The 288,358-nt window shown below is 37.8% G+C and overlaps 10 protein-coding genes and 1 long non-coding RNA gene across 20 annotated transcripts; 4 read left to right on the top strand and 7 right to left on the bottom strand.

Annotated features, from left to right (window-relative positions):
* Nucleotides 1-57,490: 57,490 nt before the first annotated feature.
* On the bottom strand, nucleotides 57,491-106,609 carry stim2b (stromal interaction molecule 2b). Of its 3 annotated transcripts, XM_052562093.1 has the most exons (13): nucleotides 105,745-106,609; nucleotides 105,450-105,566; nucleotides 73,537-73,667; nucleotides 67,461-67,572; nucleotides 65,864-65,975; nucleotides 65,039-65,154; nucleotides 63,931-64,108; nucleotides 63,125-63,302; nucleotides 62,058-62,219; nucleotides 61,512-61,612; nucleotides 61,192-61,430; nucleotides 60,029-60,209; nucleotides 57,491-58,132 (listed from the first exon to the last, which is right to left on the bottom strand). In XM_052562093.1, exons 3-13 carry the CDS (start codon nucleotides 73,636-73,638, stop codon nucleotides 57,583-57,585), a joined length of 2,031 nt encoding a protein of 676 aa, XP_052418053.1. In that variant the 5' UTR covers nucleotides 73,639-73,667; nucleotides 105,450-105,566; nucleotides 105,745-106,609; the 3' UTR covers nucleotides 57,491-57,582. The 3 variants fall into 3 exon arrangements, with proteins under 3 accessions (XP_052418053.1, XP_052418051.1, XP_052418052.1); XM_052562091.1 differs by having other exon boundaries at nucleotides 105,450-106,609; XM_052562092.1 differs by having other exon boundaries at nucleotides 57,491-58,120; nucleotides 105,450-106,609.
* Nucleotides 106,610-114,136: 7,527 nt separating this feature from the next.
* Nucleotides 114,137-134,250, bottom strand: tbc1d19 (TBC1 domain family, member 19). 3 transcript variants are annotated; one of them, XM_052560609.1, is made up of 21 exons: nucleotides 134,045-134,250; nucleotides 133,854-133,926; nucleotides 131,712-131,757; nucleotides 130,752-130,827; nucleotides 129,718-129,792; nucleotides 128,017-128,080; nucleotides 125,267-125,313; nucleotides 124,801-124,911; nucleotides 124,492-124,564; nucleotides 124,134-124,172; nucleotides 123,633-123,745; nucleotides 121,195-121,269; nucleotides 120,952-121,014; nucleotides 119,039-119,123; nucleotides 118,910-118,954; nucleotides 118,668-118,700; nucleotides 118,475-118,584; nucleotides 118,267-118,358; nucleotides 117,188-117,303; nucleotides 116,815-116,885; nucleotides 114,137-114,908 (listed from the first exon to the last, which is right to left on the bottom strand). In XM_052560609.1, the coding sequence occupies exons 1-21, from the start codon at nucleotides 134,141-134,143 to the stop codon at nucleotides 114,834-114,836; spliced, it is 1,581 nt and encodes a 526-aa protein (XP_052416569.1). In that variant the 5' UTR covers nucleotides 134,144-134,250; the 3' UTR covers nucleotides 114,137-114,833. The 3 variants fall into 3 exon arrangements, with proteins under 3 accessions (XP_052416569.1, XP_052416570.1, XP_052416571.1); XM_052560610.1 differs by lacking the exon at nucleotides 124,134-124,172; XM_052560611.1 differs by lacking the exon at nucleotides 133,854-133,926 and having other exon boundaries at nucleotides 133,997-134,133.
* A 1,319-nt stretch (nucleotides 134,251-135,569) lies between these two features.
* On the top strand, nucleotides 135,570-143,190 carry cckar (cholecystokinin A receptor). The gene is made up of 5 exons (XM_052560612.1): nucleotides 135,570-136,125; nucleotides 136,438-136,689; nucleotides 137,753-138,011; nucleotides 139,094-139,221; nucleotides 140,633-143,190. The coding sequence occupies exons 1-5, from the start codon at nucleotides 135,999-136,001 to the stop codon at nucleotides 141,208-141,210; spliced, it is 1,344 nt and encodes a 447-aa protein (XP_052416572.1). The 5' UTR covers nucleotides 135,570-135,998; the 3' UTR covers nucleotides 141,211-143,190.
* Nucleotides 143,191-143,777: 587 nt separating this feature from the next.
* On the bottom strand, nucleotides 143,778-193,737 carry rbpjb (recombination signal binding protein for immunoglobulin kappa J region b). The gene is made up of 11 exons (XM_052560608.1): nucleotides 193,568-193,737; nucleotides 166,013-166,051; nucleotides 155,424-155,519; nucleotides 152,409-152,574; nucleotides 152,103-152,277; nucleotides 151,794-151,931; nucleotides 150,980-151,092; nucleotides 150,553-150,693; nucleotides 149,386-149,541; nucleotides 149,190-149,293; nucleotides 143,778-148,202 (listed from the first exon to the last, which is right to left on the bottom strand). The coding sequence occupies exons 1-11, from the start codon at nucleotides 193,585-193,587 to the stop codon at nucleotides 147,866-147,868; spliced, it is 1,485 nt and encodes a 494-aa protein (XP_052416568.1). The 5' UTR covers nucleotides 193,588-193,737; the 3' UTR covers nucleotides 143,778-147,865.
* A 9,492-nt stretch (nucleotides 193,738-203,229) lies between these two features.
* On the bottom strand, nucleotides 203,230-206,204 carry LOC127961173 (uncharacterized). 3 transcript variants are annotated; one of them, XR_008154389.1, is made up of 4 exons: nucleotides 204,571-204,745; nucleotides 204,045-204,168; nucleotides 203,701-203,923; nucleotides 203,230-203,635 (listed from the first exon to the last, which is right to left on the bottom strand). It is a non-coding gene; the product is annotated as an uncharacterized LOC127961173 (long non-coding RNA). The 3 variants fall into 3 exon arrangements; XR_008154390.1 differs by lacking the exon at nucleotides 204,571-204,745 and adding an exon at nucleotides 205,997-206,204 and having other exon boundaries at nucleotides 203,230-203,923; XR_008154388.1 differs by having other exon boundaries at nucleotides 203,230-203,923.
* Nucleotides 206,205-221,846: 15,642 nt separating this feature from the next.
* On the bottom strand, nucleotides 221,847-223,508 carry smim20 (small integral membrane protein 20). The gene is made up of 3 exons (XM_052561016.1): nucleotides 223,313-223,508; nucleotides 222,429-222,485; nucleotides 221,847-222,238 (listed from the first exon to the last, which is right to left on the bottom strand). The coding sequence occupies exons 1-3, from the start codon at nucleotides 223,419-223,421 to the stop codon at nucleotides 222,198-222,200; spliced, it is 207 nt and encodes a 68-aa protein (XP_052416976.1). The 5' UTR covers nucleotides 223,422-223,508; the 3' UTR covers nucleotides 221,847-222,197.
* Nucleotides 223,509-223,690: 182 nt separating this feature from the next.
* On the top strand, nucleotides 223,691-231,667 carry plaa (phospholipase A2-activating protein). The gene is made up of 14 exons (XM_052561015.1): nucleotides 223,691-223,926; nucleotides 224,567-224,760; nucleotides 224,854-224,954; nucleotides 225,604-225,724; nucleotides 225,899-226,066; nucleotides 226,167-226,302; nucleotides 226,382-226,551; nucleotides 228,778-228,929; nucleotides 229,130-229,349; nucleotides 229,432-229,497; nucleotides 229,577-229,648; nucleotides 229,729-229,833; nucleotides 230,287-230,454; nucleotides 230,906-231,667. Exons 1-14 carry the CDS (start codon nucleotides 223,778-223,780, stop codon nucleotides 231,475-231,477), a joined length of 2,394 nt encoding a protein of 797 aa, XP_052416975.1. The 5' UTR covers nucleotides 223,691-223,777; the 3' UTR covers nucleotides 231,478-231,667.
* A 614-nt stretch (nucleotides 231,668-232,281) lies between these two features.
* Nucleotides 232,282-252,182, bottom strand: tdrd7b (tudor domain containing 7 b). Of its 3 annotated transcripts, XM_052561012.1 has the most exons (18): nucleotides 252,024-252,182; nucleotides 248,922-249,128; nucleotides 248,692-248,836; nucleotides 248,491-248,526; nucleotides 246,267-246,462; nucleotides 244,238-244,320; nucleotides 243,540-243,763; nucleotides 241,839-242,407; nucleotides 241,432-241,621; nucleotides 240,410-240,521; nucleotides 240,122-240,324; nucleotides 239,677-239,811; nucleotides 239,245-239,328; nucleotides 237,727-237,861; nucleotides 237,516-237,626; nucleotides 235,267-235,790; nucleotides 234,874-235,034; nucleotides 232,282-233,765 (listed from the first exon to the last, which is right to left on the bottom strand). In XM_052561012.1, the coding sequence occupies exons 2-18, from the start codon at nucleotides 249,126-249,128 to the stop codon at nucleotides 233,545-233,547; spliced, it is 3,336 nt and encodes a 1,111-aa protein (XP_052416972.1). In that variant the 5' UTR covers nucleotides 252,024-252,182; the 3' UTR covers nucleotides 232,282-233,544. The 3 variants fall into 3 exon arrangements, with proteins under 3 accessions (XP_052416972.1, XP_052416973.1, XP_052416974.1); XM_052561013.1 differs by lacking the exon at nucleotides 248,491-248,526; XM_052561014.1 differs by lacking the exons at nucleotides 248,491-248,526; nucleotides 248,922-249,128; nucleotides 252,024-252,182 and adding an exon at nucleotides 247,723-248,179 and having other exon boundaries at nucleotides 248,692-248,806.
* Nucleotides 252,183-256,656: 4,474 nt separating this feature from the next.
* LOC127961920 (SH3 domain and tetratricopeptide repeat-containing protein 1) lies at nucleotides 256,657-275,776 on the top strand. The gene is made up of 18 exons (XM_052561235.1): nucleotides 256,657-257,226; nucleotides 258,060-258,125; nucleotides 258,943-259,073; nucleotides 259,165-259,270; nucleotides 259,503-259,643; nucleotides 259,752-259,950; nucleotides 260,039-260,115; nucleotides 260,753-260,948; nucleotides 261,065-261,195; nucleotides 267,987-268,019; nucleotides 268,262-269,175; nucleotides 270,247-271,006; nucleotides 271,554-271,734; nucleotides 272,067-272,217; nucleotides 273,022-273,144; nucleotides 273,335-273,485; nucleotides 273,769-273,965; nucleotides 274,913-275,776. The coding sequence occupies exons 1-18, from the start codon at nucleotides 257,082-257,084 to the stop codon at nucleotides 275,177-275,179; spliced, it is 3,969 nt and encodes a 1,322-aa protein (XP_052417195.1). The 5' UTR covers nucleotides 256,657-257,081; the 3' UTR covers nucleotides 275,180-275,776.
* On the bottom strand, nucleotides 261,127-266,839 carry LOC127961922 (gametocyte-specific factor 1). Of its 2 annotated transcripts, XM_052561238.1 has the most exons (7): nucleotides 266,690-266,839; nucleotides 266,413-266,505; nucleotides 266,206-266,303; nucleotides 264,497-264,623; nucleotides 264,317-264,400; nucleotides 261,875-261,944; nucleotides 261,127-261,728 (listed from the first exon to the last, which is right to left on the bottom strand). In XM_052561238.1, the coding sequence occupies exons 2-7, from the start codon at nucleotides 266,471-266,473 to the stop codon at nucleotides 261,641-261,643; spliced, it is 528 nt and encodes a 175-aa protein (XP_052417198.1). In that variant the 5' UTR covers nucleotides 266,474-266,505; nucleotides 266,690-266,839; the 3' UTR covers nucleotides 261,127-261,640. The 2 variants fall into 2 exon arrangements, with proteins under 2 accessions (XP_052417198.1, XP_052417197.1); XM_052561237.1 differs by having other exon boundaries at nucleotides 266,413-266,752.
* A 152-nt stretch (nucleotides 275,777-275,928) lies between the features above and the next one.
* On the top strand, nucleotides 275,929-288,099 carry htra3b (HtrA serine peptidase 3b). The gene is made up of 9 exons (XM_052561236.1): nucleotides 275,929-277,236; nucleotides 280,568-280,667; nucleotides 281,796-282,018; nucleotides 282,108-282,302; nucleotides 284,062-284,094; nucleotides 284,348-284,462; nucleotides 284,601-284,658; nucleotides 284,789-284,884; nucleotides 286,932-288,099. Exons 1-9 carry the CDS (start codon nucleotides 276,822-276,824, stop codon nucleotides 287,098-287,100), a joined length of 1,404 nt encoding a protein of 467 aa, XP_052417196.1. The 5' UTR covers nucleotides 275,929-276,821; the 3' UTR covers nucleotides 287,101-288,099.
* Nucleotides 288,100-288,358: the final 259 nt, after the last annotated feature.

The following is a 288,358-nucleotide window of genomic DNA, read 5'->3' as shown; positions in this document are numbered from 1 at the left end:
TATATCAGATTGATAAATGAGGCCAAATATGCGTCTTAACAATCTTTCTTTTTTCCATTTTACGATGGGTGGCAACCAAACCATTAACCAACCAATCTACTATATTGGAGTTTCAACAAGACTGACTGGTGCTGGATGAAGGCTGATTTATACTCGCCTCGTCCGCAAGTTTAAATGGGTGGATTCAACAAATATGACATCTTCTCAAATACCATCGATAACAAGAACTCAGCATCCACTCTCGTCTCTCATCCTGTAAACTCTTCTTCTGTATTTGTTTACACAGGTTTACGAAAAGGCACCACCACTCTTGCCTTTTTGTGCAACAGCAGCTGCTCCGGTCACATGATCCTAGCTCAAATCTTATTGGAAGGCCCATTTTCGGTGTGCAAATGTCCGCAGACTATGTGGATGCATCCATAAAAATCTATTGTTTTATTCCAGTGGATCACCACGTCCAATGTTCATTCAGATTTTTCACGATCAATCTGGAAGGGACTTAAAAGCCTTGTCCATTTGGGGAGGTGCGTGTGCAGTCAGTGGAGGCTCTAGGTGCAGGCAAAAGTATAAATCCTGCTTCATTTACATATATTTCTTATGTATAGTGATAATATTAAATTTTTCAAACAGTTATCATCAGTACCATTATATTGTTACACCCCTTTTTACAATATGTAATATTGGTCTTGGGTGTCCCCAGATCGAAATACCCCACAAATAATTTGTTATAACATCTGGAAAATGTCACTTTTGGGTTTGTCTTAAAAAAAAAAAAAGTTTTGGTGTTTTGGTGTGTATCACTTTAAATGAAAATAAGATCACGCTGATCAATTAAAATTCTTTGATTATGTACACACACAAATAAAACCTTAGCTAAGCTCTATAATGACATGACATTCACAAAGCAGTCTAAAGTTAAATTATTTGCACAGAAATAAAACGTATTTAGTTCGATTTTGTGGTGCATTGTGTTGAAAAGTCAAAGTAATCCACTGTGTCCTAAGTGTTTTAGATGCTGGGAGAAAATGAAGACTCTTATGTTAAATCTAACATCCAAACACAGAACACCAGGATTGCTTACGAGACAGTGCTGACACTACGGCTGCTCGAGTGCAAAGAAAATGGAGGACAGCATACAACCAAACAACCCACTGAGGGCAGAAGCTTTAGCAATACAGGACTGTCAGTCAGCTCATGTGGGCGGGGCCTAAACAATGTGAAGTCAAATTGCTTAGAGAATTGAAACCACATGCCAAGTGAGACTGATTTGGTTTAATGGGGATTAAAAAATAAGGAGTGGGTGGATTTTTATCATTGTAGGGTAGTTGTGTTCACACACTGCCAGCGCTCATTTATGTCCAAACACCATGTAGAAGTGGATTTTGCTTAATAGGTGCCCTTTAACTCACAACAGAAAAAAATCCTGCTGTATGACACATACAGAAGACTTGGAATATGGCCCACATGTCCTATGGGCCACTTTTGCGGTCTGCTTTTTATGGTGATACTGTGTCATTTTTGTAACACGACCTGATTTTCTTACACTTACATTGTATAAAAAAAGGCAGGCTAAAAAGAAAGTTTAGAAAGAAATTTCGGCAAACTGTTACTTCAATAACGTGACTGCAAATATAGTAATTAGTGATTGAGCTTTTTTAGTATTGCCAAACCTGTTGTTTCCAGGTGAGACAAATGGGAAATAAGAGATGATTATAGTTTCCGTCAACATCTTTTTTAATATACCTTTCACTTATACATATATGTTACACCCTCACTTATCCAAATTATGAAAGTCAGACTGATCTTCACCTTGATTCCCCAGGGAGCTGCTCAGTATTTCTGTCGTATCAGCATCTGCATCCCTACTGTCATACTAATATTTTATTTGACTATAAATGTAACTTAAAAAGCACCATCATCAGCAGTGTTCATCAGCACAAAGCCACTTCATCAACGCTGCCGAAACCTTCTTCTGATTTCACATAACCTTCACTCGAAAATATCTGTTACACGGTTTACAAGGTGTCTGTGCTGTTAGTGAATGTCCTTTATAAGCCGTATCTGGAGCAGGTTTCCCTGAAGGTCCATCAACGATCATGTTTTATTCAGCCTGAACAGCGGAGGGAATAGTTAAGCTAGCTGTCTATTTTACAGCAAGAATCAATGAGCATTACTGAGGGCAGCTGTCCTTCCCACCTTTCTCTTTCTGACAAAATAGCAATGAACAGAAATCATCTCACTTATACGTGCACGAGCGTTTCCCTGCACATTGGGCAAACACAAACACGTGGAAGTCCTAGCCCTTTGTGTCAGTGTGTGGGAGAACAGGGGAATCAAAGCAACAGAGTCCATCTGGTGGAGGTTTAAATCTACCTGGAACAAACAAATACATACAAACACAATGTGTGACTGCTTTCCATTCATGCTCCTCTGATTAAAGTAGCTGTTCTAGCAGTAACATTCACACCAAAATGGGCAAACTGATACCGATATCTGTGTTCATCTAAAGAAAGCAAAATCAAATTACCGTTATGCCAACACACAAAGACGATAATTCTTCATCTGCATACATATCCACAAACATGCTGTGATATACAACCCCTCATTTTGCTGCAACGCTCGCTTTATATCTTATCTGCAAAGAACAATGAAAGTGTGTTTGCTGCACCAGCAGGATCAAGCCGGACTTCGCCGCCTGTAACCTTCATACAATGGTACAATACAGACCCCTACTGGATAGAGAAGGATACAAAACAAGGATCTGGTTTTGTTGAGAAAAACCCCCACAAATCCCGCTTGATTGGGTTTGCTTAGTGTATGGGCTATACTATATTCATTTATTTTACCTCATAACCTCACATTTTACCCCACTGCAAATCTTAGATTATATCTTGACCTGAAAACACTCATACATCCTTGCATTATCTACAGCTCAAAATATTAACGTTCTTGACCTTAGCTGATTATTTCTCACTCAAATCTGTATTTGTTCATTAATAAGCACATATTGTCTAAATTAAACATGAGCTCCCTGCTGATTTCCTAGGCTGGTGCTTGCTCTCCTTCCGCCACTTTCCGACTCCCTCATTAACATGGAGTTCAGCTAAATGGACAGAATGATTCTCAACCTCCTCCTTTTCCCCTCCATTTAAGAAAATTTCTTTCCTCTCTGTGTGCCCTGAGGTTTTATCGCTTTCCCCTTCTCTTCTCTTTTCTTCTCTCTCTCTCTCTCTTTCTCTGCCCGCAGGTCCCTTCAGTAGATTAAGTTCAGCGTGGCTGTGAGACAGAGCGTTGCTGATTCAGCCATATTCTTTCAAATGACCCAAATCCTCTCTCGCACACTGGAAGAACCTCATTCGTTCGCAGATGACTCTCTTGCTTGCTCAACCTCTTTCGCCTTCTGTTATTCCCCTGCTCTTCTGATCTTAGTACTTTAAGCAGTATACATTTCTCTCTCTCTGCTGCTATTCACTGTCATTTCTCCTCCCAGACAGAAAACATTAATAATAACAGACATTTAATAGACTTCATGCATAATTATAACAGTAATTTCTAATAGAGAAGCTCATCACTCAGGACGTGGAGAGATCATGTGTGCAAAACATCAGAAATTGAGTACAAATTATGTTTCCTTACACATTTTATACTGCTGATCTAAAATAGAGATGTATATAGATCAGTGGTACAGACCCGTTTTGCATTCTGTGATTACACATTACGTATGTCACAAGTGCCATTTCTCTCTCTTTTATTTTATTTATTTATTTATTTTTAAGTCGTAAAAAAAAACACTGGAGAGAAATGGAGACTTCTCCACGTCTATTGTCTTCTATGTACATCTATGTGGATTGTAAAATTGTTATACTTGTATAGCGATTATTAAGAAAGAAAGCATTAAATATTTCAAAACTGTATGTACAGTAAATACATTTAGAATGCTACAAAATATGATTTCTTAAAGATCCTTTACTGGAAACTGGAGTAATGGCTGCTGAAAATAGCCGTAGCAGGAATAAATTACATTAAAAAATATATTTTAAAGGGGTCATCAGATGCCCATTTTCCAAAGGTAATGTGATTCTTTAGGGTCTTTAAATGGTCATGAAACTATGAGGATGGATCTCTGCCACAATTCTGCATGCAAAATATCCTATTTTGAGCCCACAAAAGTGAATGTTGCAAATGCTCAATCTGAGATTTGTGGGGAAAATGTTTGTCTAACAAAGAAAAAAATATTTAGAGTGAGTGTCAATTATGCATTTAAAATAAGTTTTAGGATGTGTGCAGACCTCTTTTGCGTGTGTAACTTTCACCAGCTTGCTCCCTTGATGCCCACCCTCAGTTCCCTCTAAATGCAGATGCTGGCTTGCTCAACAAAACCCAGCATTACAATTTGCATAATTACAGCCAATCAGAGACTAGGCTGCTAAATTCTGATTGGCTGCCTTGAAAACCAATCACAACATTCCTTGCATTACTGATGAAAGCAGAAGAAGATAAATACAGTGCATGCATAATTACTATGCAAGTTGATATTCTGATTACATTTGTTTCCAAGCACATTTTACCAATATAGTGAATAATATAGTGTTTTTGAACCAAACTATAGTAACTGGAATTAATTTGTTGTGGTAATTCTATAGTTTCTGTGGTAATATAACAACTATAGTAATATAAAAAATTACTCTAGCGAATACTGTAACGTTTTCTACAACTATAGGGTATATTATACTACAATACACTACAGTTTACTGTAGTAAAAACTAAATACTGTACTGTAATATACTATATAAATAGTATACTACAGTATTTATTACAGTTTATCAGTTCTCTGTAGTTAATAATAAAGTATGCTGTTGTATTTACTATATTATAAACAGTATAATACACTTTACTATAGTATGGTTCAAAAACTACTATAATATATATTAACTATAAATTACTATAGTATTTTTTCCATGTGGAAGGTATTGCCTTTTTTCATGTCTTATGTGTATTGATTTTATCAGACGATGACTCAATTATAAATCATCATTTTTGTGCAGATTAACATCTTTAAAGGGAGAGCTGGTTAGTCTTAAAGGGCCTAACTATTTCATATTCATCCCGTTCTTTTACAACCAGAAACAGTCAAATATATGAATGAAAACTGTTTTATTGAGAATTTGGCTGCATTAAAATACAGTATGAGCACAGAGAGGCAAATATAAAAGGCAATACGACACAATGACATCATGAATATGTACTTAATGTCATCTAGCGACATTTAGCAACTTTTCAAGCTGGCTTTAGCTGCTTTCCATTGAAAGAAGTTGGCAACACTGAGTGGACATGGTGGTGGGGGAAGAGGGGAGATAGACAGCACAGACAGCTTCAGTTTCAGACAGTTTCATTTCGCTCCCATCAAGTTAAAAACACAAATAAATGCATAGCCATTTGCACTCTGCATCGGAAACATATATATGAACACGCTGTTGCACCTCTGATAACTTTTAAGGCTTATTCTGCTGCTATTATAAAAGCCTTTTGACGGGTTGTGTCACGTAGCTGTAAAAATGGTTACACTCATGAATGAATCGTGTTTGTGCCGAAATCTTATTACAATAAAAAAAAACACTCTCCTTCGATCCATGAGTGTTTCATGTCTTGCAGCCTGAAGCATCTGTCATAGCAAATCAACACATGTTGTTGTGAATAATTAAGTGAAGAATCTTTTCATAGGATAAGAACATGTCCACACCAGGAGGAAAACAATCTAATGCTCTCCATTGACTTTCTATTGCGGGAAGCTGCCTCCTTGTCATTTCTGACATGTAACAAAAGACAGAGCAATGCCTGAAAGCTGCTATGTGACAAGCTCTACAGAAAACAGAACTACGTAAGCTGTCGACCACCCAAAAAAAAAAAGAGCGTTTAGGACACAAATCATATTTTGTGTCATATATACGTGGGTCCACTGCTCAGTAAGTATGCTCAAACGGCTCGCAACCCTTCCTCCCTACCCATTATAAGCATGAGCATATTACAATGCACCTTCTGGTGGTCATCTTATTTGTTTCAGACCATTAATGCTTTCAAGTCCCGGTTGGCATGGACCTCACTGCTGAGAGACACTCATCCTCATAACCAAGCTACAGGATAGACGTCCCACTGCCACATCTATTAGATTACCACTGTTCGCTTTTAAAGACATTATTAATTGTCTTAATTGTCATGTATTTCCAGGCAGATGGTTCCGGAGGGTTAATGTTTAAGTCATATATCCAGCACCCGGGGAGCAACTGGGGGATCAGTGCCTTGCTCAAGATCACTTCAGCCATGAATATTGAGGGTGTAAGAGAGTGCTGTTCATTAACTCCCTCCCCACCTACAACTCCTGCCAGCACCGAGACTCGAACCTTCGGGTTACAAGTCCAACTATCTAACACTAGGCCACAGCTTCCCAAAAAAATAATGAATGGTCTAAATAAATAATGAATGGTCTTGTCGCTGATTACGTCTACCTCCAGTGGGCGCAGTTCTCAGAGTAATATAGGGGTTTCATGACCCTTTATTGTAAAGTCTGTAATATATGTTGGTTAAAATTTCTCAATTGTAGTGTGAAACTACACTGTTTTTACCCTGTCAAAAACAGCTCTGTCAACACGCTGTTTTATTTCATTACACTTTAAATGCAAATGAGCTCTGCTGACCCCACCCCTCTCTTCCAAGACACTCTCTGAGAGATGGTAAACTTTAGGCGCATCCATCTTAAAACTTGGTAACTAGTACATTATTAGGAAAGGCAATTTGCAAAGATTCATGAAAAAAAACTTACAATCACTTCTTGAGGTGAAGCTGGATCAGAAATGATTTACACTAACATAGATGCATTTAAGTAGATCAGGGCACATTCCCTCTGCACTGTGTCTTTAGTTGCTCACATCTCCGAGTAAATGCCAACTGCTAGGTTCATTATTACATCCAACAACAGAACACCTCGATCGCTTAGGAGTCATTCTTGTCTACATTTGCTCCGGCTGTGAAATAATGGCACTGATGACAGCTCACACAGGGCGGGTCTAAGATAAGATGTCTGTTCTGAAACGCTACTGTAAATCAAACAATCATTGGAGGGGCCTGTCTGTGTGATGTCACAAAGACAGGCATATGAGATCGGCTTGATAGAGAAAGGGGAAGTCATTTAATGAGATAAAAAAAATATAAGAAAACACTGGATGGATCTTTATCATATGGTGGTTATGTATACACACTACCACACACATTTCAGTTTAAATAGCTTGTAAAAGGGCATGTCACATCTGATATTAAAACATAATAATAGCCTATTTCACAATAGTGCCATTTTTACTGCATTTCTGATCAAATAAGTGCCGTACATTTATAGTGTACATCAAAGTTTACACACCAAACCCAGAAATAGAGAAAGTGTTCATTGTTTGGGATTTGGGTCAAATAAACTGAGGTGATAGATTCCCAATATGATGTTCTTGGCATCACTACTAGAATGATTGATAATGTTCAAATCATTTTCTGATACTCCAAATCAGGGCTGTGTGATTGTGGTTGATCTTTTATTTTGTTTTTGACGTATTCAGCCATAAGTATACATCGACACTGCTTCCTTTTGCTTTTATGAGTGATGTTCCCGTCCAAATTGGACTTCATTAAACCAACACAAACACAGCTGAAATCCACTACTGTCATTCCCCTGCTGTGCTTGGGAGAGCTGCTCTTAACTTTTATTCAGCCACATTGGGATTGCCAACCCACTACTGGCACCATGGGGTAGACCAAAACCCACAAACAATACCGGCCTCATAAGCGTCAAAGATCATTGGTTTATGACAAACTACTTGCATGCAGACTCTGAGCAAACCACGGGTAGCCAAACAAAAGAACATCCAGCATTTGGCCCCTCTGCTCATTGGCCTCTGAATGTGTATTGACTACTTGTGAATGTAAGCGGGACGCCAAGAGCTTTGGGTCATGGACTGTAAACATGGATGAGCCCACCATGACTTCGAGACAGTTTTAAAAGTTTACTTTTCTCAATGAGCCATTCTATCCACTGAGTAATGATTGTTTTCATCGTCTGCTTGAAAGCGCATTGTGTCTGCTTTTAGGGAGTTGCCTTTGAATATGTGGATATTTGTATTAAAGGAATGGTTTAAAATTAAAATGTACTCACCCTTTTCTGTCTTCTATGGAATACAATAGGATAATTATGAACAATGTACTAATGCAATGAATTGAGGCTGTAGTTTTCAAACTTCAAAAAGGATAAAGTGATAAAGGACAAAAGTGGTTTATATGACTCATGTTCTGTTCTCAAAATCCACTGAAGCCAAAGAATTGCAATGTCTGAGTAAAGGACTAAAATTCTTTATTAATTGATAATCGTTTTTCCAGTGAACTTTAGCCTCAAAAACTACTGTGACCATAAGGGTGTGGAATATATCTTCTATGATAATATTGTAATTGTTGTTTAAACGATATACAATTTGACATTATCGAGTATAGTGCAAAAATCAAACAACAACACCCCCAAACACTGTACGCCATACACCATTAATGTAGGTTAGACTACTGCAAGCACATTTCGAGTTCATGCTTGATCACTGCCTGATTTCTTCTATTAAAATACATTTAGAATTCCCCAAAATTCAGGATAAGTGGCAAATATGTTTGTTTTATATTTGTATAAAGTTAATATCACACAAAGATAACTTTTTCTTTCCAAATATCAGTATGATTGCAAATGTTATATTGATTTTTCACATTAATTTACTTACATTTACATTTTAGACAAAAGTTCCTGATTTTGCTCTACGTATTTCAGCCACAGGAAACCGGTTTTGCGTCTCTGAGCAACACACAATGGTGTTTTGTTACTATATCAATCAGCCCTTTGAACAAATCAGTTGTTGGAAAGACTCAGTGATTGAATCATGCAGAAATCTTTTCAAATATTTCTTTTTAAAACTTTTTTTTTCTGCATTATTAATTACATTCTTATTTAATATATTATTTGAATAGATAATTTTAATATATTATTATTTATTATATTATTATTTATGTTTGCATTTTACCACCTCTGTATTGCAAACACAAGTTAATACTGAATACTGCCCCATAGTGTCTTACTATTTAAATGTATTGATTAAAATTAAGAATTTGACATAAAACATGATACATACATACATACATAAGAAATTACCTTATAAAGGTACAAATCGATTTAAATTTAATGGAAAAGTTCATTTCTGTTACTCCTGATTCCTGCAAACTAATAATCACAAAGAATATGAAGAAAATCAAAAGCTTTATGAGTCAGCTGTCCACAGAAGTCATAAATCTGCCAAAATACCAGCACGGTGTGCACTTGAGTCTACTAATGTATGAAAGATGGCCTCAACTGTACTATAAGTGGTAACTCAATACTATAATAATACAATACAATAATATTTTTTTATACAGATATAGTATGTTAAAAGAATTTTAGCTCATATTCATGGTGTCCAAAATAGCACCGTTGAGTACACTTAGATTAACTAAAGTTTAAGAAGTAAGTAAAGAATATATTTTTTTATATATTAAGTACAATATTAGTTTGGCAAATAAATAGAGCACTATAGGTACATTGGAAGCATGGAAATTCACTTTTTTCACCCGGGTAAGCAGTGCCTTATTCAAATCTCTTTTGTGTTCCACAGAAGAAATAGTCATATGGGTTTCAGAACAACATGGAGGTAAATAACTGTGACAGAATTGTAATTTTAGGGTGAGCCGTGTCTTAAAATCTATTTTAAATCAAGCTGCTTCAGTTCTTTTCCCTGTTCTTTCCCTGTCAGAGAAGTCCATTCTTTTGTCTGTTTGATTCTTTTGGAGATTTTCCCCCGTTTGCTCATTAAAAAAAAAAATATATATATAATTTTTGGAGACATCGCTTTCCCCTTCCAAATATTACCCCTCACCCTTCACAGCCAGTGTGGTTATTAAAAGAAAAAAGAAAAAATCAACTCACAGACAATAGTTCCATACTCCACCCCTTTTTTCACTGTTCTAATGTCTTTTCATGGTTAGGATAAAAGGAGGATAGAGTGAGAGGTAGGAGAGGGAAGTAAAAAAGAGAGAGCACCAAAGTAGATAAGAGAGAGAAAGTCAGCGTAGATGACAGCAAATTACGACAGGTAAAAAAGGGTGTGAGGGAGGGAGGGAGAGAGCGAGCGAGCGAGAAAGAAAGAGGAAATGATGAGAGTTGCACTGGAATCAATCAAAAAAACATGGAAGGATAGCCCAGATCTTTTTGATCAGTTCAGCACAGAGAGATGAGAATGATCGAGAAGAAGAGAGAGTAGATAGAACAAGTGAGTGAAAGAAAGCAGGGAGGCAGCACCGTGACTGTCTACCTTGACGGAAAGTTACGATACGGTGCTTTTCAACTGCCACAAAAAGAGATGGGATTGGAGAGATGGGTGGTTTTAAGAAAAAATAAGATCCATATATCAGGCTTTACAGATACAGGCCCTTCTGCATTTGCGATACTGACGGAAGACAGCTGCAGAGGCTTAGCTAGAGGTGGCTGATAGTAAAGCTAACATCCTCCCATAATCAAAAGGGAGAGAAATTAAAGCACAGCTTCTTCCAGGCGCCTGGGGTGTTTCCCTTCTCTCCTCGCTGGCTCTCGATTTATATTTGGCTGAGATATGAGTGGGCTTGGGCTTATTTCGCTCTCCTTTCTTTGGGAAAGAAGGATTAAGAGGTTTGTTGTGAGTATGGAGAAGAGTGGAGACGAGAGGAGAGTAAAGGAGAGAAGAGGAGTTCTGCAACCCATTCAATTCAATGGCAAAATGTATGAGAGTGGATGACTGCACTGTCAAGACAAAGGAGGAATTATATTCAATATGTTTGCAGATGCTTAATCCATGTATAAACCAGTGTTGGGGAAGCTATTCTGAAATTGCAGCTTGCCAAGCTACATGCTACTCTTGATTTGATACCTCAAGCTATATTTGTATAAATAATTAGCTATACTACTAGATATTGAAAAAAGAAACACTAAAGCTATTAAATGGGCGGTATCTTTATATTTAAATACAGCGAAATTCAATTAGGCTGTAAAATGGAAAATTAATTTACTCAGTTGAGTCAAAAGCATGTCACATCACGATCACATTTAGCAAACACTGAAGCTTGTGCTTGTGACATAGATGCAATGTAAAAGCCTAAATAAAATTTGTCGATCATATGGATTTGTTTTTGACACCTTTTAGATAGTTTTGATACCTGGACCTTCAGTGGAGGGACAGAAACATCTGAGGTTTCATTAAATATATCTTAATAAGTGTTTTGGAGATTAACCAAAATCTTACAGGTTTGGAACAGCATGAAAGGTGAGTAAAATATCCTGCTAACTAAACATTTTAGAAATTACTAAAACTATACTTTTTTTTTTACTACAAAAAAAAAAAGACTATGAATTCTGTGTTAAGTCTCAAGTATGTCCAAACTGGTAATATTGCATATATGCCTATTGGTGCCTATGGGGGTTCTGTCAGTCCAGCATTGGTTATTCGGGAGAGAAAAGAAAAGTTTCTGCACAGTAATGCATATAAAGTTGACCTGAGATGTTCCTTCACTCTCACTCTGCTGGCTGGGTAGGAACAGATCTCATTTAATTAAGATTATACAAGCAAATTGCAGAAGGCGGGTAGCTGTAATCAGCTGGAGTGACAATTGTAAAAACGTTATTACTTTACAGTTGCACTCAAAGGAATTACATAATTACATATTTTACTCCTGGAAAATATGGCCGTAATAACTGTGAGAAAACTTTGAAATATTTACAAGCATTCCAGTATACCCTTGATAAAATTATGACTATGAAAAATTACTTTCTTTATAGCCAAATAAACAAACAGACTGGCATGTAAAACTTTTGGGGTAGCTATTATTGATTTTGTTTATAGATTATTTTTCAAGCACTGTCATAAAGTACTTTAGAAGTTTGCTGTAAATCAGTTTTCCTTCCCACAGGTACAAACAAAAACATCCACAGAGACTACACCAATTCTAAACCTCAGTCACGACCTAAAGTGTCCCCTGAGTGATGAACACCAGGTGATATAACTGAAGGTTAAAGTTCACATGTGAGGAGGCTATGCCTCCACTTCACTGTGATTATCCTGTCAATGGCATAATATCCACATACATCTGAATGGGTCAGAGTGGTGGATATGAATGGACGGATTTCAAATTTAACGATTCATCTGAACTTCACCAGAAGATTTATTGACCAGTGGATCAAAATGTTTGGCTATCATTTATTATCCATATTATTTTAATCCAGAAATGGTGTAAACATATAATTTACATGGAACATTTGAAACGTATATACATTTAAACTGGACCCTGAGAAGAACTCATCACAGACACACTCACATACCTCTTAAAATTTGTGTAACCTAATAGATTGTATTGCGATAAAGATGTGGCGAACGTTCCGGTTACTCATGATGCTTCATCCTGTTTTTGGCTGTCTTGCAAAGTTTTGAGCAAACAGAAATCCATCAGACTTGGCAAGGAAACATGTCTTGTTAACAGACATCTGAACGTGGTTTATAAAGAACCAAAAATAAGGTGTGGGATTATCAGCAGACGGCTTCATCTCAAAAATAAATATTTTAAGCAGAAACATGGAAACACATAGACATGTTGACAGTGCTGGGCAGTGTATGAGACAGAAAGATGGTGGGTGGGTGTCTGTGCTCGCATTTAAACAACCTTTGCAAACACACGTCACGCCTCCTCCAACTCAAACATCACAAAACACAGCTCTTACGGGTCTAATAAAGGGACAGGTAAAAGTAGGCTGCTTTCAATAAAAAGAACAAAATGTCAAGAATACTTTTAACTTTATGTTTAGCTTTCCTCTCGAGAATAAACTCTGGAAGTTCCTCTTAGGCTTTAGATTGAAACCCAAACATTCTATTAAATTCTTCCATCTTGTGGAAACAATGCCACTTGACTCTGTCTCTGAGTATCCTGGAAAGTCTTAAAATTCTGTAATGGAATCTGAATTTCTTCTTCCTAACTGGTTTAACACCCTCAGGATTAGCCTGCTACAGTAGCCATACACAAAACTATCGCTATTGGTTGCGAGGAGGGATGAATAGGTTGACAGGCAAGTAGGATAATCTATCATATATTTTACATTATTAAAAAGTGCATATTTTAATAGTGTACTTAAAAGGTGCACTGTGTAATTTTTAACTGCATCTAGCACTGAGGTTGCAAATTGCAACCAACGGCACAGTCCCCCGCTCACCCCTCCCTTACTCCCTTAAGAGAAGCTACGGGAGCTGACACAGGTAAACATGTCGTCGGTAAAGACAGCAGAGAGCAATGAGATTTCTTTACAAAGGTAAATCAAGGAATTATATTTACTTAATTTTTCAATAAATCAATGTCATTGTGAATGTAAATGTACTTGTTCATCATTGTGTGAGTGTTTTATTCTCAAAAACAACAAAGTGACGAAATGTGCTCTGTAGAGCAGTTTGTCTGTTTAGGGCTACTGCACTCTAAAAAATGCTGGATTGTTTTTTCAACCCAAATGCTGGGTTGAGACCATTGTGTAGGACTTGACTTGAGTTGTTTTAACCCAAGTTTGGGTGGAAATTTGGTCTCAAATTTAACCCAGCGGTGCTTGGTATGGAACGCGGGCATGAAGGAGAGCACATACGTCTCCAGTGCGAGCAGCCGCCATTTTCTCAGCGTGAAGAAGCGAGAGGCGAGTGAAAGACATTATGGTACGTAAAGATTCAAAATGTAAAGTTATCGTTTATTGTTTACCAAGCTGTATGAAAGGCGGAAGGATTTATGAAAGGCGGAAACAAAAGAGCTTAACGTTATATAGAACCGAAATAGCCTCAGAAACTGAGGTCTTAATGGCAATTGTTAAAAGTATGTTTTATATGTAATATTTCAGACTTGTTGAGCTTGTGTCTTTACTGTGTCCGTGCCGGGAGTTCCCCATCGTAAGTACATATTGATGACCTAAGACAAGAAACGAATGGTTTGTGTAATGCTGTGTTCACACCAAACGCGAAAAGAGCGCCTGGCGCGAATGGTTTCAATGTTAAGTCAATGCAAAGGCGCGTTTACATGCGTCTGGAGGTCTCGCGGTGTTAATGAGGCATTTAGCGCGGCGCGAAAGACGCAGGCGGCAAGGAAGTCGACCGGAAGTTGAAGTCGGCCGGGTGCCGCCGTCTTGTAGCAGAACTTCACTTGCGTTAGCATCCCATTGACCTCCCATTCATTTTGGAGTCACTTTGACAGCGAATAACTTTACATCTGAGGCATTTAAAGACTCCAGTTGTCCATTATTTATTTCTAAAGATACACGACAATGTATAAAGGGCTCCATTAACTTCTATTTTACATTATGGCCCCGTAGAAACAGTTTTTGTAAAAATAGGCTAATGATTGCGTCCTAACCACTTGACTCTCTGTCGCATTACCGTACAGACAGGAGGAGAAGCTCACAGGCAATTAACTTAATATGGCGTACTGGCGTTACATTTTAAAATACTATACAAAATAATTAATCAGAATACTTACTCCTGCTCACTCACGCCAAAAAAACTCCCCGCTCAAGCTCGCCGTCTCTGCAAGATTAACGATGGCAGTTTGCAGATTTACATCTGTCACACAGGTTGCTGATGTCATCAAGCTTCGTTTGAGTCTGCGAGTCAGAAATGGAAGTGCTAAAAAACGCTAAAAATGGCCTTCACTTGTCTCAACTGAGTTCCAATGGGGTCGCTGTGTCCATTTCTTTTACTGTCTATGGGAAGACGCGAATTCGCCTCATTCGCGCATCTAGTTCGGCATCAACTTTGGCATCAATTCGCGCCGTGTTAATCTATCAGGACCCTGCTAAGAGTCACTCATTCAACATGGAGGAACGACTGATGTTGTCAGTGAGCACTCAACCGGAGCTATATGACAAAAGTTCATATTTCTATAGAGACATGAATAAAAAGGACATATATTTATATAAAACATATTAATAGATTATTTGAATAAAGGGCAAAGATAAGAAATGTTTCGTTTTACCCCAAACAAATTATATTTTAACTTGAACCACTAAAGAGACATCAGAGCCAGCGGCAAATGTCCGAAGGTCTAGGCGAGGTGAGGCTGCTCTCGGCGGATACATGATGACGTGACCAAGCTCCCGCTAATCGCATTGAGCTCATTTCCGAAATGGCGAGACACATTTTTTTAAATAGACCATGTCTTTATAAATAAACAGCATGTTTGAGTTTAAAACAACAACATTCTCGCCTGAAATACTTTTAAAACTACATTTCACGACACTATAACAGTAATATTTTGAAAATTATCCAAATAAAAACGGCGGTTGAAAATGCTGCGTGAACTCAGCTGGGAGAAGCCCCCCCACGATGCGAATTCACATCTGTTGTGAAGTTAATTTCACGCGCGAATGATCTCAAAATGTTCAAGCGGCAAACTAGATGCGGTAGATGCGAATTTGATTGAGTATTTATATCGTTTTTACCTCTTGTACACAAACATATCCAACTGATCTGAGGGCGATCATGCTTCCTGGTGTGTGATGTGTACGCGCGTTCTGGCTTAGTCTGTGCAAGCATGCATCAGTTGGACGTGTTTATGTACAAGATGTAAAAACTATAGAAATAACTGTTCATTTTCTCACACAAACAGTTTGTTTCTTGTCTTAGGTCATCATTGTGTACTTACAATGGGGAATTGTTTAATTTGGACTTCTCTGTTCATGCTCTTTGAGGTGGTGACCATAGACCTCCATTATTTGAGTCACAGACAATAATGGTTTGACCTAAAAATATCAAAATGGAAACTACTGCGGAAACAAAGACACCTATATCTTGGATGCCCGGACTGACTACCAATTTTTGTGTGAAATAGCACTTTAAGTATATTATTTTAATATAATTCCATAGCATCAACATAAAATATTGAAAAATAAGACATTTCCTGGTATATATCTTACCTAGAGTTCACCACAGGGAGCTTGGGCCCCTGCTCTACTCCATTTACTTCAGATCACACAGAACATATTTCCATTCTGAAGGCATTTTTTACGACTGCTGGGTTGATAAAACGCTGCTTCATATCTCCTTCCCTCCTTCTGTCTCAATGTCTATGATCTAGAAGAGGTTCTCTGCATATCTCTCTGACAGACCCAACTGGATGTCTACCCCTCACCTCGAACTTTATCTTGACAAATCCGAGATCATTTTACTTTCACCTTAGACATCCTTTCTAAAACTCTCTGCCACAGTAGACTATGTTGTTATTGCTTCCAGGTATTAACAAACGATGCCTGACCAGCTGTAATTTGAACCATGCATGTGCTGAGTTGTTTTGCATGAGCTTTTTGCACAGTATTTTTTGTTTTTTGTTTTTTTGTTTTGTTTTCAAAGTTGAGCCTCCCTTTACCACATATGTATGCTCCATGTATGTGCATTAATCAATATTTAAATAGATTAATATTGCATTACCATTGATCAATAATGCAAAGATTGCAATGATGCAATGATTCATCTTCTGCAAAGAATGTTCATTACATGATGTTACCATGTCTTTTTAAAAGGCCTGGATTAAACTGATCAGTTCATATGGATTATATTCAATATGCCTTTATTAACTTTCTGAATTTTGTTTTGGTTGAATGAACTTTCAATTGAGGAATATACATTTTTAATGTTTAATTAAAATATCTTATTTTTTATTTTTTATTTTTTTTAAGTTAAACAAACATCTTATGAATTTGGAACAACACAAGGGCAAGTAAATGATGGCAGAATTTATTTAATTATTTATTTATTTTTCATTTTTGTGTGACACTGGTAAACACTTGCATTGATCAATATTTGATCAATATTTAAATAGATTAATATTGCATTACCATTAATTAATATTTCTTCTGAAAAGAATGTTCATTACATGATGTGACCACTTCTCATATGAATTATATTTAATATGCCTTTATTAACTTTAACTAAATTCCATTATATATATATATATATATATATATATATATATATATATATATATATATATATATATATATATAATGTATGTATGTATGTATGTATGAATGCATAAGTATATATTTAACACACACATCAAATGGTTTCATATCAACCTTATCTTGGTTACTGTAGACATTTAATCAACCTATAGAAATATTTAAAACCACTATTTAAAAAGCGTAGGTCAAAAGTAAACATCACATGAGCCTTCAAAGTCATCCCAATTCATCCAGATTTTAACAGTTTCTGTGCCAACTGCGAGATAAATTTAACTTTATAATCTATTTGACCTTTGAGTGCTTAGATTTAGGCCTTTCCATCTCTACCAACAAAATGTCTGTCCCATCCACAGCTGTCAAGTTTTTAGGCACACAGATCAACTCAAGAAGGTTTCAGGCCTTCCCAATGAAAAAAAAAAAAAAAATTAAAAGGACCGATAAATCACCAATATCTCCCAGATTCACTACATTGCACTGAGCTTTCATGTATCATAAGACTGCCCTCCATGACGGAGCAGTTGCTCTTTATTTTCTGGCTATAATCTGGGTTCTGATTGGGCCAGCGGTTCCTGTGTTGTGACTCGACACCAGCTGAGCGCACACGGCCCTCCTGCAAACGCGAATGGACTAGTGTTGAGAAGCAAGTGGGCAGAAGCTTGTGCTGGAGATGTACTTATAATCACAGGAGCATTCACGAGTTCACCCTTACATCTAATCTGAAGGCAAATAGTAGGCATATTTTGGCGTGCTGTCCTGGGGGAGGGGTCCGGGCCCGGAGCATAGCCCGAACCCAAATAACTCCCCCTATCCCAATTTGGGATAAATAGATTAGAAGTGAGGAGTTGGGGTGGAGGAGGGTTGCCGAAAAACTGTCGTGGGACAGGAGGTAGGAAGACTGGATATATATACGCGTGCGTGCTATAAGATGATTAGCTAAACGAGATGCACCTGTACCAAATTGGATGATTATCTGATCGTGCTTCTCCCGAACTTTGTTAATAAAACCACATTTTTTACTGACGAGATGCGCATGAAAATCGCATTCGTTTTTTGCACAGCCCTAACATCTAGTTAACAAAGCTAAACAGCGTTGACCTTTGGGTAATAAGTTACAGAAACTGTTAAACGCACCAACTTAAATAATACAATACACTTACCGGTTGTGGTCCATAAACAATGCCTTTTCCAGACAAAGAGGGAACTGCTCCATCTTTCAAGAAAAATCTTTGTGCGAATCCGGCATTAAAATGATTGAGATTGAGAAAGTTGTCCTCAGCAAGCTGTCCTCAGCAAAATGAGCTGCACATAGTTTTACATGTGTGGAATTTAATTTTCGGGAACTGAGTTAAACATAAATTGTAACCATTAATGTCCAAGTATAGCGTCCCTGGGAAGGCCAAACAGAGATGATTGGACTCAGAGATGAAAATAACAGCGTTTCAACGACATGGCAAAAACAAGCACAGCTCTTCCTTCTTCTCCGTCGGAGCACAACAAGGCCACGCCCCCTTTTTGTGAATTCTTGTGGGCAGAGGTTAGTCAAAAAACTGTTTTAGTGACGTCATTACTGCAGGAACTAGAGGGCTGTAGTCCAAACGGGTTGTTTTTGTAGGCGAATTCTGTTAAATCAAATATCGCTCTTGGCATTTAACTTTGAGCTTTAGAATTTTACCAATATTATTTATACTCCAACAACAACATTACACACTAACTAAAGTTAAAAACATGGGATCACGAAGAAGGGTACCTTTAAGTCTTATTTCCCTGGTTCATGGTTTCATGAATGGTGTCACCTGTCTTGTTTCACCCAATAAGTTTTTATACATGCCTCCTTGTCTGGTCTTGAATACGACTGTGAATGTCAGTGATATATTTATCATGGTTTATGTTCTTTGCTAAATATTAGATCTTTTTAAAAGCCCACTTGACTCATGGGTTCTGCTACATCGCTTTCCCTGAGCTTTGCATTCATTTTATAAACCTCTTTTCACTATTTGGTCATTTAAATGTTGCCATGCACATCTTGCCACAAGGTCACCTGCTATTAAAGTGTTAGTTCACCAAAAAAATGAAAAATTATGTAATTAATGACTCACCCTCATGTCGTTCCAAACCCGTAGGAAACTCTGTTCATCTTCGGAACACAGTTTAAGATATTTTACATTTAGTCTGAGAGCTTTCTGTCCCTCCATTGAAATTGGATGTATGGTATACTGTCCATGTCCAAATAGGTTAATCGAATGATTCGTTTGTGAACCGGATATCACTACACTGCAGTGTTTTGAACTCACTCACAACAGACCCGGAAGAAAAGACAATGCTGAATAAAGTCGTAGTTTTTATTATTTTTGGACCGAAATGTATTTTAGATGCTTCAACAAATTCTAACTGACCCTCTGATGTCACATGAGCTACTTTGAAGATGTTTTTATTAGCTTTCTGGACATGGACAGTATACTTTACACAAGTTTTCAATGGAGGGACAAAAAGCTCTCGTACTAAATCTAAAATATCTTAAACTGTGTTCCAAAGATGAACGGAGGTCTTACGGGTTTGGAACGACATGAGGGGAGTTATTAATGACATAATTTTCATTTTTGGGTGAACTATCCCTTTAACATCACACTTTCTCAAACTGACTTCATCTGTTTCATCACTGAACAATACAGTTTTGCTGACTTTATACAGTTGTGCTGACTAAGGCCTGTTTCACATTGCATGCAGAAAAAGCATATATTTTGGTGGTACCCATATTAACCAGTTGCAGTGTTATGCAGCAGAAGCAAAGTATCAGCTCTCAGTTTATTTGCCGCATGTCATGCGCTGAACTCAACAGAAAAAGCAATGAAAATGCACCATGAACCTATTTATCAACACAATATTTTGTGGTGTAAGCTTTTATGAATCATCATAAACACTGGAGCGAAACATGTTAATACAAGTTTGACATGCTGTGACAGGCACACTAACAACACTTTCTGTTCAGTAAATCTGACTGAATCAAGATGTTTTAAGCAGTTTATATGGGTCAGGATTTTTTATTTGATAGTGTATCTTGGAGGAAATGTACACTTGTGTACAAAAGTACACGCAAAGTTGAGATAAGTAGAGGGCCACTGAGAGGGCCTGAAGATCTCCAACTCTCCTCAGAGAGGGGATACCCAACAGAAAGGCAGTTTTAAGGGTCAGATGTTCTCTGATATATCTTGTATTGCCTCAAATGGAGCTTTACAAAGAGCCTGTAACACCACAACCAAGTCCCGGGGGGGGGGGGGGGATACGGGACTGTACTGGAGGCCTCAGCCTCAGTGCACGAAACGTGTAACTAGGGGGTCTTCCCAAAGACTAACCACTGAGAGGGACATGGTAGGCCGCAATGGGCGCAATGGCCACCACGTAAACCTTCAGCGTGAAACCAACAACCTTGGTTGAGAGACCGGATGCTGAGTTGTGCCCCCTCAGGGGCCACACCCACAGTTTACACAACTCCGGGCGAGGTGTCCTGCACCTGTGAGAGTAGGTCTGTCCTGATCGGTATGTCCCATGGAAAGCTGTCGAGGAAAAAAGGCCAGATCTAAGAACCATACTCGGCCCGGCCAGAACAGGGCAACTAACAATAGACGGCCCCCTTCCCAGCATACTCTCGGCAGAACTCCCAGGAGCAGAGCAATGGGGGAAATGAGTACAGACGAAGCCTTGGTCAGGTCTGTATCATAACGTCCAGTCCCAGGGGAGCTGAATGAACTAGAGAGAACCAAAGGGGACAATGCGATGTCTCTTGAGTCGCAAAGAGGTCCACTTGAGCTTTGCCAAAAATTCTCCATATCTGTTTCACCACCTCGGGCTGAAGCTTCTAATCCCCGGGCCTCGGCCCCTGCCTCGACAGTATGTCTGCTCCCACATTTAATTTCCCAGGAATATATACTGCTCTGAGTAAGATGAGTTTGCCCTGGGACCACAGAAGGATCTGGTGTGCCAGCTTGTACAAGGGGCGTAAACGCAGACCTCCCTGGTGGTTGATATAAGAGACCACCGATGTGTTGTCGGTGCGCACCAACACATGGTGACCTTTCAGGTCTGGGAGGAAGTAATTTAGTCCTTGATAGATGGCTAGCATCTCTACACAATTGATATGGCATGTTAGATGGTGACCCCTCCATCAACCATTGGCAGGGTAGCCACTCATGACCGCACCCAAACCAGTGAGGCACGCATCCATCATTAGCGTTACACGGCGACAAGGAGCTCCCAGCACTGGGCCCTGATTCAAGAACCAAGGTTTCTTCCACATGTCTAAGGCACGGAGGCATCACCGGGGTGACCTTGATAGTTCAAAGTGGATTCCCCCTTCGGGGAAAACCCCTTCGTCTTGAGCCACCACTGTAGGGGTCTCATGTACAGCAGGCCAAGAGGTATCACATTGGATGCAGCTGCCATCAGATCCAACAATCTCTGAAACTGTTTGACAGTGAGTGACTGGCCTTCTTTGACTCTCTTGGCTGACATGAGGATCGACTCGATACGAGCAGAGGACAGATGTGCCTGCATCATGGTCGAATCCCAGACTAGGCCTAGATAGGTGGTTCCCTGAACTGGAGAAAGTACACTGTTCTTGGCATCAATGACATCTTGATGTCGAACCGCCATCTGCTCTGACTGAGCTAAAATTAACCAATCGTTAATATAATTGAGAATGCGGATGCCCTGCATACGCAGAGGAACCAGAGCCGCGTCTACACATTTTGTGAACGTGTGGGGTGAGAGTGCAAGGCCAAAGGGAAGAACTCGATATTGGTAAGCTTTTTTTTTTCTTTTTTTTTTTTCTTTTTTTTTGAAGTATGGAGATGTGGAAGTATGCTTCTTTGAGATCTATGGTAACACACCAGTCCTCAGATCTCATTTGAGCTACAACATGTGTTGGTGAGCATTTGGAACTTCAGTGTCATAACTGATCGATTATAGTTATTTTTTAAAGATTTTTCTTGAGATACAGATTTTATCAGTAACTTTGCATGACAACACTGTGACAACTTCTAGGCCATTGCACCTCCAATCTCATCTCATTGATTGAAACACTTGACTCCAATTAGTCTTTGGAGAAGTCATTAGCCCAGAGGTCCACATTTTTTCCAACTAAATTCTGAAAGATGCAGCAATGTAGTCTATACATTGTTCACAAGAAATATGATAGATTATGATTGATGGTAATATTGTATGCCCAAAATATAATATAGAACTGAAACGATACAATAAATAATACTTACTTCCCTCAAAAAAAAAAAAAAAAAAAAAAAAATCTGCCTAAAATAAATTTATTATGGGAATATGACTTATTAATTTGCATAATAATTCAGGCATTAGTTTGTGCATGGGGAAGATAAGATTGATGGGAATTTAATTATGACACTTTGTTATTATTAAAGCCTAATCACAGAGCACGCTCATCTTTAACTCTTACCTTAAACTGTAGACTGAAATTTATATAACTGAAAATCTCCTCATAAAATAATTTCATTTTTCTCTCAGCTGAAACTGAAAGAATACATATTCAGATCTACCTGCAATTACCTATCTCATCCATCAAGAAAGGATAAGATCGAAGCTTAGACAGAGTCACAGATGTAAAGGAGAGAATATATAACTGATGGAAAGGAATTGGAATGTGAGGGCTTGAAAAATTGATGGAAGAGGGCGTAAACAGTGGGGTTACAAAGCATCAGAAGAAAGAAAAGACAGAGCAAAATGGAAGAATAGTTTGTCTGTCATTTTTTATGAAGTTTTATAGATTTCAAGTCTGGAAGCAATATTCTGTGTTTGTAATTTTCCTAAATTTTAAAGTTTGATACCTCACTACATGGTCATTGTCTATATTTTTATTTGCCTATCTCTATATCTACATAGTCCATGACTTTACAGCTGATCTGTTTTCTCACAAGAAACCATTAGGCTAGGAGTTTTGCAAAAGTTTTACAAAGATGTTGATGTGCATTTCTTATCATCCATGTTCTGCTCTTAGTGAGGGCCTACTTGTACGCCTTTATGTTATTTTGTAACATTGTTTAGCTATCAGTACACATACAACGACAAGGGGCTTTTACCAACTCAAGAAAGGGCATGAAGCAACCGCGCAACCGCCCTCACCATATAGGATTTTAGAAAGAACGCAGAATACTAGCGTGCAAACTTATCACAGTGTGGATTTCAGAAAGTGTGCAAAGTGTTCACATGCATACTAACCACCATGTGGTTTTCAGAAAGTACACAGAGCTTAGCGTGTCTACCTAAAGGTTCCTAAACGTCGCAGAGGCGCTGAACCGCACAGGAGAGGCAAGCTCAAATTTTACAAACCTCTGGCAAGGGGAGCATCACCTGAGGCAGCATATTTAAGAAGACTTCTGTAACTGCTACCTCCACTTCCCGCTGGATGCGACAGCACAACTAAGCAGCCAGGAGACCCCTCAGGGTGACCTGGCCAGATGTCCATGGAATTCCCTCCAGTGCTGTGCCAGGCCTGATGATCAAGGAGGCTCCCGCAGAAACCTGTGATCTCAGCCACCTAATACCGGAAAATTAAACCAAATGGCTGATGCTGACGAGTGTTTAGTAAACACTGTAACTGAGCACTGCAAAGGAAACATACAGAGTTTATTAGTAGACACATAACCACCAGCAATGTAATACAGAAGTATATACAGAAAGGGTTACATACTCACCCACCCTCCTACGCTGGAGCCCCGCTCAAGGGGGTGCATCCTTCTAGTCCGGACCATCAGTTAGGTGGTTGCTATGAACATAGAACCAGCCAAAAACATTATAGGTCCAGCATAGAAGACTGTTATGTGAGAGTTTCCACCTAACCTTGATCAGGTGGAGAGCTGGTGGTTACAGGGGAATTAGGAAGGGGAGCATAAAAGCAGAAGTTAAAAATCCCCAAAGGGACAAATAGATACCCTATTCAGACGAGAACGCTGCAAAAATCCACAAAGGGAACGAGTAGATATCTAGGTATCGCTCTGATTCGGATGAGAACGCTGCTTCATCTGGATCACTTCCCTTAAGTTCTGCTTGCTCCTTGTGACCCATGATTCATCTTACCCCTGCCCGCAGGTGGGGGAGGAGCGCAAGTCGCAATACTAGCCTTCTGTGCCCATCTTTGATCCTCAAGGCAGGCCAGGACCCCTATGTTGTTCTGGCTCAGACCTGGACCTTCGTGGAACAAAGGATCTGAAGCAGCGGAGCGCGTCTTCGTCTCCCTGAACTTCTTGATCACCATCTCAACGGAAATACCGAAAGGTTCAGAAGGTGAAACTTGAGCATCAAAAAAGGCCTTTTCTTTCTTCCCAATGTCTGCCAGGTTCATCCACAGATGTCTCTCTGCTACCACCATGGCCGCCATAGTCTTGCCCATGGCAGAGGCAGCCTGCTTGGTGGCAGAGAGAGAGATCCATGGTACAGCGCAACTCGGCTACCTGATCAGGAGAAAGGCCATCGCCTCTGTCCAGGTCTCTTGCTTGAAGCTCCACCATTGTGTGTAATAAAGCCACAGTCTGACCTGCTGCCGCGTATAGCCACTTTTGCACATTGCCTCGATGTCGGCACAACCCAGAAACTGATGGATGCGAGAAAAAAACGGCCTCTTTCATTTCTTTTTGATCTCTGTTTGGAGATCAGGCAGAAATAGAAGGCTCACCTCAGCTGAAGGGCTATGGTCAGAAAGATAACGCTTTTCGAGGTGGCCTCACGGCGTCACCTTGTTAGCGCACTTCAATAGGCAAGGCAGGAGGATTGACGTCAGAGGCTGTTGCCGGCCAGCTCGTTGGGGTTTTTTCAATGTATGCTTTAGACACGGGTCACAAAGAGGTGTTCCCCATAGCGACCCCATGAGGATGCAGTTCGAAGTTCCCTTGAAAGGGAACTCAGAGTTTCTCATCTCAGAGTAAGTCAATTCAGAGTTCAAGTTTTTACTCAGTGTTGGTTGAACCTCCTTATTGTAATGGGCCCCTGAAGCATGCGCACATAAAGCTTTCAAGTATTTACATATAAAAACTCTATATGTAGATTTTGAGTAAATGTTACCACCTGAGAGGAAATCAGTATATTGATACAGTTCATTAGGTCTTAAAGTGACAGCTGCCTAATATACCTACTGCTGTTTGTTGTTAATGCTCACTGCTCTTCACTGATTAACATTTGTAGCTTTAATAAGAATCAGTGAACATGTAGTTTATACAGTTAAGCCTATGCATCTTTTATTTTGTGTCTTTGTCATTTTAAAACAAAATTATACAGTTTCTGACTGTAAGATGAATTACCTCAGGTGTGAATTAAAACGTGTGCTGCTGGTCAGGTCTCAAAACTCAAAGCATGCAGCATTTCCCATACATTTTCAAGCCACCTGGACAGTCCACATGGAGTACCCTAAGGTTAAGTAGCTTTCTTGAAGACCACACATTGAAACGGCAAATCCGCAGTCTCAGTAATTCTGCATTTTACACATATATGAGATAAATAATGCAACCCTGCAGCCCAGATTCTGACCAGACATCTTTATGTGTCAGCTATACAGTAGCTAGAGAGATATGCTGTCCCACATATAATGACAATAATTAATACAGTACTTATTTACTCTAAAATTAGTACTAATATGTACCCTTCAGTGGTAAATAAGGTACAAAAGGTGTGCTTTTGAAAAGTTATTGCCCCAGTGACAGATTTTGCACCTTTAAAAAAAAAAAAAAATAATAATAATAATAATATAAGGCTGAATCATACGGTTTGATTCACCTTGCCTTGGACTCGCTCTCTCACTTCTCATTTAAAAATTCTCTGAAATATATCTAAATTTAGTGTGGCAGTTGTTAGCAGGAAGTCATAAATACAGGTGTCATGACATGGGTTGTCTAAGAGCAAGGGGGAAATATGCAGCTGGAAAGAATAGAGGGAATACAGACTGGAGGTTTAAGAAAAGTGTGACAGGGTAAGAGAAAGACAGAGATGATGATTCAGAACAATAATCCAGCAGAACTCTCTCTCAGCCCCTCACTGTTGACATCACCTTCAATCATGTTGTAAGATATTACAGAGTGAAAGCCCACTATTTATTTCAAACTTCCCCAAAGGGAAAATAGGGATGGAAAAGGGGTGGAAAGAGAGAGAATGAGATAAACAAACATGAGGTTTTCCTTAGTGGATACACACATTCTCTTTCCATTTCGGTTAAAAATTGAGGATTTTTTTATCTTATTCTGTCAGGCATGAATTTTGGTCTGTTTCACCTTGACACGCTTAAAGAATTACAAATGCATTTAGAGCTACTGAAAACAGAAATGTATGAAAGTATTTGAATATTACATCCAGTAATGTAAGTGATTGAGTGTGTAGGTGAGACACCATCTCCTACGGGGTCTATCTGGAAACTCAGGTCCTCAGTTGGTGCATCTTTGAAACACCTACACAAACACATTTAATTTTGTCTCACATACAAACTCTTTAGCTAACTACATAATGGCAAGGTGCCCTACCACCTGCTGTTACATCTGAGTTATAAAGTCCCCATAGACAGAGAAAGAGACAAAATGTGTGTGCGACTCCAGCTTCTCATTTGTTGAAGTCATAATTGCACCGAGTAATTTAGCAAACAGGCACCTTTTGTGTTCCTGTGCTGACTTTTGTTAGACTGGATCAGCATATTTAACAGTGTGTGAAATGTAGCTATAAAAGGGAAACCAGTAATGTGGGTGACATTTGAACATTAAAGCTGATACTTTTTGTTCCCCAAACCTCTTCAAGAATCACAGGGATGTGTGTGCTAAGTACTGCATTTTTGGTTTCATTTACTACCTTTCAATAATTCTGGGTAGTTAATACCTTTTTATGTTTTTGATTAAATCAAACATACACTAAAAATAATAATATTGTGAATATATTACCATTTAAAGCAAGTGTTTTCTATTCAAGTATATTTAAAATGTAAGTTATTCCTGTGATGGCAAAGCGGAATTTTCAGAAACCATTACTCCAAACTTCAGGATCACATGATTCTTCATATCCTTTATTTGGTGCTCAAAAAACACATCTAATTATTATGAATGCTAAAACTGAAAAAACAAAAGAATGACGGCCAAGTCAAGTCAAGTCAAGTCACCTTTATTTATATAGCGCTTTAAACAAAATACATTGCGTCAAAGCAACTGAACAACATTCATTAGGAAAACAGTGTGTCAATAATGCAAAATGATAGTTAAAGGCAGTTAATCATTGAATTCAGTGATGTCATCTCTGTTCAGTTAAATATTGTCTGTGCATTTATTTGCAATCAAGTCAACGATATCACGGTAGATGAAGTGACCCCAACTAAGCAAGCCAGAGGCTTAAGGTCCAGCGGAGGTCCTACGAGACCTTGGTTCTTGTCTCAGGGCCCAGTGCTGGGAGCTTCTTGTTGCCGCATAATGCTGACGAAGGACACATCCCTCACCGGTTGGGGTCTGTGGATTGGCTCCCAGACCTAAGAGGTCACCATGTGTTAACCATGTGTAGGAGCGCACCAACAACACTTTCTTAAATCAACCACCAAGGGGGTGTGCTCTCTGTTTTAAGCACACTCGTTTAATATCTTTCAATAATATAAAGCGTTTGAAGCAGAATAAATCTTATATAAATTATACTTTAAGTTGAAATTTAAACAAGAACCAAATTATTCAACCAAATTTTAATTAAAAATGTAAAGTAATATTATGCTTTGAAGTCATTATTAATGTGGACAAACTTTCACAAAGGTTTTCTATACTGTCTTCCCCTCTCTCTCTGTGTGTGCCTGCCTGTGTATTTCTCTCTGTATGTCTGTGTGTGAGTTAGTGTGTGTCTGTGTGTGTGTGTTATCCCTTGTTATGTGATATTTTTTTATCAATTTCTTTTTTATATGTATGTGACATTGCAGGTCATGAGATCTATATATTCAGACAACCCAGACATAACTTAATATTTACTGCTTCGTGTCTAATTTTCTCAGTATGGGGAACTGATATTGTATACCACAAAAGTAAACATGCAAAAAGTAGCGACCAGCAGGAACACATCTCTCACGTAATTGAGGTTACATAGTGGATCCCCATGTCTTGCCAACATCCGCTCAGCTTCAGACACACAGAAGACTTATGATCATTTTTAATAAGTCTGTAGAAAGAAGCTAAAGTAAAGACAGCGACCACCTGGAAACTCTCTCCCTTTCTCTCATGTCCTGTGAGTTCAAACCATAAATGTCTCATGGTCAGTTTTTATTCATATTACCATAAAACACATATCTAGCAATTTTTATTCATATTACAATTTCCAGACACCACAACTCATATTTTCCTGTGTAGGGTTATAGAAAGCAAAAACATTTAAAGAACCTGATTAACACAAATTATCTTAAATTTAACTTTAAAGTAGTGTTATGCTTTGAAAACATTATTTTATTAACACTCTCTCCCCTTCTCTCTCAGTCTTCCTGTGTGAGATGGCTAGTTCACCTCCCCCAACTGTCAGTCCTGTAAAAAGCTCTCTACACTCTGAGATGTTACAGTTCAGCTTCAACTATTTGTAATGCTTTCTTTTGAGCACAGTTGCCATTGTGTAAGGAACTACTTCTTGGCTCCCTGAAAATATAAGTCATTTTTCATTATGCTTAAATTATTTATTATTATTATTATTATTATTATTATTATTATTATTATTATTAGGCTAAGTTTTTAATGATTTATTTTTTATTTGTATTTATTATATTTTTTTATTTAATTCATTTTCTCTCATTTATTGACTCTTTTTTTTTACTTTGGTGGTGTAATTATATTCTGTATTTTACACATCTAAAATGCTTTAATACCGTAATAGGCAATGTTGTAACACAAATGTCGTATCAATAAAGAAACTTAAACTTGAACTAAAGAGAGATATACACAATATGCTTTGATCTCTTAAAATTGTTTATTCATTACTTATTTTAGAATATTGTGCTTAAACCAGTATCTCTATGCCACCCGATACCAAACACATGTGGTGCAAAGCTGTCCAGGATGATTAAATACAAAAACAGAATTTAAATCTTCAATTTCGAACTTTGACACTGTCAATTAAAAAAACTCATATTTCAACCCCAAGGTCACAGGTTTATTGCTGTGATCCAAATAAAGGTGAGTCGCAGTGACTGAGGATGGAGGTGGAGCTGGAGGGAAGGAGGAGCATGACAGAGCCAGAGGGATGGAGTGACGAGGCGAAGCCATAGGAGTGGAGTGCCGAGGCGGCGGATGGTCGACGACTGACCAAGGCAGAGCCGGAGGGACGAGGGAGCCCGATGGAGCTGGTGGGATGACGGGCCATGGTGGAGAAAAGGGAGCTACGTGCCAAGGTGGAGCCGATAGGTCGAAGGACCGAGGTGGAGTCCAGGGTTTGGAGGCTGGAGGCGGAGACAGGGAGTTCTAAAGAATCCTAGAAGGCTGATGCAGTTCTGACAGAAAAAAATGAAAATGTTTCCATGGCTTTCTAACATTTACAAATGGAGAATATACCTGTGAAATGTAAGTTATGCATTTAGGAAGACAGTACATCTCAAACATATTAAACAGCGTGAGTAGCCTTGTGTCTCTGGCAGCGGCACATGCAGCCTTTCTGTCAGAACATATGACGGCCCATTGTGTGTTATTATGTTTATAGGAAGCACATTAAAATAGAACATGATTAAACTGACCTGGAACTACCTGTGCAGTTAAACGAATTTAATTAACGTCTGCCAGATAATCAGAATCGAGTTTTCAGACAGACCACGGCATAATAGAAAATGTTAAATATTATCTGTATGAATTGTGCCCCGTGGCATTCAATGCTGCTATGTCATACAAAACTATTTCTGAAGTTCATAAAACACACAGACACAGAGATGCAGGATTCACTTTAAATCTACGCTTATAATCAGATGAACAGACTTTTTTTTCCCTCCAATTTCTTGACATTTTACGTATTATTCTACAATTTACTTTCATGTTCTATCACAACAAATTATAAAACAAGACAGACATCAGCAAAAGAGATCAGTCACCCCCGAGAGACACACTCTCTAGGGGGAGTGACAGATCTCTTCTGCTGATGCTGTGTGTGTGTGCGTGCGTGTGTGTGTGTGTGTGTGTGTGCTCTTGTTTTTGTGACATATCAAGACACAACTCTGTATAATGTCATGGGTATGACGCAGGTATTACAAGGAGAGGGTGACTTATGAGAACATAACCCATGTCCCCATTTTTCAAAACGCTTATAAATCATACAGAATGAGTTTTTTTGAGAAAGTAAAATTGCACAACGTTTCCTGTGAGGGTTAGGGTTAGGTGTAGGGTAGGTGTAGGGCCATAGAATATACAGTTTGTAGAGTATAAAAATCATTAGACCTATGGGATGTCCCCACTTTTGTGGACTGCTTTACAACACTTACCAAAAAGATGCTGAACACCAAGTATTTTCCATCTTGCTGCTATAGGGTCTGATTTACTTAAATCTCAATAACTATGATTGAACTAAACCTACACACGGAGACAGATTAAGGGCTTGGATACATTTATATGCACGCTTACAAGCGTCCGTTCCAAAATCTCGCAGTCCAAACACATACACACTCACATCTTGACAGGCTCTGCTCTCAGACTGTTTGCCCAAGCTGTCTTGATTATAGTTGTTTGTGACACTCAGAGGTCCACTCTCTCCATTTTGAGAGCGGTTCACTCTCCCTCACTGTCCGGCTGTACAGGCTAATGGCAACTCACTAAAATGCTCATTAATCTCAATCTCACAGTTAGCTGCCTTCAATTCACCTCTGAATGATAGTATTTTCTTCCCTCTGAGAAAATAGCTTTTAAAATTGCTATTATACGGCAACAAATCATATTGTGACATGCCCAAATACAACGGGTTAGAATCAATCAGCCACGTCGTGAACTCTGACATTCAATAAACGTCAGCGATATTTATATGCACTGCTAAACGTCTGATGAAACCAAGGCTCATAGATTACCAAATAGGATAACAATTACTGGAGAGCTGGTCGTCCCAAGGGCCGTGGACCATCAGTGATGAAGAGAAGAGTGCGAGGCGAGGAGGGTTGGAGGGGCCATCAAATTAGCCTGGTCGTTTGCTTGTGTGCTATGACTCGTGAGGGTGGAATTGCTTTAGACTGTTTGCTTCTAATGAAGCATGTGCATGTGTGAGATGGAACCCAGCAGTGTGAAATCACAAAACAAGTTTAAAAATGAAAATGAAAAACCATCCCCCCTTACCCAAAAACACATTTGCAAGTTATCATGTATCCTGCGTGCACATATATACCTTTTTTTTATCTGAGGAAATGTCATTCAAGTAATGTTTACTTTTCCTTTTTACAGGTAGGCAAGTTTGAGGTCACTCCCGTGAGATGGAACTGTGAAAAACAGATCATAAGATTTTTGAAGAGATGGAAAGAGCAAAAAGCAGTGATTCTTAATTTTCTGTCAAACATGCAAGCAGAGTCAGTGCCTGGACAAATGGGGCATTTTGAAAATAAAACACATTTTTTCACAGTACCTTTATAGAAGTAATGCTGCATTGGTTAAAAGTAAAAGAATTGTCACGACATGTAATTGTGTCTCTTTGAAAAAACTGCATATGAATAAAAGCAAATAGTCAAAAGTAAAGAATAATTACAATAATTTTACAATAAATAATGCTCGATCTTCTGCTGCCTTCACATGCTATCATATTGATCATAAATATGAGTTTCCTGGTCATAAATTGGACATGGATGACAAGTCGCATTTACAACTGGGGAACTCAATTAATTTTGATACCCGAGTTTCTGTCGGGCAGGCCTCAAACTTGAAACATGGCAGAGAGGATGAAAATAGTTGTGGAAGTGTGAAGTTTTATAGCATTAAAGTTATGGTCATGTATATTTAAGTACATTAAAAAAAAATAAGTTTGATGCATATTGCATGTATTGAATGGAGATATAAATTGTATTTGTTTGATCAAACTTTCAGCATATTTAGTTTAAATTTACTATTTCTGAATAGCTAGTGCATTAAAGGCTTATGTGGTTACCAATGAATGAGGCGCTACGTTTTATTAAAAGCCTGTTGGATACTGAATAAAAGTCTGAACTACGTTTTGGCTTTAATTAGATTTTTCCAAGAATTAGGAAAGAATGAACTCATGAATGGACTGTCCTCTATTCCTTTTCTTTCCGACAACAAAGCACTTGAAAGTGACTGTTTATCCCAATAGCTGGAGTGTCCTATGATCTTCATTAGAGATCACTCTTCCTTATCTTTAGCTTCTCCAGGAACTATGTTTCCCAGATTCCTTTGCATGAATGTTGATTACCCCACCTGTGACTGGCTTACTTGTTAATGTTTGCCTATATAAGCTATGTTTCCACTTGATCTTTGTGAAGTCTTATCACTGCATTTTGGATTTTTGCCTATATTGCCTGTTCCTGCATTCCCTTGTTTAACTGTTTTCTGGACTCATGAATTATTGAGAATAAAAGGCTGCATTTGGATCTTCTTTCTAGTCTCAGAGCAGTGAATCATTACAGTGACGAACTCGTAATTACAACTACAGAGGTGAGAAGCAACACAATACCACGTGAAGGCAGCATTATAAACCATTCCAAACAGTTTATCTAAATTTAAGCATGCAACAACAAACAGAAGTGCAAAAATATATATTTTTTATCAGCAACTTACTGTAACAGTTGTTTGGTGTAGAAACAGAAGTTAAAGTTGTGGCTCTATTTCATGGCTTTATTTAATGTAAACTTAAAAACTCTGGAGAAGTGATAACAAGAAGGTGAAATACAAAGGAAAACACAACACTTGACAACTTAGCACATGTAATGTCAGGAGAGGATCCAACAGCTAAAGACTTGAAATAAAAGGCTATAAAAGAGATAAATATAAAATGGATGCAGTAAATGAAAATCATGAAAAGTAAGGCAAACATTAGAACATAATACAAAATTAAAGCCCATGGGAAAAATAGAAACTCAAGAGTTTTGCTTGTTTCTATCCTGAGCAACCTACTCTTCACCCATAATCCATCAACATTTTAGAACACATACAAGTCACTTATTTTTTCTTGCCAAAAAAATACAAATAAATCATGACATTTGGTCCAATGCAAAGCACGCTGGGAACTAGAAATCCTTTGTTTTATGATGAACCAAAAAATTGAGCTTTGACTTAAAGCAAACAAAAAATAATTTATATTATACCAATGGCAAGAAAATAGAAAATAAACAGAAACACTATGGTATAGAGACCAATTCTCACAATTATCTAGCTGCTTATTAGTGTGCCTATTATTCACAATTATAAATGTTTACTTATAAAGCACATGTTCTGTATGACCATCCATAACCCTTAACAACTATCTTACTCACTATTAATAAGCAGCAAATTAGGGATTTACTGAGGAAATGTCATATAGTTAATGGTTTGTTAAAAACGAGAATTAGACTTTAAAATAATGTATGACCAGTGTTTGGAATAACGCCGTTCTTTTAAAGAAGTTAGGTAACGACATTATTTTTCAGTAACGGGGTAATCTAACTAATTACTTTTCCCGTCGTTACAACGCCGTTAACATGTTACTATGCATTGATCTATCCGAACGCACCCCTGGCTCACACAGCGAGTAAGGAGGTGGGTCAATAATGAGATAAGCGATTATGCTTGGATAAGGCAGAGTCATGTGTTTCATGGTAGCCAATCAGAGCCAGTGTTTTTACGCCAGTGGCGCCAAACACACACACGCAACAGCTTAAAGGAACACTCCACCGTTTTTTGAAATAGGGCTTATTCACATTATTTCCTACATTTAGATAGGTGGGCAAATGCATTTTTGTGTCAGTGCATGCATTGTTTTAGTTTGACTGGGTCGGCGTTAGCTTAGCTTAGCACAATGAATGGAATCCTTTGTTGCCAGTTAGCATGGCCTGATTAAAAGTGATCAAAAAAATAAAAAAAACCCCACCTAATTCCTTCTTGTGGCCTGCGTATTCACAACGAGTACAAATAGCGATCCAGATTAACACTAGGCGATTTCCTAGGCAGATATTGACTTGGGACTATATTATGGGGAAGCACAGAAGAAAGCACTGCTACTTCGGCGCAGAGATATCACGCAACACATGAAAACATCAACTCTTTGTGAATACAGGTATAATATGGGTCGATCTATACATGCGTCATGATTAAAATAATCACTAACTCTGTGGACAGCTGTCCATTTGGTCCATTCGGCGTGGGGCGTTTTTTCCAGTTCACTTTGTCACACCGGAAAAAAAAATAGAGTACTGCAGAATGGATCAGCGCCGTGAAATCCTCTGTAGATGTGACACAACTTCGGGCACGCTCATCTTGATCTGACGTGTTGAGCCTGGTCATCAATGGCAAAAACATGTCCCACTCTCTACAGCACAGACACTCTATTTCCGTCGGCATAGATTGGCATATTCCCCCACATTCACACCACCAGTTCATGTTGGCTCTCATCCTCACGTCCTCAGGCTGTTGAGCGATCGCAACTAATACACGCGCATATAAATTTCACTCGCGGCTGGCTTGACGGTGTTTTTCTGAAGTGCGGCTGGCTTGACCGCAGTCTCCTACTGTCGTTCTATTTCCAAAGCACGCAGCTCGTCTTCTGTAAACTCTGGTTCAAATAGGTATGGTTCTGGTTCTTGACTGTCTGAGAAGTCACCCTCTTCGTCTCTCTCAAAATCAGCCATGTTCATCGCCATTCGTGTACTGTAAGGAAAATAGCCAGGCAGCTACTATTCACGCCGGTATGTTGACGGAAGTCGTGGGATTTCATGTGTTGCGTGATATCTCTGCGCCGAAGTAGCAGTGCTTCGCCTAAGCAGCAGTGCTTCGCCTGTGCTTCCCCATAATATAGTCCCAAGTCAATATCTGCCTAGGAAATCGCCTAGTGTTAATCTGGATCGCTATTTGTACTCGTTGTGAATACGCAGGCCACAAGAAGTAATTAGGTGTTTTTTTTGTTTTGTTTTTTTTATCACTTTTACTCAGGCCATGCTAGCTGGCAACAAAGGATTCCATTCATTGTGCTAAGCTAAGCTAACGCCGACCCAGTCAAACTAAAACAATGCATGCACTGACACAAAAATGCATTTGCCCACCTATCTAAATGTAGGAAATAATGTGAATAAGCCCTATTTCAAAAAACGGTGGAGTGTTCCTTTAAGAGAGATTCGCAGCAGCAGCAGAGATGGCGAGTCAGGAGCATTCCGATGTAAAGTTGGCATTTTCAAGGTGGAGATATAAGCACTACTTCAAATTCATTGCGGTCAAAGGCAAGAACAAGCATGTAATGTGTACATGTAATGTGATACACACGCATCTACAAAGCTAGTGGCCAAAAACACTTTTCTTACAAAGATAATACTTGAAGTGCAGAATAAAACTCTTGCTGTCTGTTGACGTGCAATAAATATCGAACACTTGTTTGTTCTACTCATTTAAACTGACTGAAAACTGCTAAAAAAAATAAAATAAAAATAAAAAACAGAATGAAAAATAAAAATCCTTGACATATAGCAACTTTTTTTTTTTCTTTTTTTCTTTTTACAGTAACGCAAATAGTTACTTTCCCTGGTAACGAGTTACTTTTATTATAGAGTAATTCAGTTACTAACTCAGTTAATTTTTGGAACAATTAGTGAGTAACTATAACTAATTACTTTTTTAAAGTAATGTTCCCAACAGTGTGTATGACCAAATTAACTAATCAGATCAGGTATTAAAAAAAAGTTCTTAGGTTCTTCAGTAATGATGACCCATAGACATTTTTCAGCATGCTTATCCGATTTTCATGGTGCAGACAGACAGATAATCAGCTAATGTCATGAATTCCAGTATCCTTCACATGACAAAACAAATAATTACATAATTAACTTACAGTTGTATTTATTTGTTGTTGAAATCACATTGACTGTTAAATTGGGTAAAAAAAAAATTGCTTTGTACAGACATGAAATAGGTTTGGCAGCAGGGCCGTGCAGAGACCTTTTGAGGGGCATGTGCTGAAACTGAAAAAGGGCACCCCCTCCCTTTTTTTATATCAATTATATATATTCTCTTTTTTAGCTATTCTGTTTGGTTTCATAAGCTAATTTGTATTATTTGGTTAACATTTTTATGAATGACATTGAGAAGAGGGGAAGGTGAGCAATGAGTCAAGTATTTTGGACTAACTTTTTTTAAATATAATTTAAGTAATTATGTCCAACACTACGGTACAACTCAATTCCAGATTATAAGAAACTATAGCCATACTGTTACTATAACATATCCAACATGTTTCCGCCTACCTGGCAAAAATTTGATACTGTGGTGGACCAGGGATGTTGGTTTCTTGAAGGTCTCCTATTCACTACACTTTCCCTAAAATAAGCCAGCAATGAAAAAATAAATAAAAATAGTGTGAAAAGTACAGTTGCAGTGAAAAGCATTTCTGAAGGATCACGTGACACTGAAGAGTACTAACTGCAGTAATGATGCTGAAAATTCAGCTTTGATCACAAAAATAAATTACATTTTAAAATATATTCAAATAGAAAACAGTTATTTAAAATTTTAAAAATATTACACTATATTAATGTTTTTGCTGTATTTTGGATCAAATAAACGAAGCCTTGGAATGAATCATGAATTACATTCTGCATGATAAAATATAAAGATTTCACAGTGATCTTCTGTAATTTTTTTTAGTTACTACTACATTACTGTAGTAAAACCATGTTTTACTACTTTTTATACAGAGAGTATACGGAGAGTATACCATAACATGATTATCCTAAATGTTAAAAAATTAAGTGTATCAGCAATTATAAATCAAAGAAGAAATTTCTTAGAAATATAGTTATCTAGGTGACGAGGATCACTCGCTGCTTTGTGTAAGTTCCAGTATGAAACAGCGCGGGGGCGCACCTGTTATGATTTTCCGAAGGTAAAAACAAATTATATGTTGTTGTTATCAATATATAGTTTTTGACCAGCGAATGGGTGCAAATGTTATTTTTTTTGTTGTTGTCCGTCATTAAAAAGGCGACGGCGCCTGCCCCTGCCGGCATCACATTACATTTTCATCTAATGTTACAGGTTACAAACTAGTTTTTTTAGCTATATAGACGGAGCGCTCAGTTTTTCCTGTGGTAAAATGCATTTGGCCAAAATCGCATTTTATAAAAGATGAAATGCTACTATATGCCCAGGCTATTTAAGTGTTGGCTATGTATTGGCTATGACTAGATGGCAAATGCTAGCCCTCTCTCTCAGGCGACGTCCCACATGTCTCAGCCAGTCAGACAGACATCCAATAAATAAAATATGAGCCTTTATAGACATAGTGTTTAGTAGTACTTATTCAAAAAACAAGATATTTATTTACCCTTCGCAAAACTGTTCAGCTCAGCTGTTGTCTACTGTGCGGCTGCTGTGGAACTTCAGTTGATTCAATGAATATAGAGGGGGCGGAGTTATCAGCTTACTGACAGCTTGAGGATAGAATTAGATTTACACAAGCTCGTTTTAAGAACTTTCATTTGCTAAATATTTGTAAAACAGACATACAGACGTAAATGGTGACCAATAGCATTAAAAAAAAAAAAAAAAAAAAACACCACCAAAAAAAGGGCACTTCGGAGTGTAAGGGCAAAAAGGGCATGTGCTCTGCACAGGTTGAGCCCTACCTGTGCACGTGCCTGTTTGGCAGAGTAAGCATTACTCCAGTGTGCTGTTATATCAAACAGGTTAAAGTCAACACAAGCTCAACAAGATGAGCTTCACATCTGTCAGGGCCATCGGCTCTCACAGACACTTAAATCACCCCAGTGAGTACTGACGGCCTTGCCCGTCTGTTGTCCGTACCCTAGGGCGTCATCAGGTGTGGGAAATAGTGGTCAGCACTGATCTTTTTCTCTACACACATTTTTCATACTTTTGGGATGAAGACTTTTAAAGCTCTGACTGCTTTTATCCTGAAACGTTCAAGGCTGGCATTACTCAAATCAAGTGGTAATTTCTACAATGTATTTAGCTGTTAAATTCAAATCCTATTGCACCATGATTCTACATAGACTAATTGCTTTCCTTTGGAAATAAGTAAATGTACTTTGAAATACTGGTTGTTTGACAATGTTTGCTTGGTTCGCTGGGAAACTGGAGTCAAACCTTGCAGTGCTTATTTGTTGTGTATCTTTAGAATATGGTGTGTGTGTGTGTGTGTGTGTGTGTGTGTGTCTGTGATTGTGTGTGTGTGCGTGTGTGTGTGTGTGTGTGTGTGTGTGTGTGTGTGTGTGTGTGTGTGTGTGTCTGTGTGTGTGTGTGTGTGCGTGCGTGCGTGTACACATATGCAAGGTGAGTAAGTGGGACTAGAATTGGAAATGACACTTTTTGGAACTGGTGCTAGTGGAGCATCATGGGATATGACCCCTTGTTGTGGTTTTTCATGATTTGCAGATGATGTCATTGTTTTCATGTTTCTTTATTGGCACCATGCTAGAATTGAAGTTTTGTTTTTCTTTTCTTTTTATATATATATATATATATATATATATATATATATATATATATATATATATATATATATATACACTATATATATATAATATATATATATTTTTTTTTATTTATTTTTTATGTCAGTTTTCTGTTCGGTAATTTTTTTTTAATAAAGTACATTGTTTTACAGCACACAGTGTCTCTCCCGCTGAAAGCTAGTGTAATTTAGGATTACTATAGAATTAATTAAAGTTTTAGAGTGGCTCCAAATAGCTTCTATAGAATATTGCATATTGGATTGTGACTCCTGCTGTGAAAAAGGCAGAGTAACTTTTAAGTGAATGAGGAACTGGAGATAATAATGTAATACACAGTATGCACTAAAATGTGCACCACAGATTTCAGCCTCATAATGTCTTTGCATAAATGCAATAAGGCAGTTTGAAATGATAAAGTATAGCTATGATTATTTTTCTTTTCTTTTTTTATTACAGTTGTTGTGATGCCTGATTACTGTATTAAATTGGCCCAGGTTTCTTTTAATACCTTTAATGAGATGTGTTTCCATAGTTGTCCCGTATAAGTGTAAAGTCATCACACAATACAGATTCATGGTGATTATGAGAAATCCCACTTTACTGTTTGTACACATCGACAACAAGTGAAGGCACATGCAGAAGGGAGGGCTTTTTCTTTTTCAAAATCATTCAAAAGTGCCTCTCTCAGACAAATAGCAATAAAAAAAATGCATTTTAATTATTATTAACCAGACAATGTGTACAAAACCATAACTAATCACAAAAACATCCAGTTTATTTTTACATATCTGTCAATCTGAGGCATTGCTATTGGTTGTGTGCCTTTTGCTTGACTGATATTCCACAGTCTCTTCAGAAGCCGAGGCTCTATATCAGGGATCCTCAAATCTGCACCTCTGCAGTTTAGCTCTAACCCTAATCAAACACACCTGAGCATGCTAATCAATGCCAATCAATGTCTTTGGGATCATTAGAAAATCACAGGCAGGTGACTTTGAACAGGGTTGGAGGTAAACTCTGCAGTGCATTGGACCTCCAGGGTAAGATTTGAGGAAGGGGGCTCTATACGTTTACTATTTCATGAAACTATCGTAATTAATAAAGCCCAAGTACCACCTAAAAGTCTGTTCTGGGAATTGTAGGCTGACGAAATGGTGGCGTGAATGACTTTATTACTGTATGTTACCATTTTAAGCATCATTAGGCCTCCTCGAGTCTTCAGTGTATGGTCCTTCAGAAATCATTTTAATACGCTGATTTATTAGCAATTTTTCCAAAAGTTGTTCTCCTTTTTTATTTGTATTTATTTTTATTATATTTGTTATTTTTCTTTCTTTTTTTTCTTTTTTCTTTTTTTAGAACCTGTGATTCTTTTTGGGGTTCATTGATAAACAAAATGGTAAAAAGAACAGCATTTATTCAAAATAGAGATGTTTTCCAACATTGATAATAAATATCAAAATCAAATATGTTTTAAAGTATATACATTTTTTATCAAATAAATGCAGGTTTGATGACCATAAGTGACTCCTTATGAAAAAAAAAAAAAATGAAATAGCAATGTAAAATATATATTATTAACGTTTGAGCCCTGTCCCTGACAAACTCTCTGCATGTATCTGCACAAGTGACCCAGGTGAAAACCCTAACCCTAACTTCCATAAAGTGCTCTATTTTTGCATGCTAATTTTTTACTTAATATACTAAAAATGATTCTTTAGTACTTCTGTTCTATTGTCTTAAAAATGCTGGGTTAATAACAATCCAACTTGGGTTATTTGGCTGGGTACATGAACACATGCTGCATACTAGCATTTTACAAATAAAAGAGGCATATAGAAGTACCTTTTTAATTTTAAAGTTTATTCAATCGTTCTCTGTAATCGTTTTTAACTGTCCTCATGATGCCATCATGATCGCACACATACACATACAGAGAGCTCTGTCTTCATTTAAGGTCACTGCATTGGCCCCAAATCAATGAAAAGATGTCAGGGTCAAAGTGAACACTGTATCTAGTTTTTTGTGTCAAACAATTGAAAGAAATTGAAGAAAATAAACAAGGCAAACACCAGACACCAGACTAGAAACATACAGTGTGTTTGTTTGTTTGAACCTGCACACACTCTTTTTAGAGTACCACGATGATGGTGGTGGTAATGATGTGCTCTCCAGTGGTGTCAAAAGTATTGGCATTCATTACTCAAGTAGAAGTATAGATACTAGGGTTTAAAAAGACTTTTGTAGAAGTTGAAGTATCAACTCAAGCTTGTTACTCAAGTAAAAGTGTAAAAGTACTGGTTTAAAAAACTACTTAAAGTATAAAAGTAAAAGTAATGTAAGAAAAAATGCCATTAAGAACAAAAGCTTGGGCCGTGCCAGAGGGGCCTATTGTGCACTACCCCACCTCTCAAAAAAAAAAAAAAAAAAAATTTCTAAAGGCCATAATGACTATAATGTTATATTAAAATGTTCATGTTGAAAAATTTGTGATGCACTAGGGCTAGGCTACCTTTTTTCAGCCGCATATATGCCCACTGAAAATGAACAGATTTTAGTACAATGCAAATACATTAAAGGACTAGAGATATGATGACTAGTTGCCAATAACTATTGTTATGGTGCAAAAAGTCAAACTTCAGAGGCATGTCATCAATAACCTTGAATGGAATGTAAATGTACATCCAAGCTTAGCTGCAGGAATCTGCGAGGGCAATGGACAAGAACATTGGTGCAGGCTTAGTAACAATTACCCTTGTATGGTTGTCTATATACAATAAATATTATAGTGCTGTCAAAATTAATGATTAATCCACATTGTTAATCAAAAACTAAAAATAACTCATAATCCTGATACCTTCTTAATCGATAGCTTCCTGTATTCGGTACATATGTCTGCTATGTCCAGTGTTCGGGGTTACAAAGTTGGTAAAGCCTAGTTATCACAAAATTGTCAATCGCGTCGTCATTCGCAAACGATAATTTATTAAAACGTCTCGCTACCGAACTAGCTACAGCTTAATTTGTGGAGGATGAAGAGAAAGCCCCCATTTGGTAAATGAGCCAGTGAGAAATAATAACTTTTAAGAAGGGTCCAGTGCCTTTTTTGATACTTTTAAAACGGTACCGGCGCCTAAACGGTGCCTTAAACGATACTTAAAAAAAAATAACCTAAAAAAACTATGGATAACATTAGAGAATATTATAAATATTTAAAATAAATCCATAGCTTTCACCTTGGATGCTCTAATTTCCCAAGTTGTGCTTCCCTTAATAAGGCTAATAAATGTATTTCACAATCTGGGTCATTATTTAATACAAAAGCACACGTAAAGTTTATACTGTATCTCTGTCACTCACTCTGATATTTAGTTAAGATGAGTGCTGTCTGTCACTGTCTTTAATCAGTCCCGTGAATTACTGTATGGTCATTCTTTATTAAGTAGCAACAATGTCGTTTTTAAAATACAGTACTGTGCAAAAGTTTTATGGAAAAGAAAATATAGTATTTTCACCCCAAAAAGAGTGTTTTAAGTCAGTTATTTATATATTTTGCTGTAGTGTGTCCTTAGGAAAAATCAGTTTGCCATTAATTTTAATAATAATCTAGTGCGATTTTAAATGCACAAGCAGTTTGACGACGGCAAAATGGATGTTAGGAAATATAAACTGATATTTTATACTGACACACCATCATGACGAACACCATTCTTTTAAGTGAAAATACTAACGTGCCTAAGAATTTTGCACAGTAGTGTATTAAGTATATTTAAATAAGAGTAATTAAAGTATGCGTTCGTTCATATGTGTTAAGGGCTAGATTTTCGCTGGAGGAAACGGCTGTGATGAGCGCGCGGTGACAAGCGAAAACTTTATACTAGATGAGATTCTCATCATGAGAAACCGACTGCTCACTCGTGACCTTTTGTAAACTGTATTTATGACAAAGAACTGCACGGATACAGATATTCTAACAATCTATCGAGAAACACACACCTTGTGTCCTCTGTCTCTGTTTGAGCTCGCATTGAATCACTGTTTCACGGCTGATCACTGAGCTCGGATTGCAGAGCGCGCTGAAAGACAGAGAGGAGACCGCGGTCTGACGCCGGATTCATATGAAATTTAAGCGGACTGACTCTGAGGCGATCGGAAGCCAGTTCCACCCTACTTTTAAGAAATATAATTTTTGATAAACGAACCCAAAACCGTCTATGTCCTTGCTGGAGTGTGATGTGACTTGTGTCATGTGCAGGTGCGATGGATCGCGTAAAGACCAATAGGGTGTCGGAATGGTATATGTTTATACTTCTCATCCAACCACAATCAAATTCACTCCATCCGGATGGCGCGATTTATCTGGATATTTTTTTTTCTCAATTATGACAAGCCAGATTGAAAACAAGCCGAAATAAAATAGCAGTAACGAAGCTATTTTTATAATGTAAGGAGTAGAAAGTACAGATACTTGCCTGAAAATTTAAGGAGTAGAAGTAAAAAGTCGGCTGAAAAATAATTACTCAAGTAAAGTATAGATACCCCAAATTTCTACTTAAGTACAGTAACGAAGTATTTGTACTTCGTTACTTGACACCTCTGGTGCTCTCCCACACCTCCTTGTCTCCTCTACTGTGTGTGTATCCTGAGATGGACCAAGCCATCTGCTGTGTCTGTATCTCTGGGTTCTTATGTGTGTACTTGCTACCACTTTCTTTTGATCATGCCTGATAAGTCCCTGTTCCCCATGTGCTGTTACTGACTTTGATATATTTGAAGGAATCACTCCATTTTTTTGTCAGATCCAATAATTCTGGTCACAATTATTACCTGAAAAAAAGAAAAGCATTTCGTGAGACCCACACTTTGAAATTTACTCAGCAAAAAGCTGTCATTTTGAAGCTCATGCTCAATCCTTTTATTCGAGAGAGTGCAATGACTTCGAAAAGACTTTTTGTCTCGGTTCTTTGATTATGTATTAAATGCAGCAGAGCAGATAAAATCATAGCAGAGAGTCGCAGTTATGGAAGGAAAGACTGCACAAACAAAAGACAAGACGGAATGAAACTGATTTGCTGAAATGAAATGGACATTGAGAGGAAGCTGGTTTCCGCTGGTAGAGAGTAACACAGGTGAAAAAAAAAAAATTCACACATACAGTTTTTATGAGTACCATGTGAGCGTATACCATTCAGATGCCTATCTACAAATATATAATTTATTTCCTAATTTGTAAACATTTTAAATTAGCAGCAAAATATTGAATGTGCCATTAATACAGTTCAGTTCATGTTTGCGTTTTGCATGCATTTCACAGAGGTTGCATTCAATTGTAACTGATGGCCTTTGAAAAGAATCACTTATTTGCTCATCATGACTCCATGCCGTTCTGTTATATTCAGCTTTTCTCTGCTGCCCAGGAAGAAGAAAAAAAAGCAGAAAGGAGAAAGATTAGAAGGACTGGGAGAGGTGCTTGCCTTTGGTCAAAGGAACATGATGTTATAATTCTCACAAGCACGCACACTGTGTAGGAACATTGGTGTATATGGACAGAGATGCCGACACACTTTGAGCAAAAGAAGCAGCACCCTTTGATCTTGCAAGGTCTATTGCCCTCTGCATTTCAAAGCAGAGACAAAGCACAGTCAACACACACACTGATACTCCCAAACACACACACACACACACACACGTACACACAGAGGAGCTCAGTAGAACCCCACAGCACTGAGTGTCCTTGGACGGCTGACTGACTGACAAACCAAGGCTTAGGTCAACGAATGGAGCCCTCGGCTGGGCTTACACACATCCACACACACATACACAAAGTCGCTCACAGCGCTGTCATCTATACTGTCACAAAAAGAGCCTCCCTACTGCCAATAATAAGACACGCTTTATCAAATTAATGTGTCTCTCTCTTCTTTTTTTCTACTGAACGAATGAGAGATTCGAAAGGAAACCGAGGGAGTATATAGCACAGGGCAAAGAGAGCGAGAGAGAGGAAGGAGATAAGGCTTCTCCTCCCAGGGCTCTGGGAGCTGGGCGACAGTGGAAGCAGGGACTGCTGGGGGAATGAAGGGATGCATGGGAGATATTTAATAAGGAAGAATACGATGAAGGAGAGAGACATGTTTTATTCATTCCCACTCTCATCCGCTGAGTTTGCGCAAATCAAATAGAAGCTCTCTTTGTTTGAGAGATCAAGCCTGGCTGTTTGACTTGTATAGAATTTATTAAATTCATTTGATCGAAGTCGAAGGAGGATGAGGAGGACAGACGTGCTCCAGTCAATGTACGGGATGTGTGGAGAGGGAAATTTTGACCCTTAAACGGGACAGAATGAATTGCAATGGTAGAATAAATTTAGACAGGAGGGACGAAAATGATCTTAGCGTGTCGCCGTAACTCTGCCCCGCTCTCTGATTCTCTGGAGGGAAGCAATTTCCTGTAGGTTTTCGCAGCAGGCAGACAGAGTGTGCGTGTGCTTAAAATGTAAGAAAAACACCCTGGGACTGTGATACCAAATGTGCAACATCCAAATATGCACAGCCACATGGTGATATATCACTTACATAAATATTCTTATGCACTGCAGGAAAGTGTGACGGTGTGAAAGAAGCAGAAAGAAAGTGTGCGTAACACGCAGAGGGATGAGCCGGTGAATGTGTGAGAAACCTACAGCACCTACAGAGTATTTGCAAAGTAAAAGTTTCTGAAAGCTGCAGAAGCGCTGCTGTATGTGCCTGTTGTTTTAATTCAATTGTGGAAGAAGTACACATATATTGGGTAAAAGCACAGATAACTTAATAAAATTTTGCTCAAGATGAAAGCACTCCAGTTTTACTTCATTTGATGAACCATGTGGTACACTTAATCTATTTTAGACATTCTATTAACTATAAGTAACTTTGCAACTACATGTCAACTAACTATTATTAATTTGCAACTATATGTTAACTAACTCTCATTAGAGTGTTGGTAGACTGTTAAGGTTAAGGTTAGTAGAATAAGTTGTCATGCAAAGTCACATAGTCAGTAGAGTGTTTACTGGGGGACCATCAAAATAAAATGTTAACAGAGCAGACAGTCTATTGCTCTAATGACTTGTAGTTGACATGGAGTTGCAAAGTTACTAAATTGAATATCTAATGTGGACTATCAAAATAAGGTCTTACTATATTTCGAAATTGTGTGTACTTCATCTTACAGTACCAGAGATAATAATAACATTGCATGTATACTGATCTGAAAATAAGCGAGACATGCATGACATGCAAATTTGTATGATAACATTCAAGCCTTTGTTACAAACTGCACACACTTTAAAGAAGATTTAGTTCACAAAATACTTTTAATAAATGTAGTTGAGTAAAAAGCAGAATGATATTCTTTAGTAATAATAATATAATTAAAAGTTTCCCAAAATAAAATAAAAAATATTTAATTACAATATATTTATACATTGGTAGTGTCCACAAATGGTTTACTTTCTTCTGAAAAATAAACTGGGTTAAATCTCTTTTTTGCAGACATCCAGGGCATTTGTCATTGATTGAAAAGATGATTTGAGGGATGAAAAATTATATATAGTTTTCTTTTAGGTCTTATGTTAGTTTATAGTAATTATAATTACTGTTATTAAGTATTGTAATATTTTCAGTTATACTATCACTCTGAATAACCAACAGCACCATTGCAACCTTTTGTAGAACTTACATTTTAGATGCAATATTGTACCCTAGGAACAGCCAAATGTGGAGAGAGAGAGAGAGAGAGAGAGAGTTTATGATACAGTACATCTTCATTTAGATAAGGAAATGTGTGTCTGTCCTGTGTTTCCCGCTTCAGAGACTTGAGCTGCATTAGCTGTGATTTCTCTCCAACGGAGAGAATATGAGCCATCATGACACCTGAAGACTACTGCCCTCATCTTTCAGCGGTCCTCTCTGCTCACCCAGAAGGAGCATCAAAAGGTGTGGGTGAAAATCTGCTGTCGGCAAACCACTTATTACATTTCGCAGACAGGACGTCATTCAGGAGGTAGTCACCATGACTCTGTCGCTATGATCCAGCTGTTCCTGACACATAAACACATGCTGCGTCCAAAGTTAACTACCTCCCTAATCTACAGCATATGAAAAGCTGTACATCAAATAAGTAGCATGTCGAAATGGACACCAAGCAAATCAGCATCAGCTTGCCATACTGCTTCAACAGAGAAGCCACGAGAGAAGAGTCGGCATATTTGTAAATGTCAAGGATCAGACATGTGCTGCGGTGTAGTAAGTCACATGATATTACCAACATGGTGGATGTATGTCTGGATTATATTCATACTACACACATGCATAGTATTATTTTTCATCAAATACAGAACAATTTACTGTGGTCATTGCACTAATTTCATCTGCAATGAACTCAAATGTATTTAGTTTTAAAACAAAGACCAAAAAAATGAAAACGGAACCTTTTGTATATATAGCAGTTCATATTACAGTTCAATTAAATTGTTTATATTGTATTGTGAGATAACACTCAGGGTCATTGTGGTTACAGAAGCATATGCTGAGACTGGTACACACTGAAGACGTGTTAAACTCGTGAGCTGGGAGTGGTACTCTGTTCCACATACTTCAATGGTACATGACTGCCATCTAGTGCAACACATGGTTTTGCTTCGAGTGGGATCTTTAAAAATACCTTGCGTTTTGTGTGTGTGCGTGTGTGTGTGTGTGTGTGAGAGAGAGAGAGAAAGAGTATGGCACTGAATTTATTTGAGCAAGAACAAGAGAGAGAGAAAGACAGCATGTTGAGGGAACATATGAGAGCAGAGCGAGGTTTAGTTGTTTTAACATTTCTCCTTCTTGTTCACTTTCTCTAGCTCTCTCTCTCTCTCTCTCTCTCTCTCTCTCTCTGAGCAGCACATTCATCATAAGAATCTTCTCGACGTATCTCTGTGTGGAATTGATGAACCATCAACACAATTCTCCTCACTTTCTCTTTATATTGATAAAGCAATCATGCATGTTTCTCCTCCAGTCACCAGTGCCCACTTATAAGATAAATGGGGTGTCACACAAACACATTTTTGCTTTTTCTTCTATTGCTCTAATGTACAATTCAGCCTGCCTTAGAGACAGAGGGAGAGATAGACTGAGAAAGAGGACAAGAATACCATATCTCTACATTTTCTTTAATACAGATTCTACTGTCTTATGCAATATCACTATTTTCCAAAAAAAATCATAAAAGGTAAATTTCTAATAGTGTGCAGTAATATAATATAATGCAGTATAATGCAGTAATATGCATATTCGTAATCTTGCAAACTATTCTAACTCAAACCATGTACAAACCAAACTTTCCACCATGTACAGCTGAAAGATCGGAATAGTTGTTAGAAGTTTATTGGTGGTGATCCTGAAGTCGTTTATAGGTTAATGACACAGCTATCTCACAACCAATTCGTACGTATTTTACGAGGTGGCTTATTCCTACGAATTTCTCCGACCTCACTCGTATGATTTTATACGATTTGTCTAAACTCCAGTGACGGTTAGGTTTAGGGGTGGGGTTAGGTGTAGGTCATTCATACAAAATCATACAAATTGTGCAACGTAAAATACGTAAGATTTGGCAAAAATCGTATTAATTTGTACGAGTGTGGTTTTATGAATTCGTACGAATAAGCCACCTCGTAAAATATGTACGAATTGCCGTAAGATCGGGTTAATGATAGACTTACACCTCTGACAAATGTGTTTAGGGTTCAAAATTCATAACGTTCATGTTCATATATGAAGAAGATTTTTTAGATGAACAAAACCTGTAAGAATCATAGTTTTGTTGGTCAAAGAGCCTAATTTCTGCAATAATCCAAATGCCAATGGAAAAATCATATTGGCTTTTTGTCGGGAGAATCAGAGAGCGGTGATAACATTGAGTTGCAACTCTGATGGACTGAGAGTTTATGTCCATCACAAACCCAACAGCTCATGATCTCCCACTATATGTTTCAAGGTATATACATTTTAACCAAGGCAGGCTTTATATAATTAAAACTATTTCCAGCTATATTGTTAATAAATTGATTTTCACTGTACCTTCATATATATAAAATAGCAGAAAATTGGAAATATAGAAAAATTAAATTATATATATATATATATATATATATATATATATATATATATATATATAAAAAAAACGAACACAATCAGGTGCTTGAAAGGTAAGGTCCTCACAGTAAAGATCTATAAAAATACCTAGATTCAAATCCCATATGATTACTTTTCAGTTTTCAATAAAGTGTGGGGCACATTTAATTGTGTTTATTTTATGAATTTACTGACATGATTAAATTGACCTGTGCTTTTTTAATATAACTTCAATCCCCAAGTGTTAGGCTTCCTGCAGACGAGAAGATTTGTCTGATAACTGTGGAAGTGCTGAGGGTGGCCAGTGGCAGGGAGGGAAATATAGCAATGAAAGCATGTAGTCTGGTAAGAAAAAAATCTTTAGATAACTTTCAATTAGACAGCCAGGCTAAACTTCCCTATAAAACTGTCAAGAATTTGTGATAAATTAAGTTGAGTGTGTGTCTGACAGCTGTAGGGACTGAGACCAGTCCTGCTGTACAGTACGGAGACAAATTCTTGCTCGTACGCCACAAACAACAATTTAAATGACCTGGGCTGATGGTGGCAGAAATGTAAATCTATTCGTTTTCAATAGCCCATAAAGTGACTTGCCCACAGGCAAAAGTCCCTGTGCTTCCTGGCACAAATATGATATCCTACAAAAATCCATAAGCTCATATGTATGCAAATAAAATTAATCTTTAAAAGATCACAATCTCAATTAACGCATATTCGATCTTATTCTTAAATGATGCTTTCGTGCAGCCGCTGATCCTGAGAGAGCAGTTCTCATCATGTAAAACTTTATGTTTGTACTTTCTTTCTGTGTTGCAAACATTAAATAATAAAGAAAATATTGGGATAAAACTTTATATTTGTAATGACGCGGAGGCGGCGTTAGAATCCATGTGCAGTTTAATAACATCCACAGCAGACAAATCCAAACAGTAGGCAGAGAATCGTAGTCGTAGAAGGCAGAGAATCATACACAGATAGGCAGTCCAATCCAAACAACAAGGCAGTGGGCAAATCCAAAGACAGAAACAGGGAAACCAGGCAAAGATCATACACAATAAGGCAAACTATGGCAATGGGAAAAACGCTCGGTAAGGCAGACAGGCTGGCAATAATTTGCAACGTGATTGTGGTTGCGGCCATGCTTAAATGTCTAAAAAACAGGAAGTTACAGGTGAAGCAGAGGGAGCGGAACACAGTCAGTACTCGGGAGAGGGCTCCCTCTGCTGGCATGGCATTACAATATATAGACGCTTACGCTTCAAATATAGATTGTATTGTGCACAAAAGATCATATTTTGAGTGAGCAAAAGGGAATTTTGCACGCGTGTAAACTGAGTTTTGTGAAGAAAATATTCGTCTTGCAAAGAAGAAAGTAATTCAAGTACACAAATTTCAATTGTGCATTTTAAAAAAAGTTTTTGGATTTGTGCAGACCTTCTCTTTTGTGGCTGCAACATTTCACTAGCTTTCTCACCTGATGCTCGCCCTCAGTGCTTGCTTGCTAAACACAACCCAGTGTTACAATGTGCATGCATGCAAAATTCACATTTGTGCACTCAAAATATGATTTTTCGAGTACAGAATTGTGGCAGAGATCTAACCCCATACTGTTACATTATGTCAGCAGATGGGGACCAGTGACTGTTAAAATTTATTTGATGTCTGAATCATTAATTCAAGAGATTCTTTCCAAAACTCTGAACGAAACAAGTCTTCATTCATTTATTTCAACAATCTTTTTGTTTTTTACATAGGCCTTAGTAAAAAAATAAAAATAAAAAAAAAAATAAAAAAAAATATTAATTTATAATAATTTAGACATTTATAAATAGAATCATTTATAATATCAAATAAAACAATTTGTCAGAAACTCAAGTAGCTAAATTAGCCTACATATTATTATTCTATATTTTCGGTTGTCTAATGTTTAGTTTTCAGAATTATGGGAGAACTGTGATCTATATTCTAACAATCAACTATCCAGATTCACTGCTTAAAAAAATGCACAGTCTAATATATCTGCATTTAACTAATACCGTTTCTAATATAAAAATGTAGTTCTCCAGTTTTCATGTTCAGTGTGATCAACAAATTGCTTGTTGCATCCATAGACTGTAAAAAACGATGGCTGACATGTCTCCACTTCCTTTCACTACAGAAAAGTAAAGCTAAAGCATCCCAGATCTGGCCTGAGTCTGCGCAATACTGATGGAGCTGGTACTGCGGCATAAAATGATGCATTCCATTTACCTCAAAGTTAGATGTAAGAGCTCGTAATGACGTCACAGCCAAGTGTCAAGAAGTCAGAAAACCAAGACAGACATGTTTCATTATTAGCAATACCAGTCAAGTAAAAACATAAACTGTATTTTTCACAGATAACGCCATATCATGTCCACAAATAGAGGTGGGATAGTATTGTGTGCACCACTGCATTTACGGATACACAGACAAGTGCTAATAAACAATATATTAGCAATCATATTCGATTCTGAAAAGTCTTAGCTTCACTTTTCAGCACATGTGAGACACGCTTGCAGATTATTGCATCCATAATAAATCACAAACAGTTTTAAGTGATTGCACAGATGAGACTTCTGCCTCAATTTTTTATTTAATTTGTTCTACTGTATACAAATATTCACACAAAAAAACAGCTCAGCTCAATCATCTCAATATACATTTGTCCATGTCAGTCCCTGTATAAATATATATACACATGTGTATATACATAAAACATTTTTTTAATCCTTCATGTGTATCAGTGTATACAATGCTGAGTGAGTGAGTTCTGAGACAAACCACTGTTAGGCACCACTGTTGCGCTGTCCTCTCTGGCACTGGACAACGGTCTTGCAATTTAAAAAAGTCGCAATCATTTTTGCCAAAACAGAATCAGTTTAGTGCCCCAATGTATGCGATTTGTATTGGTGGAGATAGGTATAATGATCACAGTGATGGTAACACCCTTGAAACAGGGCACTCAGTCCAAGAAAGAGGGATTTTGGGTAAAAATCTGCATATCATATACATTTCTCCTCCGAAAAAAATTAATAAAATAAAAACTCTTTCCTCAGCTACCCAAAAGAAATCACATTACTACAACTGAATAATTTCTAATAAGCATATTCAGGATGCACTTTATTTTACAGTACGTGTACTTACATGTACTTATAGTGTACTTAAAGTGTATTTATTTAAGAAAGTTCTGGCAATACAAGGTAACTACATGGGGTAGGGTTAGGTTTAGGGGTAGGTTCAGGGTTAGTACCTAGTTATTACATAGGTATTGTAATTACTATAATAAGTACATAGTATGTACATGAGCAACAGGACTGTAAAATAAAGTGCTACCATATTCATGATGAAAAGAAAGTGTATATATAGATATATATATATAGATATATAGATGTAGATATAAATATATATAGATATATATCTATATATATATATCTATATATCTATATATATATTTCAGAGAATAAATGTGGCAAGTCGCGATAAAATCCATCAAATTATTTATTTATTTATGCATCTGATGTCAATTTTCTGCTTTTTAACGCATCCTTACAAATATTCTCCTTGATCTAACTAATATAACTTACTCTTATGCCACCAAAAGCGACTCTTTCCTGGTACAGAAAGCAGTAGTGCAACGACCTTTAGCAGGATAATTCAGTAGCACTTTCCACACAGCAGTTAGTCAAGATGCCTTATAAACACGGCACCCGAACATGTCTTCAAAACACTTCAAAAGGTCCGCTGTGAATTTTACACAGCTTAGGGGTTTATTTATTTATTTATTTATTTTTATTGTGTTTGTGTTTGTGTGTGTGTGTGTGTGTGTGTGTGTGTGTGTGTGTCCATGAATGCACCAACACAATATGCTGGCATCATTCTAGTACTGTACAATGGTGTTTTAAAACAAAAATGAAAATTTGAATGATAATTTAAATATAGTGCTTATGGAATTATTTAGCACATTTTAAGACTGAAAAGAGTAATCTGTATCAATTTTACTGAGCCATTACACTGTGTTCATTATTCCACTATGTAGGCATTCTGACATGCTGCTTTATGTTAAGTGTTACTCCTTTTCTTTCTTTATTTTTTTCTTATTAAAAAAATAATAATGTCAAGTACAAGTGCTCTGTGGCAGTAAACAGAAGTGACAAAACTGAAAGCCCAGATTTCACCCTGGAAATGACGTTTTATAATATTCACACTATAGGGAAAACTCAACCTTACTAACTAAATATTAAAAACTAAGCTTGTGATGATGTCAAAGGCAGAGATATCTCAAACAACAACCAGCTGCCATTCAAACTCTTGTGATTTTAAATGTGAGAAAAAAAAGAAAAAAAACCTTCTGTCATTGTTTACTTATTCCAAACCTAAATGCTAATAATTTTTATGTGGATCACAAAAGTAGGTTAGCAATTTATATATATATATATATATATATATATATATATATATATATATATATATATATATATATATATAGACTTGTTATATCGGTCCTGACATTAAAACCAAATTTCATGGTGACCATGGGCTGTTAAAAAAAAAAAAAAACATAAAAGTGCTTCTTAAGACTTGTGTGTTATGTTCCAGTTCTTGGCTCTGCATTAACCAAAACAGCGTGCCATTTTTACAGCTGTAATGGAAATAGTGGCTTTTTTTCTTCAATTTTGTGATGTCTATATGTAAGGGTAAAAGTAATGTTGGTCAAGCCTGCCATCATGAAAATAACTCAGTAACATAATTACAGTAATCTACAAGAAGAGCAGACTTGCTTTTTTTATTCATTTGGTCAACAAGTCTTTATCTTATGCCAAACTATGATGTCTTATGATTAGATTTTGCTGATGGCCACATACCCTGTGAAGTGTCAGGAGTGGATTTGCATTTATAATGGGTTAATTCTCACAAAAATGAAAATTCTGTCATTAATTACTCACCCTCATGTCGCTCCAAACCCGGAAGACCTTCGTTCATCTTCACAACACAAATTAAGATGCTTTTGATGCAATCTGAGTGCTCTCAGACCCTCTATAGACAGCAACACAACTGCAATGTTCTCAGGTCCAGAAATGTAGCAAGGAAATCGTTAAAATACCAAAACTCAATCGCAATTTTACGAAGCTACATGAATTATTTTTGTGCACAAAGAAAACAAAAATAACAACTTTATTCAACAATTCTTTTTTCCTCATACAGTCTCCTGTAATGCGCTGCCACGGTGGACAAAGTATCGTGACACATGCGCACGCTTCTGCTTCGATGCAGAGACAAGCACATGCATTGTGATATTTTCTAGCCCCCCTGGCTAGAAAACATCACAATGTTTAGTAGATTTTGCCATTGGTTCCGTGGAAGGGTGGGTATCGTTTACATTTTATTACGATATTTCTTATCGATACTGTTGTCCATACTTCTCTCTATAATTTGGTGCAAAAATAAAAATATGTTGAAAATTTCAAGTTATTTAATTACTGCATTTTACAAATGCCTCCAAGCAAACAGAAAAAGGCACATAAAGCTATTTTTTTTAATAAAAAGGACCTTTAATGAGAGAGAGAGAATTCCTAACAATATCATAGCAATGTGATGGAGAATTCTGGTGTCTCTAGCTGATAAAAAAAAAAAAAAAAAAAACATTCCTAAGTGATTGGCCGGCCCTCTCTGTTTTAGAAGGACTTTTTATCTGTTTTTTATCAACATGATAAAAAAAGGCTTGTTTTTAAAACGTAGAATTATTTATAATGATACTATACTGTATCAGTCAGGATTTTTACATACATTTATTCAAGGCCTGAGTTTCACTTTTGAAAATGGAGTGAATTGCCCTCTTAGGTGACTGTTGTCGGAAGGAGGATTTTTTTTTTTTCTATTTTAGTGGTTAGGGGTGGGGGGTGTTACAATTTTTATTTATTTTTTTAAATATGTAATGAAATGTTTGATTATGCTGTGTAATTTGGTTTTTACTATGGGGCAATTGTTTAGTGTGCATGAGCACGCAGTCTCTGGAAAGCGCACGAGTGCTGAAGATTTAAATATTGGCCAAAATGAAAAAAATTTAAGCAAACTATAAATACTAGTGACAATGATATCAACCGTTCAGTGTGCAGCTTGCTTATAATGCAGACGTGATGTAGTGATATGATGCCATTTGCGCATTTTGAAAGGGAAAGACAGAAAGCTCGTGCTGTTTGTAAAATAACACCTCACATAAATGTCTCAAAGAGTTTCTTGTAAGGTCTTCAAATAAAAAATATGAATTGTACCTTACCTTCAGCATAATAATTATTTTACCCACGCTGGACAGAGATTGTGACGGTGCCGCTGCATGTTGCGCAAAACCTCTCACGGTCAGCTTGAGATCGGTTTATATGAAAAATCTTCTAATTCTCCATTAACACAAGTACAAAGATAAAACAACACACGTATCAATAACAGTATTGTTTGTCCTGAAGCTTATCGGTAGTCCGGTACTGACCCAATTACGCACCAGTCCCCCCCAAGAAATGCCAGTTCTCGACTCCCTTTGGAAGAAATTGTGTTCTGCGGGGGCCCTGGGCAGCGCACCACAGCAGACAGGATGAGGAGGAGGAGAAGGGTTGAATAAAGTTGTTATTTTTGTTTTCTTTGCACACAAAAATGTTTTTGTAGCTTTGTAAAATTAAAGTTAATCCCCTGAAGTCACATGGGCTATTTTAACAAAGTCCTTGCTACGTTTCTGGACCTGACAGCATTACAGTTGTATTGCTGTCTTTGGAGGGTCATAGAGTTCTTGGCTTGCATCAAAAATATCTGAATTTGTGTTCTGAATATGACCGAGTGACTTTCAGGTTTGGAAGGACATGAAGGTGAGAAATTAATGATATCATTTTCATTTTTGGGTGAACTATCCCTTTAAATTCGGGAGCAAATCCCCTAAATTACAGATTCGTATTTGTACGGAACAGATCTCACACTTGAAATTGCATTTACTGACACAATGGTAACCATAACAACGTTTTCTCATCTTGGGCATTTGACATCCTCTATTTTTGACCAAAGCAATATTACAGCAACCAAAGAGCGTTGTATTCAGCGATTTTAACTAAATCACCGTCAACAGAGCCATGTGTTATATTAATGTTTAGAAAGTCTGCTTTGCAGAGGGAGATCTTGAAGGGCTGCCATGTCCACATATTATAGCAAAGTTTATTAAGGCTCTTTGGCCTTATTGTTTAGGCTCAGCTTATAAACGATCCAGTTTTTGAAGTTAATAAAAGAGGAAGGTGCTATATTTTGGAATGTGGCTTACTTCCAAGATAATGTGTTTGGATGTAAGTTTAATATGTGACCCTGCACCACAAAACCAGCCTTATGTATACATTTTTCAATAATGAGATCTATAAATCAACTGAAAGTTGAATAAATATGCTTTCCATTAATCTACAGTTTATTAGGATCGGACAACATCAGCTGAGATACAACTGTTTGAAAATGTGGAATCTGAGGGTGCAAAAAAATCTAAATACTGAGAAAATTGCCTTTGAATTTGTCCAAATGAATTCTTAGCAATGCATATTACTAATCAAAATGTACGTTTTTATATATTTATGGTAGGAAATTTACAAAATATCTTCATGGAACATGATCTTTACTTAATATCTTAATGATTTTTGGCATAAAAGAAAAATAGATAATTTTGACCCATACAATGTTTTTTTTTTTTTTTTTTTTTTTTTTTTTTGGCTATTGCTAAAATTATACCCCAGGGACTTAAGACTGGTTTTGTTCGGCTTGTTATCATTTTTTTCTTGCTATGGCAAGATCTGGCAACACCAAGGAGTCTGTTGTAAATGTGGTTGTCACTACCTGTATTTTTCAGGATTCAGTTTGGTTGTAAAATGCAGTTGTAACTCTTGTAATGTACTAGTGTGTGTACAGTACAGGATTAAACACTTAAAAGTGAACTGACAATCGAATTAGCTGACCAATATGAATCTGAAAAAAAAAACAGATGCAGTACAAGTCAAACATCCATCTGAAGCATGTATGTATGCTTACTTTAAAAACAAAGCACAGATGGATAGAATACTTGGAAAATTGCACACAAGTTGTATAAACTACTATTATGTTGCTTTTTGGTGTTTAACAGACCTTGGTCAATGTGAACCTTGGTTGTATGGTAAGAACTATGTACCAGTTCTTCAAATAATTAATTTGTGTCCCACATAAGAAAAAACTACAGCATACAGGTTAGGGAAAGTAAACGATGACAGAATTTTCACTTGTGGGTGAACCCTCCCTTTAAGACATATTTCCAGGAAGTCTTTTTTTTTTTTTTTTGGGAGATTTGGCTAATTTTGGACTGTTCTGTTTATTCTGTTTTGGTATATTTCCTGATCACTTCCTGGTGACATCATAAGGGTGCACATTAACAGAAGACAGTGAAGAGGCCATGTTCTGCAAAATGTTAACATGACATTTTCTGGCCTTTAAAGGCATATATATGAGGCTAAAAAAATCACCATAAAAAAGGATTCCAACCCAGCACTGAACCCAGAAGTAGCTACATTCCATTTAAATTAAAAAAGGACAAAGAAACTGAAAAATGTTTTGGCTTCTGGTTGACAGCATCACCCTCATTTATTTTGTTTTAAGGCTTCTTTTTCTCTCCATTTCTTCCTCTTCTCTACTGTTCCTCACAGCTTTTTGCTTTTCTTGAACAAGCTCTTGATCTTGGAGCGTTTTTTCTCTCCATTATCGCAAGAGTCCTGGGAGGAGGTTGGTTGGAGTTGCTTGGGCTCCTTGACAGATTTGCTTTCTCTGTCGAGTGAGCTAATCGAGGGGTAGTGACCCTCTGGAGGCGTCCCACCAGCAGATAACTGCCCCATGCTGTATGACTTTTCCAGAATGCCATTATAGGCCAGAGCTTTGGTGCCAGGGTGAAAGGTTAAACTTTGAGATTCTGGGAGGACGGAAGAGTGTGTAAGGTCAGGAGAGCCCTTGTGAACTGAAGAGGAGTCAAGTGGAGATGAATGGGAGGATGTGGAAGGAGGTAAGGTCTCTATGGTGACAGTCTGGGCCTCCTGCACCAGGAGAAGAAGTTCCTCACGAGAGATTTTACGAGGTGGGGTATCCGTGCCCGTAACACATGTACTTTGAACAGAGGGACTGGAGAACTTCCTGCCCAATGAGGAACTGAGAGAATCTGAATCTGAGCATGTATCCTGAGGATCTCTGTGAGGATCTCTGTGTGACAGAAATATAAAGAAAAAAAAAATAAACATATAAAAATCATTAATCAAGAAGATACAAATACTGCAATTTAAAAATTGTTTTCTATTTTAATATATTTTACAATTTAATATTTTTCTGTGATGGCAAAGCTGAATTTTCAGCAGCCACTGGTCATTCTAAATCAAGTCAAGTCACCTTTATTTATATAGAGCTTTAAACAAAATAAAACAAAGCAACTGAACATTCATTAGGGAAACAGTGTGTCAATAATGCAAAAAATAATTGTGATTTGGTGCTCAAGAACCTTTTCCTATTATTAGAAATATTGAAGACTGCTTTATATTTTGAGGAAACTGTAATGCACTCCAATTCAAAAGTTTGGCTTTAGTACTTTTATCATATAGAAATGAATTGTTTTAATCAGCAAGACGGAATCAGCATTCAACTGATCGAAATCATTTAAAATCATTAAAAATTGTATTTCTATTCCATAGGAATGCTGTTAACTGAACTTTCAATTTATCTATCAATCCAGAAAGAAAATGTATCGCAATTTCCACAAAAAATATTAAGCAGCATAAACTGTGTCCAACGCTGATAATAGTAAGATCCATTATTAATAACTGAGCACCAATAATAAGTGACAATAACTGAAAACCAAAGCAGCATATTAAAGTGATTTCTGAAAGATCATGTAACACAGTTTAAATTTCAATAGCATTTAACAATACAACTTTTTTACTGTATATTTGATATATATCACCTTGGTGAGTTTAAGTGACTTTCAAAAACATTTAAAAAACATGAATAATTCCAAACTTTTGACAGAAATACATTCATAGAAATTAATCATATACAAACGTGATGTTATAGAGATAAATGAACACATTACCATGTACAGAATCTTAAAGGCGTCATATGATGCTGCTAAAAATAAAATGATTTTGTGTATTTAGTGTAATGGAATGTTTATGTGGGTTAAGATTAAAAAAACGTAAAAAATTATTTCCCACATAATGTTCATTATTGTTTATTTTCTCTATGACCTGCCTTCTAAAACATGTTGATTTTTACTAAACTCATCACTCTGAAAAACGAGGTGTGCTGTGATTGGCCAGCTATCCAGTACATTGTGATTGGCTGAACGCCTCAAGTGTGTGATGGAAATGTTACGCCCCTTATCATATTGTGATGCCCTGTCTGGCCAGAGCGACGAGACATAAACATTAAAACCCATTATAAACATGATATAAACATGATTTCTGTCCTCTATTTGGAAGGCAAAACAAAGTATTTTCGCTTTCTCATCGAAACAGCGTCACACACCGTGGCCTTAAGTGAGCGAAGGCCTAGAGTGAGCAGAGGCGGGACGGACTTGAGAACGGCACTGGGACTGGACTCCGTTTCGTCCACGGTGAAAGCCAATTCGAGATCCACAGTGCAAAGTTGATGTATTTTCTAAGCTACCAGAACAGATCAGCTCCCGGGATGACAAAGCGGCTATCGTCCTCTTTTGAAAGGCCAAACTAAGTAGTTTCGCTTTCACAACCAAACACACAACGTCTATACGACATGGATGCAGCAACAACAAAACTACAATGAGAATAAAAGGTACGCCTTCTTTCTTTGCATGAAAATCTGGGCGGCGTTATGCAAATCTTCCCACATAGTGAGGTAGAGATGTGGGAGCATGTTAAAACGAGCCGTTTTAGGGGTGCATGGTTGACTCTTTTAACTTTTATATAGAATATCTCTTTGGGTTTGAGAATTTAGTCTATGCAACTTTCCAGATCTTCTTTAGGCACCAAGAGCTTGTAACACTCCAAAGAGAAAGGAAAAACTGAAATCACATCATATGACCACTTTAAATAAATTAATATATAGAAAGAGAAGCTGTAGATGACATACCCCTTCCTTTCTACAGTGAAGAAGATGTGATCATCGTCTCCCTCGGGTCTGTAGGCCAGTGGGGCCGAGGCCATAGACAGCAGATCAGGGTCAGGAGAAAGGGATGAGGGTTGAGACATAAGACTTCTGCGAGAACGACAAACACTGCTGTTGCGGGTCAGAGGAGGTCGAATCAAAGGAGCTGTGAAGAAAAGACAGATCTTTATGCACTTACACATGGTATACTCATTACAACAAAGTAGGTAAGTTTAGGGACCAATTCAAATGATTAACTAGTTTCTAAATTCAAGTTTGCTTGATAGGCAATCTGACCAATCATAATGGGGAGCAAATTAACATTGGTAGACTATACCAATATATATATTTCCTTGACTGAAAAAAGACACCTTCTGATGTTCATTCATGTTTATTTTGTGAAGAGATCATCGGTTCATGTGCCGCTTGAACTGAGGCACTACAGCAATCTAACACATTAACACATTAAGGAGCTACTTTTTTATGAATTTCTTGAAAAAAAATACAAGACTTTGTTTCATACCAAACGTAACCTTGCGTAACCTGCTCGTTGTCAGTGTCCTCTTTGTTTGGCAATTTATTTTTCATTGCGTGAGACCATGATGTGTGGAATTAGAGAGCAATTTAGGCATCACATGCCTATAATGTACTATATTAAAAAAAAGTGTATCTCTGCAATGTTTTTAAATGCATACCGTATTTTCCGGACTATAAGTCACACTTTTTTTCATACTTTTTTTCATGCGACTTATAGTCAGGTGCGACTTATTTATCAAAATTAACATGACATGAACCGAGAGAAATGAACCAAGAGAAAACATTACCATCTACTGCCGCAAGAGGGCGCTCTATACTGCTCTGTGCTCCTGTAGTCTACCACTGAGCAGCATAGAGCGCCCTCTCGCAGCTGTAGACGGTAATGTTTTCTCTTGGTTCTTGGTTCTAAATAAATGCGACTTATAGTCCAGTTCGACTTATATATGTTTTTTTCCTCATCATGACGTATTTTTGGACTGATGCGACTTATACTCAGGTGCGACTTACAGTCCGAAAAATACGGTACATTAGTTAAAAAATAAATTAATTTAAAATCTCACAACATTTTCACAACATATCTCACAATCCTGGGATTAAAGAGAGGATCTTACAGGTGAACTGTGGAATGATTGGTGGCATATCCTCGTCAAGATCGTCCACCCCGCCAGCGATTGGGTAGGGTGGCACCGACATCCGCGGCATGACCACCCAGCTGTGGTCAGCGTACAGGGAGGCGGTGAGGCTGGGCAGCCCAGAGTTATTAACCACTGGAAAGCCACATATCTTCTCTATTTGCTGCCAGCGGTGAAGGCGTTCACGCAAACAGGCTGTGACCTCTGACAGAGATTTTCTAAACAGAACAAAAGCACTAATAAGCTTTCATTTAATGCGGGTAACCATTAGCGATCGCTTGTGAATTATGTGTGCTTACTTAGCCTCAAGTATTTTGTGGTCTACTTCATCCAGCGATGAGCTGTGTGCAACATGGAGGGTACCAAACACAGAGCTCCTCTTCTTCTTGATCTTTTCTGCCTGAAATGTACACAACATGAACACAGAAGCACACAAGTAATCAAAATACAATGATGCTGCATTGATGTGCACCAGTCGGCTCATATGTGATCTGCACATTTGTTGGATGTACTGAAAGCAAGCTCATCTCTCATGCTGCAGTGACTGCTAATTGTTTTAGCTTAACTGCTGATGACTCATTCCAGATGCAAATAACCAAACCATGTAGTTAAAAAGTCATTTAACCACATCATTAGAAATCTAAATTAACCGGGGGAAGTTTAAGCTGCATTTTTGTCAGTCACTGAGAGAGAAAGTGAACCAGATGTTTGTTTAGGTAGATTTAAACTGAATATTAAACTTCACTTTTAATGTGTAATAGTTGATGCCTAAGTAAATGTTTTCTAAAGTATTCCAACTTTCAAGTCTGTTGGTACAAAAGCATTTTAAACAATAAATCACTCACCTCATCCTTTGCGACCGTGAGCTGAAGCTCAGCATTCTGTTTTTTAATGTTGTAGTACTGTACTTCCACCTCATGTGTGAGCTGAAGCCACATCTGCAGGGCTTCTGGCACCGACCAATCTGACTGCATTTCCTTCTCTGCTCTTTTCAGCGCCATTCGCACCTGGAAATAGCCAACAAACACAAACAGTCTTTGGAACTTGTAATTTATTACTTGTAATGTGGTAAGACAGAATTCACAACCTGAGGAACGATGCATTCATTTAGAGGTGTTTTTACAGAAATTAAATCTATTATTGTTCAGTTATCATGATAGCATTCATTTTAGATTTACACACTTCATATATGCATGATGTAAAGAAAATAACTGGGAGTGGTTGTTTTAAATTAAAATTGCTTACTGTGTAGTCAAAAGTCTGGCTTCCCTTACAAAAACAAGTATACTTCACTAATATCAATGAACTAGTAGTATTCTTGTACACCTGTAAAAATATATATATATATTTATTTATTTACTTATTTATTTATTTATATTTGTGGCATTTTGCCTTTATTTAGATAGGACAGTGTAATAACAGGAAGCAGCTCAGGATCGGGAAACGTCCAGAATGTTACTGGCTTATGGATATTGATGGATATGATTTTTCAACATATACTAAAGGCCGTTTCACACCAAGGTAGTATTACAAGTCCACACCTCAACTATAACCATAACAGCACAGAGGAACGATAGTTCTGGAGTCACTTTCACAAAGATTGTTCTAGCTGATCGACAATAAATATACCAACAGCCAATCAGAATCCATTTAGCTTGGGCATGTGAAGGGGCATATGATATAACTGCAGCACAGGTTTACACTTGAAGCATAATATATTTAGAATGCTTAGCAAAATATACTTGTCCAAATATTTGTCAGTATACGCCAAGTAGACTTAATGCATGCTATCTTATTTTTAGCTTTCATAAAGAAACCAATAGCACACTTTAAACAACAGAAATGTTTATTAGTAAGGGTTATCACACGAAAGACTAACTAACTCCTGTGTTGGATATATAGTGGTTCCTACCTGCACTAGTTCCTCCTCTGCATACTTGAGTCTGCTGAGTTCACATTCAGCCCCCTCTCGCAGCTCTCGCAGTCTGCTGGCTTCTCTCTTAGCCCCGCTGATCTCATCACGCATCTTCTGCTCCAGGTTCTGCTTCTCCACCGCCACCGTCCGGTTCTCCTCCTGAGCCTTTTCCAGCCTTGATGACACCACAGAGAAATTTAAGTCACATCTGAAATCTGGTGTGTTGCAATGTGAAATAACAATGACCAAACTCATGTTTGTTCACCCTCATGTTGTTCCAAACCTAAATGACATTAGAGGAAAATAAAAGAAATAGCATCTCAACTTTTCCATATAATGAAAGTGAAAGGGTTATAGACTGCCAAGCTAAGGAAAAAACAAAAGATGTCATGTCATAAAACATTATGAATGTAATGCCATACTTCAGTGAAAAGGAATCTCACTGTACCGACGTCACAATGTGTTATGGATGTGGATAAAGACAGTAAAACTCAGTCTGTTTTTTACACACAGCTTTCTTACAGCTTCAGAATTGTTAGCGTGAGAGTTGCATGGACTTTCTGACATATTGGAGCTATTCTCTCCTTTTGTGTTCCACAGAGAAAGTCATGCAGATCTGGAACGGCATGTGGGTGAGTAAACGATGACAGAAATGTATTTTTAGGACGAACTCTTCCCTTGAGGGTACTTATAGAAGAGCTTAATGAGCCTTCTCATAACAAGAAATGAAATATTATGTTATACAGATGATAGAATAAGACAGAATATCTCTCTCACTGCCGGTTATTTGCTTTCTCTCTCACCGGCTCTGTAGCTCTGTCAGACTCTGTTCAGCATGCTGTAGACTCTCCAGATCTTTCATCATCTTGGAGACGTGAATTTTAGACGACTTGTTCTGTATGTATGCAAACCAGCAGCCGCCCACACCAATGATGATTGAAATCATCAAAACAAAGTCCTTCAGCCAGTGATGGTGAGGACCTAGAGGAAGAAGAGAGAAAACCAGAGTATTTATACCCACTAAACAAGCAAATATTACAATAAAAGAAATACTTCTATACATAGCTTGGTGTAAGAAACTGTCCAAACTTCAGTGAGCTGTTAAATGCTGCAACCAGACTCTGGCTGTCAATGAGTCATTTTGACCCACTTTGAAAACAGATTAAACAATTCATTGAAAAGATCTGATAAAAAAAAAAAAAAAAAAAAAAACTATTAATTAATGGTTTCTCTCATGAAAGTGCCAGGTTTGGTCTGTTTCTCACACTTTGAATTTCGCACATACACTGCACAGTTCGAGAAGAAGCGTCTAATATGCTTATGAAGACTGCATGTATTTTATTACAATTACAGTAAAATTGCAATGTTATGAAATATTGAGTATTGTGAATTTAAAACAACTGTTTTTCTATTTTAATATATAAGCTCAATTTTCAGCAGCCATTATTCCAGTCTTCAGTGTCTCATGATCCTTCAGAAATAATTCTGATATTCTATTATTATTATTATTACTACTATTACTATTAGAATTACTATTATTATCTTGACAAGAGTTATTTTGCTTAATTTTTTTGGAGAAGCTATGATCAATTATATTTGCTGAATACAAAGTTAAAATTGTATTTATGTATTTATTTACAATGATAAAGTTAAGGTGTCCTTGCTGAATGTTAATCTTAAAATTGTACTGACACCAAACTTTTGAATGGTAATTCAGTCATACAGACTACTTATGAAACTTTTGTGTTACTACTGCATTCTTTCTGTACCTTAAAAGCTGCATATCAGTATTATTTGTGTTCCAAAGAAGCAAGGTCATATGGGTTTGGAACAAAGTAAATTTTGGGCAAATGTTTCCCTTTACATAAACAATTAAACAAGCCTTATTAGAGCTTATGTGAAAACACTTACGTAGTGGCGGTCCAAAGAGCACTGCGTCCAATGCTTTTAGATTTAATTTCTGTTTATGTCGTTGGTCTAATATCTTTAGCTGCATTGACATAAACGATGGTTCATTGGCCGCTATTCTGTAATGGAAAGGAAAAACCCAGCAGGTCAGGGGGTAAGAAAAAACCAAGATCACATTAAATCAGCCAGTTTCCTCGGACAAAAAAAAAGGTCAGTTTGTGATTTCAAACTTTACTTGGAAATTGTATTGCTTCCAATTAATCTATCTGAAGTGTCTATGAAAATCTTGGTGTGGTGAAAAACGAATTGCTTTAACTGCAATACAGTCTATGTGACTGTGTGTGTGTGTGTGTGCAAGAATGGCGAGTTCAAGCTCAAAGGACTAATTTTAAGAAGTGAGTACTAAATGACTGAAAGATCACATGCACTGCCACACACATACTAAGCTTAGCTGCAGGTGAAAGGTGATCTGCTGCTGTGACATCATTTCATGAGTCATGGAGAAGTGGCCATGAGGGGAAACTCAACACCCTAAACCTTTCTTTACCCCCAATGTTCATACAGTACTCATCGTTACCGTCTGTGTACTGACGCATCATCACCACTAGAGGGATGCACTGCTGTTAAAAACTCACAACTGGTGATTTTTATTTACCCTGTTAGATTCTAATACACTTTAACACGAGTGTGGCTTAAATTATATTACATAAATGAAAAACAGAATGTTTGTGTGAGGCTGACAGGTTTAGGGGCAGGAGCATTATAACTATGTATAAAAACAATGCAAGTCAATGGAAAGTCCATGATGAACAAAGTGTGTGTATTTACCGAGGTAGCGTGTTGCCGTCTACTTTAAAGTCTCTGAAGTTTTTTTCGTACTGAGGAAGCTCCACTGACTCTTTCAGCCACTGAATTGCATCCTCCAGTGTCCAGTTGTGCACTGAGGAGAGAAAAAGACCAAAATGAGGGGGGCATGAAGAATATATATATATATATATATATATATATATATATATATATATATATATATATATATATATATATATATATATATATATATATAAACTTACTTAAATGAAAAATGTGTAATTATTTTACATGTTCTGAACCCAAAACAAACAAATATTTATGAGCTCAATGTTCAGTATTCTTTTAATATTTGGCCTTTGGTCAGTGTCTGTACATCAGTAAAAACACACCAGGGTTTGATTGTGCACACTGAATAAAATAATAAAATAATAAAAAAATTAAAAATAAATAAAAATAAAAATATGGAGCAAAATATTTCTAATTCTGCATTTTTCTGTTACTTTTGTGTCACTGATTAAGTGACCTTTTAAAGAAAGGCCAGGCGTTATTCCATTGAAGCTTAAGATACTCTTTGGATCATCTCAAATCATGCTGGAGAATATGATCACCACATTTCACACACCAAAAAAAAAAAAAATAAATAAACTTCAGTCAGGAGAGCCTGAGTCCAGGTCATATAATGGTTTCAATTTCTATATGACTAGATCTTAAAGCACTAAGGGGAAAAGTGACACACTTAAATGGAAGCATCAGGCTAAAGCGCATTAGGACCCCTCTCTACAGTATATTCATCACCACTGTTGTGATTTTGCCATGCGATCAGACATGTTCCTAGATCAACATCTTTTATTGATCCTGGCACAACATTACTATCCAAAAACACAGACACTACAGTATCTCTAACCTTAAACCTGACCATAACCATAATTTATCCCTAAAATCAGAGCCAAATGATAGCCCCAGTGTCTTCTCAGAGCTTCAAAAGAGCCTGAGGTTGTAAGATGACATCACTCCAATATAACACATTATCTTTGTTTAGAAATGTCTCTCTGAGCTTGTTCAATTTAGTGACATCACTCCATTAAGATTATGACATCACTACTAGGAAACCCCAAGACCAAACACAAATTAAATTCCTGGAGATTATGTTGAAAGTCCCATTAAATACTTTACAAATAAAAGATACTTAACCTTATTTATATTTATGATTTTTTTTAAGGTTAATGAACTTAACTGATAAATAACAAAAGGTATGGTTACACATAAATTGATAATAGCTAGCCAATAGATACACACACCTGTCATCAACTGAATTCTATATTTATGGGGCAGGGTTGGGATGTAAATAAGTTAAAAGACAGATCTTTCTTGTATTTACTTACAAGTTTGGGGACTGGTTTGGGGACAAATCCTGCTCAGTATTGGTTCAAATTAATCCATACTTCCATTTTTTGCTCTCACATTTAAATAATATGAAATCGTCCTGCTCATTGGTGGCTGCAAAATATATCTACCACAGTATAAACAGTACAGCATAATCTCTATAAGTGAACAACTGTCTCAGAGTGCTGTACACACAACCCAGCCCACGTTTTCTCTGTCCATCTTTCTTTACCTTCTGATATTTTCCAGCCCCTCCACAGCTCCTCCACCGTGATGTGCTGGTCCTCTCGGTGAAGATTACTGTGTTTATTAGTCTGGTGCTGCTTCATGTCCTCTATGATAAACTGCAGAAGAACAACAGGATAACATTACTGCTCAGACCACAGGAAAATGACTTCTTACGAAGTAGTTCATTCATGCCATATCGTATTTTATTTGCCTTCAGGTTACAGGTGACAGAGGGTTTACTGGTTTCAAAAATACCTTTTGATATAATGCAAATATTTGTAATGCAAAAACGACACTAAAGAAACATCGCATTTGAATGTCATATCTGTCGCCTTAGATTAGATTAATTCATTCTGCAGATGCTTTGAACCACAGCAACTAACAAATGAGGAAAAACAAAAGTGATTAATCATAATGAGCCAACAACATTTGCAGAGCCACAATGCAATTTCAAAAGATGAGCAGGAAAATACATAACTAGAGCAGAGTTTTATTGCACAATAAAGCTATTAGAATTTGACAAGCATACGCGTGAGCTCTGTGTGGTCAGGTCTGTGTACACTGTGTATCTCTCTTGTGGTTCTACATATTTGTGTGCTGCACATACAAGATGAAAAATGTCATTTTGTTAAACTGCAGTTTGTTTGTCCCTTCTCATGTTGAATTATGTTCGCTATGCTCACTCATATCCAACAAATGAGGAACAAGACATCTTTAAAGTCGTGTAGGCTAATTTAGCAACTCTCTCCCTCACACACTCACACACACACACAGACACACACACACAGGAATCTGCTGTGTCCTGAAAGAGGACACCAACTTTCAGTGGCTGTGAGAAGGAGAAATTCTTGGGCCTCTTCTCGAAACACTTCTTGAGCCCAGGAGCACCTGCCATAACCAGAAACAATCCTCAAAACAAATGTCACATTCTCACTAAAAAAAAAATCAGGTAAGCCAGAAGAGAAAATAACCAGTATCTTCGATTTCAATCTTGAGTTTGAAGGAAATGGTGAGGGCCACTAGTGACGTCATAAGTGGTAGTAAGTGATCCATGCAGTGTATGTCTGCAGTAAATTAAACAGAGAGGTGCATTGTGGGACAATTTTGTGTAGTGTCAGTTTGCATAAAAGAAGGAAACTTCCACTTCATCAGAAGCGTGCATGTGAGAGAATAAAGAGGACATGTGAAACTGTCATTCAAACATCAAAAACACACACACAAGCAAACACACATAATTCATAACTTCTGAACTATTCAAATAGAGTTAATGTTCAAGTCATTGTTCAAACTTTGTGTGTTTTCAGTGTACTTTTATGTCTTGATTCTTCCTCGACACAGGCCGTTCTTCAGTTTGCTTTCAGGGGTCGGGCATGGCTGTACAGGGTCCTCCCCTTCAGGCTTTCCCTGTCCCCACATGTCTTTATGAAAGTCGCAGGGGTGCCCTTGCCTCCTTAAGGGGGAGTGGGCATCAGGCATCCTCAACTATCTCCAGCATGGCCCACTCTTGAGAACAGTTGTGTGCAACCATCACGCCTACATGTTTCCACACAATCATCCCCTGGATGGACCTTGTCTTTCTATCAGACTGAGTGCCCTTAGAACAAGTGTCTCGGCATGTTGGTGTCACAACGGATGCCTCCAGTGCAGGTTGGTGTGTTACATGCAAGGGGCAAGCAGCATCACTGGCACACAGCTGACCTCAGGTTTTACACAAGTAATGCGTTTCACCCAGTGAACCTTCTCTCACAGACACTGTGCAAAGTAAGGCAGGATGAGGAACAGGTCCTGATGGTTGCACTGTACTGGGCCACCTGGACCTGGTCTCCGGAACTCAGGCTCCTTGCGACAGCCCCTTCCTGGCGCATTCCTCTGAGGAAGGACCTCCTATCTCAGGGGCTCAGCACCGTGTGGCACCAGTGTCCAGATCTTGGAACCTCCATATGTGACTCCTGTATGGGACGCGGCAGACTTAAGTGGTCTGCCCACCGGCAGTGGAAGACACTAGCATGCATGCCTCAGCCCTCTCTAAGAGGTTAGCTGTTGCCTTGAATTTAACTCATTCGCGTTCTCGTTGTGGTATCCTTCTCGCCGAGAAGACCCCAGAAGATGCACGAATAGAGTAGTGCTTTCTTTGTTTATTTTGTGTCAGCATATAGTTACTTGTGTAACTTCTCATGTAACCGTCTTTAAATAGGGAAACCTTAGTGATGTGTCGTTCTTGAACGATTCGTTCATTTTGAATTAATATTTAATGTGACTCGGGAAGAACGAGTCGTTTCGGGGGATGATTTGTTCAGTCACGCATGTGCAATATTCTATAGGTTCTGTTCCACTAGTAGTAATTCACCTGTGTCAGTCAATGCTGTCTTGAGCCAGAAAGAGAAATGATTAGTTCATAGTTTGGGTCAATCGGGTTTTTGACTCGTTCCTTAATCATGTGACAGCCCCATGCGCTAACCCAATGCAATCTGATACGGAAAGAGAATTGATTAGTTCATAGTTTGGGTCAAACGGGTTTTTGACTCGTTCCTTAATCACGTGCAGACCCATACGCTAAACCAATGCAGTATGAGCCAGAAAGAGAATTGATTAGTTCATCTCATGAGTCTTCGGATCAAGTCATTCCTTAATCACGTGACAGACCCATACCTTTAAAACCATTGACATTAAAAGAATGCAGTATTGAGCCAGAAAGAGAAATTATTAGTTCATCTTTCGGGTCTTAGGGTTGTTCGTTTTTTTGTCACGTGACGTGACAACATTGGCTAGAGTAATTAGTTAATATACAACCTTCCTTACAAATGGGTGCATAGTACTTATTATTATTATTTTTATAATAATTATGCTTTAAATGTTGTCCATATGATGGCAAAATTATTTTTTTTTCTGTGTTTTTCTTTTTTTACAGTGGATTCTAATCTTCAAAAATGACTTTAGAACTGTAGTGTTACTTGTTTAGGATTCAAAATGATATTTGGTTTTCTTTGTCAATATGTCCTTTTTGAGCAATCTTCTTGTACATATATTAGACCAAAAGGTCAAGTTTCCCTAGGAAAAGCAATTGTTATACCAGCAAACTCAAAATTGGTTTAAAAATGAACAAACTAGGCTATAAATACTTTGTATTGTAGGCTTGGATTATTATATTATTATATAGCCTAGTGTTTATTTACTGATAGACAGTCAAAAAAAACAAATTAATCAATATTTTATTTATAACAGGGTTTTATTTATTTATAAAATAATAACACAACACAGATCCTGAAGAAACGGTAACAAAAACACAGTGACTGAAATGTCAGAAATAGCGTATGGGGCTGTCACGTGATTAAGGAACAACTTGACCTGAAAGACTCAAGAGATGAACTAATCAATTCTCTTTCTGGCTCGGACTGCATGGTTTAGCGTATGGGTCTGACAAGAGATTAAGGAATGACTTGAACCCGAAGACTTGTCAGACAAGAGATGAGGTGAGATAATCACAGACTGAAGACCCAGGTAAACAATGAATTCATCTTTTCTGTATTTTATAGCATTTTAGTTTTGTATTGTTTGTAGTGTGATCAACGTTTGCGTAAGTACTAGATGTGCTGGGGAAGTAACACATAACATGTTAATTACATTTTGCTAAAATGAAAGAAAGACTTGAAAACAGATTTGTTCATTTTGCTGAACATGACTCAAAAGTCTGAGTCAGTAAAATGATCTGAACCTCCCATCACTAGAAAACACTGAAGTGTTTTGTGGCTTCTAAATTCAGCCCTGTTTGGGCCATAAGGAATGAATGGTGCTAAGCTAAATGCTAGCATACTGACACCTAGGGGTGCACAATATATATCAGCTGATGATTAATGTGCATCTTGTCAGTAAAGACAGTTATCTAATCAGCGGTAAATAACAGCTGCTCTACGTGAAATCATGCACCTGATGGTATACCGCTGATTAGATAACCAGCTTTACTGACGAGATGTGCATTAATCATCGGCCGATATACAGGTGCTGGTCAGATAATTAGAATATCATCAAAATGTTCATTTATTTCACTAATTCCATTTAAAAAGTGAAACTTGTATATTATATTCATTCATTGCACACAGACTGATATATTTCAAATGTTTATTTATTTTAATTTTGATGATTATAACTGACAACTAAGGAAAATCCCAAATTCAGTATCTCAGAAAATTAGAATATTGTGAAAAGTTTCAATACTGAAGACACCTGGTGACACACTCTAATCAGCTAATTAACTTAAAACTCCTGCAAAGGCCTTTAAATGGTCTCTTAGTCTAGTTCTGTAGGCTACACAATCAAGGTGAAGACTGCTGACTTGACAGGTGTCCAAAAGACGACCAGTTGTCCAAAACACGAGGATTGTGAAACAAAACCCATTCAAAAATGTGGGGGAGGTTCACAAAGAGTGGACTGCAGCTGGAGTCAGTGCTTCAATTACCACTACGCACAGATGTATGCAAGACATGGGTTTCAGCTGTCGCGTCGAGCCACTCTTGAACAACAGAAAGCGTCAGAAGCGTCTAAAGACAAAAAGAACTGGACTGCTGCTGAGTGGTCCAAAGTTATGTTTTCTGATGAAAGTAAATTTTGCATTTCCTTTGGAAATCAGGGTCCCAGAGTCTGGAAGAAGAGAGGAGAGACACACAATCCACGTTGCTTCAGGTCCAGTGTAAGGTCAACGCAGCTGTATACAGTTTTAGAGCACTTCATGGTTGCTGCTGCTGACCAACTTTATGGAGATGCAGATTTAATTTTCAAAAAAAATAAATAAAATGTAAAAATCCCTTCAGTTTTTTCATTACAAATATACTGATTATTAAAACAAAAACAGTTCATCAAAAAACAGTTTTCCCCAACAGTTCCCCAAACATTCACTAAAGACAAAACAGATCATGTTTGGATGAAAAACCTCCTTAAATACTGTCATTCTGTGTATAGAGTATGTGTATATTTATCACGACCATGCGTGAAGCAAGCAGAGAAACAAGGTACTACTCTCAGAAAATTATAATTGTAGATGTTTAATTACTATTGGGAGCATTGGGATCACTAGATGATGGCTTAATTAACTCATTTTTGTTAAAACCTGAAATGCGTCCAAAATCGACACTTTTTCCTTTTTTATCACTGTCTCTAGTTCAAAATTAGCCCATTGCGCATATATATATATATATATATATATATATATATATATATATATATATATATATATATATATATATATATATATACAGTAATATTTTTTTAAATAAATTTAAGATTACATTAAATTAACAATGTGTCACGAACAAACATGAATTAACTATTAGTTTGATGAATAATTAGGATTAATAAATTAGTAAAAATGTTCATTGATCACGGCAATATAAAAGAAAATAACCTTATGATAAACTGTCATAATAAAAATAAGAATACATTTTATTCATAAAGTGCTCTTACAAAGCGCAAGTTAATAATAAATAAACAAACAATATTTTAATTCCACATAAATATTCACATGGCTGTAGATTAATTTTATTTAAAAATAATTTTGTTATCTTAAAACATAATTCATCTAAACACCTTCTGGAAGACAAAATGGCAATTAGCATTCAGAGTCACGTAAATCACGTCACAGACTAGATTATATTTAACTGTGTTTCATGTATAGATCACGTCCAGGAAGCCATGCATATTCAAGTGACATGATAACTTGCCTGTTCAACCATGTAAAAAGCCTTTAACATATTCAAACAAATTATATACAAATCCTACATGAATATGCATGGCCTTTTCATCATGTACACACCAAAGCACACACACATAGTAATGTAGCAGCCCTATGGGAGAAGTGCTCATATGTCAATACTCTCTTCTTGCAGGCAAGAACCAATGTCAACTTTGCCCTTTGAGGTCCCAGGTAGGTGTAAGCTTTGCTGACCTGTTTTTAAGCCCCCGACCCCCTAAAAAATGCATGCACACAAACAGAAACATGTCCACACACTCCAACACATTTTATATTATATTAAATAAAATGCAAGTAGTAAGGAAACACAATTTTTAAGGTCAAACCAACATATGCTTACCTCTACACTCTCATTCACTTCAATTCCTCCATCGTTGTCGTCATCTAGCTGCTTGTGAATGTGCCGAAGTGCCTCTAAACTGAAGCGGTCGGCTTCATTCATACATGGAGGGATGACTATTAAACACGGGTCTGCGGGGAGAGACACACAATTACCTTTTGTCCAGCTAAACTCAAGCTTAAACTTAAGCTTTTCAATGTAGTTCAATACAAGTTTATTGCAGACAACTGATGATAATTATTATGTATGGTCACTTTCAGGCCTTAAATGCCTGTCAACAAGACTTTCTGTTGTTGATTAATAAATAATCATATTAATCATCAAGTTTTTATCCTGTCTAACTGTCTGTACGTGCGAGCATTTGCATGTCTGGGCATCTGTAGGGCTCTGTTTACGGTGGCGTGCTTTCACCGGTCTTGACACGCTTATTAGGTTGCATGCTGTTGATATGGCAAATGGTGCTGGTATTCGTTTGGATCAAATCCTTGCTCTTATTTAAGAGAAGACGTGTGAGGAAAGAAGAATCAATCCAGTTTTAACAAGACTATTACTGGAAAAGAGCCCTGATTGGATGACACATCACATATCAATGAGGAGCCCAGGAACATTTTCCCATCGACAGACACATTACACAAAAAAGCCCCACATATATAAATACATGATCTCCTTCAAATTTGAAAGCAGCTGTCTCCGCTTGCATAAAGATAAATATTTAATACAGTATATGAGAAGAGTGTGATGTTATGCATGCTTTTTTTTAAAGGATTCATTTTTGAGTGATTTATCTCTTTAAGTAGGATTAAACTACATATGAAGAGTTCATCTGCAAAAAAATAATATCATAAAAATCAAAAAATCATGTTTGATTAAATAGTAATAAAAAAAATACAGCTAACTAACACAGTTAAACACAATAAAAACAGGATTTATGAAAATTAATTATGTTTTTGTAAATAAATGTTCTTAATTCTAATGTCTTAGAAATATGGCTAAAGTGTACTGTAGAAGCATTTTGTGGTAAACCAAAAATATAATATAAGGTAATTTCTACTGAAACTTGAAATTCTTGTATATTCAAAACTATTTCAAAATACACACGATGAAGTTGCAATTTAGTACATTTAAAGTATGCTCTCTTTAAGTATGCTTATTTCATTTATATAATTTTTTCTACAAGTATTTTAGAAGATGTTTATATACATTGATATACATTAACGTGCACAATTAATGCACTTTTTTAAAAGGTTGGATCTGAGGGTCCCCAGACACTAGTTATGTTAAAAACTATTTATGTTAAATGAATGAAAAGCACAGAGCTACTGTATCACCAACAAAAAAAGTGACTAAAGTCCTTCCTTTTATGGCTGAACAACCTCAAAATTCTGCAAAACAAAGTTAAACAAAAGAAGGTCTTTTCTTAGTATTTGCATTATGCCTTGTATGTGTTCCCCAGTCTGATTGCATAATCATATTTGTGTACCAGATGTCCCTGTCCACACTCATTTCCATGTGTGTTTTTTTTTTTTGCATAAAACTCCCTTGTGCTGATGGGTGACATCACAGGAACACTGTGACAAGAAGAAATGCCTAACAATTACAAATGCTGCACGTCAAACAGCAAAGTCCACACAGAATTTGGGATTTTATAAAAAAAATAAAAATAACTAAACTAATAAAATGAATACATTTGTGACATAGATCATGTGACTCTTTGTTCAGATTTGTGCATCCATTTCTAAAATCTTTGGATCATGACCATCAGGTTTCACACAAAAGTTAATGCATCCGTCACAAAAGACATTTTGAAATTTGTGGTAACTCTTATGTAAAACTTTATGCTGATCATATGAAATAAAAAATTATATTAAAGGGGTCATATGATGTTGCTAAAAACAACCATATTTGGTGTATTTGGTGTAATGAAATGTGTTTATGCAGTTTAAGTAAAAAAAAATACTATTTTCATTATTACATAATGTTCATTATTGTTTCTCCTCTATGCCCCGCCTTCTGAAACACATAATTTTTTTACAAAGCTCATTGTTCTGAAAAGCTAGGTGTGCTCTGATTGGCCAGCTGGCCAAGCGTGTGACGGAAATGTTACGGCCCTTACCATACTGTGATACTGTCTCGGTCAGAACTCCGGCGCAACATAATTACTGATTAAAATGACTTATACTTTTTACGTGTTGTGTTTCATTGCGTCCAGACAGAAAGGAAAACTTGAAAATTGCATCATATGACCCCTTTAAATAAAAAAAAGTGGCAAAAATCGAAACAGAAGCATTTCCACAAGTGGTCTCATATTTACATAGTCCACTGTATGCATAATTAAAAGGAATAAAAACAGAACACTTTTAACAGCATATTCAGATTAGCAAAGAAAACCAAAAGACTGCTGATGATGTGCAGGTCACTTTTCATTCAGGTGACATTAATAAACTTACTACAAAGCCCCTCTAGCACATACAGCATGTGGCAGGAAGGGACACAGTGAGGGGGAGAATAAACACGACCAAATAGCAAAAATAGTTCTGGAGAACAAAATGAGTGAGTGTAAAATTAGGAAGCACAAAGTTATAAATAGATTTTTGTTTCCAGTTGTCAGGAAGTGGTTTATCTCAATGACAAAGAACAGTACGGGCCTCCATGAGAAATAAATGAACTCCTTAAATGAAGGCACGAGTCACAGATAAAAGATGAACCGCCACTTGCTAAAACTTTCTTTCCATGAAATAAAGGGAAAAGTAACTCTCAAACAATCTTCAAAAGCCACTTTTAACTCAAGCTATACGAACGACAAGCCACACATCCCCTCTGATCAATTCTTTTTCAGGATATTCGTAATGGCGAAGGAAATCAGTTGTTCAGTTCTATCTGAAAAGTCACCAAATAAAAAGTTAGTATAAAAATGCCTATAAAAGAGCGATCAATGTCTATACATAAATATAGCATAAAAAAAGAAAAAGAAACACCTCTTTTTTTTAGGATATTGTATTTATTATCATTGTATCATTTTGTACTGTATTTTAATACAATTATACATTATTTATGGAAACTACTAAATAAATAGGTAATAAGCATTCTGTAAATACACTCCCAGAAAAGAAAATGCATAGAAATTGTACCTTTATTGGTACAACACCCTCAAATGTTATGTACTTTATTCACCTACTAAAATAATCCCTTTTTTTCTCAAAGTCGTGTGGCCCCTTTAATCTAACTGGTAATTACAGAATTGCAAGAGAGAAGCGGGGTGTAAAGTAAATGCATACTGTGAGAGATACGATATGTGCTTGGGACACTCGGAATGCAGATGGATGCCTGGCTCAGACAGGAGTAGGCACACTGCTCAAACACTCTCAACACACGCATCAGCTTCAGATGATGTGGCAATAGGAACAGCTTTTTATGTAAGTATGTGTTCATTCATCGCAGGAGAGAAAACAGAGAAAAACCAAGAGAGATATGAGCTGTCAAGAGGAGCTGGTGGGCTGCTGTGACAGTCTCCTAGACTGGGCCTCTCTAGAGAGTTAAGATGAGAAGTCCAGTCAAATGAGTAGCTCAATGAAATGCAGCAAGGTGACGCATACTGAAAGTAAAACATTACTTCAAAGAAAGAGGGAGAATCTGAGAGAAAGTGGAATGGTTCATGCATCTTTACCAGTTTCCCCCTGAGATGCTGTCATGGGACGGGAATAATACCAGTTCTGGATCAGGGACCTCTATTAGTTTTGGACCACCCTTGCTTTATCATGCTACCAGTATCTCAACATGTCAACATGGGTCAAATTTGTGTAATATGGTATTAATTTTTAACTAAAACAACAGTGCTGTTTTTGCAACTTTATTACTTTAAATTTACTGTAACGTTAAATCATCACATCAGCCTTACAAGATACATATAATAATAATAATAATAATAATAATAATAATAATAATAATGAAACAAAAAATAAATACAAGTCAATTCATCATAACTTTGAGGCAATAATGATGTAATATCACCATAATTCAAAAGCCATAAAAAATGACACATGGATTTATGAATTCAGGAGTAATTTAAACACATTCTTATCCTTATGATACATTTAGGGATTCCCAAACTTTTTTTGTCAGTCAAAGCACATTACTTGGCCTGATTTTATTTTAATTAATTATTATTATTATTATTATTTTTTTTTTTTTTTTTTTTTTTGAATTTCCTAACTTCCTGTTTCAAATTAGCAAGATCACCAAATCATAACAACAGTTTAAAAGCAAAAAGGTAATGGTAAAAACGGCCCTCACCAACCCCTTTTGCTTCTGTCTTTCTGAACCTCCATAAAAAGGCATATTATTCCTCCATGGACAGGGCACCTATAATCCTCTGCTTATGATATTGCATAAGTGTGTGTTAAAATACTTACAATATTTTTTTCAAAATCTGACAAAGCTCACAATCCACAAGTTCATACTTCCAGAAAAGGAGACAGAGCTTGTGTGCCATTACAGTAGGAATGTGCGGATTGAAGCTGAAACTCAAGACATGAGTGACTAACCACCAACGCAGAGGGAGACAGAGACTTAATTACACCAGATACTTATCTATGATTGTATAAGCAACACTGAAGATCAGTTTTTGCACTAGGATAAGAAAAGAGAGCAGTGTGCAGTCATGAGAGGGAGAAGAACCACACATGATCCGTTTGTGTTTGCAGATGATGTGTAGAGGTAGTCGCACATACTGTGACTTTAACATAAAGACAGACATCCAGCGTGGTCCCCGCTGTATGAAGAAACTTCTCCGATAGGGTCAGTCAGTTTGAAAGAGGGGGGAGGTCCACCCTCTTACCTCCACGGCCTAATGACAAATGCAGAAGTCACACTGACACGCACACATTGCCTAACTGAAGGGGTCACAGCAAGTCGATTAAGGCCAGGCAACTCTCCTTTTTTTTTTTTTTTTTTTACAGTTCGTGAGGATGCATTTCAACGGTCATCAGCATCAGAAATCCTTTGAGGTTTTTATTTTTTTTATTTCCCACCTATTCTAACCTATGGTTTCAAGATTATTTAGCTATACAGCTAGCTACATAAAGGTAATGCAGTAGTGTTTAAAAAAGCACAATCTGCGACAACACTATTCAATTTGGAAAGAAAGAAAGAAAGAAAGAAAGAAAGAAAGAAAGAAAGAAAGAAAGAAAGAAAGAAAGAAAGAAAGAAAGAAAGACTTAGTCCTATAAAAATCAAGTATCAAGTAATCATCTAAAAAGTGTGTCACAATGTGTGAACCGCTGGTTTAGGTGTTACTTGTGTTTACATATATTAGAGGAAACCTGTACAGTGAGAACAGTGAATACAGAGTGTCTGGTGGTCTCATACTGAAATGAAATAGGTCAAACAAGTAGTAGGCCTCCTTTAGATCACTGCCAAATCATAGACACTGTGAACAGTAGTCTAAATATAAAGACAAATGCCTTGTTAACATTTGTTTAGAATGAAAGCATTTGGTTATAGTGATATTTGCATTTCCATTGACAATGGCACTATATTTCTTCAGCAAATATCATGAGAGAGACAGCTCTTGTCAAACAGTTCTTTATTAATCTGACTTCTCAAAGCCACGTCATAGTGAATATTGAGAGTAGGCAACCCTCTGAACTTCCTGTTTAAGAACTGCGAGTTCCTGTTTGTTTGGAACCACTTCCTGCGACCTCTCCTACAGGTTCTCTAGAATGCCACCACCACAAACATGACTTCTAGCATTTAAGCAGGGAAAGACATCAAATATGGTCAACAACAGTACTAGAGCAGTGTGGTATAGCTCTATTACACTGGCACAACCAGACCTTTAAAAATCTCCAGTTTTACTCCTTTTTCAAATTTCCATTTCAGCTTTACAAAAGGCATACATCCAGGAATTTCTGAACAAATTTTCCCCAAGAGCATTTACGCTTTATTTTCCAGTGGTTGAAGAAGTTTTGCCACTCATCCAATGACTTCATCAGCAGTCTGATGGCAAGCATCCATCGAGAACTTTGTTGAGATTGAGAAGGTAAACATTGTGCAACAGCATTGTAAACTGCTGATTATATTTCAGTTAGAATACGGCAATGTCGAGTCTACATGGGAAAAACTGAATGACAAACAACTTATATGGACACAAGTGTATTTGCAGTAGATCAATTTAACTGATAAAACTCCACTAGAGCACGTACAGTATTGCAGTATGTTATGACCACACCTCGCTCACTGTCCACAGAGCGGACATCAGAGAATGATGGATTTAACCTTTGACCACATCCGAGGCGCCACTGGAATAATTAGGCCTTCGGTCTATCCACAATCAATTAGCCGAACAAAGTTAATGCGGAAGTGCAGCACATAACAACACAGCTACAGAATGTGTAACTCTAGCAGTTTGTGAAGCCGGATAAGTGGCCTTTGAGAACACACCTGTTTTTGGGGGCCTGCAGAGCTGGATTACAACTAACCTCAAAGCATATGCTAAGTCTTCTAGCACTTCAGCCCACTTTACCCACAATGCAAAGTAAAATCTCCAAAAAAAGATGACTTGATTTACTATTTCTCACTGAGCACTGCTTCAAAAATATAGCTGCATAAAAATCTAATATATGTGACCCTGAACCACAAAACAAGTTAAATGCACAATATGTAAGATTTTACTACTTGCACAGTGTGATATATTTCACACAGTTGTGCATTTATTAATGTACCAAAAGTTCCAATGATCTTTAAATCCAGAGAAATTCCCCCCCCCAAAAAAATATATATATATATATGTATATTACTATAAACTTTTTATTTTTTAAAATTGTTTACACTTTTTTTAGATACTTTTTAATAAAATATATATAAAATAAGAATAAGAATAATAAAAAAAGAATAAGAAATAAAATACTGCTGCAAAGTTCTCCACTAAATAAAATACTCCCAGTCTCAAACCAATATCATATAATAAAATATAATGAAAAATATAAATAAATACTATGACTACAGTGCAGCATTACCAATCCCAGCTTGTAGGCCTGCTCATATTTAAAAAAAATATATAACTTTTCCGAAGTGTAAAATGCAGCATCAACAGTTTCAGTTTTTAGACCTGATCATATTTCGTTATTGCGTTGGTCCAATCGGAATTAAGAGCAAAGGTCTGTTTAAATGCCGACGGAAGCTGCTTGAATTACAATAGTTTTTTTCGTAGTTGTAGTGATGTTCACACTCCCGTAATTCCTTTTGAAAACCTTAGGCCGGTGACACACTGGCATATTGCACCTGTCAAACATAATCTATTTTGCCGTCAATACTGTTGACGGTGTCCTTTATCAGTAGGCTTTATATTTATGCTCAACATGAAGTATAGATATTGTTGTCGTGAAGACAAGATCCTGGTCTGTCGGCGCCTCGGCGGCTTCCCTCTATGTCACCTACAGTGGCAGCAGCGCAGCAGCACACCAGCGCCGCATCAGGCACGATTCTGCTGTGCAAAAGACACAGAAAACGCGAAGCAGCCGTCACGCAACTCAGAAGCAGCAGAAACGCCACGCTCACGACACGCAGCCAGTGTGTCACCGGCCTTAGAATCCATCATACAAAAAATATACATAAACATATACATATATATATATATATATATATATATATATATATATATATATATATATATATATATATATATATATATATATATATATGGGGGGGAGCAGGGGGACGTGTGGGATTTCCCCTTTCTGGTCAATGTATCCCCGCCTCTACTTAATTAATTTTATCCCTGGTGGGGATAAATTTATCCCCCCCTCAAAGTGATCAGTGCTACTACACTAGTGGCGAGATGGATCACAAAACTTATCACTGATCCATGGTATGAAAAGTAAATTTTATTTTAAAATGCGCTACTTTAGCTCGCTCTGATATAGCTGCCGCTCAGCCTCTCTGTATTCACCACTCTGCAGATTTGCTCAATGTCCTGCCCGCAGCGCTATCCGATTGGTTACACCTCACAAGTAATAATCTATCAAAAATTGCGAGACGTTTGAAGCCGGTCCGCTGGGCAGTGGAATTGCTAACTTGGCGACTTTGCCGCTAGATAGATTTAGCGACTTTTTCCCAAAAAAGCGACTATCGACAAATTTAACGACTTTTTGGGCAATCATTTTTTTAATATAGTTTTACAGTAACAAAACCGTGGTACAGGTGTCCCATAGCATTATACACAGTCATCCATCATACAGTCCATCATACAGTTATACAATGATAGTTCAAGGGTTGAATGAAGGGCAATAGCACCAGTCCAAACAAAAATCAAGAAATAAAGACAATCAACATACTTTCTCAAGGAAATTCCAAAGAGGGGACCAAACACGACAAAAGTCGTTAGACTTCCGGTGTAGATCACAGGTTAGTTTTTCTAAAGGTAGATATGTGGCAACTTGACTCAACCACATATTGATGGAAGGGACATGACGAGTGGACCACAACAAAAGTATACGTTTTCTCGCCAAAAAGGTACAGAAATGTAACACACATTCTTGATCATGGTTGAGATGTAATTCAGCTTTACAGTTCAAGAGATAGATACTTGGGGATAAAGCAAAAGATTTACCAATAATCTTCTGAACAGCTTTATGTATCTCTTTTCAGTAAGTCTTGATCATATCACAGTCCCAAAACACATGCATGACCGTACCAATATTAGACTTACATTTGAAACACAGTTGGGAAGCATTAGGAAAGATCTTGTGGAGGCCAACCGTTGTTAAATAAGTAACTTGAGTAACAAATAACTTGAAGCTTTGCTCATGGTTTTGATATTGATGCGCCTCTAAAGTAGATGCCAGTACAGGCCGAAACCCAATCATCGTCACTGAGATTAGTTCCAAAATCTTTTTCCCATACTTGTTTCAGAGGATCTAAGGAGGAGGAACCGACATTAGACAACATGGCGTAAAAAACTGAAAATCTATTTTTAAGAGAAACTGAAGATTGGGCAATCATTGTATAGTCTATGAGACTTTCTGGTGCTGCCGCACGAGCGCGAGCTATCTCTTTCTAAAGTGTGAGCCTCTCTCTCTGCTTCTCCTGTGTTCAGCGAGTGCAGAGAGGAGCAGCACTTTCAGTAAAAAATAAAAATAAAAAAAATATTCTGTTGCTTCTAACTCTATTTTACGAGCAAGTATAGCCGACATCAGTCACAGCACAACCACTGACTTTATCGTATGTGTATTTGATTTCATTAATGCAGATTAATGTTTGAGAGCTGGTTATGTATAGTCCTAGTCTTAATGGACCGCGTTTCAGTCATTATAATATGCATTCCTTTGTCTGACAAAAGAAACATTAAAATATAGTAATAAAAACAGTTTAATTAAGAAATACTTTAAATGGCTAGATTAAATTGCGGTATTTGAGCATAGGGAGGCAGTAAAATACGAAGCACTTAGGTCATAAATATGATAATTAGCGCATGACGTCATCTAGTTCATGTTCTCATGATTTATTTTTATGAATTAAAATCTTTCAAAACATCCCCCCTGTTTTTTTCACAAATCGCACCCTGTATATATATATATACTGTATGCGTGTATATGTATATATATAATTATTATTATTATTTAAAGGGGGGGTGAAATGCTCATTTTCACTCAATCTCCTGTTAATCTTGAGTACCTATAGAGTAGTACTGCATCTTTAATATCTCCAAAAAGTCTTTAGTTTTATCATTTTTATAAGAGAAATATAGTCTGTGCCGATTTTTTTCGGAAAAACACGAGCCACTGGAGGCGTGACATGTGGGCGGAGCTAAAGAATCACGAGCGCGAGTAGGCTTTTGCGTTGAGAGCATTTGGAAGTTGTGACATCACCGTGAGGAAAAAAAAACATCATCCAAAACAAACCATGGCTAACAGTCAGATTCAGCCGTTTATTTATGATCCAGAATCAGATCCCGAGGCTGAAACTGAACGAGAGCAGCAGCAGCAACGACTACAACAGCGTATCTATGTGGTATGTATTGAAACTAGGGATGGGTATCGTTAAGGTTTTAACAGTATTACTACTCTTACCGATTCTGCTTAACAGTCCGGTACTTTAACGGTATTCTTATCGGTACTTTGAGTTGTGTTAGGCAGTCGAAAACCGTGCATTTCTCTGTTTGCACATAATGCACTTTTGAAAGATGCTTTGACAGATTGCTTGTGTTTCCGCCCTTACATGCAAAAATTTTGTTGCACTTATGACAACCACTGCATCCACTCTAGTGAAGTATAACCACACTTTAGTACGTTTTACTGTCTCCGCCATCGTCACTCTTTGTATTAAGCAGGAGTTTTTGTACTGAAAGGGGCCGTTTGCATATTGCGTCTAAAAACGTGTGGAAAACACTAGGCGTGCCGCTTTCTGATTTTTTCCCCAAAATCCTTCAGGCACTTGCGCTCCTGAGGAGTCTGCCGTTGCTAAGCAACCATGACCTGCTCTCTCCATGAAGACGCGGAAATTTCAGCAATGGATGAATGGATTTGCAGCACTAAAAACTGTGCAGTAGCACTGCTACTAAATTAATAAAAAAATCCACATTCAGCTATCAGCTGTTCCTTCATCTTGGCTGAGCTTCAACGTTGTTACAGAAAAGGTGAGGAAGTTACATGACCTGCGGTGCGCTTGCGGCATTCTGAAAAGTTGAGATGTTTTTTACTCGATGCGATGCGGATGCGCCAGGAAAAAAAACGAGCTCGTCGGACCGCGTGCGCGTCGCGACCGCGCCGCTTCCATTAGGAGCGCGCATACTGTGAACCTGCATTTGAAATAATGAACTTTAGCACGCAAAAGACGCGATATGTGAACAGCCCCTTCGCGTGTGTGTGCGCCGCGCTCGTTCTTGTTGTGTGTGGGTGTGACTGACAGACAGCCTCCGCAGCGCGCATGAGCGATCTCGCAGATCTCAGAGACAAACGTCTTAATATGTCGCACATTAGAAATGTTTGGTGAGATAAAATGTGCACAATACCATCATTAAGCAAATCTATTCGCCATCGTCACTCTTTATTACTAAGCGGGTGTTTTCATACTGGTATGTCTGTGCGTGTGCAGCGCTCGTTGTGGTGTGTGTGTGTGTGTGTGTGTGTGTGTGTGTGACTGACAGCCTCCGCAAGCGCGCATGAGCGATCTCTCAGATCTCACAGACAAACTTCTTAATATGATCACACATTAGAAATGTTTGGTGAGATTAAATGTGCACTATAACATTTTTAAGCAAAAATACATAGTACATCAATTTTTTCCTCTCCAGTACCGAAAGCAGAACCGGTAACGTCAGATCTTACTGATACTACGGTCTTTCATAATTTAGCCCCGGGGCCAGTTTAATACCGGGTTTCGGTACCCATCCCTAATTGAAACTGTATATATTTGCTTATGTAACCCCTCTCTCCCGGGTCCTTCCTGATGCTCCTCGCACTCGCTCCGAGTGGGGCTCGAACCCGGGTCTCCTCTAACAAGGAGGCTAAATGGCTACAGCCACTAGCATCTGTTGCTAGTGTGTCTCTTAAGATCGGGGAGGTTTACCTGCACAGCACTACTCGCTGGCCTCCGTTACACTTAGCGGTTTTGGAAAATGACTAAGTTCAACTTTATGTCGTCTTTTTTTTTTCTTTAAAGGTGTACAAGCCAATAGCTAAGTTAACAACACAGAGATATTTGAAGCAGTTTTACTCACCGCCTGCGGTTCCAACACACGATCATGACCCTTTTTGGTTGGGACTGTATTATCCTTAAGAAATAAACGATATGTAAATCTGGCGTCAAACTGGGCCTTGTTTGTAAAACAAGCATCTTCGAAATGCACGGAACAAACAAAAACACTTGCACAACTCGGTCGATGCTCTTTAAAAGCATCCACTGGTCCCTTGATGTTTTTTTTTTTTTTTGGTAATCTGTGCAGGGTTGTCTTGCTCTAGCAACCAAAAACACACTTCTTTTGAGACATTTCGCTCTCGCTCTGGACAGTGAATGTCTCATCTCTGCTCTACTATACGGGAGCGCGCGCTCTTCCGGGAGAAGTGCCCTTAGGACCCATATAAGGAAATTCCGCTCCATCTAACGTCACACAGACCCATACTCGAAAAAAACTTTCCGAAACTTGTGACAAACCGGTTCTGAGCTCAAGAATGCGATGACCAATCAGAAACATCAATACAAGTTTTTTTGTTCACTGCACACACTGGCTGAATTCAGCTCTCACGCAAATTCTCTCATTATAAACAACAAAGTGTAATGTATTTGCTGTTTGAATAACTGTGCAAGGTGTAATTAAGAATAAAAAAATTACATCACAACTTTATCCGTGATATTATCCTTTATTATTGTTTTGTCCTCTAGTGGCAAAAATTTACATATTGTGCCTTTAAAGCGTTAGTTCACCCAAAAATGGTAATCTAAAATATCTTAAACTGTGTTCCGAAGATAAACTGAGGTCTTACTGGTTTGGAATGACATGAGGGTGAGTTATTAATGACATAATTTTCATTTTGGGGGGAACCAACGCTTTAAGGGACAGTTTTCGAATTTGAGATTTATACATTAACTAAAAGCTGAATAAATAAGCTTTCCATTGATGTATGGAAATAGTTGACTGAGATACAACTATTTAAAAATCTGGATCTTGCAAAACTCTAAATATTTAGAAAATCTTATTTAAAGCTGTCCAAATGAAGTCCTTTCCAATGCATATTACTTATCAAAATTTAAGTAATTATATATTTACGGTGGCGAATTTACAAAATATATTCATGAAATATGATCTTTAATTAATATCCTAATAATTTACATCTTTTTTTTTTAATATCCTAATAATTTACATTACATTACGTCATCTAGTTCATGTTCTCATGATTTATTTTTATGAATTAAAATCTTTCAAAACATCCCCCCTGTTTTTTTCACAAATCGCACCCTGTATATATATATATACTGTATGCGTGTATATGTATATATATAATTATTATTATTATTTAAAGGGGGGGTGAAATGCTCATTTTCACTCAATCTCCTGTTAATCTTGAGTACCTATAGAGTAGTACTGCATCTTTAATATCTCCAAAAAGTCTTTAGTTTTATCATTTTTATAAGAGAAATATAGTCTGTGCCGATTTTTTTCGGAAAAACACGAGCCACTGGAGGCGTGACATGTGGGCGGAGCTAAAGAATCACGAGCGCGAGTAGGCTTTTGCGTTGAGAGCATTTGGAAGTTGTGACATCACCGTGAGGAAAAAAAAACATCATCCAAAACAAACCATGGCTAACAGTCAGATTCAGCCGTTTATTTATGATCCAGAATCAGATCCCGAGGCTGAAACTGAACGAGAGCAGCAGCAGCAACGACTACAACAGCGTATCTATGTGGTATGTATTGAAACTAGGGATGGGTATCGTTAAGGTTTTAACAGTATTACTACTCTTACCGATTCTGCTTAACAGTCCGGTACTTTAACGGTATTCTTATCGGTACTTTGAGCTGTGTTAGGCAGTCGAAAACCGTGCATTTCTCTGTTTGCACATAATGCACTTTTGAAAGATGCTTTGACAGATTGCTTGTGTTTCCGCCCTTACATGCAAAAATTTTGTTGCACTTATGACAACCACTGCATCCACTCTAGTGAAGTATAACCACACTTTAGTACGTTTTACTGTCTCCGCCATCGTCACTCTTTGTATTAAGCAGGAGTTTTTGTACTGAAAGGGGCCGTTTGCATATTGCGTCTAAAAACGTGTGGAAAACACTAGGCGTGCCGCTTTCTGATTTTTTCCCCAAAATCCTTCAGGCACTTGCGCTCCTGAGGAGTCTGCCGTTGCTAAGCAACCATGACCTGCTCTCTCCATGAAGACGCGGAAATTTCAGCAATGGATGAATGGATTTGCAGCACTAAAAACTGTGCAGTAGCACTGCTACTAAATTAATAAAAAAATCCACATTCAGCTATCAGCTGTTCCTTCATCTTGGCTGAGCTTCAACGTTGTTACAGAAAAGGTGAGGAAGTTACATGACCTGCGGTGCGCTTGCGGCATTCTGAAAAGTTGAGATGTTTTTTACTCGATGCGATGCGGATGCGCCAGGAAAAAAAACGAGCTCGTCGGACCGCGTGCGCGTCGCGACCGCGCCGCTTCCATTAGGAGCGCGCATACTGTGAACCTGCATTTGAAATAATGAACTTTAGCACGCAAAAGACGCGATATGTGAACAGCCCCTTCGCGTGTGTGTGCGCCGCGCTCGTTCTTGTTGTGTGTGGGTGTGACTGACAGACAGCCTCCGCAGCGCGCATGAGCGATCTCGCAGATCTCAGAGACAAACGTCTTAATATGTCGCACATTAGAAATGTTTGGTGAGATAAAATGTGCACAATACCATCATTAAGCAAATCTATTCGCCATCGTCACTCTTTATTACTAAGCGGGTGTTTTCATACTGGTATGTCTGTGCGTGTGCAGCGCTCGTTGTGGTGTGTGTGTGTGTGTGTGTGTGTGTGTGTGTGACTGACAGCCTCCGCAAGCGCGCATGAGCGATCTCTCAGATCTCACAGACAAACTTCTTAATATGATCACACATTAGAAATGTTTGGTGAGATTAAATGTGCACTATAACATTTTTAAGCAAAAATACATAGTACATCAATTTTTTCCTCTCCAGTACCGAAAGCAGAACCGGTAACGTCAGATCTTACTGATACTACGGTCTTTCATAATTTAGCCCCGGGGCCAGTTTAATACCGGGTTTCGGTACCCATCCCTAATTGAAACTGTATATATTTGCTTATGTAACCCCTCTCTCCCGGGTCCTTCCTGATGCTCCTCGCACTCGCTCCGAGTGGGGCTCGAACCCGGGTCTCCTCTAACAAGGAGGCTAAATGGCTACAGCCACTAGCATCTGTTGCTAGTGTGTCTCTTAAGATCGGGGAGGTTTACCTGCACAGCACTACTCGCTGGCCTCCGTTACACTTAGCGGTTTTGGAAAATGACTAAAACAAGCATCTTCGAAATGCACGGAACAAACAAAAACACTTGCACAACTCGGTCGATGCTCTTTAAAAGCATCCACTGGTCCCTTGATGTTTTTTTTTTTTTTTGGTAATCTGTGCAGGGTTGTCTTGCTCTAGCAACCAAAAACACACTTCTTTTGAGACATTTCGCTCTCGCTCTGGACAGTGAATGTCTCATCTCTGCTCTACTATACGGGAGCGCGCGCTCTTCCGGGAGAAGTGCCCTTAGGACCCATATAAGGAAATTCCGCTCCATCTAACGTCACACAGACCCATACTCGAAAAAAACTTTCCGAAACTTGTGACAAACCGGTTCTGAGCTCAAGAATGCGATGACCAATCAGAAACATCAATACAAGTTTTTTTGTTCACTGCACACACTGGCTGAATTCAGCTCTCACGCAAATTCTCTCATTATAAACAACAAAGTGTAATGTATTTGCTGTTTGAATAACTGTGCAAGGTGTAATTAAGAATAAAAAAATTACATCACAACTTTATCCGTGATATTATCCTTTATTATTGTTTTGTCCTCTAGTGGCAAAAATTTACATATTGTGCCTTTAAAGCGTTAGTTCACCCAAAAATGGTAATCTAAAATATCTTAAACTGTGTTCCGAAGATAAACTGAGGTCTTACTGGTTTGGAATGACATGAGGGTGAGTTATTAATGACATAATTTTCATTTTGGGGGGAACCAACGCTTTAAGGGACAGTTTTCGAATTTGAGATTTATACATTAACTAAAAGCTGAATAAATAAGCTTTCCATTGATGTATGGAAATAGTTGACTGAGATACAACTATTTAAAAATCTGGATCTTGCAAAACTCTAAATATTTAGAAAATCTTATTTAAAGCTGTCCAAATGAAGTCCTTTCCAATGCATATTACTTATCAAAATTTAAGTAATTATATATTTACGGTGGCGAATTTACAAAATATATTCATGAAATATGATCTTTAATTAATATCCTAATAATTTATCTTTTTGACCCATTCAATGCATTTTTGGCTATTGCTACACATATAAATATAGGCAAGGCAAGGCAAAGCAGGCAAGGCAAGTTTATTTATATAGCACATTTCGTACACAATGGTAATTCAAAGTGCTTTACATAAAATAAATTAAAATAATAATGAAGAAAAATAATAACAAGAATAAAACAAGCAATTTTAAAACTTTCATAATTATTAATAAATTTACTTATTTAAAATGATTTTAAAACAGTTAGAAAATGATTTTACATAAAATAAAATTAAAAAACATTGAAAATATAGGGCAATCAGTTCGGACATTGCACAGTGCTCATTCAATAAATGCACAGCTAAACAGATGAGTTTTATATACAAATATATGACCTAGATATTATGTGTAACATCTGACAAACAATACAGAGAAGCTAAAGGCCGCTATCAAAGCAACCTGGGCTTCAATAATGCTTCAGAAGTGCCACAGGCTGATTGCCTTCATGCCACGCCGCATTTAAGCAAGTAATCCATGCAAGAGGGGCCTGTTTGGGAGATCTTGAACATTTCTGTTTTGTAAATCTTTTTTTTTCTTTGAGAAAATATTCAAAATATTTGAGATACTGATTTTTTTATTTTTTTAAGCTGTAATTCATAACCATCAGAATTAAAACAAAAAACTACCTAGACCCTAGAATATAAAAAGTTTACTTTTTTAAATTAAAATTACAAAAAAAAAAAGAACTCTTCCATGATATTCAAATGTTTTGAGATGCACCTGTATAGATTATATAGTATCGATACTTGCTGTGAAGCTGTTATAGGAGAAAAACATGGTCCATTATAAGCTGATATTACACTAGTGACATTCCTGTAGGTGTAAAAGCTTTTTGAAGAATACTGGGTCTGTTAGAGAAAGCGATCTCTGTCATATTGCCTACTGTAGACTAAGTGTTGAAGGCCCTCATTGAAGTTAGAGATAAAAAAAAAACTGCATGTGCCAATGTGACATTCATTTTTCACTACTGCTTTCAATGGTTTTTGAGTTGGTTGTTTTTCTAGTGACAGAGAAGTGACAGCTTTTTTCTTCTTTATAGAGCACACCCTAAATACACTCTGTCAGTCTGATTTGGGTTTCTTTGCACAGTGAAGATGCAAGACCTGCAGAGCAACAGACTCTCTTTCACTCTCTCTGACCCTGAAGAAGTGGGAAAGTCCCTGAAACAAGAAGCTGCTGCTATTCCTTTCATCCGACATATGCCTTCATCTCCTCACCCATGAACAGTACTACTTCAAGCTTTCATAATGAATCTGCCTCTATTCTCAAGTGTTTGTGTGGTTAGCAGCATAACACAACATAAGGCTTAAACCAGTTAGTTTTTTAGCAGTCAGAACTAGGGCTGGCCGATATATCTAACTATATGATCATGCGCATCTTGTAGGTAAATCTGGTTCTTTGATTACCGCTAAATCGCCAACACCTGCATTCAAATGGAGCGGCATTTAATAGACAGAACCGTAGATCACTGACAAGCTACGCAATATCGCGTTCATTATCACAGATGAATCGCCTTCGATAATGAACGTGATATTGCGTAGCTTGTCAATGATCTAGGGCTCTGTCTATTAAATGCCACTCCATTTAAAAGCAGGTGATGGCGAATTAGCTGTAATCAGAAACAGATTTACTGACTAGTTGCGCATGATCATATCATTAGATCCGGTTTGAGCTGGTCCTGAGCTAAACCAGCTCATGGCCTGCTGTCATAATTCAAAACATACCTATCCAGCATATGCTGTTTTTTTTTTTTTAACAGGGAAAATCTAAAAATAAATTTGTGCTTGTAAACTATCTTTGCTTGATCAATGCATATTTTGTCTCCTGATTAAGACGAGTTCACTTTTTCTACTAGAGAAAGCGAAAGTCTTGACGATTGATTTTCTTATGGACTGCTGTGATATCCTTTGGTTGTTTGAACTCTAATTATGATGGCACCCATTCACTGCAGAGAATCTTTTTAGCATGCAAATGATACAGTGCTACATTTTTCCAAATATGTTTTTGGATGGCATGAGAGTGATTCGATTTTCTGCAAATGTTCTTCTATTTCTTGTGAACTATTCCTTTAACACAACAGCAAGCTATCAGCATGAACAGCAGCCAGTTTTCCATACAGACAGCTACTCTCCAGTGTTGTCTGGGAAAGACTCTTGGCATTGTGTTGATGCCTGACGCTTACATCATTACTAAAGCAATCGATGTAGATAAACCCGATACAGATGTTTTAACAAACAGATCTGATTTCATCACTTGCAAAATGACAGCATGGACAGTGGACATTTGAGACATACTGACACAGCTATAAATAAAGAAAAGAATGAACAGTGACTAATGTAACATGACCTTCAGGAGAGGAAAGCAGGATAAATTATACAGAGCCACTTCACTAGCACTTCAGTCAAGAAAATATCTGAAGGATCCCCATATGCATTTGTGGACTGTGCATTCTGTGTGAATGTGAGTGTGGGGCAGATCAAGGACATGTAATCTAGGGACCACAGCTGGACTAATGGGTGCCATTATTCTGCTCTGTAGTGGGTCTTAGCACCTCCATGTCGTTCCCTTTCTAGTATTATGCCAACGGATGTTACAGCTAAGCGTTTGGCATGTGATGCTCTCCGTTGTGATACCTGTGTTATATAGTTCTAAATCTATAACAATTACAAATCATCCGGGTTATGTGCTATTAAGAACTTAACTGAGAATTCCACTGAAACTGAAGATTATATCCAAGAATTTGAATTGAGTCCATTTATATGGAATCCAGTCAGCACATAAAGTGAAATATATGCCATCACCTTGTGAAAGCAGCTAGTATATGAAGACCAGACTAGAAGTGACAAGTAAACCTCACAACACAGCCACACACACCAGATAACAAAGAACTCCTTCAGTTCTTCTAAAGAATGGCACAAAACAAGCTGCACAATCCAGCTCAATAAAGTGACCTACATTTCCATTGGGCACAATTTTCTGCATGAACTGAGATACCAGTGGGATGATGCAGGACTTTGGGGAATCATTTCAGTTCAATTAAAACATTACCCTTACCACTTATTTATTTTTATTTTTGCAAAAAAAGGTCTTTGTGGTCTTAGACAAGCACAACAGAGTCTGGAGACCCATCAGAGTGTGTGTTGATCTTAAAGGCTTAATTCAAGAGTATCCTACAGACAGTCATCTGGAGATTGTCTACAGGCAGGATTCAAAAGTGGGTTTTCTCAGTGATTCCAAAAAAGAAATATTTTTTGATTCACCAAAGAACCTTTCAGTGAACAGTTCTTTAAAGAATAATTCACTAAAAAAACTCTTACCACACAGCCAATCCACAACAGCCTAGTACCATGGTGGTGTGTTTTGCATGGCTAACCACACACATTTCTTACATTAACTGTAAAGAAAAGAATATAAACATATTCTTGGTTGCACACAAACTACCTGGTACCACTTTATAACAGTTGGCCTTATGTACTTACATTAAAATTAATCATTAGGGAAAATGCACGTATAGTGTACATACATGTTTACATTGTATTTTTATATACCTGCATAATTACATCAGTAATTAATTTGTGTCATTGCATTTATAATTACACTTTTGACCCATCCACTACACCTTACCCCATGCTTAAACCTACCCATACCACCAAATATGTCTCTAAACGTATCCGTATCCCACCTTAATAGCAGCAAAAGTGTTTTTGCAATACAATATGAACACAATGTACTTATTTTCTGATGTAAGTACATAGTAGTTAAGGCCACCTTATATAAAGTGGGACCACCTACTTTATTTTCAATTGAATCATTGTGTTACTTGGCCTGGAGCTCTATAACAACAGAAGCATGTGTTTGTGTCTGTGTGTATTTATATAGACCCTGAGGGGTTCAATTCATTACCCCAAGTGAGAATAGTGTCTAGGTCATAATCTTGTGGTGACGACAGGAAGCAGACATGCAGGATATTCCCAGACTGAGAACCCAAAGGAATTGATGGCATCTAGCGTTCCATCTAAGCAGACGCGCGTGACTGTATTCCATTAGATCTAATCGGAAAGCATGATCAGATCAGATAGACGGTCTAGATTATGACGTCTACTTCTAGCGTCCAAGTTTAGACTGGGATCAGTTATCTTTTGATAATATTATGCTTGAGAATGTGAATGTAATGTTTTTAGACACTTAACTGCATGCTATTTACAATTAAATACTGACTTGAGTGAGACTTAAGTACATCTTTATTGGGGTGTAACGATACACCACACGCATTTGTATTGAACTCTTTGGTATGAGGCTTTCGGTTCGGTACGCATTACAAACCGAACGATTCGTGGGACTAATTCTATTACATATGGAAACTTAAAGAGACTTCAGTGTCTGAAATAAAATGTTCTCAGTGCCACTGTGCACAACAAGGCAGCCCAAATGACGTAACAGGCAACGTGCTGTCTGCCCCATGATAACCTCCTCTGGCCGGGGTGCATCGAAAGACGATGATCTATTGATGATAGCCAGATATTCAAATTATCTTCAGAAGAAAATCATACGGGTTTGGAATGACATAAGGGTGACAAAATGATGACAGAACTAACATTTTTGTGAGAACTATCCCTTTAAGGCTTTTCTGTGCACTGGATTCTCAAAGTGTGTTCTTTCACTCCTCAAAGCAGTTAGTCAAACCCTGCCCCACAGCCTTTTCACTGGTCAACTCAATCACGCAGTCAAGACTTCAGAAAAATCATAAACAGATCCATTGATGAGCTATCTATCAAGATATACTGGCAGGTTTGAATGTAGGTTTGGGTTAGGGGTTAATGTTAATTATCATATTTTTTGTTTATTTATTTTTTTTGTCAATCAGCACTGGGATTGATATTACCAATAAAATCTTTAGAATCGGCTGCAGAGAGGGGCTTGTGCTTAACTGCTTTAGGAAAAAACTGTGCTACAGTTGCTCTGATGCTGCTCACAAAGCCGGACCATGCTTCCTGTTTCGTATCAGGTCAACAAGCAATAAGGAATAACTAATAGCTTAATAGCTCTGTTTGTGTTGAGACGATGTCTACGGAAAACGACTGTTCTGGCAGAGTTCCTTTTAATCAGACAAGATAAAGAGATTACCAGACAAATGAATGGAAATGGAAAGTGACAACAACAATGTATGCAGCAGTGCTGATGCTATTACAGACTTTGCTGTGGACAAAGAGACAATAAACATTCAAAAGAATTAGATCTAAAATATGTTTTTTACGTCAACATTAAATGCAAACTGCAACTGCAAACTCTTGCACTGATATAGGCTACATGTCATCAGAGAAGAGAGTGGGCATGTAAATGTTTTTGATTATTAATATTAATAAGCATTATTACTATTAATCAGCAGCAAATTTATTGGGGGGAAGTCCTTGTTAATATTTAGTTAATTGGTCCCCAAATTAAAGTGTGACCAAAATAATAGTAATGTGCACAGACATATTATCCTTAATTTATTTTATATATATATATATTGGGGTAAAACATTATATGGGTCAAAATTATAGATTTTTCTTTTATGCCAAAAATCATTTAGATATTAAGTAAAGCTCATGTTCCATGAAGATATGTTGTAAAAGTTCTACCATTTATATATCAAAACCTTATTTTTAATTAGTAATATGTATTGCTAAGAACTTCATTTGGACAACCTTAAAGGCAATTTTCTAAATATTTAGATTTTTTTTATATTCTCAGATTCCAGATTTTCAAATAGTTGTATCTTGGCCAAAAATTGTCTGATCCTAATAAACCATACATCAATGGAAAGCTTATTTATTCAACTTTTAGATGATGTATAAATGTCAAATTCGAGAAATTGACCCTTATGACTGGTTTTGTGGTCAAGGGTAACATTTAACAATTTTGATGTAATGTCTTTAAGAAAAAGGTAACTTTAGTAAATCAAAATAATAAAAAAAAACATGCCAGTCTGAACAAAAAGAATAGAAAAAATTAACTACTGTAATATACTCACTGTAATAATGCAACACTGAACACTGTCATAAAGTGGGTGTCATGCACCGTTTAAGTCTTGGCTGAAGTAGGTTCAAGTCTGGACAGTTGACTCTAGTTTTACAACTTTTGTTTATTGTAAAAAATGGTCCGTGTTTAAATCCTGATCCGTCACGTCTGAATGAGCATGACGCCTATGTGTCATAACATTATTTCAGCATTTGTGTAAATGCATTTATTCTGCCTCTGTGAACTTTAGATGCAGTTTCTGTGATGATAAGGCACCATTTAGGGAATGATAAACATTATATGACATGAAGAAGTACACACAGAGTGGCACCATCTAAGCATTCATTCAGTTGCTCTTCTCCAGTCAGTAGAGACAGGCACATTCAATAAATACCATTGCAGACATATACCTTTGGTAAAGTACTCCAAGTTATTCAACAATTCTGTTTTCAACATCTTAATCACACTGAGATTGTCTTATTTGAATCATCTGTTACGCTGATGTCAATCCCACTAGTCTAATACGATAACAGTTACAAAAATGTTGCATAACCAGTCTGTCCACAATTGAAAGGCCTGCATAACACAGCCTGCGTGTGAACGGCAGCTTTGAAATCGATGCTTAACTTCCTACTTCAGATTTATGTAATGATAATACCTCGGTCGAGAGATAGAACAAGACAAGCGCAGATCATCTGACTTTTTTTTTTTTTTTTAAAGGAAAATCACAATTCCCAGACTCATACTTCCAGGCCAACATGTCCCTCTTAAAAGGCAGTTTGTTTGTTGAGAAGCTAAACAATCTAAATACCAAAAGGCATTAAATGTGCTAATGCATTAAATGTGCAAAAGGGGATTTCTTATGCCAACTCATACAACAAAGCTAAAACTGTAGACAGCTTTCAAAGTACCTCATCACTATTGTGGGATTTATTTGTTAGTTTTATGAGGAACTGTGTACTGAAATTTTATTCATTTACCAAAGTTTATTTTAATACATATCTTGTTATCTGATTTAGCCTTTTAAAAAGATTAAACATTATTTTGACAATCTCATTTAGTGTCTCAAAAAGAAAGTACAATAATGTGAATTTATAGATCAGTCACCTGTCTGAATAATAGGGTCTGAAAGGACTAAAATGGGGTATCTTTCTGAAAATTTTGCAATACAATGTGTACACAATAAGAACATTGTACTTAGTTTTTGGTTTAAGTACATAGTAGTTAAGGCTACTTAATATAAAGTGGGACCCTGTCTGGATTAAATATAAAGAGCATATCAACACTCTTTTCAAGTTTACCAGGGATTACTTAGATAATACACACATTATAAATGGACAAGATCAAAATGACCTTGTTTGAAAAAAAATGCTAATAGACAACTTTATCCCAAACATGATGGTGAGAGTTTTACAGGTAGATGAAACTGAGCATTACCAACTACTTAAACTTTTTAGAATGGTAAAATAAAAAATAAATATAAAATAAATAAAAACTTTTAATTTTAAGTATTGTAGTATGGCCTGCGGTGACCTGTTTAGCCTTCCATCAAGTAGGATATTCATGGAACAGAGACCAAAAAGGCACACAAACAGATAAACAAACCCATCTAAGCCTCTAAGACGACATGCATTCAAATGATCTGAAAGACACAAAAACAATCAACCTTTCACTCAGAACACTTTTGTTATGATAATGGAAATTATCAGGAAATTCCTTCATTACTGTGCTTACAATTGGGAGCCCTTAACTGAACAAGTAGCCTAACACCAGTGTTAATTTTGACAGCAAATTCGGATTTAGTCTTAGTCTTAGTCTTTTGAATTACACACCATTTAGTTTTAGTCACATTTTAGTCATCTGAAATGTTTTAGTCTTAGTCTAGTTTTAGTCGACTAAATATCATAAGAGTTTTAGTCTTAGTCTAGTCTTAAGTCTTTTAGTCTTAGTCTAGTTTTTTTTTTAGTAGAACAAAGTCAACTTAGTTGACTTGACTAAATGTTTCCATCAGTCTGTTATGGAATGGTATTTATAAAATAAACATAAGGCCTGCTCTCAATGAAAAATATACATGCTCTCTGAAAAAGATATGCATTCGTCCTGAATGATATGCAATGCATATGACATTCTTTCAAGATGAAGTACAGTATTATTGAAATAGACAACCACCTATATTATATTTGTATTGTATGTTCATTCTATTTCTTTATTTGTGATATTTACACAAAGTTTACATTTTTTAAGTTTGTTTGTGTTCATTTAAAATAGCACTGCATAGTCTTCACTGTAAAATAAAATACACAATCAAACCAAAATGTATTCAGACACCTTCAACGTTTCTTACAATATCACAGTTTATTTGCTGTAGTTTAGAAATTGGTAATAAAATATGACAATAACTCAGGGTTAAACTCTGTCAGAACAACAAATTCATCTTGATAATGTCGGATGCAATGCTTAATTTGGTTCAGTCTGTGGTGTGAAAAGGTTGCATTAGCAATTAAAGAAAGAAACACTTAAGCAAAACATGCTCATGCTTTTTTTTTTTTTTTTTTTTTTTTTAGTCACTAGTAAAACAATATAATCTATTCTATCTGATTTTTGGATTGACTTTGGATAAATGCTTGTTAAAACTACAAAGTAATTTAATCAAGAGCAGTGAGTGATTTACTTTCATTTTCATACATTAAAGACACTGACAGCAGAGCTAGTAAATTAGGCGAGGTCACTTTAAGAGACAAATGCATCCATTATAAAGATACGCATCCGATTTCTTTCCAACTCTTTACTTTCACTGAAGACACAACTACAGACTTTTTCGAACACACTTTCCAAGACGGGTATTTCGACATATTTAGTATGTATTTGTTGTCGGTACAAAAGCAAGAAGACTTGACGCGTCTCTGCTTGCTCCCTGAACACCAGAACACCGTGCTGCTGAATTGAGCTCTTTCACTTTTCGCTCTTTTTCTTATGTTTATTTAAAATGCGATTTGTATTTGTTCGTTCAGGTGCAGGAGGACGCAAACGTCCTGAAGGAGAGCTCGGTTCAGTGTTGCGCAAGTAACCAGCTGCTCAGTTCAACTTTCCCGCAGCGCGGGGCTGGAGCCAACTTGATGTGTTGAATGCTCGGAGCACGTTATAAAACGTATTCTTACACATTTCTGTTTTAATAAATGCTCATATTAAAACATAGCATTACACATAAGTAGGTACAAAAATAATCAGTGATACATTTACGACCCCATAAAAATCTGGGTCGCAATGGCATTTCAAAAGGTCGCAGTGTAGTTCCCTGTGTAAACAACTTAACTGTTATGAAAACGTCCTCGAAACTGTGCGAATTTCTGCAAACTCATCTTTGTTCTCTTTTCTGTGTAACTGCTGCTGCGTTTGTTTAGCTGTGGCGCTTGCATTTGTCGCGGCTTTTTATAATGGCTCGGCTGCTTCTGCATAGATCAACCTACCCTCAAAGATTCGCTCTGATTGGATTTCTTCTCCATTCGTCCCGCCCATATATTTTCGTCTCATTTTTATTCGTTGACTAAAGTGTCAGTTATATTTCGTCACGTTTTTCGTCATCATATCTGACTTTTTATTTAGTTTTTATTTAGTTTTCGTCCGTGAAAAAGGTTAGTTGACGAATATTTTTCGTCATAGTCTTCGTCAACGAAATTAACACTGCCTAACACATGCCACTCACACAGACAAGAGAAAGGTCTACTCATGGGTCCTTTTCTGATGTGCTTTCTATAGTTCTTTAATGTAAAATTTTATAATTTTCTTCCTTTTTCTTGCATAAACACATGCACATGATCAGTGGCATCCTGCAAGACAGCAGACCAAAGTCGGTATGGGAAGTGGCTTGTTGGTTTAACTCCAGCAGGGCACACACACACGCACATACAAACATACATGAGCACAACACCACCAGAGGAACTGACACACAACTACACATGCGTATACATACAAATGGCTCAAATTAACATATAGAATTTTGAACTAAAATAATATATACTGACATTCAAATATACTATATACTGTATGCACATTTAAAAATAAAAATTCAATATAATTCAATAAAATTCAAAACAAAAATGTTTAGAAATTCATAGTAAATTATGTATATAACAAGGAACTACACATTAAAAAGTAATTATGGGGCATTCCCTGCATACCCCCATAAACACATTTATTTATATTTATGTACAGTTTTTTTGTTGTTGTTATCAGAATATTCTGTTCTGCTTTCTATGTTAATGTTCTGACTTGCAGTATCATGTGTTACCATGGTGTTGTTTTGTCTTTGTGTGACTAACAACGTTAAAGGGCAATTTTGATAACCTTTAAGTCATCTTGTGGCCTTCCATTGTCCACCTGTGTCATTATTAGCACATTTTAAGTAACAAACAGATTTTAATAGCTCTAATAGAATGGTTCATTGACATTATATAGCTACATACACAGTTTGGAACTGTAAACATATTTACTAAGATGCATGGTATACTGCTTGTAGTATCACTACTGTATTTTGTACAGTAAAGTTCTGGCAACCACAAGCAGCCAGTTTGTCAGTGTAGATTATAAAAAAAAAAAAATGTAATTAAATTACTGTGTCCCAAATATTCCCCATAGGTTGTATCTCATTACGACTGCGCCCATATTGATATAGTGGGAACTCAACAAAGTACACACGCAACGGTTTAAAGCAGCCTGTGCAAATACATTTTAAGGCAAGCACTTAATTTGTGACTCAGCAGTTGTATCTACCTATAGCTGGACTACACCTTTCCCTGCAGGTGTCACGGCCTACTGCTCAGGTTTAACAGCTTTTCTTTTATTTAAAATTCACAGATGGCACATATACAGTAAATGAATGAGTACAGCACAATTCACAGTTATGCATGCCAACACAGATGCTACGTGCCAGCAAAAACTAGCTCTGCCATCTCCTTTCTCATCAGTCTGACATTGGGAAGAATTATTGCCCAAAAAATTATTAATTATATGCATTTAGTTATTAGGTTTAGAGCCTTATACCACAAAACACAAAACGCATATTCACTGATAATATTTAACTTTTAGTTAAAGGGATAGTTCACCCACAAAATGAAAACTCTATCATCATTTACTCACCCTTCACTTGTTCCAAACTTGTATGAGCTACTTTCTTGAGCACAAATGAAGATATTTTGAAGATTGTTGCAAACCAAACAGCTGACAGTAGCCATCGACTTCGATGTTATTTTTATTTTTTTTACTTGATTTTCATTTTTGTATGAACTATTCTTTTAACTGAACTCATCAGTGACTGGGCAGCAATGCCAAACACACTGTGTTCTCATTTCCCATGTCCTTATAATAAACATGTGTTTCTGTGCAGAGATTCATTTGGAGGCTGATAGTAATCAGCTCCCTGTAATAAGGTCTCATCATGTAATGATGATCTGTGACCAACATAGACTCATTGGAAAATACATTGATCTAAATTTTTATTCATTAATATTTCACATCTGAACCGTACCAAGAAACTTAACAAAATGTTGCAAGATTCATATTCATCTGTTTCGAAATAGAACATGCTTTTAGCATCACTCACTGAACATTTTAAATTAAAAGTGTCACGAAACTTGCAATAAGCAAAATGATATAATTTCAAAGTACTGTCTCCAACATGTACTGTATTTTTCATTGAGTCTGTGATTTCAATTTTATATAACTTTCAGTTAAAGGGGTCATATGATTAAATTTCTGATTTTCCTTTATCTTTGGAGTGTAACAAGCTGTTCATTCATAAATAAGATCCCTAAAGTTGCAAAAACTCAAACCCAAAGAGATTAAATTTAAGACTTGTCTAAAACGCCTCATTTAAACACGCCCCACATGCCTAAATCACTATTGATTTGCATAACACCACACAAATTTTCACACAAAGAAAGAAGGCATAACTTTTATTCTCGCTGTAGTATTTGTTGACGAAGTCGAGTCAAGTCCAGGGTCATCCGCTCCTTCGTTGAATCTGCCGGCCACCGCTCACTCAAACCCACAGTGTGTGACACTGCGGGTTTCGTTGTGAAAGAAAAAAATACTTTGTTTGGTCTTCCAAAAAAAAAAAATCAGTGGTTAAGTTGTATTTACAACATGGTCCCAGAACAGTTCAACCCAATTATTTAAATGTAGGCTATGCAGCGCATTTTATGGAGGACTGTTTCCTGAACCTGCAGAGTAGCTGACAACATATCTGTGCACAAAGGCTGTTTCTATATATTGAGCAGGCGCATCTGACTTACAATCTGCAAGTACACTGTTTATATTTAAAGAATTTGCCACTGATGATTCAAACACGAATTTTAAGCGGTGTAGAGTAGCGCTTGTTATTTGTTGTTTCTCCGAACACAGATGCAGACATGGGTTTATATTTACGCAACATGATACGCAAGGCATAAAAAGACAGCATAAGTCATTTCAATCAGTAATTATGTCCCCGCTGGAGGCAATAAATGCCTCGTTTGTAATGGGTTTTACTGGTTTTGTCTAGTTATGCCAGGAGACTGTATCACAGTATGTTAAGGGACGTAACTTTCCATCACACACTTGAGGTATTTGGCCATCACATGCACTTGATAGCTGGCCAATCAGCATACACCTCTCATTTCAGAACAATGAGCTTTGTAATTACCGATGCGATTTAGAAAGGCGGAGCTTAGACGACCAACAATAGCGTACAGTATGTGGAAAATAATGTTTTTTTAACCTTAAACCACATAAACACATTAAACCAAACATACAACATAATTTTATTTTTAGCAATGTCATATGACCCCTTTAAAATGTTTCAATTACAACCTGAAGGTTAAAATGTAACTACAAGTACCAGGGGAATGCAAATGCTCAAATCATTGCAAATGCAACAACCCCCTGAAAATAGGAGTTCAGAAAACCCCATTGTCCAACACACTTAATCAAGGGTTTCCTCAATGCAAGGGGTTTGTTGCAGCTGGGAACTGTGGTACACTTGCTGCATTTAATCCAAGAATGCACAAGTGTCCATTAGTGTGCACTAAACTACAAGAACAGCTGAAACAATTTGTCCAAGGGCTTTAATTTATGATGAGTCAATTACCATTTGCATGCAGGTTATTTACCCTTCTGATTAAGTCTGCATTCCTGCATGACCGCAGATCTGGATTACATTCATCCTATGAGCAGTTTGTAGTTCTGAACAGACAGCAATCTGTCATCTCACCCTGTGTCCTCAGAAAGCGCGCTTGCCAGACTGCTTCCCATCAGAAACGATCCACTGTCATTAAAGGCATGACTAATATTGGGAAAACAGCTGTGGGGTTATGTACCAGAATAGGCTGACTGACTGAATCAGTCCTGTTTGTTTATGCATTATGCATTACCAGTATGGTACAAATCCCAGGCATTGGACCAGCTTTTTTTTTTTTTACTATTTATTTTTTATTCTATAGTTTATTTGTTTGATATTTAAAACGTTGATTTACAGGAGTGTCCTAGAATCTATCCTTCTGTTGATCAAATGCGTCTATTTGAACACATATATATAGTATGCAGCAGTTATCCTCAAATCGGGCCCACAAGATCCACTTTCCTGCAGAGTTTAGCTCTAACCCTAATCAAACACACCTAAGCATAATAATAAATGTCTTCAGGATCATTAGAAAATCACAGGTAGGTGAGTTTGATCAGGGTTGGGGCTAAATGCTGCAGTGCATTGGCCCTCCAGGGTCAGATTTGAGGAACCCTAGTATACAGTCATTTCCAAATTCAAGGGGCCCAAAGCAAGTTGGCTTTCTCACCTCAAAAGCTAGACAGCAGGTTCACTAAGATCTTATTGAGCGACCCTCGTCACAAGGCCCAGGACAACATTCCCAAAATTCTCAGCCCTATACGTGGCAACAGCCTTGTATAATAGTGATAGACATACAGTATAACAGGCACCTCAATCAATCTGCCAATATATGGACATTTGAGAATTAATTGTCATCAGCTTTTTGAATGGAAAGTTGTTTGAATAGAAAGTGTTGCGCATTTGCATGTACTAGTACCTAATGAGTAGTTCCTAGTCAAACTTAAAAAAAAAAAAGAAAAGAAAAAAAAAAGAAATGAATAATTAGTCAATGAACAAAAAAAAAATTAACAAAAATTGTTTAAAAGGAATAAATGTCAAAATGCAGTAGCTTGCCATAAAAAGCATGGTTAATACATGTGTGTATACCAAGGGGTGAAGGCAGGGGCACTCTGATGAATAGGCCCCTCCAGTTAATTATAGAAATATAACATTTGTTTAATAATTATTGTTTAACCTATGTTAACACAATTACAAAACTATTATAACATCTCAAATAACTAAAACAAGTAAAATGTGTTTTTGTCAAATTCTTGTTGAGTTTGATTGACAGCTGTGTTAGGCAATTCGGTGTTATCCGGGCTCTTCATGTCACGCCATGTGAATTTGCACATGTTCACCTATTCAGTTAGCCAGTAATTTGCAGCTGTGTGTTAGAAAATGTTAGAAAAGCTGCAGCAATGCATAAATCTGTCAATCAGCCCGCAAATAACGATAAGTCTTTTCAGTTCTAAGAGCAGGCTGATCCGGTTCATTCTGTAAAGCGGGAACACACTACTGTCAGGCTAATTATAATATATTAATGTAATTTGGGCTCAGTCAGACTGTTTTCAGACTGTGTTTAAAGTTGTGTATTGTGTGCAGTGTCTAGAGGATTTAAGGCCAGCTGTTGCCAGTCATCCTCACAAAGTTAATTTTTTTATACATCTTTTGACTGACGCCGGCGACTTACTGCACCGGTTTCCAAATTAATTTAAATAACAAATGAACAAACATGACATTTCTGAATAAAATAATTGTATACACTTTAGTATAATATATTATTATATATTACTATATAATATAGCCTATTTGAGGAAATACAATTGTCTTGAATAGGCTACATTTAGCCTATGTTGAATGATGAAATGAAAAATTAAAACATACATTTTAAAATACTTCTGTTTCGGAATAAATAAAGCCGTATTTAATTTTCGCTCTAACTGATAGGCTAATTGGGATTTTGTATGGGGACAGGTTGTAGCTGCTGTAATCTGCAGCAGTTTTTAGGGATTGGGACTTTTGTGAATGATTTTAGGTTATGTTGATAATGATAGTGATGGAGACGTGGTGTTTTTTACTATGCATGTCTTCCACTGTGTTATACAGTTTATTTTTATTAAGATAAAAAATAAAATTGAAATGACCTGAATATTGACTCCGTCCCTTAGGTACTAGAGCCCGCTCACTTTTGCCCAGGCCCATCCAAAAATAAAATTCTGCCTACGCCACTGTGTAGGCTATACGGTTTCAAATCTTCAGTGAATATTGTGTAAAATTAGCGTCCGTTTCATTTAACCACTTTACAAAGGTATTATATCAACCAGTGGCTGTGGAAACCCCCATCTGGCAGAGGTGCTGTATGGAGGGGGTTCCTCCTGCTCTCTCATGCCAAGTGTTTATTGGTGGAACAGCAGGAATTCCATGTGGATGTTGTCCTGACCTTCATCACTTTCATAAGCGGTCACTCATACAGGCAAAGCATGAGGCTCTCTAGAATCATCCAGAAGTGATTTGAGGATGGGAAAGACCTGCCCTTCATCAGGTCCCACGGTGGCGCGAAATGACGACACTAACATTCCCCGATTAAAACTCATTAAAAACAGCACTAACAATCGATTATCACGGTATCTTGACTGTACCTAGAGTTGCTAAATCACCCCTCGACAGAGAACAAGAAAATAACGCAGGTTGATCTGATTTGTGGTTTGTTATTAAGGTCTTACCTGTAGGAGCAACAGCTGCAGCTGGATCCGGAGTGACTCGGTTCGACAAATGACCCGTGTATGAACTCTCTAAGCCCAATACCGCAGAGATGACGAGTCCACGCAGCAAAAGAACCGCTGCCCCGGACAAGAAAGTCATGGTGTGCAAAAGCTTTCAACGAACAATAAATAAATCAACAAGAGATCACACAGTATTTTCACCCAGTGGATCGGCAAAACGAATCACAAGAATGAAACGTGTGATTTCACAGTAAACACCGAGTTCAATTACCCGAAATAAACAATAATATCCAACCTGTAAAAACGCAGCCCAAAAAATAAGTAATCCAAGCTAAAAACGATCTAAAAATGCGTCCACGCTGTCCAAGACGTCAAAAGAAGATCGCGAGGTAAAACTCCATCCAAAAGAGATGGTCAGCTCTTCTAATATGACACATTGAAATAGACATCAGAGCATACAGACATCAGATCCTCGACTGGGCTGGAGGATCTGGCTGTATCCTACTTTAGGATCCAAACAGACAAGTGCAAACTGACGAGGAATCCCCCTGCTTGAGAGGAGATGAAAACACGCATTTTCCTGACAAAACACCCCAATGGGTCCAATGCAATATTCCAGTTCTACACTGGAATTAACGGCAAATAGTCACGGTACATCCACAAGAGCCGGCAGAAATCCAGCACAGTAGCCTAAACGCCTCTGAGAAAGAAAGTGTCAGATCCCAGTGCGCAGTTTAATCCAAATCCATCGGGACCATCCGAAATACACGCGTGTGCCGTTCATGTCCAAATATTAACCGAGTTTAAATGTCAAGTCCGCATGACTGCGCCTGACTTGAGGGCTCAGGTCTGCCCACTGCCTTTGCTAGTTGATGTAGAAACTAAATTCAGGGGGCGGAAGTCCGTATGCAAATCATTTGACAACCCCACGCCGGCAGTTTGATTCTCCCTCTTCGGTGATCTCGCCTAAAACTCTCATATGACTCAAAAGCAGCTGCCGGTGTGAGCTGGATGGGCTGTGTGCTTGGCCGACTGTCGGTATGCACAACAAGAGCGCGAAAGTTGCTCGGGAATGCTGGCGCCTCCCGGAAACAGCCAGCTCTATTGTTCATCACTTCCCACTTTTATTTCTCCCATCGCGGCACACAACAATTTACACCCAGAGAATCATCCAAGTTTTCCTCCTCGCTGTGGACTGCGATTGGTTGAACGGTCCCAACATGGCAGAATCCGATTGGCTGACAGCGCGAGAGAACGTGAGCTTTGAAAAGACAGACCGCGGTTCAAAGCAGGCAGGCAGATGTGTTGTTTTGTTTTGTGGCATCATCTTCTGGAATATGATTTTTCTATTATTTTTATTTTTATTTTTACCTAAAATGATTTGTAAAATGATTTGTTTGTATGTTTGCTTATTGCTTTATGATTAATGATTAAAATGATGTATGTATGGCATGGGATATAGACTCAAGACATGTGCCTTCCTTAAAAAGCTGTTTAATGCCACATGGAGCAGGGGGGTATTCCAGAAAGCAGGTTATGGGACATACCCAGGTATGTTTAAGTAAGCGGATAACCTCAAATTTAGGTTCCAAAAACGGAGGTAACTTTCAGGGTATGTTAGTAGTCATAGCAACTCACTCTCTGAACTTAACCTGCTCTGGAGGTTTAGTTTACTTCAGCGAGCCTTCAGTGGGCATGTCTGATAGCGCACAACATTATATAATATTACAATATGTAATATAGCCTATTATATATATGTAATAATATATAAGGTAATGGTTACTTAAATATATTTATATATTTCATTTATTACATGTTATATCTTACACATGGAGTGGCATTTTCCATAATGTCTAAATTCTAAATCAAAATATATATCTGATATGACTTATTCTATAGTGACTCGTCGATTCGTCGCTCTCTTGAGAATGTCTTGAGTCTTAAACAGGAACATACCCTGAGTTGAATGAACTTACTCCTGGACGCGTTTTTGGAACCACATACCTTGAGTAAGCAAGGTTTGGGGTTAATCAACCGAGAGTTCAGGGTTTAGTTCACGGTAAGTTAACCCTGCTTTCTGGAATACAGCCCAGGTCACCCACCACATGATCTCCACTATGTTCATGTCACATGACCAACATGCAATTGGCCAGTAACTAATAATGCGTTCACTTTACCTAAAATAACATGTAAACTACGATTCAAAAGTCTGAGGGTCAGTAATGTTATATATATTAGGGATGGGACTGTTTGCTGAAAAAAAAACTGAACCGTTTCTCCACACACGTTTCGGCACGTGCTTAATGAGGAAGCGCTAATATAAGTAATAAATAAGGCAATATTATTCTAATATGATTATTTCTTTTATTGGCATATATAAGAGTTATCTGTATAAATACTATGTAGATAATACTTATCTTAATATATATATATAAATATATAATATATATTTATTTATTTTATTTATTACATTTTATATTATCTCACACATGGATCAGCATTTTCTATAATGTCTACATTTAAATCAAAATATATATCTGATATGACTTAATATAAATTAGCATAAAAATAATATAATTCACATTCTCAAGGATTAAAGATTAAAATGGAAATACATAAAAATTGCACAGCCATAGGTGGCGATATGCACTAAGCATGTAAACAACTAATTAACAAAAGAAGAAGAAAGAAACAGCTTGATGTACTTAGGGCTTAAGTAGCGTCCGTTTCTACAGTCTTAACCAGGAACATACTCTGAGTTGAAAGAACTTACTCCCGGATGTGTTTTTGGAACAACATACCAGTAAGTCAGTAAGGTTTGGGGTTAATCAACCGAAAGTTCAGGGTTTTTTATATCACGGTAAGTTAACCCTGCTTTCTGGAATACACCGCTGAAAAGCACACGTTGATATATGTGTTTAAACTAAACTCATTTATGCTTTGCCAGTTTAAACATTTAAGAGCCATAGGGCGCAAACTCGCGCGCACAGTGTGAAGATTTGTGTGTGTGCTCATCCGAAGCGTGCAAACCCACGCCCCAGACCGCATGCAAATATTAAGCCCTCTCTGAAGTATTATGTTAAAATGGACAAATTCAAACAAAATTTATGTCAAAATGACCGTCTGGGTAAGTATCTTACAACAGACGTAGCCGGCTGAATGTAGACCTACTGTATCAGTGCATTCTCTTAAAGTGTCTTTATATTAATCAAACAGCAACAACAAAGAAATCACTCACTGCTCTTGATTGAAAAGCGTTTGTAACTTTAATAAAGAACAACCTTTAATTTATACACACTGTAAAAAGAGAAAAGTTGACTTAACTTAAAAAAGTGCAAGGCAACTTGCTGCACAGCATTTTTGTGTTTACTCAATTTTAAAAGAAGTAGTTCACTTAACTCAATTCACTGAGTAAGGTAACATGTCTCCTAACTTAAGATCTTTTGTTCAGCTGAGTTTTTATAGTTAAATTTTTTTTTAGAAAATTATGTAATTTCAACTTTGAATGTTATTTTCACTTGTCTAATTAAATATGTTCAGATGTTTTTTTTTTAAACATCATCACAAGGTTAAAAAGAACTACTACATGCTTGATATTTTGGTCCAGGTTTTATTTCAAACCAGCAGCAACACATTGGTAACTTTAGCACTCATTCTTAAAAAAGTAATTAAATGACATTCAAAGTGCTATCTCATCTCTATGTTTAACATTTTAAATTAACACAACACATGTTACAAAACAAGCAATATAAGTGCAAGTTAAAAGAGTACACTGACTTTTTGGGGCTTTAGCTTATTCACTGTATCCACCACAGTTGTGGTGAGGCTCCTTTGTCTGTTCGGTATTGGTGCTCTTCATTGCACATGCGCCAATTTCATGGTCGTTACAGTGCGCATGCTCCAACCCAACGTGTATGCTTGTTAACTTGCATTCACAAATTGAATTAACAAGTAATACTAGGTTGGTCCAACGATTGTTGACCCAAGGTCTTTTTATAAGCCAAAATTTTTTTCATTTAATTGTCCAGTTAAAGCTGCAGTAGGGAACTTTTGACGCTCTAGCGGTTAATAAACAGAACTGCTTGCGTCTTGCGGAAGGACATCGTAGCCGGAACTACTTCTCTCTGTTTATGTCTATGAAGAATCACAAAGGTACTGGGTTACTCCGCCGCGGTACCCCCGAAGCAATCTAAAATAGTCAGAATATAAACACTTATTGTAGGTGCACCCTAGTGATTTAGGACAAGCTAAAAACACGGTTTGGAAAATGGATTCATGGTGTACTCACTTATTATATACATTTTTCTAAATTTTTAACACAAACAAAGTTACGGACTGGACCTCTGATTGGTTGTTTACCGGGAGCGCATGACTTTCTGCAAATGGCAATAGGACCACTGGGAGGAGCCAGAGGAACTTGATTTTTACACAGATTATCTGTCTCATATTCTACTGTCAGGACATAATGACAGGTTTAACAAATATGTAAAAAATATATATTTACAAAAGTTACCTACTACAGCTTTAACTAAAATATGATCATTAGTCTAACTTTTTGTGAGTTGGATTTTTTACAGTGCAGTCCAATATGAAATGTTTTGTTGTTGTTGTTGTTGTTGTTGTTTTACATTTGATTACTTTATTCAATTTCTGTACATAAAAACTAATGCTAGACCTCACAAAAAAAACTGTAAATCACTGTTTATTTTATTTGTATCTTTACTCTATTGTATTTATTTGTGCTGTTGCTTGTAGTTGGATAGAATATTTTTTTCAAGTAGTTTTTCCATAAACATAGCACATACAGTGACTCTAAAACCGCGTGAAACAAACCGAACCATGAAAAAGTTGTACCTTTCCACCCCATATATATATATATATATATATATATATGTATATATTAGTTGTCTCTTCAGCTCAATAAGGCAGCATTTGTTTTTGTTTTTTGTTTTTTTGTTTTTTAATACAGTTTAAAAGTAGGCTAACATATTATTAAATAATAATAATAATATTTGTTAAAAATGTAATTAATGTAATGGTTTAATATTCAGCAGTCATTACTCTAGTCTTCAGTGTCACATGATCCTTCAGAAATATGATTTGGTGCTCAAAAAAACATTTATTATCGATCTTCAAAAAGTTGTGTGTTTTTTTTTTTTTTTCTCGCCTCCGGATTAAATGATTGATAGAAAGTTCAAAATATACACATACAAGTATACTTTTGCATAAAAGTATACATTTATTTCAACAACAGCGAGAAAAGAAAAAAATACATACTGACCCCAAAGTCTATAAGACCCAGAGTCCATTCATACTCCATAGCGATGGACCAGCATGTGTGTGATTGACTAATAAACCAATAAACCAATTACCAATAAACCAATATACTAATTCAGTACAAATAAAAATAATAATAATAAATGTCTAAACAAGCAGTATCCGCTGAATTATTAAACAAATCTCAATAACCCTGTCAAGTAAAAGCACAAACCACCAAAGATGCACAAAAATTGCTTTGATTTAATTGAAGAATGTTAATTAAATGTGTGTTATAGTAGACAGAGTGTAACATGCAGAAAAAGAAACAACACAAAATAAAGAGATTTGATGTGAAGGCATTAATAATTACATTCAATTAATGCATCCAGTCCAATAGGTGTCAGTATAAAGTGCAAAACCATTGACGCTATTTGAACTAATAAGAAGCATCTTAAAACTAACAAAAGCTTTATGAGTGCAGCTTGAAACATCACACATTGTGCATGCAAAAAAGTGAAATGCTTTCATATCATATCATTGCACTAATGTATCAGTATTATATTATTTGATATAAATGCTTATATTGATGACATTTGTCAAGTTAGAGTGCAATTATTTTTCTTTATAAATAAGTAGGCCTAATTCTCTCAAAGCCAGCTCCATTAACTTCCTGCATAAAGGTTTCAACTGTATCAGCAGGACAGGAGGGCAGTTATTACAGAGGTCTAAATATATAAAGGTGCCCAAGAGAGAGGCAGAGGAAATGTGATACTGCCTGTCTAAAAGAAATGTTTCAGCGAGGAGCAATGCTATGGTACAGTGAGGGACCGCTAGGGGTGCGCTGCTCCCATGGTGACAAGGCGTGGGAAGCTGTGCAAACAGGTGGCAGATGTACCGAGAGACCAGTGTGAGGCAATGGGGAGTGAAAAGCAGGGCAGAAAACGGACGAGTGGCATAATTTGATATGAGGCACAGAGGAAATGAGAGGAGCAGGCAGACAGACGGACAGAGCAGATGTCAGAGAGCTGCTGGAGTTATGCTGCTATAAGCTGGGTTCAACTTGTAGGGTCATGGATGATGCTGAAATTCATGGGACTGAATGCACTAAACAACTTTATTTTTATTTTATTTATTTATTTATTTATTTGGCTTGTCATTACCACTGTTTCCAACTTCAAATTTAGATGAAAACAATATCTAAACAATAGCATTTTATATTTCTTCTTTCTCTCTTGGTATATTGTTTTGTATATTATAGTTGTTTTAGTTTAATTAAAGTGCTCCTATTATTATTATTATTATTATTATTATTATAATTATTTTAAATGACCTTTCATGCAGTGTGTAACATAGCTCGAAGTGACTGAAAATGTCCTGCATTTTATGTCCTGAGTTTTAAATCTGAAAGTGCTACATGTGTGAAGTTATTATTATAACTTGTCTCTCGAAAGAAAGAGTCAATTTCTTAATCACTGAAACGAGTCATTTTTAAAATGAACCAAAAGCCATTTAATGTTGTCAACATGAAACATTAGCTCACTGCCCGCCCACTGGTTGTTCTTTTCATGTTGGTCTGAATGAAAATGCAAATTCATTCTTTGCCACTAGGTGACGCTTTTGGAGCGGTACACAAAGCAGCACTGCGCTAACAAACGGTGCTTTGATCAGGTATGTTTTTTACAGTCTATGAGCCTTACATGATAAAATGAAATGAAATGAGACCAACTGGACAAGTCACTGCAGATAAGCATCACGCAAAGGAGGAGTTTGGAAAAATGAATTGTTGAGTGACGATGCAGTGACGAACTGCACGTAAGACAATAATGAAAGTGTTTTTTTGACCTCGCATGCATGTCAACCTGTTGTTAGGGACTCCCAAAACCAAAAAAAAAAAAACCCTTTCATAACCCAAAACAGGGGCACTTTAAATAAAAAAGAAAGAAAGAAAGTGCTCACTGGATTGATAACCTTGTTACAGTATATCATAACCATTTAAAAGAATTGTCACCATTCCATCAATGAGGTGTGCTGAGGTCGAAGTGCTGCGAAGTGCTCTTCTGCTATATATTATAGTTATAATTTTTTATCCGCTTAGAAAATCGCCACATTTTATTTTGGGTCACTATACTTACTCATGTAACAACTCATGTAACTGTCTATATAAAATTTGTATATAATATATATACATATATATTAATGTAATGTAACAATTGCACATAACAATGTGAAATTACTTTTAAGACTATACAGCTTTTATTGAATTAAATGTATTGAAATATGTATGGTCTTTTAAACAAAAATGTAGTCATTCATGTAGGGCAATGTAACAGTTGCACTAAACACCATAAAATTATGTTTATAATATACAGCTTTTATTGAATGAATAATGAATGAACAGTTTCAAATGTAATTTATACAATTTTCTGCATAACAAAACTGATTCTAAATAAATAATAGCTACTGTCAAGAACAGAAGCTACCTATTAACAAGTGATGTTAGTGAAAAAAAAAATTATATATATATATATATATATATATATATATATATATATATATATATATATATATATAAGCAATCAAAAGATAATAAACATTGATTGATTGCAGTTTGCATAAAACGTTACATTATTGCACATGCAGGGATGTATAAAGTGCCCCCATGATTGACAGAAAAAAGAAAAACACAATTCATTTGGTGTATCACTTCAAAATTACCTGCATTTCCCTTTCAAATCCATCAATAAAATTTTTGGTGATCTCAGGGAGTGTAAAAGAGATCTGAGTTTATTAATAGTCACTCAAAACAACCATTATGCAAATATGAAAGGCAAATACACATCTCCATCAGCGCTGCTTCTGTAATCCATGGAAACTGCGCTTATGTACAAGTTTGATAAGTGTTCTCATCTAAATTCACTGACACTAAGCAAAAGGACTAACCAGAGTCTCCTAACTGAAGTAGATGGCATCTATAATCATTTTAAAACTTACACCGCATCTACAAATGTTGTTTCTAGTAAAAACTCCTACGGAATGAAACTCATTATCATGAAAACATTTTTTTTTTTTTTTTTTTTTTTATAACTGTCCTAGTATTTAGGTTTGTGGATTATGCAATTCTAAGGCATTATTTTATATAAGAGAAACAAATGTTATGTTATTATTATTGATCTTCTATTACATTCATGTATTTATTGATTCCCATTTTAGCACTTCATTTTTATTAAATGCAAAGTCGACAGTTCTAATTATCATTTGAGTTTGGTAATCAGTTAACACTGATTAGCATTCTGTTATGCTTGCAGTGATAATATGTCATCAACATAGTCATGATATTTCATTGTGTGTGTGTGTGTGTGTTTAAATGTATATCTATACACACACACACACCAATGAGCCACTTTATTATGACCAACCTCAGCCTCCAAATTCACCCAGTAAAACATTTGTGGTTCTACTTGGAAAAGCATGTTCATGCTACATCACCACAATCCCGCAATCTACAGGAACTGGAGGACTTGCTGTTGACATTTTGGTACCAGGCCTCGCCATGTGGCTACCGTTTTGTGGGCTAAAGGACATCCTAAAGGTTAGGTGGCCATAATGTAGTGGCTCATCAATACATATTTTCAAATGTGTGTATTTATGGTTATAGAATGTTTAAGATTATAAAAATCAAATGACAGCATATAAATGTCTAGTCTTTTTCCCTTGTGTCACAACTGCAGTTCAAACAATTCCCTTGAAATCTTATAAATCAACCCAACCTGAAGTGGGGCATCTGCAATTCATCGTACTCCTGTAATCAAATGCATTTCTCTGTTAAAAAGGAAAAAGCAGTGTGTGGGGGCTTCAATTGATCCATTTGGAATTCACTGAATTTTGAGAGGCAGTTACATGCAGAACCAGAATGGTGCAAGAAGTTAGGGGTGGCTAAGTAAGAGGAATTGGTTACATTGGGTAAAAAATGAAGACCGAACGTCATGATAACATGTTATACAAATGTCACTGGAATGACACGAGGGTGAGTACATTTTTTGGTAAACTATCCCTTTGCAGTCAATAGGAAATCATAATGGACTGGAACATCCAGCCACCAAAACAGACAAATACACCACCAGCTTCTCAGACAGAGGTGGCGAAGAGGAAGATCTGTAGCAAGGGCATCACCTTCAGGGTTGAGAGGTCTGCAAGAACAGCCTGCAAGAAGAAAAAAAATGTAAAGTGCTAGAACAAATACTCTTTCTGGCCATGTAATAAACAAGTGTGGCTGTATCTTAAGCAAGTGTTGTCCATCATGGTAAATATTCACAACAGAGGCATCCATTCAGATTGTCTGGCAATAAAAACACCAGGCACTTAAGGTGCAGTCATGTTTTATGCAAGTTCAGCATGCAGATTTCTGCAGTTGGTCAGACGAATTTGCCGCACTCACCGACAAACTCAGTTTGAAACTGACAATGACCTTTTCTATGCATGAGAAAACTTGCTGATGTGACCACACCCTTAGCCGAAATACAAAGACGCATAACCGTCAACCCAGTTTCACCAAACCGCGTCTCATGTGACTCAAGAGCTTTGAAGTTGCTAAGAGTGCATCCGACTCTCAGGAACCATTTGGGCGGGGGCCTTCAGAGGGAATCAAATGTTCTCAAGCTTCGGTCCTTATGGAATTGGAAGCAAATAAATTTAGAGGCCCCTATCAGGTTAGCACGTCTCCTCTAATGTTTCATGACCAGGCCTGGGCACTAAAAATACAACATGTTATGATACTTTTTCCTGTAGGGACCAGGTGGTACATAAGCAAGCAGATACTGTCCAGCAGCATCTTCCCAGTGTCTTGGGGCCCAGGGCCGTGCGTCACTGCGGGTTACAGCCAGAATTAATGAAAGCAGGTCAGATGCACTTTTACTACAGCTGTCAATCAAGCAGGTGCATGCGACAGCATCCCACAGTGCAGTCCTGTTAGCTAGCATAGGATGCTTTCAGAAAAGTTAAACATAGAAATTAAGTTTAATATGGGCTTTTGCATATTAAAATGTTACGTATAAAGATTTTATCAACATATACACTTACAGGCAAGACATTTTCTGTGTTTAGTACAAGTTAAGCTACTGTATTTTTCGGACTATAAGTCGCACCTGAGTATAAGTCGCATCAGTCCAAAAATACGTCATGATGGGGAAAATAAACACGCACTGGTCGCACTGGACTGTAAGTCGCATTTATTAAGAACCAAGAGAAAACATTACCGTCTCCAGCCGTGAGAGGGCGCTCTGTGTCTTCAGTGTAGACTACAGGAGAACTGAGCAGCATAGAGCGCCCTCTCGCGGCTGGAGATGGTAATGTTTTCTATTGGTTCATTTCTCTTGGTTCATTTCTCTCGGTTCATGTCAAATTAATTTGGATAAATAAATCGCACCTGAATATAAGTCGCAGTACCAGCCAAACTATGAAAAAAGTGCAACTTATAGTCCGGAAAATACGGTAAATTTATAGAATGATATTAAATCATTTGGATTTGTATCTTTTCCTTAAAAAAATATCTGTTACTGTATGCATGCTTTTTCAAAGATAGTAAAGGGAATTCTTCACCCGATCATCACAAAATTGTTAGTAAGCAACTTGTTCATATCTTATTGTTTACATTTTGAACCTATTTACTTCCATTGTACATGCCTCAATGGAACACAGATTTTTGTGTGTATAAAAGGAGAAAGAAATAGCTATTTTATAGTAATCAACATCATGCCACAAATGCTTCTTATTGGCCAAAACTTGTACTAAACCGAGAACGTTCAATTAATGAGTTATAAACTGTTTCACATAAAAAGGCAGAGAAGGACACACACACACACACACGCACACACGCTAACGCATACATACAGAGTCGACAGTTAACTGTCATGCTAAAATTCCTATCACATTTGACATCACATCGTCAAAACACTTTAGAGCTGGGGTGTGGGGGACTTAGTCCACTTTTAAAAGTGGTTATCCCAGCAATTCTGAAACATGTGCCTTGGGTGGACTGAGTTACTAGTGTTGGCTGAGAGTGAAGACACTATTTTTGTATTGCTTAACACACAGACACACAAGTACCCACCTCAGCTGATGCCAGTGATGTCACTTCCATTAGGTTTTCGGCTCGGAAGGCAAAGACAGCAGCGGCCAGGACTGAAAAAGAGGGACAGACAAACAGACATCATCCAGGAAACTGGGTGTATGCCATATAACTGACAGACCCTTCTTATTTAAGAGTGCCCTAACATAGAGGTCACATTTTCAAAACGAAGGTAAACTGAAAACAGTTTAACACCTCCTAAACACAGTGATTAACTATTTATCCATTAAGTCCCTGACATCAAACTCTGGCTGCATTCAATATGTGATTTGAAACAGTGAAGTGACAGTAAAATTATACGTTTCACGTTCATAACAGTTGGCAAAAGTTCAGACAATGGAAAATATCAATCTACCTGCTACAATCTCTAAGGAATCATATCCTAGGATACGGTCCCATAACAATAGGAGCTGGTCAGTGGACAGGTATCCGGAGAAGGCCCGGACTATCCACTTAAAGGCAATACGTAACCTAAGAAAGATACACACAAACACACACTGAGACACACTCCCCAAAACATACACACAGTATAGACCTGAACCCTTATTCAAAATTTCTGTTATTTGATTTCACAAATGTTGAGGTGGGAGACTTGTGTGTGCATAATTCATCCACTAGATGGAGCTGCACAGTTATAATGTAACTGACACTGAAGTGACAAAGTTTTCAACTGGAAACTAAAGCAACATGAGCTTCATGTGAGTATGTATAATAAACAAGGCATTAATGAACATTCACACATAAGAATAATAATAAATTGTTTTTAAAAGTATCATTTTTTTCAGCAGGAAATTAAAGTAAATTAAAGGCGCTTTACGGAAATTGTTTGATGCATCAAAAAGCTATTGATAACTTTTTGCCAGATTGCTCTGAATATGGTCTTTTACAGTTCAAAAGTCATAAGCAGAAAAATGAACGCAAATGTGGTCTATTGGTGGCGCTAGAGAGTTTGAGTTAGAGACTCCAAATTTTCGGTTGTTAATGATGAGACTATCCTCTATCTGTGTGCCCAATTTCATAAATCTAACCCAAGTGGATCTATAATATTCATAAGAGTCATAATAATAAGCCAAAGCGTTTGTAAAATACAGAATTTTACTACAAAATGTGAAAATGGTCCACGTTCAAAATGGCTCACATAGGAAAATTGGGTATTACTGATTTGGTGTGCTGCTCCAAAATCTAATGTCAATTGTTTAATCCCATTAACTTTTTAATCCCATAAAGATATCCACTAAAGCCAAAAATATGTTTGCTTCTAGACCTTACAGTTTAAAAGTTACTAGCAAAAATATGGGTGCAAATTTGGCCTATCGGTGGCGCTATAGAATTTGAGATAGAGACTTAAAACTTGCTATGGTTAATATTGCAACTGTCCTCTATATATATATTAACAAGATACGCTATGAAGAGTAATCTTCAATGAGAACTCACGGCTGGGCTCCAATCTCTCGTAGATGGTAGAAAAGCTGGGGAAGATGAGTCTGCAGTAATCTCTCAAACTGCAAGCACAAAGACACTATACCCTAACACACACACACACACACACAGGTTTGGTGAGCTCAGAATCAGCCATGACACAAAGGCAATCAATCATGTTACATCAACGTGACACATGCACACACACACACAAGATACTCACAAATGGATGTGAGGAGACAGAGTGTAGCCTGAAGAAGTAGCGAATATACATCTCTCGAAATACGCTGTACAGCTTCGATGGCTCATTATATAAGAAGCACAGTGGTGCAACTGCAGCACAGGATACAGATAGATGCTTGTTTATAAAATAGATTTAGCTTTTTGAGGCTACATGCTTTATTCTTTATACTCACCATACATAGAGAAGCCATGGAATGGAATGACACCTATGGGACAAAGAGATCGTTTTCTGTTATAACAATTACTGTTATTACAAAAGGTTTTAGGAAATTTGAAAAATGAATAAATAATCTATCAAATGCACTGGCCCATGGTTGCTGACACATTTCAGGGAATTCAACAAATGAAGACTATAATGTGCATGCTGGAACATGCCGTGATACAAAGACTGTGCTTGTAAAAGCTTCTTTCTCACCATTCGGGGGGTAAACCACAGCACACTGCTCAGAGCCAGACTTGCCTGAGAAAAAAAGACATTTTATAGACTGAAAAGAAGCCAAGGAAGATATTATATCAACAAAGCTAAACATTCAAAAGACATTACTTTGCATGCAAGATTTAGGCGGTGAAGCGCAGTTGTAGTTGAAATGCTCCAGGACTGCAGTGTCTCGAGAAAAACACAGCAAGACCTGTAGAAAAAAACAATGGGGAAAAAAGAGAGTGATGCAGGGACGATTCTGAAGGGCAAAAACAGGAACTGAGTTCGCATTTCCTGTTCAATTATCCTATTTTGAATAGGTTTTTGGTTTAATTGCTGTTATCACAAACTTAATTTTCATGTTTTATTCTATGACATATTTAGATCAGTAAAAGCTTTTGCTAGCTAGTGGCTTAACAGGAATACAAATGTTATCAAGAACATTAAACATCACACCGAACAGGTAAAATCATCTACTCACTAGTCTGCTTTTACAGCCTCATTGTGTTTATCACACTCTTGCCAACTATTCTAAAACTTGTAGGGAAGATGGTTTTAAATAAACACTGAAAAAGTTGTAAATAAAAAAAAAAAATTTGGTTGTGGTAAGAAAATCAGGGTGAAACTAACTTCCGGGTTGGCCTACAAAACTACGTCATCACTGCAGAACTCTGTTATTGCCAGCATACACAGACATGGATTACGCACACATTGTATCTTTGCTAAATTGCTTATTTCCTGGTCCAATTACATTTGAAGAGCCACTTTAGAGCTTTAGCCTGCATAGGTCAAGCAGACATGTGCTTTCTTTTTTATTATTTACCTCAAAATGGAAATATAATTCATTTGAAAAAACAGCAGACTTTTTAAAATCAGTTATATCTGCTTTCTATGATGGCAGTTTTTCAGTAACTGCATTTTCTTTATAATGCATTTCTAAAGCTTGTATAACCAGAAGTGGCCAATACAGTGCTAGTGACCTAAAAGCTCTTATCTATATAATTGTGCTTGGCCAGGTTCCACTCACGTTTTATTTTATTCTATTCTATCACAGAGAACCTTTTTTTTTTTTTTTGAGTTTGAATATCTGTTCCCTCTTGGCAATACACTACAAATAGTACAAAATACAAATAAATACAATAAATACAAATTATGAACCTTTTCGACCCTACTCTTCATAGAATTCACCTCTCTAATCATCACATCATGACCACACAGCGTCTGAAATTCTTGAACTACGCAAAGAGTTCACACTAAACCAATATTTACAAGCAGTCCAGCTCCTTTATCACCTCACACCTGTATTACTGTTCCATAGTGACAACACAATGTGCTTGTGAAGCCCCAAACAACTGGCTATTTCTGTTGAATATCTGAGAGAAAACTCAGACACAAACAGTCTCAGGACAGAAGTAAAGAGGAATACTGATGGCTGTCTAGAGGATACCAGCTAATGAAAAACAAGTGAACAGAAACTTTAAAAATCTCTCTCAAACTGCTTGCTCTTCGGGATTAATTGCTGAACTTTTTAACCATTTATGAAACTAATATAGGAAGAGTGCATTATTCCCTAAAAAGGCCTCACATTAAAGGCAGTGTTATTATTAAAGGTAGCTATTTTATAGGAAAAATGAACCCGCAAACTAAACTTGACAATGATTTTGTAGTGAAAGTGAATATCAAGCAGTGGAAATTTAATAAAGCTCATATGACTCATGAATTCCCCGTGAATAGAGAAGTCTATTTAGAGAGGTCTATCTGTGAGACTACACAACAGTCCTATCTCTATCTATCTGGTTTTAGGTACATGAAGTCAAAGAGCATGATTTTGCATGGGTAACATTGTCACGAGTTTAGTCTACAGCCATATATGTGTACAAAGACCTCCATCAATGTCAAGTTCCAGCTAACTTGGGAAATTGTTCTCCTCCTTTGATCATCGAATCTTTTTATGACTCCATGAGAATTCTCATTTGTAATCAGCTGACTGAAAGGTTGTGTTGTAAAAGTGTAACAGAGAGTAACATGCATTAACTCACTTGGTATAAATAGTCCTCAAACACAAAGTAGTAATCGTCATTACTTGCAGTAAGCTTCACATCCTGAGAAGAAAAGGCATCAGGCATTTTTATCAGAAACAGATGCACTAGGGGTGCAAAAATGGGCCACTTTTTAAATAAATTGCATAAAAATACATTGGTAAAACCGATTACAGAATATTCAATAGAACAAATGCTGTAAACAAAACCATTTCCATCAAATAAACTATAATGTAAATGTACCTTATATATTAGGTTGTCCACCAGCAGGTCATGGTGTATGACTCTAGCCTTCAGCTGTTCGTAATGTGTTATGGCCTGTTTAATGAAATAAAAACAAAAGAATTGACACCGACTCAATTTATCTCAGTCAGCTGAATTGAATTAACCAATACGTAATGGACAGAGAAGCACCTATACGCAGATCAAACTGTCTCTAGTCATTACAGCTAAGTTAATTATACTAACCAATTAACAAATTAAATTGCTATTGTAAGCAGCAGATTAATAAGATTGCTGGGTCAAAAATCTTAAATGTCACAAAAGGCTGTACTGGAACAGATCACTGCAGATCATTAAAAACCAGATCTAAACCATCTGTGATTAAATCTGGTTTTGAGAGAGAGAGATTAGATCTGGAGAGAGAGAGAGAGAGAGATAGTTACATTACAATAATATAGTCACACTTTATTTTAATTCCAATTATGGCTATTAGCAAACCATTCAAACTCCTAAGTTGCTGCTTATTAATAGTTTGTAAGGTAGAAGTTTAGGTATTGGGTAGGATAAGGGATGTAAAATATGGTCATGCAGAATTTGTGCTTTATAATTACTAATAAACAGTCAATATAGGCATGCTAATAAGCAACCAGTTAATAGTAAGCATTGGTCCCTAAAGGGTTACCAATAATACTGTTCATGAAGAGACACTGTAGTCAAAAACTTTCAATTTTCCTGAAGGATCATCCCAGGAAGCACTTACTTGGAAATCATAATTGCAAGCTAACGTTATCATAATTAACTTTGATTATCCCTTATCACTTTAAACATTTACGCCCTAAGACAGACTCCAATCATGAGTCTTTTTTTAAAGCCCTTTTACTTTTAAAAAGTCTCTGTTACCCAGAGGGACAGGAGAATTTTCCCCATTTTTCTGAGAATAGCTTGTGAGCTGGTCACTGTCATCCAGACAGCTGCTTTATCAGCAGTTACACAATTGTTCCACCTGAATCATTTAAACCTCTTGTGATTTCCCCTCTTCCCCTCTCTGTCACTCCACTGGCTCCTGTCCTGCCCACATCTACAGCACTAGCTCAGAAAGTGAGGGATTACTCTACTTGTTTAAAATGTGTCGCCCCACGCCGGGTGTTTGTCTTCTTATTAACACATAGAGAAAGTACATTCTCCAGATGCTGTTACACTGCTTTAATGAAGGCCCAAGGACCCATCAGCCAGCTGGGAGACATTGCTTCACATCTGAAAATGGCAACTATTGAAAAATCACAGCGGGTACCTGCTCTGTCATTTCTGCCCCACAAGCAACTCTAAGCTAATTGTATTACAAAGGATTATGTATTTAAGACCATTTTCACACTTGACTGGACTGCTTGGTTTGGACCAGTGCACAATTTCAAATGTCTTTTCACATTCTGAAAGGCATTATGCTATAAAAAGCATGCAAATTGTACATCATCAATAGCGGCTGCCAAACCACCTTTTAAAGCAAACTCAAATATGGTACACAGAAGCAAAAATTGGTTTCACACCAACCAAACATACTTCATTCTGATGTCAACTTGATTTGAGCCTGAACAAAGTCTCTTCTGTAAAATTGTTTACATCTTATATTTACTTTTTATTAGCTCTTTTAATACTTGTACTCTGAAACTGTAATTTGCACAGCATATGGAACATTTCAGCCATGGATGTGTCTGAGAAGTACAAATAAATACCCATAAAATGTCAGTTCTGGCACATGTTCACAACAACGGCCATAAATGTCAATTAAGATATAGAAATAGTTTAAAGGTACCTAAATATTTATGGTAGTTTCATATATGTTTGAGGATCTGTGCATGACATTGTGTGTATGAAAGTGAGAAAAAAGTATATATACACTTTGGTTCAAAAGACTGGGGTCTGTGAAAGAAGTCTCTTTTGTTCACCAAGGTTGCATTCATTTGATTAGAAATACAGTAAAAACAGCAATATTGTAAAACATTATTATAATTTAAGACTTTTTTTTAAATGGTATGTATTCCTGTAACGACAAAGCTGAAATATTTGCAGCCATTACTTGAGTCTATTTTCAGAAATGATTCGAACATTCTGATTTTGTGCTCAAGAAATATTTCTTATCATTATCAATGTTTTACCATGATCCATTTGACATTTTCATTGGGATTCTTTGATGAATGGTAAGATTAAAGGAATACAGATTATTGGAAAACACTTTTTTAAATAAAAATGGTCACTTGTGATCAATTTAATGTGTTCTTGCTGAATAAAATAAATAAATAATAATCTTACAGACCCCAAACTTTTAAACAGTTGTGTGTGTGTGTGTGTGTGTGTATATATTGCCACTTTACTCTGAAGAAACACTTAAGTGAAGACTCCATCTGGAATAACTGTCAACACAGTGTCCCCTTTCTAAATGCAGTTTGAAATGGACTCATTACCTCCGGATCATTAGTAGTATGCAGGATGAGAGACCAGAGCTGGGCCCTGAGACCGGTGGGACAGCCCTGCCTGCTGTACTGCTGCGCCGCTGCACTGTCTTGCTCGCTCACAACTACAGAAATGCAGAAAAACAATTGGGACCCTCACACATCTTAGTAAACACTTTTAGAAAGAAACCTTCTGGATGGGTCTAAAACCTAAAGCAGCTGCCTTGATGCCAAGTCTGTCACTGACAAACCAAGCACTGTTTTCTATCTGAAGATGCATCCTAAAGAAAAAGGTAATATAATATCTAATGACCCTAAATCTGTTTTTATTTTATGTATAGCGTCATGGGATATCACAGGCAGTGGAGGAAGCATCTATGCTGACCTGACTGTATTATTTGAGGGGAAATGGAATGGCAAATATTAAACAAATATTCTCCACAAGACCCAGTGATAAAGCAGTATTAAACAAGCATTAGTGTCATGATAACGACAAAAAGAGTTTATTTTTACCTTTTTTTCCAATGTGAATGTGCTCACTCTCAAACAAATCTGTGTTGAAACAGTGGTGAAACAGAAAAGAAGTGAGAGGCCAAACAGACCATACAACACCAATATTTAAACAGGAGCAGTGAACCTCTTTGGTAACATTAAATACAATACATAAACACAATACATAGAGAGTTTATAGTGTTATAGACTTTAGGTGAAACCTCTGTTGACTTGTGACGTGACAGTAAGAAAAGAGCTTATCAAAAACAGGAGGAACATCCTATTTGGACTAGTGTGGAAGGGATCTGATGATAGTGGATCTCATCCCATGTAATATTAATATTAATATATGTCATGGATGAAATGTGTAAATAATTACCTGGAGGAACATGAGTGTGATCATCTATACCAAGCTGTCCATAAGTAAGACCTAGCTCTGGATACATTTCCCTCTGCAACAAATAGAAATAACTGGTCAAAATTATCTAAATATTTGGCTAAAATCTAAATGAAACAAAGCTTCAGTTGGTTAAAAAAGCAGTAAGCACCAAGATAGTTAACTCTTGATTACTGTAATTTGTTTAAAGAAATGGTTTCAGATGATAATCAGCAGTCATGATGCACATTGTTTGTGTCTGGAAAAAAATAAAAAATTAGAAGGAGTGAAATAATAAAAAGGGAGACTCACCATTTGAGGAATGTCACGGCCGTTGAGGGAAACCTGGATTAATCCCCAGTGGCTTCTGACTGTGAGATCTTCACTGCGCTCGTTATTTGGGTTTTTTAAACCTACCAACACCTACACAACAAGAAATAGTATGCATCATATTACCTAAATAAGAATACTTATGTATAGTAAAAAGTGAGACATTATAAATGCTACAACCTGTGATAAAAATTTTTTTACAAAACCCTCTTATCCTAGATGAATATGCCAACTATATATAGCCAACAATAAATAAACCATTCATAAGTGTAAACACAGTTGCTATGTGGTGCTATCAAAACAACCCCTCAGTCAATTCTCACTCAAGAGTAATTTAACCGAACATTTCCTGAGGGAATCCAATCAACTGCTTCGTATCCAGGCCTATCTTTCTCATTTGGACCGGATGTTTTCAATAAACTGATCCTATTATGTAAGTGAGACCCACCTCAAGGAAGTCTTTGGGTGCGTAGACAGGCCTGAATTTGCTTAGGTCTGCAATAAGAAAACACAGATCTGAGTGCTTCCAAACTTGTATATTATAATAGCCTACCAATTAGTGTCATTGAAAACATGATGACAAAATTCTATCAATCTTAACCCTTCAATCATGTCAAAGACATTCTGTTATAGTTTTTATAATGCAGCAGACATAATGGGAACCTTAACTTGCAACCTCAGTATCTTAATTGCAATGTTATCTGAGGCATTTCACATCCACAGGGATTAATATTCATTAACAACAGCTAAAAGATGCTGTCAGTTTTTAAAACTCCGGCAACTGATCAGAAAAAAAAAGTACACAAAGAAAATGCAGAACTGGAGTATTACTACTAGTTTCAATAAACAACTTTCCAAAACCTCATCCAAAATATGGCATACAAGTGATTATGGCATACATGATTTTATATGATGTATGATACTTCCTGTGTATTTTTAGGACATACAAAAAATCCCCATCCAAAAAACAAAAAACAAAAAAAAAACTTGTTAGCCCACTAAATGTTAGTGAGTGAGTGGGTGTGTGTGAGTGAGTGAGAGTGTGAATGAGAGTGAGTGAATGAGCAAGCGAGTGAGTGAGTGAGTGAGTGTGTGTGTGGTTGAGTGAGAGTAAATGTGTGAGTGAGTGTGTGAGTAAGTGAGTGAGTGAACGTGTGAGTGAGTGAGTGAGTGAGTGAGTGAGTGAGTGTGTGTGAGTTTGTGAGTGAGCGTAAATGTGTGGGAGAGTGAGAGTAAATGTGTGGGTGAGTGAGTTTGAGAGTGTGAATGAGAGTGAGTAAGTGAGTGAGTGAGTTAGTGAGTGAGTGTGTGAGTAAATGTGTGAGTGAGTGTGTGAGTAATGAGTGAGTGAGCATGTGTGAGTAAGTGAGTGAGTGAGTTTGTATGTGAGTAAGTGAGTGAGTGAGCATGTGTGTGTGTGAGTGAGCGAGCGAGCGTGTGTGTGAGTGAGTGAGTTTGTGTGAGGTTGAGTGAGAGTAAATGTGTGAGTGAGTGTGTGAGTAATGAGTGAGTGAGCATGTGTATGTGAGTGAGTGAACGTGTGAGTGAGTGTGAGTTTGTGAGTGAGCGTAAATGTGTGGGAGAGTGAGAGTAAATGTGTGGGTGAATGAGTTTGAGAGTGTGAAAGAGTGAGTAAGTGAGTGAGTGAGTGTGTGAGTAAGTGATTGAGTGAGTGTGTGAGAGTAAGTGAGTGAGTGAACGTGTGAGTGAGTGAGTGTGAGTTTGTGAGTGAGAGTAAATGTGTGGGTGAGTGAGTTTGAGAGTGTGAATGAGAGTAAGTGAGTGAGTGAGTGTGTGAGTAAGTGATTGAGTGAGTGTGTGAGAGTAAGTGAGTGAGTGAACGTGTGAGTGAGTGAGTGTGAGTTTGTGAGTGAGAGTAAATGTGTGGGTGAGTGAGTTTGAGAGTGTGAATGAGAGTGAGTGAGTGAGGGTAAATGTGTGAGTGAGTGAGTGTGTGAGTGAGTGAGCATGTGTGAGTGTGTGTGTGAGTGAGTGAGCATGTGTGTGTGTGTGAGTGAGTGAGTGAGTGAGTGAGTGAGTGAGTGAGCGTGTGTGTGAGTGAGTGTGTGTGTGAGTGTGTGGTTGAGTGAGAGTAAATGTGTGAGTGAGTGTGTGAGTAATGAGTGAGTGAGCATGTGTGAGTGAGTTTGTGAGTGAGCGTAAATGTGTGGGAGAGTGAGAGTAAATGTGGGTGAGTGTGTGAGTAATGAGTGAGTGAGCATGTGTGAGTGAGTTTGTGAGTGAGCGTAAATGTGTGGGAGAGTGAGAGTAAATGTGTGGGTGAGTGAGTTTGAGAGTGTGAATGAGAGTGAGTAAGTGAGTGAGAGAGTGAGTGTGTGAACGTGTGAGTGAGTGAGTGTGTGTGAGTTTGTGAGTGAGTGTAAATGTGTGGGTTAGTGAGAGTAAATGTGTGGGTGAGTTTGAGAGTGTGAATGAGAGTGAGTGAGTGAGCATGTGTGAGTTAGTGAGTGAGTGAGTGATTGAGTGTGTGAGCGTGTGGGAGAGTGAGAGAGAGTGAGCGAGTGAGTGAGTGATCGTGTGTGAGCGTGTGGGTGAGTGTGGGTGAGTGAGAGTGAATGTGTGGGTGAGTGAGAGTGAGTGTGAGAGTGAGTGAGTGAGCAAGCGAGCGAGTATGAGTAAGTGAGCGATTGAGCGAGTGAGCCTGTGGGTAAGCATGTGGGTGAGTTTGAGAGTGACTAAAAGTGTGAGTGAGTAATAAATGATGACAAAATTTTCATTTTGCAAGTAATCCTCTAATACAAACAAAATCTGGTAATCTGACAATATTACTGTATGTTTTGAACGTCATGCTGAAACTGTAAGAATGGACAAAACAAGGGAAACAAAGTGCAAGCAAAAGAAAGAATGCAAGAAATAAGCTAAGCAATAGCTTTAGTAAATGGGACGTGGTCCAGGCATCTGGACATACTCTGGATTCAAAGGAAGGGCTGTTTATGTCAGTGTCCCGCAGAAAGCGGTGAATGTTCTCATACACACTGCAAACTGATAGCATTGTTATGGAGCTGTTATACTGCTCAGGCTTCTGTGTGTGAGCCAAACCTCTGTGTTTAAACATTCTGCAATGCATGAACACACACACACACAAATACACACACACACACACACACACACACACACACACACTGGGATGTAACCTTGAGCATCTCAGAGTGGAAGCACAGACTGTGTCTGCATTACCTGGTTCATCAGTTCCCATCTCGTTCCATTTATTTGTCAGCTCGTTCTGCTCTGGAACTGGCCGCTGTATAAATAGACAGTTTAATTGCTCAAACGCACATGTACAGTGGGTACAGAAAGTATTCAGACCCCCTTAAATTTTTCACTCTTTGTTATATTGCAGCCATTTGCTAAAATCATTTAAGTTCATGTTTTTTCCTCAATGTACACACAGCACCCCATATTGACAGAAAAACAAAGAATTGTTGACAATTTGGCACATTTATTAAAAAATAAAACTGAAATATCACATGGTCCTAAGTATTCAGACCCTTTGCTCAGTATTTAGTAGAAACACCCTTTTGATCTAATACAGCCATGAGTCTTTTGGGAAATATTCAACAAGTTTTTCACACCTGGATTTAGGGATCCTCTGCCATTTCTCCTTGCAGATCCTCTCCAGTTCTGTCAGGTTGGATGGTAAACGTTGGTGGGCAGCCATTTTCAGGTCTCTCCAGAGATGCTCAATTGGGTTTAAGTCAGGGCTCTGGCTGGGCCATTCAAGAACAGTCACGGAGTTGTTGTGAAGCCACTCCTTCAATTATTTTAGCTGTGTGCTTAGGGTCATTGTCTTATTGGAAGGTGAACCTTCGGCCCAGTCTGAGGTCCTGAGTACTCTGGAGAAGGTTTTCATCCAGGATATCCCTGTATTTGGCTACATTCATCTTTCCCTTGATTGCAACCAGTCATCCTGTAAAACACCCCCTCAGCATGATCCTGCCACCACCATGCTTCACTGTTGGGACTGTATTGGACAGGTGATGAGCAGTGCCTGGTTTTCTCCACACATACCACTTAGAATTAAGTTCTATCCTGGTCCCATAAGACCAGATAATCTTATTTTGTTCTTTTAGCAAACTCCATGGGGGCTTTCATGTGTCTTGCACTGAGGAGAGGCTTCCGTCGGGCCACTCTGCCATAAAGCCCCGACTGGTGGAGAGCTTCAGTGATGGGTGACTTTCTACAACTTTCTCCCACCTCCCGACTGCATCTCTGGAGCTCGGCCACAATGATCTTTGGGTTCTTTTTTACCTCTCTCATCAAGGCTCTTCTCAGATAGCTCAGTTTGGCCGGACAGCCAGCTCTAGGAAGGGTGCTAGTCATCCCAAACGTCTTCTATTTAAGGATTATGGAGGCCACTGTGCTCTTAGGAACCTTAAGTGCAGCAGAAACCTTAGCCAGATCTGTGCCTTGCCACAGTTCTGTCTCTGAGCTCTTCAGGCAGTTCCTTTGACCTCACGATTATCATTTGCTCTGATATGCACTGTGAGCTGTAAGGTCTTATATAGACAGGTATGTGGCTTTCCTAATCAAGTCCACTCAGTATAATCAAACACAGCTGGACTCAAATGAAGGTGTAGAACCATCTCAAGGAAGATCAGAAGAAATGGAGAGCACATGAGTTAAATATATGAGTGTCACAGCAATATTTCAGTGATATTTCAGTTTTTCTTTTTTAATAAATGTGCAAAAATGTCAACAATTCTGTGTTTTACTGTCAATATGGGGTGTTGTGTGTACATTAATGAGGGGAAAAAATGAACTTAAATGATTTTAGCAAATGGCTGCAATATAACAAAGAGTGAAAAATTTAAAGGGGTCTGAATACTTTCCGTACCCACTGTAAATGAGTCATTGTACATATTTTAAATAAACCTTTACCTTCCGTGCCAATGGAATTCCCAGCTCGGTGCACATACTGTTCAAACTCTTCAGGATCCTCTTCTCCCAGTTAACCTACAACAAACACACACAAAAGATTTTCAGTCGTCTATGCACTCTGCATGGCTCCAAAATCCATTTGGACACTCAGGCCACACTTAATGTATGAATGTCTTCGCTAAATATAACAAAATAAAAAAAAAATGAGTGAAATCTATTGTAAATAAAATAGCAAATAATTTAAGCAAAACAAGATTGGTCATGTTACAAATGATGACTCAAGATGTGAGAGTCAGTAAGATTTTTAAAAATGTTACAAAAGGTTTCTATTAAAATTAGGAAAATTACAAAAAATCCAGAAAAAAAACACATCCGCACAAATATTAAGCAGAACAGCCGCTTTAAGTAATAATACATGTTTTTAAGAAGCAAAGCAGCATATTAAAAAGATTTCTGAAGGACCATGTGACACCGAAGACTGGAGCAATGGCTGCTGAAAATTCATCTTTGCCATCACAGGAATAAAATACATATTTAAATACATTTTAAAATAAAATAAAATAGAAAACTGTCATTTTTATTGTAATATTTTACAATGTTATTGTTTTTACTGTGTTTTTGATTACATAAATCCAGTCTTGCGAAGCATAAGAGACTTCTTTCAAAAACACTGAAAGATCTTACTGAACCAAACATTTTGAATTTTAATTCATATGGTATATTATTTGTACTGAAGCAAAATGTTGATAACCAGATCCTGTTTATACTGTACACAGTATTTAATCTGATTAACTACATCTGTAACTCCTCTAGACCTTTATGAACTTGAGGAGAACGGACTTAATACAGTACAGTAAGTGACCTTGACACCAGATGACAAAGTAGTGGCTCAGAAAAATGAAAGTTTGTACTTCCAGTAAGAGTTCAGAACTGTTTGATGCTACTGTATTTGTGTATAAGCAGAGAAATACAGTATATAAAGACAAAAAATGAAAGAGCCAGAATATTAAAGATGTAAGAGAAAGAGGGTGTACCTGGGCTTTGCGCATATATGCCAAGGGCTCTTTGGTGTGTTCAGGAGGTGCTCTAGGGTGCCCAGGGGGAGGCAGACTATACCACACAAACAGATAAATAAATAACAACTACTGATGATGGATTCAACAGAAGCACGGACTAACAACCACACAGCTGAGAGCACATCTGTCTTTAAATGTTTTTTGTTCATTCTTCAGTGAAGAAAATGAATGGGATTTTTACTTGTAGTCATATATTTGCTCCTCCCAGTCTCAAACTCTGACATAGACCAGATCTTCACATTAACATCTTCACAAAGATACATTTAACAAGGACACCTGTAGATACTATATCACACCAAAACATCAAAGAGCCATCCTCCATTAGCAAACTTTATGAAGCTCTTTCTTTTGGTCCCTTCTGCCTTTCCTCTCTCCCATTAACTTAAAACACTCATTTTAGGATCAACACATCTATGTGTATCTACAAATCAACTCACAACACTCTCCATTTTCAAACAAGAGGTCATATATGTAAAGATATACACATGTTACAATGTCCAGCTCAAACTATTTTATTGGCTACATTCTGTAAAAGTAATTTGTATTGTACCTAACTCTCCTGTCAGTCCTGTCCTGTATTTGCATCTGGATCATTTTAAGCTTAATAAAATTATTCTGTCTCGTTATTTATAGATTTGGCCAAAAGGAGTTCCTGTCATAAAACTGTATAAATACTAAAACTGGAGGAACAAACACTCTAGACACTTTCAGAGTACTTGAGTGTGAGAGGGAGGGAGACGGAGTATCATCTTGTCTAAATCTCATGTCATCATTTTTATTGCTGATGATCTCCGTATGGTAATACAGGAATAAAATAAGTACAATAAAATAGAAAATACAAGTAGAAGAAACCAGTTAATGTAATTTATGAACTGCATTAGAAAAAACGTAACTTTTAATTCACAATATATCACTTACATGTGTAATTCCCTGTAAACCGCATTTTGTAATTTTCTCTCCCAACCTACAAGAATGAAAGGATCAGTCACACTACAAGAATTACACACAAGAAACACAGTCATCACTGGATAGATGTCAAGATCATACATGTTCAGTCACATGATCATTAAAAAAAACGGGGAACAATTTATAAGTCTACACTACTAAAGTACTTCTAATCTAATCATTTGCAAAATGTTAGTTTATAGTTCATTCAAAGTTGAACTTTTAAGGGGTTTAGGAGGTAGAATATACAGATTGTTGCACAGTATAAAAACCATTACGTCTGTGAAGAGAAAAGTCCCTGTAAAGTGTGTGTGTGTGTGTGTGTGTGTGTGTGTGTGTGTGTGTGTCCTTAATGTGTTTGTAGACATTTTAAGGGACAGTGAATATGAATGAATGCAATAAATGTTCACTAAAGGTTGGTTTATAGCACTTAATTAATGACACTTTCCCATTTTCCGTGACCTAATTTCATAACTATTCACTCCTTATTACCAATGAACAATTCCTTTACTATGAAGTAATTAAAAAATATTAATTGAGATAATCACAGTGAAAATAAATGAAAAACTCAGTACTTATACAGTCTATTAATGTCTAAATGTCTTTTTACCCTTTATGGGCATTTTTACCTTTGTAAAGCCATTTTTTTCCTCAATAAAGTCATCAATAAAGTAAATCACAATAATAAGTCATTTGGGGCTGTTACCAACAAATAAAATCATTATCAACAAAATTCATGCAACGCAGAGGGAACACAGAAGCTGCATTTAGATGCATATACACACTGTTTAATGCCAGGCAATAATTATTTAACTCGCAGTTGCAAAGGTAAAAAAAAATGTTTCATATTTTAATCTTAAAATGTTGAATACTGATATTTAAAATTATTCTGAAAATATTATACACATGACATTTCTCACTATAGATAGTATCGAGGTAATAACAGCGCTGTTTAGAGGCGCTCTCTCTCGTTCTTTCTCTGTCTCTCTCACTCTCTTTCTAATAACTTCATTAATAACTTCAATAGAATGCTATCAACGGCTCAGGCCTCCACTACCAACTTTTAAAATGACGTTTTGGAACCAGCAAAAGAGGCAATGGATGAGATGCGGAATAAATAATCCTACTCACAATAGTGATTTAAGTACAAAAACCCAACGAATCCCTTTAATCATCTGATCGATGTCTTTAGGTGTGGTAACCGTAATATAAGCGGAATAATTGACTCCGGGCAGCTGAATTATTAAAATAAAAAAATGCATAAACGAGGCACGTCCCGTCGTCAATTATTGCTTACATACAAAGGTAGGCTACTTTAAAATATGAAATTAAAACCGCCAGCAGGTGGCAGCAAGTCACTTTTAATAAGGGAGTCATTGCGATTGAAGCGAATCATTCAAACGTTGATTTATTCAGGAACTAAACTCTACTGTCATGTTTTTCAGAGACGCAAACAGTGCTGTGGCTTTGTTTGGAACCATTTTTGTTGGCCAAATTGAGCAGAAAATAGGAAATATATAGTCTAAAACATAAAAAATATCACATCAATATCACATTTTTTATTTTTACTACACTCTTCGTGTGATATTACTCAACTATATGACATAATTTAAATATATATATATATATATATATATATATATATATATATATATATATATATATATATATTTTTTTTTTTTTTTTTTTTTTTTTTTTTTTTTTTTTTTTTTTTTTTTTTTTCTGCCCCATATCTGGAATTTTGGGAGCATTCTAAATGCATGTTATTACAGCCTACTGAATTCAGTGAAAGAACAATCTAAAATGAGCATTTGGTCCAGCTAGCGTTCAAGCACTCATAACTCAACCAATGAAGCTGTCCATACACATATGATAAATCAATCTCTAACTTACATCGTACATACATCGGCACTTTGTTACTTAATATGAGGGAACTCGCGAGCTCAGTCTAAACAAAAAAAAAAAAAAAAAATATCAGCAATGACTAATCTGAACGCCTGTGATTGGCTACTGCATTCTCAAGCTCAACAGAATCGTATGTGATTGGTTATAATGAATAAAATATTATGTAAAATAGGCAGGTCTAAATTTTATACAGCAATCGAAACGTCATACCTGATGCCTTTAACAATCTTCTCACATCATCTTTCAGCGTTTCCAGTTTAATTTCGGGTTTGTGCAAACATTCCTAGGAAGAAGGACACATTTCTGCAATGAAATACAACGGCAAGCGCGAGCTGCCAGTATACTGCACTGACCGTATTTTGTGTTGCACACTCTGCAGTCAGTTAGCTGAAGCTGCTCACTTTAGCCTGTTTCTCCAGCTGAGAGTGTAAATGAGTCCCTTTGAGCCGCTGAACAATCTGCGTTATAGAGAGAGACAGCTCTGCGCTCTCGTCCATCATTATCCCTCTTTTAATGTGATGTCGACGGGGTTTTCTGTGGTCATCTGCAGCGCTGCAGCGTCACAGGATCAAGCACCGTATCCAGGCAAATGACAACAAACCCTTCAGGAAACACCGGCTTCAACACAAGGTTCCGACATGCCTTTATCAACTTTAACATTAAGAGTTCTTGTTGTAAAAATCAAAATAATGAAGTCCACAAAATTACGTTTTTTATTTAGCTTGTGTTTTTATTATGCATCTATTTATTTTATTAAAAATATTCAAGCAAAACGCTTAACTAGCCTACGTTACATATTAATACATCATAGCAGCATTTTATTATTTTTAAACTTCTTTGTTTGATTAAATGTTTACTTTAAGAACTTAAAAAAATCCAAAAACAGGGGTTTCAAAGAATAACAAGATCATTATGTGTTTTTATTATCATTATTCCGAACTAAAAAAAAAAATGTCATTGGCCTTTAGGTGTCACTCATTAAATGTATGTTTAAAAAGAGAAAAATAAAAAAAAGTAATCCTTCTTAATCCTTCTCAACAGGTTGAACCTGAACATGTACAGACACGAGCAAGAAAGCCGTTTCTCTTCTTCGTCTCTCTTCGCAGGAATGCTGATAATGTTTATCATACACAAATATATCTGACAGCAGCTATCAGAAATTAAAGCTTCTGGCCAGTACAAGGGTTTTTGAGTTGCTAAAACAAAAACTGTGTGTGGTCTTCTTCAAAAGACTTACCCTCTAATCTTCAGGTTTTACAACAATGTTAGTATGGCTGATAGTAATCTTAATCAGTTAGTTGTATGTTACGTAGTAGCAGTAAAAAGTTCATTGCCATGCAGAACAGTAATTGAGAGTACGTCCAGCAGGCTATGTTCCCATCTTATATATACACTTTTTCTTTTCTTTTTTCTTCTTTCTTTTTTTTGACAGTGTGAATCTGGGGAAACTGTCAGGTCAGACTTAATAAGGTTTTGCATCAACAATCATAAATCAACACAGGTCTAATGCATTGAATAGTTATACATAGACAGGGTGTTGCAAACCCTTTCATACTATAAGCTATACGTGCACACATACCGTATAAATACATGAACATCGTTTTTTCATTGTTTTGTACAAGTAAAGATCTTTAGAAGCCTTTCAAGTGTGTGTTTATTTCACAAACCCCTTTGTCTCTCTCTTCTTCACTCTCCGGATCTATAAAACATCTTTCAGGCTGTTTAAATGTGTGAGTGCTTTGTTCGGTGGAGAGGTCAGTAAACGAGTCTAAAAGGCCCTTAAAATCTCTCTCAGGATAAACTGATGAAGTCAAGATAGTAAAGCGGAATCCAAGAGCATAATTTGTAAAATGGAAGCAAATGCATGTTCACAATTTATTTTTAAACAATTAAAATGCTGTAATGTTTCAGGAAATGTGATGGGGGTAGACTGTATAAAAACAGGGGTGTACCTTATTCATGGAAGGTGTCTAGTGAGAAAGCGAAGGCGGGGTCTGTGTTCTGTGGAAGACAGCACTGATCAACTGCATTAGTCTACTTCACATCACAACACATGAGCAGGAACGCTTGATGATACACAGGGCTGGATGAACTTAACTATCCATTTTATTTTGATTTTTTTTCTATGTTTCTTTACACATCTCAAACTTGTTTACCATTTTGTCTTGAACATATACCAATGAAATCAGATAAAAGGATGCATTTTAATGTAGAGTGCAGATCTCTGGCATTATGGCAGATCAAATGTTGGTGTTCTTTCACCTGCAAGAGATGAAGAGAAATTCATTTGGATAGAAATATTTCTATAGGCTATAGCGAAGGACACTGAGAAGCCATCAGAAACAATAAGCAGACATGGAGACATTTACGATTCACGATATGCTCATCAATTCCACTGATATTTATAAAATATTATGTGGACTGGGAATCGGGAATTTGTCGGAGTGCAAAAATGACAATAACGCCACGTCCGAGCCAAAAGGTAAAGAACATCTTTCTTTTATGCTCATATTAAGCACTGAACAAATGTTAAATTAACATTTTGTATTTAAGCAAAAAAAATAATTTAGCATCACTGAATCAGCTTTTACCAACAAAACATTTTTGATGAGCTATGTCTGTTAAAATTGTTCTTTAAGGTAACAGTTACAGGTTACCACATTTTACAATGTGCATTTGTCCTGAAAAGTTGTGAACGAGTCTAGACAGGTCTTGTAAAACTTTGCATATCTGAGTAAAAGTTCACTTTAGTTCGCTTGTTTAATCTGGTCAAATAAAACTCCCTTTCTCTCAGACATGAACCAGACGGTGCGGATCGTGCTGTATGTGCTCATCTTCCTCCTGAGCTTCGTAGGAAACAGCCTGATCATCACGGTGCTGCTGCGGAACCGGCGCATGCGGACGGTAACGAACCTGTTCCTGCTGTCTCTGGCCGTCAGCGATCTGATGCTGTGCGTCTTCTGCATGCCCTTCACTCTCATCCCGAACCTCATGAAGAACTTCATCTTCGGCACCGGCATGTGTAAAGTGGCCACGTACTTCATGGGTGAGTCCGTTTCAGATTTATAGTTCACACTTCACTTTAGAAGAGCTCCGTGTTTGACAAGAGTTCGTTCTCACTTTGTGTCCATACTCCATACCGTACAAAATTTAGATAACCCGAATTTCTGGGGGGAAAAAATTATATATATAAAATATTTTTGCAGAAAATTTGAGTATCAAGATACATAGTATAGAAATGTTTGCATAACACTGATTGATCTTACAAGCTTCTTTATGCCCTAAAAAGGGCATCTGATCACATTGATTGCGAGAGGCAGACTATAAAAGGTCTCCTAACCAAAGGATACCTAATGTTCCAGCTACTTTTTTTTCTTGCATTTGGTTAAAAAAAAAAAAAAAAAAGTGGCTTTAGAGATTCATTTTTATTCGTTAAGGGGCTAAAAGCATAGACCACGAAACACAGTGAAGCTTGCACTGGGTACTAAAATGCATTTCCTATTGTATTATAAGCCTCAATCATATTGGCAAGACCACAGCTTTTTTTTTCACATTACATTGCAAGTCCATTTGGCAACATCCATTGTGAATTCATATTTATGACTTGTTGAAAACTATTTCTAGCCAGATTGGTTGCACACTTCCAGATGCTGCATATGTGCCGTGTAAACAATACAGACAACAGCACTGCCCGATATCTCTGTATTTGATGCATCAGCATGTTTTATGTGATTGTTTTGTGCTGTTCTGTAATACTTGTTCATGATAAAGCTGACTTCATTTACGTACCCTGTTGTTATTACCGTGTGGGTATGTCAGCATTCATAAGCAATCAAGCGCTGTTGATTATTCAGAGGAGGGCTGGAGCTGGGCTCTAACTTGGTGTAAAGTGTGCAGTGTTCCGCCGTTAAAGTGCCAGCAGCCATTAACTTTATTAACAGTTCATGCCATTGTTATCACAGTTAGTTTGTTATGAAGTTTGCATGTCTGATTCCATTTTTGTGTTTACTGTTGTTTACAGAGGCATACCTTCTTAGAATCATAATACTTTAACAAGGCCAGATTTATTTCTGTATGTGCAACTGAGCTCTGTGCGTCCTAACACACAGGTATCTCGGTGAGTGTCTCCACATTCAACCTCGTGGCCATCTCTCTGGAGCGCTACAGTGCCATCTGCAACCCCTTTAAGTCCCGCACATGGCAGACGAAGTCCCATGCCGCAAAAGTCATCACAGCCACTTGGGCCGTGTCTTTTCTGCTCATGCTGCCTTATCCGATAGGCAGCACCCTGGTGCCTTTCATACGCAGTAACAACAGCACAGGCAACATGTGCCGCTTGGTTTGGCCCAGTGATGTCATGCAGGCCTGGTAAGATTTATTAGGACTGTGTTTTTTATTTAGAATTTTGAAGATAAGGAGTTTAAAGGAATAAGGAGCAGAATATAAATTCTGTCATCGTTTACCCTCATGTTACCTGTATACTGTTATGTTTTCGGCAGCAGTTATTTACACTAACTGTAAAAAAAAAAGCTCAATGTTATTTCTACTGAGTGTAAATAGTGCTAGATACTGTTTGCACCGTGTATAAGTGCAAATAGTGATAGATGCTAATCACACAATGAAGTGTAAATAGAAGTAATACACTGTTTGTATTAAAGGCAAAACTTCTGAGCAGTGGTGGACTTCTGAGCAGTTACGGGAAAATTACCTTTGCTAACAGGATTATTTGCACTCCTCTTTTCTGTGGAACACAAAAGGAAAAATGTTGAGAAATCATCATGCTTCAGTGTTTGTTGGTGCATGTTAATGCTGAAATACACTACACGGCTTTTAAAATCTGAGAGGCATCATACACTTGCCGATGAAAAATCAGGCTGTAATATTCGAAACAACTAAGGATCACACTGCACACTTGTCCAGGAATATGCATGCACATGACAAATGGAAACAAGCTGTTTTCAAATAAATTCAAAGTAGCAAACATGTTCATAGTTTAAAACTTAAAAACTAAATCTGGGCCCATCGTACACTATGCGATTTTTTATTAAATCTGTTAACTTTCGGCAAGAAGCGTCAACTCCTCCAGACTGCAAATAATGGCCAAAATCTAGGAAAAAAGTCATATAGCCTTCAAGCTTCACTATGAAAGCGATCCTATCAATGCACTATAATCCAGTGAAACTACAAAGCTACCCAGCATTTAGATTTTTTTTTATTTTTTTATAAAAAATGCTGTGAAAACAGACACAAATATCATGATGAAATCTTGCAGTTGCCAGCAGCATAAACAAAACCTCTATGTGACTGACTTTATGTAACTGAAGTTATGACCACTTGTAAAGAAAAGAATTAGATGACAAACTTGTAAGACTTGGCCTTATATGCAGCTCTTACTTTCAAACCAGGTCTGACTTTGCAACTGACCTCTCTGCTTTTTTTTTTTTTTTTAGGTATGTTTTTCTTTTGCTGATACTCTTTCTGGTGCCTGGGATCATAATGATGACGGCTTATGGCCTCACCTCACTCGAACTCTACAGGGGGATCAAATTTGAAATGGCTAACAGGAAGTCAAACAAAGGTACAGGAAAATATCATAGACTTACTGGCCTTTATACTTCAGATGAGGACACTTTATATAAAAGCCTTTTACATAAAGCTGTTTAGTCATGATGACAATTTGTAGGACAAGCCAGAATGCCCTTCAGCTGGAGTTAGAAATATCGTAATTATGCGTTCCGAGCACATGAGAGACCAAGCAAAGTCAATGCAAGTTTATTTATGTAGCACATTTCACACACAATGGTAATTCAAAGTGCTTTATATAAAAGGAATTTAAAATAATCTTTAAAAAATCACTGTATTTAGGTCCTAGGCCATGGAGTGATTTATAAACAAGTAAAAGTACTTTAAAATTGATCTTAAATATAACTTGAAGCCAGTGTATGTCCCTGTAAAGTATGACCTGAACCATCTGAGGACCATCCCAGAAAGCTATATAAACTTTCATGTTTATATATTGTTTTACCATGTATAAATAAATATAAAAATCTATTTATTAATAATTTTAAATTCAGATGTAGTTTGGGTTTACTGATCACTATATATACACTCTTAAAAATAAAGGTGCTTCACGATACCATAGAAGAAACTTTTTGTCTAAATGGTTCCATAAAGAACCTTTAATTCTTTGTGGCGAAAGAAGGTTCTTCAGATAATAAAATGGTAAGAAAGAGATGGTTCTTTAAAGAACCTTTGACTGAATAGTTCTTTGTGGAACCAAAAATGGTCTTTCTATGGCATCGCTGTGAAGAACCTTTTTTTAAAGGGTTAGTTCACCCAAAAATTAAAAAAACACAAATGAAGATATTTTTGATGGAATCTGAGAGCTGTCTGACCCTGCATAGACAGCAATGTAACTGAAATGTTCTCAAGTTCAGAAATGTAGCAAGGAGATCTGTAAAATAATCCGTGTGACGTCAGTGGTTCATCCGCGGTTATACGAATGTATGAGAATACTTTTTGTGCGCAAAAAAAAAAAAACTTTATTTAAAATGTGTCTCCTCAGCATCACCCTGTAAACAGCATATGTTATTCGGTGTCAGCTGCGTCATGCTGCGAAACAGCGTATCCTATCCGGCGTTATCCGGCTGTTCTTGTAGTTTCATATATATGCGGATGAACCACTGATGTCACATTGATTATTTTACCAATCCCTTTGCAACGTTTCTGGACTTGGGAACATTGCAGTTGCATCGCTGTCTATGCAGGGTCAGACAACTCTCAGATTTCATCAAAAATATCTTAATTTGTGTTCCAAAGATGAACAAAGGTCTTACTGGTTTGAAACAACATGAGGGTGAGTCATTAATGACAGAATTTTCATTTTTGGGTGAACTAACCCTTTAAGCACCTTTATTCTTAAGAGTGTAGTTCTATTGTTGTGTATGCGAAAATCAGAGATAATGTTTTATTCTCACTTTGTTCACTAGAGAAGGAATACGGCACACCCAATCTGAAAAATGGTGACGGTGATGGCTGTTACCTCCAACCCTCCAAGAGAAAGCGTCCCGAACCCGTGACGCCGGGCTTCACAAGCCCCAAATCCAAACTGAGAAGGGTTTGCAGCAATAGCCCCACAGCAAACCTCATGGCCAAGAAACGGGTCATCCGCATGCTGCTGGTGATCGTGGGGCTGTTCTTCCTTTGCTGGACGCCGATCTTCGTGGTTAACGCCTGGCGAGCCTTTGACAGACGTTCAGCCGATCGTCTCCTCTCAGGAGCGCCGATATCCTTCATCCACCTGCTGTCCTACACCTCGGCCTGCGTCAACCCCATCGTCTACTGTTTTATGAACAAACGCTTCAGACAGGGCGTGCTGGCCACATTCAGCTGCTGTAGGGATGATGTGGATGAAGTGAGCAGGAGCAGCACCCGGCGTAGCGCCAGAGGAGCTGGAGGGCTGGGAACGCTGTTTGGTGGGAGCGGAAAGGCGGACGCTAACACGCAAAGCTCAGGAACGCTCACAAGGCTTACTGACACCAGTATCCGTGGCTCAGCACAAGCATAACTGATGCTCATTTAACCCTGACATTTTCAGTATAGGAACCCAGCAACAAGTAAAGTGTATAGAACAGTGTCAAAATACTTCAAAGCTTTGCAATGTTTAGTAAAATGACTGCTAACGGAAAAGAGAGACTGCACTGGTGATAAATGAGAGCGCAAGCATGCAGACAATGACTGCCAATAGCACTGAAATCCTGATAGGACCCAGTGTTTAATTTTAGTAGGTCGCTGTTAAATAAACAGCAGAACCAAATGGAGCAAGACTGTGGCCTCCAGTCCTCATCACAGCTATGACTTACAAACTTACAGAGACTTTATAAGCCTGGCTCACCTAGAAGAGAGAGAGAGAGGAGAGGAAAGCATTTGATTTTCTTGGTATTTTATTTTTGTGTATGTCACTGTCAAAGCAATCGTCCAGATGTTTTGAGAACATTTTAATATTGCTTTAAATACACTACCATTCAAAAGACTGGTTGTTGAGGTTGAGAAGATTTTTTTATATTTTTGAAAGAAGCCTCTTATGCTCACCAATGCTGCATTTATTTAATTAAAAATGCAGTAAAACAGTAAAATGTGAAATATTAGTTATAACTTATATACAACTTTTATTAACATTTGAAATAAAAGCTCCATATTTTAATGTGTTTTAAAAAACACAAAGTAGTATTACTCCTGTTTTCAGTGTCACATGATCCTTCAGAAATCATTCTGTATGCTTATGTTGTAATTTTGTTATTTTCTGCTTAATCTTTTTTTTTTTTTTCTTAAAACCTATATATATTATTTTCAGAATTCTTTGATGATTAGGAAGGTCAACAGAATACAATTAATTTGAAAAATATATATATATATAGTAGAAATTAGGGCTGCAAGATTATGACAAAAGTCATAATTGTCAATTATTCCCTTGAAATTGTAATTGCCATTATTAATTACGATTATTACAATTTACATTGAATGATGTTTATACCATTGTTTGATGAAACTGCATGCCATATTTTTATTTAAAAATAACAAAAAAAACTCTGTGCTTTTCTATAGTATTAAGCCTCAAATATGAATGGTATTATCATGTTATACTAAAACAAAAACAATGGGAAAAACCCTTAAGATAACATTTAGAAATAATAATAATAAAAAAAAACATATCTTAAGCATGCAGAATAACATAAGTGGACTTTGAACGAGTAATTGCCACTTTAAACGATTACGTAATTGTGCCCTCCATAATTGTGCAGCTCTAGTAGAAATGTCACTTTTTCAATGTAATGCATCCCTGCTTAATAAAAATATGATTATTATTATTTTTTTTTCAAATCTAAAAATCTTAATCACCCCAAATGTTTGAATGGTAGTGTAAGTATCTGACAGCTGAGGTCAGTTCTGAGTGAATGTTTGACCTATGTTTGATATTTTGTTTGTCACATCTGCTTTAGTAAGAACTACACAGTCAGTTCTGTTTGATAAATATATGACACACATACTTCAATCCACTTTGGATTCTTTGCTTATAACCTGATAAACATGTGAATAGGTGTAAACTGTGTACGAAATGTACCAACTGGTACTTGTGTAATGTCCATATGTTGATGTGTAGCATTAAGCGCTTTCTTCTAGGAAAGCACACAGTGATGTCTTTATCTTGTGTGTTGGTTCAGCCGCACTGTTTGTACATAGAGTCTGTCCTTATCACTGCATGAGACTTTTCACACCTGTTGTGCACTTCAAAGAACCCACTCAAGGCTGCTTCTGACATCTGGGCTATTTTCACCAGGACACGTAGTCATTTTGTTTGTAATATTTGTATATGCCAAACTCACATTTTGTTTTCATTGAGATGAAGTTGACAGCATATTCATAAAATGTTGTATAGGATGTTGTAGCCTAATGCTGTTGAGATGACGCACGTCCAAATGCTCTCTAACACTGACTGTATGTCTGTAATAATACTGACATTGACACATTAAACTGTGTAAAGTCTGAATCCACTGTCTGAAGTCTATCCAGAAGATTTAACCACCCCAAAAGAAGAAAACGTTTCAAACCCATGAGGAGATTCACATTCGTATGCCAGTTCATATATCATCTAATGCATTCATATTTTAGGACTGCATTGTATGAAATGCAACCTGATGATTTTCTCGTTTTGTTTTACAGTGTGTGGTGGAGGCACCTGGTGAACAGTTAATGTGATAAGAATTTTTATGGGGAGAAACCCCCTCGAAACGCAATTGGGCTAGTTTTGATTGGATTCGAGCAGAATTCAATGGGTTTTGTTGTGGAAACCTGGCAACCCCGATCTCATGTATTAGCCATCAAGTCTGCGAAACAACATAAAACATGGAATGACTCAATAAAAACATTTGGGTGGCTAAATGGAAATATAGTTGGCTGACTATTTGGGCACACCGACAAACAGAAATTCTTTCCAATGCATTTGAGCAACCTAAATAAAATGGGGCGTAAAATAATAATAATAAAAAAAATGTTTTGGCAAGCATAAAAGTTAGCAAAAAGCCTGTTCAGGGTCTTTTAAGAAGTTGCAGTATTACAAAAGGAATATACAAGAGATTTCGATTTTTTTTATGCCAATATTGCAGTTTTATTATTTAATGACATGTGGAACTGAGCAGGTGCAATATGTACAAAATCAAACAAACAGACAAACGAAACAGAACTAATGTTTTTTGTTGTTTTTTTCTGCCCCCTTGTTTCACATTAGGGCACATGATCCTAACATCAGCGGCCCGTTAAGGACTGAGATTGCTACCATACTGATACCTTGAATATTATAACCAGAACAGACCAAGAAGGAGAAAGGAAAGAGGGAGCAATAAAAAAAAGCAACACTGACAAAGGGGAAGTGAAAGGTTCAGAAGGGTAAGGACAAACTGCACATGTAAAGCCTAGCACAGAGCATCAAATCAGGCACAGCAGGATTGCTTTACATGAAAAATGACCGTTGCACTCTGTAAACAACTAATCTAGACAAATCTGGTTTTCTCTAAGTGCAAAACCAGCAGAGAGGGTCAATTACCGAACTAAAACCGTCCTAAAGGCATAAGAACTTGATACACAGTACAACACACCAAAACTCTCCAGATGAGAAAACAGAAAAAGCGATATAAGCATTTGATTACACATTTATGTCCAAAAGGCAAAACAAAACAAAAAATTATGACCAATTAACTTTTTATGGAAGTATGGAACTAGAAAGTGTTTGTCTACATTTTCCCATCCTCTTTTTTTTTTTTTTCAAGAACTACCGAGATATCTCTTAAAAGCTGCCTCTCGTGCCATGTTTGATAAGCAGACAGTGCATGAAAATGTAAGTATAAGACATTTGGCATATCATCTATACATTGATCAGAGCTCATTAAGCACAAAATAAGGAGTTTTTGGAAGAGCAAAGTTATTGAAGAAATATAAAACAACAGATAAATGACACTAGCTGACTGATTTTTAAAGAAGAAAAAAAGCGAAACAAGTTGTTCACTCGGATTGCCATTAAATGTGTTTTTAAGGCTTGGTGCGTGTCCTCTACATACATGCCTCAGATGTTAAGTTCAAAACATTTCAGAGTCAAGCTCTGCAGCTGATTTTTATAACTGTTAACAAATTTATGGATTTTGTTTGAATGCATCCTTATGTAATTTCAATTCGGGTCAGAACAAATCCTTCATTCTAAAGCTCAACACCTTCAAAAAAAATCCAAAAATAAACATGTAAACAGATAAAAAAAACAGCAAGATTGTCAGTCGGTTTGTTCAGAGAGCAACATAATGCACTTTAGCAGAACACCACAGTAAGTGAGGGGCAGAACTGAGCAAATCCACAATGTAAACACAAATTGGAACAGATGCAGCAATCAGAGTGACGGAGTGCTTCAGAAATGTTGATCTATTGTGCTACGCTAATGATAAAGTCACACTGGATTAACAGCCTGAATTAATCGCTTTCTTTCGTTTGTGTAGGAATTGTTTCAATGATGTTGTATCATTGGCTTAAAGCACTTGTTTTTCTTTTTGGGGTCATGAAGCTATACAAATCAAGGGTAGAGAAATGCAATACCACATTACATGGTAAGCTCTGACAATGACAATCACTAAAATAAAATAAAAACATCAAATATTAGAAATTAAATGGACTGCTTAACGTGGGCATAGTTACAGTTTAACATGAACAAACGAAAAATAGCATTAAAAAATTGCATCCATGCTTTTGCCCAGTGCCATCTTCCTCCAAATGGAAGTGTGCGCTTACATGATACTGAATTGTAAGAATATGATCAAATGGAAGAATTCTGGGAAACCGAGCGCAAGAGCTTCAGGTTAAATCACCTCATGGAAGATTTTTGCAAGGAGGCCATCCAAGAAAGAGAGATGATGCTGTTGAAGATGGGGAAAAGAAAGCTAGTGGAGGCAACAAGTGAACTTTTTTTTTTTTTGCTTTTTTTTTTGCAGAAACATTCAAGTTACAGTTTTTTCCCAAAATATACTACATTATAGGCCTACAATGCTGGAGTATTGCCTTGTTTGACGGGTCGCCTACTTGTACTACACTACAGATTTCTCAAGCAAGGAAGACAGTGGAGGAGCCACGCCAATCTAGACATCTACCAAAAAGTTGTCTGATTAAATTAGTACGAAGTGTAAAAGAAAGTAAAGATGACTCTACTTCATGAGCACATATGCGGCGGATCAGGCTGGTGAAAAATCAGTGGCTATTTCCACAGACCAAGACACAAAAAGTGACCTATACAGTATTGCTGTATGCTTTGAGACACTTACTTAAAGGCCATTTACTTCCACGTTTCTAGTCCCATGATGTCCTTTTATTAGCCAGACAATAACATAGAAGATAAGGACAAACGCGGACACTAAACACCCAACCGTTTCGACGAGAAACACCAAGGACATAACTGAGTTAAGAACCACAGACACACACACACACAGAGACACACACAAAAATAATAAAAAAAAATGGCTGATTGGTTCGACTTTTTCTTTCTTTTTTTGTTTTTCTTTTTTACAAACGGACGCATAAAATTCAAAAGTTAAATTACTGTACATAAAAAAAAGAAAGTCACAAAACACTATTAGTGCTGGTTGATGAGTTCATTACAGCTAGTTTTTTTTATTTTTATTATTATTAATTTTTTTTGTCATTAATACTAGCCTACTAGTTGGTGAGACACCAAGGCCACGATAAACACATCAATGACCAACGGAGTAAAGCTTCCTACTTTTGGTGTGCGAGAGGCCACAGATCCCGACATACTCTTCAAATATTCCAAAAACAGAGACAACAATGCAATATTATATCTTTGGGTATGTTCGTATCTCTTACACATTTAGATCTTCTAAATCCAAACGAAAGTTTAAGGGAGTTGAAATATTCAAAATTGCATGTAAAATGTTCAAAATGCAAGGCTTGGTTCCTCGGGTCCCGTTTGTACACCTCCTTTTGAAGGAGTGAACTAAACGGGGAACCTTTGTTCCAGTAAGGCCACATCTAATAGTAGAGCACGTCTCCGAATCGTCCACCTTTGAGACCGTTTCGAATTTGAGCAAAATGCAGATGGATGCTTCGGAAGACAAACAACTGTATTTGAGCAAGGAAGCAGTATAAAACGGCACTAAAACTGTAGGAGTCTAAACTCATGTCCGTCTACAGCGATCTTTCTGACATTGATATGTGAGATCCTAACTGTGCTCTAGGACAAATGAACTACACTATGGCTACCGTATCGAAGAGACACGTTTGCATCTAAAGCCTCTATTTTCTGGTTTCTAAATTCCCAAATAAGACAGAAAGACGGCATTGTTCCTTTAGTAGTGAGATCTAGACACATCGATGAAATGCTTAAAGGAAGCGTAGCGCATATCGTAATGCAGGCAAGGCAGAGGCATTGCTTAAAGCTCTTCTCTTTTTAAAGACTTCATAAAAAAACGAAGGATAAAAAAACAGGCCCTCTGAGTTTCTTCCAAATGGAAAATGAAAACGACTACAGCGAATGGAAAACAAAACAATGGCTTTACAAAATACAAAGTATCAAAACTGAAGAAGTCTAGACGGACAGATGTATACGAAAGTAGCTATGTACAGAAAAAGCTCAGAGGACAGGAATAGAACCTATTTGGTAACAAAAGCGCACTATAATGTTTGATATAAAAAAGTATGGAGAAAAGAGAAAAAAAAAAAAAGTACCTTTACTAAAGCTTATACAATATCCGTGGTCCATAAAAACTGTCATCTCACAATTTCAATGTGACCCTTTTCCTAAGAGCTTCGCCGTCCCAGGCTATGATACATCTCACCCAATCGGAAGGAAGAAACCTAAGAGACTGAACATCGTTTTCAGTCGACGCGTTTTGTACACGGCTGATGTGTCAATGCTATGGTCTGGTCTCCATGTCTTCCGTGCTGGTGTTTCCTCTCAGGCATTGTCTATTGCTAGCACCAGACCGGCTCCTTAGAGAAAACAACAAGAGGCCACAGGAGAACCGCTCTCAAAAATTTTGCCTTTTTCACCCATCTCTCCCTTGTTTTTCATCTCTGGGATTTGAAGTTGAAATTCGATATGCAGCACTTTGCAGTCTGTTGAATTTGTTTCACGTCTAGCACACATTGTGAGTTTGTGAGCGCCGCTGCGTGTGTTATAACACCACGGCCGCGGCTGCATTAGAGGACGACGCTGTGACCGCGTTTGACGTGCTGTTGGGACCGTAGGGTGCCGTTTCTCCGTTCCCTCCCGCGCTGTTGCCGGTCGTGGAGAGCAAGCTGGTGTTGCCCGTTCGGAGGATGGCGCCGGCCGCGCTGCAGTGTGGACGGGGACCGGGTTCAGGTGTGTATGTGAACGTGAGCGTCGTGGAATAGATGATCCCGTCGCTGCGCACCAGCGTTACAGGGACCTGCACCGGCTGCCGCACCCACCGCCAGCCCTCACGGAACGCCGAGATGTCTGGGACGACGCACAGCATGCTCTCGCCACACCTTCAGAGGAAATATCATGTCTATTAATACTTCAGTCTGTCACTGCCTGCGATATGTTTAACTGGCAGCAGTAATAAAAGTATATCTTATCCTTCTTTGACAATACGTGTGGGGTCTTGTTCACTTCCGTTTTACTAGACAGAGGCACTTCACCCAACTTATGTCCTGTCAAAGCTTAACATGTCATTTACTGCGGCATTTAACAGCTTTAGAAGGATTTAGGACTCCCTTGTGAAAATATAGTGCACTTGAATGTACTTCATTCTGAAGGGTTTTTTTATGTACTTTAGTTTGCAGATTATATAATATTAATTTCAAGGACTGTTTCTTAACACAGCACAGAACACTTTTTGAAAAGTGTCAAGGTATTACAAGATTTATTTCAGTTTACTATAAACACTTGTCCGTACATTCTCTTTAACCATATTTCAAAGACAATAAAATAAATTTTGATATATGAAAGATATACTTAACTGGGTCAAAGGCACTTTACAAATTCATCTAATTGCATTTAATATAAATGTCAACTATAATACATTTTAATTCAATTGCAATTGATACATTATATGTTGACACTAATATTTGAGATATTCTACTAACAACGTCAACTAGCAGTCATTAGAGCATTAGTAGACTCTCTCTTTAATATCTTCAAACACTTTATTTCTATGGACCACAACATACAACATACTGACTATCAGAAACTTTGAAAGTATGTGCAAACTTATTCTATTAACCCTAGTTAGTAGACATGTAGTTGCAAATTCAGTTTGATAATGATGTACAACTATTTAAGTATTTCACACTCCTTTTAAAGAATCGCGCTTATAAACATTTGTATCAAAGGCCTTGAGATGGCTGTTTATAACTGTATTCATTAAAAGTCCCACTATAAATGAATCTGTTCATAAATTGACAGAATTTCAAAACCTCTTGGATTTCTATTCCCTCTTGCCATATGGATATCTTTTCAAATAACATCCGTACCTGTACATGGTTTCTGCCTCTACATCACCGAACCACACCCGCAGATTTGGAGTGAAGTTCTGTCCGGTCAGCTCCAGCATTGCTACGTCTCCTCCACCGTTTAACTGCTCACACACACATACAGTGTGCACACGTTATCAACCGCAGGCAGAGACTTGTGAGTGAACGATGTAGGTAAGAGATGTGTGTGTGTTACCTGTAAGCTCTCGACCACAGGCACGGGTGTGACGGGGGTGTGTACAGGGCCCATGCCCTCATAGAAGGTGTATTCTGCTTTATCAGTGCTGATGATTGTCCAGGAGGCACCATCATTTATCATCTCCTTATTTGGTTCCTTTGGGCATGGAGTAGCCTAAACACAAAATAGAAAAATAGCATTTTGCAAAGAAAAAATATTAGGTACAATATCCAATCAGCTAGCTATTATCACAAAATAACTTACTAATCAGGATTCTTGTATCACCCTGAGAGTGTTTATTTTGTGATAATGACAAAATGACTTCATCCTACTTCATAGAAGGCTGCTTACATAAATGGATGTGAAACTGTTTTAAAATAATTTATCATCTTACTAGATAAAAAAAAAACGCTTTCACTAGTAAATTCATTACTATATAAAATCCATATATTAAATATTAATTTAACATATAAATATGAATATTAATTAATTAAAAGTTACATTAAATACATTTGTGTTTCAAATGATTTCTATTTAAAATAAATTTGAAAGCATGAAAGAATCCTGAATAGAAAACTGCAATGGTTTCCATAAAAACCTTGAGCAGCGCACATTTTCAAAAAATAAGGAATATTTCTTGAGCACTAGATCAGCTCAGGATCATGTGACACTAAAGGCCACTGAAAATTAATCTTTGCCATCACAGGAATAAATTACATTTTGAAATGTATCAAAATAGAAAACAGTTTTTGCATTAATTGCATTAATTTGAAATTGTATTAAAATGACCACATGAATGCAGCCTCGATGAACATAAGAGACTTTTTTTCAAACCTCCTAAGTCCCAAACTTTTAAATACTAGTGCTCATTAAAATTTTTCATTGGTATAAAACGGAGAATGAACTTAAATAAATCCGCTATATAGCCTTTGACAATGGACAAATATTTAGTTTGGAGCTCATGTCAAAATTCTACAAAGTGCTTTCAATATACTTCAAGAAACGTGTACACAAGTAATGTTAAAATAATACATATTTCCAACTTTAAACGACCTGCATAACTCAGGCTGGGAAAACAAACAAACAAAAAAACACATTCTAACATTCTCTTTTTGGTCATTACTGAAGACACCCTTATTAGCACAGTGAAATGCATTTACTCCATGGTTCCAGTGAGCGACTCACTTGAAATTGAATGATCCTCTCTTGAGAAAGGCACAGGTACATCCTCTCCGTATCCTTCAGGTAAAAGGCACACTTATGCAGCTGAGAGACGGGGTCATCTGCATCCAGCAAGGCAGTCTGCTTATCCACCTTACGGATGACCTGTGTGTGTGTGTGTGTGTGTGTGTGTGTGTGTGTTTGAGTATAAGAAAAGGAAGTGAAGTTTATAAGAGTGTCAGTAAAAGTACAATAAATATCAGGATGACGGAACTGTGCTGTCTTCATGTACCCAAACTGCTTTTTTCACAACAGTGACTGATCATGTGACACCCCAAAGACTTAATTATATAAACTGTCTGTTAATTATATATACTGTCATCTGATAATAGAGACATGATAATGTGGAGAAAATCATCAGAAGAACAGAGACACATTGACATGGGCTTACCAGTCGAGGAAGAGCCATGCCCGTCACAGAGCACACGAGTTTGACGGTTTGGCCATAGTGAATGTAGCCGTCTCGCACAGTGAACTCCTCTCCCTCCGACTCTTCATCATCCACTGAAATAGAATTAATAAGACTAAGCATATCCTGCATTGCATTACACCAAATTCACAAAATAATGTTCTTTTAAGCAACATCATATGACCCCTTTAACACAACAGTGGCAATCACGTTGTCCTAATGACAAGCTCTGCTCTGATTGGCCGGCTTTCTGCTTTTAAAGATAGGAGTCGAGTAGTTGATCAGTCTGCCATGGCTGCTGTTTCTAAGGAAGAACCAGTTTTCCTTGAAAGCACATATTTGTAATTCACTGTATTGAGTCTTTGAAATATAGTGCAAGTTCTGTTTAAGAAACATGTTAAAGGTAAACAAGATTTCCTTGAGCACACCTGTATAGTCGGTTCTGCTCTCAGGTTTATATAAGATTTCAGATAAACTTCTTTATAAACATTACATAAACTAAGTGAACTTTAGGCCACTTTATCCTTAAACATGCACCACTGAAAACTCTGTAGTTAGAAAGAATGAATTCATACATTTATCAAAGGGAACAGTAAAGACACAAAAGACTTATGTTACTCTCTCTCTCTCTCCATATATATATATATATATATATATATAGAGAGAGAGAGAGAGAAAGAGAGAGAGAGAGAGAGAGAGAGAGAGAGAGAGAGAGAGAGAGAGAGAACAATTGTTCTTTAACAATTTGGCAATCAACATTACTCCACAGAAATGTGCACAAAGAAATGTGACTTACAGAGGTGGATGTAGAAAGCTCCCCACTGCTGTGAGCTGGCGTGGAAGTTCCCTCCTTCTACGTGCAGGTAACGTGTGCTGACCGTCTGCGAGCGAAGTCGGTTAAATAACGCCACTTTCGTTCCTGATGCTATACAGACTGCACACAGGAGAAAGAACAAACCACAGAGACTTCAGACAATGGTGTGAGTCAAAAGCCTTGTCTACTATCCCGTTTCCATATCTCTTAGATAGCAGGATGTCATTCACTCAAAAACTGTAAAATGGTCGTAAATGCAGCAAGTGTAATGTGGGTGGTGAATATACTCACGGTCTGCGTTTTTGAGGGACTGTTTTTTTTTGGAAGGTTTGGAGATGACCTTGATCCTCTTGCTGAGGAAGACGCCGATGTCTGCGCTGTTCCCGTAGAACATCTTCACCGAAAGCATGAAGTGCTTGCGTTTGTCTGAGTCTGAGATGTACAATGTTTTGGCTGTGCAATAGTTCTGCAGGGAGGATGCAAGATTGGTGTAATCATGAGAAAAATGATGGGAGGCTAATGGTATTGTTTTGGCACTGTGCACTCATTGTCATTTTATTCTGGCAGCACATCTGTGTGTGTGTGTGAGCACATCACCTTGCCCTCTAAGTTTAGCTGTTGCATCTCCTGGTCACTGTTTCCGATGCCGATGAAGGCGCAGGGCTGAGACTCCTGCTCAGAACAGCCGTCTCGCTCCATCTGCTCCCTCTTCTTCTTCCATCCACAGCCCATCAGATACACACAAGGGGGAGGACAGAAAAACCTAGACAAACACCAAACACATTTTCAGAACATAATTCCAGTGATGCTTGATCATGAAAAACTCACCGGCATGACATTATATAATATAGTATATATATTTAGACAAAATATATTTATTTATTAAGATATCAGATAACAGATAACAGATGGGTACGAAAAGTATTCAGACCCCCTTAAATTTTTCACTCTTTGTTATATTGCAGCCATTTGCTAAAATAATGTAAGTAAAACATTTTTCCTCAATGTACACACAGCACCACATATTGACAGAAAAACACATAATTGTCGACATTTTAGCACATTTATTAAAAAAGAAAAACTGAAATATCGCATCACAAATACATAAAATGCTGCTATTGGTCAGGAATTAATGAAAGAATGAATGAAATGCTGTTTTCGGCAGAAATGGATGGATGGATGGATGGATGGATGGATAAATGAATAAAATGCTGTTTTGGGCAGAAATTGATGAATGAATGAATGAAATGTTTATTTTGGGCAGAAAAAAAAAGAATGAATAAATATTTAAAACAAAAAAAATAAAAAAATGAAATGTTGCTCTTGGGCAGGAATAAATGAATGAATTAATATTTAAACATAGCTACAAAAACAAACAAACAAATAAAATGCTGCTTTGGTGAATGCGAGAATAAATGTATAAATTAATGAATTAATGAATGAATGAATCAATCAAATCTTTAAGCATTTAGGTAGAAAAATAAATAACATTAAACATTAATTATATTAAATATTCAACTTCAACAGATTCTGCGAGATTTGCATTAATAAGAAAATATACAATTATGAACACAACTGTAAACTGAATGAATGTACAGCAACTGTACATTACACATCAAATGTAGATGACCTATCAGGATGCCTTCAGATCAGCACTAGGTGGCAGCACATGTGTACTGTTGCTACAGCTCTCACTTTCAGGACACACGCACAAAACCACCACCATACAGTCAAAATCACACAAAATCCAATCCTAAGCTAACCTGAGCACAAGGCACATTTCAGATCCCCCACCAGAGTATGAGGGCTATGTCATTTTTGCTCATCTCATGCTTTTTTGTGACCTACATCATCAAAGAGATGCAGGAGCGAAACCAATATCAATCAGCATGACCTTGAATGCAGAAGCACTTGACATTAAAGCCGTGATCTCTGTGGGTGACGTTATCAGCTCACTGCACCTCATCTTGGAGAGATGCTCGTCTAGACATGAGGTGGGGGAATACTCATGACACACAACTGAAGCTAATATCCGAAAACTGGTGCAATAAAAGGGGAATAACAGCGGTTCCACATCCAGTCAAACTGAAACATGCTGTAGACATGAGTTGGGGGCAGACCCAACCCCAATCATGTTTCACCTAACACATGACGGCCTCATTTGTACCGTTTAGCATATTCTATACTGGTGCTTCTGAAATGAAAAAGGAAAAGCCAAGTCTGAAGTCTACTTTCACATCCTAATAGTGAAAGATCATGTCTTAGACTGGACCACCGGCCTAGGGAGTTTGATCTGCATCAATCTGCCACTGACAAGATAGGAATAAAACTGTGCTGGTTTAATCTACCTAATATGTATGAAGTAATTTCAATGTCATATCAATGTCACATCTTAATGCATTAGGGCATAGGGCAGTGCTATGGGGTTAACAGGGTGTTCCGGGTGGTTTTAAGGGCGTTGCAATAGTGTCAGGTCAGAGGTGCTGTGGTGTTTACCAGGGCGTTCCTAGGGTGTCCTGGGTGGTTATCAAGGCACTGCTGTATAGTTGCTACAGTGTCTTTGGTGGTTTACAGGGTGTCATGGGTGACGGTTAAAGTATTGTTATGCAGTTGTCAGGGTGGTTGCTGGGACATTTCATGGTTTTATTGTCTGCCAGGCAAAAACTGTAAATCAAACTGTTAGTTCTAAAAGTAGGAGTACACCTCTTCTTAACAAACCACATGGTTAAATGAAGCACTTGCGTTCGTAGCACTGGGGCGAGTTAGCAACATTAAAAGTAACCATTAGCTGTTTTAAAAGTCAACGGGGTCACAACAAGGACATGCGAAGAAGCACAAGTCAAGTGCTTCACATTCATTTTCAATTGAAGCTAAATGATACACTTCCTAGTCATAAACCATCTCTGATTACAGAACACATGTATATGATTTCACGAAGCACACATTTTTGTTCTTTCTGGCTCTCATCTGGTATTCTGTCGCTCTTGACATGTGTCCAGGTTTTGGCTGTGCTGTAGACGAATAACAGCGCTGTCTCTCTGCCAAATGAGGCCGAGCGAGCTGTAACCGCGACATCAGTTCCCCAGACACTGTGTTTCTCTACAGTTATCATCTTGTCTCACTTTCCGCTGACCTTCTCTCCTTCACTTCCCTGTCTCATATCACCTCGCCTCCTTAATCAATTCTTTTCTCTTTCCTCTCATTATTTGGTTTTTTTTCTTATCAGCTTCTCTCTTACTCCTTTTTTTCTTCCTAAATGTTCTTTCCTTCTCTTGTCCCTTTAACTCTTCATCTTACTGCATTCTTCCCTAAAAAACTAATTTCTCCACCTTAGGGAAGAGATGGACGAGGTTTGTAAGGGGTTTCACATAGCCATGGGATACATTTTTGTGCCCAAAAACAGATAGATAGAGAGCTTAGAAGTGGAACACGGGTTAAAAGTGAAACTTTATTAAAATTGCAATGCTCATGGCGTAAGATGCTGAAAAACAATGAGACACATTTCAACCACCAGGGATTAAATAAGAAATATGGTAAAAGTTAAGTATTTACACTTACCAAAAGGTCACAAATCATTTACATTTCATCTCATGAATTTTAGTTGTCATTTACCTTTTTTCATTGCCGTATGATTTCTGTGCAACTTTAGCGTGTAGGATGAGCACGGTTTGGTCTCCTCGTTCCTTCAGGTAATTCCGCATGGCTTCTCTGAAATCACAAAAGCAAAAGAACCGCATAAGACCGATAGGAATTTTTAGTAATTATATAGCCAAGTACTCAATTAAAAATTTAATATCCAAAATTTCTTTTTTTTTTTTTATTTCACAAATCAACTTTGAAATTCAATGTCACGAGAGGGGAGGGGCCGAGAACCGTGGGCCAGAGCGAGGCCGGTGGAGTAAATGCTAATACGCGACACCTGCACCACTCACTGGTCTCGAGGCCCACGGAAGAGCAAATTAAAGTTTTATTTAATTGTTTGCCGGTTCCCGCCTCCTTCTTCCCTAACCCTAACCCTAACCCTAACGGCGAGAACCGGTGCACATTTAAATAAATCTTTAATAATAAAATAAACACAACTGAAAATAACGTGACAGCCCCTTGCAGACATACAGAACCAAAACACAAAATAAAGTCCAGGCCTGGTCCTCTCACGTCTTTCATTTTCATCACTCCTCCTTTTATCCTTGATCATTTTGATAGCTCCTCCGTGGGACTCGAGACTGGTGAGTGGCGCAGGTGTCACTCATTAGCATTTACTCCACCTGCCTCACTCCATTCCCATGGCTCTCGGCCCTGCCCCTCTCGTTACATTTAACCGCGCAAGTTTTGATTAGTTTTACAAGTCGAAAATGTTGATGTACCTAATTAGTTGAGACATCTCCCTCAAACTGAAATAGTATAACAGAGATTGTACACACATAAATGTGAATGGGAGGAATCATAATGCTCAATGAAAATCCCGCCTTACAGTTAAAAGAGCCAATCATCTGATTGATTACTCCATAACTCACTTGCACATAAGTTGGACCAGCACTTTTAAGCATTATTTGAATTGTAGAGCAACAATATATGGAGACATTGTTGTCAGATGAATTCAAGTATGTTAATAAAACAGAATTTCTACAGAATTTGTGTCCTTCCCCATTTTAGTTGTTGAATGGACCTGTACTTGCAAACACAATTATGGCTGCCAAGTGACCTGACTTGGACTTCTGTGTATCGTATCATAGATAAAACAAAAATCCATTACTGAAACGGGCAAGATTACATTTTTGAGAAGTTCCTTCATAAATATTGCAACTCTATACGACTTCTACTTGGCTTTTTACTCATGTGTTTTAACTCATATGCCACAGTTTAGAGTTTTTAAAACACATCCTTGTGTTTCAGACCTGTAAAACCACTTTAGAAGTGCTATTGTAGAGGGTTCTGGTAAAAGCATGTGGTGTATGCGTGTGTTTCTTTAAAGGGAAAGCTTTCTGAAGGCCTGTACGCGCTTCAAAACCCAAATCTCCAGAGCTTGACTAGAAACACAGGCCCAAGTTTGATTAGCCAATTCTCTGGTGAGTGCAACTATGTGTTGCTTGCAGAAAGCACACAAACACTGTGGCCAAAAACCTCAGCTTTCCAGCTGGGGGTCTTTAAAATAAAAAGAAGGGGAAGAGGGGGGTAAGAAAAAGGGCAAAAGGACTGCAATGTGTGTGTGTACAAGTCAAACGGCACAAAATCTCTTAGCTCATGATCGAAGAATGTCGATTTCGTGTCAGTGTTCCAATTACCTCAGTTAACTAACGAAAAACATCCCAGCATGTGCAAACTTAATTTAGCTCGCTAAATGTGGACACTCTGGAAGTACAGTGCATTTCAAGGAAAATACGTACGTTACACACAAGACACACATTCAACGGAATTCTAAACAGAAATATTCTGCAGGGAAGATGAAAACCACTCTGATATGTAACAGGCCGTGTGTGTTGGATAAAAATGCTCACATAGATGCTCACACACTCCCACAAAAAACAAAACAAAAAAACACACACCCATTTGCACAGATGTCAGTGACACCTGACACGTCAAAATGCTCAGAGGGACACAGAGACGGGGAAACACACACACACACACACACACACAAGCAGCTTCCCTTTGCCACGCAAATGTCTCACACACGCTGAAGTTAGACAGGCTTTTGTTATGGAAAGCAAGGGGGCCCTGTGACATGAGGATGGGAGGGGAAGTAAGAGAGGGAAGAGAGGTGAAAGGGTTGTGCTCTGACAATAATCCTTCTCCTACAAGACGAGAGACAGGCTCCATGCACCGAGACTAACAGCAGGACTAATCACTAATGCTTCAAGTAAATGTAAATTCACACACTGGCCTAGTCAAGTTACCGCCAGCAAGTCTGTATACCCACAGTGAGAACAAAATGTAACACCACACACGTATGTCATTAAAAATATAAATAATCTTCTATAAAATAAAGGTGCATTTGGTAGTCTTCTGCTAAAGTATTACATATTAAGAATTGTTTTTTTTGTTCCAGTAATGCTAATACATTGTGTTTTTTGAGGAGAGCCATCTGAATGTTGTACACTGACATGAGTTGAAGTACACTCGTAAGAGTTATTTATTTTTACCCCTCAATGTATTTCAGCATTTTGAAATTTTCGACAGAATCTTTACGCTCATTGGTTGTCGCTTCTGAAGGTATGTTAATACCGTAGTAGTTTTTGTAGAGATGCAAAAGGAAAAATTAGACAGAACACACTTATTATTGTGCTTTACCAGCAGAACCAATGAATCAGTGCCTGTATGGTTAAAAGGTCTAAAGACAACATGCAGTTTTGGTACGGTTGCCTGTGGCGTGTTCAGTTGGAGTTTAAAGGGTTAGTTCACCCAGAAATACAAATTCTGTCATTAATGATGTCGTTCAGACCTCGGAAAACCTACACTTATCTTCAGAACCCAAATTAAGTTATTTTTTATGCATTCTGAGAGCTTTCTGACTTTCCTATAGACAGCAACACAACTGCAATGTTCCAAGGTCCAGAAACCTAGCAAGGATATCAGTAAAACAGTCCATGTGACATCAGTGGAAAAACAATAATAACATCAAGAAATCAATAACAGTAATTTATTCAACAATTCTTATCCACAGGTTACTGACCTCTGACATTTTGGAGTATACCCCAGAACGGAATCAGCGTTGTTTATGGTCAGCATTCACGCACTTTATCCTGAAGGTAAACCACGCTGATTACGTTGATTATTTTCTGGGAACTCTCCAAAATAATAGAAGATCATTCTGACGTCAGAACACAGAAGAGTAATTCACGGCGGGTTCCTTCCAGATTTTCTTATGGGGTTTTAGAATGGGTTTTTTCAATTTATGAGTAAAATAAAGCCTGTGATAAGCATAGCTTGATGATATATTTACATTTTTTCCTACAATCACAATCACAGCCCAAACGTTCTTATCTAGTCACTTATTAAAAATACATAATACATAAGTTTTCAAAAATGAATATAACTGCTTCAAAATGTTTGTTTTGGGTATGGGTGTGAGTAATTTACGTTGTAGTACAAAATGTATTATACAAAACAGATTTCTTTCTTTCTTTAGTAGCCTGTATAAATTTGGCCAAAATCTAGAAAAGAAGTTGGCTGTGACTTAACTCAGCGGGTTATTGGCTTTACCAGATCTCTCTTTTTTCAGTAAAGAAAACACTGTACTTTATTATTATTATTAGGCAAATTATAGGCAAAGAAAATTGTAAAAAAAAAAAAAACATTATTAACCAGTATTTTTGCCACCGGAACCGGTTTTGGAACGGTAATGATATCAGAGGAACGCAGGAACAGAAGCGTAAAAATATTGATTCTGCTCAGAGTGAACAGATTTTTTTTTTTTAAATCATTTTCAAGCCCTGTACAAAACTATAAAAAAAAAAAAACATCGTCAAGTTATGTTTACCACAGGCTTTATTTTAACAAATTTTTGGTATTTTTAACAAAACAAAAAAAACATGATAAAACCCATAGGAAAATCTTGAAGAAAACTGAAGGTGTGTCAGTATTACATGCATGCCGTCTTAAAGGGACAGCATTACTAATTAAGTACCTATCCATGTCAGTCATGTTAAACCAACAAATATTAATAAATATTTTAAGTAAACCTAATGTATCTGATAAAAAAAGAGTTTACTTTGTATCTCTGTCATATTTGTCTTATTATCTTGTTCTGCTTCTTTAAAAAAAAAAAAAAAAAATTATTAAATATACATGAAAAATTATAATTTTTTATAAGGTGCTCCCTTTTCACTACTATTGACGGGATCATTCACCCAAAAATGAAAATTGTCATCATTTATTCAAGTTTTTCCAAATTCAATCCTTGATTCAAATTTATCATAGAGTACACAGAAAATAACTACAGTTTGGCTAAAAGTAAACTAAAAGCTGACAAAAATGCAATGACTTTTCGTTGACTAAAACTAGACTAAATCTATCTAAGACTTGATGACTATATGACTAATATGTGACTACAACTGTTAAGCATTTTCATCTCATGATAAAGACCAAATCAAAATGAACAGTGCCCCACAGTCATGTTTAGTAACACATACAGCTGTGCCCTCACCACAGTGCAACAGTAAAAGAGGAACCCTCTCAAACAGTGTTGAGCCACATCGTGTTCCGAACATTGTTTAAGACACATACACCGGTAGGCATATAAAAAAATTATATCATAACAAAAATAAATACTGCTATTCAGTATGAACCGGTATACCGCCCACCACTAGTTTATATTATATATATGCATATATTAAATAAATAAACAAAATATTTTTCTTAAATGTATACACGCATGTGTGTGCATTTATATATACACATTATAAATATACACAGTACACACACATTTTATGTACACAAAAACTTTTATTATGGATGAGATTAATCGTTGCACTAGTAATTATTCATTTCTGTGGGTGGGGCTACCCAAAAAAGATACCAAGACATGATCATGGATCGTTATGAAAATGAATAAATAAATAAATGGCAGTTTATTAAAGATTATTGCTTGTCTTATTATGATGGTACATCTAGTTATGAAACAGTGTTTGTCTAGACCTACAGTAGTTTTAGTGTTACGCCATACGCACGCTCAATGATTTTCCAGTCATTAAGAACGCTAAAGAGAAATTTTCTCTGACAGGTTGTATCCAGTTTTACCTAAGATCATATATGTCAGTGAGCATCAGGAAGCGAGCGAATATTGAACTGTGCTGAACCTCCCAGCCTCACGGGACACACACACAAACGGTGAATTCCTGCAGATCTGGTGATGTCATCTTCCTCAGGCCCATGTCATCTGATACCTTTGATACTTCTAATAACCTGCCGTGTGTGTGTGTGTGCTCAGGAAAACAAGACTCAGTGGCCATCTCCAACACGGATTTGTCTTATGTACTTCAGAAGGGAAAGATCAAAATCTCCTCTCCTATCCACTGATAAAATGGACCTGTTTGCAACGGTGCAAAGACAAGCATGTGTGGAGCACATGAAATCAGCTGCACGTCTGCTTCGTGATTACAGGCACCAAAGCAAGAACATTCCGAGACTTTCGACATTTCCCTCCGATGCTCAAGTGTTTTCACATCAAGAGGGTTCAGCTTTGATATCCGGCAACCTGACAATTCTCAAAAACACCAGCAGTGTTTACAAAGCATCTCAGAGGAGAGTTTATTGATGGCCCTCACCATTTGCAGGGGTGCTGGGAAAACCATCACAGATCTTCTGTTAGCATTATAATCAAAGATCTGACAGTATAGCCCTCAGCTAAATTACGGTATACCATTTGTTTCTTCAAAGCTGGGTCAACACGGTCAGCTAGTCAGTCGACCACTAAGATTGGATACATTTTTTGGCTTTTTTTCCCCCAAAGATGCTTTGAATTTTGAGATGCAGCTTAACAGAGAGAGTTTTAATGTGCCACCATTGTAACTTTAGATGGTAAAACTCTTTAAATGCATGCACTTTAAGCAACACAACCTCAGCCATTAAATCAGAACTTTTGTAACAAATTTACCATCTTCAACAAGACTATTACAGTCAGGCTTCATACAACCTGCTGAGAGCAATGTTCCTATTGTGCATAATCTACATACCTCCGTTTGTTTCTGATGACTATTATGGTTTTGTGCAATAAAAGGTTATACTCAGTCATTTATTCTCACAGAAGGGTGCAAATGCACTAGCATTAGCAAGTTTGGGGTCTTTATATATATATATATATAAACACCTTCTGTTCAGCAAGAATGCATTAAGTGTGGGTCTTTTGTACTTGAATAGAAATACTTCCTATTAAATAAAATAAAAATAAAAAAAGTTTCCTAAAAAATATTAATGTTTTCAGCATAATAAGAAATGTTACTTAAGCACCAAATCAGAATATTATGTGGGATCATGAATAATGGTTGTCATAATGACCAGAGGAATAAATAATATATTATTTTTATTGTATTATTATTATTAATAATACATTTTCAGTGTTACAGTTTAAGATCCAGCCTTGGCAAGCCAAAAATGACTTTCAAAAACACGAGCCTAATTACACAAAGCTTTCCAAGATGACTAGCTGTTCTGACAACCTACTGACGACTTGATTTAGAAAATATATGCAGTTGTGTGTACGTTTCACAAATGCGATTAAGGATCAAAGATCACTTAGGATCTAAAACACACACCATCCAAATGCTAAAGTGGAAAACATATGATTTGAAGGTTTTTATTCCATTGACCAACAACTTATGAGGAACATGTGAACCAAACTTGGCGTTATTTATTCCGTGGCTTATTGCACCTTGCAGTGCTGGTAAAATAAGGTCAGAAATAACATGCAACTCCATACAAGCGGTCCTGGAGATCAATCAGAGTTTTCCTGCACACGCAAAGGTCTCGCACGCAAAGTTAAGCCACTGGGCCATGTGACGTCACGTGCTTAAGAGAAAAACCACAGACCTTCAGCTCCTCTGACAGCTTCCTCACGGAAAATACACACATACTTAAAACAGTAGTGACTGATTGAGAAATGTTTAATTCAAAAAGACCCGGAAGATTCAGCTTATTTCCACCCCACTGAAGAGAAGAAACCCTTACTTAAAAGGCATAAAATATCAAATTTAGAAACAGAAGACATAAGTAATAACAAGCAACCACAGCATTACACAGATGCCCATAAACACAAAGCCAGACACATCGGGGTAAGAAGTGGACAAGCCTTTGTGAGTCATCCGTGTTCAGCAACAGCATGATAAATATGGGCACTTCAACAGGAAGAGCTTTTGACACGCACACAAACACTGAACACGCAACAGCAAACCCGCAACAAATGAAATACTCCTCACACACACACACACATTTTAATACGTTTCAAAACCACACGACATGAAAGTCAAAACACCACATTATACCAAAAGACCTGAAAGATGCTAATTTTTTTAGAACGACAGAAACTTTACAATGGGAAAACCACAATGTGACGTGAGCTACATAATTCAAAAACCATATTTCCAGTGATCTCTCAATGTATGTGTCATAGATGTGGAATTTAATCATTCAACTCTCTAAATGAATGGCTCCTATAAGCTCATGTCTCAATGCATCACTAGCCAAAAAAATAAATAAATAAATAAAAAACATTAGTAAATTAAATTTTTTTAATGTGCACAAGTCCACTATTTCAATATTTTTCATGTTTGTAACAATATTAAATGTATATTTTGGTATTGGCGAATTACCAAAATGAAATTATTTCAAAGTGGATTTTAATCACAACCAACAGGACCAGACCATGGTCCAAGTAGTAGTCAAAGTTATTATTTACTTTTAGGGTTTGGATTTACTTTTTTTTGATCTCTTATTCTCACAAGGCTACATTTATTTGATCAAAATACAGTACAAATAGTATTATTTTTAACACATTAAAATGTTAATGAATAAATAAATAAATAAATAAATAAATAAATAAATAAATATATATATATATATATATATATATATATATATATATATATATATATATATATATATAACTAGCCAAGTGTAAGTTCCTTTTGATAAAAGCATCATTAAAAGTAAAAGTCACATTGTAAATAACTGCTTTCTATATGAAATATATATATTTATAATGTAATTATGTGTGGACAAAGATGAATTTTCAGCAGTCATTACTCCAGTCTTTAGTGTCAGATGGTCCTTCAGAAATAATTCTAATATGCTGATGAGGCACTCAAGAAACATATTTAATTATTATATATGTTGAAAAATTGTTGTAATGCTTAACTTTTTTGGGAAACTTTCACAGATTATTTTGCAGGATACTTTGATGAATAAGTGCAAAAGAACAGCATTTACATTACAAATGTCTTTATACTCCAAACTCTTGAATGTAAACAGATGCACACTAGAAAAAAAACATGCCAAAATGAACTGTTGGCAGATATACATATTACATTTTCTATTCAAATGAAAAATATTGGTTATTCATCTTGCACTAAGGGACATAAAGAAGTTTACGTATAATTAAAATCTGTCTAAAATTTGCATGTCCCTATTAGTAGCAAATCATGCCTCATGGTTCACTGAAGGCCATTTCAAATATTAATAAATCAGAATAAGAATATATCTAAAGAGATGGAGAGACAGTCAGGTTTTAAATCACTTTAGGCAATAAAAAAAGCAGACAGGGAGTTAACAGCAGGAGAAAAGTAAGAAAATGGTTAAAAGAGAGAAAGAAGAAAAGTATGAGTGGCAAACTGCTCAAGTTAGTTCATGCCCAAATTTTGCAGAATTAGTAATACTGGCAAAAACAGTTACTTGTGCCAAAGCTGCATGTTTGAATGTGCACAAGACGAGAAGGAGAAGGTCTGTATAATACTCTGCCAGTTAATTGAGACTGTAGATGTTTAAAGAGGTTCATCTTCCTCCGGGCATGTCATATTATCTTTAGCAATGGGCTCCCCGACACACACACACACACACACACATTTCATCACTTTATCCCCTAGTCATCACACCATGGTGCACATCTCATTAACAATAGCCAGTCTACAGAAAGCATTAGACCCAAATTAATCTGATCTAAGCTGCTCCTAACCTGTGACTGAACTGAACAACACTTCAGTGAATTGTAAGCAGAATGCACAGACACACCAGTCTTTATCTAATGACACTCAGATTCACAGGATGGGGCCCAGCGCAGACAGGGGCCGTGAAGCGGTGGCACTGTCCTGCCAGGGCGTGTGCTCTCTGCCAGAATGCAGTCGTGCTGTAAGTTAACCGCAGGGCGTGCGACAGGGTTTGGGCAGCCGGTGCTTAACTCTCCCCTCTCTATCATTTTCCATGTCCCTCACTTCTCCACTCAAAACACGAACCGCTGACTGGAGCTGCTTCACAGAACGGATCGTCTAAAACATTTCGTTCCATATTTCTTGGGCAAATTCTTGGCCTCTAATTTTGACTTTTCAAAAAAAGGATGGATGGAGGAAAAGAGCATTAAATAGACAGACAGGAGGGGAAATGAGTGAAATAGAAAGAGGTTGGGAGAAAATAGAGCGAAACGATGGCGACAAATAGGGACAGCAGCTATGGAAAAACTCCACGGCAGTGTCGAGAGACACTAAAACTAAACCTCAGTGGGGAATACAGCTCAGGATGTCCTTTTATTTTCAGACTGACCATTAAATAAACTGTAATACGGCCAGATTTTAGAGGAAAGGAAATGTAGGTTTAAGTTGTCTGTATTTTCCTACATAGAAGAATAAATTAAGAAACCCTGTTAACTATGTTAGAAATCACATTCACATATGGGAAAGTGGATCACAACTGATTTATATGCAGCTTCATTTTTACATTTTATTTTTAAATGAAGTTTCACTTTTTTTCTAGTTACTTATGTGAGATGACCTGGCCTAAAAATTTGATTTCTAATTAAAATGTAAATATACACACACAATGTGTGCGCAAACTACATAATTTATATAATGTAAAATTGACATTTTCACGTTAAATTTAATGTAATCCAAAAATTTACCATAAAAATATGGTGACGACGTTTCAGGTATAGCATACTGGTGCCAGAAAAAAATAAATTATATATATATATATATATATATATATATATATATATATATATATATATATATATATATATATATATATATATATATATATATATGAACAATCAAACAAAACAACCAAAAATGTAACAAATCATGCTAATGCACATTACTAATAACAAAAATAAGACAAAACAAAACCCATTTAAATTAAATGTAATCATATGTAATGTGAAATGCATCGATTTCTGGGAATGTGCTTTTAAATTCTTTTTTATGAATTATGTGGTAAATCATAGTTTTTTCTTACCAGAAATGGAACATTTGAAAGTATTTCACAGTAAAATTCCATGTAACATGATGTTCACATTTTTCACCATTTTTTAGACAATAACTGCAGCATTTTTCTTTAAAAATGGCAAACTTAGTTTTAAAGTGAAAACTCATGTGCGGATAGTTGCGCTGTTGTCACTGTAACTCGTGTAATACACAAGCTTTGCATGCACACATGTAGGCCGTGCCAGAGAGAGACCTTTCTCAGCTTGTTTGTCTGCTATTAGCATGTGAAGGTGATAAACGTACCTCGTCAGGCGCTGTGGTTGAGGGCGCTCCCCAAACTTCCTGTGAAGAGAGAAAAACACTTGAGCAGAAATTCAACCACAATACAAACAAAAACATGATTTTATGCACAGATATTTGAGTGCACACCTGTGTACTTTACTGTACCACTGTAACACACACAAGCCCGTCTCCCATCACTCAACAGTCATGCACTCAAAGTTGAGATTAGCAGACTTGCAGCTGTTGTAGTGACCTTGCGATAGCACGCTCACATGACCGTGTGTACAAACACACACAGGTGGCCAAACTAAACCACTTTCCCATTCTGATTACATCCACCAGGCTAATTATCACAGGAAAGCTGTCTAACGGCACAGTTTAGCGATACCTGGAGCCAGAAACGCATGGCGTTCCCTTTGACAGGGATTTAAAGGAATGTTCCGGGTTAAATGCAAGTTAGGCTCTCGCCACAGATGCTGTTGATTACCGCAGCCCTCGCTTTGGAAAAACAAGCATAAATCACATTTACAGTAATAACGTATAATGGAAGCCTACAGGCGAGGCATTCTCTGGGATAAATGTTCAAATAAATAAAGTTTTCAAAGTAGTCTTGTGTTAACACAAACCATATAATCAATATAGTGTGATTAAATTAGTGCTTGCTAATCTTTAACGATTACTAATCCAATATTTCAACTTTTACAAAGCCGCTTAACTCACACAGTTTACGCTGGGATTTCAGAAAGAATATGATTTAACTATTTGCAAAGTTTATACAGAGCAAACATAAAAATAAAATAAAAATTTTAATAATTTTGTGTAGGATTTACTCAGAAATGCATTGTCTATTTCCCAAATAATTATAAAGAACACACTGAAGTATTGTGGAATTATGTAGTAGAAAAACTGAAATTTTCTTGTAAAATATATTCCAATCTGGAAAAAGGTTTTTTAAGAAAAGTCCAATGACGGCCTCACATTCCCTCAGACGTGATATTTCACGTCAAGCAGACAGAGCTGTGTTTCTCCTAAATGTCACAGTGAATTGTAGAGTAACAGATCATCAGAGTACAGTAATGTGGAACACTGATTGGATGGTTTCACTTATGTTTGTGACCTCAGACGGCAAATAATGAAAAGCGTTGCCTCATTTCAGAAGAACCTGAAGGCCTGTCGTGACCCCTTCTGTTTGAAGCTGTTACTATAGAGACCTCACAACTGTTATTACTTGAAATCTAACCGAAAGACTACAGTGCTCCAACACAACACTGGCCCCGGTCCAATTAGTTCAAATGCAATCCCAGAATGCACTGCAAAGAGCTTAGTAGTGGTGATGGGGGGGGGGGGTCATCCTTCCAAAAAAGGAAAAATATTATTTAATATGTCAAATAAATACATTTTTAAAAAGCACAACACACTGATGAAATATTAAGAGACAAATAATTACCATGTACAATTGTATGAGCACAGCAGCACTCTTTTAGGTTAGACAAATGATGTCTGTTTGTCTGAGTATCTGGCCACTAGTTTGTTTGAGTGTGTTTTAGTAAAGCAAACACGGGCCCGAGGCGTGGTCTTTACGGTACAGCTGATCCCCAGGGGTCCGCGCTAAACTGACAGCAGCCTGGAGGTTAAAGCTGAGAGGAGACAGAGACGGTGGAGGGTTTAAAATAGAAGGAGAGAGAAAAATCGATGGCTGGAGCTTCCTGATCCAACCCCAGAGAACCTGAGGGAGATACAGGAAGATCTCAAATCAAGTCACGCTGCCAACGCCACGAGACCGGAGAAGACCACCGCAGACTGAGAGAGGACACTACAATAACAGCTTTTCTCTGAAAAAAAGCTGTGCATAGTAAAAAACGAAGCATTACGAAATATTAATTCGGTAACACTTTAGTAGGGACCAATTCTCACTATTAACTATAGCTTATTAGCATGCCTATACATATTGACTGCTTATTTGTACTTATAAAGCACATATTCTACATCCCTAATCCTACCTAAAACCCAAACTTAATATCTACCTCATTAGCTAGCAATAGGCAGCAAATTAAGGGTTTATTCAGGCAAAAATCATCATTAATGGTTTGTTAATGGCTAGAATTGGACCTTAATATAAAGTGGGACCATTGATTATTTTTTACTCCCCTTGATATTATAATTGCAATTCATTTTTATTAATAAACGTTATGAGAAAAAAATTGTTTTGCATGGGGCAACAGCACACCTTATTCTTTCAGTAAACACATCCACAGCAAGCAGAGATATGTGTTCGTTAATGAATAGTTTTATTGAGAGAAGGGCAGATTAAATTGATCAAAAAGTACAGCAAATAAACATATTTCATAATGTTATATGATTTGCATTTAGTCATTTAGCGGATCAAAAAGCGACTTACAAATGAGGACAATCAAAATTAAGAAAAGAGCAATGATATGCAAGTGTTATAACAAGTCTCAGCTTAACGCAGTACACGCAGCAAGGCTGTTGTCTTTTTCCATTATATAATAAATAAAAGGATAACGTATGGAAAAAGAATAGAGCAAGCTAGAGTTGGAGGCCTTTTTTGCTTGTATTACCTGTATAATAAATAAAAAGAAAACTAATAGATACAATAAAAAAATATTAGAGAAGCTAGTGTTATATCTTTTTAAAGCAAACAAGTAGTTAGTAAATTAATAGAGTGCAAATCTAAAAAGGGGCATTTTTCTTTTTTTTTTCTTTTTTTTTGAATAGAATTACAATAGAGTGCCAGATTAAAGATGCTAAGATTTAAATTTCAAATAAATGCAGTTATTTAAAATTACTATTTATCAAAGAAAAAAAACTGTTGGAAACTCTGAATTGAAGCACAAGTGCAAGCCTGCAACTCGTCACAACTTGACTGAATACCCATATCCTGACTCCACAATTGCAGTGTTGTAATACATAATCAGAGAAATTAGCTGTCCTATTTACTTGTAGACAAACAGCAAAGCTTGTTCCCAAATCTGCTAGAACACAAAAGGTCACTGAGTGAGGGAACATTGGAAAGAAAGGGAGGGGAAGAATGAAGAAGACGACAGACAGGCCTGGAATTATGGGAAGGGATGAGGCACGTGTGTGGGAGAAGAGGAAGATAAGAAAGAGACAAAAAAGCAATTAAAAGAGAAGAATAAAAGAGCAAAAAAGAGGATCAGGGGTTTAGCAGCAGAAAGATAAAATAGAAGAGAGAGAGAGTGTGCATGTGTGTGCTAGTAGAATAATTATAGAGCTGTAGATCAATAAGGTTCCCACAGTGAAGTGCTGATGTTTGAGAGGATAATGGATACCAGCTCGCTTCAAGCACATGCTGCTACTACACAAACCCCACAATCAGGGGCCCATCTGGGGCCACAGCTCTGCTGGCCAACACCAGCCGCCTGCCCTGGATCTCCAGCACAGAGCTCAATTAATAGGGACTTTTCTTTTGGCTCTCTCTTCTTTCATTTCTGCTCGCCTCGCCACAGGAAAGAATAAATGTATATTCATACTATCAGAAAAATATATGTATATACTTTAAGCATTGTTTTTTTTACCCCCATAACCAAATAGTTGGTTTTAAATTTGCAATGACAGCTGGACATTTAGCAGATATAATGTAACCTCAGATTCTCTCAAATAAATAAATAAATAAATAAAATCTAGTAAATTCCACAAAGAAACAGCAAACAACACGCTGACTTAAATGTGAAATTCTGCAGTAGAAAAACACTCCAATAATCTTGGTTTTATTTACAACTCAGAAAAAATCATTTTATATAAATGTACAAAACATCAAAAGCACTTTTGCTGGAGAATGGCATACTGTGCAAAGGCTTGTTCACAATTACAAGAAATGTTCCTCATGTCCGCCAGCTAATGTTATCTTGTTTTAAATCAGCAGAACTCACAAAACAACCTTCAAGAACAAACTTTGCAAAGCACAAAAAGAGTTGCACATGATCAAGAGGATAAAGGTTGGATCACTGTGTTCACTGGAACACAGAAACATAAGAACTGCTCTCAAGCTCTGTTACACCAGCCCTGGGCCATCGGGCCACTCTTATTCTGAAATATCTGTCATGTGACACTCTCCCTTACCAATCAAATTATTTCAAATCCATGCTGTTCATATAGTGTCATATATTAAACATGTACAAACCGAACACAAGTGAGGGGTCAACAGGAACCTTCTTAACCACTGCATTGTGCTCCATTTACATTTTCCCTTTAGCGGTCCAGGCATGCAGCATTACAATCAACATAAAACTCTACTCACAACACATTTTGCTTTTGTAATAAAAACAGAATGCACGGCTTGATTTTATCCACTGGGAAGTGACTGAGAGGTGAAAAGTAGGCGCTCTGCATCAGAACCGAGCCAGATCTGCATGAAGGATGTGGAAGGTTAAGGTCAAGTTCACCCTCGAGAGCATCTTGATGTCTCCCAGCGGTAATGTGTCTAAATAAATCTATCATTATTTGCTACTCTTGCTGTAAACTTTATGATTTCTGCTTAACCAGGAATGTGTGTTGTGACAGTAACGGAGTAAATTTTTATTTCACGTTAACTCTAAAGATGCATTTTAAAGCAATGAGCAATGGAATTGAAGCATGCTTTCATTTGACATCCATTTATACTAAGAAAGAAATATTCTACTGCTCAATTTTTACTTTTATTCGTCAGATAGGTACATTAAATTCTTACTGCAGTTATTTTGGCATGAAAGTTCAGAGGACTGCTTGTTCAATCAGACAATTCAGGTTTCGAAATACTACGAGAAAAACACACTGAAGGAAAAACACACGCTCACTTTCACAACTTTTCCACTCCAAATGCGTAGCTCATTTTGCATATCAGCAAAGGCCCATCATGTGCACGTTTCATTCGCAGGCACAGTTATGGCCCATCAGTGGAAGAATCAGGCGCTGAAAGAGTTTTATATCTGAAACATTGTGGTTAACGTGCACCTGTTATAAAAACAGCCTTACATTCTGACAAATGCCAATATCAATACGTGCCACTTCCCTTGACTGACATACAGCAAGGCCTACTTGATATTTCTGTGCCATTTGTGTAGAACCATGCACTTATACTAAAAAAAGAAGTACACAGAATTGAAAAAAAAGTCCTCGGGTTATTCGTGTCTGGGTCTGATGGAGAAAAAAGACTTCTTCTTCGAGCCATAGAGACTTTAATTGGCTACAAGACCAAACATGAAGGCTGTGGAAGTCAATCAAATCGGGATCCCACCACATGTCAAGATGCTGGAAAAAGAGCCGTCACAAGAGAGCGCAGAGAGAGAGAGAGAGAGAGAGAGAGAGATGTGAAGTGTGGAGAATGTGTGAGCGATAAGAGAGAAAAAGAGATACAATTTCGACGAAAAACCACCAGCATTTCCTTGAAGTCTTCCTACAGAGAGAGGAGTTGAGCGTGAACATGAGCGTGTTCAGAGATGTGCAAGCTTCATGCGTTGAACACTATCACACTTAGTTGTTTGTGAAACGCCACTAATTCAGCTCACTGAAACTCTACTCGACACGCCTCGAGTTAATCAGAGCACAAAACAATGACAGGATGCCCAGATTTTATTGTTTTGGAGCAAATTTACATTCATTTGATCCTGAGGAAAATATGAGGCCGAATGTGTTTCAGCTGGAGTCTTATCCTATTTACTCAGTGAGGTCATGTGGTAAGATAGCGCTCTCTCTCTCTCTCTCTCTCTCTCCAGCTCTGCCACTATCTATCTGACTTGACCCGTGGCTGTTTCTTTGTATCCATCCTCATGGGACTGACTGACAGTTAAGAGCTTCACACACTTCAGAACCAAGACAGTAACTGAGACACAGGGTGACAAAAATCATTTTCAGCTTTCAATAGCATTCCCCTGAGACATGCTGATTGTAGGCCTTTTGTCAAGACAAGATCACAGAGAATAGCGTTAAATTCTCCTAGATCTTCTGAAAAAAATATATTATACTCTTTATTTTACATAGAGTATGGAAATAGTCATTAATGGAAGAGTTCATCCAAAAATTAACATTTTCTAAAAACGTTAAATAAAAATGTATTTAATTCATCCATTCAAATGTAAATTAGTTTCTTTATCGGATTAGATTTGGAAAAACTTAGCATTGTATTGTATGACTTGCTCACCAATGGATCCTCTGCAGTGCATGGGTGCCGTCAAAATGAGAGAAATCACCCACAAGCAACTGACATGACCATCTTGTGAAGTGAAAAGTTAAATGTTTGTAATACACAGATTTAATGTAAGAGCATAACCGACTATTAACTTTTTTTTTTTTTTTTTTACTGGAGTAATTGCTATAATTGATTATGGACTGGTATTTTAGCCAGAAGTGACAGTTTAACATTAAAATGACTTTATGATAAAAGTGTTTCCTTCCAACACACAGCTTTTCACTTCACAAAATATGAATTTATTGACTAGAATTGTGTTGTGTCACTCTCTTTCTGCTGGCACCCATTCACTGCAGAGGATCCACTGGTGAGCAAGTCATGTGGTTATACATTCCAAAACAAAAACTAAAAAATCTACTGTAAGATACCACCTCTTTAAAGTCATGATGAAATGAAATTATCTTTACTTGCATATTCTGGAATAAATCGAAGCGTAACGGATTACTGAAAAAGACAAAAACCCATTTCCTCAAAACCCGCATTCATTTTCACTGCAAGACCATTAAGTTATGACACTTTAGTAAACATATGCATCAAGGCATTTATAATATGCATGTACAAATTATCATTTCATGCCGACTTTAATAATTGAGGAGGTGCGATGCGGCGTTGGGGGGATACAAAGCAAAAAAAAACATTAAGTTTAAGAAGAATGATGCTGGTGACATTTCCCCTTTCAAATCCCTGCAAGCGGAGCTCAATAGAGGAAAAGGAAGTGCTGTCAGAATTGTTTTTAATCTGTTTTTCTGCATGTTATCCAGTTTTTGCTTCCTTCCCTCCATCCTTCCGCTCCTTTCACTCTTTTGTCTGTTCCATGACAGCACACAAGGAAAAGTTCCTCTCTTACTCAAGGTCGACTGAATCAATGAAGTGACACTCTCGCTCCAGTGTTAGTCGACTTACAAACGCATATGACATTTCTTCTGTCTGCGGTTTATTTCACTTACATTACTTTAGTAAATGTGAATCAAGACGTGATTCTTGAGTAACCTACATAGATAAGCTCAAAGGTGACCTATATTTCAGAACAGTGAACAGAGGTGTGGTGGATGTTTACAGCGTATGCACTTCACAATACTTTGATCGTGGAATGTCAAAACTATCGCTATCTCAATACCAAGAAATTTTTTCTGTTTTCTGAAATACTAAAATAATGTCTGATCAGAAAAATCAGATAACCGGATTGCCTTCCACTGTAAATGTCACTATTACATTGTTAAAAAAAAATAAAAATACATGACAATAAAAATAAAAGGCAATATTTAAAAGGCTTTTAACTTAAAGCCTTTATGTATAATGCATCATAAAAAAATAGTTTTAGTGCATTAATTATGCCTTGTAATGCGCCTTATAATACATTGGACAATCTCATGAATAATTTGAACCACAGTTACCGTAATACATTATAACTATCAATTTCACTATGCATTTTAATGCATAATTATAATGCATTATACCCTTTTAACAACCTTTTATAATGCATTATACATAAAGGCTTTAACAAAAGTGTTACCAGATTTTTACTTCAGCAAGGAGGTGTTGAATCATTCAAAAGTTACAGTAAAGACATTTATAATGTCTAATATTGCACAGCACAAAAACACTCCACAAAAGACGTCTTTCAGAAACAAAAAAACAAACAAACCGACCTGTGAATGGTATAGTGCATAAATAAATCAAGAAAAATAATGCAGTGAAGAATATGCAAATAATATTCAAATAATAAGAATGTGCAAATAATCTAATAAACCAATTTGTAGTTTTTTCTATTAATATTATGTGTGCATATATAAAAACAAATACATGTTTTACAAGCACGAGAGCCCTACTTTGATGGTATTTGACTTGAATGTATCTCAAGGTCATTAACCTTTTAAAAACATGATAGGTGCCGACAGGCTAAGTGTCTTTATTAAGTAGTGCAAAAGTCTCAAAAAAAGTATTGACTCCCTGTTTTCCAAAAGGAAGTGAGGATGATGTAATGGTTTCATCAGCCAGAGCAGCAGGGAGGGTATTTCTTACATCAATACAGAGTAAATCAGTCCTCAGTGGGGATTTTAATTTAGACTCTGTAGGCGGCCACAGATTTCACTGCAGCATGATGGATGCGCCTGGGGCTACATTTTCAGAGAAGGAAATGATAATTGACCACTAGACACTAATACAAAATAGGACGCATTGTTCATCTGATCACAACAGAACATTATTTAGAAACATCAGGCTAGATTTTAAAATAATTTGGCAATTCCCATTTTCCAAAGCGTTATCCATTAAATCAGAAAAATCTTCTTTAAAGCCTGTGGATTGTGCTGCCTAAAGACACACTGCGATCAGGCTATGCTTGTGAACGTCTCATTTAGTAGACTGTTTTTGGACTTCCCCAGACAAGCCTCATGACAGCATGAATGACAGCTGAGCATTTTTTCCCTTGTCTCTGAAAAACCACACGCCACAGTGACAGAAATGGGAACTGAGATTCCTTAACCAACTGAAATCTACAGACGGGTGAATGTGTAAAACCTGAAGCAACGAATGCACGCAAACCAACATGGCGATGAAAAAATGTACTGCGTTCTTCCTCATAAAACATGATGTGGTTGAAAAACAGAAAATAAATTACTTCCAATCAGATTCAGTCCCCATCAACCGGGGATTTTTACACTTGTTCACCACATTTTTAGTGAGCAGACAGCCAGCACGAAAAGACCAAGCGTCAATGACCTCCAATACTCATTCGAAACCTGATCAGGAACAGTAGATCAGTGGAGACATGTTCATGTGGCTGAGTGGAAATGAACATCCAAACCCAATCAGATAGGAATCCAATCGATCAAGACATGACTCAATCGAGTATTCTTATTCACAATCATTCAGATGTCCATTAATAGAAGAATTAACTGTGACACTTTTCACAACAACCAGTACTTAGAAAAGCCAAAAAAACAGAACTTCTAAATGTTATCACAAAACTAAGAGCATTTTTTAGTTTTTTTTTCTACGTAAAATAATCCTTCTACTTATGTGCGAGGAGTGACTAACACGCTCAAACAAGCACACTGTAAATCACAGAACATGATGTCGAAACCACGTTTCTCAAGAGCTTCGACCTTCTACAACCTTCTACTTTTGCTCTCCCTCTTGTATCCTATTTGTATTTACAGATTTCCTTCATAAATGATTTATGGTTTAGCATCCATCCATTTCATCTGGTCCCTCTCGGAAGCTGGTCTGGCAATACTTCACATCTGACTGTTCCTCCCATTGTGTCAAAGTTGGGTAAGAAAGTTCTTAGTTTGGTGTCTGACTAACTTTAAATGAATTGTGTCTAAATGTTGTGCATTATAAAATATACATTATGAATAAAGAACAGACCGGTTGTACTTGTTGTTGACAAAAACAAAAGACAGAGAGAGAGACTGTAAACCTCCCAAAAAGAGAAAGAGTACAGCATATGACTGTGTTGACAGTATAAAAGTGTTTCTGTATCTGGCACTCATCTGCCTAACAAAACAAAAAAGCAACAACTGCACATCGGTATGGGTAGCTGCAGGCCACAGGCTGTGACATCATCAAAAACAGACAGGAGGATTAAAAGTGCAGATACCATTTCAACGCCTGCGGCATCCTCCAACTGAGCTATCCACTGTTATCACTGCTCTATTCACAGTGTAGACGCGCATAGTTCAGGAAAAAAGAGAAGTCCCGAAGTTATTCCCAAAGGAATAAGTCACAAGATGTCTATTCTGCTGTCCTTTATTAAAGGGTTGTGCAATGTGTGGTACTGGTAATAATAAAAACAAAATATTTTCTTTGTGCACCTGAACTACCTTCACAAAAAGAAAAAGAAAAAACACTTTGCTGAATTTACGCGAACTATGAATATCAATGCTGAAGTGTGATTACAACTGTTTTCACACAGGTTTCCTCAAACACGTATTCTAATGCTAATCTACTTCCAACCCAAACTTAATGAATCTGTTAAATCATAAGCTGACAAGATGTTAGGGCTGATTAATCGCGATTGTCTTGCGCATTCAGTCAGTAAAGCCGGTTCTGTGATTAGTAGTAAATCTCCATCACCTGCTTTCAGGTGGAGCAGCATTTACTACACAGAGTCGTAATCATCTGACAAGCTATGCTAAATCGCGTTCATAAATCGCAGACGATATAATCGTAGGATTATGAAATCGACTAAATCATTTGCTATAATGAAACCTGTTTGTGGATCTTCTCAGTGAACTATGGCTCTGTGTAGTAAATGCTGCTCCATCTTTACTCTAAACTCACTAGATAACGTCAGTCGAGTGTTAAAAAAAATCCTTCTGATGATGTCATGTCCATGAGATGATGTGGCTTAAACAGAATAATTAAGGCACACAATATTTAATTGTATTCTTAGCAGTGATAAATGTCGATTAGCATTTCATTTTAGATATACTTTATTATGATGAAATTTATATAATAAGAACTCAGATTTACCATATATTGCCATAGTCGTGTGTTTATTAGTCACGTTTAATTTATAAAAGCAGTTAAATATTCTGTTTATCAGCTTTGCTAGATTTCTTCTTCGTGGTATATTTGGATTTTCAGCGCGAGTGTCCTCTGGCCTTTGGATGGAGATTTACTACTGACCACAGAACTGTGCTTCACTGAAAGATAAGCATGACAATCGAATCTTCAGCCTAATCGTGATTTATTGCCTTTGCGATTTAATTTCGATTAATTGTGCAGCCCTACAAGATGTCAAACTGCACAAACAAACAGGACCACTTTTTATGTAAGGACTGTTAGACTAAAGTGAGCTGTTTTATCATGTCCTATGCAACTACGGTTGGGTATCAAAAATCCATTCCAATTCCAGAAACGGATACTTCGAGGCAGGAATCTGATACTTGTTGTAAAATTTAAATTTCAATTCCACCTCTCAATTCCTGTGTGCACATATTTTTAGGTGCCGAAAATGGGCTGATATAAATGCATATGTCTTTGAATCATTCATTCAAGATATTTATTTAAAAACACATATTCAAGTAATGAAATGAGTAAATCTTAAGTGAGTCACTGAGTCATTCCATTCATAAATTCCATGAGATTTTTGTTTAGTTGTCTAATATCTTTTCTTTAGAATTGTGAGAACTACAACCTCCATTAATATATATATATAATTATCCAGAAACATACGGCTCCATTTTGCAAACAGAGGGCCCTATCATACACCCGACGCAATGCGATGCAAGGCGCAGCGCAAGTGTGTTTGCTAGATTCAGTCCAGCACCATTCACATTTTCCCGTCCAGCACCACGCCGTTTAATTAGCAAATGCATTTGCGCCCATTTGTGTTCCCATGGGTGTGCTGGTTTAAAAAAAGAGGTGTGTTCAGGTGTACTGAACACGCATTGCTATTTTAAGGAGCTGAAAATAGACTGCGGCATAGACCAACGGCATAGAATTAATTATACAATCGTGCCAATACAGACACATATATATTTACTGACTCATCACACAGAGCTTTGGTGGATGCCTGCTTGTCTCGTAGATGATCTGTTCGCGCGCTTTACCTTCGCGCACGAGCAGATTGGTTTCTTCGCTTGAGAGGCGTTCAGATTTTCCACCAACAAATACTACTGTTCTTAATAGCGATCCACCATGGCGCGACCGATCTCGCTCTTAAAGGGAATGGGACACTCTGACTGGTTTATTAAACGTTATGCCCAATACTCATTAAGAGAATAGGGTCAAACCATTCCAAAAATGCGCCCTGGCGCACAGACCGTTTTTCTGTCATTAAAATAGCAAAAGTGGATTTGGACGCCCTGAGTGCGCTTTACACTTTGTGTTTAGATCATTAAAATAGGGCCCAGAGAGCTCTTGATCGAGTCCAGTTCTTATGTTTTAAATTCAAATGATACCTAACCCTATATGCATCCTCACTATCTTTTGTAAACAAATATCTGCAGCTCATGTATGTTCTTGGTCATCTCTTTCAATTCTTTGTTGAAGTATTCTGGTTCCAACAAGTTGCTGAGCATAAAATTCCATGACGTCATCCACTTTCATATCGAAATCATCAGAATTGTAACTTTTATTTTGTGAGCTTTAAATGTTTAGTGTAAGCATACATCACTACACAGCCATGAATTCGCTGAGGACCGTTTGCCCAGGCTGTGGATTAAAGGTCATGATGTTGGACAGACCGATCATTTCGCTTCATAAGACCTCAGTGTATCATCAGGAGCTATAGGTATCAATTTGGTCTTGTTTGTATATGTTTTTTTTGACTATCCAAACCCAGCAGCCACAGAAATGTAGTGTATGAAACGCCAAGGACAGCGGTTTCACCTAAAACTCTTTTTTACTGTTCTACTGATGAAGTCACATACATCTTGGATGGCCTGAGGAGAGTAAATTAAAAGAAAATTTTCATTTATGGTTGAACTATCCATTCAAGCAGCTAATGTATCAGAAGTCTCATACATTCAGAAATTAGCTTACTACTGCGATGAAAAATAAGGTGGATAGTTAGAAAGTGGAGTGTGCTATTCTATTTAAATCAGTGCAATGAAAGAAAAAGAGTATAACTCTATGGTCAAAGTCATTGTTCTTGGAGTGAACAGCCTTTTCAGTTGACTATAGCTGGGATAGGAGAAACTATTTTGACACTGAGACAAAAATTGTGCACTTCACCTTTAAGAAAATGAAATCCTCTCTTAAAAAGCTAGCAAGCACTAACCACAGTAATGATTAATCTTTCACATTTAATTTATCTGATATATCTGTGTGTGTGTGTATGTGTGTGTGTGTGTGTGTGTGTGTGAGTGTGTGTGTGTGTCCTGTCTATCACAAGGTCCCTGCAGGGCAGACAGATAGATTTCTGAGATCTAAACCCCGCGACTACATTTACAGCGTCTTCTTATTGAGAAATACCATCTTCCTGAAGTCACAGCAACAATAGTCACACCACACCAGCGCTACTGGACAACCTCGTGTGCCGGCAGGACCAGAGGCAAACAACCTGACACCCAATACTTTCACCAAAGAACCTGGCAATGCATTAAAACTTTACACACAATCCTGTCTCATCTAAATTCATTTTCAATTGAACACGCATGCCGATATAATTTGATGCCGAGTGCTGAAATAAATATGACGAAGGCCGAAGCATAATACCAGTGTTGTACCACAGCCCAACAGAGAAGCATTAGCCGAATCAGCACAGCCCGTTGTGAATCATCTCCGTTCAGTGTCTGCTTGGGTCCTTCCTCCATGAACACCAGCTTCAAGTTAGTTTGAACATATGGATTAACTTTACCTTTTATAGTGGCACCAACCATTAGTTCATTCAAAATTAATGTACTGTTAACAAAGTTAGCCATGAGCAAGAAGTTAGTTAATGCTCAATTGAGGCTTTTATTTCCTTTCTACCAAGTCATTACATGATACAGAGAGCTGAAAGCTATTAACTTGAGGAAGTCATCTGAGTCGAGTTAGCGGTTACCTCAAATTACAGAATTATGCTGACCTTTTGACAGAACTTAACAGCGAGCCGAGGGCTTTCCTAAATCATTCAGTATGTGCTTCTTATGCTAGACTACAACATTTGGCGAAGCTTGTCGCAGGGAGAGGCCCGAGCTGTGCCAACACGTATCGGCCCAGGAGCCAACCATCACATTAGTGAGGATACGAGACTCTGAACAAACACTCTCACAATCCTCCCTGTTTGCCAAGCCTCCAAGGAAATCTGGATTGCACATAAAGAAAGAGAGGGAATGGCAGAAGAAATCCAAGACTGAACGAGAATGAGAGAGGAAATGACAAGATCTAAAAAAGGGTTAATGGTGGTAAAACTGAACGACTGATCGTCAGTAAGCCAAACCCCACCATATGCTTTCCTTTAGTTGCTCCATACATACAGGAATAAAGTTCTCTTTGGTGGGACCAGTTCATCTGATTAATGTTATTTTGTCTGGGCAAGGCTGGCTCATACTGGGCATTGTGGCAAGTGCCATGACTGGATAAGATCAATCTGACATGTGGCTGATCCGTTTGGAAGAATGCTGTGGTCAGCTCTGAAAACGGCTCATTAATTGATGGGTCAATAAGTGTCCAAGATGAAGAAATGGAAAAATGTTATTAAAAAAAAAAAACTTATTTAAAACATGTGTCAAGTTCCTAGAAATTTGCTCTTAGTATTTGTGTTTCATTTGGTTTTGAAAAACTTTAAATGTAATGACTCCAAAACATGTCATGTTGACTTCCTCAAGTTAATAGTTTTGACTTATCACCAAAAAATAACATTTTCCATACACACACATATACATATATATATATATATATATATATATATTCACATAACACATACACATATTCACATATAAATACATTTATATATATATATATATATATATATATATATATACACAGTACTGACCAAAAGTTTGGACACACCTTCTCATTCAGAGAGTTTTCTTTATTTTCATGACTATGAAGATTGTAGATTCACACTGAAGTCATCAAAACTATGAATTAACACATGTGGAATTATATACATAACAAAAAAGTGTGAAACAACTGAAAATATATGTCATATTGTAGGTACTTCAAAGTAGCCACCTTTTGCTTTGATTACTGCTTTGCACACTCTTGGCATTCTCTTGATGAGCTTCAAGAGGTAGTCACCTGAAAGGGTCTTCCAACAGTCTTGAAGGAGTTCCCTGAGAGATGCTTAGCACTTGTTGGCCTGTCTGCGGTCCAGCTAATGGCTCTACAATTTTCATAGTCATGAAAATAAAGAAAACTCTTTGAATGAGAAGGTGTGTCCAAACTTTTGGTCTGTACTGTGTATATATATATATATATATATATATGTATGCAGATTTGTTAGAAAATTTAGAAGCTTATGACAAACAACTTATTAAAAGTTTTTTTTTCTTTTATCTCATATCAAATCAGATATCAAGGAACAGGTGTGTTCATGTCATTTCATATGTACATTTCATTTCATTTCATTGTGTTGTGTATTTTATATTGTATTAGTGTAAAAAATGTGCATCATTTCACTGGTCCATTTAATTCATTCACTGATCTGTCATGGTTTAGTTGCCCTTATGTCTCTCTAAATCCAAAAGACCTTGTTTAATCTTTGAAACACAAATAAAAATGATTTTTAATGAAATATGCATGATTATCATAAGTGAAGTGCTCTATGTGAAGTTTTGGTTTCTTGGAATTCCAATGGAGGGACAGAAAACTTTGAGGTTTCATTAAAGAGGTCATGTGGTCATACGGTTAAAATTTTTCCTTTCTCTTTGGAGGAGTGTTTCGTTGCTGCAGCTAGAGAGTGCATCACAGTACGTTAAGGTGCGTATCATTTCCGTCACACACTTGAGGTATTCAGCCAATCACAATGCACTGGATAGCTGGCCAATCACAGCACACCTCGCTTTTCAGACCGATGAGCTTTGTAAAAATCGACGTGTTTCAGAAAGACAGGGAATTAGGAGAAAATAAAGTGTTTTTTTTTTTACCTTAATCCGCATAAACACATTTCCTTACACCAAATACACAACATAATGTTCTTTCTAGCAATGTCATATTACCCTTTTAAAAAATATCCTAATTATTTTATATCATATATTAAATCTTGCATATTCTAACCTTGTCTAAAAATTTTAATAACTAATCTGATGTTTTAAGGGACTTAATGACACACAGTCATAAGGGTCTAATAGAGTTGGAGGGTCTATTATTATGCCAAACTACTGCTGTTAAAAAATAACTCTTCTTCATTAAATCAGCACAGTTGTTTCACCTCGACAGTTTTAACATGACCATAGCAAACAAACAAAAAGTAGCATAGTGTCACTGGTCCATTTAATAGGACATGTGGCTGATCCGTTTGAAAACGCCTTTTTTAATTGATAAGTCTCTGGCGTCACTCTTGTCAAACCTTAAGAGTTACATAATCAAAGTAGAGGAGATCAAGTCATACGCAGGACCCTATTTTAAGAGAAGGGCGCTATTGAGACATGGCCCTAAAGCCTGCCCTTAAACGCCCCTGCCAATAGCACAAGGGAGGGGCATTCTGGAAGAATCACAGGGAGGGCAGCTCTGGTTTGGTTGATGGGCCGAGTCGGGTCGCCTCGGGCAAGGCGCATATGGCTGAGCCCAGAACGCCAGCTTTTTCTTTGACACAGGGATATTTTAATGACAGGGAAGGAGTCAAAGAAAACTTTCTCCCTCTCTCTCATTCTGACCACTTCCACCATCAAGCAGCGCCCATAGAATCTCCATATGGGACTTTCTGAAGAGCCGTTTCGCAGCTGGCCATTCGCCTAAAACAATCGTTCAGGCTCATGCGTGCGCGCACACACACACAGAGTCATCTCCACATGTTTACACTTTTAGCTCATCTTAGACACACTAGAAGGGGGAAAAAACATCAACATCCCCCTAAATGTCTGGCAGAGATGATCTTGTTTGCCTCATGCTTCAACCAGAGCTAAACCACACAAAGGGGAAGAAAAGAAAACAACACTGACATCCTATCGGTATTGAGTCACTATGTATTTCCACCTTAGACGCACACTGGAGGTTTTCTGATTGGCAGCTGTACGCTGGCGTTCACTTTCAGGGTGTGAGCTTGTGCAAATACTGTGCTTGTGCTGCCGTGTACTGCTGGATTCATTTTAATCCGAGTCCTTGCTCATCATTTAGAGAAAGCTTTGCAGCCAAAGTAACTCTAATTGCAGGGGCCTAAAACAACGGAACAACCTGAGGTTAAGTGTCTACCTCCAAAGAATATGTACAAATGCAGGAAACCAAAGAGCTTTCCAATACAGGGTTACTTTAACCCAGAACTGAACCGGTGACCTTCTTACTCATGTTTCTTAATCATTGGGACTATAGTTTCCCCTTTAAAACATGGAAGTATCTAAAACTTTAGTTCTTCTTCATATGATATTTCTAGATTTCATTCTGACCGGTGACAAGTGGACAGGATAGTGCATTAAGGGGTAATATAAGAATTAGGACATAACCTAAAAATAGGAATTGATCTGCTTGTGGCACTGAGAGACTAACCTAACTCTTTATTTTTATGATGTGATTCAAAGAAAAAGTGTGTCATAGTAAGCAAAGGAAAGGGATATATTTTATACGAAAATGAAAATCATTTACTCACCTACATGTTGTTCCAAATCTGTAGGAATTTCTTTGTTCTGCTGAATACAAATGGAACCCAATGGTTACCAGCAAAAATGTTGGTTATCTTATTTTGTTTTCAATGGAAGAAAGAAAGTCATACAGGTTTGGAAGAACTTCAGGGTGAGTACATGATGACAATTTTCATTTTTGGGTGAACCACCCCATGTGACAATCAACATAATCAATAAAACTAAACATGCACCAAAATAAAATTACAAAAAAGAAATATTTTTTACCAGCAATACACTAACATTATTATTTTTATTTTTTTTATAATGACATCTCTTATGTTCATCAAGGCAGCATTCATTTGATTAAAAATACAATGAAAAAAAACTAATAATAATAATATTATATATATATATATATAAAGACTTTGGTAGATGTAAACATGCTGCAATGGTACACATTGTAAACAGACTGTGTGGTCACAAATAATGAATATGGGACTGCTGATATAAACCTGCATGCTTTATATGTACAATAAGCACAATAATTGCAACACATGGTTAGAAAACTTGAAGCTTGCGGTGTTAGAACGCAACAGTCCATCAGTCAAATCTGAAGCAAGACACAACCCATAGCAGCACATTATGACTCAGATAGTCTGACGGCAGAGAGAAGTAAATGATAAATGAATGAAAGATTGTTTAAAAAAATGTGAATCAAATGCACTACACACAGAAGCTCAAACGTGTGTTTTGTGCGAGCACAAACATCACTGGTTCTTGCGCGTCACACATGCACATTTCTTCTTGTTTTGCTTTTAATAGTGGCTGAACGTGCAAATTTGGGCATCTTCTCTTTTTTGTTTTAATGGCTGTTGGCACACGCACTTAAAGTAACATACTGAACTCCTGATGCACGGCACTGGCATGACAGCCTTAAGAAAGCCGATACAGATCAGTAAAAAAAAAAATGCTTGATCATCCACGATCACAATCATTGAGCAAACCCTAGCAAAATGTAATCTATTCAGAGCTGATTTTTCAGCAGCCATTGCTCCAGTCTTCACTGTCACAAGATTCTTCTCAAATCATTGCAATATGCCATTTTGGTGATTAAGAAAGATTTCTTATTATTGTAGCTAAATGTTGTAAACATATAAAAAGAGAGTTTAAAAGAACAGCATTTATTTCGAAACATTTATTTTATTAAACAATTATTTTGATCAATTCAATACATTCATGCGGAATAACAATAATCATGTCTTTAACAAATCAATCAATGAATCCATCTTACTAACCCCGAACATTTAAAAAATAGTGTACATAGATTCTGAAAAGCCATAGTCAGTCAAGATTGTTATAAAACCTATTAATGACAGTGACAGCGACCTTGTGACCTCCAGCGATGAAATCATTGCGAGAGTCAAAACATAACCACAGATTTGTTTGCTTTTAAAAACGTACGTGTCCAAAATATTTTGTTAATCTGTGATTATATTTAATGCACCAGGGTCAGAAGTTAATAGTGGACTCGCTGGATCCAGTAAAGCACCAATGACATCAGAGCATGTGGTGATATTCTGTGAGCCTTTCGCATCTTCTGCTCAACACACACATTGTTTCCACAGATGTGAGGGGACCATACGCTCACTTGTGATCTGTAGATGGGTGAGGGGTTACAAGGTCCGATAGACAGGAAGCTGGTGATGTGTTGCCTACACATGACAGCTCGAACTCACTGTCTGGTTTCTCTGCGTGGTTGTATCAACAGAGGAAATGGACACATTCAGAGCAACTCTTTGTTCCTCTTTCATCTTTCTAGCTCTCTCTTTCCTTCATTCAAGTCCAAATGTGACTAAAGGACTCTTGAAGGGGAAAATCATGCCAAATCTCATACGTCCATCCTTCCTCCCTCCCTGACCTTATCTAACAAACAAATGTCCTAACAGATCTAAAAAAAATAAAAAGTAAATTAAATAAAAATAAATAAAGATGATTAAATATACAGGCATCATCCAAATGTTTTTTTCTTCATGTCACTCAATTATTTTGTAAGGATGCACCATAATGATATTTCTATGCCGATAACGACTTTTAGTAATCTTGCTTTTTCCTTTCAACTGCAGTGGCTATAGACGGTTTACTAGAATCCACTAACTAGACAAAATAGCTTACAGGCTGGATTTTACACTGGATCTGACCAAAACTGCATCAGCTTTTCCTTTTGATCATAAATTATGTGTAATATTTATAGGCAAAAAAAGCCATAATAGGAGAACAAATAAGGGAAAGTGAAGTGACGTGTGGCGACCCATCCTCTGAATTTGTGCTCTGCATTTAACCCATCCAAGTGAACACAGACCAGGAGTAGTGGGGGGTTCGGTGCCTTGCTCAAGGCTCTCACCTCAGTCGTGGTATTGAAGGTGGAGAGAGAGCGCTGTACATTCACTCCTCCCACCTACAATGCCTGCTGGACCTGAGACTCCAACATGCATCGTTCAGGTTACAAGTCCGACTCTCTACCCATTAGGCCACAACTGCCCCACCAAAACAAGTGCAATTATCTTAACTACACAATACTAATAGTGCAATAGGGTGGAAAAAACACACATTGCAAAGGCAAAAGAAAATCCAGTTGATGCATATGTAGAACCAACATACAAAACATTTTAAGTACCGCAGACGAATTCTGAGAAAGCATCCTCTATAAACTGCCTTCGTTGCATTTTTGCTTATGTAATGACACACAAACAGGAAACGGCATATCTTCACTTACAGCAGATGGTCCCAATTAAATCTAACCATAACACAAGATGGTGTGTAGATCCTACGCTCGTTTTCGAAAATGGCATGATTTGGGCTTATAGGTTTGTGCGCACATAAAAATAGCCTAATAATGGCTTTTCCCCTACTTTTTCCCACATTTCATACATTAGCCTACTTAATATGTTCATGTTTTTGTTCATCAACATCTGGATGTACTGAAGCATGTCAAAAAAAATCCCTCTTGCCCATTTGCCTACTCTGTCAAGCAAAGGTTGTGTTTTTCAAGGAATGACTATGCAAGGTCACCCAGACATTGCTATGTCATTCCTGTGCAGTCGAACTTCCCAAGTGCCAGCCACTTCAAGTGTCTCTTGTCATCCACCTCAGATCCCTGAGGAACAGCGCTTAGCAGCCTAATAGATGTCCTTGTCCTGGAGAGATGCTGGCCAGGCTGTGCTGCACAGACTCTCTAAGTAGCAGTAGTCTCCTTCTGACCAAAAGAAAAGACCTGGGTAGTGGAACAAAAATCCACATAGAAATTGGATGACCAGCTTAATAAATCTTTTTTCTCTCTCTTCTCAAATGGTGGATCAAGACATGTATTTACCCTCAATATGGGGAAATGAGTTGATAAAAATTATGAATTCACACACGTAAGTTTTGACGGGCCCAGCGAACCAATCACAGCACATCTTGTATTCCAGAAGGCGGGCCTTCATTTGATAGAGGAACTATTCCAGCCGTTCATGCCAGACTGGGGAGAGAGGTGTTGTAATAATGTAAAATATGTGAAAAATAATGTGTTTTTCAAAAACATGAGGGCCTGTTCTAGTACACCTCCAAAACAAAATCAAGACTTTGTAAAAGAGCAAAATAGGACCCCTATAAACAAATGAATAGGGTACTTGTATTAAGCAAGTACAAATTATACTAAACAGAAATGACAGTAAAGATTTTTACATTGTTAAAAAAAAATCCATTTCAAATAACTGACGTTCCTTTAAACTTTATATTCATCAAATCATTTGTTGAGTGCAAAATGTCAAGCGCCAAATCAGAATATTATAATTTCTGAAGACTGGAGAAATGGCTGCTGAAAATTCAGCTTTGTATTAAAAAAATAAAAAATTCAATATATTTTTTAATTGTAACAATATTTCACAATATTACTATTTTAATCATCAAATAAATGCAGCCTCCATGGGCATAATGGAAGTCATTTGAAACCACATTTGTAAATGTATTATACAGGTTGATATCAGTTTAATGTTTTTAAAGTGTTTTCTATTTGAAATAACAAAAATTCATTCACATTTAAAAATGACAAGTAATTTCTCACATCAGTTTACTTTTTTTACACAACCAAAAAAATTATATATATATATATATATATATATATATAAATAATTTATCAAAAGAAATCTTATGAATCTATTAAATAGCCTATTAATAGTAGATCAAACTGATATTTTCTTTTGGGGGGCTACCCAAAAGAAACACAATCCTACACATTCAAGAAAATCTGAAATATATGAACAAAAAGTCACTGTCGCTGTGTTCAATTACAGGGCACACTCTTAAAAACAGCTGGACCGCTAGAGAGTAAACACTGTCAATCAGTCACTCCACAGCGCTGAGGTCCTTCCCCACGCCAAAACAAACAATTCATCAACGTGGGGCCATTTTCCTGTCATGGACAATCAGAGTTTTTTCTGTCTAGCTTTGTTTCTTTTTCATGCACAGGTTCAAGGGTTCCCAGACACATGCAAGCATATTTCACTGCCGAATATGTTTTTTGGACAAATACATAATCCTCACAACGTTCAGCAAATCTGGTTAAATTTAGTCAGAAATCAAATAACGGTCACTGACCATGAAGGCGATCACTTCCATGTTTTCTGAATGAAACATCCTGGATGTTTGAAAAGGGAAAAAAAAAACTGCTGACAGTGAAGAAAGCAAAGTTCCCTTGGCTATGCTGTAATCACAACCAACCGGCCAGTGCAAGAATGAGGAAATTCAAGAAAAAAAGGGCACCACAAACACTATTGCACTCTTGGGCTCTCTTTACCCCATGCATTATCCATTCCAAGGCAAACACAATGGGGGATTGGCCTTTTTTTACCCAGTTTTTCATAAAACCACAGCAGCAATTTTGGGCTCTGTATGATAATGCCATTTTGATCCATAAAGACAAAACTAAGACCATTCAACAGATTCCAAGCTCACACAAGTAAATAATATTTCTTGACCCTTTACACCATTTCTGGCAAGGAGAGAAGCTTCTTACAAATGATACATCCACAAGAAAACTGACCAGTCAATCAAGAAAGAATGTTTCCATTGGTTTGAAACGATTCCAAAGTTGAATTGAACCCTTCGAACTTCGAAGCTATTTGTTTGGAATGTAACTCCATCTGGTGGGGTCTTCAGAGAGCCCAGACAACAAAATGTGATCACACAAAGAACAAAAATTGTTCCTTTATTTTAAACAAATGCAATTTTACTGAGTCTATTAATGTCTATACTCTACATTTATGTAGTTTTGGGAAGATTTGCGGTATTTTTTTTACATAAATATATATATATATATATATATATATATATATATATATAAATGTAAAATTCACTTTTACTTTTAAAAAGACACATTTCTAACTTTGTATTCATGGAGATAACATGATCCAATGTTCCATGGTTTAATGGGAATGGTTTCCATTTACTTGAAAACAAACAAAAACGTAAAATTTTCCATCAAAATTCTAGTTCTTCAGCATTTCTCAATCTCTCATTTGTCATTTCCACATAGATATAGGCTATATCTTTCCATAAGTTTATCATTTAGATTTGTGTGAAAACATTATAAATCATTATTAATAAAAACGACTGTTAAAGTTTAGCCATTTTTTTTTCCTGAAGTATCATTTTTTGCAATTATAACACGATTACAGTCAATTTAAATAGGGTGTTATGTTGTGTTTTATTGTGTGTGTGTGTGTGTTTGCATTTGTTCTGAATCGTGGATGTGTTGTGGTGTCCCTCCAACACTTCAGTGTGTCTTCTTCACGGTAGCTGGTTTCTTTTTGGCGAATTATATAAGAGGGAACCACTCATGCCATATCACTTTTTCGTTTCTCATGAGTGGGTTTTGGGGGTTTGGGTTGCATTGTGGATGTGAGAATAGGGATGACACTTTATTTGTGTGTATTTTGTGTTCTGCATTGTGGCTGATGTAGTGACTTTATTTGACAAATGAAAAAGAATGAGCATTGATTTTTGTGAAGGGTTAAACTGACAGCAAATCTTTTTCCACAGTCATCAGAAAGCATATAACGGTCACTGAATGCAACTCGTGGCAAAGGACCAGAACTGATGCTGGGTGCCATGCAGACTCTGAGCCAAGCTAAATGACTTCGAAATTTGCCGTTTCATCCTCTAAGCTCCTGGTGTGACCGTTGAGGAAAGCCCCAACAGTCTTAGCCACCTCAAATGACCGCATTTTAAATCAACACTGGGCTTCGATGGTTTTCTATAGCAAATAGATGCGAGAGAACACATGAAACATACATGGTTGGTTGTTGCAAATAAAATCCAGACAAAAATGATGCAACAGGCGAGTTTATTACACTAAGCACAGAACTTCCTTTTTTCTTCCTTTATACATACAGCTTTCACCAACCAATAAATTAAGGTTAGACTTAGACCACAATAATGATGGCAACTCTGCATGAAGGTGAGAAAAGCATGCACCTCCCAGTCTAGGTAGCAACAGCAAGCCTCTCTTCATTGGTTTACCTTTGCTCAAGCACAAAGCAGGAAGCAAGAGCAGCAGGATGAGACAGCATGCATGCATGCTCTCTTTTATGCTACACACAGTCTCGTTTCTCCTCAGACAGGTCACCGAACGCCCCTCCACTCTTCTCTTCTAACCCCTTTGCAGAGCGTCTGCATAATGGGTATTAAAGCAGGAGAGATGCCTCAGGGGAACGGCTCTTTCACACACACACGCCTACCTGTTTATCAAGGCACACACCTTTCATTGTCCCAAGCGGACAGACTTCATTGTGTCATTATACACAACAGAAAAGGGCTACACTCCAAGTCTACGTCGCATATGCTTTAGCAAAACAGAAATTGGTCTGTGTAGTGTTAAATAAAATCTCCTTCCCCTGGAGCATGACACAGGCTGCACTGCGCTGGAGGTGATTCATGCTTTCATCGTTCAAGGTGATGCTGGGATTGTTTTCCCTCCACACACTACAGATCTTTCTTAAACCAAGGAACTGATAAATAGGATTGTATGAGCAACACAGTAACCTTTGCAAAAGCAATAAAAATAGCACCAACAACTTCAGAAAAATATCCCTCAAAACAATGCTATGACATAATGGTATTCATTTATTCAAAAATACAATTACATTTCATCCATTCAATACATTCAGATTTATTTCTAAACAATCAGTTAACTTGGATACACCTTAAATATATAAGACAAGATGCATATCTTAAACAGGCATATAAAAGACCGAACTGATTGCACTATATTTTCACTGTTTTCTTTATTTTATTTTACGTGAAATTATTTTCGAACTGTTTTAAATTCATTTTAAATAAGTCAATTTTTTAATAATTGTAAAAAAATTTAAATTGCTTGTTTTATTCTTGTTGTTCATTATTTTACTTTATTTTATGCAAAGCACTTTGAATTACCATTGTGTACGAAATGTGCTATATAAATAAACTTGCCTTGCCAAAAGATAAGATATAGAATATATATAAGATATATTTTATAGATAGACAGATAGATAGACAGATAGACAGATAGATAGATAGATAGATAGATAGATAGATAGATAGATAGATAGATAGATAGATAGATAGATAGATAGATACCCTAAAAATACATTATTACACTCACATCTTTTAAAGCGAATCCATAGTTTTTCTATCATCCAATCAAAACAGAATGAGATACACCGAGGCGAATGTTGATACCAGGTGTAAACGGGGATTTAGAAGGATCACTCATGCTTTACACTGAACGAACAACCTCTCGTGTTAGCACACCGGACTCTCGGCCATTAGGCGAGCAGCAGCCTCACATGAGAAGCCCAAGATTTATCAGGTCAAGCAGGGTGCAATGCACAAAAGACTGTGCAGTGAACTGTAAAAGGCCAGCCACACTCTAATCGCTCCAGCCACCGGCACGATGATGCCCTCACACATGCTAACAATCATGCCATCTCTAATTTCATTGGTGGACATCAGCTGGACAGGTGGCCAGTCAACCAGTCGTTGGCCTCCCCTGTCAAAACAGTGGCAGTTCAGGTCTGCTGGAAAGCCCCCAAATAAACAGTCTGCCACCAACCCCCACCCATCGCCAAAAAAAGGAAGAGAAAAAAAAAATCCCAGCCAGGGGATGTCTGTCACCTTGTTGGCTGTGTGCAAAGATGACGAAAGATACCAGTGTCTATTTATGCATGAATTTAATAAAAAAAATAACAAATTTTACTGTGCACTGCATGTATTATTGTTTCTAAAACGTAATCAACAGGAGCTTTGGTGGTTATAATTTCACAAAATGTCTTAAATATACCTAAATAACTTTGTTCTACATTAATATCCTTATCACAATTAAAGTATAATAATAAAAGCAATAACAATGAATTATTTAATAAATTAATAAAAACAACTAAACTGAAGAACTGAACAGACGAGAGAATTTAAGATATCTCTTAATGTGTCTACTTTCTGCACCAACAAATAAACAACAATGACTGTTTTCAAACAAGTTTCCCAAATACTCCCCCATCTGTCATTCAAATACACATCATTGCCAACACTGTGGTCTCAATCTAGAGAAGAAGCTTAAACAAACAGAGTATTGTTTAAAAATGACACACCGTCAATACTTTTCAGGGAAATGAACATAAAGGTTAAAGGGCTGGTCATATCAAAGACTAAAAGTTTTATGATGAAATAAAAAGCTTTTGAAATCATGCTAATTATTTGACAACAGAAAAGTCCAAGTGGAACAATATGGCACAACAGAGTCACTTTAATAATAATTTTTTTCCAGGCTTATGAACCATAAATCTTTGAGAGATAATCAGAATCCACATAGCTTTGAAGAGTTTGAACATTTAGGCAGACGAAAAAAAACTGTAGTGAACACTTAAAATAAAAAGAACAGTATTGTCTGCTTACTCATTTATTGTTATCTTGGGAAGACTGGATTTAATTTATAGTTATAGATTCTGTCAATTTAAGTGGGACAGGAATAAATATTTTGTGGTATTAGAAGGGAAAAAGCATCTATTAAGGTGACTTCTAAGTTAGTTCTTTTAATGAATCGTTCAAAAAGTCTGAAAAACTCAATGGTTACCAAAGTGAATCAGTTTAAAGAATAATTTAAAGAATCAGAGCAGCCACTGAATGAACACTTATTGAACTACAAATTACTTAAAGTGATGTACGTCACAAAACAAAAGTATGTAATGTTTGTGAAACTTAATACGCTTTATTACTGACTTGTTTTTATGTCGATGTATATTTGCAAAATAAGTGTAATAATATTTAACTGAATAACATGAATAAACGTTTTAGTATACCTACTGTTATTCTATTTAATAATTCAGGAGTGGACGGGATATCCCCGCTACAGACTATTCAGATGGAAACAGTGCCACAATGACTCGCACATCGTTCAGCATTGATGCCCAAGAGTGGCACAAGCAAAACACTTCCTTGTTAGAAATTCATTCGCAAAAGGCTCCGATTCCCAAACGTTTCCTTGCTTCTTTTTCCAGTCGGGGAGCTTTAACGTCCTTAGTTGCACTTGCCATTAAATAATCATTTGTCTGCACCGAGTGAGCGACAGCAGAGCCAGCGGCTCTGTTTGGTAAACAGCACTTCACAATCGAGCACATTTCCCCGCAGACAATCAATAAAACACATCTGACCACCGGCAGAGAAACAAAAGCACACATTCAGATGGGAGGTGTTTTCCACTCAATCCCAAACGAAACAAAGCCACTGTACTGCAATACTATAACCATACAATGTGCATCTTCACCATGTGTACTAGGGGCAATCCGTTATTGGGGGTTTCCCTATACAGCGACGTTGTTTATTTGGTGTTTTCAAAAAATTCCAATTACATTTTGGGATACTGCGTGGTTTGAAAGTCAATACAAAACGGTCTGGCTGGCCCTCAACTCCCCACGGGCTCAATGCAATAACCACACAACACACGCGCACTACACTCAAAATATAAAAACACTGACTCCGCGTGCTCGTATGAAGAAGCTGGACACAGAAATTCACAGTACACAGTCAGCACATGTGCAAAATGGAAAAGAAATCCGCCATCTTTTTATTAAACCCGTTCAAAAATAAGAAAGTGTGTGCGAGCCGCTGAACTCCTGCAGCAGTCCTGAATCTCAGACTTACCCTGTCACAACAGGCGCCATCTTCCACAAACTCTCACCAAAACTCCAAGACTCGCGAGATCCTCTCTCCCAGATCCTTCCAGCCGCCGAGACAACAGAAGCAGACTGGAGACCGAAGGAGCGAGGGAGAGAGAGAAAGGGGGCGGGTGACGAGGACAGCGCAAGGGGGGCAGGGTGAGTGAAAGAAAAGGGCAGACACCACAACAACAGGCGTGGGAAACTCTTCTGATCTCGCGAGAGGAGGAAAACTCTCACCATACAGCTGAGTGAGCGAGGCTCGTGGCATCGCGAGATTGGTGCGAAGCGCCGCGGATGGATGTTTTACAGTGCTTGAAACAGTGTTTACCCGCTCATAAATAACCTCCACAGGCGGAATTGGCAAGACATTTTGACATTGAAGCTAGAGATTTCCCAGGCTCCGGTCTGATAAGTTTTGCTCGCGAGATAGTTATGGTGCTTGTTATCAAACCATTAAAATGACTATAATGTGCAGAAATACGGTCACATACATAATAGCCTACTACATAGCAGAAACCTTTATATTTCGATCGTAAAATTCTTATCATTTTATCAACTTACTGACTTTTCTGTAATGACTTTCTTTCATGGCATAGCTAGCAGAATATCCATGCCGCTCTTTTACATACAGTGGAAGTAAATGTAACCATGATTGTAAATAAAACATTTCTGCAGTGATTAGCAGCCTAAGGGTGTATTCACACGAGGAATGTCACTTCACTTCACTTTCACACCAGTTCACTTGCTTTGTTTTTTTTTTTTTTTTTTTTTAGTGTGGTTCCCTTTGACCCGCTGAAAAACAAACAACGATAGATCATCACAAAAAAAAGGATGGTTTCCACTACAAATACCATACAAACATTACAAACATTTAAGTTCTAACCATTAAAACCTTTAAAAAATGTTTTGTAGTGTGTTTTGGGACATATTCCATTAGGATTTATTGGTTTTAACAAGACCCCCATAGAGGGTGACCAACAGAGATCCACAAGGTCCTTTACAGTTTCCAGTAAAACCAATACAATTCCCATTATAACCAGTAAAACCATAAAAAAATTTGTGATGGGGTCTATTGTTCCGATTGTTTCAGTTAGCTGCACTTTTTGCAAGTGAACCAAAAATTGCAAACAAAACACGTGTGTGTTAAGCTCATCCATTCATGGTTCAACCATGCCAGAGTTGGTTTGGAAGCGGCCCGGGACCACCTCTTCAGCTAGGTCTCGAGTGTGACTGCTGTATTCACACCTGCCCAAAAGGCAGCGGAGGAGTTGAAAACAGAGCTGTCAAGTTGGACACTTTCCGCTTCCCGCAATGATGGCCGTGCAGTGTTTGCTTTCTTTATCACAGGCAAAGTGGATTAGATCTTATATTTCTCAGATTACTGAACCAGAAACCCTTTCCTTTCAGGGGTTTAATATAGTGCCCGTCTGAACGAGTTGGGATGTTCAAGATAAGCCTGTATTAGTTTAATTCCAATATTGTGGGATGTATGTTTTTGTCAGCCACTGACTTGTGGAGTCACTCTGGAGAAATGTAATAGAATCAGTCAAGTCGAATGTCCTGAAATTGTTGTCATTGTACTTGCATACGTCACTGTGATGTATTGTCATGCCACCTCTAGTTGTATATTTTTTTCTTACCAGCATGCTTTGCTTCAAGTTATACTCAATCTGCGCAGGAAGTCGAACTCACCTAAAGCTATCTTGTGCCTGTCGTCAAGTTGTATTGATCTCATGAAAAAACACCACTAAGAAGCAACAATTTTGTGTAAATTCATGTGAATCATATGGAAATGTATGCTTTTTAGAAAGAAAACCGCACATCTAAACCAGACAGGTTGGGCATACGCAGATTATATGAAAAAAATTATGATATTGTACAAATTAGTCATCAATATGCCGAAATGTAAAATAGATATGAATTGGCATGATTGTATGAAACACTTATTTTGCTTGTTTTTGTGTTTAGGGCTTGACAGCTTAATTCTCCATCCTCTTTCATTGCAGGGAAGAGAAAGCAGCTCAGACATTCTGCTAAACATCTTTTTTTTTCAGTGTTTCGCAGTATTACATGATCAATGTGAGGGTGAGTAATGATGACAGAAATCTGAATGAAGTAGCCTATTGCTTTAAAAATACAGTTTTTTCCCCAGCTTCCCATGGTCTTTCTTTATAATCCTGCCATTCTGAAGCTAGATTCTTTATCACCCGATTATTTCATGATCTCAAAACACACTTGACAGCTCAACTGATGCCTTTTGTGCTGCTTGGCTGTGAGCTGAGTGAACTGTTCAGGAATATTAAACAGCAGTCGGGCTCTTCACACCTGACCTCAAACTGACTTTAATCCACAGTCTTCCAATCCTTCGGCTGTATTATTGATTTTTATTTGTGCTTCATAATCTTTCTGACAAGAGAGTGAGTGGGAATGGAGGAGGACTGAAAGGAAAAGGAGCACGATAAAGAAGGAAAATGTGAGAAGCGAGATAGTGGAAAAGAGTGACACGAGTACTAGGACGGATAGGTCACAGCAGAGAGGAAAAAAAACAGGTTTCACACAATCTGGCACTGAGCCTTCAGCCAAAGGATTCGGGGGAGGAAGCCTCATGCACCAAAGCCATTTTCCATTCCTTTCCCCCGTCTTTTTTTTACGATCTGAGAAAGTAACCTCCAGTTACTCTTAGAGTTTTATAAAAACTGTAAAGTTTCCGAAATCTTTTACAGATGAAACCAGTAAATGACTGCAGAAGTGCAAGTGTTCGAGGGCCTCACAACCATTGTAACAAAAGCCTCAAGATATGTGAAATTATGATAGGGAGTGCGTGTTTCCAAGTTTAACTATTGGTTTTAAACTTTGACCCTAAAGTGTTATAAAACTAATAACATGCTTTATGGATACACACAAATATGATTTAACGTTTCCCCTAGGAATCCCCATAACTCTTTCCTCTCTCGGTACACACCATAAGTTGTCAAGCCGGCCTGAGAGTTTGCTGGAAAAGTGTTTGAGTCTTTGCCAAAGTTTGCCCTAAGTAACAACTATTCTTTTTATTGCTATAAAAGCATCATTCATTTTAATGTGTTTGTATAGCGCGGCAGTATAGCCATCTCTATTGAATTCTCTCTCACCCGAAGTGGTGTTCATTCAGATTTTCGCTCTTTTAAGTTTGAGCACCGTTTCTTACTTTTCTACCTTCTCTTTCCTTCTCTTTTTCCTTCTACTCCAATATTGTTCTCTCATCTTTCTTGCAGGTCCCAAGTGATTAATTTCAATAAAAGAGACCCATCTCAGGAGCTCAATGAAGCAGACAGCATGTGCCGCCAATCCAAGCAATCACGACTGAACCACAAGTGTGCCGCCCGTAAATCCAGTGTTGATGACCGGCTGTGCGTTTTGCCAAGAGAAAGACTGGTCTCCAAAGGCAAGTCCCACTTCAGCCCCCAACCAGATGATACCTTTTAACCACAGACCTGTATAATGTGTGGATTAGGGCCGGGGCCTTTCGGATTTCCAATATTCATACTCATCAAAATGAAAAAAAGCCCTCTGAGCAGTCACTGAGGATGGAGAAACTTAATAGGAGAGATTAATTCAGCCTTCCCAATGTGCTCAATGTGGATAGTCACATTCTTAACGCGGGAAGGGATATCATTTGCACACCAGAGTTAGATTTTACTTTCTTTTTGGGGAATATTTGAATTGTGATGCTATCTCTCACCTATCCCCCCCCCCCACTCAAACCATACACACACACACCCACCATGTTGAAAATTGTTATTATTTCAAAAGTAAGTGTGCTTTGGAGTCATATAATAGTTCTGTATCTGATAATGAATGCCAAGAGGCATCACAAGACACCACTGACATTTTGCCGGGCTGGACTGACCTGTAGTTCAAGCAGTCAGCTGTATGTGTGTGTTCGCCTCAGGGGTCTCACACACACACATGGATGGACCACAAAACACTAGGGAAAACCCACACGAAATAGGCAGTTTGACTAATGGAGAGTCATCTTCAAAAGACCCAGGCATCATTGGCTTCACAGACAGCCATGGCCCAAATCAGTGCCTCGCTCTTTAATGTGAGAGCAGGATGGAAAATTCATTGTAGTACATCCGAGAACAGCTTCAAAACAGTTTAGAGAGTCTCCAATGAAATTAAAAGATGAGTTTAAGGCTCTAGGCTTTGAGTGTCGTCCCGGAGTGCACATCCATGAATGTAAATTTGGTACATTACCTCTTTTAGTGGGAGTACACCGGCTAGGATGACGGCATCTGAATAGAATTTCACACACACACAAATCATCATCCTATTTCATGGGTGCTTGACATTTCAAAATGTCTCATGAAACCAAAAAATTAATGAAGTGATTTAGCCCATAATTACAAGTGCCTGGTTTTCCGATTTTGGTTGTAGAGGGGAAAAGGCGTTTGGTGTAGCAAATGTATTTTACAGTCTGAGGAAAATAGTTGATTGAAGTTAATGACCGAATGCGGCATCTCAGTTACTGTAGTCCAGCTTTAGCCTTGAGCTGTTAGTAGTGATGTACAAACCAGTGACTGTCCTGAGAAATCAAGCATGTCGAGATGCTACTCAAAATGACACAAGGCCAATGTACAATTTCACAGGAAAATCTTTTGATAAAAAGGAAGACTGGGCTTAAGAAAAACGTAAAGACTACTCTAAGTTGACAGGCTTTTTATTTTTATTAACACTGCAAAAAATATACTGCGGTAAAACAAACAAACAAACAGCATAAATTCATAAATTACAGAAGAAAGCCAGACATTCAGTGCAGAAATATGGCAACATAATGTTTCAGGTATCTTTTTTCTGTTTTTCACTGTAAATGATGTGGTAATTCACAGTTTTTACTTGCAAAACCACAAATTGCACAATACTTCACTGTAAAGTTACATATGTTGCAATGTTAAACCATTTACAGTTTTTCACAGTATATGATAAGGTCACTTAAAGCTTCTGTAGTATTTTTTTCCTGTAAATATTGCAAAACATTCTCACAGCACAGCTAGCCTCTGTTGAGTTTGACAAAAAGTGCAAATTGGCTGCCCCAAAAATGTCATGGCATTTCAGTCTTTATCTGCAATGTGCTTGGATTGGTTCTTTCTAGTGGATTAATAAATTCTGCTCTTCAAATTATCTGTAATACTTTCCACTGTCGACAAGGAAGCCAGAAGCCTTTATCAAAGGACCTTGACAGTCGTGTTATTGTGAAATTTATAAAACCATTTTGAAGCTTGATGAGAGGATGTTTAATGTTACCATTAAATTACTGTACACACTTCGGTGGTGATGATTTGAAGAGAAATCTTTATTAACAGTAAATTCTGACATTTGAGAAGATCTATAGATGTTCTTGCAGGTAATCCCAGTTCTCCTCTTCCTTGCTCCATGGAAATTGTGAGTTTTGACCATTATTTCTACCATTTCATGGCTCTAGAACACCAATGAATTCATCAAAGTATACAGAAGATATCGTCTTTCTTTATAATTGTGAATAGCTGACATTGAGATTCATTATTCCAAGAATCACGAAAGGAACTGAATCCGAACATGTGGCGACCTGTACACTGATGTGCACTCTGGGTAACGTCATGCTCTAAAACATACAAGCATGTGCAGGAATAATGCAGTCTAACATTTAGATGTTTTCAGTCTCATTTATTTATTTCTGAAAACCACTGCGAATGGAATTGTGTTTGTCATCAGGATGCGGTTGGAACATCAGGGCTTAATATGCAGTATTGTGGTCAGTGCAGCTCAAATCTGGGTATTTGCGTGGTTACTGTGTCAGTAAGATGAGAAATGTAAGCCATTGAGTTAAACGATGTATCAGAGCTGGCCTGTTTCTGCGTCTTGGAGATGTAGTGTCTCAGCATGTCTTGTTAAGGCCTGCGCAAACGTCTTGAATCTCTCTCTGCTTTGCATAGAAGTAACAATGTGGTGTGAACATATAACTGTGCACTGCAAGCTGGATTCTGTCCTGTTCCAGTAATTAAAACAGGCTCACACAGGCCTCTTGTCATCTGTTTAACTGTGCAACAAGGCCAGTGTCATATCAAGCTGTGAAGCACACTAATGCCTTTAACAGCAGTTTGACAGCATAATCACAGAGTCTGCATGGAGATGAAACCCAGCATTTATGATACTTCATTAAAAATATGCACTCAGCTATTATCCCATTCATAAAGAACCATCTGTCTAGCTTTAAATGGAAAACATACATTAAAACTGTGCAAGTTGAAAGTATAAAAGTCTGGCCTGTGATTTAATCTCCAAAAGGAGTTAAATAAAACAATGCAACCTATAAGCCTCAAAAAATACACAACTGAAATTTTAATAAAATTAATACGTAGATGTAGTCTGAACTGATTAAGGACATCTTAAAATTACAAGTGACAGTAAAGACCGTAAATGTTTTATGACCAGTGCACAAAAATAATTAGTAGATCATAAAATAATTCATTTTTCGCTACAGTTTGAAATTTACGGCAACATTTCTCTTCAGTCTCTATTGTTTGGGGGAAGGAGAGAGTTTGCAAAGGCAGCGTGAAATTGTTGACAGCAGCAGAATTTCCTCATGTAGGAGGTGGGGTGGGGAACGAGACAGCCAAGAGAACTTGTCAAAACCTTGACCCAGATCTCCCTCCTTGAAACGCAAGTAAAACCGACATCTCAGTTATAGCAAGACCTACATTCAATTTACCACATTCTGTTACAATTTGCTTGTCTTCCACAAGCGACATGCCATGCATTCACATGTGCCACACATTTCTCTGTTTTTCTCCCAAAAGTCAACACGCACACGACACATGCTGTGAGGACCTTGACCCTGCTGTTGGACAGGAAGAACTTTTTGCGATTATGATCGCTGACCCTGTCTATAAGCATTCTGGCTGAAGATCTGCTGATCCTAAAAGAGGCCCCGGAAATGTCTACAGTGGGTACAGCACATCCCCTTTGCACTGAGAGATGGAGAGGAAGAGGGGGAGAGGAATGACCAACACAAACGAGAGGTGACGGAAATGGTATATTTTGTATATTATGCTGTACTGAGCTGTCTAGCTCCTGTCTATTCTTTATGATGCATACAACACAAATGGTTATTCTCCTATTGAATAATAATTGGTGAAACTGAAAGGGTGAATGTTTAATTTGAGATTTCAGTCAATGCAAACTCTTTGAAAATAAATAAATTAGAAGGACATGGATAAAAGTTATCTTTTCAGATAGCAGTCATCTCCAGACAAAACTACTATTTGTTTTGTTTTGTGCTTGTTTTTTCTTTTCTTTTTTTGTCTCTCTTTTTTTTTTTTTACTTTTTAAAGAAACTGGATTAAAAAATATTTTCTCTTTCAGAGAGAAATCAGATTGTTTTGATTTTCTTTTGTTTTGTTAACACTATTTGTTTATTCCATTATTGTTATTTCATTTTTCTAAGTCAAGGAAACTGGTTTTGAAAAAATAATAATAATTTAATAAAGTTTTTGTTTTATCTTTTCAGAGAAATTATCTTCAAACAAAACTACTAACTAATTGTTTTGCTTTGTTTGTTAAAAATATTTGTTTATTCCATTGTTGTTATTTGACCTTTTAAGTCAATGAAACTGGATTTAAAATAATAATAATTTATTAGTAGTATTTATTTAGTTATTTATTTATTTATCTACTTACTTTTTAGAGGGAAATCATCTTGGCCAAATAAAAGAGACACATAGACATTATCTCTTTTTATCTCTTTTAACTAATTAATGTATTTATATATATATATATATATATATATATATATATATATATATATATATATATATATATATATATATATATTATTTCATCTTTGTTTAATTTTACTTGTTTAAACATTTAGTTTTTATACCGTCTATTACTATTTTGCCTTTTAGTTTTTGGCACTGCTTTCGCAATCCAAATGTACAGGTTTGGTCATGCCAGTAAAGTAAATTGAAATTGAGAGAGAGGGATAGAAAGAGAGGACATGAAGAGAGGTGGGGCTAGAGGGGGAATGTTTTCTCAGACAATGTGACATGGCACACGTTATTAATTCTGGCTGAGTGGACAGCCTGCCCCGCCATCTGCTTAGGTCACCCCCACTCGCTGGGGTCGGCGTCTCAACCCTCGTCCCCCCCTTACACACACACACACACACCACAACAGACAACGGAAAAGCACTGCGTGCGTCTGTGCACACAATGCGCCCAACCTGTTCAAAAGGAAGAGGCTGTTGGGTCATGGGGAACAATGGCCTGTCAGGTGAATGACCGACACGAGTTAATATACATTACAAAAGGCCATCCAGCCGCCTTTGCATTTGAGCTTGGCGTTGCCGACCATGCTGTTATATTCTGAAGCATCTCCTCCCTCTCTTTCAATCTCGCACACACATGCACGCTCCTCTTCGCGTGGCAAGGCGAGTGTGTGGGCGGGGAAGGATGTCAAGGAGAAGGGTGTGTATATGCATGCGCGTGCGCGTGTGTGTGTGTGTGTCTGTGCAAATCCAACTCTCCACATCCATGACATCATCTGTTGTTCTCTCTCTTTCTTAATCACAATGATTTATGATACTGTTTGGGTGTCTATCTCAACCACATTTGAGGTTAATTAGGACTCTACTCTAAATTTTAATGACCCGCCCATGTAGGTCAGACTGTCCTTATAAGCTTTTGGCTTGTCACTTTGGGTTGAGAAATTTCAAGGACACACAGCATAAGCTTAATTTATTGAAAACCTGATCCGCATCTAAGCGCACACATGCATACGGACGCAAATCGACAGTGTTGATGTAGTACTTGCCTTTGAATGTGCCATTTTCTATAGCGCGAGACAGTCACTATCCACCGCCGAGGTCTGAAAGGTTTTGGCAAAAGCCTTTGTTGTGGGCTTGTTTACAAACCACTTATTTGCTTATTTGATGGAGCGCGTTGATGGGCCAGAGAATAATCTCGCTCTAAATCTCTTAATCTTCTCAGCCGCCACGTCTGGGAAGGCACAACAAACAAAATGGCCAAATCATCCCGAGTCAGGCTCTTCCACCAGATTCGGTCTCCTCCATTCAGGCACCGTTATTTTCTCCAAAAACATTGTGAACCCTTTGTCTTCGATGTCTTGGTCCATTATTGAGATGAATTGTTCACTAATCAGTGTGATGATAATGAATTCTGGGATTTGTTTCAGATATGAAATATATGAGGACAATAACTCACTATGACATTAATGAAAAGAAAATCATGTTTGGAATAATTAAAATTATATTCGTTTTCTTGGCAGATGTTTTCGTACTGGAGAGACTTTTCAGCTGAACTTTCCGAATGTTCTAGGCCAAGATATGGTTCTGAAATATTGAGGTTGAATCATGTGCACTTGTTTGTGGTCACACTGTGCTTACACTGTGTTTCACAGAAATGTCTCCGTCCAATTTTAAGGCATCAGAACTGGTATGTGTGTGTGTTTGGGATTGTGTGGCTTGTGTTTTTGAGACCAGATAGCAGGTTGAAAGGTCAAAGGGCAAAAGGTCAGAGGCAGCTGGTGGCACAAACAACAGCCGGTAAATCAGCTCAGCAACAAAAAAGAAAGGGTGGAAGACAGAGAGATAATCTTTATAACCTTGAAATGTTATTTGAACTTTATTGAATTATCAAAGCAATAAAGAGAAAGGTGTGCATAAGTAAAACATGACACAAAGCTGTCGACTGATTGCCAACCAGGGGTATGCATTTCGATTTTTATTTGCTAAACTTTTCAAGCCCAAGCCGAGCTGAATTTTCAGCAGCCATCACTCCATCCATGTACAGCTCCTGTCATTTTACCATTTTCATCTCAAATGATGGATTTCTTCCATTGAAAGCTTCTCTCTCTTTTTAATTATTCTGCTCCGATTCTTGTTTTGTGAGCTCACATGTGAGGTACAGTAGCCCTGTCACATCTCTGCACTTTCATAATTGTCTTCCTCTCCGAAACAATGATCTCATGAGCCAGTGACCACAGAGCATTGAGAATTTCCAAGCTGTCATATATACTAACAAAAAAGATTAAATGAGTAAAGTTTAAGGAAAAAAGTACCTCTTGACATTTTAGTCTTACCTCCAAAAGTCTGTAAGAGAGGGGGTCTTTTGAGCCCATTAACTATAACATGGAAAGACTGAGGTTGACATTTTGGATATAGCCAAATCCTGATACAGTCTGTTTGTTTTCCAGTGTTTTGATTCTTTTTTTTTTTTTTTTTTTTCGGTCTCCCTGGATCTACTTAATGCAGTTTAGTGCTCAGTTCCTGTACTGGCTCCCACTGAGTCTAGCTGGAGAGTATCTGAAATAGAAGCGTTTAGCCTAATCAGGTTGTGAAATTGAAAACATCCTAGGTTGCATCATATGGTGAATGTGATGTGCCAGCTGAAAGCTTGTAACATTCAGTGGACCCACTAATCTACCTCACTCCTCATTTCTTTGTCTTGTCTACATGGACACACTGGTGAATGAGTGTCAATCTGGTGCCAGTGTTGCAGGAGGAGAACCAGGAGACGTCTGGAAAATGAGCCAACAATCACCTCACACCTAATATGCAAACAGAAGCATACACTGTTAGCCATTCACATTGACACGCATACCGTGTGTTTTTGACAGTGCAGAAAAGTAGTTAAGTAGCAAAGTCATTGGCTATGTTTTGACTGGGGTACTGCATAATACACAGCATACGTTTTTCACAAATAGTATGTATTATGCAGCTTTCCTATTACACTGATACTCCAAATAAAGCAAATCAGCATGCATAGCATAAGAGCTGAACTCATTAAACAAACAGTTAAATTGACGACAAAAAAAATAAAAATAAAAATATAAATGAACTGAGGAATCATTTAATGTTAACACAAAGAAACCTCAAGTTTAAAAGTAAAAAACTTAAAATTACAGATCCTGTACTAAAGATTTAGGGTTTAAGTCCAACCCAGAGATGACCTTTTTCTTGCTTGATGGGTAAGACATGTAACAATAGTTCCCTAACTTTTTTAATGTTCTTTCATTTAAAACACTTGGTTTCAAAGAGTCAAAAAATGACTATTATTCATGAATACTCTTTGTTTAATTTTTTTTTTTTATCTTATGTCTTTCCTTTGAAGAGTTGTCAAGTTTTACGTCATTTGGTACACCTCAACCCCATAATATTAATCCTGCTCAACTCAATTACCAAAATGATGTTCCTCCATGAATAAATTGCAGTGTTATGTCTCAACCACTAGAGGCACTCTGAAAAGTTCAATTCTTCCAACAGTTAATAAGTGAGTCACACTAGACACTTGCAAACTTTCCTAAATACTTTAATTCTAGGGAATCCCTGCTGCCTTTACGAAGTGCATTCCACTTCAAGTGGACAAGGGAAGTTTATATGGACAGGCCTCGACCCCTTAATTTTGACTGAGGAAGTGATCACTCATATGTATAATTCAGACAGCTCTAAATATAGCACAGTGCAACATGACTGTGACATCACAGCAGATTGTGAATTTGAGTGCATAATCTCTGAGCTGATTTGTATTGCATTAAGTGTATTGTGTTGATATTTTATTTGTTTATGCAATTTATATATTTTCATATTTCATATATTTTAAGTGCACTATTCAGATTTTTCCCAAGAAATTAAGTATAGACTCCTTCTTAGTCATTACTTATGATCCACTAGAAGTGTGTGGTGGTGTTTGTTTCTTTCTACAGAGACTTTTTTTGTTTTTGCCTGTATTTCCTTATTTTATTCTTCTATTTCTGTGCTTGTAACATTTCTGGGATAATAAATAATAAATTATCTCCATAACAGATTCCTAATAAAAAGTTTAGGCATCTTTAAAAAAAAAAAAAAAAAAAAAAAAAAAAAAAAAAAAAACAACATTAATTTAATGAAATAAAAATAAATAAATAAATATCAATATATATATATATATATATATATATATATATATATATATATATATATATATATATATATATATATATATATATATATATATATATATATATATATATATATATATATATATATATATATACTTAACAATATTTCCAAATCCATTTTCATTCTTTAATTTAAAATACATTTTAGTTAAACTGCATTTTAATTCTGATCATGCCACATAAGTTCTTCTATTAAACTTTGGAGCACAGCAAACTGTTCATGAACATCTTCATATATGAGCTTGCATTTGCATGCATATAGAAGTCAATGGAATAAAAACTGTAGTGTAACCGCCTTTTTATTTTAAATGGGTTGTTTTTCTAATAATTAAGTATATTCAAGTAACCCTGAAACAATATATAAAACTACCAAATTTTGCTTAGTTGCAATGTTTCATGGCAATCACAACATATAATCAATACAGTTAATAGTGTTCACCTTGAATTTCTTTGGCACTTGTCGTTTCTTCCTCTTTTGTTTGGCGAATTGCTCTCTATTCTCTCTACCCAGCCAGACTCCATCGCCATTCCTCTGTGAATCGTGGCAGTGAATTACAGCAGATAAACAGATTGGAAAAGCGGGCTGTGAACGCCCCCCGTGTTATTCCCCGACCAGAGCTCACGTTACAGTACCGGACCTCTCAGCCAACCGTCCTCCACAAGTTTACATGGGCAAAGCCCTCTCTCCCCTCAACAACTAAAAAAATTACCCAAGCACACTTATTCTGTGTTATTTCAACTTCGCTCTCATTCAGGCCCAATTCATCCAAATATTGCTGAAAGAAAGGATAACAAATAAAGTGGTATTGCTGTGTAAATTCTCTGTGTGCCCACATATTTTAACTGTGTCTCATAAAACCCTGCCTGCAAGTGGTTGTAAAAAATGTTGTCTTCACTCAGTTCGTCTAACTATGGTATGGCCTATTTGTAGTGTGCATGAAACTGTGCTGTGATCTTTGTTTAACCCAACTGACATCTTTGTTTATTATCTTTGGGGAAAAAATTCGACATAAAGGCTAAACTAAACCGTTAAGTATTATTAGAGCTCGATTATAATATGGCGGCTGGCACATGTAATCTTTCACACAAACACATATACACTCATAACCACCCTGATAATAAACCCTGTCAATTCCATTTAGATCTATTTAAAGTTCATACACTCACAACGTCCTTCTTTTCTCTCTGTTTCGTTCTCTCTCATCCTCCAGTAAGCCAACACCAGCGATGTGATCCCAGGCTGTGCGGCTCTTAACCAGAGATGACATCACCCACCCCACCAGCCTCCCTCCACTTTCTCAAACAAAGCCGTGTCCAAACCCAGATCTATAATTACAGTCTTAATCTGTACGCTGCCAGAGGCAGTATAGACCTCGGGTTTGGGGCTCGGCCAGCCTCGCAAACATGTTTGGGCCATGAAGGCCGAGGAGGATGGAGGATGGTCAATCTCTGAAACCCACAGTGAGGGCCAAGAAGGCGGTTTCATCAGCCTGCAGTGGTGACCTGTTCTGAAATGTACAGAGGTGATTTATTTATCAGCATTTGTACGGCCAACAATTTTGATAATCACAACCAATCTTTGCACTTTCATATCACGCAATCTTATTTGCCATTGAACGCACATGTAATCACCCTGTATAGACTGACATTTATAGCTGTATATATTGGGGGGAGGCTGCCTCAAGACAGGAATTAAAGCCTCTACCAAACATGACTGTAATTATACCCTTTCGTTTGTGAGCGGCCTTTCAAATGAAAAATCTCTATAATGCACGAAGGAATTTGCAGTGCTAGTGTTAGTGCTTGTCAAAGCAAAATTCCAAGGAAAACACCAATGTTGTCAGATAAATATATCACAAAATTGGTGTACAGTCTCTTAAGAAAAAAAAAAAAACACCATTCCAGCTACTGATCCGAACTTCCATAGAGACTAAAACAACATTCCATTATTGTAATATTTTATGTTTAATGTCCTAGCCAATTAAAATTCACAAGTTCTCTCATGAGACTGAAGAGCATTATACATAAGGATGAATCAGTATTAAAATTGGGTAAAACTTTAATATAGGGACCAATTCAAACTATTAACTCTTGCTTATTAGTTGTTATTGGCTGTTTATTAGTACATATAAAGCACATACTCTGCATGACCATATTTTACATCCCTAGTAATTCCAATACATAAAGTTTACAACTACCTTATTAACTTAAGCACCAAATGAAGAGTTTACTGATACAAAAGTAGAAGTTTATGGTTTGTTAATAGTGAGAATTGGAACTTAAAGTGTGACCTAAAATTTTAATGATCAGCATTATTGACAAAAACCTATAAACTGCTAAATACATAAAAAAAATAATAAAAAAAAAAACATTAAAAACTAAAATCGCTCTGGTTACTCACGAAACCTCGGTCCCCTAATATAATGCTTGTGGAAACTACTATTTACTCTATTACTGAAGCCTGATTGGTTAATGTTTGTGTAGCTGCACAAACCAATGGCGCTTTAGCCCGCCAGAAGGGGCAGAGCCATACGCTTTATAAGTTGGTTTCAGAGCACCATCTCATCAGAATCATAGGACTGAAGCAAAAGCCATCGGTTCGCGTGCAGCTATAGCATGGCCAGTTTACGCAATTCTCATTCCCTTTTCTCTGGGAATCGAGGTTACGTGAGTAACCGGAGCGTTCCCTATTGAAAGGTAACTCCCGTTGTGTCATCATTTAATGACTGCTTGAGGGAACGTATCCAGTAGTACCATGCTATAAGCAGATGCAGGACTTAGCTTGTTCCGAGCTCTGCCCAGGAACACTTAGCGAGTTCTCCATAAGGACAAAGATGTCCAAATTGAAAAATCTAATAAAGGTAGATGGCGACGACCAGCAGGCAGCAATACAAATCTCCCCAATGGAGAATCCACTGGACCAGGCCCAAGAGGAGGCCATTCCTTTGGTCAAATGGGCCCTCACTCCTTAAAGGGCATTGGAAGCTAGCTGAGGCATAAGACAGAGCTACAGCATCTTCTATCCAATGAGATTTGCTTTTTGACTGGCAGCCCTTTAGAGCCACCACCAAAGCAGACAAAATGCTGCTCTGATTATTTTAAAGACTTTGAGCGCTTAATGTAAACATGCAGTATCTGGACAGGGCATATCAAGTTGAGACCTTGTTCGCCATCTGTTCCAGGGAGAGCTAAAATGTTAATGATCTGGGCTCTAAACAGAGTAGAGAGCACCTTTGGTACATAACTGCTGCATGGTTAAAGAACAACTTTACAGTTGTTGGGTACAAACTCAAGACAGGAAGCACTGACAGAGAGGGTTTGCAAGTCCCATACTCACTTGAGTGATGCCAGGGCTAAAAGCAAAGCGGGTTTGAGTGTCATGACCCTTAAGTCGGCTGTTTGAAGCGTCTCAAAGAGGGAGCTCTTGAGAGCTCTCAGGATTATAGACAAGTCCCATACTGGAACTGTGCTAGAGCAAGGAGTGTTTAACTGCTGAGCACCTCTAAGAAACTTAAGTCGTTCCTGGCAATTGTCCAGCCAGCCTTGAGAGAATGATTCGCTGCAATGGCTGCCACATAGACTTTGAGTGTATCCAGCAGCTCCTGTAAAAAGGTTAGCATGTGGGACATGTCACATGATACCATATCCTGATTCCATGCTGAACACCAGTCACTGAAGACTGACCACTTGAGGGCATAAAGGTGCCTTGTAGATGGAGCTTTAGCCTCTAAAATTGTATTACTTACTCTCCCTGGGAGTTGGGTAGACTCCCATCGAGTGGCCAGACATGAAGGCTCCACAGTTCCAACTGGGGATGCCAAATCTTGCCCTGAGCCTGCAAGAAAAGGTCTCTCCTCAGTGGTATTGACCACAGTGCTGTAGATAGCAGCTGTATCATCTCAGATGACAGACTTGGTTCCTCCAGAGAGGGGCCAAAATGAGGAGAGAGTACTTTGTGTGCCTGACTTGCCTGATAACCAAGGGTTCAAGGGTGATCAGAAGGAAGGCATACAGATGGGTGTTGAGTTTATCATAGGACAGAGCATCCTGCTGTCTTGAAAAATTGTTTGGGCAATGATAGTTGTATTCAGAGGCGAAACGGTGGACCTCTTGCCCTGCCGAAAACTGACCAGATCACCTGAACCAAGGGGGATGTAGCATCCACCTTCCGGTAGCTACATTGTTTCTTGACAGCATCTATGCTCCCTGCTTCAGTCTGCCCGGAACATGAAACGCTCGTAGTGAAAGGAGTTCTCTCTGTGCGCAAAGCAGGAGACATCGAGTCATTCTGTGAAGGTGATGTGACCTGAGGCTGCTTGTCTGTTGATATAGGCTACCACAGTCAAGTTGTCCAAATGGACCAGGACATGGTGCCTCTTTAAGGCTGGCAGGAATGTTTTAAAGCAGCTGATATATAGGCGTCGCTTGTGGGTCAACCAGGAGCCTGAGCTGGAGGCGCCCGACATAACAACCATCCTTCTGTAGGTCGTTCCCAACTGTAGGCTGGGAGTTGTCCATGGGTCCAAGGGATGCTGGCTTTTAGCCAATATTGAAGGGGCCGGATCCCCTGAGGGGATGTGAATAATACCTCTGAAGCAAGGTGACCTGTGAGGGAACTGGAGTGAGAAACCTTGTTCCATGGTTTTTAGAATCCAGCTTTACATGTCGGGGATGTCTTGCCAAGCCAAATGCCAGGCGGCAAGCGGTTACTTTCCTACTTTTTCCAGAGCTGCCTTCATTTAAGAAGGCAATTCGCAAGCGGAGAAAGATGAGACTACTGCTCTCTGTAAGAGCATTCTGTTTTATTTGATCGCACAGTCTCTGCATGGGCGCTCCTCAGACAGGTGACGAACTCACTGACTTTCTGCATTGTGCAGGAATTCCCCGCATGAGCCACACTCGCGATGCAACTTATGCAACAACATTGCAGAGAAATTGCTCAGGAATTGCTCTTACCATGCAGATAGCTGCAGGGGAAGGCTTCTCGCTTCTTCTGCTGCCGGGGTTCTTCTACAATGATTAGCTGCAGGCTGAGCTTCTATCCTCTTCGGCTTCTTGATTGCAGAGTCAGCAAAGAGATGATCTCATTGCTGAAGGAGAAGATTCTAATGAGATAGCGCTCCATGCCAACTAATATAGTGGTCGGCCCCGCCCCTTCTAGCAGGCTCGTCCGCCATTGGTTTGTGCAGCTTTTATTCAGCAAGGATGCATTAAACTGACACTGATCAAAAGTGACAGTAAATACTTTTACAATGATACAAAAATCTTTTGCTTTTGAACCTTCTATACATTAAAGCATCCTGAAAAAAATACTAAGCAGCACAACCATTTTCAGCTGTGATAATAGGAAAAGTTTATTGAGCAGTAAATCAGATATAATTTTAGTTCATATTAGAATGATTTTTGAAGGGTCATGTGACACTCACAACTGGAGTAGTGTTTTTTGACAATTCAGCTTTTCGACAAAATTCTTATCGACTCCAAACTTTTGGACAATAATGTAACAATAGTAATAAAAAATTAAAATAAAAAAATTACACATTGGCAAATAATTAGATATGTTGCAGATACATTATGTATCAAGACTTGTACATTTAAAAGCCAATTCACAACGCACAGACAGACGCTGACAAACCATAACAGATACATTTGTCTGTTGCCATTTATCTGTGCTCATATTCACTGATTGAACTTGTTGAATTGGCATTATATTGGGGCTTGGAGTTTCTGAGAAGTGACATTCTGTGATCTGGTGACCATCAACGTTGGTCTGCATCTTTTGGCGGGGTGTGAATTGGCCTTAAGGAATCTGAAATATAGTCAATAATTTTTTTTTTATGTGTGCAGAATGATCTTAGAAACTAAGAAATTCAACATTTCTGAACAACCAGTTCTTCACAACTTCTCCAGTTACATGTGACCCTGACGCAGGAAAAACTTTGGGTTTAACTATTCACTAATTTCCATTTTTCATAACTTCCTTATCATTCCAATGGCTATGGTCCTAAAAATTTACCTCCATCATTAATAAAAGCTGAAAGGAAAAACCAACCATACACAATTGTTTTTTTTTTTCTGACCGCTACATAGTTTTTGCAGTGCTTGTAAAGGTTCATATCTCCACAGCAAACCTCATGATCGAGCACCATCTGAGGGGTTCTTCCAAGGCTTCACAAGCCAGCAGTGGACAGCACTGTGTTCCGTTGCTTCTTCCAAAGTTCCACGTCTTTCCCCAGAATCCTCAGTCCCTGCCAGGCCATATATTGTGCTGTCATCTGTTGCACGCTAATGAAAAGTCACGGGAGACAGCAGTTGTGCATGTGTATGTACTTCTACTTTTAAATGCATTATTTATATGCTGTGTGTAGTGGACATTACATGCAATGAATACAAGTAATATGCAGTCTGCTAATATGCCTGCATATAGTATGGCCTACTCATATCTCCACCATTATAATAAAAAAAAAATACTGTGGGTTAGGTTCCCCCTCTCTTTAACCAACGGGATTGTGTGGTTTGAATATTTACTTTTTCATATATGCGGCAAAAACCAGCTTATCCATGTTCAGTAACTCAACAACCGACCAATATAAACACACTGTTGTCCAAAGTAGAGATTGTTCAAATCAAAATCTCCTTCCTGTCTACTAACGTTGGGCATATTTTAAAAAGGGTCTCATAATATTTATTTAAATGCACACAATTCATGTTGAGGTTGAATCTTTTTCTTCCATGTCAAACATACAGCTTTTCACCTAGACGTGTTATATTGCCTGTTTGTTGTTATTTAGCTTTGGAGGCCAATTCTGCAAAATCCAAGCCAGGAATTCCGCATTAAGGTCTTTTAGGACAAATTTATTGTGGAATTGCTCTTTGATATGGTTTTGAAGTGTTTTTGAGGCTAAAACTGTCAGCTATTAATGGAAGTTTGCTTACAAGGACTAAGAGTACCTTGAGCCAGGATGAGAGGAAATGTAACCCGAGGCAACAGCACCTCACAGTTTATTACCCCACTGATACAAGGGCTGTCTTAAATTCATATTGTCCTATTTAACTGACACCCAGATTACAGGAGTTGCAATGAAGCCAAACATTTCTTTGTATAAGATTGATCATTTGAATGGTCATCTTCCAATTTAAGATCTCTCAAGTAATATGATAAAAGCAGTAAGTTGAAGGTAATCACAGTTCTGATTGTGGCAATGAATTTATAATTATTAATATAAACTTATTAATCAGTGGCCACGTTGTACTAATTTGTTTTATTTTTAGTTAAACCATGGCCACGATTGAATTAATATGCAGAAACTAATTAAGTCTAGGAACAAATTCCTAAAGGTCATTAATTGATAGACTGGACTTGAGTCATTTTGATTGCTTGTGGATCATTGTGATGTTTTTATCAGCTGTTTGGACTCTCATTCAGACGGCACCCATTCAACGCAGATGATCCACTGGCGAGAAAGACATGTAATGCTATTTCTCTAAGAAAAAAAAAAAGATGCCACATCCTTCCAACTGCAGCTTTGCTTTCTCGTTCAGCACAGGTGGTAAACAGCTCTTAACACACACACACACACACACACACACACACACACACCCCATTAGCTTTTCATTAAGCAGTCACACTTGTGTTCCTCATGCTGAAGATCCTCCTGTGCCATCCGGGCTAGCAAGGCCTCCCAAAGCTAATTTTCCCAGACATTACCAAATACTTGTGCTGTCTGTTTCCACAAGGCTCCTTCAGCTTGGTAACTCAAGAATGAAACAATCGGTGCAGTTATGTTGTTTTGAGTCATATCATTGGGGTCGAAGGATGTGTGAGCCGTGCTTTGGTAAGTGTGTGTGTTTTTAACAGCTTGCTGACTGAGTACACGTTTACTCGAGAAGACAGGAGGACTGTGAGCACATGTAAATGTGTGGAAAACAAAAGCCCCTCGTTAATATGTAATTAAAAGATGTATGTATAAATAGATTAATGACATAACTGAAACTGAATCGAAGAGTGATTCAGTTTGATTAATTACAGCTGTTGACTCTCCAACAGTAAAAACATGGCATGCAACTCTCTCTGTAATAGGACTTTTTTTTTTTCAGTTTCCATACAACATTGTTTTCTACTAAACCCTGACAAAATAAAAGTGTATTCAAGAGTGCTGTTAGTATACTTCTTCTAAACTGAAAACAAAATATTGATATACTGATTAAACTTTCAGTAAAGTGCTTATTAAAGATATATAAAAATGTATACTTAAAGGGATACTCCACCCCAAAATGAAAATGTTGTCATTAATCACTTACCCCCATGTCTTTCCAAAACCATAAAAGCTTCGTTCGTCTTCGGAACACAATTTAAGATATTTTGGATGAAGACCGGGAGGCTTGTGACTGTCCCATTTATTGCCTAGTAAATTACACTGTCAAGGTCCAGAAAAGTATGAAAGACATCGTCAGAATAGTCAATCTGCCATCAGTGGTTCAACCGTAACGTTATGAAGCGATGAGAATACTTTTTGTACATGAATAAAACAAAATTATGACTTTATTCAACAATTCCTTTGTCAACAGTCTCCCCGTGTCATGTCAGCTGTCTGATCACCCTGTTTTTCGGTGTGTGTTTTTGTTTATGTCGTCATTTCATGCGCACATGGTGTTTTGTTTTGGTTTTGATCGTTCGTCTTGCAACTATCTGTGGCGTTCCTCCCTCCCCCTCATTACTACAGTTTCCGCTTCTAATTGTTTGACTCCACTCACCTGCATTCAATGTTTGTCCATCTCTTCCTCTATTTATTCCCGTCTGTCGCGCCAATCGGTGCCAGATCGTCGTTCGACTACAGCCCATGTGTAGTCATTCTGTCTAGTCCTGCTCTGTCGTGCCATTGTCTGCTGCTACTGGTTTTGTTTTGCTTTTTCTATTTTTTCCCCTCCCTCATTTACTAGACCGGACCCCTATACTCCTCAGAAGTGTTTTGGTTTGCTCCGTGACGGGCTCTCTCGTGTTCTCCTCCCTCCTCCACTTCCTACGCGGCCGCGCCATCGGGCGCCCCCTGCCGGGTGTTTACGAAAGGACATTCAAGCCTCTTATTTTCCTGCTGGACGTTTTTCTATTATTTCCCGGCCTGTTTTTGTTAGTTGGAGGGAGTTTTTCTTTTGGATTTTTTTTTGAATAAATTCTCACACCATACCTGCATCTGTGTCCAGTTGTGTTCCTGACAGAACGATCTGGCCAAGATGGACACAGCAGGCGCAGATCCTGTCAGAACCGCAGTCACCCAGCAGGGTGTTCTTTTAGGCCAGCACGAAGCCAGATTGACGAACACCACAAGGGAGGTGGAGTTCTTAACCAACCAAGTGGCTGAGCTGACCACCCGCATCCAAGAGCTGCAACGAGAGGCTGCAAAGGGTGGTGCAGCTCACCATCTTCCTCGCCATGAGCTTGAGCCCCGATGCAATAACCCACCACCCTACGATGGAGACCCCAATTCCTGCCGGGCCTTCTTGTCCCAGTGTTCGGTGGTGTTTGCCTTGCAGCCACGCACATACGCTCTTGAGATGTCCAAAGTGGCTTATGTATTGACTCTTCTAACTGGTAAAGCTAGAGACTGGGGTACTTCCGTCTGGGAGACTCAAGCCCCTTGTTGCGCCTCTTTTAAGGATTTCCGCCAGGAGATGGAGAGGCTATTTGACCGCTCTGCCAGAGGTCAGGAAGCGGCTGACCAGCTAGCACGGCTCCGTCAGGCGGGTCGCTCAGTAACGGACTACGCTATTCATTTTAAGACTCTGGCAGCGACCTGCGATTGGAATGAGGGGGCCTGTCGAGCTATGTTCCGTGCAGGGCTTGATGATGACATCCAGGATGAGCTGGCCACTCAGGACTTGCCACGGGACTTTGACGATCTCGTTAATATGGCGTTGCGGATCGAGGGTCGCCTTCGCCGCCGCCGTCAGCGCCTGGCAGTTCGTCCACCCTGGAGGACCGAGGAGTCGTCACCTGTTTCCCCCACCGAAACCACTGAGCCGGAGCCTATGCAGGTGGGGCGCCTTCGGCTCACTCCGCAACAGAAGCAGCAAAGACTCACCCAAGGGCTATGTCTGTATTGTGGCAAGTCCGGTCACTTCGCAGCAGGCTGTCCGTTAAAAGTCAAGGCTCACCAGTAAAGAGGGGGATCCTGGTGAGCGCTACCCCTTTATTGCATTCCCCCTCCTCTCGCACTCTCCTTCCTGTCTCAATTCAGTTTGGTGATATTTCTAACTCCTGTGCAGCACTGGTTGACTCGGGAGCTGAGGGCAACTTTATGGACCTCTCCCTAGCCACCCGTTGGGGGATTCCTGTCATTCCTCTTCCTGAACCTATTCCTGCCCGTTCATTGAATGGCACTTTGATCACCACTGTCTCCTATGCTACCCCTCCTGTCAGTCTAATAGTCTCGGGCAATCACCGTGAGGTAACCACGCTGTACCTTCTTGAATCCCCGAGTGCTCCCATTGTCCTGGGGCACCCGTGGTTGGTGCAACATGGCCCTCACGTGGATTGGTCGAGCAACTCTGTCTTGTCTTGGAGTAAGTTTTGTCATGCGTCTTGTTTGGGTGCTGCCTCTTTTCCTGTGTCTGTGTGTCCTGTCTTACAGGTGGAGGCTGCTGATTTGAAGGGGGTCCCAGTGGAGTACCACGACCTGTGCCAGGTGTTTTGTAAGTCCCGGGCCACCTCGTTACCTCCACATCGTCCTTATGACTGTGCCATTGAGCTCCTCCCAGGCACTTCTCCGCCCAAGGGTCACTTGTTTTCCCTTTCAGGCCCTGAAAGAGAGGCCATGGACAAATACATTAATGAATCCCTCAAAGCCGGTCTCATCCGACCCTCTTCATCTCCTGCAGGTGCTGGCTTCTTCTTTGTCAAGAAGAAGGATGGCTCCTTGCGTCCTTGTATAGATTACCGAGGCCTGAATGACATCACTATTAAGAACAGGTACCCCTTGCCTCTTATGTCGTCTGCCTTTGAGCTATTGCAGGGAGCCAAGGTCTTCACCAAGCTGGACCTTCGAAATGCCTACCACCTGGTTCGTATACGTGAGGGGGATGAGTGGAAGACAGCTTTCAACACGCCCACGGGACACTTTGAGTACCGGGTCTTACCATTTGGTCTGACCAACGCCCCAGCTGTCTTCCAGGCCCTGGTTAACGACGTGTTGAGAGACATGGTGAATCAATTCGTCTTCGTGTATCTTGATGATATCTTGATATTTTCCCCATCTCTGCAGGTACACACTCAGCATGTTCGCCAGGTGTTACAACGGCTGCTGGAGAACCAGCTCTATGTTAAGGCGGAGAAGTGCGTTTTCCATGCCCAGTCGGTTCCGTTCCTGGGGTTCGTTGTTTCGGCAGGGGAGATCAAAGCCGACCCCTGTAAGGTAAGGGCCGTTGCCGAGTGGCCAGCTCCTGACTCTCGTAAAGCTCTGCAGCGGTTCCTGGGGTTTGCCAACTTCTATCGGCGGTTCATCCGGAACTTTGGTCAGATTGCTGCACCTTTAACGGCACTCACCTCTCCCAAGGTACTGTTCAAGTGGAATACTGGGGCACAGGAGGCCTTTGATAAATTAAAGTCCCGTTTTATCTCTGCTCCTGTCTTGTCTATTCCAGACCCTGAACGTCAATTCATTGTTGAGGTGGATGCCTCAGATGTCGGTGTGGGCGCGGTCCTATCTCAGCGGTCACACGAAGATGGTAAGGTGCATCCCTGTGCCTTCTTCTCCCACCGCCTGAGTCCCCCAGAACGGAATTACGACATAGGTAATCGGGAGTTGTTGGCAGTCAGGCTGGCTTTGGGGGAGTGGCGTCACTGGTTGGAGGGCGCAGCTCAGCCCTTCCTGGTCTGGACGGATCATAAGAACCTCGAGTACATCCGTTCGGCCAGGAGGCTGAGCTCCCGACAGGCTCGCTGGGCCCTCTTCTTTGGTCGGTTCAATTTCACCCTGTCATACAGGCCCGGGTCCAAGAATATCAAGCCCGATGCACTCTCTCGTCTTTTCGAGGCTCCTGAGGGGAGGGAGTCTGCAGACACCATCTTGCCCAAAGGGGTGGTGGTGGCATCCCTCTCTTGGGACATCGAGAGACGAGTAGAGGAGGCTCTACTTAAGGGTCCTGTGCCGAAGGGGGGTCCAGCGGGTAATCTCTTTGTTCCCACCAAGTTGCGCTCTGAAGTGATCCAGTGGGGTCACTCGTCCAGGCTAGTCTGTCATCCAGGAGTCCGGAGGTCGCTGGCTGCCATCCGTCAGCGATTTTGGTGGCCATCCATGGCCAAGGATGTCAGGCAGTTCGTGGCTGCCTGCTCTGTGTGCGCTCAGAACAAGACTTCCAATGCGCCCCCCGTTGGTCTGCTCCACCCGTTGCCCATCCCTTCCCGCCCCTGGTCACATTTGGCCCTTGATTTTGTCACTGGCCTCCCAGAATCCATGGGTAACACCGTCATTCTTACGGTGGTGGACCGTTTCTCTAAGACGGCCCATTTCATTCCCCTTCCCAAGCTCCCCTCTGCCAAAGAGACTGCTCAGGTGATGGTTGATCACATATTCCGGATTCATGGTCTTCCGGTCGATGTGGTCTCCGATAGGGGTCCCCAGTTTGTCTCTCGGTTTTGGAGGGAGTTCTGTCGGCAGATCGGGGCCTCTACGAGTCTGTCATCAGGTTTCCATCCCCAGACCAACGGGCAGTCCGAGCGGGCAAACCAGGATTTGGAACGCACTCTTCGCTGCCTGGCATCCCACAATCCCAACTCCTGGTGTCAACAGCTGTCCTGGGTAGAATACGCCCATAACTCCCTTCCGGCTTCTGCCACAGGTATGTCCCCATTCCAGTGTTCTGTTGGTTATCAACCTCCCTTGTTTCCCACACAGGAACCCGAAGCTGCGGTCCCGTCTGCTTTGGCTTTTGTCCGACGGTGTCGACGCACCTGGAAGAAAGCTAAGGCGGCCTTGGCCCAGGCTAGTAGGCGGACCAAAGCAGCGGCCGATCGTCACCGGACTCCTGCCCCCCGCTATGTGTGTGGTCAAAGGGTATGGCTTTCCACCAAGGACCTGCCTCTCAGGGTAGCCTCACGCAAGTTGGCACCCAGGTTCATTGGCCCATACCGGATCACCAAGGTCCTGAGTCCGGCGGCGGTGCAGCTCAAGCTCCCTACCACGCTTGGTCGGGTACACCCTGTTTTCCATGTTTCCAGGGTTAAACCTGTGTTCCATTCCCATCTTGTTCCATCTGCCCCAACCCCCCCTCCCCCCCGTCTAGTGGATGGCTCCCCGGTCTATACGGTGAGGAAGTTGCTAGATGTCCGACGTAGGGGGCGGGGCTTTCAATACCTTGTGGACTGGGAGGGCTATGGCCCAGAGGAGAGGAGCTGGGTCCCGGCCCGGGACATCTTGGATCGGACACTGGTCGAGGACTTCTACCGGCGACGAGGTGAGCCCCTTCCTGCGGCGCCTGGTGGCGTCCGTCAGAGGGGGGGTACTGTCATGTCAGCTGTCTGATCACCCTGTTTTTCGGTGTGTGTTTTTGTTTATGTCGTCATTTCATGCGCACATGGTGTTTTGTTTTGGTTTTGATCGTTCGTCTTGCAACTATCTGTGGCGTTCCTCCCTCCCCCTCATTACTACAGTTTCCGCTTCTAATTGTTTGACTCCACTCACCTGCATTCAATGTTTGTCCATCTCTTCCTCTATTTATTCCCGTCTGTCGCGCCAATCGGTGCCAGATCGTCGTTCGACTACAGCCCATGTGTAGTCATTCTGTCTAGTCCTGCTCTGTCGTGCCATTGTCTGCTGCTACTGGTTTTGTTTTGCTTTTTCTATTTTTTCCCCTCCCTCATTTACTAGACCGGACCCCTATACTCCTCAGAAGTGTTTTGGTTTGCTCCGTGACGGGCTCTCTCGTGTTCTCCTCCCTCCTCCACTTCCTACGCGGCCGCGCCATCGGGCGCCCCCTGCCGGGTGTTTACGAAAGGACATTCAAGCCTCTTATTTTCCTGCTGGACGTTTTTCTATTATTTCCCGGCCTGTTTTTGTTAGTTGGAGGGAGTTTTTCTTTTGGATTTTTTTTTGAATAAATTCTCACACCATACCTGCATCTGTGTCCAGTTGTGTTCCTGACACCCCGTGTCTCTCCACATCCCTCAAACTGCCTATGCACTTCTGTGTCAGCCGTGCCACAAGGATGCGCTGTTTTCTTAAGTAAAATTAAGTATTCTAAGGAAACTTGGCTAGAAATTGTGTAGTAAAAGGTGAGTTTAGCAGTTTAGAATAACAACAGACTTCCCATAAGTTCATCTTTAGTAAGGTTATATAGTTGCAATAGATTAGAAAACCTTAGAAGAAGACCAGTGTATACTTTTACAAACTAAAAAATGGGCCAGTCCTAAAAATTGTTAAATTAAAATAGTACAGTTACAAGTATACTCACTACATAATATATGTTTTGGAAAATATCCTTGGACTCAAGTTTACTTATTAAAATCAACTTGAAGTATACTTATTTTTCTTAAGGGAATAATTTTAAATACAAACACCAACCCCACATATCTACTCTATCCATGTCCGATTTTGGTTTTGTCTGGACTCTGTGCGCTTATTTTTCTTAATGGAAATCATTTCTGCCATTTCCCAATAGCGTTGGCTACAGCATTAGTTCGCGTCCCTTTGCTGTTAAAAACTCTGACAACTAGAAAAGTGCAAACGAGGCTTCAAGTTCGTCTCTTGAGTTCATATCAGCAGTACAATCTGTGGACAGCTGTACAATAGAGCCTTAACAGAGACAGTGACTTATGAAACAGCCATCCGACTCCCTGCTGTGTGTGTTTAACCCTTTCACAACTAAACCAGATAAAAAGCCAGTCTCTTAGGAGGATGAAAGCCCACGAGCGCGCTCAGAAATGGTTTTCCACACGCAGCCCGAGGTGAAGGATTCCTTCGATCTTAACGCTTTTGTGTTCAGAGGCCTGTCGGGTAACTTCAGGAATGCTGCTCAAGCACGGTTTTTTGACATTTCCCCATTGTGGCGGCCTCCGCTCGCATCCAAGGCCTTGTCGTCGTTTCAGGAATCTGGAAAACACTACAGGAGGAATGAGAGGAATTTTGCACTTTTCTCAGTCCCTGTTCTCCTCTCTCCGATTCAGGTCGTCCCCATGGCCGGGGCCCTTAAGTTTTCCTTTTGTTTTTCTTTTTGAATGGTGACCAACAATAACAACATCCCATAAACAATGGAGTTAGTTGAGTTGACGGGGGGTGTGGGGGGTGAAGTGTTATTGCGTTTGGCAGCTGCTGCGCTGGCAGGCTCTCGGCTGAGGGTTAGCAATGTGCTCTTTGTGGTAGTGAGAAGAGATATTATGTCAGTTCTTGGATATGCGGCAGGTCTCGCGGGACAGAGGACTCTGCATCCTCTAGTAAACCCCCTCTCTGTTCCTTTCTCACATGCGTTCATTTTAACAGGCACAATGCCACTGAATCAAATAACTCACAGTTCACAGATAGGCTATTTACTCACACATGATTCATAGAAAACCATCAGAAAGCAAAGTTGGTGTGCTTAATATTCAATTAGCTTATACAATACACTTACAAAAAGTGGTTTTGTAGAAAGGCCATAGAAGAACCATTTCGGGTTCCCCAAACAACCTTCCAGTTTAGAGAACAACCTTTAGTTTAGGGAACAGTTCTTCTAAGCAAATCTATTATAAACATGTTGGCTGTTTATTCGGATTTTTGTGCAACATTGTTTTTTGGACCCTCACACCCAAATCGGTTGTGTATAAAGGGGCAGGGCCTTGGGTCTCTCTGGTGCACAGGTGCTGGCCCTGTGTCGTTGCCATGACAACAGGGCTTGGTTGGCACAGGGTCCTGGCCGAGGTGTGTGCTCTCAGGTTACAGATTTTGCAACTTTTGAGGGCTCAAGGACTCTTCAATTCTTATAACACAAGACATGTAATCAGGAACAAGAGCTACACAAATATTACAAAAGCACAGTTGAGTGGAAATGTATTAACATGAAGGTCCCCAGTGTGAAAATAACAATGAAACAAAGCTGTAGTGTCAGATTAGAGGTTTTCATTATAGGTTTCTCACATATGCAAGCAATTTGATTAAAAAATATATAAAGCATGGTGAGCTATGCGAAGTTAAGATTCTGCTATAGTATTTGTGAAAGAATAACTGAAGGCTGGATTTCTTAAAGCATTCTTCTCACATGATCAAGGAATGACAGAATGAAGTGACCGCCATCTAGTGGTCATATATTTGTAAAACAAAACGTTCAAGATGTATATTTTTATTCATAATCAGAATGCAAACAGCAAAATATGTTACTCCATTAATACACAAGCTTAAATATTAAAAGTGATTCATGAACATAATATTTTGAAGTGCTGACTAACAAAGCAAAAAAGTTTACATTTTTATTTTATTTGAACTCATTTTAGTAATTCGTTCTTTCTAGTTTCAATCACATTCCCACACAAAATCTACACACACATTAAGATCCATACATCCTAAAAGTCTCATTTGATGCATGGTTGCAAAGAATTAATGTGTTTGTCTCAAAAACTCGAGCGTGGCACATCAGTCCTCCTGTTTATTCACTCAATTTTCCTCGGGACACTGGAATCATGATTTTGGCTTGAATGGATCAGACCAGATCTTCACACCTAATTCAAATAAGACACATAAATGTCGATTAAATACAGAAACTAATGTCTGTTAAAAGCATTCACATGGGCCTAATGCAAATAAACTGTAACAGAGAATACATAATCCTACTATTTAATGATCCTATAAATCTAGTGTGTGATATGAGAGGTCACATGTATGTGTACAGTAGATGACACAATGACTTACCAGCAGGCTGCACATCTGCTTGATTGATTCCGGCTCGATTTACCTTCTGCATCTGTTCTGCAATTACAATGACACAAATGCAGACAGCATTAAGACAAATACTGGGGCAAATGCTGACACTTTTTAGGGTAAATCTCACAAAACAAGCTCTCTCCACTTTACTAGTAGTATTATCAATATTTTAATGGTTAAAACATTTTTACTTTATAATAACAGTGGCGTTCCATGTTATTTTATTATCACTAGTATATCTTTTTATTATTATTATTATTAAAGTTTTAGTAATTTTGTTACCTTGTCTTTATTATTATTTTTATTATTATTATTATTAATGTCTATATTTACGTTTTAATGTTAATTTTTTTGTTTTATTTATTTTTTTGTTATTTTAGTACTTCAAATAAACGTTGCCTTGGCAGCTAGATGAAATAACATACATGATATATAGTTTATTTTATTATTAATTTGTATGTTTTTAGTTTTAGTTAGCAATAACTAAATGATGGTGTTCCTCGTTAATTTATTAAATGATTTTTTAGTGCTGTTTATTTTTCCCCTAACTCATTAAACAAATTATGGATTACAAAACGCAATATAATTATACTTGATAGTTACTTTAGAGTGCTTTTCTTTTCTTCTCCTCCTTCTTTTTTTATTGTTGTTGTTGTTACATTGCTCAAATTTTTTTCCTTTTATCCTTTTATTTAATTCAGCGTTGATTAACAGCATTATTAGAATAAGGTAAAGTATAAATTGTTTACAATAATGCAATAACATGTGTAATAACGCGCATTAATGTTTTCACTTACTGAAGAAGTTTACTAACAACACACACAAGATGCATGATGTCATGATGATTGTGTCGTGTTGTAATAAACACTTACTGTAGTCTTCAGTGTGAGTGAGAGGATGGAAGAAGATCGGATAAAAGGCCACCGCGACTGCTGCAACGAAGCCTCCAAATATGAGCGTTATCCTCCTGTTAGCAGACATGATTATGATTATTTAAAAGATTGATTCACCTCAACCGAGGACAGTCAGGAATAAACTCTTCAATGCTCTTCCGGGGGAATATTAAAAACAAGTTTAAAGTCTGTTATTATCTAACAACTGTTCTACATTGAATATTGCTTATATTTAAAAGTATTTTTATTTGAAGTGTAATATACATAAATGTGATATTATACTGGTAAAGGTGTATATTGTGAGCTAGCAGTATCGCAGAATATTATTTTCCCGCGGGTCTTTTATGTTGTCGCGAGGTCTCCCGTCATGCCGTGTGTGTGTGTGTGTAGTGTTGCTGTGTCAGTGTGAGCACGAGCAGGGATCTCCGTCTCTCATCGGTCATAATGTCCGGCAGTAACTCGTACAGACTGCGCTGCTCTCTCGCCGCGCACGAGATGGATGTCAGAGGGCTCGCCACCGCCGCGTTTCCCCACGGAGCCTTTGTGTCCGTGTCCCGGGACCGAACCGCGCGGGTCTGGGTACCAAACCCAAGGTACAGCTCCAGCTTCCTCCTGCTGTCTGTCTCTGAGACCGGGCTACTTTCCGTTTCATTGGTTACTAAGCTGAGTGGCAATACGTTTTCAGAGTTAGTTAGTTAACGTTAGTTCATGTATTGAGAGGGGTTTTCAAATCGAGCGAAATCTGGCAACTCATAGCACCATAGCTGAAAGAAAACCGACCGGGTTTGGTTTCCTGACAGCGACCGACTATGAACCGTTAAAGGAGTAGTTCACCCGAAATGAAAATTAAATCATTTGTTCACTCTCTTGTTGCTCCAAGCTCTTATAACTTATTTCACTCTCTGTGGAAAACAGCAGATGATCAGGAACCGGTTCACTTGAATCTTTTCCATACAGTGAATAGAGACTGAGTCTTTCTGCCTAACGTCTGCTTCCGTGTTTCACAGAAGAAAGAAAATCATTTTTTGGGTCAACTGTCTCTTTAAACTTCACTAAGCGTTCTCTTTTTTCACTGAGATTCAGTTTAGAGAAGATGTATTATTATTTTTTATTAGTCTACAGCACTGCCAAGTACAAAATAAATCTTGTAAACAAGATTTGTAATGTAAATAGAATAGATAATAAAGAACATTACCAATATCTGTTTATCTCTTCTGTTTTTTTCTTCTGCAGTGGAAACCAGGTTTTTACAGAGATGCACTGTATGAACGGTCACTCAAACTTCGTGTCTTGTGTGTGTATCATCGCTCCTAATGAAACATACCCCCGAGGACTCATCGCCACTGGAGGACACGACAACAACATCTGTGTGTTTTCACTAGATCGACCAGACCCTCTGTTCACCCTCAAGGGTCACAAAAACACAGGTCATGATATATTACAGTGATGTTACTACGTGCAGGTTGTCTTTAAATGCCACTCTCGAGCCATACCTGATGTTTTTTTGTGTTTGTTTACAGTCTGCACACTCTCAGCTGGCAAGTTTGGCACAATCCTAAGTGGCTCATGGGACACGACAGCCAAAGTCTGGCTTGGAGAGAAGTGCATGATGACTTTACAGGTAAAGTGGCATGGTTTTTATGGTATTGCGATTTGGCTTATTGTGATAAAAAAAAAAAAAAATAAAGACAGAGAAATAAAGTTGTACTGTAAAAAACATAACTGTACAATGCAACTTTGACAATGCAGTGATAATTTAAATTGCAAACATATTTTTAATCATGAAATCACATTTTGATATTTTTGTTGACACTGTTAAAGACTTTGATGCATTATAAAGGTATTCATAAAGTATGTCCTAATGCGTTAAATCTTTTCATAACTAATTGTAACATAACATAAAATGAATTATAATATTTGCAGATTAACATAGATTGTTTGTCTTTTTAAATGCATTATACATTATGAGGGTCTAACAAAAAATGGACAATTATTATAATGTATTATAACTATGGTTATAATTATTATTGAGATAATACATTGCATTATAAAATGCATTAGATATTTAAACATATAATTGTTTTTGTTTTTTTCCTGCAAATCATGCAGCCCTACATCACAGCTTTTCTTAAATGATGTTGTTGTTTTTCTTCTCCCCACACTGTACATTAAAAAGGGCGATCAGATATACTCCCATTGCCTGGAATCTATTTCAGTAGAGTGTGAGTGTGTGCTGCTGACTGGTTTCTTGTGTAATTGCTGCTCCTCAGGGACACGCCGCTGCTGTATGGGCCGTAGTCATTTTACCAGAGCAGGGCTTAATGCTGTCTGGATCAGCTGACAAGACCATCAAGTTATGGAAGGCTGGACGCTGTGAGAACACCTACACTGGTACAGTGGTGCATTTGATACTTCTCATGCTTTCCACAGTGAAACAATGTTCATGTGATGCTGAATATAGACAGTGTGGAGCTCGTTTAGTTTGATCAGATCTCCAGCAGGCGTCATGAAATGCAGGTTTTGACTCCAGCTGTGTGAGATCTTTGTCATGTGTCTGTCCTGCAGGTCATGAGGATTGTGTGCGAGGGCTCGCTGTGATAAGCGACGTGGAGTTTTTCTCCTGCAGTAATGACGCCAGCATCAGACGGTGGATGGTGACGGGTGAATGTGTGCAGGTTTACTATGGTCACACCAACTACATCTACAGCCTTGCGGTCTTTCCTAACGGACAAGGTGCTTACTTTCAGTTTTGCTGTAGGTTCGATATGGTGCTACATATTTGTGCATAAAATCTTAATTATTTCCTGTACTGTCTTCTTTTTTCCTGTTCTAGACTTCATAAGCACGGGAGAGGACAGGACACTGAGGGTCTGGAGGAAGGGGGAGTGTTCCCAGACTATCCGTCTTCCTGCCCAGTCGGTGTGGTGCTGCTGCATCCTGCCTGATGGAGACATTGCTGTGGGAGCCAGGTATACTTCTTGTTTGTTTCATGTATCTAAACTATTTGCAGTTTATTATGCTGCATGACCATTTCACGTTTCTCTGAAGCGATGGCGTTATCCGCGTGTTCACCGAGAGCCAGGAGCGTGTAGCAAGTGCTCAGGACCTGCAGGCTTTTGAGGATGAACTCTCCAAAGCCATCATCGACCCCAAGACTGGAGACTTGGGTGACATCAACATAGAGGACTTACCTGGCCGAGAGCACCTGAATGAACCAGGTGAATGGATTGAGCTATATTTTGAACACATGTAGCATTTTCAAGAATGTTCAGTGTTTTATTATTTATATTCACATATATATATATTCTGAGAATCTATAATTCACTAAGTTTATATATCGCAATTCTGACTTTATAACTTGCTAATGCGAGTTTATGTCATGCAATTTTGAGAAAAATCAGAATTATGAATGTATATCAATTACTTAAAAAAAAAATTATTAGTGGCAGAAACGGGCTTCCATAAATTATTGTATTTATTAATATCTTGATTTAGCTTAGGCTTTTATTTGAATTTTAGTTAAAGTTTTAGCAAGTCTGTTATGCACTTTTGTCATTTTGATTAGTTTTTGGTTGTTATTGTCTGATCAGTTTCTAGATAATTTAGTACTTCAATTTATTTTAGTTCATTTCTAATTTATGTTTTAAATCTGATATATGTATTTTATTGTATTTCAGCTTTTTCTAATAACAAATTATTTTGAGTCTATCTATATCTTATAATAACAACACAGAATGCTATAGACGGTTTCAACGGCATCAACATAAACAAACGTTAATGCGCGTGAGCGCTTTTGTGGACCTAACTTAACTTCCGGTAGACTCCAAATAGAATCAATAACAACAACCAAGTCCCTCTAGAGTAGATATTTTTTGATAACAAACAAAATGTGTTTGCTGCGTGGATCAGGCGGACTTAATGAAAATGCTAATTCATTATTTGCCAGCAGGAGATGTTTTAAAGCACAGACATAAAGCGCGAGAAATAGAGGTTTCCCCAGTAACAGCTGTAAACAAAGCAGAGCTGGTACGCTCACACGCTGCTTTATCAGGCATATAACATGCAAATCTTCTTTCAGAAATACAGCGATATAAAAACACCTATGCCTCGTTTTGATATTTAAACATAAATGTAAGGAATTATTATTATTAAACGTGCAGTACGTTACGTAATGTTACGTTACTCATGTTTATTTAACAAAGCCTTTTTGAAAATCGATCAGTTTTAAAATTGTGGCGAATCTCCAAAAATAAATAAATGTATGGGAAACACATCCCGCAGCACAGCCACCTGAGACCAACTTCAGTCTAACTCATCACCTTGGCTTTAACTGCGTTTGTAGATGGCACGCAGCCAGACCGATATACGCAACACAGACCGGAAGTTAACTTAGGTCCAGGCGCGTGCGCCCGATGAAACCGTCTATATTTTTGTTGTTAGTTTTTTTCTCATAATAGATTACTATTTAGAAAACAAATATATCCTCTTAACTGCAAAAATGTATGTATTAAAAAATATTAGGGCCGGGACTCGATTAAAAAAATTAATCTAATTAATTAGAGGCTTTGTAATTAATCGAAATTAATCGCATTTTAATCGCATATAAATATTTGACCTGAGAACAGTGAGAAGTAATTTTTTTTCACATGGATTTATAGTATACCATTGAATAATGACTGAATACATAAGCTTAAGCAACAAATTAGTTTATTTTTGTTCAACCAAGTCTAGCAGACCAGTGCAATTTTTGCCATGAAGTGTAGCAATAGCATATTTAGAAACAATTTAGAAATAGTACATTTCAGAAATTCAGGAAGCTTATAGGTGCTGGAACCTTCTGTAAAGTGTTTTTTTTTTAAGTAAAACACAATACTGTCAATTACATTCAGAACATTGGAAACACTGACTATTAGAAAACATCTCTCTGTTGCTTCAGAGGCCATAACATACTAAGTCCAACTCTCAATAACCTTGGCCAAAACAATAAAGAGTTCAACATAAACTGTTGCACCAACAAAATAATACATAGTTCAAAATAAAGTGTAAAGTCCACGCTAGCTGCTATATGTTTTGCGTTGTGGTGATACTTGATGCTCGATGTGCTGCTGCAGGGATATGCGAACGCTAGTTGGTGCTTCAGTATAATCGGTCCGCCGAAACTCATCCAGTGAGAAACGTTCCGCGGTGCAAAAATAAGTTATTAAAAATGCGGGATTTTTTTTTCTGTAATTAATTAATCTTAGTTAACGCGTTATTTTTTGTGTAATTAATTAATCTCAATTAACGCGTTAAAGTCCCGGCCCTAAAAAATATGTATTATATTTAGTTCATTATAATAAATGTTTATTTTTGAATTATTGCTGTATATACCTTCTATCATATAATGCTGTTATATTATAGCATGTAACCATTTTGCTGACAGTATTATTATTGTATATGAGTAGGAAATCGGGATGGCCAGACGCGGCTCATAAAGGAGGGATCTAATGTTGAAGCGTATCAGTGGAACATAAGTGATGAACGCTGGGTGAAGATCGGGGATGTAGTGGGCGGGTCATCCCAGCAAAATTCAAAGCGAGTGATGTATGAAGGCAAGGTGAGACCCATGCTATTGATCCAATAGATGTTGTGCATAGTGTGGAAGTATGATATAGTCACTGTTAGCCTTCAGCTGCAGTTTTTATTGAGAAGTAATAATGGTCAACACTGGTAGTTTGTTGTGTGAGAGCTCTTACATGTCCAGTGTTGACTTTATTTGCGATCATGATGTAACCCTTGTGATTTCCCTGCCTACAGGAGTATGACTTCGTCTTCTCTATCGATGTGAATGAGGGAGGTCCAGGCTTGAAGCTGCCTTACAATGTGACAGATGACCCCTGGCTGACAGCTCACAACTTCCTGGAGAAGAACGACCTGAGTCCCATGTTCTTGGATCAGGTGGCTAATTTCATCATTGAGAACACTAAAGGCCACACTCTAGGCCCAGCACCCTCCTCGGCCACAGACCCCTTCACCGGTAACCGGAACGATATACATTGACATACGCACAACTGTCAGTCAGAACTGAAGTGTGCTTCATATCCCTCCTGTCTTCTCAGGTGCGGGACGCTACATTCCGGGTTCAGTAGGTGGCGACCAAGGATTTGGCGCTGATCCTTTCACAGGTGGGCCTTTTTGAATATCTTTTGTTATATGCTAATATGACATCAAAGTTATGAGAGACGTTAATGTTTGTTTAAGCAGGCGGTGGACGATATATACCTGGATCAGAATCCAGAGGCACAGTGTCTTCAAGCGGATCTGATCCTTTTACTGGTAAAATACATGCAATACATCCAGAGCACCACACGCATACGTGGATCATGTACAGTAATATACCTCTCAATCATCTCTAGGTGGCAGTGCCTATTCCTCTTCTGCTCTGAAAGCTACGACAAACATCTTCTTCCCCAATACAGATGGAGTTATGTTCGAACAGGCGAATACAACTCAGATTCTTGGTAAGTGACACTTTTTACAAATCAGAACTTGACTAAGTCTCTGTTCCAGATATAAGATGGACCACAGGCCTTTCAGTAGGGTTGGGAATCAAAAAATCAATTCCAATTCCAGAATCGGATATTTAGGGGTTGTTTACACCTGGTCACTTCATGCATTTTGTCTGATCGGCTAGTAAATGCCATCCGGAGCGCATTCGAGACAAATAAAAATCTGATTGCTCAAACCACTTCAGGAGGTTGTCTGAGCCACATATTTTATTCCATATTTTGAATAGATTTGAATTGGTTTTATTTTATATTTTAGTTTAAATTTTAGTTATTTAGTTGTGTGCTTTTTCTAAGTAGTTTTTAAGTTTTGGTTTTAATTGATTTATTTGAAGGTATTAAAAGTACTTCAATGTAAATCGTATAACTTTTAAACCCTATGTAACATTTCGTCAATGTAATTTGTAGGTAAGCTTCGAGAGCTGAACAACGCTGCTCCTGCAGACCGTAAACTGAGTGACGCAGCACTGGACTGTCTGGAGAAGTTGTTGCATCTAGTTGTAGACCAGAAGAGTCAGGAGCAGCCCACGGCAGAGCAGATCAGCGTTCTGTGGAAAACTAGCCACTGGCCAGAAGGTAAGGCATTGAGCCTACTTTAACCTACAGTTAAATAAACAATTCACTTTATTAAGACTTAAACAAAGTATCAGTGATGGCAGGGGTGTTCAGTTCTGTTGCTGGAGGGCCATGGTAGAGTTTAGCTGATCTAATTAAACCACCTGAACCAGCTAATCAAAATCTTCAGTATTACTACAAACCTCTGTGGCCTGTTGCATGAAGCTAGCTGAATACAGTTTCAGAATAAGTTTAGAGGCGACCAAACCAAACAGTTCCAACCTGGTTTAGCTCAAGTTCAGCGAGCTCACAAAGCTCAATATAAACGTTCTCGGTCAACTGGATCCCGAGTTTGTGATTAACTCTGAAGCGAATGCATCTGAAAGTGTGACACATTCAGCAAACAGCGGCAAATGAATCAACTGAATTCAATACTTCATATAGATTTAACTGTCATCATTTCCTTCCTCAGACATTGTCTTCCCAGTGTTGGACATCCTGCGTTTGGCTGTGCGCCATCCAGAAGTGAACGCCCAGCTTTGTGGTGGGACTGAAGGTGCCAGTCTTTGCAACCATCTCCTGGGTCTCATGTCTCCTGAGGGCAGGCCCGCAAATCAGATGCTGGCGCTGCGTACTCTCTGCAACTGTTTCTCTGGGTCCCACGGCCGCGCTCTTCTCTTGGGTCACCGTGACACAGTCCTGTCCCGGGCCGGAGATCTCCGCGTCGTCTCCAACAAGAACATCCACGTAGCACTGGCTACCCTGGTGCTCAACTACGCTGGAAGGTTGTACGGTCAACCCACCGAGATCGAGGCGAAGGCGCAGTGCTTATCAGTGGCCAGCACTGCCTTAGAGGTCGTACAGGACAAAGAGGCCATCTTCAGGCTGCTGGTGGCCCTGGGGACCACAGTGGCTGGTGACAGCACCGCAAAAGACCTTGCACGATCTTTGGGTGTCAACTCTCAGATTTCTAAATATGCCCGGGTCTCTGATCCGGCTAAAGTGGGCGAGTGCTGTCGACTAGTGCTTAATGAACTGCAGTGATGTTGTGAAGGTGAACCAGCTTCTCCTTCCTTTACTACTACTTCATGAGAAAAGCCCTCTTTCAGGTCTCTTAAACCTTAATCTATATATCATTAGTTTATATTTAAATTTTCACATTTTGAAGCCGAATGGATCTGAATGAACGCATGATGTGAATAAACACTGGTGATCAGTTGAAATCTTTCCTAAATCAAGGCTCATGTTATTGATGTAGATGAGTGTCCCCAGTGTTTGTGCTGTAATTATGCCCAAGCTGCATATTTTGGTGACATGCTTTCAGTTTCTAACTTGATTTTGTCTTTTTAGCATTTTAAAGCCAAGTTTTCCTTTGTCCTTGGAGTGTTACAAACTGTTTGTGCATATATAAGATCTGTAAAGTTCTCAAACCCAAAGAAATATTCTTTATAAAAGTTAAGTCTCGTCCATGCCTTCCAAAAACGCCTCATTTAAACACGCCTCCAGTTTTCAGTTCAATGTTTATGCAAAGAAAAAAGGCTTAACTTATTCTCGCTGTAGTATTTTCACTGCCATGTCGTGAAGACGCTGTTTCCAAATTAGAGGCGTAACATTTCCGTCACATGCTTGAGGTATTCAGCCAATCACAATTCAATAAGATCATGTTATCTAACAAAGTCAAAATGAATCACCATTCATATCTGATTTTATTTCTGCAATGTGATACTTCTAAATGAAACCAGATATTCTAGTTTGTGCCTTTATTTGCCTGGGCTGTAAAACATCATTCTTTTTACAGAAGGTCAAAAAAGATTTGGAGAGAAAAAAGAAAAAACGTGTGACATGAGCTGAAGGAACAAGCGATTTAATTGTCATTTATTTTCATTCACATAAAACCAGAGGGGTGGGATAATACAGAAAATTTATTCAATTTTGATTCCAAGTTGACATTTAAGGTAAAGGTTATGTATATTAAGTTTACTACCAGTGATTGTTACTTTTTTTTTTTGATTTTTTATATTCAACATCTGTAGTTAAAACACAGCTGAAATCCTACATGCCAACAGTGGTTTGAATTTCAAGTCTAACTGTCATATTCAGGTAATAAAACTTATTAATTTACTTATAGTAATTTACTATGCCACTGCTATTAAAATACATTGAATAGTCACAACCCCAAACATGCCTCCACTATATTATTAGCAAGACACAAGGAAAATAAAAACTAAATAAATAATGCTAAAACCAGAGCTCAAATACATACATCTACAGCAAGGTAGGCTTTTGCCGCTCCTCTTGCATTTTAGACTATTTCAGACTTCTATTTAAGCTTCTCCATGTAAACAATTTTGAAATAACACACTATCAGCTTTGTGCAAGTTGTAAAGTCTCTTTTGGACCATACAGAGTAGTAAACTGGCAGCTTTGTAACATGCTATGCTTGAAGCATGAAGCAAGCCACCACAAGCACATCATCTGGACAATCAAACTTATATAATGTATTCAGACCGTTTGCAGATACATTATTATATGTGACTCTGGACCACAAACCTTAAGTCTTAAGTCCCTAGGGTATATTTTTAGCAATAGCCAAAAATAACTAAGTATGGTTCAAAATTATCGAGTTTTCTTTTATGCCAAAAATCGTTAGGATATTAAGTAAAGATCATGTTCCAAGAAGAAATTTTTCACATTTCCTTCTGTAAATAAATTGACACTCAAGATTGCTTTTGTGGTGCAGGGTCACATATATGACTGACAGAATCAGGGTTTGGTACAACTTTAGTGATCATGATTAACTTTAGGTCCCACAGAAGACTGAAGCTTGATTTCACTGATGATGGATCTTCACAGCTATTTTGTATTAAAGAAAAGGCAATAGTCTACAAAGAGCATTACTCACTCTCTCACCACACCTTGAAGAGGTGCTGCTATCCTGTTTGTTTAACATACAAGTTGCTAGAAATCGCAATACTTGTGTCTAAAAGTTTCACCTTTAAACTCTGATTCACATTTTTTAACGCAGATCTGCGTCCAAGTCATATTTGGAAAAATAAACCTTTAATCTATAGCATACTAATGAACAATCTTACGCGAACCTTTCGAAAATGTCTATGCGGCGTTGGACATCTCATCAGTGAATTCAGCCATAATGTCGTGAAGCCAAATGTCCCGTTCCTCTTGTGAGGTGTCCACCAAGTAGATAACCACCTTACGGTCCCAGGGCTGTGATGCCTCCTGCACCGACTCCAGCTGGCCTACCAGGGGCTTCTTCTCCACGTGGTTCCTGAACACAATGGAGGCCTCCTCAGACCACTGCCTGGGTTTCAGACCTGGACAGATCAGAAACACCTTCAGATCTACGATAATATCAAGTAAAATCTTTGAGATCACTTCTTTCTTAACTTCAGCTTCTACCATGTTGCCCATTTGAGTCTGGGACTTTGACCAGGAGTGATAGTCAAAACAGCACTTTGCTAAGTGATCTGAATATGGGAGAGTTATATTCAGTTAGATCTCTACTAAAGCTATTTCTTTTCAGGAGCTGTTCTCCTTTAGCTGAATCTTATTCAAACATGTTTTAATTATTTCACTCGTTCAGGGGTGCTTTTCCCAAAACTAAGTTAGCAACTTTGTTGGCTGCAATGCAATTTCCCATTGCCAACCAACTAAGTTGCTAACAGGTTAGCAACCATGGTTTTGGGAAACGCACCCCTGATCAAAACTACCTTGATTACATTTTTTAAACCTCTACATTTATATACACTAATAACATGATTTATATTTTACAGTATTCTATTTCTTCATGATAGAGCACTTTGCTAAACTGCTAAACACTTTGTGTGTGTCTTTTTAAATACTTTCATAGATCTTTTATGTTTTTGACAGAAGTCTCTCTAAGGCTGCATTTTCTAATCGAATCAGTAATATTTTATATAAAAAAAGATGACTAATAAACAGTAATATTGTAAAACGTTTCAAATGATTTCAGTTTAAAATAACAAATTTTAATGTATTTTATAAAATGTAATTCGCTGCTGTGATGGCAAAGTTAATCTTACAGAATTGATTGTAATATTCTAATCTGACGTTTAAGAAAAAAAAAAAAAATCATATCAATGTTGAAAACCACTGTTTTCTTGAATAAAAGATAGAATGCCAAATAGAATCTTTGGTAGCATAAATGTGTTTAGTAATACTGTTGGTCAACTTATGTCAAATATGTTTTGACTTGTTGCTGAATAAAGGTTAATTCTCTATGAATTTAAATAAAAATCAATTTATTTCTGACTATTTAAAATCGAGCCTATTGGATATCGTAGATGAAACATTCACAAGAAGAAACATTCTTCTGAAAGGACAGTGGATGGGCTTTAAGAGCTGTCTGAAACAGCCTTTTTGATAAATGAAAGAGCTTTTCTAACAGGAAATGAAGTGTACCAGCCAGCTGAGCAGTGATGGCCTGGAAGGGGAGCTGGCAGAACTCCTGGGTGAGGGGCCGGAGCTGGGTGCAGCTCACCAGCTCATGTTTGCCATAGTCCAGCTGAAACACTGACACCAGACCATTGGTCAGGACTCCTTTCACCAGTACTCGGTACCAGCTGCAAAATCACAGATCATGAGTGGACACATAAAACACTTCAAATGCCCCAAGACTCTCAGTGACGAAACAGCTGTCCTATTGAGGGCCACCTTCCAACACAGTTAACTCTAGCCCCAATTCTAAACAATTAAACCAGCTAATGAGGTCTTCAGGATCAATAGAAACGTCCAGATAGTTACTTTGGATATACATTTTACAGGAACTAGACACCGATACAAATGCATGCTTACTTGTTTTCCACCTTGGCAGCACAGACCTGGTTCTTCTCCACTTTAAGTGGTTTCTCCTCCATCTTATTATAATGCAGAATCATCTCCCCCATCAGATCCACCAGTTTGTACATATCGTGCCATGGCTGCAGCACGAAGTGCCCGGGATGGCACGCCACCGAAACAAACACATCCAAATTCTGCCCAATCTCGGGCAGCTCCAGCAGCGGTGGAAGAGCCAGCTGTTCAGGCGGCGAGCCGGGAGGTGTGCTCTGGCTCCCCAGCGGAGATGACATCCTCTTGGGTGTGTGTGGGGCTTTCTCCTGTCCATCAGAGCGGAGGCTGGGGGTCTGGATGGTGGAAGGGTTTGTCGGGGCATTGAGGGATTTTGAGGGCCCCCGGCTGCTTAAGAAAACATCCTTCTGGTGGTTCCACAGATTAGAGTCGGCCAGCTGTTGGTTTAAGCTGCAGCTTGTGTCGTGGAAGTTCTTGCTGGTGAAGAGATAAACATGAGCGAGGCGTTTGGGCTCATCCACTTTAGCTATCTAGAAAAACAAATGCAACTGTTTTAGTGCTTCTTTCTGCTGTTGTTAAAGGGATAGTTCACTCAAAGATGAAAAATGCTCAACAAATTTTTCACAAACGCTTAAGAAAAATGATTCGGGCTGAGTAGCAAAACAAACTTGTAGCCAGTCATCAGTACGTGACGGGTCTACTCATGATGAGGAAGAGAGAGCGTTCAGTTCACAGGATGGACATTATCTGAGCTGAGCGGCAGAAAGATAGAGATGGTGGATAAAACAATAACAGAGAAAAACATCTGCGGAACAATAGAAGTCTTAATGGGTTAGTTCACCCGAGAATTAACATTTGTCCATCTTCTACTCACCCTCGAAGCATCCCAGGTGTATGTGACTTTCTTCTCTCAGAATAATCCAATCTAAGTTATATTAAAAATTGTCCTTGCTCTTCAAAGCCTTTCAATGGAGGTAAGCGGGTGGTTTTTTTTGTTCAGAAGTTCAGAAGAAGTGAAATAAAGTGTGCGCATCTGTAACAAAACATCCCTCACACGGCTCCGGGGGCTGAATAAAGGACCCCTGTAGCGAATCCGTGCATTTTTGTAAGATAAATATGCAGATTTCAAATGTAATAAACACTTTTTTTTCTCACTTCTGCTCACTGTTGGGAACAGGAAGGAAGATGGAAGACTTATGTGTCGCGCGCACGCCTCTGGGAAATCTCTTCGAAATCCTCTGATGTTTTTCTTTACAAATCCTTGTTTTGTGCTTCTAATTCGTGACCAGTGTTTTGTTTTGTTCTCTCTCCGCGCTCGTCAGTAACCACGCAGCGCTGACGTACTATGACATCTGCCTGCACGTCTTCTGGTTCCCCACAGTCAACAGAAGTGAGAGAAAAAAAGTGTTGATTTCGTTTGAAATCTGGATATTTATCTTGCAAAAATGCATGGGTTCACTACAGGGGGTCTTTATTCACCCCCCGGAGCCATGTGAGGGATGTTTTGTTACAGATGCGCACACTTTATTTCACTTCTTCTGAACATGTTGACAACAAACAACATTGAACATACCTCCATTGAAAGGCTTGGAAGAGCAAGGACAATTTTTAATATAACTTAGATTGGATTATTCAGAAAGAAGAAAGTCACATACACCTGGGATGCTTCGAGGGTGAGTAGAAGATGGACAAATGTTAATTCTCGGGTGAACTAACCCTTTAAGGCAATAAGGTAAGAAGTAGGACCCTTGTAAATTTCTCAAGGAGCAGAAGGAATGCGATCGGACGCCAAGGTTGCTTTGCTGTGTCTGCACCGCAACAGCTAAAGTCTGTCTAGTAAAAATACACCCTTTATGTTCAGTGGATACTCTACAAAATGGCACTATAGGGTGATGCAGAGGAGATGAGTTCTTGAATAAAGTCGTTATTTTTGTTTACTTTGCACACAGAAAGTATTCTCCTAGCTTCGTAAAATTAGGGTTGACCCCCTGATGTCACATGAACTATTTTACTGATGTCCTTGTTATTGTTTCTGGACCTTGACTGTGGCAGTATCCTCGCTGTCTATGGGAGGTTCAGAGAGCTCTCAAAATTCATCAAAAATATCTTAATTTGTGTTTTGTACAAGCATCTTTGTGGCTTTTCTAAAAAGAATTCTTTCTGAAATTAGCCTCAGGTTTACGCTTGTATCTTATGTGCAAATAAAATCAAATGAAATGCAAATGTGAAGAGAGCAGCATTAGTATTGAACTGGCCTTCAAGCTGCAGTCACTGCAGTGGAGAGCCGTCTCTCTCAGCCACTGGACGGCATCTGGAGTCCACGAGCCCACGCTCACAGGCAGATCCGCCAGACAACACTTCAGCGCCTGCAGAGTGACAAGCTTACACATTATTGATCTGATTGATTGATGTTACAAACCACTACACTCTTTAACCTCTTTGTGCAGTCATTATCTGTTGTCTGACCTGGGCCGGGGTGGATATAAGGTCACGCAGCGTAGGAGGTGGGATCTCTCTCAACTCAGTGACCTCGATTGATGCCTGAACGCCTACATCCACAAACAAGATGTCCACCACCCGGCTGCCGTGCAGGTTTGTTATCTATGGCAAAACCACAATGAACACAGTTTAAGAGCTGAATCCCCAGGAATTATATTATGTTGAATTCATAATTACTGTTCATTTTATGAACCTCTCCCACTTGACATTGCACCACAATGGTCATAATAACAAAATAATAGTGGCTTTAATAGTTCAAAGGTTAGTAGTTTTGTAGCAACTTCTATATTTTTGTTTGACATATTGTCATATTTTGCACTATATTTTATGTCATATTTTATACTATATAGTACCCTACTGTTCAAAAGTTTGGTGTAGGGTAAGCCTTTTTAATGTTTTTGAAAGAAGTGTCTTATGATCATCAAGGCTGCATTTGTTTGTTAAAAATACAGTAAAAACAATAACATGGTAAAATATTATTACTTTTTTGTTTTTGAAAACCAGAATAAATGTTTTTATGGTTTCTGTGATAAATATAAAGTTCAAAAGAACATCCATGCAAAATTAAACAATACATGTGATTTAAAAACATAACTGACACCAAACGTTTGAAATTATATAATGTATAAGACAAATTTCTTCAGAAATGAATAATTTTTATGCCATTACCAACAAAGCCACACATAAAATAATAATTTCAGCATTATGAGAGATTCAACATTAAATGCAGTGTTCCTGGTGCATGAGGGAGCAACTCCATAAAATACATTTAAAGAAACAAATTAACTAATAGATGAAATGCTCATTTGAAGCCTTAGGATTTACAGATTTACAATAGTTGTTATTAACTCCTTTCTTTTCTTAAAGGAATGGTTCACCCGAAAATTTTAATTATGTCATTAATATCTATTATGCCCTCATGTCGTTCCAAACTCATAAGACCTTTGTTCATCTTTGGATCACAAATTCAGATATTTTTGATGAAATCCAAGAGCTCACAGCAAGAGTACTACCACGATCAAGTCCCATAAAGGTAGTAAGGACATTGTTAAAATAGTCCATGTGACATCAGTGGTTCAACCCTAATTTAATGAAGTTATGAGAATACTTTTTGTGTATAAAAAAAAAAAAAAAAATTACTTTATTCAACGATTTCTTCAGTTTTTGACAACTGTTGTTGTTTTTTTGCTTTGCGCACAAAAAGTATTATCGTAGCTTCACAAAATTAAGATTGAAACATTGATGTCACATGGACTATTCTTACAAAGTCCTTCCTTCATTTTTGGGCTTTGAATGTGGCAGTTGTGTTGCTGTCTGTGCAGGATCAGAAAGCTTTCGGATTTCTTCGAAAGTATCTTGTGCTCCGAAGATGAACAAAGTTCTTATGGGTTTGGATCGATATGAGGGTGAGTAATTAATGACAGAAATTGTATTTTGGGTGAACTGTGCCTTAAATGCTTAATGCTACTGACAGAGCAGACTCACCTCCCCCCGGGACCATTTGCCTTTATATCGAGCCAAACAGATTTTGCCACAGAAAGGCCGTGAAACCAGCAACTCTGATGTGACCTTTTATAAGGGAAAGATATGTGAGCATATCCTGTCTGCCAGACAATGGGAGGGAACATGGACTCCATGCTTCTCTACAGGGTGCTGATATGCACTACAGTAAACAATTACTATTTAAAACACTTTGATGCCTATTTTAAACACTGATGTCTAGGTTAGGCACTCTAGCAAACAATCTGTGCTAGCAGGCAACTATTTATTAGGGATTATGTACTTGATGCCTGCCAATCCTATTAAACCCATAATCCCAATCTGTCTATTTTGGCCTTTTCACCTCCTCTAAAGAAGTCTCTAGCAACATATCTGAAGCAGCACATACAGAGATTGTGCCTGTTGAAAATGCGGCACCTGGGAATGTAAATAGTTTTCCGTCTTCTCCAGAATTTCGTTGAGTTTAGTCAAGCCTCTGGAGGGGACCTGACAGTAGATCGTCCCATCTGAGCACACGCTGGTCACATTCACATTCATGTAGGCACTGTTCACCTTTAACAGAATACAGATATGTCATTCCCTTAATCACTGGTGAACACAATCACATTAATAAACTACATTTTAAACTTTTGAGTATTGATTAGTTCTAGTCCACGAATTTGACTGGCTAAGCAGATTTCCAAAAGCACTGATATAATTGGTGCAAGTACTGAGGTAGTATGATAGTTACCATGCTTTTTGGACAAGATACCTTGTCAGTATCATAGTATTCTTGAGGCACATTGGCATCTGCCCAAAGTTACCATCACAGTATTTTTTGCATAGGGGGGTTTCATTGTAATAGCAAACACTTTCTGGTTACCTTTAAGGGACTCTCTAAGGATTTATCTTGTAGAGCTTTCATACAGGCAGCATTGATGTTGATATCATCATCTTGTGATGTGTCATACAGGACCACCAGAGGCACTTCCTGACGCACTAAGATCTCAGCCAATAGGATCTTACCAGTGGCCATGGACTCAAACCTCTTCAGTACTGCCTGCTCCTGACTGAATGACTCCAGGCCTGAAACAAATTGATATAAAGACAAAATTTGACATTAAAATGTGAAACTATTTTGTCTGAATTCATAACGGAATGCAAATCTCACCTGCTAGTTTACATTTGGTGGCTTGGAAAGGCAATCTACAAAACTTCTCATGCAACTCAAATAGTTTAATCTTGCTGATGACTTCAGAAAAGCCATGATCCACGTAGTACACCTGTTTAAACATCAACATACAAGTGCATTAATAATTATTACAAAAACACAGCGCATTTTCTTATGGTTTATGAATGAAGATACTGCACAAATGCATCACAGATCTAAACAGTCTCAGTTCTACAAAGGAAAACCACAATGATCCGCTGTGAACTGCACTAGTGGTTCTCTACCAGGGGGCCGCAAAATATTTAAAGGGATAGTTTACCCAAAAAATGAAAAATCTGTCATTAATTATTCCCCCTCATGACCCCTCAAACCCATAAAACCTTTGTTCAACTTTGGAACACATGGAAGTGAGCAATTAAGGACTAATGGGTGAACAGTCCTTTTAAAACAACACAAAAACAAGCTTTTAAATAAGCTAAAACATCTAACAATCGAGATAAAACTTCATATTTCTTATTTTATTTTGTGTCACGGTCTTGGATACCTGAATACGTGAGGGAATTCTAGATTTCTAGACCTGGAGAAGTCATGGGTAAAAATGTTAAAAAGTCATGGACATTTCTGTCCTGAATCAATTCTTTTTCTTTTTATGTCAAGATCTCAAGAATTTCACTAAGTAGAAATTTCTGATAAATTTGTGATCTGTGGGATTTCTGGAAGTCAAATACATTTAAATTCATTATTGAAAACTAAAGCACATTCAAATGACAGAAATTACTTATTTTAATAGAATTTAATAGAAAATAATTATTTTCATATATTGCTCTTAGCTTGTGAAAAAAGAAAACAAACAGCTTTGTCATTACAGCAGAAATACCAGAAATATCTCACCCTACACCAAAGGGTAGCCTTTGAATACTGTCTTGGATAATGTGGGGCCTTAAAATCAAAAAGGTTGAGAACCACTACATCCTCATACTCGATTATGTTCAGATGTGTTCTTCGTTGACCCCGTTACGCACCTTGACCTTGTCAGCCATGACCTCACAGACTTGAGCTCGGAGGATCTCCTCCTCTTCCTCAGCACGTACAGCAGTCAGCTGACCTGTTAATGGTGAAGTCAGAGCCACTTTGTTGCTGTCTTGCCCATAGAACTCTCTCATTTCATCTTCTAACTTCTCCTGTGCCTTAGAGTAGCCTTCACCGATGTACCTGCATATAAACAGACACACACACTTCATCAAGAGTACGACAGTGGCTGGCAACTTTTACAGTGGCCTGACAGATTTTCCCTCTGCAGGCATTCTTCAATCAGAAAATTATATTCTCTGATCCAATCCAACCAGTTCTGAGATGAATCTAAGCAAAGGCATGATAAGAGTCACATCCCTCATGATCTATAGGATATTGATTATATTAATTATCGCACCTCAGAATGACACTGTTTGTGTCCCCTGCTTCCACCACCAGGACAGAAGGGTATTCCTCTCTAGGGATGACAAGAGGAGGAACAGTCTGGGTGCTCAAACTGCGCTCTACTGCTTCTTTCGTCTCTGAGCCAGCAAATCCCGACGGGTTACGGTTCTCGTCTTCTACTACTTTTGCATACAGAATTGCTCTTTTGGGGTTGTCCGGCATGGGGTAGTCAATCGTGCATATATCTGAAAGCAGGGTGAGGTGGTCCAGCACAAACTCTGGTAGTTTACATTTATATGTGTCCTGATACAGTTTAGGCAGCGCGTGGGCCCACAGGCCACTGCTGTATTTCAAGAGCAGCTCTCCAAGCTTCTGCTTGACGTCGGGTGGTAGATCCTTGGGGGACGCCGGAGTGCTTGATTTGGAAGTGGCAGATGATCTTTGAGTCTGAGGTTTTTTGTGATGAAATGGGGATTTGTCATGGGTGGGGGGTGTAGCAGCACTATATGGGGTAATCTGGCTAGTTTCTTTAGCAGGGTACAGCAGCAACTCTTGAGGTTTGGTACTGCATGGTTTTTCAACCTGCAAACGTAACAATAAGACAGCATTGTTATTCTGCAGACAAATACACAGAGCTAAATTATTATTAATTATTTAAGCACAATTGTGACCCTGGACCACAAAACTAGTCTTAAGTGTCAATTTTTCGAAATTGAGATTTCTACATAATCTGAAAGCTGAATAAAAAAGCTTTCCATTGATGTATGGTTTGTTAGGAATCAGATCCCATATTTGAATCTTTGGAATCTGAGGGTGCAAAAAAGAAGTTTTTTGTTTTCCAAATTAATTCTTAGCAATGCATATTACTAATCAAAAATTAAGTTTTGATATATTTACGGTAGGAAATTTACAAAATATCTTCATGGAACATGATCTTTACTTAATGTCCTAATGATTTTTGGCATAAAAGAAAAATCTATAATTCTGACCCATACACTGTTTTTTTGGCTATTGCTAAAAATATACCCTAGTGACATAAGACTGGTTTTGTGGTCCAGGGTCACAAATTAGTTTGAGGCCTCAACAGAACAAAAGGAAATTTCCCAATCAGTGGGCATCTATCAACCACTTTACCGTACTGAATGCCCCTAAAACTAGCCCCAAGTGGGTTAGCAAATCAGGTAAAGCAGTTGAAAACACCCACAGCCTGTGGAATGCCCTTAATTGATTGTGTAAAGCCCTCTAGGGTACTGTAGAAACCTATATTTGGGCAGACCTCTGGCTGCCATCTGGAGGCACTGTGACTTGTGAACTACTACAGCCAGTTCCCAACCAATTCCAGTTTCCCTTTTTGTGATTAATGTAATCCTTCACCATGACAACACTGTTCGAGATATAAGTGTCTTGGCATAATGTTGACCAATTTTAGTGAGAATCACATGAATTGTCTCCAATACACACAGCCAGGAACAACAAAAGAACAAGGTAAATGTGCAATATGTTAATGAGTTTGGATTTCTGACTTCAAAATTGTCTTATAACAATAAACAGTCTTTTTCTGAACTTGGGAGTATATTTTAAGTTCTGTAGGTTCCAATTTATTTTTATGAATTGATTCTCATGTCTCGATCCCTTTAATGACACAATTACACATCAATTATACTGTGTTCTAATGACATCAGATGACAGGCTAATCAGGCATCTGTAAACTTACAGTACAAATGTGCGTCCAGTGCTCCAGGTCTTTCAGGGCTTCACTGGGTAGATCTTGTTTATAATGCTCTCGATACAGCTGAGGCAGTTTGGATACCCAGAGGCCGTTGCTGTGCTTGTTGAGAACCTCTTTAAGACGAGACTGCACCAGCCTGGGACTGTAAGGTGCAGAATGAGGCAGCCTGGGTTTTGATGGAGTTGTGTTTTCATTCAGGATAGAAGGGGCTAGAAATATCAACAACATAAATGCTTATTGGCAGTAATGCATTGACAAACTATAAACTAAAACCATAAAAATCATAAACAGATGCTAAATAAATTCGCAGTGTATCACAGACTCTATTTATCAAGTCTTATAGCAATTTTGTCATTATTTATTCACCCAAGAGAATAGGATTTTCCTTTTTTTTCTGGGTGAACTATCACTTTAAGATGTAGCCCATAGCAACATCAGAACTGAAGGCATGTAGTCCTGAGAGATCCCTCTGTGTAACAGCGGGAGGTTTTTGCCTACTTGAGACAGAAGTTGACTGTTCTCTTTTCATCCTTAATGAACATCCCATGCCTGGAATGTTTTCTGGGACAGGAAGTTAAGTTAGTGTCTCCGGGATAACTATAACCTTTAAAGGAGTTTCTTGTGGAGGGAAATGATTAGACACCCTGCATACTGAACACTTTTCCCACCCAAAATTTGCTCACCATTGCTCTGCTGTTGGTTTTGGAAGAGATGGGCATGGACTTCTTTTTGGAATCTTGAGGGAAGTGTCATTCTTTTGTCTGATCTAGGGGGGAAAAAAATATGAGATTATATTAGGGAGAACTTGAAATCTGTACGTTTTGGTTAATATACTGCAAGATTTTAACTAATCTTTTACCCCAAAATGTAATTTGCTGATAGAGTGTGTCCAGTATAATCAAAACAGCCACTCAACACTGTGTCCAATGAACCAGATCTCTTTAGGTGGACCAAAAGCAGCCAGTCAGTAGGCACTAATACCGTATTATTAAATTTAATTAGTAAGTTTTATTAAAATTATTAAATGCATGCTGAACCCCAACCCTACCCGATACTTCATTTTTAACTTTTCGATTATTTTCCTTCATTTGTATTGAAAATGAATGCCTTTCCGATGTGATGTTTAATGTGAAAAGGGAAAAGAATCAGTTTGGCAAAAGGCGGATTCCAACTCGTGTCGATCGCGTCAAAAAGTCTGCACTACACGTTTTACCACATACGCCAGTGAAGATGGTCTTTGATAGCTGTCTTTTATAATGCTGTCTAGCACAATCACATGTTGCTGGGTAGAGTTAGTGTAAATAGTCTCTGCCAACAAGGCAGGATATTTGCACTTAGTGTAAATAGACACTCCGTGTTTTTTTATTTTTTATTATTATAATTAACTCTTGATGACCTTATCCTGGCATTCTACCGAATCAACGTCAGCATGAACATTCACCCTATTTTTATTGATTTATTTGACGTTGTAATGCTGGTAGAATGTCTTAATTTCAATCTTCCCTTGAAAAGACAGATTTCTGGTAAGCTAATCTTACACTCCACCCTTTTGACAACCAACTGCATTCTTGTTTGAGTGGATATCCCACATCACTAAACCCTTAACAACCAATGGACAGAACCAAGCTGGCACCTTAGATTTTTTCTTTTTTCGATCATCTGTTTCATGCTTATGTCCTTTAGAATACTAAGGAAAATATATTGATGCAAAATAGGATTGTGTTACAGAAAAAATCATGCATAAAAATAAATACAAATCATGCTTAATACTCCACTATTGCCGGGTTATCCTTCTAATCTGTGTAATTAACTGGTCAGCTTAATTCTGCTGCAAAATAGCCCAGTACAGTTTTTCATAAACTAAGCGGAAAGGAGGGATATAAGCAAATAATACAATGGTGATAGTAAGGACAAAAGCAGACATTTTGGCAAAGTGCTGCAGCATGATAAAGCAGGGGTGTGGAGGTCTTTTTGCATCTGATTCTAGGTGTCAGATGACCCAAACTCCCCCTCAACCTGTAGCAAAGGGAAAGTGCTGATTCATTGTGGACTGGTTTAGAATGGCTAATCTGTGAGAGAATGGAGGGAGGATTAACAAACCCCGGTACACCCGCTTAACTCTGCCACCCTCCGCACACTCACAGCCATTGTGTGTGTGCCACAGTAAGCGATACAGAACACAATTCTAAAGAGTGAGGTCAGTTGTTTGCTCTCAATGCTTTTTGGCTGGAGTGATTTAACACACACACACACACACACACACACACACACACACAGAGACAGCACCCTTCATTCGATTGCTGAATAAGCACTGGGTTCAGACAACATTCAGCTGAACTGCTCTCTGTTATTGCCAATCAAGTCAGACGGTATCAACAGCAAGAGACATGCAGTTGCTAAACTGGAAAATTAAGAGTCGGTGACAAAATAAAGAGCTTGTTTCTATTGACTCATTAGGACTTGATTTGTATTCTCAGCTACTTGCTCGGCAAGATGCTGCTCACACAATAGGTGCGCTTACTTGAAAAGATGCTTTTTCATAAGAAGGTGTCAGCTGTACTTTTTATCTTTTAATATATGAATTTCAAGGTACTTTAATGTATTTATTTGTAGCTCTTAATGTGGCTATAATGCAAGGTTGGACCTTTTTAATTGCATTTTATCAGTGTTTGAGACTCCACTTGACAGGATTTGTGCTAATGAGTCTTTCACCTTTCTGAGGGAAGGGAGGGTCTTCTTGTGGGTGTGTTTGGGGGGGTGTTGTGGGGTCTGCCACCTTTCCCATCAGGCTGGGAGTCTCTCAAGCTTCCTGTGCGAGGAAGGGGGTCTCCATGTCCCCCTCCACGACCTCCACCTCGCCCCAGACGTCCACGATGGTCGGGCTGTCTCAAAGATGTCCTTGGTCTTGCTATGAAGGAGATGAGACAATATCAAAATCAAAAAAGTAAAATATAGCATCTAATATATATAAAATTATATACAATTTTAGACCTATTTCCCATTTACACAGACAGAATTTGAAGCGTTTGAGTGTCCTGTGACCCATTTAGTTTTGTAATGACCGGTATTTCCTAAAACAACAACAATTTCTATCTACATACTGCAATTAAAGCACCCTTCTTCACATGGACACTATTATTGCAGGATTACACTCTGTCTTTACCAGGCACTCATAGAAAAGCAAGCAGAAACCACTGTAATCAGTGATTCTGTCTACACTGCATGCATGCCACGGTGAGTCACAGTAAAATGATGCAGTAAACAGCTTTTTGTGACAAGCAGACTACAATGTTGTGGTTATTTCTCCGATGGGTTGTTAACTGCAGTGATTGGATCTCTGATCAATGAGTCAGTGAGTGGAACCTGAGACAATATCAGTCTGACTCGAGCTGTTATTTTCAACCAGATCAATGGATTAACTGAAGAAGAAAAAAATCGAACTCAAAAGAACAATTTGTTCACAAATCAGATATTACTGCTGCTCTCATAAAAACATATTTTTAGTGAACTGTGACTTTGATATCTGTCTGTTCTACACACAACAGTCGTATAGCTTCAGAAGACTTGGAATATTAATCATAATAATATGGACAGCTTTTACGCGGAGATACTGCTTTTGCTCCTTTTGTTCTCCATTTCTCTTTTGTATTCCATGGAAGAAAGACAAACACATATGTTGGGAACAACATGGGGGAAAGTAAACAACAACAGAATTTTTTTTTTTTTATTATTTTTTTGGGAAGGTGGGTATCTCTTTAACAAATCCTATAGAAACAATAGAACAACTACTATTTTTATAGAAACTTGATCCTTTAAATCAAACAAATGAAGCCAAACACTGCCAGCTAGATCAAACACATATCACTGCACACAAATCAGTTTACTTAACACACAATCTATGAGATATTACTCTGCACCTTCTCCAACAAGACAACCATGAAGTTTCTGGAAGTCAGCATAATCACGAGAAATAAGAACATGCAACAAAAATATTACTCTCCTCTGTACACATTCAGATAACAAAAGCATATGGAATGCAACAGCAGCTGCAAACTTGTCTCAACTAAATAACAATTACATCATACTCACACCGTGTTAACATTTTCTCTCTTACACATTCGATATGACATCATTCCACTAACCTGACTGTAACAGAATGACATCATACCTTCCAACCCGGCAGTAAACTCAGCAGCGCAACCGGACTAGCATGGAAAAGTGGCAGCAATTGAACACGTTATCTCTGTCTACAACCCTCCTGAGATAAGCGCTCCACAGGCTGATAGTTTCTGCGAGACAGCGGGTGGTGAGCGAAGCAGACAAAAACAGGCAGAGCATCACCTCAGCAGCGCCATTTGAGTCATTAAATAACAGATGAGGGGGAAAAAAAAGAAAGGTTTTCAGACAATTCTCCCCTGAATAGCCACGCAGGCTCTGCTGTACCTCTCCACAACACTGCAGTCTCCAAACCTCCCTCTCTCTCTCCCTCTAGGTCAATACAGATGCCCGCTTTCTGCTGTATCACGGCAAGCCAAGGAAGTACTGAGTCACTGATCAAGGGACAGCGTGAGCGCAGGAAACGCTGAAGCTGACAGTGAGTTTGCAGCTCCCAGAACAGCCGCAACCTGTAATCCGAATGATGCTTTATTCTTAGCACATCCAGAACTGTGCTCACATCCTCAGAGGGGTTTAAATAGGACATACGCACAACCAAAAAAGACACGGGATGCACAGGACACTAGCATACATTCTCTTTAAAATGTCTCGTGGATAACACATACCATGTTGCATTCACAGTCATATCGAACAAAACTGTGCACTAAAATATACATTAACTTAACTTCTGCTGAACCTTGCATTTCATGTATTTGTAATTAAAACACGTTATCTTGAAATGTAGTACAATTCAAATATTTTACCTGTAAATGTAACTTACCTGTAAATGTAATAATGAAGTTCTTCTTTACATGTGCTTTAGACAACAAATCAAAATAAATGTACTTCTTTAAAGCATGACAATAGATTATTAAATCAATGATCATTTAGCATACATTCTCTATATAATGTATTCTGAATAACACTTTAAAGCAAGAGTTGCATGCACAGTCATATTAAAGAAAACTAATCCGAGTCTCACCATTCAGTGCAAGAGGAGCCGCTGGTTTGACTCTCATTTGACAGTTCACCACTTGAGGTTGGCCGGTCCTCTTAGCTGTGCGCTGACGGGCCGCAAGCTTAGTAATATGGGACATCTCGTTTCCTGTGGTAGCATGGCATACCACCTGTGGGTTTTTAACCATTTAAAGTTTTAGTATTCATGTATCCCTGCTGAATAACTGAATTTCAGAAGTTAAGGGAGAGCCTTACCTCCCCAGTCTGCCCTTTATCCAGTTTCACGACTGAAGGCATGCTGTGCAGGAGAGCATCCAGCGTGGCATACCCCAACTGTTTATAAGGTATGAGCTCGCCCGTCAGGTCTTTATACTCTACCTGCAGGTTAGACAGCGACACACCACTCTTACTGGACTGGAGCACCGCCCGTACCATCTTCTTCACCAGTTCCTCATCCGCCATCTGAAAAACAACAAGGATTGAATTTGGTGAGATGTTTTAATGTTTTGAAAGAAGTCTCTTATGTTTCTTAAGGCTGCATTTATTTGATCAAATTTACAGTAAAAAAATTATATTGTGAAACGTTATTATTTAAAGTAACTGTTTTAATGTAGTTTCAAATGTAATCTATTCCTGTGATGACAAAGCTGTGTTTTCAGCAGACATTACTATGGTCTTCAGTGTCCCGTGATCCTTCAGAAATCATTCTTATCTGCTGATTTAGTGATTTAGCTGATAAGTAACATTTCTTGTTATTATATTGAAAACAGTTGAGCTGCTTAAGATTTTTTGGTGAAATCATTATACATTTATTTCAGAAAGTACAAAAGAACAGTATTTATTTGAAACAGAAATTATTAATCCTACCAATGTATAAGTCTTTACAATGAATTATAAAATATATAATTATAAAATGCACTAAAATATTAGGCTAGTTCCTTCTAAAAAAAAAATTTTTTTTTAAAGGTAGTGTAACTTTACACTCAATACCAATAAAACAATCTTGCACCACCAGATCACTGAAAAAAGACACATTGGCAGTGCTAGGTGATCATAGGTCACACAACTGTTAACAGGTTTATGAGTCCTGCATTGATATCCCTAATGCTGAAGAGTGTTATTGGTTACAACACAAATAAAGCTACTGGAGAATCAATGACCATATCTGATAACAGACAGACAGTTAAATATGTTTTAGAATAGATCTCATCAAGTCTTGTGTATCCAAACACTGGCAGATAAGACTATGCATACTGACAGTTCATGTCATTTTATTTTTGGTATGGGCAAAGTGGTCCTGCTGATGTGAATAATGAATTGAGCAAAGCACATTGCCTTCTAGACTAGCCGGTCGCAAACAGACAGTTAAAACAGCACAAATGGACCATCTCATAATAACACACTGGTAATTTGATTTATGGCCAGTCAGAATGGCTTATGTGCCAACACCGGCAAGTATCCATAGAAACCCCTTTCAAACCCTTGTGAATGAGAAATACACTTTAGTATACTTTTAAAGAGTACTTATTATGGAAATAATACACCTCAAAAGAATATATTTAACTGTGAACTGAATGTAATGTTTTCAGACACCTAACTGCATATATAAACTACATAATTATAGTTTTATATTTATATTAAATACACTAAGCTGAACTTTAGAGTGATTTTTGGTCCACTTGAACAGGATTACAGTAAGTAGGCTAAATCTTTAGTTGCAATTTCATAATTACTTCTGTTGTCTCCGAAATGTGGTTAAAGTCTTCTGTAATGAGAAGTATTTGTGGTAAAGTACTTTAACGTCATTTTTATTGAAACTCAAATGTCATATATTTGTGTTTACACATGTAATAATTCAATTGCAACTTAGTACATTTACAATATGTTACCTTTGTAATATTATATAACACAATACAGTTAAAATAAATATTATCAAGTACTTTATGTGTGCTATAGTACTGCATGTTAGTCATCTCATCAAAATAAATGTATGTCTTTAAAGTACAACAAAAGAAAATACTAGCAACAAATGTATTTAAAATTTTATTTTGACATGACAAAGTGCTTTAAAAAATGTACTTAAGTGTCTTTAGAAACATAGTCAGGAAAGTGACTTTAAATACAGGTAAGTGGCCTTTAATTAATAAATATTATATTAACTGCAAGTACAGTTGTTTTTAAGTACACTACAAATGCACATTTAATTGTGTAAAAACAACTATCCAACTTTTGCAATAAATGCAAACCTAAATTAACCCTTAATGTCAATTACTTTTAGCACATCATTTTATTGCACATATTTAATAACAATTTCTGTTTTATCTTCTATTACTTAGCAGTGATGTACATATTTAAGCTACAATTTTAATTAATGTGCATTTCCTAAATAGCTCATTGCATTCACATCACAACAAATGCATACCTCCACAAATTATTTGTTGTGGTACTTGTTTTTCAGTATTTGCTGTGTTTAGAAAAAATGCTTTTTTATATACCAAACAATGACTTTAAGAAAACAGAAGTTAAATAGATCTGGTGTTCCTGCCTGTAAAATGTCCTAAACCATGAAGCTGCAGGTAGTTGACATAACAGTGTCATACAGCAAAATACTTTAAACAGCATTAGCCTACATTTTTATTGTTGAAATGTATTATTGCTATGACTTTATTTATACGTTACTTCCTTTTCCTTTAATATATCTATTTACATATTGTTCTAAAATCTTGGGTGTTGTCCATATTAAAATGTCTGTGTTAGTAGTCACACACCTGCAGCACAATGTGAGTATCTTTATCAATGAAATGAAAGAGAAAGTAATGAGGATTGGCTGGTTGGCTTTGCTCGCGTGCTCTTCACGGTCAGAAAGTTGACGTGCTGCTTTCAGGACAGATAGAGAGAGACACACCCTTTATTCTGGACAACATTTAACGACGCTCGGTCGTCATCAAAAACACTTTATAGATGTATTTCACATAGCTCTTTTATAGTTAGACGACTTTATTTAGTTGAAATGTGTTGTAAGTTAGTGTATTTACCGCAGGAAATGCGGTACAGTGTCATACGTACAGTGTGTTAAAGAATTTGGACTGGCCAACTAACTTACTTTCCCCAGCTATCCGCTCCCACCGGCCATAAACTCCCAAATATCTCACTATAAACATGTTTTAAATGTGCGTTCAGATGTTTAATTATACTTATTTGAACCGCGTGATTATTCACGGTTTGTTTAGCTGGCTGTCAATCAACGTTACAGTAGTAGCTATAAACTGGTAGTCAAACGCGTCTCTCTTCTACCAAAAAAGCAGCTTAAATATAAAGCGGCGAGTTCAGATACTTTCACAATGTGTCAGGTCTTACCGCTCAATCGATGTGGGTCGGTCAAGCCGGTTTAGATGAAAGCGACTGGCTCTGTGGCACTGGTCGCGGTGTCCTCCTCGCGGTCTGTCCCGCAGGCGGTGTGTGTGAGTCCCGCTGAGCGCTGCTCGCACCATCCCGTCTGTAATTACCCAAACGCGCATGCGCGCATGCGCACTGCACACAGTATAAGCAGGTACAGAAGACTAGTGATGTATTGTGTTATGCAGTCCTTTTACCGTTTATTTATTTGATTTATTCCTTTGTTATTGCTTTAAAATCTTAAACTTATATTGGTAGAAAAACGATTTCGTTGAAAAGGAAAAGAGCATTTGCTCGACCAAAATGTCTGTTTACTGCAGAAAAATAGAGAACCGATGCGTCAATATCAAATAGCTATTAAAAGATTTTGAGCATATTATTTTTAATCATAATTTTATGTTAAATTGCTTACCAAATCATATCTTAGCATAGTTTTGCACTGACTGTTCTATCGGAAGAGCCAGCAGGTGGATTTCTCGATTTCAAAGTTGAAACTTCTCCTCTGATAACTACATATTGGGCGTCATCCAGCAGAGGGCGCGTGGGGGTTCAGACACCCGATTCTCCATTGAGCCGCCCTTCAAACCTCAGTATGTTAATTATGGTTAATTACAAATAAGCTCAGCATTTAATAGAAATCCAACTCAGTATCTTTACAAACTATTTTCAACTGTTTTGTCCAGTTTGGTAAATTAATGTGATTGGGTCTGGATAATATCTGAATAATGACTGATAAAAGTGGAAATCTATTGAATTTAAAATATATAGTAAAAAAAAAAAAAAAATCAACCAGAGACTCGATTCGCCTAATAATTCCATTATACCTTGATGGAACTTTTTTTTTTTTGTTGTTCTATGTCCATAGAATACTCTCGTTCGTTCTTTTCTTGCATTGATAAGATATTGGTAAGTGGGCACACTTTGAGCCAAACCTGAATGCTCTATAAGACTAGTAAGCTCATGAATATTAATAGGAGACATAACTTATTTTATCACTTCTATCTTAAAACACTTCAACAAATAAAAACACATTTGGAAAGGGGAAATAAGGCACATTAGGTTACTCTTAAAACCTATGCTACTGTAATCAAGAATTCATAAATTTCAGTTTTCCAGAATGCAAACAGTTACTATAATTTCAAGCTGGGGTCTGGGGATAAGTTCAAGAATGAACAAACTTCTTCTGTCAATCATCATTTGTTATAATTATTATAGTTGACATTTCTTGCCAGGTCACTTCGACCTATTCAAATTTTTGAGTTGTTGGAAATACTGGATAATCTATGACAGTGGTTCCCAACCTTTTTCAACTCGCGGCCCACACAACCAAACACATACGCAGGGGCGGACTTTACCATTAGGCAAAGGTCGGCAATTGCCTTGGGCCCCGAGCTACCTAGGGGCCCCCAAAATGCCCCATTAACTTGCTTAAAGATTTTTATTTTTTTTTACTTCGTGCAAAATATATATTTCTAAAACTCCATTTGCGAAAAATGGCATCAAATCATTAGTGTCGCAGACAGGAGGGCCCCCCCCCCACCTCACTACATTGGACTATTCCATTATTTCACTTACTGCGCATCTGCGAAAGTGACAAGGCTGTAATGCGCCAAAAAACTGACGAAGAAGAAGTGATTGACAGTGATAGACATTGTGTACAGAGAGAGAGTGTTGACAGTAAAAATGAAGCGAAGCTACCCAAGCGGTGCTGAAAAAAGGAAGAAACAGGAAGAAAGCAAAAAGTTTTTAGGAAAATTGATGAGTAATGAGTACTAGCAGTCACTAGCCGCATTTCCACTGTCGGCCCAGTGCGAGCCAGGGCTTAAAAGAGGCCGTTTGTTTGCATGCTTTGTTATATATTCAAATTCAAAATCATCGATGTTTTAACTATAGAATTGATTTAATTTATCAGGACTAAAAATTAATCACACATAAATACACTTATTTCTATTTTATTTATTTAATTTTAACGCTTATGACAATAGCCTGCTTATTCAGTCGAGTCTGTCTCTGTTTATTAGCCACAGTATAGCCGTCACATTTAGAATGAATGATAATATCTCTATTTTTATAAAAGCTCCCGAACAAAAAACATTATTAGGCTATATTCTTTTATGATAGGCAACGTGAGATAAACTCGAGACGAGGCTTGTGACAGAGAATAAGAAGCTGACATCTGATTTCTTCAAGCGGTCTTATTTTACCATGTTTACTATGGTAATATGTTTAGCGTGCATATCTTTTTCATCGCTTATACATATTTCTGCCTTGTATGGTGATTATCCACATTGGATCAAGTTATTTCAAACACTCGCTGCTGACTGAAAGAGAGTTTTGAGCTCAACTTATTTAAAAAAAAAAAAGTGTTTAATGCTGGTGTTAGCTGTTATCTTTCTTAAATGATCCTCGGCGCAGACTCGCTATTTTTATAAAAGCTCCCGAACAAAAATCATTATTATATTTTGATGATATGCAACGTGGAGCTAAACTCTTGAAACGAGACGACAGATAAAATGTTACTTAATAAATACACAATTGTGATAGAGAATAAGAAGCTGACGTCTGATTTCTCCAAGCGGTCATATTTAACATGTTTACTGTGTAACGTTAATGTTTAGCGTGCATAGTCTTTTACATCGCTTATAAATATTTCTGCCTTGTTTAGTGATTATAATCCACATCGGATCAAGCAAACACTTGCTGCGAACTAAGAGTGAGTTTTGAGCTCAACTTATTTTAAAACTTCGTTAATGCTGGTGTTACAGCTGTTATCTTTCTGAAATTATCCGCGCTGACGCTCTCTAGACACGGAGAAACTCCGCCTTTGTTCACAACCCCTCCTCTAGCCCCAGCTGGCCCGCTTTGGCTCAAGGTTTTCGTCGGACCAAAAAACCCTGGCCGTTGGCCCCGAGGAAGCCCCGGCGAGGCACGATCAAGCCCCGGAAGTGACAGTGGAAACGCGACTGGCCCTGGCACTGGCACTGGCACGCACTAGCACGCCCGGTCCTAGCTCGGTAGTGGAAACACGGCAGATGTTTATACATCATTGCTGTGTGAAGACTGCTGAAGAGAAGTAACAAGTAGGGCTTTTTTTTTAAATAAGGATTGACAAAAGGAGGGAAACAAGAGATGTAGAGGGCCCCATGTCTGTGTTTGCCTTGGGCCCCAAAATGTCTAAATCCGCCCCTGCACATACGTTTGCGCGGCCCACTTCAAAAAAATTAACTGACACTGCTATTGTTGGGTTAATAACTTAGTACTCAGAAGCTAGATTTTAAACTATATTTATTGAATAAACTAGGGCTGTGGGCTATGGACAAAAAAAAAAATCTAGCTAACCTAACCTATCGCGATTTTTTTGATCAATTTTTCAATTGTGCTTTTACAGTCATAAATGCATTCAGGATTAATTTGAAACCTATTTCCAAAAGAAAACCAATCAGAGCTTTATCAAAAAGTAGTAACATCTCTAGAACAGACATAAGTCAAAATTATCACTATATAGTGAAGATGTAAAAAAATTTATAGACTTGTGGCAAAAAAATAAAATTAAAAAAAAAATCCTGTATACAGGGAGTTTTTTTTCCTTTTTTGCCATGCATTGTTCATAGAGCTCATTAATTGTAGCGGTGCCTCAGGTGTTTGCAGTGTGTATACAGTATGTGTATGCGGTCAGCAGTGAGAGCGCATAAATATAACGCGAAAGCACATTAAAATAATGCACGAGTGCGAATCTATCTGTTCGCAGCAGATTTCCTTTGCTCTGTCACAAAACCGGTCGTGCTTGCTCAGATACACGCTGCTTTGCGAAAAAAAACGTGTCTCCTCTCACTTAAACTGCATCCTGTTCACTAACAAATTCACTCTATGCTCATGTGTTAGACATGAATTATTTTCGCACGTTTTTATTTCTAGTCTTTTACCGCAGTGAGAACGCTCTGATCCGTCAACATTGGCTCAGAAAAAAGGCGCATCACAGACAGTGTGTGAACCTGGAGTTAGGCATATGCGCACGCTCAAATCGTGATTTTAGGACGTTTTCTTTTAATCGCACAGCCCTAGAATGGACTGGAATTGAACAGAAAATAATTGGCGGCCCACCTGCAATACCACGCCGCGGACCACAGGTTGAAAACCACTGATCTATGATTTTGTGACTTATTCTCATTTAGCCTATATCATGAACGTGCCTGCAAAAGACACTGTTGTTGTGGAATTGTGGAGTTTATGTTTATGAAAGAGTTAATATTAAAATCATGTGTTAATGTATGGATTATAAAAGCACTGAAATTGTGTGAATTTTTATTTTTAAAAAGAAATAACCCTGGCAAAAATGTTTGTAGACCAGTGGTAAGAAGTTTTAATGTTAAATGTTAGCTGTTTTTGCCTGATTTTTCCCCTTTAATTGTTTTTGATGAACTGTATTGAAACCAATTAGGGTCAGTTTGACCCCCACTATAAAAAAATTGTACCCACATAAAGCTACAAGGATTTTAAAAGTCCACTTTCATTTAGGCAACCAGAGAGGAAGGGGAAATGCTGACACTCTTCCTCTGAAGTTTTCTGAGTTCACCCAAATACACAGACACACACCTAGTTTACACTCATAACACGGACCCCCAGCAGTTCTTTACCTCTTTATTCACACCGTGGGATTATTAACTTTTGCTGAAACTTTGCGTGCCAAGGCTTTTCCCAAGGTTATTTATTTTTAAAACAAAAATGCTTACTGATGCCAAAATCACATAACGCACACAAACAGACACACACACACACAGGTTACACCTCCAACATGTGTGTGTAAGGAGTAGCCGGACCTGTTGCCTGTGGTTCTGGACAGTCGCTTTCTTTTCTCCTTCACCGTTAAGGACACGAATCCGTGCAGTCATGTACTGTGTGATGTAACATAGGCTCTCAAAATCAGTTCCGCCACCTGTGCGCTTTTATTTGGTGACAGCGCGAGGAGCGCGTGATCGACATTACTGTCCCATTCGCTTCTCCTGTCGGAGCTCTGACGGGATGTCAGCCGCGGTCCGGAGAAACTCGTCCAAACCCGGGAACGGCTCGGAGTCCGATCCGGATGGAACTCGAACGATACGCAGAGAACCTTCGACTGAGTCCACACACAATGAATGGGATCAGGCTATCGAGTCTTCATCTAGAGGTGAGATTTAAAAGAAAAAAAGTGTTTCTTAACATATGTATGATGCATTCCTGAATGTATGAAGTTGATCTTTCGTTTTGAATAATTTGTCATATTCCTATTGCACTACTGATAGGCTTCTGGATAAAAAAAATCTCTTTTAAAATAATAATAAAAAAGGCCTATGAAAATCATATCTCCTTTTATTACAATTTCTCAAATAGCCTATAAGTGAACATATGGGAGATTTATAAATAATTGTAGTAGTTATTTGGTTTGAGCAGATGTAGCTCTCCAAGTGCATAAGACTGGAAATCTTCTAGCTATTTCTTGTTTTGGACCTTATGAACACTGAATCAGTTTTCAGTGTCCTTCACTTTCCATCCTGTTATTCTTTTGTAAAATCCCCGAAACTAACAGTGGCATCATCCTCCAGGAAGTGACATCACCGTTTTGGTGGGAAAGCAGCAGCACAAACATCAATATATATATTTATATATTAGTAATTTATTTAATGGATTCTGTGAAGTTTTACGGTATTGACTGGTTTGTCTCTAAAACATTCAAAAGATCAATTATGAAAGTTAAGTTGACAGCCTCGTGTAAGCTACCTGTATATGCAATGGTTAACAGGTTTTCATTTCCGTCCTGTTAGTCTTAAAGGTAATTAAGTTAGAAAAAAATTAGTTAAAGTGTCTGGAATTGACTAGAGTACTTCTGAAACGCCAATGTAAATTTCCTTAAACTACAGCAGAATTATAAAGTTATAAAGTGTTAAAATGGTAAAGGATTACAGAAATGATCTGCATCATCGTTAAGACCAAGTTTAAAAGAGTGTGTCAATTTCTTTTCAGATTTTAAGACCTTAAGAGGAAGCGTCAAAGGTTCTTCAGGAGCTTCTGATGATAATATACCAACAGGTGAATCTAGCTCTCATATAAAATACCATCTTCCTCTTTAATACACTAAGACTGATGTGAATATATCCTGATGACTTTGTGAATGGCCTCCATTGTCTTAATCAAATTATAATAATAGAATACTATGTAGAAAAACTTGGTTGACAATTCTTGGTCAGCCTACTCTGAGACAAGTTTTTAAGTCAATTTATTCACCCTTATGTCATTCCAAACCTGTATGACTTAAAGAAACAAGAAATGCTAAATGCTAAATAATGCTTTCGGTGACCAAAGACATCCACTGTACAGTTACTGAGTGATTTCTCAATATATATTTTATGTTCCACTGTAGAAGGAAAGGGTGAGTAAATGACAGAATTTCAGTTTTTGATGAACTATTCCTTTAATTGAACTCTGACCCGCTTTGGTGACACTCAAAAAAAGAGTAACTTTCAGAGATCATACATTGGACTTTACAAATCCCTTTGACTGTCATTTATTAACCCTCTCTGTTAAACACAGCAGTGAAACATCACATGATTATGGGCAAATACAACATCTAAACTGTGGATTGAACCACGAATATTGCTCTTGAGATGAATGTTTTAGATTAAAATTGAATAGCAGAACTAGATCTGGAATTTACAGCAGTATAAAGGTTTGGTTTATTATGTCACCTTGTATTAATTTAACTGACTGGCCTCTTTACATCACTAATTCACTTTCCTTACACGTTTACTAGTGCTGACTGGAATATTATCCATGTGTAGGCTGATCTGTTAGTGTTGGATGCAGTGGTAGATATCATGTTAACTATATACACTGTTTCCTGTTGCAGTTTTGGCTATGCAGCTGGCTATGGTTGAGGGGCCAGATCGACTTCCTGCCGATGAGGGCACACAGGAAGTGCTTTCCAGGAAACTATGTGTGCTGGAAGCTGACCTCTCAGGGGTCATGACCTTAATCTCTGTATGGTCATCCCTATTCAGACTACATAAAATATACAGATGTATTTCAGATAAATACACACATTTAACATACTTGGCTCCATGTCTTGCAGGAGTTGTCTGCTCATTTTGTATCCATCAATAGTGAGGAAAGGACTATATGTATCACCTTTAAAACACTTGAAGAAATATGGAAGTTCAGCACATACCACAAAATGGGTCTGTTGTTATTTACATTTTATTGAAATTAACTAGCAATAAGAATGTTAAAGAGGATTTCTTTTCATCAAAGAATCCATCATTGATAATAATAATAAGAACCAATATTAATAACTTAAGCACCAATAATAAGGGAGCATCCGATCAACATATTAGAATGATTTCTGAAGGATCAATCAGTAATCTGCAGTGCATATTAAAATATCATGACCAAATGTGTGATTTCCACCAGGCTTCTTGCGTCAGTGTTTGGAAAACCTTCTCATGGAGCAGGAGTTCTGGTTAATCTCCCTCGATCAGCATTCAGGAATTGAGATCTCAATTAAAGAAGAGACGCTAAATCTGATGTATAAAGGCTTTCTAATGCAAGAAGGTAAATAAATAGTCTTTATGCACATTATATACACTTTATATTTCATTTCAGAAACAGACAGTGAATATCACTGCTATTTGTAGTAAAACAATACTGTTTCCTTTTTAGGGTCTTTCTTTGGATGCTGCACAGCAAATCAGATGTTTGATAGCTCTACGTCAGGTAGCGACCTTTATCTGGAGAAGGGGGATATTGCTTTGTTTGAGCCTCCGTTCCTGGGATCAGGGTGGACAGTGCTGTCACTTGCAGATGGGGCCAGAGGAACCAAACCGAAACCAGCTCTGGAGCCGGTCATTCCCTTTCATGAGTATGTGTCTCCTTCTGAAATTCATATGAACTTACTGACAAAATCAACAGATCACAGAACTTTTTTTTTTTTTTTTTTACTTCCCAAGGTGGTTTCTAAAGTCCTGCCCAGAGAGTATATTAGTAGGTGGTGGAAAGGACACAGGAGACCTTCCCTTCCAGATTGGTGAGAAAACGTTGAAATAATTGTACTTTATTGGATTTATCCTGTTTAGTGTTTTGCAGTCGGTAAGATTTTGAAAGAAGTCTCTTAGGCTCACCACAAAAATACAGTAAAAAAAAATAAAATATTGTGAAATATTATTACGATTTAAAATATTTTTTTTTAAAATATTTTAATATATTTTAATATATTTTCAAATGTAATTTATTCCTGTGATGGCGAAGCTGAATTTTCTTCAGTCTCCAATGTCACTTAATCCTTCAGAAATCCCTGTAAAATGATGATTTGGTGCTGAAAAAAAGGATTTTCTTGTTGATATCGTATTAGAAACATTTTCTTAATGTAGTTGAACATTTTTGTGCTGCCTTTTATTATTATTTTTTTTTTAGGATTCTGTGATTCTGAGAACAGTATTTATTTAAAATAGAAAATTTTGTAATCTACAGAAAGCTGTAAAGCAAAAAGCTTTATAATAAAATTGATTGGGGATAAGTGGAGAGAGGAAGTGGATATAAGGTGCACACAAAATCTGGAAAATCTATATTTAGAAACTTGAATTTTTAGGATTTTTAGGAACTAAAAATAAAATAATGTCATCATCACAACTGAACTCTACCACGATTGTAACAATATCTCTCAGCGGTAGGGGTATGTGAGGCCACGGAAGAGTATAATGCCGATGGGCCAGATGAGCTGAGTTTCCAGGCTGGTGAACGAATCATCATCCTGGGCCTGCTAGTGGCCTGTTTTGATTGGTTCATGGGAAAATCGGAGAGAACTGGAGATATCGGCCTCGTCAAAACCAACCTGGTCAAAGCAACCAGCTCATTTTGTGAGTAAGTGCTTGCATCACTGTATGAATATTTCAAGTAGTATTTCCGTTGTGTGGTTTGTCTCAAATGACAGTTTTGCACACAATACTTTTTAACTTAATCCTGTGCTTCCATTACAGATCATCAGACATATTCCTGAAAGACGAGGACAGACCAATTGCTACCTTGGATCAGGAAAAAATTAAAGAGGACACTATTGCTTTATTGAAGACAATATGCCAGTCTGATGTAGGCACAAACTACAAACTTGGTAAGGCCATTTTCAATATGAACATTTTAGAATTTATAAATTGCCTTTAGAACAGTATCTGTGCTATAAACAGCATTTGTCGAGGCAAAAAAAACCTACTAACAATTCTTGTTCACCAAAAAGAGGCGTTCCTAACAGACCGCAGAGGTAGAATTACAGGAACAAAGCAACTATGATAACACAAAACACATCAATGAAAGTCTTGTATTCTGTATATCCTGATCATAAGCTTTTCTTTTGTTTGATGTAAACACAGCTAAGAACCTAAACCGTCTTTACTTCTCCACCTTTGGGAAACTAAACTGAAGATTAAGAAAACTAATTTGTCACTGCAAGAACTAGTGGCATATACAAGAAACGCCAAAACAAGAAACCAACACGATCAGGATTCAATGTCTTTTGTACAGGAATATTCTTGACATGGTTGACACAAAAAAAAAAAAACTCAAAAATCAGTAGAGCTGCTTATCCAGGGAAGAACTTGTGGTGGTCTGAAACCAGCAGTCACATTACTGGAAGTGCTGGGGTTTTCCCTAATACAGAGAGAAATGTGCTGTCATGATTTTGTAGTATTAATTGAAAATTCAACCAATCTGATCAAAAGGATTTCTATTGCCAACTATGAATAAACGGAATCCTACATGCTACTGCATTGATGTGAAGCTAGCTCTATACTGACCTGTCCTGAGGAAGTGATTTGGACACATCCCAGACAGAAGATGGCGCTGATGTTACATGCTTTTTCACCTCTGTAAGGCTCAGACATGATCCAAATGTTAAAAAAGCCCATATTATGTTCATATACAAATTCAAAATAGTATCTTTAGTGTATACTAATCTGCCATTAAGTCCCAATCCCAATTCTATTTTATACCCCTTCCCCTACCCCTTCCCCTTGTCGTCATCGTCAAACGCCTAAGGATTGGGACACCACAACCATGACGTCACATGCCATCATTCGCCGTCTAGCTCTTACAATACACACATACAGGTCCTTCTCAAAAAATTGGCATATTGTAATAAAAGTTTATTATTTTCCATAATGTAATGATAAAAATTTAACTTTCATATATTTTAGATTCATTGCACACCAACTGAAATATTTCAGGTCTTTTATTGTTTTAATACTGATGATTTTGGCATACAGCTCATGAAAACCCAAAATTCCTATCTCAAAAAATTAGCATATCGTAAACGAGCTATTAACCTAATCATCTGAATCAACTAATTAACTCTAAACACCTGTAAAAGATTCCTGAGGCTTTTAAAAACTCCCAGCCTGGTTCATTACTCAAAACCGCAATCATGGGTAAGACTGCCGACCTGACTGCTGTCCAGAAGGCCATCATTGACACCCTCAAGTGAGAGGGTAAGACACAGAAAGAAATTTCTGAACGAATAGGCTGTTCCCAGAGTGCTGTATCAAGGCACCTCAGTGGGAAGTCCGTGGGAAGGAAAAAGTGTGGCAAAAAGCACTGCACAACGAGAAGAGGTGACTGGACCCTGAGGAAGATTGTGGAGAAGGACCGATTCCAGACCTTGGAGGACCTGCGAAAGCAGTGGACTGAGTCTGGAGTAGAAACATCCAGAGCCACCGTGCACAGGTGTGTGCAGGAAATGGGCTACAGAGAAGCAGCACTGGACTGTTGCTATCAGGAGATTTTGAAGCACTTCATGCTTCCATCTGCTGAAAAGCTTTATGGAGATGAAGATTTCATTTTTCAGCATGACCTGGCACCTGCTCACAGTGCCAAAAAAAAACACTGGTAAATGGTTTACTGACCATGGTATTACTGTGCTCAGTTGGCCTGCCAACTCTCCTGACCTGAACCCCATAGAGAATCTGTGGGATATTGTGAAGAGAAAGTTGAGAGACGCAAGACCCAACACTCTGGATGAGCTTAAGGCCACTATTGAAGCATCCTGGGCCTCGATAACACCTCAGCAGTGCCACAGGCTGTTTGCCTCCATGCTACACCGCATTGAAGCAGTCATTTCTGCAAAAGGATTCCCGACGAAGTATTGAGTGCATAACTGAACATAATTATTTGAAGGTTGACTTTTTTTTTTTGTATTAAAAACACTTTTCTTTTATTGGTCGGATGAAATATGCAAATTTTTTGAGATAGGAATTTTGGGTTTTCATGAGCTGTATGCCAAAATCATCAGTATTAAAACAATAAAAGACCTGAAATATTTCAGTTGGTGTGCAATGAATCTAAAATATATGAAAGTTTAATTTTTATCATTACATTATGGAAAATAATGAACTTTATCACAATATGCAAATTTTTTGAGAAGGACCTGTAAACTGGTGTGCATTAGAGCCTTTAATTATCGTTCTGTATTAATGCGCTGCTTACTGAACACACACATCAGAAATCGTGCAGCTCACATATCCAGGAGAAAATAAACTTGTCAAAGCTGCCCCACGACTATTATTAAAAACAGTTTAAAAACTGAATCGCTACATTATATTTTCCAGCGACGAGAGGATACAATTGCTGTTTTTAAGTAAACTCACTCTAAAAAGATAAACGCACAGAAGCAAATACACGCAACTTCCATTTCTTTCTTTCTCTCTCTCTCGCTCTCTGGAATAGGCAATATTTGAGAAAATGGTTTAGCGATTTCTAATTATTGGGGGGATTAGCCCCCATCAATGTCGGCAGTTATCGCCCTGATCAGACATATGCTGTGGCACTATCATGCAGTCTGTAATGATATGACGTTAGCAAATATTAGCTATTTTTTTGCAAACATTTCTTTGAGTAACATGACCATTAATATGAACTCACAATTGAATGTAACATAAAACAAATGATTACTTTTCGTTAAAATCTTTATTTATGCCAAAAAAGCTTACATTTAGATGTCTTTTTGTTCGCTGTAGCAGCCATGTTGCCGAGATAATTCATACCCCTTCGTTTGAAGTGTGGTCCTGAAAAATCTTCGTTTGAAGGGCTATCTGGCCCTTACCTCTTTCCCTCCAACCAAAAGAGAATCGAGACACCCCTACCCCTTCACGTAAACGCGCAAAATGGGGGGGTAGGTGAAAGGGGAAGGGCTAAGGGGTTGAATTGGGATTGGGCCTACCTCAGGATACAGATCTAAGTGTTACCTTCATCCCAGTCTTCATCACACAGAGGGGCAGTCCAGGTCCTCACCGGGATTTTAAGCTTACTATCAGTGTCGTCACTGGCCACTGCCATTGAAAATTAAGCATTAAGAATTCATTATGCATGGAGTGTATCTGCAATAATCCAACATGATGAAATTGAAAAGGCTGATTTGAGCTTACTGTAGGTGTCATTAACAGTGCACCGGTCCACACAGGTTGAGATGTGATGGGACAGCTCGTGTTTTCTCATCAAGTGGCGTGCATTGAATGGACAAGTCCATAATTCACCAATCAATTCAGGATGATTCTACGAATGACATTAAGATCACAGATATTTATCAGATATTCATCACAATGAAACAGAAGTCTAATTGCTGATATTAAATCAGTAACTTGGTATTAACTTAGCATGACATGACAATCCACCCTGTCTGTTTGGTAAATTCATGTTATAGAATTCATCCATGCAAATGTCTAATTTCATTCATTCTTCGACCATTTGACCTCATAGTGTTATTCAAAATGTCAAAACTGGATCTTCCAGTGAAAATGGCAGCCTTCACTGTATGCTGGACCGATTATTTCGTTTGCTTAAACTATACCCCTTTCCTGTGGCTCAAGTGGTAGAGCATTTCGTTAGCAGGTTGTGGGTTCGATCCCCAGGAAACACGTTAGGTAAAAAATGTTACCCTGAATGCACTGTAAGTCACTTTGGATAAAAGAGTCTGCTAAATGCATACATTTAATTTAATTTAATTTTTAATAACCCTAACCCTAACTGATCGCAAACTAACATTCTGCCTCCATCCAATCAACAAACGACTGACAGAACATTGGCTTACACTGAACCACAAGAATAGTGTTAAATAGACTAAATCCAGAAGAACTGTGGCAACGTCTCCAAGATGCTTCAAGAAACGTACCTGCAAAGCTACAGTACTGTTAAAAGTTTTAGGCATTTGTGTAAAATTAGGATGCACTCAAAAATAATGTCATAAATCGATTTTCTTTATCAATTAACTTCTATTAACTAAATTAAATCAACATTTGGTGTGACCATCCTTTGCTAAGCAGCTTTTGGTCAGTAGGTGCACTTGTGGATAGTTTTTCAGTCAGTTTAGCAGGTAGGTCACTTGAAGCATCTTGGGAGATGTTGTCACAGTTCTTCTGGATTGAGTCAGTCTCAGTTTGTTCTGTTTCTTCATGTTATTCCAGACAGTCTGATGATGGTGAGATCAGATCTCTGTGTGGACCACTGGCTGCTGTCAGACTCCTTGTGCAAACTAAAATCTCACTGGATTATTACAATTGATGGCAAAATGAATACTTAGGAATGTAAACTGATATTTCCTACTGACACAGTACAGCAAAAGATAGAAATAAATGACTTAAAACCATTTTTTAGCTGGTGAAAATACTTGTTTTCTAATCATTTTGGCCACCACTGTATTTAGTAAATGTTTAAGCCCACGATTACAATTCTGCTTCATCATAGCAGTCCATCATAGCTGCTTTGTGGTTGCATTCTGGTGTGGGGAAACCAATCCCATTAAAAATGAATTGATTATTATATTTAAATATAAAATAGCTGCTTAATCAGAGATCCTTGTAAGGCACCGGTCTTACTAATACTATAGATGTCAAATTACATATTTGCCTGTTTTCTCTCAAGTGGACCATTTTGTAGGCCTACCTTACATCTAGACTACTAGCCGTTTTTTTAGTATTTAAATTAAGATGCTTTAAAAACTTTATATAATTGCGAGTGATCTTGTGCCCCGCTAAATGTTACCTGGTTAAGAACTGATAGTAACTAACAGAACAGAGTGGGGATGAATAAACTAAGAAGAAGTGAAACGATTCTGTTCTGGAGGCTTCTGCACACGCACCTTCCTGCATTTGATGAGGTGGTACGGGAACCGACAGGCCCGGATCAGATGATGTGGGTCATAGGGGCACAACAGCAGTTTGTCAGGGTTGCAGAAATCTGTAAAACCCGTAATAAGGAAAGCAACTGTAAAATCATATAAAACTACGGTTTATTTAACGTTAGTGCTGATGTTATTGGCGCTCAATCAGCACTATCTGTGCTTTACCTTGAACTTCTTCCCATCGTGGAGCTGAAACAACGGGCTTCGAGTCGCTTCTCTTCGGCATCTTTCTCAGTCACTGTCCTGCGGATTTAGATGCTAAAACAGAACGGCGTTATCACTACAACGGTCGTCTACAGATAGCGGTCCTCATAAAAACAACGCTTTCGTAGCGGTAGAGATAAATAATACTCAAGATCGCGCGGGTTACTGTGTTTGCAGGTTATATTTTCACGTAAATTACAGACAAGTCAGCACTGGGCCTCAACAGTTCTGAACTTACAAAGATGAGACGTTACTGCTGTATGTTCTGCCGTCTAATCATAATAGTTCTGAAGCACCTGACGCGATTTACATGATTAGGCCACGTGAGGCGCTAAAGCGCAAGGAAATGAACCAGCATGACACACAAGCGCACCCAGCTGCAGCCTGTAGATCGAGGCGGGGCTTCACGTATAGCCCCGCCCCATATATACTCTGATTGGTTCGTCTTTCATAGGCATACATGATAGGAAATGTGTTGATGTACGGAGTATGTTGTTTAAAAAGCTAAACATGCTGTGAAGTTTTGCAAAGCTTTCATTATAACGCACATTTGTTTATTGTTCACTTGACTCACTACGTCTGATTTTTTGAATCGCGAGATGTAACTTAGGACCTGCTCTGGACCAGGCAAATTCACAACTAAATCATTGGGACGTTCTAAAATGCTTAACGTGAAAGTACGTGGCTTAATGCATTAAAACAGTGTTTTAAAAAGTCCAAAACTCAGTAAACAAATTATTAATAAAGCATTCTATTCACAGACAAAAGATAAGCCCAGAATATGAATGCAACGCGTTTAATTAAGCATTTCCTCCCATAACCTGCTTGTCTGTAAATAGAATGCTTTATTAAAAATTAGTTTACTGAGTTTTGGGCTTTTTAAAACACTGTTTTAATGCATTAAGCTACGTTAAGCGTAGAATGTCCTGATTCATTACAGCTGATTGAAAACAATGTAGTACTAAAGAAAATTAAAGTTTCATAAAAATTGAAATGACACTGCGGTGTCATTTATCAATTGCATGACAGATAATTATATCTAATAATAATTGTCTTGTCATGCTATATAAATTAAAAAGAATACTGATACACCCTTTTCATTTCCTTTTCATACTCTGATGATGTGAAATAATCACATTTTCAAAAATTATTTAATTCATAATTAATTATTCTATCTGAAGACCTCAACCCAATTCATTTACTAAATGTAGTGGGTTGTTCGTCTGTTAGCCTAAAGATCATCTTAATTTAGCAAAACATTCATTTCAGGGACATGGCGAGTTACAGGCTAATGTTATTTCATCATCTGTGCATTACAATGTATAGGCTTTATAAAATTGCACAGTGTTTTAGCTTTTTAAACAACATACTCCATCCTACATCCACTACGCACACACTTCCTATCATGTATGTCTATGAAAGACTACTGAACCAATCAGAGTAGGTATGGGTTTAAATATCTGTTTACATTTCTTAATTCTTTCTTAATTTTTTCCTTTAACAAACGTTTGTTTTATTTGTTTTACATACCACAGATCTACCGAAAGAAATTCCAGGTTCAGTTCAAAGTGAGTAAATATCTATCCATCTGTCTGTCTGTTGATTATTTAATTGTTCATTCAGAGCAAATAAAATGAAACTAACTATTACTTATTATTGAATATAATGTTATTTAACATGTTATTTAATGTTAATAAAGAGTCATTTTTGACTGATGTAGATTGATGCTTAGGATGGGATAATTAAAGCAATTATCTGTTTATTTTTATATTTTATTTAACAACATTTATTTATTATTCTTTGTTTCCAGACAAATCTCATCAGATGGAATTAAACAACCTAAAACAGAAAGCCAAACACATTTTGAGTGAGGCAGATGAGTCTCAAAGAAATGATTCTTCATCAGTCAGCAGCAAGCAACAGGTGAAGAAAGAAGCAGATGATACAGAGTCGTCCCGGGATATCCCACGGTTTTCTGTCTGCTTGGAGCAGGACAACCCCAGTCCAGATGAACATCATGCACTACTTTCATTCTTGAGCAGCCGTGAGCACCAGCCGGAGTTCCTGCTTTTGTACAGGGCTTACCCAGAATTCCTCATCTCACATTTCGAGGGTCACTCTGATGAAGAGGAGATAGTGGCATATTTAGGTATAGCCCGAGAACTGGCACGAAAGAAGCGTGTCTCTTGGGCGCAGAGTCGGATTTGTTTTCTTCTTGGACAGCTTTGTGCAGGGAGGTCGAAGTTCTCTCAAGCTCGGGTTTATTATGAGGAAGCCTTGAATGTTCCCAGCGACTCTTTCACTGATATGTTTCTGCTCTCTGCCATTTACTCCAACCTGGCACTCATCTACCTAACACAGAAGAAGCATGAACATTTTTCCAGTTTTTCAGAGCGCTTGTCTGCTTTGTTGATGGCTGTTCCTGATTGTATGTTTGGCTGTGAGGATCCTGAGGTATTCAAATATGTACTAAAAAAAGCCGTCCTGGCTAAGAATCAACCTGCTGAGGCACGGGCCTGCTTCCTCCTGGCGAAGCTCCACCTGAAGCTTGAAGATGGCATGAGTGCTATCCCATTCATCGAAAGGCTTTTGATCCTTGCTGATGAAGTTCCTGACGCATGTGATGAGACACTGAGCCAAGTTTTCCTGGTGTTAGCAAGACTCTACAGTGACCAGAGACGGCTGCGCTTGGCTGAAAGCTGTGCAAAGCGAGCATCACTTCAGGTGGGTGCTATACCTTGATAGTGGTTTCAGTGGTTTCATTATTAGAGCACTCATATTTTCACCAGCTAAAATTGGTTTTAAGTCAGTTATTTCTGTCTTTTGCTGTATTGTGTCAGTAGGAAATATCCATTTACATTTCCAAACATTTATTTTGCCATTAATTGTAATAATCCAGTGAGATTTTAGTTTGCTCAAGGAGTCTGACAGCAGCCAGTGCTCCACACAGAGATCTGATCTCACCATCATCAGACTGTCTGGAATAACATGAAGAAACAGAGCAAACTGAGACAGACTGAATCCAGAAGAACTGTGACAACATCTCCCAAGATGCTTCAAGTGACCTACCTGCTAAGCTGACTGAAAAACTATCCACAAGTGCACCTACTGACCAAAAGCTGCTTTAAACACCAAATGTTGATTAAATTTAGTTAATAGACATTATTTGATAAAGAAAACCAATTTATTGCATTATATTTGACAGCATCTTTATTTTATAGCGTTTTTTACACAAGTGCCTAAAACTTTTACCAGTACTGTAGCTTTGTAGGTTTCTTGAAGTGTCTTGGATACTATGTACACTAAAGGCCTATTCCTCTCAAATATTGTTCATAAATCTGTGTGATAGAGTGGCTTTTTATTGTGGCCAGCCTAAGGCACAGCTGTGCAATAATCATGCTGTCTAATCAGCATCTTGATATGCCACACCTGTGAGGTGGATGGATTATCTCAGCAAAGGAGAAGTGCTCACTAACACAGATTTAGACAGATCTGTGAGCAATATTTGATAGAAATATGCCTTTTGTGTACATAGAAAAAGTTTTAGATATTTGACTTCAGCAAAATGGGAACAAAAACAAAAGTGTTGTATTTAGAATTTTGTTCAGTGTAATAAAACAACATGAAAAATTACATTATAATTATAATTGTTATTACAATTATTATGATTACTTTTTCAATTAAACAATCAATTAAACAGTTAATACAAATATTAATATATAAAATTTATTAATTCAATAAAAAAATGACCAAAACTTTTCAAATATTCATGCCTTCATCCATTCTCTTCCACAGGTAGGAGCCACCGTGTCACACTGTCTTTGTAGTATCTCGCTATTGCTGGAAAATGCATCAGAGCTGTATGGAGTGGCCGTCCCAACACAAGTGGCTCCATACCTGACCCGTGCCGCTGCTCTAGTGTCCCCCAGCAAGGAGCCTGTGCTGGGTCATATCCACGCTCTATGCTTGTCTTGGCTCTTCCATATCCACGGCATGCCTGACAGAGCTGTTCACTACATGTCCACTGTCCTCGACCACAGCGGTGTGTCCAGCATTGGCCAGTCAGACACTACTGCTGCTCTTCTATGGTTGGCGTGGCTGTACATCTGCAACCAGCAACCCGGCAGAGCTCTGGAAGTGCTAGACGCCGTGCTGTCATCGCTTCCTGAGCACTGTACTACTCAGCTGGAAGGAGTGGTTTACAACATGCGGGCCATTTCATACAGACATTCAGCGGACATCCGACAGGCCGCTGAGAGTTACCGGGCTGCAGTTGAGATATGTGAGGAGTTTGAGGACAGACGTAACTGGGCCGTAGCACTGGCCAACTTTGGATTGATGTGTTTGCAAATCAAGGCAAAAAGATTGGCAGAGGAATACCTCACCCAGTCAGTGGAGCTGTTCTCTGAGCTTGAGGACGAAGAGCATGAACTCAGTTTTATTTTAGTGCTTCTTGAGTTGGGGAAACACTTTGTTTCCCAAGGAAACTATGAGAGTGGGAAGATACATTACGAATGGGCCCTGCTGAGTGCCATGTTTATCAATCACATTGATAGTAAGTGTTTAATATATTTGTATTAGTGCAAAGGTATCAGTATCTAGAACAGTTTGATGTAAGGAGATCTGTAGTGAGACATTACAGTTTGGCTTCTGATTGTAAGTGAACATAAAACCACCAATTTCTTTAAAACTTAAAAACTTTGTCCTGAATCAATCACCCTCATTTTATTCCAAACCAATAAGACTTTTGTTCAGTGAAGATATTTTTTTTATTAAACCTGTGAGATTTCTGTCTGTTGAAGAAGGTCCATTCCACCTATAGTTTGCTGTTAAAAAAAATCATAAATACATCATAAATATACAATCCATAAAAAGTCGTGTCAGTAAATGATGGCAGAATATGTATTTTTGGGTGAACTATCCCTTTGATACTTGTCGGTAGTGTTGTTCATATCTGTGGACATTATTCTGAATAAAAAAAAAATGCATTCATAAATTGAACCACCTGGATACATTCTATTATGTCCACATCCAGTCCAGTTTATCATCAGGTTTGCTGATCACCCGACTCTCAAAATGTATTCTTCTTTGTATGACAACAGGCCAGCTGCAAGCCACACGTCACCTGTGTCAGCTTTATGAAGAGGTGTGTCCAGATGAAGCCCAGTGTATCATCTACAACGAGCACCAGCTGAACCTTCTTCAGCGGATAGGAGACAAGAGCTTAGAGGGAGAGACACTGGAGAAGATCAGCCAGCTCTACCTGAACCTGGCCACCGAGAAGTGAGACCTGCTTATATGATTTAAGAGACATGTTCTGAACATACATTTTTCATCAAAATTACGGTTAGTGATAACCAATTGGTCATCATTCTTCAAAAACATCTTCTCTTGTAATTAACAAAACGCAGTAGGTCTGGAATGACATGAGCGTGAGCAATTTATGACATTTAATTTTTGGGGTGAATTATATAATAAACTTCTCACTCCATTTATGTATCCAGGAGGGACATAGTGGTTTAGCCCAAAGTTGTTGCAATGAAAATGAGTTGCCAGTAGTAAGGCATCACACATTAATATAAAGCCTGACTAAAGTCTGTCATGTCATCTTCCAGAGCCAATACAGCTGCTTTAGATTACACCAAACGAAGCCTGGGCATCTTCATTGACTTGGGCAGAAAACGCAAGGAGGCTCATGCCTGGTTAAAGGCGGGAAAGATTTACCACATCCTCCAACAGACAGAGCTAGTGGACCTCTATGTACAGGTGAAAGCTGCCTTCATTTGTACATTTCTCCCCACATTTGTTACTGCTACTGAAACCATAGGCAAGTTAAATGGAAGCATAAATTAAAGATCTAAATCAAATTTAAATATTAGGTCACACTTTATTTTATGGTCCAATTCTCGCTATAAACAAACCATTAACTATGAGTTTGCCTCAATAAACTCCCAATTTGCTGCTTATTAATAGTTAGTAAAGTAGTTGTTAAGTTAAGGTTTGGGGTAGGGTTAGGAATATATGGTCATGCAGAATAAGTGCTTTATAAGTACTAATAAACAACCTATATGTTAATAATAGACATGCTAATAGGCAACTAGGTAATAGTGAGAATTGGTCACTAAAATAAAGTGTTACCAAATATTATTATGTGCTTTTTGTGTATACATTATTTGTCTACATGTTTTGACTGATGTAATATAATATGGTGAGAACACACTACCAACTCCTTTAGTATCTTTTATAATCTTTTATTTAAGTTGCACCTTGGAGTGTGTAGATGTTTTTTTTTTTTATCGTTGTTTTTATTTTTTATAATATTTATATTTACAGTAGCTTAAATGTATTTTTACGAAGTGTATTACTTCAATTTGAAATTTGTCATATAATTTATATATTCTATTTCAATTAATGAAAAACATTTTAATAGTTTCAACGCTGGTGCAGGTGCAGTCTAGTCAAAGTCTGGCAGCTCAAAGAAGCTAAAATATTTAGAAATGTTTTTATTTTGGCCACTATTTAATTTATTTTATTTTGGCCACTATTTGGCCACTGTTCTCTATGTAACAGGTAGCCCAAGACATGGCTTTGAGCACAGGAGACACACTCTTCACCCTGGAGATGTTGGAGGCAGCCGGAGATGTGTTCTTCAACAGTTCACAGGACAGGGAGAAAGCCATCTGCTTTTACAGGGTAGGTCATGTACACGTTGTTGATGAAGAGGGAAGTCTTTCGCACTGTGCTGTTATTGCACTCTGTGACTGTCAGGTCCCTGTTATTTCCTTTATTACAATAGTTTTTATCAGAAAACATTAATCACAATCATAATGGTTCAGTTTGTTTGTCCGTGTCCTGTGAACGTTTGTGTTTCTGTGTTCATAAGGACCGAGCCCTTCCGATTGCGGTGAAGACGAGCAGTGTGCGCTCTCAGCTGAGGCTGTGTAATAAGCTTTCAGAGCTCCTGCTGCAGCTGGGACAGTGTTCGGAGGCCATTGAGTATGCTCACACTGCATTAGACATCAGCTTCAGTCTGGGTAGGGTCACACTCAAGTACTCTACAGTTTTGTATGTTTCATTTGTACAATATAATGTGTTCATTCATAACACTCTGGAAATATTTCCCCCTTAAACGCTGTTATGTACAACTGTGGCTTTTAAAATTAGGTTATTCAGTGTATTATACTGATTTATGATCCTTCAGAGATATCTAGTCTGTTTTGAGAATAAAGCACACGTGGTAAACTCATGTTCAAGACAGTACACAGCCGGATACCTTTAAAGACAGATAACAGTCTTTGCCTGTGTGTTGTCTCACAGCTGATGATTTAAACGAACGAGTGGCATTCCATCGACTCGCCACGTTGTACCATTGTCTGGGTCAGTTTGAAATGGCGGAGCACCACTTTCTGAAAGCCCTGTCCCTGTGCCCCTCACCCCTGCAGTACGATGAGGAAACCCTGTACTATGTCCGGGTTTACAAAACACTTGGAGACATCGTCTTCTACGATGTGAAGGTAAGCCAGTGGACGTCTGCCATTGGTTTAGCTAATGTCACGCTGGTCGCGATGATAAAACAAGCAGAGAGCAATAATGTGATACTGCAGTAGAATGGGAAATCAGTGTATGAATAGCTTCCTTATAGCTGTTTCTGCAAATAAATTTGGGAGAAGTGAAATTCTAACTTTGAAAAAAATCTAATCAAATACTAATTTAACTCCAGATTGTAAACTGACCAGAAGGTGGCAGTCTGAATACATAATCTGTAGATTATATTTTATTCACACCTCAAAATAGAAGCTTATTCATATTCAGAATGAAAATATATTTCTATTTCATTATATAGAGCACATGCTATATCCAGGCATATGCTTATCTAAGGACAAAAAAGAAGGAAAACTTGTTTTTCCTAGTTCAATATGACTATAGTATTAATGATACTTACTGTTAACACTGGATCATGAGCTTCTCACATCTAAATGAACACAGTACAGTGCTTTACTCATGCGACGACCAGTTATCAACCAACTATCACCATTTTTTATATAATCACCATTGCTTGTCTTTTACTAACGTTTGCATTTGGTGAGTTTGAATTTTGGACTATTGGTGTTCCATACACTGCTGCAAGATGCAGTGCGGAAGCTATGTTATCCATTAGGGGTATGGTATTGACAATAATCATTTTATATAAGATATATAAATATTGTTATTGTGTCAATTAGGAGTTTTGTGATGTCCTGGTATTGTCTTTAACTATGATATCTCAAAATGAAAAGAACACAGCACTAAACTCAATAGCAACTAACACTTTAATCTCTTATAGAACAATAATATTTTAATCTCTTAATAGAGCAATGACTAATATTTTAATCTCCTAAAATAACAATAGGATTACTATTTTAATCTCTTAATAGACCAGTATCTTCTAGTATTGTAAATCTTCTCTCCCTCTGTATTCAAGGACCCATTTGATGCTGCTGGTTATTATCACCTGGCCTTGGCTGCTGCTATGGATCTGGGCAACAAGAGGTCCCAGCTAGAGCTGTGCACTCAGTTGGCCACCATCTATCACAACTGTCTCATGGACCGTGAACTCTCGCTGTTTTTCTACCAGCGAGCGAGAGCTTTCGCTAATGATCTCCATATTCGTCGTATCAACCTGGCACCAGACTACAGCTTCAGGACCACAGCCCAGTACAAAAACACTAGAACTGGGGCAACAAGATAGAGCTGGACTCTAATGGGATATGAAACTTCCAATGCGTGCTTTTGATTTGACTTGTGTGAATTTCCCATGTTTACTTTTATTTGCTGGATGTGATGTATATTAGTTGATTTACCGAATGCCTGACTCATGAGACATGTTGATTTGTCCAGTGGGTGTTTACTGGAGTGTAAGCAATACAACTTTCAGGCATTGTCCATTTGGCTCAATATCCCAAGTTGGAAGAAACCAAAAACAGATACAATTTTCTTTCTTTCTTTTGGAAAATAATTGCCCAAAATTGTAGAATTTGTTATTTCTTTTTTTCCATTCTGTAAAATCTTATTCCCTCTGACACATGCAAGTGATGTCAGTGAACACATTTTTACCTCAACAAGGGCTGTTCTGTTTGTACTAAGTGCAGAGAATGACAGGAGTTATAGTTTTAAATAAACATGTTCATGCCTGGTGAAACGCATGACTTGGTCTAAACCCACCCAGCTCAGAGAAAACAAATCCACTGGCACTGTAGGGTCGAGTGCCTTGACGGCATTCAGATGTATGTACTAAAAAGAGACTATGTCCCGCATGTCAGCAATAAAAAGTTAATTTAATATTGAATTGCTTACAGTTTAATGTATCAAGGTCATTAATAACATTGAAAACATTGAGTACTAGTGAGCTCTTGTCAAGATCTCACAATCAAAGTTGTACTCTTTTGGTTTTCATCAATAGATTTGTTGGCACTATCAAAGAAGTTCATTATTAGATCAAGTCCAGATCAAATAGGGTACAGTAATCAGAGATGCACTGGAGTTAGCTGAAATGAAGATATGTGAATGTGTTAGTCAAAGACCAGTTACTTGTGTTTGATCTTTACAGTTCCTTTGTGAAAAAGAAGTACACTTTAGCATACACTGTGAACTGAATGTATGTTTTCACACATTTACTTGATTGACATTAAACTGTATAGTAATTAGACAGTCGTGTATGGCAAACTAAAATATACTTTAATGTCATTTCAATTGTCTATATTTTATGCCATGCATTTAAATTTGTATTTGCACATTTGTAATGATGAAGTTGCAATTTAGTAAAGCTGTTTTATGAGACGAGTCAAGGCAGAAATAGCCAAAAAACACGGAATTACAACAAATGCCTTAATTAAAAAATAAAGCTACGTGAAGTAAAAAAAAAAAAATTTTTATCCGGTTCTCTGAAACGAACTGTTCAAAAGAACCGATTCGCGGAAATGACTCGGACTTCCCATCACCAGTGAATCATACTACAGCGCTTTGGCGTGAACGAAATTCCCCGCCTCCTCTAGAGAGAAGAGAAAAGCAGACTTCACTCGAGGATGTTGAGATGCTCAGCAGATACAACAGGACCAAACATCTAGAGGCTTCACATACACTGTTTCAATAAGTTGCACGTTAAATCAGTAGATCAGATCGACTTGAATAAGAAATATTCCTCTTCCAGGGGCAAACCATTTCACACTGGACTTTCAACTGATCCTGCAGGAACGCAGAATCTCATCTGAAACAAGCTTTTGCATTGGGAATCTGATGCGTAATGGTGATCTCCAGAAGACGCTGACTATCTAAGAACTGTCTGAGAAATTGTTTTCATTTTAAACAAAATAATAATAATAATAATAATAAAAATGCAAGTCATTCTGTTGGTCTCCGTCGTTTTAATTTGCGTCAAAGCTGCTCTCGCGGACACTAAGCTGAAGTGTTCCGAGCGCTGTGATGTGAGTAAGTGTCCGAGCCCGAGCTGCCCGAGCGGGTATGTGCCGGACCGCTGTAACTGCTGTCTGGTGTGCGCGCACGGAGAGGGAGAGCCGTGCGGCCGCAAGGACGATCTGCCCTGCGGGGACGGGCTGGAGTGCAAGCACCCGTCTGGAAAAAGACTGTCCAAAGGCGTGTGTCAGTGCAGGTACAGCAGTAAAGTGTGCGGCAGTGACGGGAACACGTACGGGAACATCTGCCAGCTGAAGGCCGTGAGCAGGAAAGCGCTCCAGCAGGGTCTGCCCGCGGTCACCAACCTGCACAAAGGACCCTGTGAAAGCAAGCAAGGTAAGTGATTTGTGTATAGCAAGAGGAATAACTTTATATATCAAAAATGATTAATGTCTTGATTTATGCAGAAATTAATAATTTAAAAGGTTTACAGAAATAGGCTACAATAACAGTATTGTTTGTGCTATAGAATCATAAATTAATACATGCCGGGGTTTTTTTTTTTTTTGGTTAAATATTTAAGTTGTTAATTATTCATAGTTGTGTGGCAAAAGTTATCACCAATACAGTAATAGTTGGACCTAATAATGGAATTGTGGTCACTGTGGTAAATGGGAGGGAAAGGGAGGATGGGATGTTGGGAAGGGAAGGATGGGATGTATGCCATTAGACTAAAATCTCTTCATTAGTTTCTAGAATGCCAAATACTCTTAAACAGGCGAGACTACCCCAAACCTTAGCAATTTAAATAGGGACGTACTATATGTTTCTGGGTCAATCCACAAAAGGTGCTGTCCCATATTAACATGTAGACTAAGACTTTTGAGTAAAACAGTGTGTGAATACCATACATGTAGTGTCATGATCTTGAGCACAAGGCTAGTTCTCAACTGTTAAAATATCAACCCTGTTACCACCAGGGCACAGTGATTTTGCAACCAGCCATGTTAATTTTATACAGCCTATTATAATCTTTATAGATGGCACAGTGCAATGTATGTATTACCACTGAAATATATTCTTTGAGTTATAAAATCCAGAAAAATGTAATTTTATAAAAAAAAAAAAAACATTTATTATAAATAAAACAATTGAGTGAGGTTTTTTCATTCAAATTTATGTAGCACCTTAGAAAATTCACATTGTTTCAAATCAGCGTCACAGTATTGAGCAAGGATATAACGAGGTTAATGATGCCAAGTTCATCAGAAGAATTCAATCCAGCAGTTCAGTTGATTCATTGTTGATTCAGGTAAGTTCAATAACAGTGTCAGTGTTTACATATTTAATTAAGGTATAATAGTAAATAGTGTCATTACTCAGGCTCCAACCAGTTCATTGTTCATTTAAATAAGTTCAATAACAGTGTCAATGCTGAAATGGTCATAAGTTATGTATAGGCAGATCTACAAATGTCCATAGTTTATTATTCAGCTTAGTTCAGTTCAAGTTTTGTTTTCATCTAATAGTGTGAGTGCAGTTTACCTCAATTCTGGGGACATTTTTGTCCCCAAAGTATAGTTCAGTTAACACACACACACACACACACACACACTATGAGTCCACTGTGCTTTATGTGCCATACTCCATTAAGAAGATAACATCCTTGAGCTCCTCTAGTGAACATCACATAGCATAACTCCACTGATAACCAAAAGAGCAATTGTAAGTGTTTGGAAGAGTGGGACCATGACTTCAAACTTCACGTGCGAATGGCAGCTGCAGAGAAGTTTGGAAAATAGGGCTGCTTTGTGCTCTGCAGACCGGGCATGATTTCCTGTGGGGTTCTCAGTGGAGGTTGCACTTTTGCTCTGATTTTGGACAAGACCTCATTACCAACACCCTATCCTTTATAATTTTTAAAGGAAATATCAAACTGCTTCCAGATCAGCAGTAAAAAGCTCTTTCAATGGTGACAGGAAAAGGGAGGAGGCACCTTATTGGAAATGGTGCCACCTCTCTGGAGACGCGTTATCAGTGTGAAGTGACCTAGAATTGATTTAAAAGGCTATTGATGGGGTGAAATGATCAAGAGAGAAAGAGATGGGCTTTTTAGGTTAAATATTTAGGTCTGTTAAAAAAATGATTCAGCAAAACCAGGTTTAAAGACATCCGTCTGGTAGCAATCATCCACCCATTAGTTACTGTTGGCCTCTGCAATGCCACTGGCCACACTGATGTATATATGTGGTGAATAACCCGGTAGCGAAGCAAGCAGCAAAACTGTAAGCAAAAGAACCCACAGAAAAGCCCATGGCTATTTGGAGAGCAGCAAATCATTACAGCATTAAATTTCACCTAAATTATAGTCTATCATTCTATACAATTTAGGCTACTAAGTCAAAAGCCACAAAATAAAACCCTAACCTTCGTAATCATTGTATTAAGCAACCCATTGCCTTAGAAACAGATGCTGGCCATCATCTTTCCACCAGATTGTGTGATCAGCTGTCTCGTCTTTTCACCACTCCAGACTGGAAAAAATGAACGAGAAAACTATTTAGAACATATTTTTATTGGACATTCATCTTTGGTTTATGCCTGGCCAACTTTGGGTCGAGTGGCATTTCTCAGTATTGTATGCGATTGTCTAAATGAATTTGCACACACTGCCATTGGGAGTTGACTAACTTTGCAGTCATGAAATCTGAGAGGTCACAGCTCTGTGATGCAGCTCTACTGGAATGTGCTTTTATATGGGGTGTTGCATTTGATTAATGATTAACAGTTGAATTGAACAGTGTAATTCATTGCATGCTTATTTTGGTTTCTAACAGCTTCCAGATTATAAAGCTTAAATATGTTCATCCAGAAAGCCAGGAATAAAGCATTAGAAAATACATATTGATGATATTTGGCTTATATATTTACTTATATAAGCTTATGTATTTACACTTTACCATTCAAAAGTTTGGGGATCAGTAAGATTATTATTATATGTATTTTTTTCAAACATGACAAAAAATATATGTATAATTTTACAAAAGATTTCTATTTCAAATAAATTATTTTCTTTTAAACTCTCGACTCGAGATCACAGTTTAAAATATATATATATATTTTTTTTTTTAAATGAAGCAGCACAACTTTTAGCATAATGCACAATTGTGCAAACATTTGCACAATGTAATAACAGTGTAAGAGATTAGTTGCAGTACTTTAAGCAATAAACTGTACTAAATTAGTTGATTCTTGATTCTTTAATGACTTCAGATTTTAGGTTAGTAGGACAACCAGGGTGTGCACACAAAGGAATGATGGCTGTGCCAACACGGTCGCAGGAAACGGCAGTCAAGGGAAAAACCACCCTGATGTTTGCAGAAAATAACATGCCCTAATTACTAGGACTTTACACACTCATCATTCTCTTTCATACATACTGCATACCCAAATCAAGCATGCACACGGATAAAAGCCACCTAGTGATTTTAGACCCAATTTTAGAGGAACATTTCCTGTCCGTGAAAAGACTTTCTCCAACTATCATCATTGCATACCATCTGAATCGGCAGGAAAGTAATGCACTGCATGCTTGCTAATCATGCCCTCTTGAGCCAGAAAAGACATAAAAAGACAGTAGCTGCAATACAGAAGAAAACATAGAGCTGGTTTTGATCATTTTATAAATTGGAATTATTAACATGACTAATTCTTTCTGCTAGTATAGGTCCTACACAGGCCACCAGCCCGAGATACAAATTCAACTTCATTGCTGACGTGGTGGAGAAGATCGCCCCTGCTGTGGTGCACATTGAGCTGTTCCTAAAGTAAGCCCAAACACTTGCAAACACTTTCATGGTGTGGCAGCCATCTGTATGGCGCTTTAAAACCATGGGGAAGTGAGGGAGGTGCCTGGCAAACACAGCTGTGTGAGGGTCATTTAGCCGAATACATTCACAACTGCTTTTGCCAAGGCTAATCATTTGTGAATGATGTCAGAGAGTGTGGCATGGGGACACTGGGTAAACAAATCTTTTATATAGGGTTGCTTTGTCTTGGAAACATATACTGTATATATATATCTATGTGTGTGTGTGTATGTGTGTATGTGTGTGTGTGGGGGGGGGGGGGAATTAATGTTTTGAAATACAATAAACCCTTCGGAAAAAAATGGTGCTTTGTTGCATTAAATGTGCACTGTTAGTGTACTTCAAATCTTAAAAAACATATAGACCAAACTGGTAACCATTTATATATGGTGGCCTTTACTACTACAGTATGTACTGTACTTACATAAAAAAGTACAAGGTGGGATAAGGGTAAGTGTAGGGACAGGTTTGGTGGTATGGGTAGGTTTAAGAAATGTGTCCAGAGTAATTATTAGTGTAATTACAGAAATTAATAACAGATGTAATAACATGCAGTTTTTTAAAAAAAAAATATAAGTATAATTTAAAAACATATATGTAAGTGCATTGTATCAAATGGTTCATTTAAATGTAAGTACATAGTAGTTAAGGCCACTCAATATAAAGTGGGACCAAAACACTGCACTTGCAAATAATAAAATATTATAATATTTTAGTTTAGAAAGTTATGAAAAAATATGAAATTATATTGAAATATTTACTACTAAACCAAGTTCTACTAATAAACTTTAAAGTACTTTTAAAAATAGTGTTCTTAGTTCAGTTAACAGCATTTTATATAAACTTAAACTATAATACATTTTAACTGATCTGCTGTGAATAATGCAGCTGAGTGTCTGAAAACTTTATATTCCTTTTGCACTTGTATTATTAGTATATTACAGTATATACATATATGTACACTATGTTATTTCCAACTCCAAGTAATCTTTTTGAAAGTATGTAACTTATAAGTGTAACTTATAATCAATGCAAATGTATGAAACAAAATAATGAGAGCCTTGTATTTTCGCTTTTGCCCACTAGACACCCCCTCTTTGGCCGGACGGTCCCGCTGTCAAGTGGTTCAGGTTTTGTAATGTCAGAGACCGGGCTGATCGTGACTAATGCTCATGTGGTGTCCAGCACCACATCTGTTTCGGGTCATCAGCGACTCAAAGTACAGATGCGTGGTGGGGATGTGTATGAGGCCACTATCAAAGACATTGACAAGAAGTCTGACATTGCCACTATCAAAATCAATCCGCAGGTAAGAGATATCTTCTCCTTTTTGTACTCCAAGACCTGTTTTTATAATACAAAAGTCAAATGTGTTTACTGAACTACTTCCTTTGGCAGAAAAAGTTGCCTGTTTTATTGCTGGGTCACTCGGCAGACCTGCGCCCGGGTGAGTTTGTGGTGGCTATCGGCAGCCCGTTCGCCCTGCAGAACACAGTGACGACAGGAATAGTCAGCACTGCACAGAGAGATGGAAAAGAACTGGGTCTCCGTGACTCAGACATGGACTACATCCAGACTGACGCCATCATCAACGTAAGACACTGAATAACCAGAACAACACATGTTACTGCTGTTGCATAAGAAATCCAGACAACCTCTGAAATTCATTTCTGAAATCATATTGCATTCAAGAAGTGTGTATGTGTTGAACGACACTATAAAAAAATAGGAAAATAAGAAAAATCCCTTTACAAAAAAAAAAAAAAAAAATCAAAAACTTATATTTTATTAATAGTTATGCTGCTTGCTGTCGGATTATCAGAATTTATTATCATAAATAATTATTGAATTACTAGAGTTTCCATATTTGCTGCCATTATTATTTATAGTTTTCATTTGCAATTATGTAGCAAAAACTTATTTTTTTTTTAATTCTTTTTATTCTAATTTATTTGATAAACAGGATCCAAACCAAATATCCTAATATTTTTGATGAAATCTTGTCAATGCCATACTGACAGAAATATTAGCTTGTTAATGTATTAAAATATTCCATCAAAGTTAAAGCTACGTTTACACGAAAACGATTTAGTCAAAAATAGAAAAGTTTTTCCCTTGCGTTTTAAAAAATGTTCATGTATACACGACAACTTTTTAAAAACAATTTGCATTTACACATATCTGTGAAAATGGCCAAAAACACTATTAGGTATGCTAGGCCAGTAGTTGGCGCTGTCACCTTGTTAGTGAACAGTACCTGTAGGGAAGTGACGATTATATGTTGGCTGTAATATTGGTGAAGTTAATCCACACTTTGCTCAAAAAGCGCTAGCAAAGTCTTGAGCAGCAACAACAGTATAATGTATTTCGCCATTGTTGTGTATGTTTGTTCGCATCTGCCTTTAAAATCGAAACATACTGCGCATGTCTACATACCTATCACGTACTACGCATGCGCATGACGTCACCGTTTTCAAAGATTCTCGTTTTGGGTGTTAACACGGAAACAACAAAGGTGGAGTTTTCAAAAACTTGCACTTTGAAACCCATTTTCAAAAATATGTGTTTTCAGTCCCCAAAACGCCGTTGACATGTTAACAAACAGGCAAAACACAGAAAAAAGTTTCCAGTTAACTTTGTAGTGTAAACGGCCCCTAAGACTGTTTAAGGAAACTAGCCAATAGCTATCTAAAATAGCTAGTAAATAGCTTCTGTTGTGCTGACTAATTACTTTGGTGAAACTGAATTAATAGTCATCCATCATCTTTAAGGCGCACACACATTAGGATAGGTTACCTCCTTCTTCACTCCCTGTGAGTCCCGGCTATCATGAGGATACTCCTTACCAGTTTAACATCCCTTTCCAAACCTTTAAGTTTCGCATCCTGGAGCTTTGCAGCACCACCTTTGCACATTACTTAGCTCAAGGGGAAGGATACTTTATAAAATTTGTACAAACCCTGTGTCGTTGTCCCTGCATGATGAGCTAGTCCTTGACAGAAAAATAAATAAAAATAAAAACTTTTTCATCCCCATATTGTGTTGAATTTATGTTTTTGTTCAGTACTTATGGTACAAGTCTAATACCATTAATATAAGGTTTGTTAAACTGTTTTGAGCGTTGATAATTAACATTAATCATCAATTCCCTTGCATTTCTGACAAATTGTTCCTGTTTTAGAGTGGAAGCTGTTTATTTGAAGTCTCAGATTTTTACTTCATTTTAAGTTTTTTTTGTTCAGTGTTTCAACATTAATGTTCAGTAGTTTTGGCATGAATCTAATCCCAGATCATGTATTTGTGAAATAGTTTGAGAACCAACAGTTAACGTGATTTCTTTCTCTTTTCTTAGTATGGGAACTCGGGTGGACCACTCGTTAATTTGGTAATTATTTCATACTGTGATGTTTCAGTTTTCTGACACTAGACTTACAAGAACAATTCAACAGATATTTTTACAAATCTGGATGCCTTTAAAAATATCCACTCTTTTCTATATGATTTGAATATACAATTTCTGCTTATCAAAAAATTCACCTTTTGTAAGAAGGAAAGACAGGTTAGGAATGACACATTGAATCAATACAACGACAAACATGCTGACACTGAATTGTTCTTCTTGTTTTGTCTTCTATAAGGACGGGGAGGTGATAGGAATCAACACCCTGAAGGTAGCTGCAGGAATCTCCTTTGCCATTCCTTCAGACAGGATTACTCGCTTCTTAAATGATTCATTAGGAAAGCAGAACAAAGGTACATGGTGCAACTTTTGTACAAGGGAATTTGTAGGGAGGTCAGCAGATGAATCATTAAATATTAAACATATTTTTTTACTTTTTGGAGTCATCCTGGCAGGATTAAATGTGTTAACACATTTGCATATTGTTTCAGAGCCAAGATCAGTGAAGAAGCGTTTCATTGGAATCCGAATGCTCACCATCACAGAAGCGTGAGTGTCCTTCACTACAGACGCTGTTGTGTATTTACACAACACATGTAAATGAACACCGCAGTGCTGTTTAGTCACCATGTGTGTGTGTGTGTGTGTGTATGTGAGGCATTCTGTCTGTCTCCTTCAGACTCGTGGAAGAGCTGAGGCAGCAGAATCCTGATTTCCCTGATGTCAGCAGCGGGATCTATGTCCATGAGGTGGTTGCTCACTCCCCTGCTCAGAAGTAAGCATCAGCATAACCAGATGCTCTTTGGTCTTTCTGTTGTGGTTAGGTTTCAGAACTTCAAGCCAAGTGGTTTATCTCTGTCTGAGCTGAGTGGATGACAACATAATGAAGATCACAATTTACTATGAAATGCAACATTTGTATAATACAGGTTTATGTAATAAATATGTTTAGAACAAGGCGATATGACACGAAATAAAATATGGGTGTTTTTTTCAAATTGTTTAATTGATTCAAGATAACGATTTTGATTTATTAACATTTATGGTAACACTTTAGAATAAGGTTCCATTAGTTAATGTTAGTTAATGTATTAATTAACATGAGCAAACAATGAATAATACATTTATTACTGTATTTATTAATCTTCGTTAATGTTAGTTAATGAAAATACAGTTATTCATTGTTAGTTCATGGTAATTCACAGTGCATTAACTAATGTTAACAAGCACAACTTTTGATTTAAATAATGCATTAGTAAATGTTGAAATTAACATGAACTAAGACTTATAAATGATGTAGAAGGATTGTTCTTGCTTAGTTCATGTTAACGAAAGTAGTTAACTAACATTAACTAATGGAACCTTATTCTAAAGTGTTACCACATTTATTAACATTATTAATAATGAAACTACAACATGATTCAAATAACATTCTCATTGTTAAATAATATAAAACAAGAAAATAGCAAATTGTAAATAAAAAAATCTAAATGTAGAGATGGTTTTGGGAGTCCCCAACAACAAGTGGTATGCATGCAAGGTCAAAAAACCCTTTCATTGTCTTATAATATGAATTTATTTTACCTATTTGTATTTTTCGGACTCTAAGTCGCACCTGAATATAAGTTGCATCAGTGCAAAAATACGTCATGATGAGGAAAAAAACATATATAGCATAGAGCGCCCTCTCGCGGCTGTAGACGGTCATGTTTTCTCTTGGTTCATTTCTCTTGGTTCATGTCAAATTAATTTTGATAAATAAGTCACACCTGACTATAAGTTGCAGGACCAGCCAAACTATGAAAAAAAGTGTGATTTATAGTCCGGAAAATACGGTATTTGCTCAAGGACTCCCAAACAATTTGTTTAAACCCCTCCTTTGCATGACGCTAATCTGCTGTGATTGGTCTGTCTCATTTTCATTTCATCATGCCTGTAATGCCTGATAAAGCAGCGTTTGTGAGCGCAGTGCTGCTTTGTGTAAAGCGTTATCAGTGAAACCGCTATTTTTACCGCTCCAAAAGCAGCACCTAGTGGCAAAGAGTGAATTAGCATTTTCATTCAGACCAACAGGAAAAGACCAACAAATGGGAGGGCAATATGCTAATGCGGAGCCTGGATAATCAGGTGCATTGTCATTGGCAGTCAGATGAGTTTTTTTTCTTTAGCTGTTATTTTTGGTGTATTGTCAACATGTATAATTCTAACATTTTATGCACAACTCAGATTCCTTGTTTGTATTATTATTTTTTTAATGAATTGTAGCAAAACATTACATTCAAATTAAATAATAAAATTAAAATAAATAAATAAATCAATGAATAAAAACCCAACCCCAGAGAAGTACTAACATATGTCAAAGTTGAGGTTTTCTTACTACATATTCTGCAAGATAGTTCACCAAAAAAAAAAAATTCTTTCATTAATGACTCACCATCATGTCGTTCCAAACCTATAAGATCTTCATTCTTCTTCTGAACACAAATCAAGATATTTCTGATGAAATCCAACAGCTTTCTGACTCTGCGTAGACAGCAATGCAACTACCACATTAAAGGCCCACAAAGGAAGTAAGGAAATTGGTAAAATAGTCCATGTGACAGCACAAAAAGGTAACTTAGCTCAAAGCAGAGCCTGTAAGATAATAAACAGGAACAATTTAGCTGATATAAATATTTTTTATACATATTTATTTATTTGGCTCCTCTCTGTGTCCGTGTCCTGGTCACCTGTCAGGATTTATTTTACAATTAGCTCTATATGTTGTCCCAGAAGTACACAACTGATGATTGTAGTGAATAATTTCTCCAAATGTGTTTCAGAGGGGGCATCAGAGATGGTGACATCATCGTTAAGTTAAACGGAGAGCCTCTGATGAGCACCAGCGACCTGAAGGAAGCGCTCAACCAAGACACGACTCTGCTGCTGGAGGTGCGCAGGGGCAACGACGACCTGCTCTTCAACATTGAGCCTGACGTCATCATGCAGTGATGTCATCACCTGTTCGAAATGTGAACCTTCGAACTTTCACTGAAGACATCGGTTTTTATCATATCAGTCATGGCCAAAGGGATGTCTAACAGTGCAACCTTCTAGAAAACAAGGACCTCTTTTACAAGCTGAGAGGAATCTAGCCTTGAGCTTTTGCAATCTTGGTCAAGTCTGCGAAAAAGAGATTTTATATGAAAGGCATTTCATAACAGCACACTCTCTTTGAAGCAGGTTTGAAGCGGAGAACGATTCTGTGCATTGCAAATATGAAAACTTGCAGTATTGGAGAGTGGGGACAGTTGCAGCATGGCTCATTTCTTCAATCAGGAGTGAGCTACAGTGATGATATTCAGACTGCACATGCTCAGTCAGCCCCTCATCTTTTCTGGATGAAATCAGACACATGTATATAATCCTCGTGCATGTGTTACAGCAATACGGGTGAGTAGTGGACTGATGTTGCTTTATTGTATTAAAACTCTGGGTTTCTAATGCAAACAGTCTATGAGAAACTAAAGCAAATACAATAAGTATTGTAGCCGTCCCCACTCTACCATATGTATTTTATAGAAGACAAAACTGGTGATATTTTATAGCCAATCCGCAATGAATCCACAATGATGTGTTAAACAGGGACAATCTTTTTAAGATTTTTTAACTTCATTGTGGCACCAGTGGCAAGAATCAATTGCTGTGCAAGGTTTTTTTTTTGTTTTTTTTTTATAAATTTGATTGATTAGAAATTTGTGACTGTCATGATGAATGACATTTTATGGTCATTTGTGTGCTCTTTATCTGCAGATATCAGAGTGAGACGTCTTCTGTTCATGTAATCTGTTTATCAGTCTGTATATGCTCATGTTCCTATTCGTCTTAAATGTCTACAGTATATTTTATGTTTTGATTACAATGTCTTCAAATATGCTCATATAATTTTCGTTCTCTTCAGCTGGATTTATGAATGTTGGACCTATGAAATAAAACATTCTCAGAAAAGAATCGCTTGTCAGACCGGTGGATGATAAATGTTGAATTTTAACAAAGCAGTCAGCTGAAAATTTTAAATGAAATAAAAAATTAAAGAAGAGACTAAATCATATTATAAAAAAAAAAAAAGCCAAGTTAAATGAGTTGTCAGGTCTAATGATTCATGATTAGTCAGCGTTTGGGTTGGAAATTCACAGATCCCGTATACCATCACATCTTTCCAGTTCACAGAGCTTTTCCTCTAGTCCTCACTGTCTGGACAGGACCTGTG

Source organism: Carassius gibelio, chromosome B7 (genome assembly GCF_023724105.1).
Source record: "Carassius gibelio isolate Cgi1373 ecotype wild population from Czech Republic chromosome B7, carGib1.2-hapl.c, whole genome shotgun sequence".
NCBI classification, from domain to species: domain Eukaryota; kingdom Metazoa; phylum Chordata; class Actinopteri; order Cypriniformes; family Cyprinidae; genus Carassius; species Carassius gibelio.
This window is presented reverse-complemented; position numbering and strand designations above follow the sequence as displayed.

What these genes read in the sequence shown, in the direction of transcription:
- stim2b (XM_052562091.1), bottom strand. Translation starts at nt 105,588, where the DNA reads ATGACTTTCTTGTCCGGGGCAGCGGTTCTTTTGCTGCGTGGACTCGTC. An exon ending in CACAAAATACTTGAGGCTAA is followed by an intron (nt 61,431 to 61,511) that starts GTAAGCACACAT and finishes TGTTCTGTTTAG; the next exon opens with AAAATCTCTGTCAGAGGTCA. An exon ending in TTCACTGTAGAAAGGAAGGG is followed by an intron (nt 58,133 to 60,028) that starts GTATGTCATCTA and finishes TCTGTCACACAG; the next exon opens with AGATCCTCACAGAGATCCTC.
- tbc1d19 (XM_052560609.1), bottom strand. Translation starts at nt 134,143, where the DNA reads ATGATGGACGAGAGCGCAGAGCTGTCTCTCTCTATAACGCAGATTGTT. An exon ending in CATATATGCGCAAAGCCCAG is followed by an intron (nt 129,793 to 130,751) that starts GTACACCCTCTT and finishes TGTTTGTTGTAG; the next exon opens with GTTAACTGGGAGAAGAGGAT. An exon ending in CGAGAGATTGGAGCCCAGCC is followed by an intron (nt 117,304 to 118,266) that starts GTGAGTTCTCAT and finishes TATCTTTCTTAG; the next exon opens with GTTACGTATTGCCTTTAAGT.
- cckar (XM_052560612.1), top strand. Translation starts at nt 135,999, where the DNA reads ATGGAGACATTTACGATTCACGATATGCTCATCAATTCCACTGATATT. An exon ending in CGCCACGTCCGAGCCAAAAG is followed by an intron (nt 136,126 to 136,437) that starts GTAAAGAACATC and finishes CCTTTCTCTCAG; the next exon opens with ACATGAACCAGACGGTGCGG. An exon ending in AGTGGCCACGTACTTCATGG is followed by an intron (nt 136,690 to 137,752) that starts GTGAGTCCGTTT and finishes CCTAACACACAG; the next exon opens with GTATCTCGGTGAGTGTCTCC.
- rbpjb (XM_052560608.1), bottom strand. Translation starts at nt 193,587, where the DNA reads ATGGCGCCTGTTGTGACAGG. An exon ending in AGCTAAACTTAGAGGGCAAG is followed by an intron (nt 152,278 to 152,408) that starts GTGATGTGCTCA and finishes TCCTCCCTGCAG; the next exon opens with AACTATTGCACAGCCAAAAC. An exon ending in AGCTTTCTACATCCACCTCT is followed by an intron (nt 151,093 to 151,793) that starts GTAAGTCACATT and finishes ATTCTATTTCAG; the next exon opens with TGGATGATGAAGAGTCGGAG.
- smim20 (XM_052561016.1), bottom strand. Translation starts at nt 223,421, where the DNA reads ATGTCTGCTAACAGGAGGATAACGCTCATATTTGGAGGCTTCGTTGCA. An exon ending in CACTCACACTGAAGACTACA is followed by an intron (nt 222,486 to 223,312) that starts GTAAGTGTTTAT and finishes TTGTAATTGCAG; the next exon opens with AACAGATGCAGAAGGTAAAT. An exon ending in AGCAGATGTGCAGCCTGCTG is followed by an intron (nt 222,239 to 222,428) that starts GTAAGTCATTGT and finishes TATTTGAATTAG; the next exon opens with GTGTGAAGATCTGGTCTGAT.
- plaa (XM_052561015.1), top strand. Translation starts at nt 223,778, where the DNA reads ATGTCCGGCAGTAACTCGTACAGACTGCGCTGCTCTCTCGCCGCGCAC. An exon ending in GGTCTTTCCTAACGGACAAG is followed by an intron (nt 226,067 to 226,166) that starts GTGCTTACTTTC and finishes TTCCTGTTCTAG; the next exon opens with ACTTCATAAGCACGGGAGAG. An exon ending in AACTAGCCACTGGCCAGAAG is followed by an intron (nt 230,455 to 230,905) that starts GTAAGGCATTGA and finishes TTCCTTCCTCAG; the next exon opens with ACATTGTCTTCCCAGTGTTG.
- tdrd7b (XM_052561012.1), bottom strand. Translation starts at nt 249,128, where the DNA reads ATGGCGGATGAGGAACTGGTGAAGAAGATGGTACGGGCGGTGCTCCAG. An exon ending in TTATATCCACCCCGGCCCAG is followed by an intron (nt 237,627 to 237,726) that starts GTCAGACAACAG and finishes GTCACTCTGCAG; the next exon opens with GCGCTGAAGTGTTGTCTGGC. An exon ending in CATCACTGCTCAGCTGGCTG is followed by an intron (nt 233,766 to 234,873) that starts GTACACTTCATT and finishes TGATCTGTCCAG; the next exon opens with GTCTGAAACCCAGGCAGTGG.
- LOC127961920 (XM_052561235.1), top strand. Translation starts at nt 257,082, where the DNA reads ATGTCAGCCGCGGTCCGGAGAAACTCGTCCAAACCCGGGAACGGCTCG. An exon ending in GGGTCATGACCTTAATCTCT is followed by an intron (nt 259,074 to 259,164) that starts GTATGGTCATCC and finishes CATGTCTTGCAG; the next exon opens with GAGTTGTCTGCTCATTTTGT. An exon ending in AAGCCATCTGCTTTTACAGG is followed by an intron (nt 273,145 to 273,334) that starts GTAGGTCATGTA and finishes TGTGTTCATAAG; the next exon opens with GACCGAGCCCTTCCGATTGC.
- LOC127961922 (XM_052561238.1), bottom strand. Translation starts at nt 266,473, where the DNA reads ATGCCGAAGAGAAGCGACTCGAAGCCCGTTGTTTCAGCTCCACGATGG. An exon ending in ACCTCATCAAATGCAGGAAG is followed by an intron (nt 264,624 to 266,205) that starts GTGCGTGTGCAG and finishes TGTCATTCGTAG; the next exon opens with AATCATCCTGAATTGATTGG. An exon ending in AAATCACTTCCTCAGGACAG is followed by an intron (nt 261,729 to 261,874) that starts GTCAGTATAGAG and finishes TCTCTGTATTAG; the next exon opens with GGAAAACCCCAGCACTTCCA.
- htra3b (XM_052561236.1), top strand. Translation starts at nt 276,822, where the DNA reads ATGCAAGTCATTCTGTTGGTCTCCGTCGTTTTAATTTGCGTCAAAGCT. An exon ending in ATTAGGAAAGCAGAACAAAG is followed by an intron (nt 284,463 to 284,600) that starts GTACATGGTGCA and finishes ATATTGTTTCAG; the next exon opens with AGCCAAGATCAGTGAAGAAG. An exon ending in ATGCTCACCATCACAGAAGC is followed by an intron (nt 284,659 to 284,788) that starts GTGAGTGTCCTT and finishes TGTCTCCTTCAG; the next exon opens with ACTCGTGGAAGAGCTGAGGC.